Raw genomic sequence first — 218,636 nt, forward strand, 5'->3', positions numbered from 1 at the left:
TCTGGCAAGGAGTTGACCTACAAACAAACAAAAACAAGTAAACAAACCCAGAAATGTATCCTTTCCCAGATTTGAAGCCAGGGGTCCAAAATGAAGGTGACAGTAGGACCGTGCTCCCCACAGGCACTAGAGGGGAATCGGTTCCTGCCCCTTCCAGCTTCCTGTGACCCCCAGCATTCCTTGGCTTGTGTGGTCACTCCAATTTCTGCCTCTGTGGTCACATCTCCCTCTCCCTACTGTGTGTCCCCAACTCCCTCTGCTTCCTCCATATAAGGATCTTGTGATTCTATTTTAGGTCCCCCTGGATAATAAAGCATAACTTCCCATTTCAAGATCCTTAACGGAAATGCAAAGTCCCTTTTACAAATAAGGTCATGCAATGGGTTCTAGGAATTAGGGTGTGGACACCATCAGAAACCTTTTTTCTTTTCTTTAAGATTTTATTTATTTACTCATGAGAGACAGAGAGACAGAGACACAGGCAGAGGGAGAAGCAGCCTCCCTAGGGGGAGCTGAATGCGGGACTAGATCCCAGGACCCTGGGATCATGACCTGAGCCCAAGGCAGATGCTCAAGCACGGAGTCACCCAGGCGCACCCATCGGGATCCTTTCTCAGCCTACCGCGAGGAGCATGGTTGTTAATGAGCACAGAGACAGGCTCGTTTTTCCTGTGCTCCGCCAGCAGCTCCGGGATATAGCACCCAGGTCTTTCCTTCCACAAACATCATTTTCTACAGCACCCTTCAACCTTGTAAATATCTAGCTTTCTTTTCGCGACAAAGGTAATCCATGAGCACTGCAAATATCTGAATAATGCAGAAATGCACTACGTCTACCAAAAAATTTTTAAAAAATTAAAAAGTGACCAATCTCCATTCCAGCCTTCTGAAACTCCTATGGAGTTTGGAGTATGTTCAGCTAGACTTTTACAAGGGTGATATTTGCGTTTTGGGACAGACACGCGGGTGCACAATGTTTCACAAGTTGTAGTCGCTGCTAAATGGATTTAGAGGGTAAATTTGCGAGGGTTTGGTGCTGGTTGAGAGGCGGTGTTGTTATACTGACTCTGACCTCAAGGCGGCGCTCAGCTAAGAGAAACTCTAAAAGCCAGGCCACACCCCCTTGATGTTTTTTAAATTTTTATTTTTTGGATTTTGAACGAAAGTTGTGTATTGTCTTAAATTATGGGTTCTTTTATTTTTAAGATTTTATTTATTTATTTGAGAAAGAGAGAGTGCAAGCCAGGGGGAGGGGCAGAGGGAGATGGAGAAGCAGGCTCCCCGCTAAGCAGGGAGCTCGACCAGGGGCTCAATCCCAGGACTCTAGGATCATGACCTGAGCTAAAGGCAGATGCTTAACCGCTTGAGCCACCCAGGGGCCCCAGATCATAGCTTCTTAATGTTTGCTATGCCTTAGACTCCTGGTGAAGTTATGAACTTCTCAGAATTTATTTTTTTTACAACTTTTTATTTTGACGTAATTCCCAACTTACATTGGAAGCTGGCAAGAAGAGTAAAACCAACCCCTGTACACCCCTGACACAGATTCACTCCTTGTTGCATTTGTCCCATGTGCTTTATTTAGTATGCTCCCACTATATGCTTGGGGGTTGGGGGGTAGGTGGGTAATCACTGGGAGTTCTCTAGAAAAACAGAACGGGGCGCCTGGTTGGCTTACTTGTTTAAGCATCTGCCTTGGGCTCAAGTCATGATCTCAGGTCCTGAATCCAGCCCCTCATCAGGCTCCCTGCTCAGTGGGGAATCTGCTCCTCCCTCTCCCTCTACCCTTACTCATGCTTCCTCTCTCTCTCTCAAATAAATAAATGAAATCTTGAAAGAAGAGAAGAGAAGAGAAAAGAAAAAAGAAGAATAACAGAAACAATAAGATAAAGAGGGGCCCTTGGCTGGCTTGGTGGGTGGAGCATGTGACTCTTCATCTTGAGGTTGTGAGTTCGAGCCTCTGGTTGGGTGTATTTAAAAAAATAAAATCTTTAAAAAAGAGTAGGATGGGGATCCCTGGGTGGCTCAGTAGTTTAGTGGCCCCCTTCGGACCAGGGCATGATCCCAGAGTCCCAGGTCAGGTCCTGCATCAGGCTGCCTGCATGGAGTCTGCTTCTCCCTCTGCCTGTGTCTCTGCCTCTCTCCCTCTCTCTCTCTCTTTCTGTCTCTCTCTCTCTCTCTCTCTCTCTCATGAATAAATAAATAAAATCTTTTAAAAATATAAATAAATAAATAAATAAATAAATAAATAAATAAATAAATAAATGTAGGATGGGGGTGGTGCCTGGATGAGTCAGTTGGTTAAGCACTAACTCTTGATTTTCATTCAGGTCTTGATCTCAGGGTCATGGGATCCAGCCCCACCTTGGGCTCTGGGCTCAATGTAGAGTCTGCTCGCGTGTGTGAATGAATGAATGAATCAATCAATCAATCAGTCAATCAATAAAATTTGAAAGATAAGAAAGGGGGCAGCCCAGGAGGCTCAGCGGTTTAGCGCCACCTTTGACCAGGGGCGGGATCCTGGAGACCCCAGATCAAGTCCCTCATCGGGCACCCTGCATGGAGCCTGCTTCTCCTTCTGCCTGTGTCTCTGCCTCTCTCTATCTCTCTCTCTCTGTGTCTCTCATGAATAAATAAATAAATAAAATCTTTTAAGAAGAAGAAGAAGAAGAAGAAGAAGAAGAAGAAGAAGAAGAAGAAGAAAGAGAGAGAGAGAGAGAGGGAGGGAGGGAGGAGGAAGGAAGGAAGGAAGGAAGGAAGGAAGGAAGGAAGGAAGGAAGGAAGGAAGGAAGGAAGATAAGAAAGGCTCCTGGGTGGCTCAGTTGGTTAAGCAGCTCCTGATTTCAGCTCAGGTCATGATCTCAGGGTCCTGAGATGTAGCCCTGCATCCAGCTCTGTGCTCAGCGGAGAGTCTGCTGGAGATTGTCTGTCTGAAAAAAATAAACAAATATGTTTTTAAAAATAGGATAAAGGGATCCCTGGGTGGCGCAGCGGTTTGGCACCTGCCTTTGGCCCAGGGCGCGATCCTGGAGACCCGGGATCGAATCCCATGTCAGGCTCCCGGTGCATGGAGCCTGCTTCTCCCTCTGCCTGTGTCTCTGCCTCTCTCTCTCTCTCTCTCTGTGTGACTATCATAAATAAATAAAAATTTAAAAAAAAATAGGATAAAAAACAAGGGGGGAGGAAGGGAGGGATTTGTCTTAATAAACTGGCTCATGCAATTGTGGGGGCTGGCAAGCCTTGGGAAACTGACACCAAAGGTCTATATTTACATCTCCGTGTCCTATCTTTGCATTTTTCCCCAGAGTCCAGTGGGCGTAGCTGGAAATCCCATGCCTCTTGACCACAGTGCAAGCAGGAAATGTAATACTGATATCATCCTCAGTCGTCTTGAAAATTTTTCCAGTTGTTCCAATAAGGTGGTTATCAGTTTTGCTTTTTGAATAATGTTTTTATAAATACATTTTAAAATACCTTTTCCCCCCATTTTAACAGCGTAACAAGTCCATTCTTAGCTTGCAACTTGTTTATTTATTCATTTCTCTATTGGTGGAATTAGGTAGTTTCCAACACTTTTATTCATACCACAATGTGCACCTCACACACACATCCTGGTGCCTGCGTACAGGCATTTTTTAAAAGATCTTATTTATTATTTATTTGAGAGAGAGAAAACAAGCAGGAGGGAGGGGCTGAGGGAGAGGGAGAAGCAGATTACCTGCTGAGCAGGGAGCCCCTCAATCCCAGGACCCTGACTGAGGTCATGACCTGAGCCGAAGCAGCCGCTTCAGCGCCTGAGCCCCCCAGGTGCCCCCATACAAATATTTCTTGCACATAACCCTCTACAAGTGGAAACACAGGACAGAGGGGGCGTCCAGCAACCTCAATGTCCGTGTTTCTCCAACCTCCTCCTCCAGACCCAGACCCGCGCTGTCCTCTGCAGCGGCCTCCAGTCACATGCACCTGCCTGCTGAGTAACTGAAATGTGGGGAGTATGAACTGAGATGTGCCGTGAATGTAACACACACCCCAGATTTCAGACTTACTGTAAAAAAATAAAAATTAAAGATTGTAAAAGGTTTCCATTTTTTTTTTAAAGATTTTATTTATTTATTCATAGACACACAGAGAGAGAGGCAGAGACACAGGCAGAGGGAGAAGCAGGCTCCACGCGGGGAGCCCGATGTGGGACTCCATCCGGGGTCTCCAGGATCACACCCCAGGCTGCAGGCGGTGCCAAACCGCTGCACCACCGGGGCTGCCCGGTCTCAATATTTTTAACATTATATTACATGCTAAAATAATATTTCGGGGGCACCTGGGTGGCTCAGTCAGTTGAGCATCTGCTTTCAGCTCAGGTCATGAACCCAAGGTCCTGAGATTGAGCCCTGCATCAGGCTCTCTGCTCAGCAGGAGGTCTGCTTCTCCCCTTCCCCTCCCTTTCCCCTCTCCCTCCCCCTGTTCATGCCCCCCATCTCTCTCTCAAATAAATAAATAAAATCTTTTTAAAAATAAAATAAAATAAACTCTATACCTGATGTGGGGCTTGAATTCACAACTCTGAGGTCAAGTCACATGCTTTACTAACTGAGTCAGCCAGGCACCTATCTCTTTTTTGGGGTGGGGAAGGGGAGAGAGAGAATCCCAAGCAGGCTCCATGTGCAGCATGGAGCCAAGGTGGGGCTGGATCCCACAACTCCAAGATCATGACTGGAGCTGAAATCAAGAATTGGACACTCAACCGACTGAGCCACCCAGGCACCCCTCAGCACCTCTCTTAACACATCTTAACAGGGAAAGGGTAAAGAATTAGGGACACGGTCGTCCAGTCCTTTCAAGGTGAGACTCTGATGCAGCACACTTTCTTCCTACTCAATTCCAGATTGGCTGGAATGCAGTCACATGGCCACACCTGTTACAAGGGATGCTGAGAAAATCAGCTGTGACCCAGGTGTCCCCTACATCTTCCTAAAACTCCCTTCCAGTGGATGAATGGGAAAATACATTCTAGAAGACAATTAGAAGTCAGTTACTGGGACGCCTGGGTGGCTCAGTGGTTGAGCGTCTGCCTTTGGCCCAGGGCATGATCCTGGAGACTCGGGATCCAGTCCCACATCAGGCTCCCTGCATGGAGCCTGCTTCTCCCTCTGCCTGTGTCTCTGTGTCTCTCATGAATAAATAAATAAAATCTTAAAAAAAAAAATAAAGAAGTCAGTTACAATCAGCATTCAGAAGGGCAGCTTTAATTTTAAATATGATGGGCTTATTTACTATTGCTAAAATAAAAAACCTAGCCGAGGATGGGAGTCCTCTGGGTCTCCATGAGGTCCATGGGAAGATCATGTGACCCTTGATTTCCCAGTCATGAGTTCAAGCCCCATGTAGAGTGCAGAGATTACTAAAAAAAAAAAAAAAAAAAAAAAAAAAAAAAAAAAAAAAAAAATTAAATAAACTTTAAAAGAAAAGAAATCTAGCAGAGGAAAATGTGTGAGAGAAGGATGAGCTCAGTGATTTTCTTCTGGTTGGCCAAAAAAAATTCACACGTAACTATGTATTCCAGAAAACAAGGATGTCAATTCAGATCAGGGCCATGACTAGTAAAGCCACACAACTGCCAGATGCAGGAACAGCCCACAAGGCTGGCCTCACTTCTGATTCTGGAAACTGTTGTCTTCATAGCTACCGTTTGTGACATGGAAAGGAGAGAGACTATAGTCCACCAAAGGAAGAGATGGACTCTTGGGGCAGAGACCAGGAGAGCTCTGTACTCAGTTTCCCCTTATCCTCCTCGCACAGAGACATGGACAGCTCTTTCTTTGCAATAGTGTTGACAATACAGATGGAGCATCATCTACCAGGACTTACCCAGGCTCTAATGTTCAGCCTTTGCTGGGCCTTGGTCACATAGACCTGGTTGGTCACCAACATGGCTGATCTGCATCTCCAGCCCCTCTGGAGTCTAGCTGATTGATACCACACGACCCAACCCCCCACACACACCTTAAATCACATTGGTAGACTATTGGGAGTAGCCCAAGGCTCCAGATAAACCAGGACACTTTCATCAGGCAGGACATTCCAAGGGTTGCAGTTACCTCCCAGGGGCAGAGGAAAAGGCTAGAACTCTCTTTGGATAAGGTTAAATTTTTTACTACATAATAATCGATCAGGGGTGCCTGGGTGGCTCAGTGGTTGAGTGTCTGCCTTTGGCTCAGGCCATGATCTCGGGGCCCTGGGATCGAGTCCCATGTTGGGCTCCCTGCAGGGAGCCTGCTTCTCCCTCTGCCTGTGTCTCTGCCTCTCTCTGTATGTCTCTCATGAATAAATAAAATCTTTAAAAAAAATAAATGATCGATCATGACAGACTTTTTAGGGGTTGAAAGTTACTTACAGAGGACATAACAAAATCTGAAGTTTAGGTGTCTTATAAGATTCCTTCATTATAAACAATATCTATAGGGGCATTTTTATGACAAAGAATCATATCTCTTTTCCTGAAATTATGGAGGAAGGAGAAAGGATTTTTTTTTCCTGATCTTGCTGAGATTTGTTCTTACCAGTAGTTAGACCTGCGGTTTCAAAATAAAGTACTGGGGGGTGGGGGTGGGGGGCATCTGGGTGGCTCAGTCGGTTGAGCATCTGCCTTCAGCTCAGGTCATGATCCCGGAGTCCTGGGATCGAGCCCCTGCATCGGGCTCCCTGCTCCGTGGGGAGCCTCCTTATCCCTCTGCCCACTGCCTCCTCCCCCACTAGTGCTGCACACACTTTCTCTATTAAATAAATAAAATCTTTTAATAAAAACAAAAATAAGCACTAGGACTCTTACAGTTTGCTGAGAGAAAAAAAAATGTGGTAGTAGCCCTGACAACTCAGAGAGTGCAAGAAGATATATTACGTATCTCTAGCACAGGATTTGTACCTAGACTCTAAAAGAATTCTTCATACAGAGGCACCTGAGTAGCTTAGATGATTGAGCATCCGACTCTTGATTTTGGCTCAAGTCATGATCTCAGGGTCGTGGGATCGAGCCGCAAGTGTGGCTCCCCATTCAGCGTGGAGTCTGCTTGAGAGTCTCCCTCTCTCTCTGCTCTCCCTGCCACCGACAGTCTCTCTCTCTCTCTCTCTTAAATAAATAAATACATCTTAAAAAAATTTTTGAGGACAAAACTAGACTTTGGTGTCATAATCCAGGATAGAGGTTTGTCTTGACAGGTAGAAAGCTGCAAGGGGCCCTGGGGCTGAGGGGTCCTGGGGGCTGGAACCTCACTTTTTCTTGATCTGAATGTCAGTTCCACAAGGACGTTGATAATCCATTAAACTGCACCTTCACGACTGTTGAACATTTCTGTCTGTATATTATATGTCAGTCAAAGGTTTTGAGGGTTTTTTTTTTAAGATTGTATTGATTTGAGAGAGAGAGAGTGAGCCCAAGCAGGGGGAGGGGCAGAGGGGGAGGGAGAAGCAGGTTTCCGTCTGAGCAGGGAGCCAGATGTCGTGGAGCTCGAACCCAGGACCCTGGGATCATGACCTGAGCCCAGGACTGAGCCACCCAGGCACCCTGCATGTTACTTTGTATCTGCATTTCCTAGTGTCTGAAGGTGGCTGGGCCAAGCATGTGGCTGAGTGGCTGAGGCCACCAGGCCCCAAGGAGAAGTAGCTGCAGGCTGCCAGCCCCCCCGGCAGCCGCCACAGGAAGCCCAAGGCCAGACAGATGTTGGCCATCTGAGGCTCCCCTGAGGTGACCACCGTGTCTTGTAAGACAGGATGTGGTGTGCCCATCTGCGGCAGTGGTTGGGCCCACACGATCTTCTGACCCTGGCCACACTGACTCCCAGAATTTCCAGGCCCTGGTGAGCCTGAGAACCAGGCAGTGACAGGGGCCCCGGACGGAAGCTGGGAGGAGGAAGCCAAGGGCAGTATCAGGGAGGGGACCTCTGGAAGGATGAAGGAAAACATTACCACACGCTTCACAATCACCAAAGCAGGTTACAATGAGACGTGCTAGCCCTGGCAGAGGACAGAACGGGAGCTTACATGATAATTAGTATGCTGAAGTTTCTAGAAGTTTCTAATTCGAAAATAGCACGTATATGAAGAGTATGAGCATCTCTGATCCTAAAATGTCAGTCCTAAGTAGTTTTGTTTTGTTTTGTTTTTAATTTGTGTTCATTTATTTTGAAGTTAATACAACACAACCCACTCTTTGGGGTGTACAGTCCTATTAGTCTTAACAAAAAGCTGAGCTGTGTAACCACCACCACAAAGGAGACTCAGAAGTCTCATCACCCCAGCAAATGTCCTCCAGCTGCCTCTCTGTAGTCTGCCCCTCCCCCCCCGTAACCCCTGGCAACCACCCATCTCTTCTCCGTCACCATAGTTTTTGCCTTTTCCAGAATGTCCTATAAATGGAATCATACAGTATGCAGCTTTCTGAATCTGACTGCTCTCACTTAGCATAATACATTTAAAATTCATCCCTGTCACTGTGGGAAGTGGAAGTCCCTCTCAATTGTAAGTGGTATTCCACTAGAGAGAGGTGTGGCAGATTGTTTCTTCACCCACCAGTCAGAAGGACATTTGAGTTGTTTCCAGTTTGGGGTGATTACTAAAAAAGCTGCTGCTGGGGGCACCTCAGTCAGAAGAGCAGGTGACTCTCTGTCTCAAGGTTGTGCATTTGAGCTCCACATTGGGTGGAGAGATTACTTAAAAATAAGATATTTAGGGGCACCTGGGTGGCTAAGTCGGGTAAGCATCTGCCTTTGGCTCAGGTCATGATCCTGGAGCCCTGAGATCAAGCCCTGAGTTGGGCTCCTTGCTTAGCATGGAGTCTGCTTCTCTCTCTCCTCTCAGCTCATGCTCTCTCTCTGTGTGTGTTTCTCTAATAAATAAATAAAATCGTTAAAATAAATAAAGAAGAAACAAAAAAGAAAGAAAAGAAAGAGAGAGGGAAACAAAGAAAAAGAAAGAGAGAAAGAAAGAGAGAATCCTAAATCAAGTTTGAGGGGAATGAGGGGAAATGGGTCAGGTGAGGTGGGGTGGCACCTTTACTGCCATCTTTAAGGCCAGCGTTAAGTCCCCCACTCACCAATGCGTAGTCTCCAGTCCGCAGTACCAGCATCTTCTGGGTATGTAAGAAATACAGAATCTCAGGCCCTGCCCCTGCTCTGCTGAATTAACCTGTATTTTTTTAAAGATTTTATTTATTTATTCACGAGAGACATAGAGAGAGGGGCAGAGACACAGGCAGAGGGAGAAGCAGGCTCCCCGCGGGGAGCCCAATGTGGGACTCAGTCTAAGGACCCTGGGATCACGCCCTGAGACAAAGGCAGACACTCAACCACTGAGCCACCCAGGTGCCCCTATAACCTGTATTTTAACAAGAGACCCATGTGCTTCCTGGACAACCTAAAGGCTAAGAAGTATGGGACTCGAGCATCACTGGGAGAAATCGGTTATGTTTCCTGTTCTACCCTCACTATACAGATGTTTTGTTTTTAAAGATTTTATTTATTTATTCATGAGAGACAGAGAGAGAGAGAGGCAGAGACATAGACAGAGGGAGAAGCAGGCTCCATGCAGGGAGCCTGACATGGGACTCATTCCTGGGTCTCCAGGATCAGGCCCTGGGCCGAAGGTGGTGCTAAACCACTGAGCCACCAGGGCTGCCCTACACAGATGTTTTAAGCCTTGTCCTTTGTAGGATCTGTCTCTGTTGCATTTGGTCACGGGTGCATACACTTTTAAGTTTATTTACTTTTATGTAATTGCTACACTCATAACTCGAACTCATGACCCTGAGATCAGGAGTTGCTTGCTCTTCCCAATGAGCCAGCTAGGTGCCCCATATGTTTGCAACCAGATCTGAAATGAAGACAGGATGTTTTCTTGGAAATAAACAATTTATATTATTCTCTAATTTTAAACTGTTTAACCTACACCCTCCCCCTAGAAGACCAAGTCTGAAGAAGGAAAAAAATAATAAACCACATGAGAAGAATGAAAATAGGACAAGATGTGGAGAAGACTCACAGTTTTGCATACATTTCCAAGACGGAGAAAATGACTGAGGCAATGATTTGCATGACAGTAGTTTATGTGGGGGTTGATCTCGGGAAGCAAGTGAGAAGAGGTAGAGAACAAGGAGCCAAGAGAAGAGGGAAAGGCCAGTAAAGGGCATTTTAATCGCTGGGGTACAATTGTGGGCAGGGGCTTGGCCCTGGTGGGGACCCTGGGAGGAAACACGCAGAATGTACCTCAGGATCTTCCCACGGAAGGATGCGGAAGTGGGGCATTGATGCCATCACACCCATCTGCCTTTGGGTATGGGTTGCCCCAACTTGGGAAACAGTAAACTCCTCCCACTTTGGTGGCCGCACCTGAGATCCAAATAAGGTAAGTGATGCCAGAAAAATCCATGAGGAGACACATTGATGCTGAACTGAGAGGCTGACCATGTGCTGGAAACTGTCGGCCCCAGCTGCAGGGGAACCTCCGTGGGAAGAGGCATCCACAGCATCTACTACACATGGATGACCCTTGAGATTTTTTTTAAGATTGTACTTATTTATTCACGGGAGACACACAGAGAGAGGCAGAGACACAGGCAGAGGGAGAAGCAGGCTCCACACGCAGGGAGCCCGATGTGGGACTCGGTCTGGGGACCCCAGGATTACAACCTGAGCCCTTTGGTTATAATAAAAATAGGCAGATACTCAACCACTGAGCCACCCAGGTGCCCCTTGAGAATTTTTTTTTTTTTTTTTTTACCAGAAAACTGTGTCTGCTCTGGCCAGAAGCAGTAATTCATTTTCTGTCCACACCTTTTTTTTGATGAAATCAGTGTCTCTGCTTTGCCTCTAAATCAATGCTCAAAGAAAAATAATATAAAACTATCAAGTTTAAAGACTACTGAATTGTTACCTTTTCTGAAGCGCAAAATTGTCAGCGTGCCCAGGAGGCTCACATATTTCAGTCAGGCTTGGAAGAAACTATACCCAATGAAGTGAAGCTAATAAGGCATGTAAAACAAGCATAATAAATATCCTTGGAGAACTAAGGAGGATATTGAAAATTTGAAGCAAGAAGAGGAGTTATGAAGTAGAACCTATCTGGAGACAAGGGATATGAACACTATAATTACTGAAATAAAGAACTCAATAGGTGTGTTAAATGGCAGGATAGATACAGTTTAAGAATAAATGAATGAGCTGAAAATATGATCCCAAAAGGCATCTATATGGGACAAAGAGAGAGAAACTCTAAGGAAAAAATTAAGGTATGTGGATGATATAAATGAAAGTTCCAGGGGCACCTGGCTAGCTCAGTTGGTGGAGCATGCAACTCTTGATCTCAGGGTTTGAGCCCCACTTTGGGTGTCGAGATTACTTACGGAAATTTTTTTAAATGTTTTTAAGTGAATAAAATAAAAATATAATCAAGTTCTAACTTCTATCATATAGAATCTCTCTGAAAAAGATAAAGGAGAGAGTGGGTAGAGACACATTATGTGAAAAAAAATATTACCTAAGGGGGCATCTGGGTGGCTCAGTCAGTTAAGCACCTGACCCTTGATTTCTGCTCAGGTCATCTCAGGGTCTTGAGATCAAGCCTCACATCAGGCTCTATGCTCAAGGGGGAGTCTGCTTCTCTCCCTCTCTTTCCCTCTGTCCCTACCCCTGCTCCCACTCTCTCTCAAAAATAAATAAATAAAATATTTTTAAAGTCTATTAACTAAGAACGTTATAACTCATATTATTATAAATAAAAACTCAGAATATCAACCAAGAACTAAAGACACAATGCCTCATACTAAAATGTTTATTGTATGATAAGCAAGACAGACTGGGGGGGGGGGGAATTAAAAAAATATTAGCCAGATTTTAAAATATCATTGTATTAGGGAAAAAAAACACAAAAGCCTCCAGAAAAGGGGGAAAAAGAGGTTCCTTAAAAAAGAATACAAAATGGGGACACCTGGATGGCTCTGTGGTTGAGTGTCTTCAGCTTTGGTCATGATCCCAGGGTACTGGGATCCAGTCCTGCATCGGGCTCCTGCAAAGAGCCTGCTTCTCCTTCTGCCTATGTTTCTGTCTCTCTCTCTCTCTCTCTCTCTGTCTCTCATGAATAAATAAACAAAATCTTTTAAAAAAAAGAATACAAAAAATAAATAAATAAAATAAAATAAAAATAAAAAAGAATACAAATCAATTTGGCATCCAACTTTTCCATGCCAAATCTAGATGCTAGGAGATAGTGTAGGAGCATCCCCCTTGTGGTGATAGACTACAGATCTGAATGTAGGATTGTTTTTTTTTAATATTTTTATTTATTTATTCATGATAGACATAGAGAGAGAGAGAGAGGCAGAGACACAGGCAGAGGGAGAAGCAGGCTCCATGCCAGTAGCCCTACATGGGACTCGATCCCGGGTCTCCAGGATCGCGCCCTGGGCCAAAGGCAAGCGCTAAACCGCTGAGCCACCCAGGAATCCCCCTGAACGTAGGATTGTATAACCAGATGAATGAAGGTGATATTCAAAAACTCAGATGGCTCCCTGCTCATTGGGGAGCCTGCTTCTCCTTCTCCCTCTGCCCTTCTTTTCTGCTTGTGCTCTCTCACTCTTTCTCAAATAAATAAATAAATTCTTTAAAAAAAAAACTCAGATGGGGATCCCTGGGTGGCGCAGCGGTTTAGCGCCTGCCTTTGGCCCGGGGCACGATCCTGGAGACCCGGGATCGAATCCCACGTCGGGCTCCCGGTGCATGGAGCCTGCTTCTCCCTCTCTCTGCCTGTGTCTCTGCCTCTCTCTCTTTCTCTGTGTGTGACTATCATAAATAAATAAAAATTAAAAAAAAAAAAAACTCAGAAAATTCCCCTCCCATTGACATTATTGGAAAGAACTTAGGACAAACAACAAGAGGAATTAATTTAGGAGGAAGTGACAAGTTTTCGAAACAAGGTGAGACATAAGTACTGACCACAGAAATAAATGCCTGTTAGTGCAAATGTGGCTAAAACAACAATGTGTCAAAATGGGAGTTGCGGGGTGTAGAGGGAAGGTGGGGAAAGGAAGGTGAAGTCCTGCTTAGGTTCTTATCCTGTTTGTGGGGAGGATATACATATTGATGTGCTTCAAACACTGATAAGAGGGGGGCCTGGTGACTCAGTCAGTTAAGCATCAGACTCTTACTTTCAGCTCAGGTCATGATCTCCGGGTTGGGAGATCAAGTCCCATGTGGGGCTCCCTGCTCAGCGGGGAGTCTGCTTCTCCCTCTGCCCCCCCACCTTGCTTGTGCTCTCTCTCTTGCTCACTCTCTCACACTCTCCCTCAAATAAATAAATAAATCTTTAAAAAAAAAAATGAACAGAGGATCTAAATAGACTTTTCTCCCACAGACAGCCAACAGGTGCTGGAAAGGTGCTCTCTATCATTATCAGAAAAATGCAAGTCAAAACCACAACGAGATCTCTCACCTGTTAGAATGGCTTGTCAAAAAGACAAGAGGCAACAAGCCATTAGCCAGGATGTGGAGAAAAGGGAATCCTATACTATCAGGAGAGAAGTAAATTGGTGCAGCCACTATGGAAAACCGCTATGGAATGTAAATTGGGTGCAACCAGTATAAAGAGTCCTCAAAAATTAAAAACACGGGGTGCCTGGAAAGCTCCATAGGTTGGGTGTCTGCCTTCGGCCCAGGTCATGATCTCGGGGTCCTGGGATAAAAGCCCCACATCAGGCTCCCTGCTCTGCAGGGAGTCTGCTTCTCTCTCTCCCTCCGTCTCTACCCTCCTGCTCATGCTCTCTCTCAAATACAATTTTTAAAAAGAATAAGAAGTAGGGATCCCTGGGTGGCGCAGCGGTTTGGCGCCTGCCTTTGGCCCAGGGCGCGATCCTGGAGACCCGGGATCAAATCCCACATCAGGCTCCCGGTGCATGGAGCCTGCTTCTCCCTCCGCCTGTGTCTCTGCCTCTCTCTCTCTCTCTGTGACTATCATAAATAAATAAAAAATTAAAAAAAAAAAAAAGAATAAGAAGTAGTAGTAGAATGTCATGATCAAATGTGAAGCACCTTACCACAGTAAAGCTTCTTATTTTTTTAAAGACTTATTTATAAGGAGAGAGAAGGGAGAGCTGGGGGAGGGGCAGAGGGCGAGAACCTTCAAGCACACTCCCTGCTAGGCTCAGAGCCCCGAGGCAGGGCTCGATCTCACAACCCCGGAGATCACAACCTGAACAAAACCAATGACCAGTCGGTTGCTCAACCAACTGTGCCACCGGGGCATCGCCATAATACAGCTTTTTAAATGACTGTGGCGCTTGTGGCAATTGAGCAAAGAGCTGAAGATGGAAAACTTACAGAAGATACCTAAATAGTCTGTTAAATCCGCTGGAGTATATAAGAGTCACCGTGTGCTATTTTTCACAACTTCACTAAAGTGTAAGTGATGTGCCTTAAACAGCACATATCGATGTGAAACAATCGCCACCATGAAGTGAACGAACATTTCCATGATGCCCAAAGGTTCTTTGCGCTTCTCTGTCATCGATCCCGCCTCCACCCTCCGCCCTCGGGAAGCCACAGATCTGCCTTCCATCAGGAGAGGTTAGTTAGCATTTCGTGGGCGTAGAATGGCCCAGGAGGAAGGGGTTTTCCTTGCCTGGCTCCTTTCACTCAATACGAGGCCCTGGACGTGCATCATGTGGCACATACAGTTTGTTCCTTTTTCTAGAGAAGCTGTATCCCACTGGGGGGGGGGGGTGCAGAATCGTGGCCCTCCAGGTGCCCCACGCCTGTGGAACTCACCCCCCCAACAAGAGCCCTGAATGGCACGGCTCAGGGGAGGCCCCTGGTTAGCAATACTCCATGAGTGCGGTCACATAACATTGGCAGGAAAAATGAGGGCGGCCCCAGAACTCGGTGGGGACAGCCAGCCTGGAGCTCGAGCCTGGTCTCTCGGGGATGCTGCCCTGCGCACCCTTCCCCTTGGCTGAACTTCACCTCTCTCCTTGCACTGTGGTGTCATGAACATGATTATAACAGCTCTTCTGGGTTCTGTGACTCACCAAACACCAGGGTCATTGCGGGGACATGCGACCGACCCTCCTGTCCAGGTGTTTCTCAGCTTCTGCACCTCTCCGAAACCTGGCAATTTCATCTGCCCTTGGCTTCCGTCTTTAGCTTTCTTTCCACCCCCCAAACCAGGTATCACCGGCCTCCCAGGTTCTCCCCTGCCTCACTGCCCTTGTCTCTCTCTCTCTCTCTCTCTTCTCCACTTCCCTGCAGCACCTCTTCTCTCCCCAGAAACACCCATTTGAAGATGACACCCACCATGTCCCATTCCTTACTTTGTCCCTCTCCGTAGCCCATGGCACACCACGACCTGGTCTCCTTCCCAGAATTCTCGTCCCCTCTCTTGTCAGAGAGTTCTCCTCCCCTAAGTCAGCCTGGATTCCAGCATTTCCCCCCTCCCTCCTTCTTCTCCTGGCCTCACTTCCTCCTCCACCAGTGTCTTCCTCTGGCCCCCAACACCTGCCCTGCTCGGTGATATTGTGTCTCAGGGTCCTTCTCTCTCCCTTGGGTTACCCCCAGCTCTCTGTCTCTCCTTTCCCAGTCTCTCCACCTCTCCATCTCCCCATCTTCCCCCTGACTTTCTGTTCTGTTTCTCTCCTCCTTGGCACCCCACTTCTCTTCTCCATACCCCAGTCCTTCGGCCACTCCACCCATCAGTCTCCCTCCTTCCCAATCTCACAAGCATTCTGTCTTTCTCGACATTTCTGTCCCTGCACTTGTCTCCTGGTTTCCATCTCTCCATCTCTTGATGTCTCTTTGTACCGCCATTTCTCCTTCACGTTGGGCCACAGAGACTCCCCACTACCCGAGGTGCCACAGCACCCACCCCACCCCGCGTCTCAGCTCCCACCGCCCTCCCACCTGCACTGTGGCCTCTGTCACATCCCTGCCCCTGCCCCCTGCCTGACAAGTTGCCTCAAGAGCTGCTGGAATTACAGCTGCCTCTTCTCTCTTGACAAAAACCACATATTATTCTTCTTCTCACAATGGAGTAGGGACTTCAGAACATCACCAACCAGAGAGCAGATAACAAGAAACGCTCCTCTTGTTCCGGATCCAATCCAGTGCAGGCGTTGCCTAGGTGTTCACCAACATTGCTTCTATCTTCTACCAGCAGGGAAATATTTCAGTCACCCAAAGTCCTGAGCCCCAGGCCTCCTGAGCAGCAAGGACAGACAAGAAAGAGATTTCTCGGGCTCTGACCATTGCTCTGAAAGAGAACTGGTGGACAGCGGCTAAACGATCTCCAGAACGTTTACTGCCACACCAAGAGGAGCTAGGAAGGGCCCAGGTGTCTCAGTTAACTAGCACTGTTGATATAGACTGAATACTTGTCCTCCCCCAAGATGTGTATGGCCAAACGTCATCCCCCAGTGTGATGTGATTAGGAAGCAGGGACTTGGGAGTGATGAGAATGGGAGAGTTGAGCCCTCATAAATGGGATCAGTCCTTTATTTATTTGTTTTTTTAAGATTTGAGAGAGTGTGTGTGTGTGCATGAGCAGGGGGAGGAGCAGAGGGAGAGGGAGAGAATCCTCAAGCAGACTCTCCGCTGAGCACAAAGCCTGATGCAGGGCTCCATCCCACAATCCTGAGATCATGACCTAAGCCAAAACCATGAGTTGGACCTCAACCAACTGAGCCACCCAGGCGTCCCAGAGATTTGATTTTATTTATTTATTTATTTATTTATTTATTTATTTATTTATTTATTTATTTTTATTTATTCATGAGAGACACAGAGAGAGAGAGAGAGAGAGAGAGGCAGAGACATAGGCAGAGGGAGAAGCAGGCTCCATGCAGGGAGCCTGATGTGGGACTCGATCCAAGGTCCCCAGGATCACGCCCTGGGCCAAAGGCCGCGCTAAACCACTGAGCCACCCGGGCTGCCCGAGATTTTATTTTTTAGGTCATCTTCACACCCAATGTGGGGCTCAAACTCAGAACCCCAAGATCAAGAGCCGCATGCTCCACTGACTGAGCCAGCCTGGTGCCCCAGGATCGGTGCCCTTACACACAGGACCCCAAGGGGTGCTCACTCTTTCTGCCATGTGAAGGCACCGCAAGAAGATGGCCATCTGCAAACTGGGATGTGGGAATCTGCTGGCACCCTGACCATGAACTTCTAGCCTCCAGAGCCATAAGAAATATCTGTTGTTTTAGTTGCTCAGTCTATGGTAATTTGCCATAGCAGCCCTAATGGACCAAGGCGGCTATGTAATAAATATCCCCAGATATTAACAGCTTAAAACAATACCTTTGCTGTCTCTCACAAGTCTATGGGTGGGCTGGATGGGTCTTTGGTCTTGGATGAGCTCATCCATGCATACGCAGCCAGCTGTGGTTGGGGAGGTGGCTCTGTCTCGGGGAGTTGGCAGGATACCAGCTGGGTGACTTTGATCTACTTGGTGCAATCTCTGGTCCTCCAGCAGGGCAACCTAGGCTGATTCCCAGGACAGTCGACACTCTAAGAGAACAAGCAGAAGGCACAACGACTCTTGAGACCTAGACTCAAGACAGGCAGCACATCACGTCTGTCACATTCTATTGGTCAAGGCCAGCCCCAATTTAAGGGGTGGGGAAACTGATTCCCCACATTGAGAGGAGGAACCAGAAAGTCACAATGCAAAGGGCATAGGTGGGGGGTGGGGGTTGAAGGCCAATCTTTTTTTTTACTTGTGACACAGATGGACAACTGTGAGCCTATTCTTTTATATAAATCTAAAGAGAATGCAATTTCTCCGGATCAAAAAGAGTGCCTTTTGGGGCGCCTGGGCGGTTCAGCTGGTTAAGTGTCTGCCTTTGCCGCGGGTCATGATCTCAGGGTCCTGGGATTGAGCCCCACGTTGGGCTCCCTGATCAGCAGGGAGTCTGCTTCTCTCTCTCCCCCTGCCCCTCCCCCACTCATTCTCTGTCAAATATATAATAAAATATTTTTTAATGTACTATATCTTATTTTTTTAAAATAGGGTGTCTTCCACAGATCTGCAGAACATGTGACTTGTGTTTCAAAGCAAGAAAAACCCCATTTGTGATAGTCATTAGGGATGTTCTCAAACATTCCAGCTCTCCTTCTGGGCACATGGTAGGGTTACACACCCCCACTTACCTGAAGTTTGGCAGGACTATGTGACTTGCCTTACCCAATGAAACATGAGAAGGACTACATGGCACTTCAGCATGGAAATTTTAAGAACCAGGACATACTCCACCATATTGTAAATTTTCCCTTGGCCAAGGCAACTAGATGGTGGCTGCTTCACCAGCCTGGATCCCAGAATGAAGACAATGTAAACTATGTGGAGTAGCACTCCCAGCTGACCCATCCTGGACATGGTAAATGGGTGAGAAATAAACCTTTGTTGTTTCAAGCTTTGAGAATGCGAAGGAGATTATTGCAGCATAACCTAGTTTATACTGACTAATCTACTCTAGGTATTTTAAGCATAAAGGGATTGAACACAGAGGCACCTGGGTGGCTCAGCAGTTGAGTGTCTGCCTTTGGCTCAGGGTGTGATCCTGGGGTCCTGGGATTGAGTCCCACATTGGGCTCCCTGCAGGGAGCCTGCTTCTCGACTCTGCCTCTCTCTCTGTGTGTCTCTCATTAATAAATAAAATCTAGGGGATCCCTGGGTGGCTCAGAGGTTTAGCGCCTGCCTTCAGCCTAGGGTGTGGTCCTGGAGTCCCAGGATCGAGTCCCGCATCAGGCGTGCTGCATAGAGCCTGCTTCTCCCTCTGCCTGTATCTCTCTGCCTCTCTCTCTTTCTGTGTCTCTCATGAATAAATAAAATCTTTAAAAAAAATAAAATAAAATAAAAAATTAAAAAAAGGTATCTAACAGGGAATTCTGTGATTCAAAAGTCATGGGGTGCAGCTACTATGCAAAACAATTGGACAGTTCCTCAAAAAGTTAAGCATAGAATTACAATATGACCCAGCAATGCTGGTCCTAAATATATACAAAAAAGAATTGAAAACAGGGATCAAACAGATACTCATTTGCCAATATTCACTGTAGCATTATTCACAACAGCCAAAAGGTGGGAACAACCCAAGTGTCCATCAACAGATGAACGGATAAACAAAATGAGGTATATACATACAATAGAATATTATTCAGGCATAAAAAAATAATGAAATTCTGATACATACTCCAACATGAACGAACCTCAAAGATGTCATACTAAGTGAAATGAGCCACAGACTAAAGGACAAATATTGTATGATTCTACTTATATGAAATATCTAGAATAGGCAAATTCAGGGTGCCTGGGTGTCCCAGTCAGTAAGCATCAGACTCTTGATCTCAGCTCAGGTCTTGATCTCAGGGTAGTGAGTTCAGGCCCTGCACTGGGCTCCAATCTGGGTGTGGAGCCCGTTTTTTAATTAATTAATTAATGTAAAATAAATAATTTTTTAAAAGAATGGGCAGGGCACCTGGGTGGCTTAGTCGGTTAAGCATCTACCTTCAGCTCAGGTCATGATCTCATGGTCCTGGGATTGAATCCTGCATCGGGCTCCCTGCTTAGCAGGGAGCTTGCCTCTCCCTCTCCCTCTGCCTGCTATTCCCCCTGCCTGTGCTCTCTCACTTTCTCTGTCAAATAAATAAATAAAATATTTAAAAATAATAATAATAAGATAATATAATAATACAACAGAAGGTACTTTTTTTTTAAGATTTTAAGTAATTGGGACACCTGGGTGGCTCAGCTGTTGAGCATCTGCCTTTGGCCCAGGGCATGATCCTGGAGTCCCGGGATTAAGTCCCACATCAGGCTCCCCGCAGGGAGCCTGCTTCTCTCTCTGCCTATGTCTCTGACTCTCTTTGTGTCTTTCATGAATAAATAAATAAAATCTTAAAAAAATAAGATTTTAAGTAATCTCTCCACCCAACATGGGGCTCAAACGTACAACCCTGAGATCAAGAGCCGCAGACTGAGCTAGCCATGTGCCCCAAGATCAGAAGGTAGATTAAAGCTTAAGGTGCTGGGGGGAGGAAGAAATGAGTACTTATTGCTTAATGGGAACAGAGTTTCTATATGAATCCCATTTATGAGGACTCTGCCCTCATGACCTAAGCACATCTCAACATACCAACTATGAAGCTTAAATTTCATTGTATGATTTTTGAAAGAACATTCAGTCCACAGCAATCACCACGACCATCATCATCACCATAACTATCACCACCACCACCTTCGTCACCAACATTATCAGCATTACTATCATCCTCCTCCTCTTCCTCCTCCTCCTCCTCATCGTCGTCATCCCGGCTGTCTTGGCTTGAGTTTCCTCAAAAGCAAACTCTTAGACAGAGACCTTGAGTAGAGATAGCTTTTTAAGGAGGTGATTCCAGAAATCCTAAGTGAGAAATGTGACACAGAAAAGGGGAGAATTCTCTCTTTTTTTTTTTTTAGATTTCATTTTTTAGGGATGCCTGGATGGCTCAGTGGTTGAGTGTCTGCCTTCAGCTCAGGTCATGATCCCAGGATCAGGGATCAAACCTCGCATTAGGCCCCCTGCATGGAACCTGCTTCTCTCTCTGCCTATGTCTCTGTGTGTTTCTCATGAATAAATACGTATCTTTTAAATTTTTTCATTTTTGAATAATCTTCCCCAATGTGTGGCTCAAACTCACAACCCTGAGATCAAGAGTCACGTACTCTGCAGACTGAGCCAGCCAGGTGCCCCAGAAAAGGGAAAAATGCAATTAAAGGGTATGCTCATGAGTAGATCATGGTCAAGGGCAATTGGGGCTTAATCTCACAGGGATCACCTGAAAATCTAAGCAAAATGTGCCTCAAAATTGTCTCCATAGAGGAGATTGAGAAGCTGAGGCACTTGTCCAGCCACTGTCATGATCCATAGGTTAAGGGTTGCCATGGAAACATAGTTTTATTTATGTATTACTACATTACGAGTCTCAAACAAAGCTTTTTAGAAGTGCTTGTATTAGCTCTCACGGTTCTGTGGATGGGCTTCTGGACAGTTCTCACACAGGGCCTCTCACTCAGTTGCAGTCCGATGGCGGCTGGCACTGTACTCATCTGAAAGTTGGAGGGGGATGGATGTCCCAGGTGACTTGCTCACATGGTTGGCAGTTGCTTCTGGCTACCAAGTGGAAGCACAGCTGGGATTCTCAACCAGAGTGCCTACACTCGGGCTGTCCCTATGGTTTAAGCTGAGAAGCAAAACGAGCAGTGAAATGGGCACAGTTTAGAATCAGATCGCCTGGTTTTCATCTTCCCACCCACGTCTCCACCCGCCCCCCCACACACACACACACTTGCTGCTCTGTAAATTATTCCTTAACCTCTCTGGGGTGCCATATTAACATTAATGCCTCTTATTATACCATCCCTGCTCGGACGCCTATACTTGAGTTCTCAGTTTCAGATTTGAGCACAGCATCCAAGTCCTACCATTCCACCTCCCACCTCACTCCCTGGCCTAGGCTGGGACACAACCAACTGGGCAGTTCAGCATACCCTTCAGAAGTCTCCATTGCATCCACCTCATCTCCTTGGAAGGAAGGTACTGCTCATCCCTTTATATCATGCATATCATACCATGCAACTTGCTTGGCCAGTAGGATGAAGGCACACAGAGCACAAAGGCAGGAAACGTACTATTGTAGTGGGGCTCACACCTCTGCCATTATTATGAGAAGAACATTCCTGGGACAGCCACGCTTTGGATGCACCTGCCAAGGCCAGCCAAGATCAGCCTGCCCACAAACACCTGAGGAAGTCCAGTCAAGATCAGCAAGCCCCCCAACCATGCACAGCCCCAAACAACCAAGCCCCAGATAACCTCAGACATAAGGGAGAGGCCAGTTAAGATCAGCAGAGACTTCCAAACACATTCAGCTGACCCTCAGCCAATCCCCCCATGCATGTGCTAAAAAGACATCGTATATCACACACAGGTTTTGGTTCTTTATTGTCCAACGAGTGAACTATTACCAGCAGTATATCCATGGACTCATCATCATTACATAGTTGCAGTGTGACTATGTGACCACTAGATCATTTCATTTATGATCCATGGGCCACTTGGCAAGATGGTGCCAGGAATGTTGCAGGAAATTGTACCCAGAACCAGATGTTAAATGTACATGACCTGGAAGGCTAAAGGCAGTTTTACAACCATGTAAGTTTCAGGATGATGCGGTTGGGGGATTAACAGGCTTGAAAAGCCCATGCTTGGGACTTCCCATGAATCGGCTAGACTTCACCCAGATTCTTCCAGAAGCTAGATGAGTGGTAACATTGCAACAGATCAAATGCAGAAGCAGCTATGAGCATCCAGTTGCTTCTATTGAGCGAGACATCAAATATTCTCAAAAATGTGGGCAGCCCCGATGGCTCAGCAGTTTAGCGCCACCTGCAGCCCAGGGCCTGATCCTGGAGACCTGGGATCGAGTCCCAGGTCGGGCTCCCTGCAGGGGGCCTGCTTCTCCCTCTGCCTGTGTCTCTGCCTCTCTCTCTCTCCCTGTGTCTCTAATGAATAAATAAAATCTTAAAAAAATATATTCTCAAAAGTGAAATCTTGCCACTCTTCTGATTAGATTTTTATTTTGGAAAACACATCATTTTTCATTTAAAATGTTGCTTATGTTAAAAAGCAAGGAGTTTCCAAATGTCCATCAACAGATGAAAGGATTGGGGTGCTGGGTGGCTCAGTCAGTTAAGCATCCGATTCTTGATTTGGCCAGGGTCATGATCTCAGGGTTGCTGGATGGAGCCCTGCATCTCTCCGTGCTGGGCATGGAGTCTGCTTAGATTCTTTCTCTCCCTCTACCTCCGCCTCTTCCCCCTACCTTGCTCGAGCTTGGTCTCAAAATAAACAAAAAATATGAATGGATAAACCAAATGTGATATATACATTCAACGGAATATTACTTGGCCTTAAAAAGGAAGGAAGTTCTGATACCTGATACTGCATGGATGAAACTTGAAACATCATGCTAAGTGGAACGAGACAGACACAAAAGGACAAATATTGGATGATTCCACTTATAAGGCACAGAGAACCAGCAAGAGGCAGAAAGTAGACTAGAGGGGATCCCTGGGTGGCTCAACGGTTTAGCACCTCCCTTCAGCCCAGAGCATGATCCTGGAGACCCGGGATTGAGTCCCACATCAGGCTCCCTGCATGGGGCCTACTTCTCCCTCTGCCTGTGTCTCTGCTTCTCTCTCTCTCTCTCTCTCTCTATCTGTGTATCTATCATGAATAAATAAATAAAATCTTGGGCAGCCCCGGTGGCTCAGCGGTTTAGTGCCGCCTGGAGCCTGGGCGTGATCCTGGAGACCTGGGATCGAGTCCCACGTCGGGCTCCCTGCGTGGAGCCTGCTTCTCTCTCTGCCTGTGCCTCTGCCCCTCTCTCTCTCTCTGTGTCTCTCATGAATAAATAAATAAAATCTTTTTAAAAAAAATAAAAAATAAAAAATAATAAAATAAAATCTTTAAAAAAAAAAGTAGACTAGAGGTCACTTGGGGTTGGAGAGGCAGGAGAATAGGGAATATTGTTTTGTTTGATGGGTGCCAAGTTTCAGTTTGGAAAGATGAAAACATTCTGGAAAGGAATGGTAATGATTCTTTTTTTTGTTGTTTTTAAAGATTTTATTTATTTATTCATGAGAGACACAGAGAGAGGCAGAGACACAGGCAGAGGGAGAACCAGGCTCCCTGTGGGGAGTCTGACATAGGACTCCATCCCAGAACCCCTGGATCACGACCTAAGCCAAAGGCAGATGCTCAAACACTGAGCCACCCAGGTGCCCCGGTCCTCAATAATTTTTAAGGATGTAAAAAAAATCCTGAGAGTAACAAGTTTGATAACCTCTGCTCCATGATCAGCTGAGCTGAGCCTGAGCTAACTGTTCCTGACTCATCTCTGCAAGAATTGAAAAACTGATTAAAGGGCAAAATATGTAGTTTTACATTTCTTCTGGCCAAAGCAGACAGGCGACCTCTCGTGGAAATACAGAGTATTGCTTGGCGGCAAAAATTCTCAGTAATTTTGCAGAGGATAGATGGTCACACACGACACAATCAAACACTCACATAAACTCTCACACAGACCCACATATGCACACGCACTCACACACACAGCAATATGTAACACATACAAGAGACTTACAGACTTACATTTGGACACGTAGTCACACCCACATATGCACACGATGCGAAAAATAGCACATGATTAACAAAGGGGACTTAGTAAATGACCACAGTTCTCTCTTTCTTTCTTTCTTTTTTTTTTTTTTTTGTAATGGAAAATGAGTTTCTTCCCAAAGCCATTAAATAAATGTTGAACAAGTAATTAAGATGAATCTAGGTTTGGCAGCATGCCCAATTACAGGCCCACAATCCCTTAGCAGAGTTCCTTGGGGACAAATGCATTTCAGAACGCAGAATTGTTCCAATTTTAGAAAGGTAATTCTGAACGAATGCTGTATTTTGCGTAACACTCCCGGGGGTCTGAGGCCGCCCCCTCCCCATCAGACGTGTTAATATTTTTGCAGCAAATCACGTGTGAAAATTCACACCGGAAGGAGATAAAGAGTGTGAATAACTCACATTAGTTGATCTGCCACCATGTGACACTGAGCCAAAAGTGGACACTGGACACTACCCCCCCCAAAGAGATATTTTTTGGTTGTTACCACTTTTTCGAATTCGGAATTGTGGGTAAGGGACAAGAGATATTATTAGCAGGCCCCTTGCACGTGCATGTTCGCGCATTCCTGCTCCGATTGTAAACCTTGGATTCCAGGCCTGGGATAGGCGCGGGGAGGACGGCGACTCTTCGGCGCCCCCTCCTGGTAGTCCCACCCTTTGCAGCTCGGCTGCAGACGGGAGGTCCACCAGCTTGGGCCTCATCCAGCGATGGGTCCTGATTGGTCTAAACCTTCGGAGTAATCCCGCCTTCATTTGCCAGGGAGTGGATGAACCCACGCCTTGACCAACCGCACCTGACGGCCCTTGGCACAGGCATTGGGTCCAGGTTTGTCAAGTGACCGGCGCTGATCCAATCAAATCAAAGGAAAGCCCTTCGGCGCGCCAAGAGGGGCCAGGCCTCCATCTCTCCAGGGATGGGAATGAGTTCACCGGGCCCTGGGTCTGTGGGCACTCCGCGAAGCCGCTTGAGGATGAGGTTGACTCTATGCACAGAAAGAACTAGAAACAGCTTATGGTGCTGTTCAGCTCTCCTTTTAAGGGATCCTGCTGCTGGGGGGCCCAGCTGTCCAACAGCGCCACCGGAGTGGTGCCAGGGCCATGCTTCCCCGGGGCTCCTCCCAATCACACACACACACACACACACACACACACACACACACACACACACACACACACTTTGACCACCCACTTTCCCCCAGGCCACCAACTTGATCTAGCCACCACTGTTCACCATTGTCCCTCACCTGAACTCGGCAGCGGCCTCCCCCGCCCCCTCCCTGCTCTCGGCTTCTACCCTTGCCCCCCAGAGCTCATTCCCACGGGCAATGAGAGAGTCCTGTTAACACCTAAGTTGGCTCTCCCCCTCCCCAGCTCACAAACCTCTCATGGCTTCAAAGTAAATGCCAAAGTCCTCACGGTGGCCCCTGAGGCCCTGCACAATCTGCCCCCCTTCTATCTCTGGGCTCAGCTTCTCCTGCTCTCTCCATCACTCACTCTGCTCACTCCCTGGCCTCTCAGTGCTTCCTTGAACAAGCGGAGCACCTGAGCCTCGAGGCCACCACCCTTGCTGTTCCCACTTCCTGGAACACACTTCCCTCAGAGATCTGCATGCCTTGCCCTCGCTTCTACCCAGTGACCAACAACTCCATCGTTCCCTGTCACCTTTACCCTGATTATTTTCCTCCTTGGTGCTTCTTATGACCAGACATAACATATATCTAAGTTACTAGTCATATTTTTTTGACTGTCTCTCCAGGGCTAGGTCTGCTCCCTTGAGAGCAGAGAGTCTTGCCTGTTTCAGGGCTGTGACCCTGGTGCCTAAAATAAGGCCTGGCACATAGTAAAGGCTCAAAAAATGCTTTTACTAAGTGCAAAATTAACAGACCCGCAGCCAAAAGAGAGACACAGAGAAACCAAGGGATGGGGAGAAACAAAGCTGGGGAGAAGAGGGCCGGAATCTAGAGAGACCAGTGGGGACAGAGATGCAGCAGTCTCCACCCCCAACTCACCACTTGCTGGTGTCCAGAGCTCTGGGCTGACTCCATATCCCTTGGGATCCAAGCTATGGTTTTTTAATCCCTGAGGGACAGAGGTGGGTGGAGAGAAAGAACATGTGATGCTGTTCTGTTCAAGAGGCTGCAGATCACTAGTTTATTTAATCCTCACAAACTCTGTAAGAGTAGTAACTGTCATCTTCATCTTACAGGACCAGGAAGGTTAAGTAACCTGCCCAAGGTCACACAGCTAGCGAGAGGAAGAAGGGGGATTTGAATCTGGGCATCCTGGCCCCAAAGGCAGTGCCGTTCACCATCACCTGTGCTAACTGTAAAGCGGTGCTGGCTTCCTGAGTTCCCCTTCAGTCTGGAGACACCCTCTGGGAAGTGGTGCTGGAAGGGTAGAAAGAAGGAAGGAAGGTAACCAGAATGACATTCTCAGCCCTGTCCATATCCACAGATGTCCTGGCCTGAGGGAGGAGGCTCAGCTTCACTCTCCTGGGAAAGTCTCAAAGACAGAAAAACCACTTCCTGTGTACAGGGTCCCATGCCCTGCCCAGACCCAGGTCTCAGTCTTCTGGGTGGGAAGACAGATTCAACTATCTTTGACTCTTTCAGCAGGACTCAAGTTCCTCTGCTTCGGTTTACCAGAAGCATTCCAGACCAGAGAGGCTGTAGTCGTCTTCAAAGGCAGCACAGTGCTGGTAACTTCTGTGATTTCCATGGAGGTAGAGAAGCCCACCACCACTGCTGTCCACCCTCATCTCTCAGAGCCCAAGAAGGACTCATCCCCTCCTGGCAGCATCCCGACATCTCAGGGTGACTTAATTCCTGTCCCTGACATTATAATTATACTAATCACAATCCCCAACACCTGAATTCTTGCCAAATCATCCCACTTTTCCACTCATCTCCTGTGCTGTAACAGGAGGGCAGACCTGCTTCTCCTCAGAGGCCCTTGTCTTCTGCCCCAAGTACACAGAAAGCTGGCGAGTCCTTCACACTGTCTGTCTGACCTTCAATTGCCCTGTTGCTGATAAGCTTCCTCTCCTCACCCCAAAAACTACACGATGGTGGTGGGAGAGAAAAGCCCCCGCTCCCCGCCTGCCCCGGTCAAGGGAGAATCCACCCAAACCACCCAGCGTACGAGAGACAAAGATCAGACGCCAGGAAGGCCTTCCCCTCACAAACTTGAAAAGGGAGGCATCTCGCAATCAAATACAACAAACACAGCACCAAGCAGTTGGGGCTGGAGTTTATTGCAGGGGACGCATGGACACAGAGATTCAGAGAGGAGAGGGTGGGCTGTGGGCTCTGTGTTCAGAATCCTACGGAGGGTATCAGGAAGCGTCAGGATGGGGTCTGCCAGATGGCGGAGGAGGACCCTGGCCTGACGGCAGAGGAGCAAGGCCCCGGGCCAGCTCCCCTTGGCCCCCCATTCTTCTGGATGACGGCTCCGGAGACTCTAGGCGGTATCATGAGGAGGGACACCGGGCTCTCGAGGGCTGGCGATCCAGCTTGGGGCGGGAGGCAGGTTACCCGGGTCCTCGCCCCCCCACGGCCTCCGGCGTCTCTCTGGGTGTCTGGCGGCTCGAGCGGCGGCTGGGGTCGCTGTGGCGGCGGCGGCGGCGGCGACTGCGCGGCAGCTCGAGCTGGGGTCGCGGCCCGCCGGGGGCTCCCAGGAGGCAGGAGACCGAGGCAGCGGCGGGCGCCGGGGCGGGCGGCGCGCCCGGGCGGGCGGCGCACGGAGGGGACAGCGCGCTGGGCGGCGGGCCGGCGGGCCCCGCGGGGGGCCGCGTGGGAACCCAGATGAGACCGTAGTAGACGGCGAGCAGCACGGCGGCCAACGAGACGCAGAGAAAGTAGGCGCAGACCGGGGCAAGGCGCAGCCAGCGGCCGCGCGGGCCTTCGCTCAGCCCGGCGCCACCCGGGCTCTCGCCGCCGCCGCCCACGCAGCTCGTGCCCCGCATCCCCGCAGCCCACTCGGCCCCGCGCAGCGGCCCGCGCAGGCCCCGCCCCCTGGGCACGCCCCCTTCCCGGGCCCACCTCCTCGGAGGACCGCCTCCGCGTTGAGCCTCCCTCGCCCAACCCCGCCCCCGCCAGCATGGTCACGCCCCCGAGGGCGGGTCTCCCCCGCCGCGCGCTCTGGGCCCGCCCCCTCCCATCCTCAGCCAATCATTAACAAGCTAAGGCTCAACTAGCGTCCTAACCCCACCCTCCACTTAGCTCTGACCCCGCCCCAGGTGGGCAAAGGCAGCTCTCAGCGTCCGCCAGGCTTAAATGCAAGCCCGCCCAGCGCCTAGCCGCGCCCTCCTCTCTCTGCCCCCCTGCCCCTAGCCGTAACCCCGTCCCCTTTTGGGACTCAGACTTCTCCCAGGCATCTAAGCCCGCCTCCAAGCCCCACGGCCTGGCCAGGTTCAGGCCTTACAAAGCCCTCCTATCCTTAGCCGCAGGCTCGCTCCTCTTCTAGCTCACCTTTCCCCAAATCAAACTCGACTGGAGCATTCGAAGGCACCCTCTCTTACTGGATTCACGCTCTCTAGCCCAGGCTCCACCCCTTTCCTCCGCCTCGCTCCACTGGTTCTAGCACCTTACTGAACACGCCCTCGACCGAGGGCTGCACCCCACGCCCGCATTAGGAACTCCCGTCTAAACCGGCTCTCGCGGCCCCATGCTACGTCTCAGGCCGTGCAGTGTTCTAACTCCATCCAGCAGAACTCTAGCCTCGTCCAGGCGTTCTCACCACGCCTTTAACGAGACCTCCTCTGGATTTAGTGTCCTGAGGTCTAAACACACCCCGAAGCCCCAGCTCGGCCCCACAACCCTTCCCCAACTCCTCCCCGCCACCCTCAATTTCTCCCACTCCCTAAAGCCATGGGATCCAGAGCGGTCTCCGGGGAGGAGAGAGCGCAGCCTGGAAATCCAGACTAACCCCCTCCTGCCGCCCCCACCCCATCAAGGCGGGGAAGCTTCAGTCCCCTCCCAGCAGCGTCTTCAGGAATTCGGGGAGGCCTGCAGGAGGGGGGGGGAGGGAAGACGTATCAGGGGAGTGGAGGAAGGAAGACCCCTCCCTCCCGCCTCTTCCGCCACGGAAAAGCCCGCCAAGCACAGCAACCCAGCCTGCCCTGCCAGAAACACAGTTCAAAGGTTAGCGGAAGCACTGCGTTTAATCAGAGACCGGGCCGGTGGCCGAGTAATTCCAAGTCCCGTGGAAGAGTCACCGGCTATTTGCCATGCCCCAGATGTAAACTCCAGGAGGCGGGAATCTAGGCCTGGGGCCTGGCACCCAGTCCCCGCCCCCCCCATGGCTGCCACGAGGTGGGTAACTGGGGGTTGTCTTAGCCCTCCCGGTGCCACGGCGCCCCCGAGGCGAGACGACCACCGCCCCGGTCCCACCCGGTTCGCTGTCCCTGGCTCCGCCCCCCTTACATTTAACCCTCTCCTGGCGGGAGTGTGACGGAAGCAGAGGACAGAGGAGCGAGGCGGCGGGAGGTTAGTGCAGAGCGCTGAGGCCCCAGGCGGCAGGCGCGGTCAGCGGGCGGCCCCCGGTGGCGGGGCGGCCACCATCACCTTGCAGAAACGCACCCTCTGGAAGTCTGTGATCTCCGCGGCCTCCTGGCCCTCGGGGCCCGCCTCTGGGGAGAGAAGGGGCAGTCAGCGGAGGGGACAGTCTTCCCCCACTCCTTCCGGACACCCCCACCCCGTCTAGTTCCGTCTCTTATCCCAACTGAGCCTGGCTTCAGGCGTCCTGAGTTAAGTGGTTTATGGGCCTCGGGCTCCTTTAATATTCCCCACAAGCTGCATGCACCCCACCAGAACCCTGTCTGCAATGGAAGAAATAATCTGGGATGGCCAGATTGTGGTCACTCGGCCAGCATGTAGCCCAAAGACAGCCCCTGGGCACGCTGCCCTCACCTGCCACCTTAAGCACCGTACTGTCGCACCCAGCCACACCCACCCTCACACTCCCATGGGCATAAACTAACTCCATCGCACCTGCCCCATTGGACCTGCCCCCCCCTGCCCCTTGGCCACCTGAACTCTGACCAGATCTTCCTTGGCTCTGCCCCAAACCCTAACCTCGCTCCTGGGGAGGTGAGCTCCCTGCTTCGAAACCTGGTTTGCACTGAGGGAGGTGGAGAGATGGGGTTGGGCCCAACATTCTAATGGGGTCTGCATTTCTATTCTAATTTACCTTGCTTCATTAGACCTCAGAACTCCAATCCTGCCCAGAGCAAAATCCACAAACCTGCCATGCTCTCCATTCTTACTTTTGACCTATTTCAATTTCTCATCCTGCCTTCAGCCCCGCCCCTTGAAGCTAGCCCCACCCCATTACTTTTAGATTACATCCCCAAGCCCCTGGGGCCCCTCTAAATCCTAATCCTATCCTGGCTCCACCTCCTTACCCGCAGGCCCCCCCTCCACTCAATTCCCCAGCACCCCAGAGGTCCTCCACTTCACTGCACCCACCCTGATCTTAGCACCATAGCCTCACCCCCAGGTCCACTGCTACCCCTACCCCACACACCCAGGGCCCCTCTATCCTACTCTCCCCAAACCCTCCCCTCAGCCCCAGAGGGAGAAAAAGGAAGGAAGGAGGCCATCTCAGGCCCCATCCACTCCCCCACCTGGAGCTGCCTCAGACCCTTCCTCTTCAGCTTTCTGGGTTCCTGGGAGGCTGGGCCCACTCTCCAGGGAGGCAGGGGCTGGCTGGTCACCTCCTGGGGAAGGGGAGGCCCAGTCAAGCCCTTACCCCACCAAATATCCACCCCACCCTGAGAGAGAAGGCCCTAGGGAAGTGAGGGTGTTCAAGGACACACTTGGGGAATATCATTTGAGGACGTGAATTCTTTATTGGGGAGGGGGATCTGTGGCCCAGAGCAGGGGCAGGATCTGAGGGGAGGGCATTCCAGAGACAGGCCTGGACTGTCCTCCCTAGCCTCCAAAGTGGTGGGGCACACGGGGTCCTGGGGCCCAGCCCCTCACGGTCCCCCCTGCACGCACACACACACAAGCAGCAAGCTTCATGCATTTCCAAAAGGCCAGGCCTCACCCGGAGACAGGGCATCAGCCGGGTGAGTGTTCCGGGGAGAATTCAGCTCCATCTCTTCACCCCAGTCAGACACAGGCTGGTGGTCCCCAGGGGGCAAAAAGGGGCTAGAAGGTGTGGCAGGGGCTTGGGGAAGTGGCAGGGGCTCCTCTGGCCTGAAGGGCTCTTTGTCAGCCTGCTCACCGGTGGGGCTTCCGGTGGGGCTTCCAGTGGGGCTTCCAGTGGGGCTTCCAGTGGGGCTTCTGGTAGGGCTTCTGGTGGGGTCAGCCTCTTGGGGTTGATGGTCTTGGGCTGGTTGTTCTTCCTCCTCCTCAGCCTCTTCTTCCTCCTCGATCTCCTCCTCCTCACTCACGTCTTCCCACTCCTCATCCTCCCCCTCGTCCTCCTCCCCCTCGTCCTCTTCCCCCTCGTCCTCCTCCCCCTCATCCTCAGGGGGCCGGTGGGCAGGAGGAGCTGGGGTCTCAAGTGGCTGTAGGGAACACAAGGTAGGTTGGGAAGAGGGTGTGGGCCCTGAGTACCCCCAGGCCCCTGCCCAGAGATGACAGCCACCCTACCTGTGTGGGCGCCTCCTCAGGTGGAGTGGGCTGTGAGGCCTCAAGGGCTGGGGACACCACCTCCTTCGTCTCCCAGCGGTCATCATGGTCACTGGAGGGAACGGAGGAAAGGGGTCAGGCCCAGGTGGACAGGAAGAAGGAGCATCCTGCCTCTGGGTCCTCCCCAGAAAAGAGCTACAAAATTCAACTTGGGGCGCAAGGGGCCTGCAGATTTCCAGGTGAGGATCCAGCATGTTCGAGTGCTGAGGAGAAAATGGTGGGTGTGTGTCCCCAGGGGTCAGGGACAGACAGCCGGGAGGGGGGCCAGGTGGCAGAAGACGTGTGAGAGGGAACAAAGGGAGAGACGGAGGTAAAGCAAAGAGCCTAGGCACCAACTCTCCCAGAGCAAGAACCTGACCCAGAGAGAGACAAGTACCTGAGAACAGACAGGGAAGAGACAGCACAGACACATACACACACACAGGCCAGAACCACCAGAGACAGAGCCCAACAGCCCTGCTGGAAGCATGGGGGTCTACACACGCCAGGGGAAAGGGTGCCCCCACCTATAGGCACGAGGGGCTGCCTTGGTCTGGGGTCGGCTACTCTTCTTCTTCCTGCGGCTGACCTCAGCTTTGTGCTGGGACAGGAACTCCCTGAAAGTGGGGGGCTTGGGGGGCCGAGTCCAGGCCTGATCATCTGCAATAGAACCCAGGAGGAATCAGGGATGGGGGGCATGGCACAAACCAATCCCCAGGCCTGGCCCTGCCAGCTGCCCCACCCCACCCGAGGACACCCACTCACCGTAGCGGTGAGATGGTTCAAGGGCAGCAGCTGGACCATCCTTGAACCTGGGGAAAAGAGAAAGGGGGTGAGCACGCAGCTGGGAGAATAGTGGGAGCAAGAGGGGTGGGGAGAGATGTGGGCTGAGATCAGAAATCAAGGTCATAGAGGGAAACACTGATTAGAAGGCAGACAGGTGATGGACAAGAGGCAAACTTGACACTGTAGTGACAGATAACAGAGAGAAAAAACTCAGTAACTGACCAAAACAAAAACAGCAAGTACATGATCCCCAGCTTCTGGTGTGGCCTCAATTCTTATCACTGTCTCCCATCGCCCCAGATAAGCAGTCTCCTACTACACAGAGCTCCTGCCTCAGGGCCTTTGCACCTGCTGCTCCTGGAACACTTCCACAGACCTTTCAGTGGCCTGCACCCCACCTCCTCCAGGCCCCAGCTCAGATTCTCCTAGACACTGGTCTAAAATAATCACATTATTATATATATCACCAAGGTCTAAAACAAGACCCTTTGTACTCCCTTTCACTGTTCTTCATAACCTGCACTGGATCTATTACTGAATAGATCCTTTCCAACTAGACTCTAGCTTCCCTGAAGGCAGAAGCATTTTGTTCACTACTACATCCCCATCACCTGTCATGATACAGAGAAGGGACTCAATACATTTGCTGATGGAGGCACCTGGGTGGCTCAGTCAGTTAAGCACCTGCCTTGGGCTTAGGTCATAATCCTGGAGGATCGAGCCCCACATCAGGCGTCCTGCTCAGCAGGGAGCCTGCTTCTCCCTCTCCCTCTGCCCTTCCCCCTGCTTGTGCTCACTCTCTAATAAATAAAATCTTAAAAAAAAAAAAAAAAAGCTGCTAAAATCAAAGCATGTATTCATCAATGAGACTTGCTGCAGACTACTTTGGGGACATTTTATCATTCTTAACCCTGAGAATGTCTCCTAAAAGCCTTAGAAAGATCAGCTAGGATATCCATGCAAAGTATTTCTCACACTTGTGCAAGCTTGGCTCACAATCCACAAATAAATGCTCTGACCACTGGGCACACACACACCACCCTCTATCTCCAGCGAGTGCCAACAATAAAAGTGACTGTCATGAAAACTTCCAAAGGGTGCGGGACGGCTGGGTGGCTAAGTTGGGCATCTGACTCTTGATTTTGGCTCAGGTCATGATCTCAGGGTCATGGGACTGAGCCCCGTGTTGGGGGGGGGGTTGGTGCTCAGCAGGGAGTCTGCTTGAGGATTCTCTCTCTCCCTCTGCCACTCCCCCTGCTTGCATGTGCTTTCTCTCTCAAATAATTAATGAATTAAACCACAACTGCAGGGATCCCTGGGTGGCGCAGCGGTTTGGTGCCTGCCTTTGGCCCAGGGCGCGATCCTGGAGACCCGGGATCGAATCCCACATCGGGCTCCCGGTGCATGGAGCCTGCTTCTCCCTCTCCCTCTGCCTATGTCTCTGCCCCTCTCTCTCTCTGTGTGACTATCATAAATTAAAAAATAAATAAATAAAAAATAAATAAATAAACCACAACTGCAGATCTTATGATTGCTGTTGGCTGGGTCTGGTACAGAAGTTGGCCTTTTTGTCAATGACACAAGGGTATAGCTTTGCTTTAAGTCGGACTAACTGGATGCTTCCCAGGACCTGAAAGGGGACACAAGTAGGACAAGGATAACAGTGGCACCTGGATAGGGAGTTTGGGTTTGGGGGGCTGCGGTTTGAAGGTGTAATCACTGTTAGCAATTCCTCACGCCTTCTCCATTTAGAATTTCCATCTGTACCCTTAGCCAGGGCGCCACTGCAGTACCATCAACTGGAGCCGTGTAATGTCCCGCCCCAGTAATGCTGGGTCTGTTGCTAACAGAATGGGAAATATGTCCACCTCCCTCCTGCACATCTGCCAATGCCATGACCAGCACTTCTCCAGAGGGCTGCTTCTGCCTGAACCCGAGTATGAGCCCACATGGAGCAGAACTGAGTTCAGCCTAGAAGCCAGGCCTAGCTGGACCCAAAGCTTAGAGCCCAGCCTGGATCAGCCAAACCCAGCTGACCTATAAACAGATGAGGAAAAAAATGGCTTTCAAAAGAGAAAAAAGGCCGGCTCCTGACTGGCATCTGCCTGGGCGGCTCAGTCAGTTAAGAGTCTGCCTTCAGCTCAGATCATAATTCTGATGTCCTGGGATCGAGTCCACATCGAGCTCCCTGCTCAGAGGGGAGCCTGCTTCTCCCTCTCCCTCTGCTGTTCCCCCTGCTTATGGTCTCTGGCTTGCTCTCTCTCTCAAATATATAAGAAAAAGGAAGAGAAGGGAAGAGATTTTATATGCCAGGGATTTGGTAGTGGTTATGCAACACAATGATTGCTAATTGATACACAAGGTAGGACGAGAGAGAGAGAGAGAGAGAGAGAGAGAGAGAGAGAGAGAGAGAGAGAGGAGCAAGTCAGGGTGAAGGTCAAGGAGCCAGACAAGAGCAGACAAAGGGGACACTCACATCCCATCGGTCTTCTCAGCATCCCACTCCCGCCGCCACTGGCCGGTGGGCTTGCGGTGTCTCTGCAGCCGTTCCTGGTCGATCTTTTCCCTCTCCTGCTTCCAGCGCAGATACTCCGACCGCTCCCGGCCCGTCATGGAGAGCGTCATGTCACCAGCGCTGCCCAGGCCGGCCCGGCGGCCCTGCCCACACCCAGAAAGGCAGTCAGAGCCCCGTTCCACAAGCCAGCCCACTCAGTCTCACCCCCATGCCCTCTGGGCTCAGACATAGGGCCATGTTCAAGGTCACACAAGAAGAAGGTGACGGGGTAGGGATCAGAACCAGGTCAGCTCACGTGGCATCTCCTCAGAGAGACCATCCCAGGGCATTCCTCTCTATTCCCTCTCGCTGCAAGGTTTTTCTTCACAATGCTTCATATTATCCAACACCTTACTATATGTTCGTTTATATGGCTCCCTGCAGAATCTACTTCAGGGCAGGGGATTTGCCTTAAGACTCAGCCCCAGCACCTAAGTTGGCATCCCACACCCAGCAGGTCCCAGTAAGCATTACTGACGCTAGCCAGAGCACACAGCACCTAAAAGCATCATAAAGCTGTTCAGGGAAAAAGAGCTATGGTCCCCGCTCAAGAAGGGACCATTAGCCTGGGGCTGAATATGAGGTGTGGGGGCCCCTGGGTGGCTCAGTGGTTGCGTGTCTGCCTTCGGCCCAGGATGTGATCCCAGAGTCCTGGGATCGAGTCCTGCATCGGGGTCTCCGCAGGGAGCCTGCTTCTCCCTCCTCCTATGTCTCTGCCTCTCTCTCCATGTCTCTCATGAATAAATGAATTAAAAAAAAAAAAAAAGATGGGGTGGGGAGGCCACCCCTCCCTGCTGGGCCTGGCACTCAGGCACACCCTCAATCAAATGTATGCTGCAGAAAGGACAGAATGGCTGCAGAGCGGTAGCGGACCTGGGGTGCCCCAGCTGCCAGCACGCACCTGCCGCTCCTGCTCCAGGCCGCAGCGCACCCGCTCAAAGTCAGGCCCCCCCCAGTTGCGCCCGTGCCTGCGGCTGCCTTCCCGGCGGTCCCGCTCAGGCTCCTCCAGGGGCCCACTGCGCCGCCGGGGGTCGTCCAGGAAGTTCCGCACAGGGTTGGGCTCCAGCACACCTTCCTACGGGCACAGGGAGTAGGGGTGGGGGTTGGAGGGTGCCCCCAGGCCCAGGCGGCTCCACCCCACCACCAGGACGCCTCCCTGGCACTGACCCGCTGGTTGCGCTCATACTCCGCAATCTTCTCCATCTCCTCGTTCATCTTCTCGATGTTCTGCCGCCGCCGTTCCTCCCACTCCTGGTGGCATGTAGAAGAGAGACACTGGGGTGTCAGGAAGATGCTAACAACGCCGGTGTTTGTTAGCATCTGCGCAGAATGACCATGGCAGGCCTGAGTCTCTCTCCGTAGACAGGCCTGCTGGCAAGGCCGGCTCCTGACTGGCATCTGGGAACTTGATGCCCAGAACATTCCTGGGCAATGGTTAACTATAAAGGGGGCCTAAAGTGCCTTAGCTGCCCGTGCAAGTGGCAGGGTACATGCTGAACATACCGAACGACTGCTTTCCTTCTGGTGTCTAGGATTTGCATGTGTACGAGGCAGAGAGGACCTATGTGACCACCACCCAACAAAAACCCAGGGACTTGGTCTCTAGGAAGCCCCCGTGGACAGCCCTTCACATGTGTTGTCATGATTCAACACTGGAGGAATTAAGGACACTGTGAGGTGTGACTGCATTCCACAAGAACGTTCGGGAGCCCACACCTGAGCTCCTCCAGACGTTGTCCTGTGCACCTTCTTTGTTTGGTTTTGCATCATAATAAATCTTAGCCATCAATCAATCTTTCTAGGAGAACAATGAACCCTACAAAGGAGCTGGGGACCCCAACACTCCATAGCTGCACAGAAATTATCCCAAAAGCAACAATAACTTAGGAGATGTGGCAGGGTGACGACCCACACACACAATCCATTCTCCCCTCTTCCGTGGTAACAGAATTTTAAATGAACACACGGCCAAGTTGCTGGAGAAGACGTTTTCATTCCCAGGGCTCAACATACGGGAGAGAAACTTCCACCTTGGTTAAGCCATGGTATTCTGAGGTGTTTTGGAGACAGCAGCCTTAACGTGTGCAAACACCCATAAGTAACATTCCTTAAGCACTTGAGCATTATCAGGATTTCCATGCCCCATGTCCCAGAATACTGGTGATAACCTTGAAACCTGATTATTATTCCCCTGAGAGCCTAGGAGATTCCAGAGGGAAGTGAGTTGCCCAGGGACAGGGAAGTAATCGAACAGAGTTGCCCCCAAGTCAGATCTGCAGATCTGCACGCCAGGGCGGTAGAGCAGTCACAGTAAGACATCACTGCTCCCCGCAAATAAATTCAGGCTATGAGACAGAACAAGAGAGACGGGGGGGGGGGGGGGGGGGGGGGGGGGGGGGGGGGGGGGGGGGGGGGGGGGGGGGGGGGGGGGTTAGGGAGGGGGTGTAGCATTTCACTAAAAAGAGAGAACAAAGACATAGGTCAACAGAAGGTGGGGAGGGGTGGCAAGTATGCACCAGACAGCAAAAAAAGGGCGATAAAGAGACAGGGAGGGGCAGCCCGGATGGCTCAACAGTTTAGCTGTCTTCAGCCCAGGGGGTGATCCTGGGGTCCCAGGATGGGGTCCCGGGATTGAGTCCCGCATCAGGCTTCCTGCAAGGAGCCTGCTTCTCCCTCTGCCTCAATCTCTCTCTCTGTCTCTCATGAATAAATAAATAAAATCTTAAATAAAATAAATAAATAAATAAATAAATAAATAAATAAATAAAATCTTAAAACAAAAAAAATGTTTAAGAGAGAGACAGGGAGAGTCTACTAAGCACGAGTCAGGGGAGGGAGGGAGGAATAGGAGACAAAGACCTGATAGTAGGGCTCACATACAGAAAGATGGACAATCGGACACTCGGAAATGGGTGTTTGAGAGCAGAAACCAGGAGGAAGGAGACAGTAAGAGCCTCAGCCAGAGGACTCCAGCCTGTTCCAGGCTCCTACCTTAGATTTGCGGTCAGCCACTGAGGTATCTCCAGCTCCAGAAAGATGAGGGGACCCTCGGCCCCGGCCTCTCCGGCCACGGCCCCCAGCTCCTCCTCGAGGCTGCTCCCCACAACTGTCCTCCCAGCTGCGGGCTGCCCGGCCCATGCCTGCCCGGCCTCCATGTTGGGGGGGCATCCGGCCTCCCTTGCTGGCCCCTGGGGGCCGTGGGGTCCCGGGAGACCTTCGAGAGGTCTTCTCCTGGAAGAGGGGAGGGAGGAAGAGCACAGAGACTGGAATGCAGAAGCAGGAACAGCCCAGCTCAGAGGGCAGCTGCAAGATTTGAGGCTGCCCGGAAGGCTGGGGAAGCTGGGGGGGGCTCTCAGGCCTTGGGTCTCAACTCTCACCCCGTCCCTGTCCTGATGAGGCCCCCAACCCAGTGTGGAGCTCACCGCCTCAACTGCCACGTTCTCCTTCTCCACTGAGCGGTTCTTCCGGGGTGCTGTCACGGCTACTCCCTCGAGTTCGGCTTTTTTCCGGTCCTCCTCAATCTCCTGGGAGCAAACATCAGCAGGAAGAAAGTGTCAGGGGACCTGGTGCCTGCTGGATTCCCACAGCCCCCTGAGCTCCTCTCAAGACCAGCCCCCACCTGAGCCTCTCTCCTGAACTTCTGACAAGACAGCTGGTCACTTCAGCACCTTCCCCTTCACGCCACCACACTGGTTCCCTGCTCAGAAACCTCCTGTGGTACCCACCTCTGAGTAAGAGCCAAAAGCTTCCCCGCAGATTACATGGCCCTACGGGGTCTGGCCTCGTTACCATTCTGACCTTATCCCCCACCCTCTCCCCTTCTTATCCCCCTTGCTCATTCTGCCTTCTCACTGTTCCTAGAACGTACTAGGCTCTGATCCACCTCAGGGCCTCCGTACCTCTGCTGAAAACACTCTTCCCCCAAAGAGCCTTCAGTCCCTCACCTCCTTCAGACTTTTTTAAAATATTTTATTTATTTATTTATGAGAGACACACACAGAGAGAAAGAGAAGCAGAGACACAGGCAGAGAGAGAAGCAGGCTCCATGCAGGGAGCCCAACGTGGGACTCAATCCCAGGACTCCAGGATCACACCCTGGGCCGAAGGCAGGCATTCAACCACGGAGCCACCCAGGTGTCCCTTCCTTCAGGTTTCTGCTCCTAAAATGTCTCCTTCTCAGAGAGGCCTTCCCTGACCAACTTACAGAAACCACCTACCCCACCATTCTCATGGCCCTTCTGTTCACTGCTTGACCTTGTATGTACTTTGCCTATTGTCTGCCTTCCCCTTTGCAACAGAAACTGCCTGAGGACAGGGATATCTGGCTGTTTTGTTCACTGATTTATAACCCAAGCCTAGAACAATTCGTGATATACAACACAAACTCGACATGCTGCTTTTTTTTTTTTTTTTCAAGTAAATGAATGAATGCATGAAAAATGAGTAAGTGAAACCCACTCTTTCTTCCAGGTTCCTTCTTAGGAACAGCCTCATCAACTGCTCTGTCACTTTTGACAAGGACCTGGGCCACATCTTGGCCCTTCCCTTCTCCTCCCCATCTCTGCCACCACCTGTCATTGAGTCCTCCCAACAGCCCTATCCCAGGCCTGGGACCTCTTCTCCTCGCCGAGGTCCCTGCCTCAGCTTCCTCCTTGGTCTCTGGGCTCTGATATCGACTCCTCCCACCCATCACCACACAGCACCCAGGGGGCTCTTCCTAAAAGGCTATTCTGACCAGATCCCACTCCTGCTCAAAACCCTCCATAGTTCCCCAGTGCTCTCGAGAAAAAGTCCAAATTCTCAGCCTGGCTGCCAGGATCAATAGCCCTCCACTGACCTTCCAACATTAAGCCCCAAATTTCTGCACAAACTGTTCCCTCTACTTGAAACACGTTCAGCTCCTCTTTTCAGCTAGCTAACTCAGCTTTCATGTCTCAGAATCTCTTCCTCCAAGAAGCCCTCCCTAATATCCCCCAGACTGGGTGAGGAGCCCCCTCTGGGACCTCCAAACCCCTGAACTCCTGCAGCCCAACCCAGCCCACTCTGGGTCATCACTGCCTGAAGCAAGGTCTGCGCCCCCACAGGACTGTGAACTCTGGAAAAACAGGCTCAGGGCTGTCTCAGTCATAGCTATGTCCCCAGTAACACTAAGCCTAGCAGTGAAAACCCTGGCAAGTATTCATGTATGAATGATGGGATGATGGAATGAAGGAAGGAATGGCAGGCTTAGGTCTTTGGTTTTTATCCTGAAAATGATGGGGAGCCATGAAAAGGTTTGAAGGAAGGGAGAGGTGAGCGAAACTCACTGCGGGGAGGAGAGGGGATGGGGTCTCCCAGGGCGGGGCTAGGGCACCTGGTAGCGCCGGATAAGGGCCTCATTCTTTCGCCGAAGAGCCTCGATCCTCTTGTCCAACTCAGCATCTTTCTCCTCCTTCGATTTCAGATCCAGTGTGGCTGACTGAGAGGAGGAGACAGTTGAGAGACAATAAGAAAAACCTACACCCACTCCGGCCCCATTCGATCCAGGGTCTGAATCTTGGGTCCCCTCCTCACGAGCCCCAGAACCCAAAGCTCAGATTCCAGAAACCCCACTTTCCATCTCACCATTCCGCTGGCTAGGTGGGGCCAGGGTCCCAGCAAACTTCCCCTGCACAATCTGGACACAGCACAGGGGGTTCCTGAGGGCAGAGGGAACAGAAAGAACTCAGGCCAATGCCTCCTCAGTCTGCTTCCATCTCACCCTTACTGGGGACTCCTCTCAAACACATTTGCACATAAACACCACCACCTGCATCCCAGAGAATTCTAGCCCTCATTCCCACCGCCTTTTCTTGTGCTACCTCAGCCCTGAACTGGAGAAATGTACACTCCGCCATTTGTACCCACCCATTCCCCACTTCAACACTAGTCACGCCCACCTTGGGAAAGTTCTGGTCCCACCCTACCGCTTAAGGAAACATCCAACACTGCTCCCTTCCAAAGATTCTATCTAGTTCAGCCTCCACACCCCAGAGCTGGGAGTTTCAACCCAGGGCCTCCATCTCCAGAGAGCTTCAGATACATCCTCTCATCCCCAGTCTGTACAAGAAGATTCTAGGCCCACGTTCCTGGGCCCACTCTGGTCCCGCTCCATCCCCGAAAACATTCTAAATCCACCTTTTTCCCAGGAATGTTTCAGAATCGTCCATAACTCCACACTCAAAATACGTTCGAACCCTACGCCTACAGGTTGCCCTGACCCTGGGAGAACCCTTTAAGCCCACACCTCCCTTTGGGATGTCCTAGTCCCGCCCCCAACATCCCGAGGAAGGTGCCGCTGCCTCCGCAACAACTCCGCAAAGGAAACTGGCCCAGTACTCACTAGAGAGGCTTCCTGGGCCTGGCTCAACCACCCCACAGAACTTCCCGGCCGGCGCGCGCCTTTGCAGGGGGAAGCTCCAGCCTCCACCCGGTCGGAAAGGCACGGCCCCAGCCCCAGCCCCCGCCGGGACCAACTTTGCGGCCCCGCCTTTCCCTCTAGGCCTCTAACCCCGCCCACAGGCGCATCCAGAGTCTGGCCCCGCTTCAGACTTTCCCAGCCAACCCCTCGGCCCCGCCCCCTGGCCCCCAGGCAGAAGCCTGAACCCGCCCCCCGCTCCTCGCGCTAGCCCGTCGGCCCCGCCTCCGCTTTGCCCAGCCCAGCTCCCAGCCCCGCCCCCTCGCGGCAGGCTATGGCCCCGCCCCCGGCGCCCCTGGCCGAGGTCCTGGCGCCCGCGCCAGCTTCTGCGCCGACGCTCTGACCGCGCCCCTGGCTCCCGCAAAACTTTCTGGCACCACCACCCCCCAGCATTCCCCGCCGACAGCCCTGGCCCCGCCCCCTGCCACCCACAACTTCTGAGTCTAGCCTCCGCCTTCGCGTCCGCCTCGGCAGTCAGGGCCGACCATCAGGGCCCACTTCCAGCTCGGGCAAAACTTTCTGGCCCCGCCTCCAGCACGTTCAGCCAGCGCCCCGGCCCCGCCCCCCAGCTCTCCGGGCGGTATTGGTCCCCGCCCCGCCTCCCTGTGCCCACCCACGCCCCCGCCCCGCCCACAGCCCGGCCCGCCAGTGCCCGGCCCACCCGCCGCCGGCCCGCCCCGCCAGCGCCCCTCCAGCCTCCCATGTGGGCGTCCCGTCCCCGCCCCCCGCAGAGTACTCTGGCCCCGCCCCCGCGGCCTGCTCGCGGCCCCGCCCGCGCCCGCGCCCGTTCCCCTCACGTGGGGCGCCAGGCCCCGCCCTCTCCGGGCGCGCTCCCGGCCCCCTCCCCGGTCACCTGTCCCGGAGACCCCGCGGCGTCCGCGACTCCGGCTCCGTCGGCCTCCGCGTCCGCAGCTCCCGGGCCGCGCGCGTCACTTCCCGTCCGCACCACGTGAAGGGGGGGAACTAAAGAGAGTCACTTCCGGTCCTGCCGGCCGTTTCCGGGAGCCTTAAAGGCGCCGCGCCCCCGCGGGTGCGGGTGGGCGTGTGTCTAGGTGGTCCTCGAGAGTGTTCTGGAAGCTTGCTCCACTCGGTTTGGCCTAGATTACCTCCTTGCGGGGAAAGGAGACACCGTCCTCTCCTGGCCTCTACAGGCTTCCTCTTCCTTCCCATAAATAGGTTCTGGGCCCTGGGCAATGACTCCTGGAAGCCTCACCTGCCAGACTTGTGCTGGGGGTGGGCCAGGGGGGAGCCCCTCACCCTCCTGCAATGAAACCTTAGTTGTAGAAGCTTAAAATTTACAACCGTTAGAATCTTTCCTTCATTCCCTAAATCTGCATTGAGTGCCGAGCTTGGGGGAGGTGAAGTGCCTGGGGGGAGGAGGGGAGTCAAGGCGACGGGGAGTCAAGGCGACGCACAAGGCAGACCCCATCCCTTCCCTCAGGAGGGGAGGCACAAGTACATGTGAAATAACAGAAATAGAAATGTGGGAGCTACCTTGCAGAGAGGCAGGAGGAGAGGCCTCAGGATGAGAGGCAGGGGCTGCTCAGAGCACACACAGCCTGTGCAAAGGCCCTGTGGTGAGTGAGCTTAGTGCATTCCAGGAACTGGAAAAAAGCTCAGAGAGGGAGCCACTGGATTTGGCTACAGAAGGCAGGGGGATTACTTCCATTAACCAAAAATTCGTTGCGATGAACCTGTCGTCACAATTGATAAAAAGTTGGGGATCCCTGGGTGGCTCAGTGGTCTGGCGCCTGCCTTGGCCCCGGGACATGATCCTGGAGTCCCGAGATCAGGTCCCGCGTCAGGCTCCCTGCATGAAAACTGCTTCTCCCTCTGCCTGTGTCTCTGCCTCTCTCTCTGCCTCTTATGAATAAATAAATAAAATCTTATTTAAAAATTGATTAAAAGTTTTGACAATTATAAGTGTGGGCAGACAAGATTCCCTGAGGTTGCTGGTCATTTTATCTTGTCATTTAAAACTGGCAATTTTAAGTACCTACTAATCCCTCATTCCTTTTAAGGTTACTGTTTATATATATATATATATATAGTTACTGTTAACAGCCTTTCAAAGAATCTCTCTGCATATATAACTGAATTTCTTATGACTCCCCAAATACCTGCCAAGTTCAGTACATGCTTCTTTAGTTCTTTATTCATATGTCAGCTCCACTTAGGGACCTCTCTTGAAGCCACCTGTTTGAAAATTGCAAAACCTCCCATTACAATTCTTCTTCCCACTGTTTTTCCATTTTCCTGTTCACCCTCTGAACTCATCAAATGTTTTACTTACTTACCTTGTTTTCTGTCTCCTCCACCGTATCTTCTTCCTATAACCTGCTGTGTCCCCAGTGCCTCTAACAATACCTCATGCATAGTAAACTCTCCAAGAAAATGTGTTTATGAATGGGTGAATCTTTATTACAACTATATTCTCCTTTCCTATAAAACAAAAAGCGTATATACTACAGTGAGATTATAGATCTTTATTTTAACAATGGATGGCTGACAACCTTTAAAACTGCTGTGTGAGGGGCACCTGGGTGGCTCAGTTGGTTAAACATCTGCCTTCAGCTCAGGTCATGATCTCAGGGTCCTGGGTTGGAGACCCACATTGGGCTCCCTGCTCAGCAGGGACTCTGCTCCCTCTGCCTCTGTCCCTTACCTCGCTCATGCTCGCTCGCTCACTCTTTCTCTCTCTGTCTGAAATAAATAAGACCATTGGGGGGATAAAAGGTATTTTAAAAAAAGTTAACTCACATTACAACTTTTCAGTAAAAATAAAGCATGGTGGACACAGGTAGTTTAGGGCCTGTAGTTCATACAAAGCTGGAAGCCCTCTTGAAAAAGAGAATAAAAAATGTTAAAAAAAAAAAAAAAAGTTATAAGACAGGAGCACCTCCCAGGGGGTTGGACAGAGCCCTGGCTCTGTTGGACGCAGCATCTGGAGGCTCCCACTTCATCTGCCTGGTGGCAAAGCCATCTCTGACGGTGTCATATCAGCAAGAAAGTTGTGTCCACTTTCACTCCCCCAAGCAAGGCCTGAATGCATGTTTCCCCACAGCCTCACTGACACGGTGTTTTGTCACTTTTGATCTTTGCCAATCTGATGGCCCAAGGGTGGCGTAGACTGAACTGAGTCACTTCTCCCCTGGCAAAAAGTGACATTTTCATACACATTCATCTATGCATATATCCATTGCTTGTGGGGGTGGAGAGAAAGAGGGGTGCTGAAAAGTACAATAAGATTCTGTCTCTGCTTGCATCTGTGTTGTAATGTCAAAAAAAAAATTAGGGGATCCCTGGGTGGCTCAGAGGTTTAGTGCCTACTTTCAGCCCAGGGCATAATCCTGGATCCCAGGATGGAGTCCCGCATCAGGCTCCCTGCATGGAGCCTGCTTCTCCCTCTGCCTATGTCTCTGCCTCTCTCTGTGTGTCTCTCATGAATAAATAAATAAAATCCCGGGCAGCCCGGGTGGCTTAGTGGTTGAGCATATGCCTTCGGCTCAAGTCGTGATCTGGGGTGAGGTCGAGTCCCACATCGGGCTCCCCATAGGGAGCCTGCTTCTCCTTCTGCCTGTGTCTCTGCCTCCCTCTCTGGAGGCTCGGAGAGAGGACCTGTTCCAGGCTTGGCTTCTAGCTCTAGTCGCTCTTGGCAGTTCTTCGCATTCCTTGGCTTGTACACACATCACTCTGATCTCTGCTTGGGTCTCCATGTGGCCAGCCTCTAGGTCTCTGCATCTTCTCCTTTTCTGTCTCTCTCTCTTTTAAGATTTTGTTTATTTATTCATGAGAGACAGAGAGAGACAGAGAAGCAGGCTCCATGCAGGGAACTCGATGTGGGATTCGATTCCGGAACTTCAGGATCACGCCCTGGGCCAAAGGCAGGTGCTAAACGGCCGAGTTATCCAGGGATCCCTCATTTTCTGTCTCCTAAAGAGACACCTGTCATTGGGTTTAGGGCCTACCCTGCCTGACCCAGGATGATCACATCTCAAGATCCTTAATATAAGTACATCTGTAAAGACCCTTAAAGATTTATTATTTTTACTTATGAGAGAGAGATTGAGCAGAGGGAAGTGGGAGAAGCAGGCTCCCTGCTGAGCTGGGAGCTCAACCAATGTGGGACTCGACCCCAGGACCCTGAGATCATGACCTGAGTCGAAGCCAGACACTTAACCTATTGAGCCACTCAGGCGCCCATATCTACAAATATCCTTGTTCCAGGGAAGGCCACATTCTCAGCTTCTGGGCAAAGGTATCTTGGGAGTCACAATTCAACCCACCATAGTGGTAGCAGGGTCAGGATCTGAACCCAGTCCTAGGGTCTTTCGAACCTTCACATGTCCCAGCCGCCCCTTGGGTCCTTCTTACAAAAAGAGGCTGCTCAGGACGCAATGGAGCCAATTTGAAGAAATGTTGCTCTAGCTCCACCAAACAATATTTTTGATTCCTTGAAGCCAACATGCTCTCCTTCGTGTCTGGGCCCTGGCATAGGCTATTCGTCCCATTTGGAACACCTTTTTCCAGGCTCAGTGCAGATGTCACTTCCTCTAGGAAACCCTCCTTGAGGGGAGCCCTGGTGGCTCAGTGGCTTAGTGCCGCCTTCAGCCAGGGTGTGATCCTGGAGACCTGGGATCGAGTCCCACGTCGGGCTCACTGCATGGATGGAGCCTGCTTCTCCTTCTGCCTGTGTCTCTGCCTCTTCTCCTTCTGTGTCTTTCATGAATAAATAAATAAAATCTTAAAAAAAAAAAAAAAAAAAAAAAAGGAAACCCTCCTTGACCCCAGGCTAGGTCAGGTGCCACCCTGGGCTGTCCCCAACCCCCTGGATATTCACATTCCAGTTCTCACTGTCCAGGGTCAGGTCTGTGTCCCTCATTTGACTCTGGGACCTGTAGGGGCAGGGCTGGGGTTGTCTCTGTCACCACTGAGTCCCCAGCATTGTCTTGCATGAGGCCACATAGTTCTCAATACATGCAGAATGACTAAAACAACCTGATTCTCCCAAAGCTTCAGTGTCCCCAACCCATTAGACCAGCAGGACCCAACCCCATCGTATCCCAAAAGTCCTTTATGGCACAAACTCTTCACAAAATACCCCTTTTACCATCTTCAAATGATTCTACCTACATATATATTTTTTTAATTTAAGTAAACTCTACCCTCAACATGGGGCTTGAGCCCATGGCCCCAAGACCAAGAGTCACATGCTTTTCCAACTGAGCCAACCAACCACTCTTGCATACATCACTTTTATTTTTTTTTTTTTACTTTTTAAAAAAATTTTATTTATTTATTCATGAAAGACACACAGAGAGAGGCAGAGACACAGGCAGAGGGAGAAGCAGGCTCCATGCAGGGAGCCCATTACGGGACTCAATCCCAGGACCCCAGGGATCACCACCCAAACCGAAAGCAGACACTCAACCGCTAAGCCACCCAGACGTCCCCCAACACCATTTTTAATACAATAATCTAAATTTCCCATAAGGGGGCAGCCCAGGTGGTTCAGTGGTTTAGCGCCGCCTTCAGTCCAGGTCGTGATCCTGGAGACCTGGGATCAAGTCCCATGTCGGGCTTCCTGCATGAAGCCTGCTTCTTCCTCTCTCTGGCTGTGTCTCTGCCTCTCTGCCTCTCTCTCTCTCTCTCTCTCTCTGTGTCTCTCATAAATAAATAAATACATAAATAAAATCTTTAAAAAAAATTCCCATAAGGGAAAAATGATAGAAGTTGAAGGGAAGACATTTATAATAAAGCAACATGTGCTGGTGCACCTGCGTGGCTCAGGGGTTAAGCGTCTGCCTTCAATTCAAGTCATGGTCCTGGGGTCCTGGAATCAAGCCCTGAACCAGGATCCCAGCTCAGCAGGAAGCCTGCTTATCCCTCGGCCCCTTCCCCTGCCTCTACTCATGTGTTCTCTCTTGCTCTCTCTCTTTCTCTCTCAAATAAATAATCTTTCTTTAAAAAAGCAACATATGTGAAAATGCATCTGCACAACTATGTTGGAAATCGTCAAGAAGTAGTCCAATGCTTTCAACTTTTACAATGATCATGTTTGACGAACACCTGGGTGGCTGAGCAGTTGAGCGTCTGCCTTCCGCTCAGGGCCTGATCCTGGAGTCCCGGGATCCAGTTATGCATCCGGCTCCCTGTGTGGAGCCTGCTTCTCCCTCTGCCTATGTCTCTGTGTCTCTCATGAATAAATAAATATTTAGAAAACATAAAAAAATAAAAATAATAATTGTATTTGAGTGTAAGAGAGTTGGAGCACTTGTTAATGGAACAACACCCTTTTGTTGTAGTTATTTTGAGAGGGCTGAAAGCGTGCGCATGCGCGTGTGTCTACCCACGTTCCATGCTTGTCTACACGTGTCAGCAGCTGGATGCTGTGGCAAGACCCTCAGATGTGACTTTGGTAGCGGAACTGGGGTTGCAGGGGTGATGCGATCATCCAAAATGTCCAAAATTCTGCATCACCCTTGGCTGATTTCCGAATGCAACGTCGTAGGATTTTCCTTGACGGAAGTAGTGGAATCCCTGGAAAATTCAGAATATATTGAAACCATGCAAAGAACACTTTGTGTTTACCAACAAAAGAATCTCTCAAATGCAAAGACCTGACAAAGTCAAGTGCTGGTGAGGAGGCGCAGCAGCGGGACTCTCGCCCACCGCTGGAAGGGACACAACATGCCCCGAGCACTGTGGAGTAACCAGTTGGCGACTTCTACTACCGCTGGATGCGTACCTGTGCCCCATGAGCCAGCAGATGCACTCCGAGGGATCTACCCAACGGGAATGCATGCACACTTCACCAAATGACATGTCACATCCAAGAATGTTCATAGCAGGGGATCCCTGGGTGGCGCAGCAGTTTGGCACCTGCCTTTGTTTTTTATTTTTTTATTTTTTTTATTTTACAATAGTCACAGAGAGAGAGAGGCAGAGACATAGGCAGAGGGAGAAGCAGGCTCCATGCACCGGGAGCCCGATGTGGGATTCGATCCTGGGTCTCCAGGATCGCGCCCTGGGCCAAAGGCAGGCGCCAAACCGCTGTGCCACCCAGGGATCCCCCTGGCACCTGCCTTTGGCCCAGGGCGCGATCCTGGAGACCCGGGATCGAATCCCACGTCGGGCTCCCGGTGCATGGAGCCTGCTTCTCCCTCTGCCTATGTCTCTGCCTCTCTCTCTCTCTGTGTGTGACTATCATAAATAAATAAAATTAAAAAAAAAAAAAGAATGTTCATAGCAGGGGGATCCCTGGGTGGCTCAGCGGTTTGGCGCCTGCCTTTGGCCCAGGGTATGATCCTGGAGTCCCAGGATGGAGTCCCACGTCGGGCTCCCTGCGTGGGGCCTGCTTCTCCCTCTACCTGTGTCTCTGCCTCTCTCTCTCTGTGTGTCTATCATGAATAAATAAATAAAATATTTTAAAATAATAATTAAAATTTTTTAATTAAAAAAAAGAATGTTCATAGCAGCTTTAATATAATTGCCCCTCTTTTTGCTTAAGATTTTATTTATTCATGAGAGACACACAGAGAGAGGCAGAGACATAGGCAGAGGGAGAAGCAGACTCCCTGCATGGAGCCCGACATGGGACCCGATAGAAGTCAGACGCTCAACCACTGAGCCACCCAGACGTCCCATAATTGCCCCTCTTATGAGCTGATTCCTGTCCCCTTCGCAACTCATGTGCCCAAGTCCCAACCCCCTACCAGAGCCTCAGAAATGTGACCTAATTTGGACGCAGACCTTGTACAGAGGTAATTCAGTGAAAATGAGGTCATTAGAGTGGGCCCTAATCCCGTGTGACTGGTGTCCTTGTCAGAAGAGGAGATTAGCAGACACACATGGAGGAAAGCCCATGTGAGGACATGGGGAGAGAACAGCCATCTGCAAGCCAACAGGCGAGGCCACAGAAGAAACTGTGCTGACACCCTGAGGTAGGACCTCTTGCCCTGAGGCGTATGAAAAAATAAAGTTTTTGTTGCTTAGTGCCATCCAGCCTGGGCTATTTTGTGGTGGCGGCCCTAAGCAAACGGATCCAGCCCCAAATCCAAAGCAACCAGGATGCCCTTCGGTGGTGCAGCGGATAGGCTCGTGGTGGTGCCTTTACACAGGGGAACACCAGACAGTGGTGACAATGACAGTCTCTACCTACGCCCGACAGTGTGGATGAATCTCACAAACATAATGCAGAGTGCCAAACGCCAGAGAGACAGAAAACACATGCTGTGTGATTCTATTGATAGGAAGTTCTAGAACAGGTAAACCTAACCTCTGCTGTTAGAATTGAGGATAGTGATTGTCAGGGGAGTTGGGGGGGGGGGTTGTTATGTTTTGTTTCTTCCCCTGGGGCTCTGATTACATGGAGTTTTACACTTGGGATTTGTGGGTTTGACAGAAGTAGGTAAGTTATGCCTGTGTCTCTACAACGTTTTAATTTTTTTCAAAATACTATTTATTTAGTTGTTTTTTTTTTAAGATTTTATTTATTTATGAGAGATACAGAGAGAGAGAGAGACAGAGACACAGGCAGAGGGAGAAGCAGGCTCCCTGCAGGGAGCCGGACGTGGGACTCAATCCCAGGTCTCCAGGATCAGGCCCTGGGCTGAAGGCGGTGCTAAACTGCTGAGCCACGGGGGCTGCCCCTATTTATTTAGTTTTAAAGATTTTATTTATTGGAGACAGAGAGAGAGCGCAAGTGGGCGTGCACCAGCTGGGGGAGGAGGCAGAAGGAGAAGCAGACTTCCCCCTGAGCGGGGAGCCTAACCTGGGGCTCAACCCCAGGACCCTGGGATCAGGACCTGAGTTGAAACCAGATGCTCTACCCACTGGGCCACCCAGGCACCCCCTCCACGTTTTAATGGACTTTGAAAATAAGATTCGAGGGGCACCTGGGTGGCTCAGCGGTTGAGTGTCTGCCTTTAGCCCAGGGCGTGATCCTGGAGACCAGGGATCAAGCCCCACATGGGCTCCCTGCATGGAGCCTGCTTCTCCCTCTGCCTGTTGTGTCTCTGCCTCTCTGTGTCTCTCATGAATAAATAAATAAAATATTTAGGAAAAAAATAAGATTCATAAGTCCAAAACGACATTATAAAAATGCTTATTCAGTGTTTGTATGTGGAATGGAGTTAAGGTCTAGCATCAGGCACGTCAATCTCAGACAACGTGAAGATCTGTGGGAAATTCGACGGCCAAGTGGGCGGACTTTCGCGGTGCGAGTTTCCCACTCGCCACCAGGAGGCGGTGTGGCGCACTCCCTGCCTCTGTACACGCGGGACAAGTATTCGTTCTACAAGCAGCCCCTGCCCCATGAAGAGCCTCTCTGTGCCGGGCCTTGTTCTAGTTTTCCGATCTGTGAAATGGAGATTAGGACGTACAGCTGGGCTGGAGGCATGTCTCTGTCGCCATGGACCTCACTTTCTCCAAGGGGAGACAGACCATACATAGCTAAACAAATGAATATGTTAATAGGAGCGCTGTGGAGCAAAATAAAGCTGGGTGAAGGGACAGAGATGGTTCCGGAAGGCTTCTCCGAGGAGGTGATGTTTGAGCAGAGACCAGAGTGAAACGTGGGAGCAAGCCAGATAAATAGGGGGGTGCCCCAGGTGAAGGAAGAAATACAGTGGCTCTGATCACCAGCCACAAGACAGAAAGGGAGACTCGGCTGGACCCAGCAAGAGGCAATAGGAGGCAAAGAGCCATACATTCTCTGATACAAACACCAAAGGCTGAGGTGTAGACAAGACAATCTCCTATGAGGCTGAGGAGAGGCAAGGAGGCAATCAACCGGTCCTGCCTGGAGGAGGTGGCACAAAGCTTGGAGGCCCTTGGGATGATTGACTATCTGTTTTATCAAGATTGCTCTTTTTTAAAGATTTTATTTATTTATTCATGAGAGACACACAGAGAGAGAGACAGAGAGAGAGACAGAGAGAGGCTGAGATACAGGCAGAGGGAGAAGCAGGTTCCACGGAGTCCGATGTGGGACTTGATCCCGGGTCTCCAGGATCGCGCCCTGGGCTGAAGATGGCGCTAAACCGCTGAGCCACCCGGGCTGCCCTGCTTCATTTAATTTTTTTAATTTTATTTATTTATTCAGGAGAGACACACACACAGAGAGGCAGAGACACAGGCAGAGGGAGAAGCAGGCTCCATGCAGGGAGTCTAATACAGGACTTGATCCCAGGACCCTGGGCTCCTGACCTGAGCAGAAGGCAGACGCTCAACTACTGAGTCACCCAGGCATCCCTAACACGACTGCTTTATTTTTTATTTTTTATTTTTATTTTTATTTTTTATTTATTTATGATAGGCACACAGTGAGAGAGAGAGGCAGAGACATAGGCAGAGGGAGAAGCAGGCTCCATGCACCGGGAGCCCGACGTGGGATTCGATCCCGGGTCTCCAGGATCGCACCCTGGGCCAAAGGCAGGCGCTAAACCGCTGCGCCACCCAGGGATCCCAACATGACTGCTTTAAAGTCCCAGCTGGCTTACCTACTGTTGTATCCCCAACCCTGAGGGTCTGTACTAACATTTAAACTATATATATGGAGATCCCTGGCTGGCTCAGCCGTTTAGCACCTGCCTTCGGCCCAGGGCATGATCCTGGAGTCCCGGGATCGAGTCCCACGTCAGGCTCCCTGCATGGAGTATAGTATGTATACACACATATATACTATATAAGTATATATATGTATGTATACATATATACATTATAAACTATATAAATATATATACATTTACTATTTTTTAAGTCTTTTTTTAAAAGATTTTATTTATTTATTCATGGAAGACACACAGAGAGAGAGAGAGAGGCAGGGACACAGGCAGAGAGAGAAGCAGGCTCCATGCAGGGAACCTGACGTGGGCCTTGATCTCGGGTCTCCAGGATCACATCCTGGGCTGAAGGCGGCGCTAAACCGCTGAGCCACCGGGGCTGCCCTATACATTTAGTTTTTATTTTAATTCCAGTTAGTTAATATAGTGTTTAAAGAGCATTTTCTGTGTGGCAGCCTCCCTTTTGTTACATGAATTACCTCCGGAGCTCATCCTAAATCCCTGTGCCAACAGTACTCCTCTAACTTCCATTTTACGAAGCAGGACACCAAAGCCCAGAGACACTGTGAGCTGCCCAAGGTCACACGTCCAGCTGGGATTTGAACCCGTAGGGATCTTTCTAACTCCCAGAGCTCACTATACCACTTTATAATAAATCGATTATAATTATTAGTAGTATCGTGCTAGGCAAAATACCTACTCTTTCTGTGACTTAGTTTCTCTAGGTGGAAAATGGAACTCATGATAACATGTTGTAAGGATTAAATAAGTGCCAAGAACAGTGCCACACACAATGTATTTTTTGCTATTATTGCAATTATCCATTTAATTCACCAGTAGCTACTGAGCAAATTATGGAGATTCCACTTTCCAAATATATAAATCTGAATAAATCCAGAATCCTCCCAAAAAAAATCTCCCACCCCACCTCCTGCCTTTCAGGATAGTTATAGGATTTAACAAGGTCGGGCACACAGCAGGTGCATAGCATTACTGCCATTATTTACGATTATTATTTCTCTCAGCCCCTTTCTCCTTCCAGCTGCTCAGGACAAAACCTGGAGTTGCCCCAACTTCTCTCTTTCCCTCACATCTGCACCCAATGCCTCCGCCAATGCCATTGGCTCCCCCTTCCATCTGACCCCACAATCACCACCCCAGCCTGAATTAGGACAGTGGCCTCCTCGCAGAGCTCCCGGCTCTCTGCTCACAGTGTTTCCCACTTGACCGCCAGAGGGCACCTGTTAGAACTAAATCAGCTCGTCTCCCTCGGCCAAGAGCCCCCCAGTGGCTCCCACCTTGTCAGGGTAAAAGCAGAAGTCTTCATTTAACTCCCTCACAGACCTCACCTCCCACCCCTCTCCCCTTCTTCACTCGCTCCCAGCGCTTCCAGCTTCATAGGAGCTCCTCACCATCCTGGACATGCCCACTCTGGCCTCAGGACCTTTGCACCTGCCCTTCCTTCTGTCTGGGCACTCCTTGCTTTCTCACCTCCTTTGGACCTTAACTGAACTATGGCTCCCTTGATCTCCCTCGTGAATAAGAACATTCTCAACACCCTTGAGCCCTCTTCCCTGGTTCCTTTTTCAACTTTGAGACTCACTTTGCGTTGTTACTTATGTTCTTTCTCTACTGTCTGTCTCTCCCAGACCAGTGTCAGCCTCATGAGGACAGGGAGTTTTGTCTGGTCTGTTCCATGTTGGATGGCCGGTGCCTACCGCAGGGCCTGGCACAGAGGAGGTCCTCAGCAAAGCCCTGCTGAAAGAATGAATGTAAGAGGAAATGAGCACAGACACCTTGGTGGTGGAACGCATTCCCTTCTTTCCCCGTGTCAGTCCCCAGAGGGCTCCATTCACCGGCCGTGTGACCTTAGGCGGCCGACCTCAGTTCTCTGGCTTCAGTTGTAAATGGAACTTAAGATAGTCTCTACCCCGTGGGGTCGTTGTGAGGATTAAAGGGGTTCATATCTGCAGCATTCATGACCCACGAGGTGGTCAGCGGCTAAAGGGGACGGTTTGCGCGGCGCCTGCGCTTCCGCATTCAGCCGCTAGGGGGCAGCAGGCGCCCGAAGGATTCGTCAGCGCGGCCCGCGCGGGAAAAGGAGCGGGGGCAACTCCAGCAGAGGAAGCTGATGAAATCCAAGCCAACTAGCAGTGAGCTCATCCCGCCCGGGCGCCTCCGGAAGCCACGGGGCCGCCTGGCCTCCGCCTGGCCCGAGCGATAAAGCTCCGGTGCTGAGCCAGGGCGGGAAGTCCTTCCTGAAGTCTGCCCTGCGTGGGGCCTGCTGCCAGAAGCCGAGGCCTGCGGGGAGGGGCGAGGATGCAGTCGTGCATAGTCCCCCTTGACTGCCTCGGCAGAACGAAAAGTGCATTCTGAGCATGGCTGCGGGAGTGAGAGAGAAAGCGGGTGGGGGGAGGGAGAGACAGAGACAAGAGGTGGGAGAGACAAGGGAGGGGGAGACAGGGATGGGGAGACTGAGGCAGAGGGAGGGGAGACAGGGACGGAGAGGCGAGACAGCTCGGCGAAGTCCGACGGAGGGACAGAGAGAGAGAGAGAAGAGATGGGGGAGACAGAGAGGGACAAGGAGAGGCAGAGATGGGGAGACAGTGGAGAGACAGAGGCAGAGAAAGGGGCGGCAGGGACGCGGAGAGAGCGAGAGAGAAAGGTGGGGACGACGGAGCGGGACAGAGACGGAGGTGAGGGAGAGGGATGAGGCCAGGCCGCGGGGAGCCAGCGGGGAGAGGGCCGCTGCGGGGTCACGGGGTGGGGGTCGCGGCGGGGGCGGCCCCGGCGCGAGGGGGCGGGGCGGCCCTCCCCCGATCCCCGGGGCGGCGGCGGCGGCGGCGGCGGCGGCGGCGGCGGCGGCGGCCGAGTTACCGAGTTACCAAGTTACCGCAGGATTCGCGAGCTGCTCACTGGCGAGGCCGCAGCCAATCAGCGAGCAGCGCCGCTGTTCTCGGGCAGGAGGCCCGGAGACGCGCGCACCTTCCCGCGACACCCAGCGGAGCTCGCCGACACACAATCGCGCACACGCACCGTCCCAGGGACGCGCAGCATCGCCCCCGCACACCCTCACCGCCGCCGGGACCCGCGCGCGGACGCACACTCGCCAGGAACACGCCGACACACACCAGATCCGCGTCGGCAGGCCCAGGCCCGAGACGTCCAGCGCTGCCCAGACCCGCGATCGCAACGATCGCAACCACACACTTTACCCCAACACGCGGCCTCATCGCCCCGACACACGCAGTCTCCGTGACTTAGTCCCTACAACACACCGTAGTATCAGTGACACACGCGATCACAGTGACACCCTCATAATCCCATAGCCCATGTATCCCAATGACACAATCACAATGACACAGTCACGGTGGCACACAATATTGCAGAGACTCACCATCTCATTAACACATATAGAGTCCCATGGACACAAAACATCACTCTGACAACACAGTTGTCACACACAATGACACACATAATCACAATGACACACAGCCACAGTGTCAGACAGATGCACATGCTCTCAGTAACATAGTCCCACAGACACACAACATTTTAGATACAATGATAGTGTTACACACACAATCCCACTATACACAGCACTGTCCAGGCACACATAATAATAGTGACGTGCATTCACATCTTCCCCTTGACACACAGCAAGGCACAATGACACACACTATCACAGTGATACAACAAACCCGGCACACTACACCACAGAGGATACACCAGTGCACCCACCAGATCACACTCACACAAGGGTACAATGACACAGCACTTTCGCTAACATTTCTACTAACACACATCATTCCAACACATAATGTAATCCCAACATCACACAAACACACAACCATGGACACACACCATCTCATGTACAATCCCAAAATCACACAACCACAATCACATGGACACACACCACCTCACCCATGCACACCAGTGCACTGCACAAAACAACACATTGACACAAACAACACACAGACACACCATCACACTCACACACAGCACACCAGAACTTCACAGGATAGCACACTGACACACAGTCACAGTCACAGACACCCAATGGGACAAACGTAGCCGGCTGACACACAGCACCATCTTCCTGACACACACAATTAACTGCTACACAGTGGCACACTGACAGTCACACACACCCACACCCTGCACCTTGGCACAACCACCACCCTCACATGTCAACCCTTTGACACACAGCACACTGACCCAACAGACCTCCAGAGAACTCTCCAGTACACAAACACACAGTCACACAAACACCACCCCCATCCTTGCCCTTGCCCCAGTAAGATGTGTGCAATGTGGGATGCTGGAGGGGGTGGGTGTGCTGAGTGGGCTTGTGTGTGTGTGTGTGCGTGTGCTTATGCCTCCCCCTCCCGGCCCTTCCTGGGGGGGGCGGGGCCATGCGGCAGCCGCTGTTACCGGGTAAACTTCCCCGCCCCCCCAGCGCGGCCATTAGTCAACCCCCCCCAGGATGATGTCATCGCCTCATTCTGGAGGCTGAGTAATCCTCGACTCCGCCCCCCCCCAGGTACCGGGGTAGGGGCGGGCCGCACCTGGGCTCACCAGGGTCTGGAGCTAGGGGCTCTGCTCCCTGGGTCTCTCTGGGGTGGGGACTAAGGACTCTGAGGCTCTCTGGAGTGGCCTGGGGACTCACGTCAGGGTCCCTGGAGGCTGGAGGCTCCCAGCCCTGGATCCCTGGTGGCCAACTAAAGGCACTGGAAGGCTGGAACTTCCAGACCTGGGGTCCAGAGCATTCTAGGGTCCCAAGACTGGGAAGAGTCCCCCTGCACCACTGTGAGGGGCTGGGTCACCTCGGCAGGTGTCTGGAGGGAGGGGTGTCTGAGAGACTGGAGGTTTAGACTCCCAGGTCCGTGGTACCCTGGGGGGGGGGGGTGCCATGGAGTCAAAGGGTGACTGTGGGGTCAGATGCCCGAGTCCTGGGAGATCAACAAGCTTGACCCTGGGGGAAAGGGTTGGGGACAGGGGGTGGAAGCTAGCAGATCTGCACCCTGGGTCTGGGCAGGTGGTCATCTGGATGAGTTGGACACCTGAGAGCCTGGGGACTGTTGGGGGCGAGGGGGCTTCCAGTACCAATAATGGTGAGGGCCAGGGTGCCCATCTGGGCATCTCAGAGCCTGAGGCCCAAAAGCCCAAGTCCCTGTTTGGGGAGGTGGGGGGAGTGGGGATGCTGCGTCCTAACTTTTACAGCATCAGACAGGCCTGGAGTCCCCTTTTGGGGGCACCCTCATCCCTTGTTTCCGGGGACTGGGAAACTAATCCCCTGGGGTGCTGGAACTCATACCCTGATGTCACAGGAGGAGGGCATGCCTGGGTCCTTTGGGGAGGGCGGGGGCACTCCTTATGGGGTTAGGACTCTGGGTCCTTTTCTGAGGAACGGAGGAATGGGGAATCCTCAGCTCCTTTTTCAAGATGCCCGAATCTTGTTTTGGGGTGGGGGTCAGGATGCCCAGGGCTCCTCTGGGAGGGGGGCGCTCGGTCCCCGTTTTCACAAGGCCAACTCCAGCGTACCTTCCGGGCGGGTGGAGACACGGGCTGCGCAGCCCCTGTTTCCAGCCCATCCCAAGTGCCCATCCTCGCCCGGGAGCGCGGGGCGGGGTGTGGGGGGGGGATGGGACGGTGCCCAGCCCGAGCCTCACCCCAGCCGGCCGCAGGCTTGCAGGCCGCGCGCGCGGCAGCTCCCCGGGGCCCGGCTCCCCGCCCCCCGCGCCGAGGGCTCCCCCAGATCCGGGCGGGCGGGCGCGGCGGCGGCCAATGAGCGCGCTCGCCGTCTCCGGGAGCCGGGCCGGCTCTGCCCGCCTGGCATTGGGCACGCGGTGGGCAGCGGCGGGCGGGGCCTGGGGGTCCTCGCGCCTGGTTGGGCCAGGCTTGTTGCTGGGTAACGGGGCGGCGAGTTTCCCCTGGCAACGGCGGCGGGTACCGCTCACTGGCTGGCCGGGAAGGAGGGGGGGCGCGGGCGCAGGCAGGCCCCGCAGACCCCAGCAACAGCGCGCGGCCCCCGCCCCGCCGGGGAGCGGTAACCTTCACACGCGCCGGCCGCTCGGACCCTGCGGACACCCGCGCCCCCGCCCAGCCCCCACCCGGCTCCGGTCCAGCCCCGGGGCCTGGGAGGCCGGCTGCACCCGCGAACCCAGGAGGCCCCCCTCCCCACCGCGCGGAGCCAGGACTCAGGCCCTGCAGTGAAAAGTTAAGTCCTTCCCAACTCCCTCTCCCCGATCTGCGAAATCTACTCACCCGGAATGGCTTACGAGATACTGGGGAAGGTGGTGTGGGTCTGCAGTAAGAGAGCTGGGACATTTATGTTCTAGAACCAGCGCTTCACACGGAGGCCACTACTGCAGGGCACTGTTCTAAGTGCGTTGCGAACATCGACCCACGTAATCCTCACAGTTCATTTGGGGTCCCGTGCTGACCCTCTTTCTACAGACAAGGAAACGGAGACAGGGAGGGAAAGCTGCTTGGTCAAGGTCATCATCTGAACCCAGGCAGCCTGGCTCCGGAGTCTGGGGCTTTTATCGCTGCACTGTGCCGAATGTCCCTTTGAGAGGCATTCATACTCACAGCTTTCTTGAAAATTATTTTTTTTATTTTTTAATTATTGTTTTTATTTTTTAAGTATTTCTGTGCCCCACGTGGGGCTCAAACTCACAACCCCGAGATCAAGAGACCAGGGCTCTACTGACTGAGCCAGCCAGGGGCCCCTGAGGCATTCATATTCAAAATGAGAAACTTGGGCCGCCTGGGTGGCTCAGTGGTTGGGCGCCTGCCTTTGGAGAGGACATGACCCTGGAGACCTGGAATCGAGTCCTGCATCGGGCTCCCTGCATGGAGCCTGCTTCTCTCTCTGCCTATGTCTCTGCCTCTGTGTGTGTGTGTTTCATGAATAAATAAATAAAATCGTAAAAAAAAAAAAAAAAAAAGAGAGAGAGAGAAACTGTGCAGGTCCAGCAAAGCACACTAGTGGCTGGCCTGTGGGCTCCTGGCTTGCGACCCTTGCCCATCTTGGGTCTTAGCTTGAAATCCTTGTTTGGAGTCTCAGAGAGTCAGTAGACCCCCACACTGGTAGCATTCATGATGGGTAACATGCACTAATTATCCACTAGGCCCCACTGCTTTCTCTTTATCGACTTTCTGCAAAATCCTTTGAGGTAGGGACCTGTGCTGTCCCAACTCCAAGCAGAGGAAATTGAGGCTCAAAGACATGACCACTGGCCCAAAGCCACACAGCAAGTTGGTGGCAGAGCTCGGGGACAATCCTAACTCTGGTCATTGAGACACAGAGTTCATTCTCTGGTGAGCTCTCCCAGCCGGCTTTGGAGGGATGGGCCACAGCTATGGGGATCCTGACTGATTTCTCTTGCCTGAGGTTCCTCATCCAGGGGTGATTTCACGTGCCACCCAGGGGATATATGGCAATGTTTGGAGACATTTCTGATTGTCACAAAGTGGGAGCGGGGGTGCTACTGGCATCTAGTGGATAGAGGTCAGGGATGCTGCTGAGCATCCTACAAGGCACAAGACAGTCTCCAAAACAAGGAAACATCTGGCCCCTAATAGAGAGGCAGTTGAGAAACCCTGGTCTACACCAAGTCTGACACCACCACCACCACCAGCCACTACCACCCTCGTCCCTGACAACCACCCCACCACAGGCCCTTCTCATTTTCTCTCCAGCTGGTCTCTTCCTCACTCTCTGACTTTCTCCACTTCCCTGAACTGAGTCTTCCTGTCTCTCTCTGTATCTCTTTGTACCTCGGTTTCTCACCCTCCATCAGAGGTGTGGGTGACCCTCCAATCTTAAGAGATACCTTGTGTCCTCACCCCCCTCTAAAAAAAGAGACTCTTGTCCTCTATCCTGTGGAGCAGGAACCAAAGAGGCAAGGTGGAAAGGAGGCCCAGAATGCTCTTCCAGGAATTCAGAGGAAGTCCCTTGGTCACTCAGGAGACCAAGTAAAGGTGGAGGTGGGGAAATGCAGGCTGGAAGACGCAGGTTGGGCCATCTCCTTTTCTGTACCCCTAGGGTAGAGGTCTCAAAAGAGCAATCCTTAAGCTAGTCATAAACTTTCTTTTTCTTTGCCCACACAGCGTTTATTTTTTTAAGATTTTATTTATTCATTCATGAGAGACACACACACAGAGAGAGAGAGAGAGAGAGAGAGAGAGAGGCAGAGACACAGGCAGAGAGAGAAGCAGGCTCCATGCAGGGAGCCCAATGCAGGACTCCATCCAGGGACTCCAGGATCATGCCCTGGGCCGAAGGCAGAGACGCTCAACCGCTTAACCACCCAGGCATCCCACACACAGTGTTTAGTCTGGAGTTTGTACATCTCTAGAAGGAAAACACTTGTTCCAATTAGCTACAGTCCCCACCACTCCCTATGGTCTTACACGGGACTCGTTTCTCTCATTTATTTAATCATGGCCCTTGAGGTTGAGCCCTCTGGCTCGGGGTAATAGGATGCCAGAATTTGGAACAGGATCTGGACTAGACAGTGGAAAGGATCTTGACTGGTGACAATACTATGGCCTGGGAAAACTCTTGGCCCACACCTCTACCCACCAAGCCAGATTCTTACCATTCTTCACATTCATTCCCCTCCAGTCTCCCACCCCGGTCAGGACACTCCAGCATCTCGTCTCCTGGTGTCCACTCTTCGACTGGAGCAGCTGGAGGGCACAGGCCCATGAGTAACGGGCACAGGATAGACTGTGAGCTAGCCGAGGGCTGAGGCCTGTCCCCCAGCTTCATCAGTGCCAGCCACAGAGCAAACACCCACAGTCATTAGTTACATCGGCAATAATAGCTACCGCGTATTAGGTGCTCACTCTGTCAGACAATGCACTCAGTGACTTCCATGCATGATCTCATTTCATAAACGTCCAAAGCAGCATTTCTCACACACCTTTAAACTTGGTCTTCAGTCAGAAACACACTTTCTCCATGACCTGCTGTGCATTCCCTATGTACAAGCAATGTTTCCACAGTAAAGTATTTTCCTTTGACTTCAGATTTTTTCTAATGATGTTTTATTTTGTTTTTTTGATGTTTTTTTATAGCCTAGTCAAGAGCCACTTGAGCCGCAGGTAGAAGGACACCGGGGAAGTATTTGGGGTGACTGAAATGTTCCAAATCTTTGATTGTGGTGGTATACACGCATTTACACATATAGTGTACATTCATCTCAACTCATCAGACTGCACACCTAAAAAGAGTGAACTGAATTACGTGTAAATATATCTCAATAAAGTTAAAAAAAAAAAAAACTAAGATCCACAAAAGTGATTTCACAATGCACGGTTTGCTCGTGACCCACAGTTTGAAAACCATTGGGAGGAAGGGAGATGAATGAAGGAAGGGAATGAGGGAGGGTGGCTAAATGAGTCATTTATTTATTATGTAAGTAAGTAAGTTCTATACCCAATGTGGGGCTTGAACTCACGACTTGGAGATCAAGAGTTGCCCACTCTATGGACTGAGCCAGCCAGGCGCCCCCCAGCTCCCTAATATTTATAGTAGGGAGATTTCACAGGATATATGCTTCCTGCTTCCCTTGGGATATAGAGGAATCTGGCCTCAGAGGGAAGCAAATCCGAGAACCCTGGAGAAGCCCACTTTTGCCCAGGTTTGGCATCCCTTCTGCAGTGCTGGGTGCTCAGAGATGACTTGCCCCGTGGTTTGCTTCGGGGTGTCACACAGAGGAAATGGAAGGTGCGGAGGAACACAAAGCTCCAGGGAGGGAAGGATACGGAATCCCCAAGTCCAAGCCAGGGAAAGAGTAACAAGGAGAAACTGAGAAAGGGAACTGAAAGCCAGGAGGCAGGGTGCAAATCAATGCAGGGGCTGCCCGGGCATGTCCCTGTCAGGTGCTCAGGGTTTCCTTCTGGCCCTGTGGGTCCCCTGTCAGATCTGTGCCAAGCGCGGCTAGATGTGCCTGCTCCAGAGTGTGTCCCCATCAGTGGGCCAGTTACCAGGAACCTGTTACAGGTGTGCCTTGCGACTGTTCTGGGGGTCAGTTTTTATTTATGTCTGATTTGATCTATGTCTGTGAGGGGCAGTTTCTGACAGTTCTGATGTGTCAGCTGTGAACTGGCGTGGGTGGGTTTGTGTGTGTCCCTGTAGAAGTGTCACCTCGATCAGGCTGTGCGTCCAGGTGTCCCTGTACAGGTGTGTGTGTGTGTGTGTGTGTGTGTGTGTGTCCACCTGCGCGGATCAGGAACCGCGCCTTTCCTGAGAAGCTCTCAGCCTCTGACGACGGCGGGTGTGCTGGGGACGCCTGCTCCGTGGCAATGTTTGTGAACACAGTTTGTGGGTGCGGGTGTTTTGCAACACAGCCCCGTTCACCATGTCGGTCGGGGTGTCCCCCCATGGCCTTCTCGGCGATCGGGTCTCCGTGTTTGTGCCTGGGCGTGTGAGTGTGTGCCCCAGTCAGCGTGAGGGTTTGCACATCCACGTCCGGGCCTCAGGTGTGCGTTTGTGCGCGTGTGGCCGTATGCCTGCCAGCACGTGACTCTGTGTCCCCCGGAGCGCGTGTCTGTGGGTCCCAGTCAGTGTGTCAGTGTGTCAGGCCGTCGGGGCGGCCCCGGTCCGCACAGCTCGGGGCTCCTCGCCGCCGGCCGGGCCCGCCCCGCCCCCGGCCGCAGGGAAACCCCCGCGCGGAGGTAGGGGGGGCGCGGCGCGCGCCTGCAAGTCCCAACTTGTCCGCGGCGGGCGGGCGGGGCCGTGGCGTCACGCGGGGGCGGGGCGTGGGACCCGCCGGGCGGGGGCGGGGCGGGGCGGGGCGGCCGCCGAGCGGGCCGGGGATCCGCCGGGCGGCCTGAGACGCGGCGCGAGCCACATGCGAGCGGGCGCCTGGCGGCGGCGGCGGCGGCGGCAGCAGCAGCGGCAGGATCGGCGGCGGCGGCCACAACGCGGACGCGCCTCCAGCCCGAGCGGGAGCAGCAGCGGCCACAGCAGCAGCAGCCGCCACTGCAGTTAGAGCGGCAGTAGCCGCCGCCGCCGCAGCAGCAACAGCCGCCGCAAGGAGCGGCGCTCGGCGGGCGCGCCCTCTTGAAGGAAGCCGCCCGCCCCCCATCACCGCCCCCTCCGGCGTGTTCATGCCCCCGGGGTGAGTGTGCGCACCCCGAATGCCCGTCGGCCGCGATGGGCCAGGCCGGGTGGGCTCCCTGGAGGAGGTGGCAGGAGTGCGCTGGGAGAGCCGCGGGGGCGCGCTGCTTCCCCACACCGCGCCTCGCTCCTCCCCACCCTGCGTCCCACGAACGACCCTGGGCTGGGGTAGCTGGGCGGGAGGCACTGAGGGTCCGGGAGCGCAGGTGCCTCAGCGGTCTGGCGGGTTTGTTTACAAACAATGGGGTGCGGGCTCGGCAGCGCCCCCTGGCGGCCAGTGCGGGCCCGGGGAAAGGAGTCGACCCCGACTGCCCCGGCCCCCGCAGTCCGGGAGGGGCGCGGGGGGGGGGGCGGCTGGTAGGGGCGGCCACACCCCAGGCGCGCGCCCGCTGGGGGCGGCGACAGGGGGCGGCTCGCGGGCCGTGGAGTCTGCAGCTCCTGCGGGCGGGGGCTGCGCCCCAGCAACAGCCGGTTATTGGCCTCTCGCTCGCCTGGCGGGCGGGGCGGGCGCACGTGGCGGCGGCGGGGTGGGGGGGTGCAGTGACAGCAGAGGGGGGAGCCTGGGCCCGCCGTGGGAGCGCGCGTGTGCGGGGTTGTGGATCTGCAGGTGTCTCGCTTGGGTGTGTGCGTGTGTCTGGCTCCGAGTTTGTGCTGGGGTCTGCAGGGAGTGGTGGTGTCAGTCCAGGGGAATGTTGGGGCTGTGGCCCGTCGGGGTGTGCGTTTGAGTCCCCGTGTGTATTCCTGAGGTTCTTCCTATGAATGCCGTGCCCAAGGGGTGGGTGCTGTTTATGTGTAGTGTACCTGTGTGTGTGTGTGTGTGTGTGTGTGTGCTGTGTTCTGGGTGAGAGTTATCTGTGTGTGCTGTTTGGGGGTGATTCTATGGGTCTGTGTTGCCTGCGTGTGCGCTCCAGTGGGTGGTTGGAGTGTTTGTGTGTTGCTTGAGTGGGCCGTGTTTGAGGGTTTATATGTGTGTGTCTTGCCCCTTGTGCTGTGTTTGTGTGTGCTTGTGTGTCTTGACTGTGTGTACTGTCTGTGACTGTGTATATCTCCAGGGCATGTGTCTCCGCTAAGCACTTGCGATGGTGTGGCTGCTGAAAGCAACGTCTGTTTTCCTTCCAGGTGTGTGTGTGTGTGTGTGTGGTGTGGGGGTTGTCTCGGTCTGTGTTTGGCTTGTGTGTCTGGCATCCGTGTCTGGGAATTGAGGATCTCAGCTCTGTGGGGTCTGTGCAGTGTAGTCAGTGGGTGTTGCTGGCAGCCTCTTGGAGTATGGGGCTGTGTCTGAGCCTCTGTGTGTGTGTCTTGTGTGTGTGTGTGTTGGGTCTGAGGGGCTTGTCTCTGTGATCGGCTGGCTCATGTGTGTCATGTGGGCTGCGTGTGAGTAGTGTTTATGTCAGTCACGTGAGACCAGTGTTTTCTGTGGGTGCTTTAGGTGTGCGCGCCGCCAGGGCTGTGTGGGATTAGAGTTAGCTGTGGTATGTGCGTGTGCGTGTGTGTGTCCGGGGCTGACAGTTGGTGATGGTGTTTCGAGGTTGGTGGAGGAGGGTGAGTTGATGTCTGCTCTTCTGCGTCTGTGTGTCGTTGCCGGCGTGTGTGGAGAGGCATCTGGGTCTGATGACATGTGTCTGTGTGTGCCTAATTTGCATGTGTCCTGGGGTCTGACAGATGGGGACCAGAGGGGCGTGTTTTGGTCGTGTCGGTCTGTGTGTGTCCATGGATGTCTGGGTGGTGTTGATATTTGTGTGGGTCCTGAGGTGTGCAGGTCTTACCTCTTGGGTATGTATGGGGGGAGGGGCATGTGTGTTGGAGAAGTGTGACAGTGCCTATTTAGTGTGCTTCTGTGTCTGTGATGGCTGCACTGTGTGTGTGTGTGTGTGTGTGTGTCTGTGGGCATATCAACAGTGGTCAGTTTGTAAGATTCTGACAGTTGGTATATGTGTGGGGATGGAGGGGGTTGTACCAGCCCGTCTGCATTGTGTGTACACTCTTCTGATGGTCTGTGTGTATGTGTATGTCCACGTTTTGGTCTGTGTGTGTGTGCCCTGTGTTGGGTCCCAGTATCAGACACTGGGACCATTTCTGTGCAAATGGGAGATGAGGTGGGAGGTCAGGCTGGCAAGTCCCGAGCGAGACCTTACATATGTGGCGCGTACCCTTCACACCCCTACCCTCCAGTAGTCCCTGCCATTCGGGTCCTGCATGAGTCCCTGTGTGTAGTCAGAAGTTAGCCCCACTGGCCCATGCCCTGTGTGACTCCCAGGCTGGGTGAGTTTGTGTTTGGAGGCTGTCACCCCTCATGCACCCACACACCTGACACACTCCTCCATCTGGGTCCTGTGTGAGCCCTTGGACTTGCTGTGAGAGCCACCCTCCTTGCCTCTGTCGTGCGCCCATCACCATGTGCATGGGAGGCTGTCCTCAGCAGCCAGTGCCCTGCGTCTCACCCTCGGTGGGCGTGTGTCTTGTGGGCCCCATCACAGGGGCCCACAGTCCCCCATCTGGGCCCTGTGTGTGGTGGGAGCCTTCCATGGGTTTCCCTGCGCCTGGAATGTGCTGATTGCTGTGTGCAGGAGCTGGGGGGGTTGTCCTGTGTACCCCAGGTTGGGGGGGTTGTTGCGGGTCCCTGGTGTCCCCCTGCACCTCCCTGCTGACTGCAGCCCTCTCCCCCTGTCCTGCAGGCCCCAGGGAGCGCCATGGCCCGAGCACGCCAGGAGGGCAGCTCCCCGGAGCCCGTAGAGGGCCTGGCCCGCGACGGTCCGCGCCCGTTTCCCCTCAGCCGCCTGGTGCCCTCGGCCGTGTCCTGCGGCCTCTGCGAGCCCGGCCTGCCCGCCGCCCCCGCTGCCCCTGCCCTGCTGCCCGCTGCCTACCTCTGCGCCCCCACCGCCCCGCCCGCCGTCACCGCCGCCCTGGGGGGCCCCCGCTGGCCTGGGGGTCCCCGCAGCCGGCCCCGAGGCCCGCGCCCCGACGGTGAGTGCCGCCCCACCCGCGCGCCCCGGGATGCTGGGAGCCGGGAAAGAGACCCTGAGCCACTGAAGAAGTGGGAGCGAGTGGGGGGAGGTGGCGAGCCGGCCGGGCCACAGGGAGGGTGTGGCCAGTGTGGTCTTTGTGTTGCAAGAAGCAGGAAGACGGAGTGGGAGGCTGGGGGCGGGGGGAGGCCGAGTGGGAAGTCCCTCCTGGAATCTGACTGCAGTCCGCGAGTTGCGGCCCACGGCCTTTTCCGGGCCTGGGGCAACAGCTGTTTCGCAGCCCCCCTCCCCTAGTCTGGGTCTCCTTAACCTCCCCGAGGACTGTGGTTGGAGAGCGTGGGCAGAGCGAGAGGACTGTCACTTCAGGACTTGGGGGGATGGGGGTGGCCTTTTGCTTTTCTCCGCATCTCTGGTCGGGCCGCCCTCTCCGCAGTCCCGGCGGAGGAAGGGGAGGGGGAGGGGCCATTGTGTGGGCAAAGTGGGGGTGGGGGAGGCGAGAGTGGGAAAGTGAGTCTTGGGGACGGAAGGGTTAAAGGTCCCCTGCCGGATGGGCTGTTAACCCTGTGGTGCCCTGCTAGCCCCATCCCAGCGAGCACGCTCGGGGCAGGGAAGATTGTCCTGCTTTGCCTCTCCACCCTAAGACCTCACCCCTGTCCCCGGAGCCCAGGGAGGTCAGGGGAGAACAAACTTCCCCGGCTGGGTTCCCAGGCGGCGGGGGCAAGAGGGGCCGCGATTTCAGGACTGCAGTCACAGGTGTGGAAACTGAGGCCCCTCGCAGTGACTGGAGGGAGGAAGAGACTGCGGGGCAGCTCGGAAGGGGGTGGGGCAGGAAGGCATCTCCCGAATCCCAGCCCCCCAGGCCCGCGCTCGGAGGCAGCCAGTCTGGCCTCCTGGTCTCCGTGCCCCTGCCACATCCGGGGGTGTGGCTTCACTGTGGTTGGACACCAGAGGGCAGGAGACCTGAGGCTTGTGACTGGGTGTAGTCAGTCGCCGTATCCCTATGTGACCTTGGGCCGCTTCTTAGGGTGGGCCTCAGTTTCCCCATCCGTTAAATGGAGTCGGCAAAATTTGGCCCCGTTTTGGAATAGTTAGGTTGGAATAGTTAGGAAGGACCTCCAGACTCACACGGGTAGTGGGGTGGTAGTTGGCCAGACAGGTAACCCCCAGAGCGGCCTCCCCAGGACCTCTCCTTCCTTTCTGGTGCCTGGAGAGACGCTGAGAAACCTGGCCTCAGGAGGGGAAAACGGAACCGCTAGAAATGAGGCGGGGAGCAGAAAGGAAATCGGGAGGCTGGACAAGGGAGAAGCGGGCCCTGGCTAATCGGTCCCACCGGGACGCCGCAGGGCCAGCAGGGGTGGCGGGTGCTGACCGCGCTCCCCCGGCTTTTCCCAGGTCCTCAGCCCTCACTGTCGCCGGCGGAACAGCACCTGGAATCGCCGGTGCCCAGCGCCCCGGGGGCCCTGGCGGGCGGTCCCACCCAAGCAGCCCCGGGAGTCCGGGGGGAGGAGGAGCAGTGGGCCCGGGAGATCGGGGCCCAGCTGCGGCGGATGGCGGACGACCTCAACGCGCTGTACGAGCGGCGGGTGAGTGTTGGGGGAGGGGTAGACGGCAGGTGGGACTTCCCGCCCGGGAGGGGGCTGCGGGCGGCCCCGCCAGATGTGCGGCAGCTGCTGCCCGGCGCGGCGGGGTCGCGCTGGGGACAGGCAGGTGGGAGGGGCGACGGGCCCGCGGACCTGCCGAAGGGCCCGCGCCGAGGCTGGCACGACCCGGGCAAGGGCCGGGACCGCCTCGAGCGCCGCGGCGCGTCCGTGGCCCGCGGCCGCGGGGACTGAGGGCGGCGCTCGGCGGCGCAGCTCATATATCCCGGGCTATTTATAGCCGGTGAGTCAGCAGCGGCGGCGCGGCCGCGCCCGCCCCTCCCACCCGCCGGCGCGCGCGGCCGGAGCGCGCCACACAGCTTCCCGGGCGGCCGGGGGCGGGCCCTGGAGCCCCGCCCCGCGGGAGGCCCCGCCCCCGAGCCCGCGCCGCGGCCTCTCGTTAAAGCGAGATCTTGGAAGCCTGTGGCGTACAGCAGAGAACAACAAATATCAGGGTGCCGACCGCCCAGCTCTGTCCAATCCGAACGCTGCACCCGCACTGCTTGCTTATTGAAAGAAAAACAAAACCCGGATGCGGTGAAGCCCCTCGTTCCCCTCCCTGACCCTCTTCTCCTCCTTTCCAAAGGAAACCTCTCAAGTTGGCTTGTCCCATGACTCCGCAGGTGTTGATTCTTTTACTACGCATTTATCAGGCCACAAACAATGCTTACGTTTGCGGGATGTTTTCGGCTTAATATACATGATATGGTGTGCTCCTCTCCAAACTTTCCCCCCCGAATTAGGCTTGGAGATTGATCATGTGGGCAAGGAAGCTTTTAGTTCATACACTTTCACTGCTTTGTAGCATTCTGTGGGATCAACATACAGTATTCTTGTTCATTTTCTCATTGACGGATATTTAGGATTTTTTTTTTTAAAGCTTTTCTTTTTCAATTATTTTTTTATTTGTTTATGATAGTCACACAGAGAGAGAGGCAGAGACATAGGCAGAGGGAGAAGCAGGCTCCATGCACCGGGAGCCCGACGTGGGATTCGATCCCGGGTCTCCAGGATCGCGCCCTGGGCCAAAGGCAGGCGCCAAACCGCTGCGCCACCCAGGGATCCCGATATTTAGGATTTTTAAAAATTTTTCAAATTTTTATTGGCTTGGGTTTTTTGTTTTTTGCTTTTTGGCCTCTTCCAAATGATGGATATCTCTGGTGCACTTGTGTGTACCTCCAGAGTAGAGACCTGGGTGCTCTGCCCTCCTCAGCTTTACTAGATGATTGCTAGCTTGCTCACACAGATAAATGGCTGTGCTAGGTGGCATCCCACCGCAGTGTGACACTGGCAGGCTTTTCAACTGATGCCATTATGAAGTGCCCCCTTTGCTACCTCCTGGCTGCAAGAGCTGGTGGGGAGTGATGAGGGAGCAGGGAGTGGTACAAGGCATCCCACACCCTGGCACCTACTAGGATCATCAGGAAGGTTTATCTGACCTTGTTCTCACCTGTAAGATGAATTTTCTCATCTGTAAGATGAATTTCTCCTCCTTTTGTGGGTCTGATACTAGGTGGGTCCTGCTTATTAGCATCTGGCCATGCACTCAGGATAGGGGGTGGGACAGTGCTAGCTTACCTTTAATTTTTACTCACCGGGAGTCTTTTCTTCTATGTAGCTTCCTTCATTTTCACTTTCCTAGCAATTTGGAATTGAGAGGGTCCTAGAGGCCACCCCAAGCCTTCATCCTGTCGCTGGAAAGAGGGCAGGGGTTAGCTTTGCCTGGATATACTTCTGTGCCTGCCTCAGCACAGAAGGTAAACTATTGTTCCCAGTTATTGTCCTTCCACAGATTGTTCTAGAATCACTGAGACTAGGGAATCTGACTAGACTGAGACAGGGAATCACATGGTCCCTTTTCTCCCCCTTCCCACTATTGAGGGCAGGCCAGGCCATGCTGCCATCCAGCCTCCTCCACCCTCAGGTCTGGCTGACTTTGGCTGGGTGACTTTCTCATCTGGAAACTGGAGCCTAGGGGAGCAGTTGCTTGATGCACGCACTGTACTGAGGGCGTTCCGTCTGCATCCTCTCCATCCTATTCTGTTCTAGATGAGGATGCTGTTTTCCCCTGAGATGAGGACAGGGGCCCCTGGTGGTGGGAGTAGCTGGGATTTAGACCCAATTAATAATAGTACCTACCACTGAGGGTTGGTTGAGTGTAGCTAGCTCACTCTTAGGTCCTTAGGAGGACTGTGTCTTCCTCCTTGCTGCCCTTGGGCCTAACCACCAATGTGTCCCTGTCACAGCCCGCTCTAACTTCCTCTTCTCTCTCTCCCCCCTAGAGACAAGAGGAGCAGCAGCGACACCGCCCCTCACCCTGGAGGGTCCTGTACAATCTCATCATGGGACTCCTGCCCTTACCCAGGGGCCGTGGAGCCCCGGAGATGGAGCCCAATTAGGTGCCTGCACCCGCCCGGTGGACATCAGGGACTTGGGGGGCAGGACCCTCCCACCTCCTGATGCCCTGGCCAGCGCGGGGGACTTTTTCTGCACCATGTAGCATACTGGACTACCAGCCCTGCCTGTCCCAGGGGCAGACCAGGGCAGCCACTCCAGCCCCAGCCTAACCTGGGTGCACTGATGGAGATGTGGACTCCTGGGTCCCTGGCTGAGAAGCCAGGGGAGAGAGGGCTGACGGACTCAGCGTCTGAAGGCGGCGGTGACGGAGAGGGTGGGGACGGAGCCGCCCGCTTCTGCCGCCCACCACCATCTCAGGAAAGGCTGCTGGTGCTGGCTGCCCGTTCCAGCTGCAGGGGTGACACTGGGGTGGGGAGTCTCCATCCCAGTGCTCCTTCACTTTGGGCCTGGCCTCAGGCCCCTGGTGCTTCCCCCCCTCCTCCTGGGGAGGGGGCCCGTGAAGAGCAAATGAGCCAAACGTGACCACTAGCCTCCTGGAGCCAGAGAATGGGGTGGGTCTGATGGCTGCCCCAGCCCAGCGCCCAGCCATCTTCCCTGAGCCAGCCGGCGGGTGGTGGGCATGCCTGTCTCACCTTCATCTGGGGGTGGCCAGGAGGGGCCCAGACTGTGAATCCTGTGCTCTGCCCGTGACCACCCCCCGCCCCCATCAATCCCATTGCATAGGTTTAGAGAGAGCACGTGTGACCACTGGCATTCATTTGGGGGGTGGGATATTTGGCGGAAACCGCCCCAGCCTTAGTCCCCAGGGCGAAGCGCTGGGGGGAAAGACGGGGAGTCAGGGAGGGGGGGAATCGCAGAAGAGGGAGGAGTCTGGGAGCGGGGAGGGATGGCCCAGCCTGTAAAATACTGTATATGCGCTGCTGTAGATACCGGAATGAATTTTCTGTACATGTTTGGTTAATTTTTTTTGTACATGATTTTTGTATGTTTCCTTTTCAATAAAATCAGATTGGAACAGTGGATACTCTTTTCTGCTTTCTTTCCTCACATGGTCTGGTCCAAGCCTCTGTGACTCCTACCTGGGAGGAGGTGAGAGAGGCAGTCCACGGAGCACATCTGGCTGTCTAGTTGTACCCAAAGGGTGGCTAAGGAGAGTGGGTGCCACTATATGCACTCTGCCTTCGTGCATCCCTACTCAACTCTCACCAAAAGCAAAGCCCCATGAGGGCCGGGTTTTAAGTAATCTCCACACCGTGTGGGGCTCCAACTCACAAGCCCAAGATTCTTAAGCTGAGTCATCCAAGAGCCCCAAGGGCAGAAGGCTTTTTCTCGGTGCTTTATCTTCACTGGATAAAGTGTGTCCTGGAAGCTCAATATTTACTGGACGAATGAACGGCCTATAACTTATTCAGAAGCACCGCCATGAGGAGTCCTGGGGAACAGGTCAGCAATGAGACTGATCTTGTGCCTGCCCTCATGGAGGCAGGTGATTATCTGGGAGACCTCAAGCTAAGATCAAGGTGAAGCTTCACCTATGCAGCTGCCCTAAGGCCTAACACGCTGCCTGGCATAAGAAGCCTGTGATTAATTAATATAAGGGGAGCTCCTGGGGCAGCCCCGGTGGTACAGCGGTTTAGCACCACCTGCAGCCCAGGGTGTGATCCTGGAGACCCAGGATCGAGTCCCACATCAGGCTCCTTGCATGGAGCCTGCTTCTCCCTCTGCCTGTGTCTCTGTGTGTCTCTCATGAATAAATAAATAAAATCTTTAAAAAAAAAAAAAGCGGAGCTCCTACCGTTATCCTCCTGAAAACAAGGCAACCGGCCAAATGCTTTCCTTATGCCCTCTCCTACATGTCTGGCACAGACACAGGTTCAGATCCCAGGTCTGTCCCTTCTGGTAGTCCTCACTGGTAGTGGGGAAATGGCCCTTCTAAAAGAACAGGGTAAGGTAAATGGGAACAATCACTTTGGAAAGGAATTTGGCAAAAGCTTGTCAAGCAAAGGATGCAATTGTCTATACCCACAATTGCCTTCCTGGGTGTCCTCCCTTAGAAGTGCATGTGCACAAATGTCCAAGTCTGCTTTAGGCATGCAACAGAATAACAGCACGTAGCTGGAATGAACTAGAACTCTATGAACCAGCAACAAATAATGGTGAGCAAAAATAAAAAAAAAAGCAGGTGGCAAAATGATGGTGGGTACCTGGGTGTTTGTTCTATTATTCTCCATATTTTCCGTCATGCTTAAATGCTTGTGCAGAGCCCAAGGCCCCTGGCGGGATGGGGTCGGGGGTGGGGGTTCACACCCAGCTCTCTGGCAGCCTGGCTCCCCTGCAGAGGATGCTTCGTACTGCCACAACCAACTGCTTTCCCTTGTCAGTAACAGTTAGTGGAACTATTGACATGGCTGAATGAGGCCTATCAATTTTATTGTTTTCTCTTTGTGTTCTGGTTCCCTCTTTCCTGTCTTCTCGTGGATTATTTGAATACTTCCTCCGAGATTTCGCTCTCAGCAGTTCAGCTTTTAGTAGTACCTACCTCTCCTCGGTCTATCTGGGGTCCGTATTGTACCACTTCACTTACATTGTAGAATCAGCCACCGCATAGGCCACAGGTCCTTCAGACCCCTCCCACCATTTGGCGCCATCATGGTGACCCGGCTTACATCTCCACACATCACAAACCCCACAAGGTAGTGGCATAACTTTTGCTTTCAAAATCATATAGATTGCAAAGAAATTTAAGAGGCTAGAGAGTCCTTAGCAATTTTTCACCACCGGGTTACCATTTCTAGAAAGTGCTCTTCGATGCAGCCTGAAGTTCCAAGTTTCTCCTGGGATAACATCCCCCAAGGTTGAAGAACTTCCATTAGCATTTTGTATAGTGTATTTCTGCCAGTGACAAGATCCCTTAGGCTTCTTATATCCGAAAATACTTGTTTTCATTGGTTATAGAATTCTGGGGTTGACAGTTTCTCTTCAGCCTCTTGATGTTTCTCCGTCTCTGATCGCCATCTTTTCTGGAGAACTCCAGGAACACCTGAATCACAGTCCCCCTGCTTGTAATGTGTTGTTTTTATCAGGCTGCTTTCAAGACTTTAAAAAAATCTGTGCCTCTTTTTAGACTGGATAATTCCTACCAATGTATTTCCAGTGCATGAAGTCTCTCATCACCATTCTGCTATTAGGTTTACCACTAAAATTGCGGGTACTGTATTTTCCGGGTTAGAATATCCATTTTGTTCTTTAATATTTTCTATTTCTCTGCCAAGATTTCTCATTTTTCAGCATTACACAGGTAATTTCCTTTTACCTCAGTGAGCATAGTTGTAATAAATAGTTGCTTAAAATCCTTGTCTAATTCCAACACTTTTTTTTTTTTTAATGTAGGCTCCACACCCAACATGGGGTTTGAACTCACGACCTCGCAAGAGTTGCACGCTCTACCCACTGAGCCAACGAGGCACCCCCTAACATTTGGGTTCTCTTGGTCATCTTCTCTTTTCCCTTGAGAATGAGTCACATTTCCCTAATTCTATGTATATTAGTTAGGTAATTTTGAACTGTGTCTGGATATTCTGTTAACATTGTAGAACATTCTGGATTCTGTTATAGTCCTCCAAAGGATGTGAAAAGGTCTTATTGTGGGGATATTTGTATTTGCTAGACCCGACCAGCTGCAGTGGGTAACTGTAAATCCAGATCTCTTCAGTCCTGCTTTGAGTTGGCCCCACACATCCATAGCGCCCTGGTCAGCAAGAGACTTGGGCTGAATTTATACATGTAACTTGGGGGAAGGAACTTCCCTAGCACTCTCCTTTCAGATTGTTGTGGTTACTCTCCCTATAAATATTTAATATTATTTATTATTATTATTATTATTATTATTAATGTGTTATTAATTTAATATTATATTTAATATTTATTTTATACTAAACTATTCTTCAGGCCAGTAAGACAGCTGGGTTTAGCTGCCTGGTGCAGTGTCACGGGCTGCAGCCTGCTCTCCAGCTAATACTGCAGAAAAACGAACACATACCAGAAAACTCATACTGAGGTGGGCTTTTCCTGCAACTTTCAACTCACCCCCTATCCCAAATCCACCTGCTTTTGATCAACTCTCCAAAGCCTCCCAGTAGCTTTTATTTTCAGTATTTTGTCTAGAATATATAGTTTACTTGTGGGGGTGGGGCGGTTGTCTGGTAGAAATTTACTCCACCACACCAGAAACAGAACTTCTGTATTTTCTTTTTAATAGACCTAAACCTATTATTTTTTAGGATTCAAACTGGGGAATCCTATACCCCACTATCCAGGTCATATGGATAAGTCATGTCCTCTTATGGAGGTCATAAGTGTCAGAGACCCAGGTACAAAGTCAGAATGGTCATATCTTATTAGTAAAGTCCAAAGGGCTCCTAATAAAACATGAGAAGGATCAGTAGTTCCAGGAGGAAAGGAAACATCTAAAGTTATCCCTGTGGCCTTCTCTCTTAGAACCAAGATGCTGGGTGGTCCCACGACTTGGCAAAGCAGAGGCTCAGAGCACTTGGCAAACGAGGTCCAGAGCTGAATCTCTGCCACTGGCACACTGTGCCCCACTCTAGCAAGCTAATCCCCAACTTGAACCAGCACTCCTCACCCACCCTGCAATGGTTGCTTCCTGAAGCAAGAGATTTTTCATTGTTTATGTTGTTTTTTCCTTCCTTAAAAACTATGACTGTGTGTCTTTGTAAACCTTTCAGTTCTGCACTACACATACCTATTATCTATCCAAACAACAAATGACATTGTAAAAATGCTACCACGCTAGTCTTTTGGAAGGAATCAACATCTCAAATGCATTTATATACTCTATAACCGTGGCATCGGGCTTTGGGGAGTTTTTCTCAAGCATGTGCAAAGGAAACCAGCTCCATGTCACTCAACAGCAGACTGATTAAATAGCTTATGGTTCATCTGTGGTTTTGGAATTCAATGCACAATGCACTGACAAGGATCTCTAAGACATTGTGGGAAAAAAAGCATGTTGCAGAAAAAGTTACACATAATAGCAGCTAACAGGGAGCAACTTCTACTCAAAAGAATGTATTCATTCATTCAATTCCCACATGATCAGAGGAATGTACTATTACCCCATTTTACACGTGGGGCAACGGAGGCACAAAAGGTCACTTGCCCAAGGTCACAGAGCTAAGTAGTAGAGTCTGGGCTTAAACCTGACAGTCTGGAAAGATTCACTGTCAAAGGCTGCCAAGAGTGACCTCTGGGAGGTATATATGAAAGTGGATACTGCTAATATATCCAAAAAGCATCTCACATTTCTCTCCAAAATCCTGAATTTATCTGTGAAGTCAGCTGCTCCTGCTATATGGCCAACCTTGAGCTGCCAGGCCTATGAGGCAGTAGGGAGGAATCTTTTCACCCATGTATATGTATATTGCTTCAATTATGTTACTACAAGCTTAAAATCAAAATCTACCTGCCTTTCTGGATCCAGCTGAAGGCCCTCCCTGAACACCTGGGGCTGCCAGATTGTTTTCAGTGGCGACTGGGTCTCAGGACCTTGTGGAGGCAAAGCCCCAGTCACTAACAAGTAGTGGTACCACTAAATAAATGTCCACTAAGCACCTTGTGTAAAAGCTTTCCCATCAGCCCCCATTTTGCCCATACTTGTTAGGTCAGACTGTACCTTCATTTATAGTATGAACATGACAACAGCATCAATCCCCATGGGGGAGCTGTGAGGATTCAAACAATTTAGTTAATGTGCAAGTATTTTTCAAGGTACTACGCAGGTAGTGTGAGCATGTTGGCTATTAAACGCTTTTGCTTGCCAACTCCAATCTAAGCCTCCATTTTCTCATCTGCAAAGGGCAAATAGGACATACCTCAATAGATAAACATTTATATTTACCAAAAAATATGCAAGAAACTGATAAAAAAGGGTCTCTGCTGCAAAGGGAAACCACAGAATAAAGGTTTCCAATGGGACTGAGAGCTTTTTATTGTCATTTTTTACCTTTGCTTTTTTTTTTTTTTTTGTAGCACCTGTTCCACTAGAATGTTCTGAGGCTTCAACTTAACAGTTTGGCTACTACACATACCACAGACAACAGAAGTGGGGTATGGAGTGGAAGAAACCTGGCAGCCCCAAAGACAGCCCACTTCCTTTCATTTAGTAACTCTAGCATCCCAAAAGTATTTGTTACCTTCACAGATTAGATCTCTTTCCCAAGTAGCTACATTATCTCCTGGAGGTATTAGAAACCACAGGATGATCACTGTGCTTCTCTGGAGACTTGAGGAAAACCAGTTTTATGATAATGCTAACATGTAACGTGGGAGAACATGAAATTTGAAGAAATGAGAATAGAGACACTGCTTGCCTGGGGCTGGCAGCTTCCAGCTCCACCCCCAGATTCCCAAAGGGTCCTTTCTGGATGACTCAATTTCTGTCATTTAGTGGTACAGGGGTGGAAAAGTTTGAAGAGCTTCAGGGAAGATTCTAGGATGACAATCTTGTTTTTATCCATCCAGACCCACCTGCTCCCCCTTGTGACGAAGGCCCCACACTGCAAAGTAAAAGGGTGTCATTGGCCTAAAATTTCAAAGAAAGGGTGAGATTCATCCATTGATAAAAAACACTGACCTTGGTGCCCCTGACTTGACACTGATGGGGTCCAGAAATGGGCCCCTCCAGAAACGCAGTCCTAGCTAGGGAGGAGAGCTGATCAGGAGGGTCAGGGAATGGAGTACCTCCTCCCAGGGGAGACCAATTGTTTTCTTTTCTCAACACAGCAGGGCTGAAATAGGAAAGGGGTGAATTTGTTCAAACTGGCCAGACTCACACCTCACACACTTTTACAACAAGGCAAAATCCAAGGAGGGTGATGAAAACTGGAGAAAGCTCAGACTACTGAGTCAAGATAAACCTGGTATGCCAAACTAACAAAAGCTTTGATCCTACCGGCTGTGGGACTTGAGGCATATTACTTAAGTGTCACTTAACTTTAAGGTAGCATCAGCATCCCGTCTTTTACTTCTCATTAATATAGTTTTTGTTGGGACGCCTGGGTGGCTCAGCAGTGGAGTATCTGCCTTTCACCCAGGACATGATCGTGGGGTCCCAGGATCGAGTCCCACATCAGGCTCCTTGCATGGAGCCTGCTTCTCTCTCTGTCTGTGTCTCTGCCTCTCTCTGTGTCTCTGATGAATAAATTAAAAAAATATATATATATATATATATACTTCTTGTCACTGAGAATAGCCACTATTGAATTGGTCAACGAACATTTGGAACCAGAAGCTTTTATGTGCTCTAGAATTTGAGCACTCTAACTCTTGTTGCATTACCCAGAAAAACAATGGCAGAAATGGTGAAAGAGGGGAGGAATCTCTGAGTCATACTGAAGCATCCAGTGATATTTCTTTAGGTTACAAAAGGCCATTGGGAGGATCACTCCCTGTCAGAGGACGGGGTTTGTAATGTGGAAAAACAACAGGTAAATCCTAAAGCAAATAACTTTATTTCTATCATTCCTTTTTCAAGAACCAAGGAAATATAGAAAATATAAAACACAAACAGCTGCAATTTAATTTTGGGGCCGGGGAAGGCGGGTAAAGAAGGAATGGCACAGCCCTTTAAAGCAACTTCCAGGACGGCCTGAGCCACATCAGGTGTGGGGGGGGGCCTGAGAAGACAGGCTCCTATGTCCCAGCTTGGGCCCCAATACATCAGAATCCTCAGAGGGTGGGACCCTGGAATCTGCCTTTTTAAAACAAGTTTTCCCACTCACGTTCACTTAGCAAGGTCTCGCCCTAAAGCCCAAGGGAACTTTGGTAACATTTCCTCTCTTCCAAAATCCAGGCTGAAACCCAACTAATCCTGAACTAAAACTCAAGAACAGCACACCAGATGCCACCTGTTGTTTTTCAGGGTCTCAAACTCTGGAGGAAATACATCCCGCCTGCCACGTCTTTTCCTCTCTAGGGCACCTGTCTGCATTTGGAACTGTTGCTCCACTAGTGTTTCATCAGGCCCAGCCTTATTCTCCACCTGGAGTCCTGCTTTTCTCTGTATGACAGCGGGCAGGGAGTAACTCCAAGAAGGTGGCAAGAGGATCCTACATAACGAGGCGTGCTGGTTCCTGGCAGGTGTCTTCTGCAGGGCCCCAGAGGGCTGACGATGCCGTGGCAGCACCAGGACAGAGGGATGCATCAGTGGGGGCATTCAGGTGATGGCTGGCAAACAGCCCTCCACAGTGCTGCAACAGCCAGTCCCTACACCCTTTGCTGAGCAGCTGTTGGTGCATGGAAGTCAAACATCTGTACAAGCTCAGTGCTCGCAGAAAATGGTTTGTACTTGGTCCAATGGCTTCACTTTTCCCCTGTCTGGAGTTGCCTTCGTGGGGGAAGGGGACAGGGCACACATGTGGGCAGGCTGCAGGTCAGCATCTCCAGGGCTGCCAAGTCTTAGGTTCACTTGGGGCCGAGGCATTCCACAATCCCATTCCCCTTCATGCCATCAAAAAAGAAGAAGTTGTTGTGAGGAGGGTCCCTTTGAGACAGGGCCTGGGAAGAAAAACAAGATGAGGGTTCAGCTCAGATGCTTTCAAAGGGCTAATATGGAGAATAAAAAAAAAGAAAAAACCCAGATCTTCTAAAACTTAGCAGCGCTTCTCAAAAGAGGTTAAATTTGCTCCTCAGGAGTTAGTGGCTAGTTTGAGACACAACTGTGACTGCCATGTCTCTCTTAGCTGTCCCTGATCACCTTTGTGTCTCTGGACAAGTCACTTAGCCTCTCTGAACTCCACTTCCCCACATAAATGAAAGTAGCATATGTGCTATCCTAGGCTTTAAAAGAGGTGATGTGGGTAGCCCGGGGTGGCTCAGCGGTTTAGCACCACCTTCGGCCCAGGGCATGATCCTGGAGACCTGGGATCAAGTCCCATGTCGAGCTCCCTGTATGGAGCCTGCTTCTCCCTCTGTCTGTGTCTCTGCCTCTCTCTCTCTCTCTCTGTGTCTCTCATGAATAAATAAATAAAATTGAAAAAAAAAAAAAAAAAGAGGCCGGGATGTTCTTCAACCATGTGAAACGCTCCACACAGAGAAGCACTGCTGGCAAACAGCAGTAATAATTATTTAGTACTACTGGACGGAGAAAGGTGGTGGCCCTCATCACCTGCGGGACATACACTGACACAGAAGTGGCTCTTCTATGAGGAGACATGCTGCCTGCCTTCTTCTGCATGACAGGTTAGGGCTGGGATCCAGAGAGCCTGGGAGTGCTATTTAGCCATGGAAATGGTGATTATCTTGTGGGGTTAACAGAAGCACTTTTAAAGGTAAGACTAGACCTCCTGAAATTACATGCTGAATCATGTGTACACATGTGCACTGGAGAAAGGATTCATAGGTGTCAGTGAGTTTTCTAAGAGGTTCTTCCCTCAAAAAGGGTTACCATTTAAATATGAGGACACCGTCCAAGCAAGCCATTGGGCAAGGTTTAAAGGTTCCCAGGAGCACCACTCCTGTCATTCATAGGGCATTTTATGAGGCCTGAACTACTTTTTGAATTAAGCGCCAATCTCAACCTGTTTCTTCATCTGTAAAATGGGGATGATTATACCTACTTCAAGTGGTTATTCAGCCATCTGTCCATGGAAAACTTATAGAGCATCTACTCTGTGCCAGGTCATGCTAGGTACTAAGGATTTTGAGGAATGGTTAAGACAGAGGCATGCTCCTCTGGGCTTACATACAAAATGGCAAATCAATAGCACGTGCCTGCTACAGTTTTCAGTGAACATGAGATGCAATCAAGCTTGTAATACATCTGGCACATACCAAATTATCAAAAAGTGGGAGCTGCCATGAGTAACGGAGCTAGAGATCCCTAAGATCCCTCTGAGGACCCCAAGCACTCAGCCAGGAGGAAGGGCCCACAACCCTACATTAGAACTCCTACACCCCAGAACTCAATTACAGGAGATGACACAATAGAATCCAGTATGGCTGCCACTGACACCATCACCACTAGTACTGCAGACAGGCCTAGAGGGGACAGTGGGAGGCAAAAGACAGAGGACTGACACCTAAGGAAGCATGACAGAAGAGGGGACATAGACAGAATATGTGGTATTTGAAATGATGGAAGGAAGGAAGGAACAATGAGGATTCCAGGGAACAGACTTACATTTGCCCTCCAACTCCTAATGTTTACTTGTTATGGATGGTTAGATGGTCCTCAGGAGAGAAGGGGGGGTCCTGCAGCCTTCAGATTTGTGGGACCCTGATGCCAGCTGGCTGAAGGCTGAACGGTATTAAGTAAGGGGGGCGGGTGGCGGGGACAAGACACCAGGCAGGCCATGGGGTGAACACAGGGCTAAAGGTAAAGTGCTTTCCAAGCAAGATGGGGGTAGGGGGAGATTCCAAACACACCCAGCAACCAAGAATGCAGAGTACTCTGGCTGTCTGGGATAAACAGAAACAAGATGCGAGCAACAGCTGTCCCCAGCAGGCAGGAAGGAGGGGGCTGCATTAGAGGTTAGGACTGGGATGTGGGGAAGCCACTGCAAACAATGGGGTCAAGGACAGCCACCCTGACCCCTAATCTCCACCCCATATGAAAAACCTAGCGAGCAGCTTCTTGATGAGATGTACAAAGTGAGGCTAAAACCACAAAGACAGTGCCCCCGGTTCCATGCAGATAGCACGTGAAGCATGAGGGCTGTGTGGTGAAGGGCACAGGCTCAGAAACCAGTCCTGGGTTCTAATCCTGGCTCTACCACTTCTTTGCACCTCAGCTCCTCCTCTATGTATCAGGGGTGGTCACAATAGTCCTACTTCATAGGGCTGTTTTGAGGATAGGATGAGTGCATCCATGTGAAGAGTATGGTCTCTGCATGGTACAGGGCAGGCATTTCAATAAATATTGTTACTGTTGTTGTCACTGTAGGCTACAAAAAGGAGTGTGTTCCCTTAGGGTTCTCCAATTATTGTGCTCCTTCCTCCTGAGTTTGTCCATAGGTGGCTTCAGAATACTTTTCAACAGTCTTCTGGGCAGCCACAATTGACTACTACTCAGACTGGGCATATAAACTACAATTTTCGGGCAGCCCCTCTGGCCCAGAGGTTTAGCGCCACCTGCAGCCTGGGGTGTGATCCTAGAGGCCCGGGATCGAGTCCCGAGTCCGGTTCCTTGCATGGAGCCTGCTTCTCCCTCTGCCTGTGTCTCTGCCTCTCTCTCTCTCTCTCTCTCTCTCTCTCTCTCTCTCTCTGTCTCTATGAATAAATAAATAAAATCTTAAAAAGAAAATAAGCTACAATTTTCATAGCAGTCTGAATTAAGCAGAAGGCATGAACACCAAAACAGGTGTGGCCATCACATCCCTCTCTTCTTCTCCTTATCTCCCTGGGGCTCGCCAGGAAAGAAAAGAGGGCAAAAAAAAAAGCCTTAAAGATGGTAGGACTGTCAAATTGAGTCAAATGTCTCCAGAGCAAATTTACGGACTTCAATACAAAGTAGTAAGAACTAAATCTCCAAATGGTCCTCCTAAGCTCAAACACAACATGTAAATGAGCACAGAAAATAATTTAACTAGGCATGACTCTGCTCCATGAAAGAAAAGGACAAAGCATCACTACAAAGTTACTGAAGCAGTCAAGAACCTACAAAAGGAAGATTGTTGTGGGGCAAATGTCAAAGCCCCAAAGAAAGTATTCTGGGATATGCTGTAGTTTTGACAACCAGAATGTTCCAAAAGAGAATCAAAAGGCGGGCTGTGCTAGTTATTGGTTACGTAACTCCAGGTGAAATATTTCGCTTTTGAGAGGGACAATGACACCAAACCTAATGGGATCACAGGTCACCCTCTATAGAGCCTTGTGAGGCTCCTGGGATAGTACACATGCTCCACTGGTACGGAATGAATGCCCCCTTCTGAATAAATACCCATGGTGTGTGCATTAACAAGAGGAAGCTCTAATGCCATGTCATGGACAGAGAAAAACCACATGAAGCAGAAGAGCACAGGTTTTGGAGCCCCATATCTGGGCTTCAGTGTCCTCCCTTTATTTTATTTTTTTTATTTTTTTATTTTTTAGTGTCCTCCCTTTAAATGGAGATGATCAGAATATCATTTCATAGAGCTGTGAGAAGGAAGATACATGGCAAATACCATAAGCACCACATAACTCAGCAGTATAGTTAGGGGACAGTCTGCAGACAGTACCTGAAGGACACTATGCCCAGTTCTAGGCTTAGCGCAGAGTAGACACTCAAAGATCATTTGCTGTATGCTCATCTGAACAGGCTGGAGAGAATAGGATGAGGTAGGAGAGTGAAGAAAGGAAAAGGGCAAGTCACAAAACGAAGATGAATAGAGTCCGAGAAACTAGGCAGCTCTCTAAGGTTAGCCAGGGGTTCTCTCTGGTTGGCACACCGACAAGGCCACGGTGGATCAACGATCTGCTTCAAAGGGATTCTTTACCTTCACAATTTCCTGGGCCAGGATCCCTCCAACCACTGCACACACTGGGGCCATCTCAGAGAAGCAGTACCTAGAAGAGAAGACAAATGAAATGGAGCCCTGTGGAACAGGAAGGCTGGTAGATATCTGGAAAAGGTCAGTAGTGGGCTCGCCTGAATGAAAACATCTACCAGGAGGAGTCAACTCAGACAGCAATGCTAATGCTGGCACCTAGGTGTGAAAATGAAATCTGCTCCAGGAGGTTAGTTGGGAAAGACCTCTGAACCTCGCAAGGCAGGCAGAAATGGTTTCACAACATTTTTTGTTTAAGTTAAAGGAAAGACTATATCTGTGCTTCCTAAAAATAAGGTCCAACAAATATCAGATGTTTCAGTGCCCCGGTCACATTCTCGCAATTCTCTTCTTACCCACAATGGGCAGTGGGTTCTATCTGCTGTTCCAAGACAGATGTCAGGGAGAAGGCCTGTGTTAACATGTAGGAGGCATGGGAAATCTGGGGCCTGAAACTGAAGCATGGGGGCAGGAAGTCTTTGCTACTAACATAGATACCAACCCTTGAGGGCCAGGATGAGGCAACCAGAGGACAAATATTAGCTAATACTGTCACCTGTCCCTCCAAATCACCACTCCTGGGCAGTATAATACTCTCCCACCATCTCCCCAGAGGAAGTGTGTTCTGTCAGTTCCCAGCCCTGAAACAAAGGTATTTTCTAAATCAGCAAAGTGGAACACAGAGAAGTTAAAGGGAAAGCTTCCCTAAGGAACCCTACCATCAGGAGACTACCAGCAATCTTTCCAGTGTGATACACATCCTTCCTGATTTGGGGCAGCCTGGGTGGCTTAGCGGTTTAGCGCCGCTTTCAGCCCAGGGCATGATCCTGGAGACCCGGGATCGAGTCTCACATTGGGCTCCCTGCATGGAGCCTGCTTCTCCCTCTGCCTGTGTTTCTGCCTCCCTCTCTCTGTGTGTATCTCATGAATAAATAAGTAAAATATTAAAAAAACAAACAAACAAACAAAAAACCTCCTTCGTGATTTTTAAAAGTGCACAAATCTAAACACATATAATTAAATCATGTTTTATATAAATATATTTAGATATATTATATAAATTATAATAAATTATAAATATATAAAATACTATGAATAAATTATATATTATATAAATATTTACGTATATTATATATATATAAAAGTCATTAACTCTGCTCTGTAATCTACTGATGGATATTTAAGCTGATCAACATTGCAAAAAAGTATCTTGGCATAGGTGTCCAACAATTCTTTATGGCAAATTTCTAAATATAGAATTTTTGGATCATGACACATTGTGTCAAAATGCCCTCAAGAAAAGCTTTACCATTTCAACTCCCATCAACCTTGTGTGAAGGTGCCCATCCCCCCACACCCTGGTGGGACCAGAATTTCCATCTGTACAATCACAGAGGTTAACTTTTCCTCTGGATTATCAAGGTCCTTTATAGACTATCAAACAGAGAACGAAAACAAAGAAAAACTAGTCACAAAAAAAGAAAAACTAGTCACTCATTATCCCACTACTCAAAGATAATCAAACGTGGAAATATTTTTCCTTAAAAAAAAAAAATACACCTGTATTCTGTGCAATTATACTATACAATTTAATATTCTTTTTTTTTAAATTTTTATTTATTTATGATAGTCACACACACACAGAGAGAGAGAGAGGCAGAGACACAGGCAGAGGGAGAAGCAGGCTCCATGCCCCGGGAGCCTGACGTGGGATTCGATCCCAGGTCTCCAGGATCGCGCCCTGGGCCAAAGGCAGGCGCCAAACCGCTGCGCCACCCAGGGATCCCACAATTTAATATTCTTATTTTCTCTTTTAAAAAGTATATTATCTCGGGGATCCCTGGGTGGCGCAGCGGTTTGGCGCCTGCCTTTGGCCCAGGGCGCGATCCTGGAGACCCGGGATCGAATCCCACGTCGGGCCCCCGGTGCATGGAGCCTGCTTCTCCCTCTGCCTGTGTCTCTGCCTCTCTCTCTCTCTCTCTGTGACTATCATAAATAAATAAAAATAAAAATAAAAAAAGTATATTATCTCAACAAAATGCTAACAAACCTAACCAGCAACATACATAAAAGATTATACACCATGACTAAGTGGGATTGATTTACAACCAGAAATGCAAGGTTGGTTTAGTATCTGAAAAATCAGTCAATGTAGTATTGCTGTATTAAATGAATACAGGAACCATAAACACATGATCATCTCAACAGACAGAGGGGAAAAAAATGTGACAAAATTCAGCACCTCTTGATGATAATAACACTTAACAAACTGAGAACAGAGGGAAATTTCATCAACCTGATGAAGGGCATCTATGAAAAGTCTACAGCTGATATCATACTTAACGGTGAAAGACTGAAAGCTTTCCTCCTAAGATCGGGGATAAGACAAGGACGTCTGCTCTCACCACTTCTATATGACATTATACTAGGGGTTCTAGCCACCACAATTAAGGAAAGAAAAATGAATGAGACTGACAGATTAGAAAGGAAGAAGTAGATAACATGATCGAGTATATAGAAAATACTATGGAATCTACAGAAAAATTACTCAAACTATTAAATTTAATCAGCAAGGCTGTAGGATATAAGATTAATAGACAAAAATGAATTGTATTTCTATAAATAAGCAATGAACATTTTGAAAATGAAATTAAGACCTCCATTTATATTACCACCCAAAAGTATAAAATATTTACGAATAGCTTAACAATAGTGTAAAACTTACATTCTGTAGACTACAAAACATTTTTGTATAAAATAAAAGAAGTAAATAAATGGAAAAACATCCCACACTCATGATCAGAACACTGAACACTGTTAAGGTGGAAATACTCCCCAAATTTATTCTATATTTTTGGCATAATCCCCATCAAATTACTAGCTGCCTTTTTTGTAGAAATGGGAAAATCCATCTTAAAAATTTGTATGGGAATGCAAGAGACCCAGACTAGTCAAAAGAATTGTGAGAAAGAACAAAGTTGAAGAACTCACATGTCTCAATTTCACAACTTACTACTACTACTACAAAACAACAGTACTCAAAATACTGTGGTACTGGTATCTATATTGACAGACATATAGATCAGTGAAATAGAAGTAAGAATCCAGAAATAAATACCTATATGGTCAACTGATTTGTGTCTGTATGTGTGTGTGTTTAAAGATTTTGTTTATTTATTCATGAGAGACACAGAGAGAGAGGCAGAGACACAGGCAGAGGGAGAAGCAGGCTTCATGCAGGGAGCCCGATGTGGGACTCAATCCTGGGTCTCCAGGATCACACCCTGGGCTGAAGGCGGCGCTAAACCGCTGAGCCACTGCACTGGGCTGCCCTGGTCAACTGATCTTTGACAAGGGTGACAAGACCATTCGATGAAGAAAGTTTTTTTTTCTAAAGATTTTATTTATTTATTCATGAAAGACAGAAAGAGAGAGAGAGGGGCAGAGAGGCAGAGACATAGGCAGAGAGAGAAGCAGGCTCCCTGCAGGGAGCCCAATGTAGGACTCAATCCTGGGACTCCAGGATCATGCCCTTAGCCGAAGGCAGATGCTCAACTGCTGAGCCATCCAGGAATCCCAAGAAAAAAAATCTTTTTTTAAAAATTTTTACTTATTTATGATAGTCACAGAGAGAGACAGAGAGAGGCAGAGACACAGGCAGAGGGAGAAGCAGGCTCCATGCACAGGGAGCCCGACGTGGGATTCGATCCCGGGTATCCAGGATCGCGCCCTGGGCCAAAGGCAGGCGCCAAACCACTGCGCCACCCAGGGATCCCCCCCCCCTTTTTTTTCAATTTTTATTTATTTATGATAGTCAGAGAGAGAGAGAGGCAGAGACACAGGCAGAGGGAGAAGCAGGCTCCATGCACCGGGAGCCCGACGTGGGATTCGATCCCAGGTCTCCAAGATCGCGCCCTGGGCCAAAGGCAGGCACCAAACCGCTGCGCCACCCAGGGAGGGATCCCCTTTTTATTTTTCTTAATGATTTCATTTATTTATTTGAGAGAAGGCACCAGCAGGGGGAGGGATAAAGGGTGAGGGAGAAGCAGACTCCTCTAGAAAGGAACCCAACCCCAGAACCCTGGGATCACTACCTGAGCTGAAGGTAGATGCTTAATCAACTGAACCACCCAGATGCCCCTGAAAAAAATCTGTATAACAAACAATACTGGACAAGTGGGTCTCCACGTGCAAAAGAATGAAGTTGAACCCCTACCTCACACCATGCACAAAAGCTGATTCAAAAATGGTTAATAGGGATCCCTGGGTGGCACAGCGGTTTGGTGCCTGCCTTTGGCCCAGGGCGCGATCCTGGAGACCCGGGATCGAGTCCCACATCAGCCTCCCGGTGCATGAAGCCTGCTTCTCCCTCTGCCTGTGTCTCTGCCTCTCTTTCTCTATCATTCATAAACAAACAAACAAACAAACAAACAAATAAATAAGAAATAAAATGAAATAAAATGAAATAAAATAAAATAATAATAATAATAAAAAAAGATGGTTCACAGGGCAGCCGGGGGAGGGAGGGGCCCTCAGCGGTTTAGCGCCACCTTCAGCCCAGGCCCTGATCCTGGAGACCCAGGATCGAGTCCTACATTGGGCTCCCTGCATGTAGCCTGCTTCTCCCTCTGCCTGTGTCTCTGCCTCTTTCTCTGTGTCTCTCATGAATAAATAAAATCTTAAAAGAAAAAAAAAAAGGCTCACAGATCTAAATATAATAGCTAAAACTACAAAACAGCAATAAATCTTCATGACCTTGGATTAGGCAATGGTTTCTTAAATGTTATCCTAGGAAAAGCAACATGAAAAAAGAAAAAAAAAAGATAAATTGCTATTTCATAAAAATTAAAAACTTGTACTTCAAAGAATACTTTTCATTTCAGAGAGTGAAAAGACAATCCACAGAATAGATTTAAAATTTTGTGAATCATGTATCTGATGAATAATCTGTATATCCAGATTCTATAAAGAACTCTTTTCTGGGGGGATCCCTGGATGGCTCAGCGGTTTGGCACCTGCCTTCGGCCTGGGACGTGGTCCTGGAGTCCCAGGATCAAGTCCCGCGTTAGGATCCCTGCATGGAGCCTGCTTCTCCCTTGCCTGTATCTCTGTCTCTCTCTCTGTGTCTCTCTCATGAATAAATAAATAAAATCTTTAAAAAAAAAAACTTTTTTTTTAAAGATTATTTATTTGAGAGAGAGAGAGAGAGTGAGAGAGCGTGAGCGCGCACATGAGCAGGAAACCTGATGTGGGACTCGATCTTAGGACCCCAAGATCATGACCCAAGGTGAAGGCAGATGCCTAACCGACTGAGCTATCTAGATGCCTCTCTATAGAGAACTCTTTATGACTAACAATAAAAAAGAAAAACAGGGCAGTCCGGGTGGCTCAACAGTTTAGTACCACCTTCAGCCCAGGGCCTGATCCTGGGGATCTGGGATCAAGTCCCACATTGGGCTCCCTGCATGGAGCCTGCTTCTCCCTCTGCCTGTGTCTCTGCCTCTCTCTCTTCCTCTCTGTGTTATGAATAAATAAATAAAATCTCTAAAAAAGAAAAAAGAAAAAAATTAAAAATGCACAAATGATTTGAATAGCATTTTGCTTAAAACATATACAAATGGCCATCAAGCACATGAAGAGATGTTCTACATCATTAGTTATTAAGAATGCAAATCAAAGCTATAATGAAATACAACTTATTACCCACTAAGGCTAAATTAACAGACAATAACACTTGTTGGTAAGGATGTGGAGAAACTGGAATCCACACAAAAGTGTTGGTGGAGTGGCAAGGTGGTGTGGCTGCTATGGAAGACAGTCTGGCAGTTCCTCAAAATGTTAAACATAAAATTACCATATGATTCATCAATCCACTCTTAGGTATACACACCCAAGAGAAATAAAAACTTATGCTCACACAAAAACACGTGAATGTTTATAGTGGCTTTAGTCTTTAATTGCCCAAAACCGGGAACAACCCAAATGTCCTTCATCTGGTGAACAAACTGGTGTATCCATACAGTACACTACTGCTCAGCAGTAAGGAGAAATGAGCTATCCATTCATATAACATGGATGAATTTCAAGTGAATTAAACTAAGTGAAAGAAGCCAGACTCAAAAGGCTACACATGCTGAATGTATAACATCATTGGAAAGACAGAACTATAGGAATAGAGAACAGATCAGTGGCTACAGAGAAAAAAGAGCTGCCTTGTTATTAAGCACTACAAGGGAATTTTTAGGGCAATGAAACTTTTCTTTCTTTTGTTTTTGGAAAGGGAGAGGGAAAAAGAGAATCTTAAGGCTCCAAATCCAGTGTGGAACCCAAGGCAGCTTGATCTCACAACCCTGAGATCATGACAGGAGTCAAAAATCAAGAGTCGAATGCTTTAACTGAGCTACTGGGGTACCCCAAGAATGAATAAATGAATATCTATCTATCTATCTATCTATCTATCTATCTACCTACCTACCTACCTACCTACCTACCTACCTTTCCTTCCTATCTCTCTCTCTCTTTCTTTCTTTTCTGTAATCTCTATGCCTAATGCAGGGTTGAACTAACAACTGAGATCAAGAATTGCATGCTCTACTGATGGAGCCAGACAGGCACTCCAAGTTCATGGAACTTTAAAAACAAAAACAACCCACAACTACATAGTCAACTAATCTTTTTTTTTTTTTAAGATTTATTTGAGAGTGTGAGACAGAGCAAGCACAAGCAAGGGGAACGGGAACAGGGGAGGGAGAAGCGAGTTTCCTACTGAGTTGGAGCTAGATGCAGGGCTTGATCCCAGGACCCCAGGATCATGACCCGACCCAAAGTTAGACACTTAATGGACACAGAGCTACCCAGATGCCCCTGGACCACTTTTTTTTTTTTTTTTTTAATTTACTTATGATAGTCACAGAGAGAGGGAGAGAGAGAGAGGCAGAGACACAGGGAGAGGGAGAAGCAGGCTCCATGCACCGGGAGCCCAACGTGGGATTCGATCCTGGGTCTCCAGGATCGCGCCCTGGGCCAAAGGCAGGCACTAAACCGCTGCGCCACCCAGGGATCCCTGGACCACTTTCTTATACCATATTCAAAACTAAATTCAAAATGGATGAAAGACCTAAATGTGAGACAGGAAACCATCAAGATCCTAGAGGAGAACACAGGCAGAAACCTCTCTCATGAATAAATAAATAAAATCTTAAAAAAAAAAAAAAGATAAAAAGCTTCTGTAGAGTGAAGGAATCAACAAAACCAAAAGGCAGCTTATGGAATAGGATAAGATATTTGCAAACGACATCATGTGATAAAGGGTTAGTACCCAAAACCTATAAAGAACTTACCAAACTCAACACCCCAAAAACAAAGAATCCAGTTACAAAATGGGCAGCAGACATGAATAGACACTTTTCCAGAGAAGACATCCAGATGGCTAACAGACACATGAAAAGATGGTCAACATCATTTATCATCAGGGAAATACAAATCAAAACCATGATGAAAAAAAAAGAAAAAAAAAAAAAACCATGAGTTACCACCTCACACCTCTCAGAATGGCTAAAAAAGTTTTTTTTTAAGATTTTATTTATCATTAAAAAAAAAAAGATTTTTTTTTTTAAATTTTTTATTTATTTATGATAGTCACACACACAGAGAGAGAGAGAGAGGCAGAGACACAGGCAGAGGGAGAAGCAGGCTCCATGCGCTGGGAGCCCGAAGTGGGATTCGATCCCGGGTCTCCAGGATCGCGCCCTGGGCCAAAGGCAGGCGCCAAACCGCTGCGCCACCCAGGGATCCAGATTTTATTTTTTATTCATGAAAGACACACACACACAGAGAGAGAGAGAGAGAGAGAGAGAGAGAGAGAGAGAGAGAGAGAGAGGCAGAGACATAGGCAGAGGGAAAAGCAGGCTCCATGCAGGGAGCCCGATGTGGGACTCAATCCCAGGACTTCGGGATCACACCCTGAGCTGAAGGCGGATACAAAACCGCTGAGCCACCAGACATTCTAAGAATGGCTAAAATTAATAATAGAAGAAACAATAGGTCTTGGTGAGGTTGTGAAGAAAAGGGAACCCTGGGATCCCTGGGTGGCAGAGTGGTTTGGCGCCTGCCTTTGGCCCAGGGCGCGATCCTGGAGAACCGGGATCGAATCCCACGTCGGGCTCCCGGTGCATGGAGCCTACTTCTCCCTCTGCCTATGTCTCTGCCTCTCTCTCTCTCTCTCTGTGACTATCATAAAAAAAATAAATAAAATAAAATAAAAAAAAAAGAAAAAGAAAAGGGAACCCTCTTGTCCTGTTGGTGGGAATGTAAACTGGTAAAACTGCTCTGGAGAACATTTTGGAGGTTCCTCAAAAAAGATAAACATAGAACTACCCTAGGATACAACAACTGCACTACTAGGTATTTACCCAAAGGATACAAAAATGCAGATTTGAAGGGGCACATGCACCCCGGTGTTATAGCAGTATTATCAACAATAGCCAAACTAAAGAGAGAGCCCAAACGTCCATCAACTGATGATGATGAAGATGTGGAGTGTTTATGTACACACACACACACACACACGAATATTATTCACCCATCAAAAAGAATGAAATTTTGCCATTTGCAATGACATGGATAGAGCCAGAGTGTATTCTAAGTGAAGTCAGCCAGAGAAAGACAAATATGATCTCACTCACATGTGGAATTTAAGAAAGAAAACAGATGAACATATGGAAAGGAAGAAAAGAAAAAAAGCAGAAAGGGAGATAAGCCATAAGTGACTCCTAAAGACAGAATAAACAGAGTTGATGGAAGGAGGTGGGGGGGGGGATGGGCTAGATGGGTGATGGGGATTAAAGAGGGCATTTGTGATGAGCGCTGCGTGTTGTATCTAAATGATGAATCACTGAATTCTACTCCAGAAACTAATATTGAACTATATGTTAACAAAATTTAAATAAAGTTTTTAAAAGAATCCTTAAAATTCAATAAGAGAAATAACCCAATTAAAAAAAAAATACAGGGATCCCTGGGTGGCGCAGCGGTTTGGCGCCTGCCTTTGGCCCAGGGCGCGATCCTGGAGACCCGGGATCGAATCCCACATCGGGCTCCCGGTGCATGGAGCCTGCTTCTCCCTCTGCCTGTGTCTCTGCCTCTCTCTCTCTCTCTGTGACTATCATAAATAAATAAAAATTAAAAAAAAAAAAAAGAAAATTATTAGCTAAACTATACTAAATTAAAAAAAAAAGTTTAAAAAAAAATAAAAATAATAAAAAAAAATACAACTCACAGAACAAAAAAGAATTTTTTTTTAAATTATTATTTATTTATGATAGTCACAGAGAGAGAGAGAGAGGCAGAGACACAGGCAGAGGGAGAAGCAGGCTCCATGCACCGGGAGCCCGACGTGGGACTCGATCCCGGGTCTCCAGGATCGCGCCCTGGGCCAAAGGCAGGCGCCGAGCCGCTGCGCCACCCAGGGATTCCCCAGAACAAAAAAGAATAAATTTTACTGTATATAAATTTTTAAAAATATTTTATTATTTTTAATAAGTTTATTTCATCTCATATGTATGTATGTATGTATCTATGTATGTATGTATGTATGTATGTATGTATATCATCTCTACATCCAACGTGGGGCTCAAACTCACAACCCCAAGATGAAGAGTCACAGTCACATGCTCCTCCAACTGAGCCAGTCAGGTACCCCTATATACACATGAAACTTTTTTTAAATACCACTGACCAAAAAAAATTAAATAAATACCACTGAAGAAACAAGTCTAAATTATAAAAATTATACAAGACAAAACAAGCACCAACTGAAGAAACAATCAGATGAATCTAGAATATGGGACATGCTACAATTTAACTGGCCTGGATTCTTCCAAAAAGGAAGGAAGGAAGGAAGGAAGGAAGGATGGAAGGAAGGAAGGAAGGAAGGGAGGGAAGGAAGAGGGGAGAGGCGGGGGCGGGGGGGGGGTAGGAAAGTGATAAACTATTCTAGATCAGTTGTTGGAAAGCATTCTCTATACAGTAATTGACAGTAAATTTTTTTTGGCCTTTATGCACCATATGGTCCCTGATTAAACTCTTTAAGTCTGCTGTTATAGAGTAGACTCTAGAGCTTTTGTAGTACAGCTTTTACTCTACAGTAAAAACTACAAAAGCTGACACAGATAATACGTAAATGAGTAGATGTGGAATAAAACTTTATTTACAAAAACAGGTGGCAAGCCATAGTTTGCCAACCCCTACATTAAAAGAGACACAGAATCAAACCCAACTGATAAACCTGGATGCATCTTTAAGCATCATGTCTTCAGTACGCCCCTCCCCCGAAAACAAAAAGCAAAATATTAACAATTGAATCTGAGTGGTATATATTTATATTTACTACTTTATGTTTTTATTTTTATGTATGCTTGACACTTTTCATAATAAACGTTATTTTCAACCTGTGCTATAACACTGCATTGTCCTTTGTCATTAACTCTTTAATGTGTTTCCAATTTCTCTTTAAGTATGATAATGAATATCTTATTTATTTAGCTCCGTGCTAGTATGGAGCCCATTGCAGGGCTCAAAGTCATGACCCTGGGATCAAGGCCTGAGTTGAGACTAAGAGTTGGATGCTTAACTGACTGAGCCACCCGGGTGCCCCATGAATATCTTTTGTAATAAATACTTCTCACATTATTTCTTCAGGGCATATTCTCATTATTAAGGAGAATGACTGGGCCAAAGAAAGAACACTGATTGTAATGACTCCTGATACATATTTCCAAATTGCTTCCTAAAAAGACTGCACCTTTTCCCACCACCCTTGTGAACGATTATACGGATCTTTTAAAAAAATCTACAAAGGACTTTGTTGATTTCACATTTGCTAAGACAGAACATGTGTAAGACAAAATACCAAAGGGTCAGTGGTTTTCTCTGGGTAATGGAATTATGAGTGATTTTCATTTTCTTTCTTTTTTTTGTAATATTTTATTTATTTATGAGAGAGAGAGAGATAGGCACAGGGAGAAGCAGGCTCCATGCAGGGAGCCCGACGTGGGGCTCGATCCCAGGACTCCAGGATCATGCCCTGGGCTGAAGGCAGGCGCCAAACCGCTGAGCCACCCGGGGAATCCCTGATTTTCATTTTCATCTTTGAATTTATTCTGTACTATCAGATTTTTCCATAACATGCATACAACTTCTGTAATTTAAAAACCAGCAACTTCACAAAAGGACAAATATGGTAGGACTCTGCTTACATGAAATAGCTAGAATAACTAAATTCATAGACACAGAAAGCAGAATAGAGGTTACCAGAGTCTGGGGGAAGGCAGAATAGTTAGTGTTCAATGGGCAAAGATTTTCTCAGTTTAGGATGCTGAAAAACTTCTGGAAATATACAGTAGTAATGGCTGTACAACACTGTGAATAAACTTAATGTCGATGAATTGTACTTTTTTTTTTTTTTTTTTTAAAGATTTTACCCATTCATGAGATACAGAGAGAGAGGCAGAGACACACACAGAGGGAGAAGCAGGCTTCTTGCAAGGAGCCCGGACCCCAGGATCACGCCCTGAGTCAAAGGCAGATGCTCAACCACTCGGCCCAGGTATCCTTGTACATTAAAAAAAAAAAAAGATTTCATTTATTTATTCATGAGAGACACATAGGAAGAGACATAGGCAGAGGGAGAAGCAGGCTCCCTGCAGGGAGAGCCTGATGCAGGCAGGACTAGATTCTAGGACCCTGGGATCACAACCTGAGCCAAAGGCAGACACTCAATCACTAAGCCACCCAGGTGCCCCTAAAGATTTTATTTTAAAATAATCTTTGGATGCCTGGGTGGCTCAGTGGTTGAGAGTCTGCCTTCAGCTCAGGGCATGGTCCTGGGGTCCCAGGATCGAGTCCCACATGGGGCTCCCTTCAAGGAGCCTGCTTCTCCCTCTGCTTCTCTCTCTCTCTCTCTCATGAATATATAAATAAAATCTAAAAAAAAAGATGAGACTTTTAATTTCAAGGCTGTAAATTCGAGCCCCACACTGGGTGTAGAGATTACTCAAAATTTTTTTTAAAAAAAGGTTTATATTGTGTATATTTTATCAAATTAAAAAAATAAAACCTGGGGATCCCTGGGTGGCTTAGTGGCTTGGCGCCTGCCTTTGGCCCAGGGCGTGATCTTGGAGTCCCGGGATCGAGTCCCACGTCGGGCTCCAGCATGGAGCCTGCTTCTCCCTCTGCCTGTGTCTCTGCCCCTCTGTCCCTCGGTCTCTCTCTCTCTCTCGCGCGCGCTCTCTCTCTCTCTCATAAATAAATAAATAAATAAATAAATAAATAAATAAATAAATAAATAAATAAATAAATAAATAAATAAATAAATCTTTAAAAAATAAAAAAATAAATAAAACCTTTTAAACAGTAAATTATGGGATGCCTGGGTGGCTCGGTGGTTGAGCATCTGCCTTTGGCTCAGGTCATGATCCTGGGGTCCTGGGATGGAGTCCAGCATCAGGCTCCCCACAGGGACCCTGCTTCTCCCTCTGCCTATGTCTCTGCCTCTCTGTGTCTCTCATAAATAAATAAATAAAATCTTAAAAAAAAAAAAAAAACAGTAGGTTATATTACATACACAAATTATGAATGTTCATCATAAATGTTTATAACAGTGACAAAGTATCAACAACTTATATACCCACCAAGGTAATGGTTAAATAAATTACCACCTATCAAACAATGAAACATGAAGCACAAGTGAGACTATGGATTTGTATTTTTGTTGCAAACAGGCCCATGATATGATGAAAAAATAAGGCTATCATATTAAGTATGATTTTGTTGATATTTAAAAAGAGAAAAAATATGAATAAATAATAAGTAGAGAAGTTTGTGAAGTGAAATCCTGAAAACATTAGCAGTGGCCACTTTTCCATGGTGTGACTATGGGTTATCCTTTTTTCTTCCTTTTAACACTTTCTGGAAACAGGCATCTGTTCTTTCATAATCAGAAAAGCAATAAAGCTCTCTGAAAGAGAATAAATAACCTAACATAATGGACAGTGTCCGATATCACTGACAGATAAGGGGAATGAAGACTTGTGCACAGCTTTCTCAACTGAAGTGGGCACACCCTGCTCAGAGCTGGCAGTGGGCAATTTGTGAGGGTAGCTCGGCTGCCAGACGGCAGCTTATTTCCCTGCCAGCATCTCAATTCTATCTCAAGCCTTATCTCCCCCTATCTATCCACAGACACTCCACGAGACCACCAAACACCTCTTACTTAAAGGGCAATAGAGCAGAAGTGCCTGAGCATAGGAGGTCCTGGACAAGGGAAAGCAGTTTCTGTATAGGGTGGGCAGGGAAAGAAAACACTGTGGAGAGAAAACCAGCCAGCAGCTAGTTAGGCTACAGCTTTTTCCTTCTCGGGAAGTGAGGCCTGCAATGCACAGGCAAGCCATTCTCCACTCAAGATGCCCAAATGAGTTGACCAAGCTGCACACTCACAGCCTGGCACCCAGCACCAAGCATGCTTGGTGGCCCCGCATGGCCCACCTCCTCCTCCTGCCATGAAGCACAGAGCAGACAATACTTGCTTCTCACACAATCTTCTTCCTCCACCAAGAGACACATGACTGGCTGTTAGCAGGAGATAGGGACCCCTGCCCACACAACGCAAACTTGCTAACTGCTGCCTCTCTTTGGCTGGCAGCTTGGCAGGTGGTTCAAGGCCCCCCGCTGGGCTGAACCTAGCTGGGCTTTGGTAGGGTCTAAATAAGGTTGCCAGACACAAGTAAAGGAAGTAGGGAGCAGGAAAGGAAGGGACTCTGATTTACTGGTGAAAAGAAAACAAGGTAGCAGTGTGGTAAGACCTGAGTGAGATCTTGGTTGGCTATATACTAAAACTTTGGGCAAGTGATTATATCTGAGAATTAGTGTCTTCATTTAACTAATGGGAAAATAATAACAATTAAAATAATAATAAAAATGATAATAGACACTTCAAGGAATTATTTTGACAGTTAAATGTGTTGGCACAGGGGGTGCCTGGGTGGCTCAGTCAGCTAAGTGTCTGACTTCAGTTCAGGTCATGATCCTGGGGTCCTGGGATTGAGCCCTGCATCAGACTTCCTGCTCAGAGGGAACTCTAGTTCTCCCTCTACCTTTGCCCCTCCCCCTGCTGGTGCGCGCGCTCTCTCTCCCCCCCCCCGCCCCCCACAAAAAGAACAGTGGCTGTATAGATAAAGCACAGAAAATCCTCATACATGGTACCATTGTTATTAGCTGTATAACCTTGGATGAGTCCCTTAACTTCTCTGAGCGTTGACTGAACTTTTCCTGTTGTGAAGAGAGACCATGTATATAAGACAACCATCACGATGCCTGGGATATAACAGCTGCTCAATAAACTCAATATAGCCATCATCGTTAGTGCTACAAGCTGCAGGCATTGTGGGTACCTGCCAAAGACACTGAAAGAAGGAGACTAAGAAGATCCCAGAATTAAAAAAAGAAGATCCCAGAACTGCGTAGAAAGGGGTTCCTCATCCAGTCACTATCTGGACCTCTCCAAACAAATCTTAAACCTGCTGAGTGTGAGAGCAAAAGACATCCCAGGACCCAAGGGTGAGGATGCTGGGAACATGGATGCCTTTGCTGCCAAGGGTACAAACTGATAAGCTATCAGTGGAAGGCACTGGGATAATATCTACCAAATGATAAATCGTAATCTTCTGATCCAGCCATTCCCTTTCTAGTAATGGAACCTGCACACATACAAAATGATACTTAGAAGGCCATATGCTACACGATAACAAAAGCCTGGCCACAACCTGAATCAGTAGGACAGGCTCAATAAACTATAGTGCTCCATGCTGAAATACTATAGAGCTGTATAAACAAGGGAGGAATTGGGCAGCCCTGCTGGCTCAGTGGTTTAGCGCCACCTTCAGCCAGGGCCTGATCCTGAAGACCCAGGATCAAGTCCCACGTTGGGCTCCCTGCATGGAGCCTGCTTCTCCCTCTATTTATTATTTAAATAAATAAAATCATTAAAAAACAAAACAAAACAAAACAAAAAAACAAGGGAGGAATCAATGTTCTGATCTAGAAATATCTCCAAAAGATAACGTAAAGTGGAAAGAGAAAGGTACAGAGTAGTATACATAGAGTTTACGTTGCTTTGGATTTTCAGCCATGTGAACACAAATGATCTATGACAAATGATAAATTGCACTTCTCTTTCTTTTTCATTCCGTGCTACTACACCAGAGGTCGACAAGAATAGGCAGAGTGTGGCGAAGGAGGTACTCCTCAGGGCTTTCGTTCTTAATAAGGGATCTGTCCAAATTAAGGCAAATACTGAAAGACATTTATCAATCCAGGCTAACCTGGGATAAGCACTGAGACTAACCTGACAAAATCTTCAGGAAGCAGGTCAGGATTAACACCCAGGGAGTCAAGCACGTCATTTCGAATCTGGAGCAACAACTCAGAATCTTCCCCGAAGGTATCAGAACTAGGATCTCTTCCTTTATCTGTGCGGAACTTCAGGAGCACTAGGAAAGGCAAAGAAGGTAGGTTAAAAACCAAGTCTTTTTTTTTTTTATTCATGGGAGACACAGAGAGAGAGAGACAGAGACACAGGCAGAGAGAGAAGCAGGCTCCAGGCAGGGACCCTGATGTGGGACTTGATCCCAGGACTCCAGGATCACACCCTGAGTGAAAGGCAGATGCTCAACAACTGAGCCACCAAAAAAAGGGTATCTCCCCCCCCTTTTTAAGATGCTATTATCTATCTATCTATCTATCTATCTATCTATCTATCTATCATCTACCTATCTTATTTGGGAGGGAGTGAGGGGGAGAAAGAGAGAGAGAGAGAAGAGCAAGCAGGGGGCGGAGCAAAGAGAGAGGGACAAGCAGACTCCACACTCAGTGTGGAGCCCAATTTGGAGCTCAATTCCCCAACCCTAACATCATGACCCAACTCAAAATCAAGACTGGGATGCTAGGGGCGCCTGGGTAGCTCTGTGATTGAGGGTCTGCCTTTGGCTCAGGTCGTGATCCTGAGATCCTGGGATCGAATCCCACATCAGGATCTCTGTAGGGAGCCTGATTCTCCCCTTGCCTGTGTCTCTGCCTCCCTCTGTGTGTTTCTCACGAATAAAAAAAATCTTACAAGAAAAAAAAAAAAAAAGAGTGGGACCCTCAACTGATTGAACCACCCAGGCACCCACAAAACCAAGTCTTTTCATAACAAATGCTTCTAGATATTGAGAACATAAACACAGAAAGTGGTATATTAATTAAAATGCAGACCAAGTAAAAGATAATCTACTTTTCATTTATTCACAAACAGAGAGAGGCAATTGACAATTACAAAAATTACTAAAATTACTGTGATGAGTGCCACAATAGTCTAACAGAGGATCTGACATCCTCAGTGGGATGGTGTCAGTTAAGGATTCCCCAAGGAAGTAGTAACTGAGTCAAGTATCTGTGAATCTGGGGGAAGGGAGGGCAGGGAGAAGCTTCAAGCAGAGGGAAAAGGCCCAATTATGGTCCAGAAGACAGATCAGGAGTGGGAGGCAAGCATTCTAGACATCAGTTCAAAGGGCTGCTTTAGCCAGAAAGGCCAGCCAAATGCTCAGACTCATCAGACAGACAGGTCATTACAAACAAAACCTCCCTCAGTACAACAATTATGTCAACCTCCAGAAACAAATGTTTAATTTTGCCTGTGAACCAGAGGAAAGGTTCAGATGATGGCAGCAAATCAGAGCTACTGCATATTGAGACCCTAACAAGGTTTGAATTTTCTTTTTTCCTTTTATTTTATGTATTTATTCATGAGAGACACAGAGAGACAGGCAGAGACATAGGCAGAGGGAGAAGCAGGTTCCAATCCATGCAGGGAGCCACGATGTGGGACTCAATCCTGGGACCCCAGGATCACAACCTGAGCCAAAGGTAGGCACTTACCGCTGAGCCACTCAGGCTTCCCTGAATTTTCAACCCCAACAAAAAGGCACATGTAGGAGCATAAGACTCATCAAAATACCAGCACCTTCTACTGCCACTACACTTTATCCACTGCATGCTGGGTAGATGGTATCCTTATTCCCTACAGGCTCCTCAAGGCAGGCGCACAGCCGGCCTGAAGCCCAATCTCTAGGGCATGCCCTTCCCACAACACACCTGCGGATAGATGCATGACGGGCCTGGTGTGCTGGGACAGCAGCTCAGGCCTGGAGGATGCTTCCCAGTTAAAAAAGTACTTCCTGGGCAGCCTGGGTGGCTCAGCGGTTTAGCGCTGTGTTCAGCCCAGGGTGTGATCCTGGAGACCTGGGATCGAGTCCCACATTGGGCTCCCTGCCCTGCATGGAGCCTGCTTCTTCCTCTGCCTCTGTCTGTCATGAATAAATAAATAAAATCTTTTTTTTTTTTTAAAGTACTTCCCTTTAATTTTCACCGGTATCTCCTACTAAAAAAGTGAACTTATTCTGCAAATTATACTATTAGTACAAGAGGCTCTTTCCTAAAAATTAAGGTGGACTAAGAAGTGACACAACTGCTGTGAGGCTCTTTAAAAAATCCAAGTATTTGGATGCCACCTCAGACTAAGGAATCAGTCTTTCTACTTGTTTTCTTAAGACTCACAAAATATTTCGGAAATAAGCCGCCAGGGTTGACAACTACCAGCCAAGTAGCACAAATTAATTCATTCACCAGCACAGTGGCCACGCACTCACTGCAGGCCTGGCAGGCTCAGAGGGTGCATGCAGGTAGTGGCAAGAGACGAAGGATTCAGGAACCGGAACAGGTGGCCTCCTCAAGCCCAAGAGGAGCTCATAAAAGGGCTGCTAAGTGCTCCAGGAAGATCTCAAACCATGGAGGCCCATTTAGGAAGACACAACCTGCCCCAGATTGGGCTTTTCTCAAAGATAGGCCCTTGGTCTGTATTTCTCTGACAACCCTCACAGGCCCAGGACAAGACTCTGCATATCAGAGGCTTTGGAAAAAAGGACTCTAGAATAATTGTTTCATATGTTGTCTGGGGACATTACATTCCTCCTTTTCAAGAACATAGCTTTGGGACATCTGGGTGGCACAACTGATTGGGCATCCAATCCAACTCCTGATTTCAACTAGAGTCATGGTCTCGGGGTCGTGGGATTGAGCTCCACATCAGGCTCCACACTCAGTGTGGAGTCTGCTTGTCCCTGTCCCTCTACACTGCCGTGCCCCTTCTCTCTTTCTCTCTCTTGAATAAATAAAATCTTAAAAAAAGAAAAAGAAAACACAGCTCCTAGAATCTTCAGTGCTACCTGACCACTGGGCAGCCAACTCAGAGCCCACGACAGTTTGGATGCTGGCTAACACCAGTCTACGATCACCTAAACTTCACTTCTGACTCGGCAGATGTGCTGTTGGGATTCCAGTTGGAAGTAAATGAATGTAATCAAATCATAAGCGTTTGGAGGCAGAGTGGAGAAAAGACTAAAGAAGGGACTACTAATCCCTGTTTTGACCAAGACTCTTTTTCAACAATGTCCTGTGAAGACAAAGGAAATGTGGAAATCTGCTAACCCGGCCAAAAGAGAGGATGTTCTGAGCGGACTGTATCAAATGTCATCACTATTCTTGTCAATCACTTTGGAGAGGACACAAAGGCAGACCCAGAATGAGTTATCAGTGTCACCTGAGCGATGACAGAGGCAATGGCAAGTGCAGGCCACTCAAACTGCACAATTCAAGGCCCAGTGGCAACTGTTTGGAAACTGAGTAAGGCTGCTTGATTTCCAGCCATCAGGGTGGTGGTAGGCAGCAGGAGCCCTAGGCTGGCTGCTTCATATGCGATCTTCTCATTTCTGTGTCACTGCAACAGAAGCACCAACTGTCATGAGGGATGGAGAGGAGAGGATAATTTTTTCAGCTCTACCACAAAGCTTTTCATCTTTTGGTTAGAAAATACAGCTCTTGGAACAAAGCTCAAACCATTATAACTGCAAAACAAACAGCGCCTACGATGTGCCAGGCACTATTCTAAACATTTTATGTGCATTACCACTCATCCTCAATGACCTGGTAATAGGTAGGTCCTATTACTCTCCCCACTTTATTGATGAAGAAACTGAAGTTCAAAGAGATTAAGTGGCTTGTTCAATGTAACTGTCAATAATAAGCAGTGAAGCAGAAATGCCAACCCAAATCTGGCTTCAGAATTTGTGTTTCTTAACCCTAATGGAGTCCAGGAGAAATGGCAAGACAATCGAGACTGCAGCCCCAAGGATTCCAAGTGGTCTGGCTCTTTGCCCTTGACCTCAGGAGGACTCCCATTCAACCACATTTTTGTGAGATGCATTTTCCAGATGGGCCCTGCCCTCTCCCAATGGATCCATTAATTTTAAGTTGCTAGTTCAATAAGTGAGATGTGGAAGCAGAGGCCATATGAAACCTTGCCCATCAATCTTCAGAGTGGAAGACCAGCTTCACCTCAGAAAGAAGATGGGATGAAGAAGAGGAGAGCAAAGACAGTCAGCAGCTAGCCCTGCTGTTTCTCTGGGCCCCTTGCCTGGTCCTGGTGCAGGCTGCCTGGCCACGGGCCGGCAGGCTGGCACCGTCCAGATACCTCTCTGACCACATCTGAAGTCCTCTCAGGGCCTCTGGGAAGGGGGCCAGTCAGTCCGGCCACTTACTTGCAGCAAAGCAAACAGAAGCTGTATTTTTCACTCTTTTTCAAATGTCAGCACTCCAGTCAGCAGGGGTGGAGGGGGCCAGGGAGAAGCCCATGTCCTGGAGAGGCAGCAGCCCCAGAACTGACCCTATCCCCTAACAAGCTCTTGCTTATTAAATTCTCCTCTTTGTTCTGCTTTTCACCCCTCCCAAATAGCCAGCCAGACACACACACACACACACACACACACACACACACACACACACACCACTGTTGACTCTGCACTTCTGAAGAGCACCTCCTCACCAGTTTCCAGATTATAAAACTGTTCCATTAAGATCAAATATTGTCAGGGATGGAGAGCTGCTCTGCCAAAAGATGACTCATCGCATCGTATCAAAACACTGCACAAAATTAGAGTTCCAAACTTGATTAACTTCAACTGAACCTTTTAATTAACTCAGGTTGTTAAAGTCTGAGGGAATGACATTCATCACTACAGATGATAGGCTAGTGTCTCTGCCCAAGTTCAGGACTTGCCCATGTAATAGAAAAAGGTAAACTTCGAAAAAGAGAAACCAAGCATCTTTTCATGTATTAGAAGAAAAACTATGTACATGTGAATACACTACTATTCTGCAAAAAGAAATTAACACTAAAATTCAAATTTAAACTGAATCAGGGTATTAAATTCATGTTCTAACAGAAATTTGGAAAGCAGTAACTATTAATCACTGTATTTCTTCCTACACATTTCTTATTGCATTTAAATTGTGGGATTAGGGATCCCTGGGTGGCGCAGTGGTTTAGTGCCTGCCTTTGGCCCAGGGCGCGATCCTGGAGACCCGGGATCGAATCCCACGTCGGGCTCCCGGTGCGTGGAGCCTGCTTCTCCCTCTGCCTATATCTCTGCCTCTTTCTCTCTCTCTCTGTGACTATCATAAATAAATAAAAATAAAAAATAAAAATAAAAAATAAAATAAATTGTGGGATTAGGGCGATCCCTGGGTGGCTCAGTGGTTTAGCGCCTGCCTTTGGCCCGGGGCGCAATCCTGGAGTCCCAGGATCAAGTCCCACATCGGGCTCCTGGCATGGGGCCTGCTTCTCCCTCCTCCTGTGTCTCTGCGTCTTTCTCTCTCTATCATGAATAATTAAAAAAAAAAAAAATCTTTAAAAAAAATAAATTGTGGGATTATACTTAGCAAAAGTAAGGCCACCCTCCCCCCAAAAGCACATTTATAGGAGGAAAAAAATGAAGTCAATGTTGCAAATTAGCCCCAACAAAATTGCTGTCCTCAAAAACAGCCAAACTGAGGGTGGGTGGGAGGGGGGAGGCAAATCTACACAAAAATCTCCTATGCCTGACACCTAAAGCTTCTCTGTAGCAGACATCCTTGCTCCAAATTCTCTGGTGCTCCTCAACCTCCCAAAGACCCATTCTCCCCAAGCTGGCTCACTCAGTGGAGACTCATTATCCCTGGAATATGGCCTGGAAATTGGCTCAACTTGTGGCTCACATACAGTTCCAAAAAAATGAAGTTCTCCTCCTACCTTACAGCCTTTTTATTTTTATTTTTTTTATTATTTTTTCCTTACAGCCTTTTTAAAAAGATTGTATTAGGATGCCTGGGTGGCTCAGTGGTTGAGAGGCTGCCTTCGGCTTAGGGCATGATCCTGGAGTCCCACATCGGGCTCCCTGTATGGAGCCTGCTTCTCCCTCTGCCTGGGTCTCTGCTTCTCTCTGTCTCTCATGAATAAATAAATAAAATCTTAAAAAAAAAGATTGTATTTATTTATTTATTTGAGAGAGAGTAAGAGGAGTGTGTGTGTGCGCAAGTTAGAGGGTCAGAGGAGGAAAGCATGAAGCAGACTACGCTGAGAATGGGGCCTGGTGCAGGGCTCAATCTCACAATCCTGAGATCATGATGTGATTCGAAATTAACAGCCAGCTGCGTAAGAGACCGCACCACTCAGGCGACCCCTCATAGACTATCCTTTAAGGCAAAACACTAGGTCTCATGTTTGGTCAATTGCTCTTTCAATAAATACATACCAAAGATGGTAATAACTAGAATAATTGTGATGATTTCACAGTGTATACAAATGTCAAATCACTATGTCATAACCTTAAAATAGTGTTATAAGTCAAGTACATCTTAATAAAAACAAATTAAAATAAATAAGCAAATATTTAGAAACACCTGGGTGGCTCAGTGGTTGAGCGTCTGACTTTGGCTCAAGGTTGTGATCCCTGGATCCTGGGATCAATTCCTGCTTCTCCCAGAGAAGCCTGCTTCTCACAGAGAGCCTGCTTCTCCCTCTACCTATGTCTCTGCCTCTCTGTCTCTCATTAATAAATAAAATCTTAAACAACAACAAATATATAAATACTGAGCACCATTTTGTGCCAGGCACTCAGTTGGACAGAGGAAAGCAAAACACATACTCTGCCCCCTCAGAGCACTTTGGGAAGGTGACAAAAAATACTAAATATGGGGCAACCCAGGTGGCTCAGCGGTTTAGCACTGCCTTTGGCCCAGGGTGTGATCCTGGAGACCTGGGATTGAGCCCCACATCGGGCTCCCTGCATGGAGACTGCTTCTCTCTCTGCCTGTGTCTCTGCACCTCTCTCTCTCTGTCTCTCATGAATAAATAAAATCTTAAAAAAAAAGAAAGAAAACTACATATGAAATAACAAACGGTGGGAACTAGAAAAGGTACTGAGAGAACATTATTGAATGGAATGGGGTGGTATCACCAGGCAGAACCATCTCATCTCCACTGGCCACCAGGCCTGAACACTGACCCTGGGCACACTCTCCCCTTTGGCACAACCACGTGTTGCTCTTCAGAGCCGGGGAGCTTTGGAATTGGCAGGCAACGGCAATAAGGACCACAGTGCTGGAGCCAGATTGCCTGGGCTGGAAACCAATTTCTCCACTTACTGTGACCTTGGACATGTGACAACATCCCTGAGCCTACTCTGTAAAATGGGAATCATAAGGGCACTTCCCTTACAGGGTTTAAGGACTAAGCAAATACCTGAAAAGTAGCCAGGACAGTGCCGCGTACAGAGTAAGTACCAGGTAAATGACAGTATCCAGAACTGCTGCTCTTCTACGACGTCCATAAACCCAGCTTACACACCCTTAGAGAAACTTACAGGGGCCCCTGGGTGGCTCAGTGGGTTTAGCGTCTGCCTTCAGCTCAAGTCATGATCCCAGGGTCCTGGGATGGAGCCCTGCATCCAGCTCCCTGCTCAGCAAGGAGTCTGCATCTCCCTCTGCCTTCTCCCGACTCATGCATGCACGTACATGCGCATTCTCTCTCAAATAAATACATTAAAAAAAAAAACTGACATACTTCTTCATGCTGAAATTCCTCACTTAACTCTATTACCATCAATAATTCAGCTGTGAGCTCTGGAGACTAGTGACTCGGCTCTGAATAATCCTGATCCTTTCCACACCCCACTCTTTTCCTCCAACGCTCAGATCTTTAGCGTGTGATTTTTAGTCATTTGTGTAAATTCACTCGTATAAGAATCAATCTGTCTCCTCTGCTGAACTTTTGTGCCCATGGGACACACAAACCATATCTGCTTTGTTCACTATTCTCTACTTGACGCCTAGCACAGGGCATGCCCCATAGTAGACATTTTTCTGAGAAAAATCTCTGCTCTGTGGGAAGCCTCGATGTTTCGTGAAGGAAGGAAAATAATCACATGTGAGGGAAGAGGAGGTCTCATGACAACTGACACAAAGTCCTCACACATCTTTACCAAGCCTGCTCCTCTACTAAGGGATTCAAATACAGTTTTCAGGATACCCAATATGGATCTGTTCCTTATCATGTATATTTACAAACATGGTAGCTCTGGAAAGTCCAGCAAGAAACAAAAAAAGATACACGGTGCATCACATGTACCCTCAAGAGGAAAACAAGAAGTCTGGCTTTCAAGGCCATATCCGAGGGCTAACAATGTAGAAAAGCCAGCCCATGGGCATGAAGCTCAGAAGAGGGGCAGACTTGGATTGGAGAAGGCAGGGACGTTTCAGGGAAGTCATCATAGGTCTGGTTCTCTCAGCCTCCTACCCTTCGAGGTGCCCAGTAATCTGCTCAGCTCAGTTCCACCAGAGGACTTCCTCTTGCTTTCACCTCACTCTTTAACCCAGCAACTTACAAGGAGTGTGCATGTATTCATTCATTCATTTTTTTCATCCACAAACATTTCCTGAGCACCTGCACACCACCCCCACAACCTGTGCTGTGCTGGGTACCCAGAAGCAATCTAGATAGCCCCAGGTCCAGCAATGCACAGAGGACACACTCATGAAGTCCTGACTGTCACAAATGTCCCCATGGCCACACAGCACTTTGATCTCACTCTCCAGAGAGTCTCACCACTGGAGCGGCCTTCCCTAAAGACTTGCTTTCAAATTCCCTTTCTGAGCTCCAAGTCCTTGCCACCCTTTCACCTCTGTAGTGAAACCTGCCGCAGGACCTCATCACATACCAACTCAAAATGGAAAGAAAGCTATGTCTTGTTATTTACATTTCACTCTCTTCTGAAAAGAATTTGAAGGAGCCGCATGGAAATTGTTGTTGGGGGGGGGGGGGACAAGGGAGTACTATTTCTCAGAAATGACCTGAAAACAAGATGCCATTTTTTGCCTACCAAATTAAAGGCCAAGATGACTCAACCTAGGCAAGAAGGCAGAGGGACCTGCTCTGTCACTCAGAGCTCTGGCGGGAGTGTAAATACTCTATAAACCATGAGAAAATGGGGTACAGAAGATCTTTACAAAGGGTCATGCCCCTTGGCCAGTGACTGAATTATGTATAAACAGTCACTGTCATACTGTTTATACTACAGAAAATCAGGAAATAATCTCACATTAGATGTTAGGATAGTTATATGAAATATACGAACAGGTTGGAATATTATTCAAGTATTTTTTTTTTATTCAAGTATTAAAATTATGTTTAAGCAGGTTTTAGTCAGGGGCACCTGGGTGGCTCAGTTGGTTAGGCATCTGACTCAGTTTCAGCTCAAGTCATGATCTGATGGGCTGGAGGATAGAGCCCTGCCTCACACTCCTTGCTTGGTAGGGGGTGTCTGCCTGAAAGATTCTTTCCCTCTGCCCTTCCCCCTGCTCTCTCTCTAAAGATAAATAAATCTTTTTTTTTTTAAAGGCAGGTTTTAGTCATATTTTTTGCAACATTTAGGTTAAAAAAAAATCCTAATTTAGGTTAAAAAAAAAAAAAAGCAAAAAACCTCCTACGGGGGCACCTGGCTGGCTCAGTCAGTGGAGCATGCAACTCTTGATCTTGGGGTTGAGTTTGAGCCCCACGTTGTTGGGTGTGGATACTACTTAAAAATAAAACTTTAGGGGTGCCTAGGTGGCTCAGTCAGTTGGCTTGAATCATGATCCTGGAGTCCCGGGGTCAAGCCCTGTGTTGGGCTCCCTCTACCTCTCCTTGCTGCTTATGTTCTCTCTTGCTTGCTCACTCACTCTCTCTCAAATAAATAAATACTTAAAAAAGAAAACCTTAAAAAAGAAGTCCTATAGTATCCTATATTTAGAATGCACTCCACTATGTAAAAATAAAACAGAATGAGAGAAGGTACAATTGTTACCACCCCACTCTAGAGGTGGGAAACTGAGACTCAGGAGAGGTTCTGGGTCACTGTGGACTCAGAGATCATCACACCTGTAACCTCAATCCTATACTGCTTCCCTAGGAGCGGAGACAAGATAGGAGACATGCTAGTTCACAAAATAAAAATCACTGTTTGTTTTTTTTAAGACTTTATTTATTTAAAAAAATTTTATTTATTCATGAGAAACACAGAGAGATGGGGGTGAGGTGGGGCAGAGACACAGGCAGAGGAAGAAGCAGGCTCCACGCAAAGAGCCCAACATGGGACTTGATCCCAGGTCTCCAGGGTCAAGTCCTGGGCTGAAGGCGGCACTAAACTGCTGAGCCACTGGGGCTGCCCTAAAAAATCACTTTGAAAGGATTTGGCTCCCCACTCCAGAGCCCACCAGTTTAGAATGATGCAAGCCACTGGGTCACACGCCAGTCCAGCCAAAGACTATTTCTCCTCTAAAAAATGTCAAGTGATTCCTGAGCTTGACTCCCACCTTTGAAGTAGAACATTTTGACTAATATGCAAAGACTGTAACTTAAAAAGACAAAAAAAATTCTAAAATTCAGAGACAATTTTGCAGAGGGCAGAGATATCCACGGCCCACTGCTGCATGGCCCAGTCTCTATCAGTTTTGCCAAGCGCACCCTCTACTCACAGAGCAGTTCTGACAGAGCCCTCTGCATTCACACTCACCCTGCCTGGTCACAAGCAGCAGGGAGACAGGGGCTTTTCTCTAGCCCAGCACTTGAGTGGCACATGACCTTGACTCTGGGCATCTGCTGCTCTCTGCCAACCACTCTCACCGAGGGAAGATGGCACAGGACATTCCCGTGACTGTTGTCTGACAGTCAGAGAAAAGATGGGAGGCGCTGAACAAGAACTGCAGCTGGGCTGGGGGCCCAGGAGCAGCTCAAACACAGGCTCATGTCGGGGGTGGGGGATGTAGGGCTGTAAAGCAAACAACCAGGCAGGTCTCGCTGACAATGCTGCCCATTATTACAATCTGCTCTCAGGGGCCTCAGGTTCCCATCTGCCAAAGTAGACGAAGGAAATGTCACTGGGCTTTTGTGAAGTTCAGATTTTTAAAAAGGACATAATGCCATTAGCCAACCCTTGAACAACAACCCAGGAGTTTAGGGGCACTGATCCCCCATTAACTCAAAAATCCACATATAACTTGATTCTCCAAAAACTTCCCTACTAATAACCTACTGCTAACTGGAAGGAAGCCTTAGTGATAACAAAAGCAGTTGATTAACAAATATTCATATATTATCTATTATATACTATATTACACTAAAGGAAATGTTATTAAGAAAAATCAAAGAGAAAAGGAAATACACTTTACAGTACTGCACTATATTTTTATTTAAAAAATTTATGTATAAGTGGACAAAGTGGACCTGCACATTTCAAATCTGTGTTGTTCAAGGGTTAGCTGCAATTAAAACGTGACAGCTTTGGCGGGGGGGGCGGCATTTGGGTGGCTCAATCATTTAAGAGTCTGTCTTCAGCTCCGGTCATGATCCTGGGATCCTGGGATGGAGCCCAACTTTGGGTTCCCTGCTCAGCAGGCAGTTTGCTTTTCCCTCTCCTTCTCCTTCTGCCCCTACTTCCCACTTGTTCTGTCTCAAATAAATTAAATAAATAAATAATTTGAAATTTTTTGACTGTGTTGGGCAATGCTTAAACACTTAACTAGGTTTGGACAAATGACTTGGCCTGTCCAACACTCAATATCCTGATATGGAAATGAACGATCATAATAAGATCTGCTCTCACGAGGGTGTTATGAAGATTTAATGTGATTGTGATGCATGTAAAGAGCTTAATCAACAATTATGAATGCACAACATGTGCCGGGCCTTAATTTGATCCTTGTGGGCTGACAAGGCACTTAGGGTTATGCCCATTTGTCAGACTGAAGAGCGGAGCAGATGCCTAACCAGGGTGGGTTTTCTTGACAGCTATAAGGCACTACACTGCACTTATGGGTCACCTCTGTCCTTCCCTTCACCTCTATTTTCTCACATGGCACTGCCTTCCTTTCTGAATGACTGCGGTCTGGGTTCTCTACCACTGATAAGGCAATGGCACCAAAAAACCCAAACAGAACAACAACCAAAAAACCACTGCTTTTTTTCTTTCGCCCTTCCTACAAATTATTTTTAAACCTCTGTGGTCACGACGGCAATGAATCAACAAGTACTCGACTGCCACCCCTCTTATCAGAACCCACTTCCCTGTGGCCGTCTCCTCAGTGGTCCTTGTCATTGCTGGACACCAAAACACGCAATGGGGAATGCCAGGCGAACAGTGACGGTTGCCCCTGACCTGGTCCACAAAGGTTATAAGTTCTAAAATAAGAAGTTCCTTCTGAACAGAACTCATCACCAAATCAAGCTGAGGCCTAGAAACAAAGACAATTATAAATCATAAAAACTGGGAGGTAAGTAAGGAATGTGTGGGGGCAGGGCAAGTAGAAGGAGGAGGCATCAAAGAAAGTTTTCTCAAGTCTCCAACAGTAAAAAAATAATAATAAAATAATAATAATTATTATAAAGCGTTCATCATCAAGACATCTTGCAAAAGAATCCATGCAGATGGGACGCCTGGGTGGCTGGGACACCTGGTTGGCTCAATGGTTGAGCGTCTGCCTTCAGCTTAGAGCGTGATGAGATCAAGTCCCGAGTCCCGCGTCCGGTTCCCTGTGAAGAGCCTGCTTCTCCCTCTGCCTGTGACTCTGCCTCTCTCTGTATCTCTCATGAATAAATAATAAATCTTAAAAAAAAAAATCCATGCAGAAATGATGAAAAATGAAGTATAAAATACCAGAAAGCTCTACAGGTGCCTGGCTGGCTTATTCAGGAGAGCATGTGACTCCTGATCTCAAGGTTGCAAGTTCAAGCCCCAGGTTGGGCATCTGTTACAAATAAATAAATAAACCAAGAAAGAAAGAAAGAAACCAAGAAAACAAGCAAGAAAGTTAGTTCTAGAAGAATACACAAGAAGCAGCAGTTTCCTCTGAGATAGCTTTATATTTTAACTAATATGCCTCACTTTTATAATTTAATAAAGGAGAAAACAGAACTACTTCAAAGGCTCTCCTGTACATAATCATCTCAAGTAGAAAATCTTCAAAATCTCCATTGCCAAAAAGGCCACTAAGTAAAGGGACTTGCTTAAGGCCAAGAAATACATAGCAGAGCTGGGATCTACACTCCTTTCCAGATCTAACTCTGCAGACTTCAAGGCAGCCTTCTCAGGTGACTGAGAAGATTCTACTGGCAGGAGAAAGGAGATGTGAACCCCAAACTTGTCTGGCTAGATTTACGAAACCAGAACAATTAGTCACCCTAGAAAAGAGCGTAATCCCTGAGTGGAGGGCCCTGACCTCACCAACTCCTAGCAGAGACAGGAGTTGCTGGTTACTAAGAGGTCCTTGCTCCCTGGACATGGGGAGTTAAAGCAGAGTGGAAACACTTCAATCCTTTAGATGCTTATGGCTTATATCATATACCCAAGTCTGGGGCTTACATACTTCCAGTCTTGTAGCAGTGGGGAAAAGAATGCAGGCAAATTAGCACATCTAGGCGCTTTACATAAGCCTAAAATAAATCAATGAATCCACAAACTGAGAATTAGCAAAATTCTGGGGAACCTGAGTGGTTCAGTTGGTTAAGCGTCTGCCCAGAGTACTGGGATTGAGCCTTACATCAGGCTCCCTGCTCAGCAAGCAGTCAGCTTCTCCCTTTCCCTCTGCCCCTCCCCTCCCCCTCCCCCACTTGTGTGTTCTCTCTCTTAAATAAATAAAATCTTAAAAAAAAATTTTTAACAAAGTTCTCCAAACATGGGACTGATGGCCTAAGCAATCAATCAACCCACATTTACCAAGCCCCTATTCTGAGTCAGACCTCTGCTGGACAGTCAAGAGATGAGGGAGCCCACAAGACAACCCTCCAGTCAGCTCTATTATCTGGGGGGTGGTATGTGGACTACAGAGGAAAGAAACCCAACTCAGATAAGGGGCGTTAGGTTCCTAGAGGTAGCACAGGAGCTGAGCAATGAGGGTAAGTGGGGAAGGGCTGAAGCCCCTTCCAAAGGAATGGAAATTTTTTTTTTTTTTTTTTAAGGAATGGAAATTTGTATTAAAATGAAGGGGGTGACAGCAAGTAGTAAGAGTGGGGTCCAGGGAGGGCACTAGGGAATGCAAAGGATTTGAAAAGAGGTCAACAGGTCCCAGGACTAGAAATACAAGCCACTAAGTTTAAATTGTATCCTAATGACAAGAAAGATTCATGGAATGGTTTCAGTGTCTAGATAGATCAGTCTGATGACTGAATATGCATTAGAAGGAACTCTGAATTCAGAGGCTGGTAAAGGGACTATGGCACTAATGAAGACTGCGGGTGAGAGGCAGTCCTAGGAGAGAACTTGTGGTCATCTGAACAGGAGAGAGGGTGACAGAGAGGGGGAGATCAGGAGGTCTCAGACTGAACTCTGGTCCCACAGAGCACCATGTAGAGTGCTACGTAGGCTAGGGCTCAAGGTGAAAGGAGATGCCAATCAAGTGTCTGAACTTGACGAATGCTCTACAGAAGAAAAAATGGCAAATAGGTCAGAACAACACTAACAGAGACATGCTCCTCATCTCCTGATTCATCAAGGCTTTGCTGTTCTCACTGATGATATATAGTATTTCTTTAACAGCAAGGGTCTCTAGGCAGCCTTGAAAAGCTGGGAAACATATATAGCTCTCTTCTGGAGGAACTGCACAGAGAGAATAAGAGATTCAGATCTCCCCACTATCTGAAGAGATGATGAGCAGGTGCTCTTAAAATACACCATTCTATGGACCCTGCACAGACCGAAAAGCCCTTTGCAAGTATTACTCATCAGCTATCAAATATCAGAATTTTCCAGGTGCTAACAATTGGTTCTTTGGGAGATTGTTTCTATTTATTTTAATTTTTAGATTTTATTTTTGAGAGAGAGAGCACGTGTGGAGGAAGAAGCAGCAAGAGGGATTGCAAGAGAAAGAAAGGGAGGAGAAGCAGACTCCCCACTGAGCAGGGAGCTCAATGTAGGGCTCAAACCCAGGACCCTGAGATTCTGACCTGAGCCGAAAACAGATGCTTAACCGGCTGAGCCAACCAGATGCTATGTATAATTTTAGACATACAGGAAAACCGTATACAGAATTCCTGTATAACTTCATCAAGATTTCCCAAATGTTGGGCGCCTGAGTGGCTCAGTGAGCACCTGCCTTTTGCTCAGGTCGTGATCCCGGTGTCCGGGATCAAGTGCTACACTGGGCTCACCACAGGAGGCCTGCTTCTCCCTCTGCCTGCCTACGTCTCTGCCTCTCTCTGTGACTCTCATGAATAAATAAATAAAATCTTAAAAAAAAAAAAAAGATTTCCCAAATGTTAACATTCTACCACATTTAGGACGCCTGGGTGGCTCAGCAGTTGAGCGTCTGCCTTCGGCTCAGGGCGTGATCCCGGGGTCCGGGATCGAGTCCCACACCAGGATCCTTGTGGGGAGCCTGCTTCTCCTCCTGCCTATGTCTTTGCTCCTCTCTCTGTGTCTCTCATGAATAAATAAATAAAATCTTAAAAAAAAAATTCTGAAAAAAAAAATTCTGCCACATTTATCGTTATTTTATATCTACATGTATTCATTTTTTCCTGAATGATCTGACATTTGCCCGTAAATACTTCAGTGTATTTCCTAAAAACAAGAACATTCTCTTACATAACCACAAAACAATTATGCAAACCATGAAATTAAAATTGATAGAGTATTATCTAATTTACAGACCTTTTTCAAATTTTATCAACGGTCCCAATAATGTCCTTGAGAGCAAAAGAAAAAAAAAAAATCTTCCCCTACTCTCGAACCCAATCTAGAATTCTCCATTCCCCTTAGTTATCAATGTCTTATTCTCTTTAATCTGGAATAAGAGGTCCTCAGTTCTTTTTTTTTTTTTTTTTTTTAAGATTTTATTGGGGATCCCTGGGTGGTGCAGCGGTTTAGCGCCTGCCTTTGGCCCAGGGCGCGATCCTGGAGACCCGGGATCAAGTCCCACGTCGGGCTCCCGGTGCATGGAGCCTGCTTCTCCCTCTGCCTGTGTCTCTGCCTCTCTCTCTCTCTCTCTCTCTGTGACTATCATAAATAAATAAAAATTAAAAAAAAAAAAGAATAAATAAATAAATTTTATTTATTTAGGGGGATGCCTGGGTTACTCAGAGGCTGAACGTCTGCCTTCACCTCAGGGTGTGATCCCAGGATCCAGGATTGAGTCCCGGATCAGGCTCCCTGTGGGGAGCCTGCTTCTCCCTCTGCCTATGTCTGCCTCTCTCTCTCTGGGTCTCTCATGAATAAATAAATAAGTAAAATCTTTAAAAACAAACATACATACATGTATTTCTGTACCTACATAGAAAAACTGTGATTTCATCTGGTGACTCCAATTCCCATCTGATCCCACAGAGTTCCTTGTAGCCTTTCCCATTTTCCATACTTATAGGAACTCTGTTTTCTAGCAATAAAAAAAAAATCTGATTCTCATTATCCACAATATATTTATCTGTTTGCTCAGTTCTAGAGCAAACAATAACTAGTTTCAGAATTGCTAACCCATATACCGCTGTGAAAAACAAACCTACTAACTAGAGTTCAGTATTTGTTTATAGTTCTTTCTTCTTTAGTCTGAGGGTATAAATTCAAAAGCTACATGGGTTAGTTCCTTTTTCCTGCCTCAGTGTAATAATGGTCTCATTCGAAATAAATAATATGCTGCAAAGACCACAAGTAACTTAAAGCTGTGACACAGAACACAGGTACCCCCTCTCCCATAGCAGTTTCCCTCTAATTGGCTCAGCCTTAAGAAACTGTGGAGCTTTATGAATATACAGATACACCAGACTCCCCTAGTTATTTTGATCCAATAAATCTGAGTTAGAACCAGGGAATCTGTATTTTTCAAATGTTCCCTGAGTGATTCTAATATCCTATCAGCTGGGGAATGACTAGCTATATAAAAATAAAAGCCTAGGAATGCCTGGGTGGCTCAGAGGTTGAGCACCTGCCTTCAGCCCAGGGCGTGATCCTGGAGTCCCCAGACTGAGCCCCACATCAGGCTCCTGACATGGAGCTTGCTTCTCTCTCTCTCTCTGCCTATGTCTCTGCCTCCCTCTCTCTGTCTCTCATGAATAAATAAATAAAATCTTTTAAAAAAGAGTAAAAGTCCAGGGCGCCTGATTGGCTCAAAAGAGCATGTAACTCTTTTTTTTTGTTGTTGTTGTTGTTGAGCACATAACACTTGATCTCAGAGTTGTCCCACGTTGGGTGTAGAGATCACTTAAAAAATAAGATCGATCAATTGATCAATCAATCAATGGCTAAAAAAGCAGGGCCCCAATGATCTTCTTTCCAGCCAGTGACCAGAGAGCTCCAGCCTCGCTGTGCCATGGTCTTGGCGCCTCTAGCCTCGCTGTGCCATGGTCTTGGCGCCTCTAGCCCTCTATCTGCAATATTCTCACTTCTCTTCAGCCCCTAGCAAACCCCTCTTCTTTAAAAGCCAGCTCAGGGGCAGCCCGGGTGGCTCAGCAGTTTAGCGCCGCCCTCAGCCCAGGGCCTGATCCTGGAGACCTGGGATCGAGTCCCACGTCGGGTCCCTGCATGGAGCCTGCTTCTCCCTCTGCCTGTGACTCTGCCTCCCTCTCTCTCTCGGTCTCTCATGAATAAATAAAATCTTAAAAAAAAAAAAAAAAAGCCAGTGAGAATGGGGAAAATTAACAAGGCAGGAAATCACAAGTGTTGGAGAGGATGCAGAGAAAAGGGAAACCTCTTACAATGTTGGTGGGAATATGAACTGGTGCAGCCACTCTGGAAAACTGTGTGGAGGTTCCTCAAAGAGTTAAAAATAGACCTGCCCTACGACCCAGCAACTGCACCCAAAGATACAGATGCAATGAAACGCCGGGACACCTGCACCCCGATGTTTCTAGCAGCAGTGTCCACAATAGCCAAACTGTGGAAGGAGCCTCGGTGTCCATTGAAAGATGAATGGATATAGAAGATGTGGTTTATGTATGCCATGGAATATTACTCAGCCATTAGAAATGACAAATACCCACCATTTGCTTCAACGTGCATGGAACTAGAGGGTATTATGCTGAGTGAAGTAAGTCAATCGGAGAAGGACAAACATTGTATGTTCTCATTCATTTGGGGAATATAAATAATAGTGAAAGGGAATAGAGAGGAAGGGAGAAGAAATGTGTGGGAAATATCAGAAAGGGAGACAGAACATAAAGACTCCTAACTCTGTGAAACAAACTAGGGGTGGTAGAAGGGGAGGAGGGCGGGGGATGGGAGTGAATGGGTGACGGACACTGGGGGTTATTCTGTATGTTGGTAAATCGAACACCAATAAAAAATAAATTTAAAAAAAAAAAAAGCCAGCTCGGTTGTCTTGTCCTCTGTGAAGACTTCTCGGCTCCCCCAAAGACGGCCAGACCCCCGGTTCCCTGAGCAATACAGTAGTTTATTATGAAGTAATTCACACACGCTAAAGAACAGAGCAGTGCAACACAACAGCCTTCTCCAGAGCCCTATTACAGCTATTCTCTCAAGGAGGAGAATGATTTGCATTTCTCTTTTCCACTGGCAAGAATCTGATGAGGATTCCCAGGCACAGGATCTGGCACATACAGGTGTTCAAGTAAGTTTGGTTAAGATTATTTTTAGCTTTAATTCTGTAGCTCAAAAGCAGCCTAAGTACTTTTCCACAACTCATTAGAACAGAGACTGAGAAAGTTCAGATTGCCAAGGATTCTCTAAGAAATTCTCATCTTGTGGTGAAGCCCATTTCTTCCTGCTCTGGGCTAAACCTGCGTGTTATTGTTCATGCTTGTTAAGTGAATGCTGTTTCCATACTAGACTTGGTATTTTTAGCACTCCTGTTATGATAAACTCACAGTAACCTCAAAAAGAACAAATCAAAGTCAACTTTTTGCCACAGGAAACCAGCTCACGCTTAATGTTTTGCAACATGCCATGGGAGAATAATAAAAAGATGAGACCTTTTGTTCACAGATGGTGAGGCCAACTCTCAAGATAGTGGAAAAATGCAGCAGGAAGCATGCAGTCTGGCCACTATCTTATTAAGTAAACTGGAAAAACACTCAACACCCAAACAAGGCAAACACATACACACACACACACACACACCACAGGGCAGCTGCTCCACCAGAGACTGAATTGTGAATGGGGCAGTAAGAAACACATGTGAGGGGCAGGGGAGAGCGATGTTGAAATCAAGAGCCTGACAGGTACCTAGAGAAGCAGGCAAGCAAGAAAATCCTGCAGGGACACTAGTGGGCAGGCTGCTCTCCCTCTACAGTAGAGCAAATGACCAGACAAGCAAAAGCCAGTCACTCAGGCAAAAAAGATTTACTTATGGAATACCTACTATGTGCTCCACTGAGCAATAATTAAACAGACCCTATGAGGTCATCTCAGGTGTACATCACCACCAAATAAGCACTCTGGGGCAGCCCTGGTGGCTCAGCGGTTTAGAGCCGCCTTCAGGCCAGGGCGTGATCCTGGATACCCGGGATCCAGTCCCACATTAGGCTCCCTGCATATGGAGCCTGCTCCTCCCTCTGCCTGTGTCTCTGCCTCTCTCTCTCATGAATAAATAAAATCTTAAAAAAAAAAAAAAAAAAAAACAAGCACTCTGTCCTCACTAGGAACTCGCAAGGTATTGTTAGAGGTATATTAAATCACCTTCCTAGAAAGGTTCTTGGGAACAAATTCCAAGGACCAGGAAAAACCGAAATTCGCTTACATGCCTTTTTTTTTTTTTTTTAAAGATTTTATTTATTTAGTGCTCGCTTCGGCAGCACATATACTAAAATTGGAACAATACAGGGAAGATTAGCATGGCCCCTACGCAAGGATGACACACAAATTTGTGAAATGTTCCATATTTTTCACTTGACAGGATGAGCACTGGGTGTTTTTTTGTTTTGTTTTGTTTAAAGATTTTATGTATTCATGAGAGACACACAGAGAGAGGCAGAGATACAGGCAGAGAAAGAAGTAGGCTCCATGCAGGGAGTCCGATGTGGGACTCGATCCCAGGACTCCAGGATCACGCCCGGGGCCAAAAGCAGGCACTAAACCGCTGAGCCATGGTCAGGGACCCAAGCACTGAGTGTTATACTATATGTTGGCAGGTTGAATGCCAATAAAAAAATATGCCAAAAAAAAATTTTTTTAAATAAACATTTTATTTATTTATTCATGAGAGACACAGAGAGATAGGCAGAGGGAGAAGCAGGCTCCCTGTAAGGAGCCCAATGTGGGACTCGATCCCAGGCCCCAGGATCACACCCTGAGCCCAACACAGATGCTCAACTGCTGAGCCACCCAGGCGTCCCTTATATGCCTTTCAAAATGAAACTGGGGGCAGCCCGGGTGGCGCAGCGGTTTAGCGCCGCCTGCAGCCCAGGGCGTGATCTTGGAGACCTGGGATCGAGTCCCACGTCGGACTCCCTGCATGGTGCCTGCTTCTCCCTCTGCCTGTGTCTCTGCCTCTCTCTCTAGCTGTGTCTCTATGAATAAATAAATTAAAAAAAAAAAAATGAAAGTGTTCACAAACAACAGATACCCATAGAAATACATCATGCAGCCAACAAGACATATTAGGTCACTCTGTATGTGCTCCAAGATGTTCTATATCATGTAAGGCCATCCAGTTTAACAAAAAAAAAAAAAAAAAGAAGAAGAAGAAAAAAATGAAAATGAAACTGAAGTCAGATGCTTAACCAACTGAGCCACCCAGGTGCCCCAAGAATGGTTCTAGTTAAAATCAAACTTCAGGGCAGCCCAGGTGGTGCAGCAGTTTAGTGCCGCCTGCAGCTCAGGGTGTGATCCTGGAGACCCAGGATTGAGTCCCACATCAGGCTCCTTGCATGGAGCCTGCTTCTCCCTCTGCCTATGTCTCTGCCTCTCTCTCTCTGTCTCTCTGTCTCTGTCTCTCTCTCTCTCTTTGTGTGTCTCTCATGAATAAATAAATAAAATCTTTAAAAAAAATCAAACTTAAAAAAAATAATTAATAAAAAAATCAAACTTAAGGAGGGACACCTGGGTGGTTCAGCGGTTGAGCATCTGCCTTTGACTCAGGGCTTGATCACAAGGTCCTGTGGGGGAGTCTGCTTCTCCCTCTGCCTATGTGTGTCTGTCGGTCTGTCTCTTTCTGTGTCTCTCATGAATAAATAAAGTCTTTAAAAGGAAAAAAAAATCAAACTTCAGGACTACATTGAGGATATTCTGTTTGAATTAATTTTTTTTAAGATTTATTTATTTATTCATGAAAGGCAGAGAGAGAGACAGAGAGAGAGAAGAGAGAGAGGCAGAGACATAGGCAGAGGGAGTAGCAGGCTCCATGCAGGAAGCCTGATGCGGGACTCGATCCCGGGACTCCAAGATCACGCCCAGGGCCAAAGGCAGGCGCCAAACCGGTGAGGCACCCAGGGATCCCTGAATTAGTTTATTTCTTAATAGAAATACAAAACAAAACCCCCAAAATAAAAAAAATTTTAAAAATCCTAGAGTTTTTTGAAAGAAATACACTTAAAATAAGTAAATTCCCTAGTATAAGTTATAGTTCAATAAAGTTGCTAATTAAAAGTAGAAAAGTAGAAAAATACAAGAAGGATATTCACTGATTGTTCAGGCTGTGAAAGATTTTCAGAACAGGCTGGCTTAATCTTATCATTTAATAAGTGAGGAAACAAAATCCTAGAAAGGCAAGTTATTTGCCCAAGGTCACAAAGACAGTTGATGGCAAGCATATATGGCAGAAGGCAACTCCATATGTGGAAGCTGCTATGCTCTGCTGCATAAATCCAGTGAGGTCAAATTACAGGAGAATCTGATAGCTCCACGAGTGGCTGAGCAGAAAATCGAAAGGAGTATTTCTCTGGATATAAGATCAAGATGATACACCCACAGAGAGCCACCTTCATATCTATAAGCAGAGGGTTCTAAGCTGCTGGTGTAACCAAGGAAAGAGATCACAAGAAGCATTTCCCTCTACTTCCAGAACTTTAGTCCAGCAGGCAACAGAGGTCGTTAATTAAGCATGTTTTCGTAAAGAATCTCCCAAGAGCCAATGCAGGTCCTTGTGCTCACTGCATTTGGAGCACTCCCCACAGCTCTAGTTGCAGCCCCTCTGGAAAGATACAGCAGAGCTTGGATAGATTAAAAGAATAAAAAAATCACGAAGAATGTGTGTATGACACCACACAAGAAAGGTTAGTTATCTGCTGCAGAGAGAGAGGCCAGGAAAGGTTGTGATGGTTATCTACAAACAGGAAGAGCACTGAGTGTGGGGTGAAGGAACAAGCCCCTGGAAGAGTCAGGAGACCACTAATTTGTTCTAAGACAATGGCGAGTCACTTCTCCTGTGCCACTGAATGGGTTCTAAGGCTTAGGCAAAGTGGCCTGAGGATCTGTACTTGCCAGCCAGTGACTAGGGTCCTTCATCACACATGCCACAGGTGATGGGGGTGGAGGAAGGAGTGGAAAGCCCATTCCTGCCGTATCTGGCCTAGAAGATATGTGGGCCTGCCTCCTTTTAATAACTCTAACGACAGTTATAGAACTGTACATATAAAAATGGTTAAGATAGTCAACTTTATGGTATGTATTTCTTACTATAAAAAAATTTCTATCACTATTAACTAATAAACATCATTTTAATCACCAACTCTAAAGCCCTGAAATTGAAACTGAAAAGGTAACAAGTACCATTTAGAAAAGAGAAGTAAAAATATGGGATGTATTATCCAACAAAGTGTCACAGGCAGAAAATTAAAATCTTCTAGGATTGCTGCCATGATAATACCTACTCAAGCATGGAATTAAGGGAAATCAAGTCAATCTCAAAATTTCCACACAGTTGCCAAGTACTCATGCCAAAAACAAAAACCCAAAATACCAAAGTCCACCTTCACAGATAACACAGGTTTCTAGGACTTCCGTGCTCTGTGCTGAGCCCTTTGTATGTATAGGATCTAGCCTTACAAAAACCCCAAGAGCCAAGTGCTATTAATACCCCCAGTCAGAGGGGAATTTGAGTGAGCCTCTGGGAATTTAACTATGTGGCTCAACATCACCCACCTTAAAAAATAACAGAACCAGGACTGAAAAACCAGACGTTTTGATTCCAAAGCTCCTGTTCTGAACAACCGTGCACCACTGCCGGCTAAATGTGTCACAATTAAGGCTACCACTTCTTCCCCAGGACCTACTTCCCCAACCCTTTGTAACTTCTGCTGGTGCTGGCCCACAGTGTCTGAATTAAATATATATCTCCTCCAACACTGTTGCCCCCCTGCCCCATCTTAGTGATGGGCTCTTGAGGGCAGGGATGGCCGCAGACCTCAGTCTTCATTGATCTGTATGTATCTTTTAAAACACCTATGATAGAGGAATAGCAGCTACCTCACATGAGTGTGGTGAAGATCTCATAAGCTAACACCTACAGAACACTTGGAATGGAGCAAGGCTGCTGTTTCCAGGTGTCTCAAATGGCATTAGGCTTCAAAGACCTGAGTGGATCAGGGCCCTAGCTCATTTGCAGTTGTTTGTCTGTGTTCTCTTAGGTAAAGCACTGAACCTCTCTGGGTCTCTGTTTCCTCACCTCAAGAAACCAAACTGGAGAGAATTCCTATCCTGACTACCTCACAAGGTTACTATGTTGATGAGCTGGAAGAAGAAAATATTTTAGAAATTGCAAGGGGGGGCGGGGCCAGCCTGGGTGGCTCAGTGACTTAGCACTGCCCAGGGCCTGATCCTGGAGACCCGGAATCGAGTCCCACATCATGAAGCCTGCTTCTCCCTCTGCCATTCTCTCTCTCTCTCTGTGTCTCTCTCGTGAATAAATAAAATCTTTTTAAAAAAAAAAAGAAAGAAAGAAAGAAAAAGATAAAGAAAAAAAAAAAGAAAATCATGGTGGGCTGGCCTGTGCCATGGATATTTAGCAACATGCCCACCACTCTGCACCCTACTTGCTCCCAGCCTGAACAACTAAAAATGTTTTGACATCACTAATGCGCCCAGTTAGCAAAACTGCCCTCATTGAGAAATCACCAGATTTTGGTAAACTCAAATACCAGCTGACTCTCCTTTTATAGCAGCAATAAGAACCACTCAGGTTATACCCCAAGCCTTTGCAAATTAATGGCTTATGGTTTATTGAGGGCTCTCAATATGCCAGACACTGAGGGATTAGCTTCTCCCAATGGCCCAGGCCCCATGCTCAGGCTGGACTAGAGATGGCACTGCCTTGCTGCCCTTCCCAGTCCAGAGAAGGAGGTATTTTCTGAGTCCTAGCAGAGTCACGTGCCTAAGATTCCTTCCTACCTAACCGACTGGATGATTTCCCACCCGCTGGATGACTTATCAATGGGGTATTAAGTACTCTAGTTTTTCCCAACTCTCCCCAACCCCAGCCTAGTTAACACCACTAATAGGGAGAAAGCCTCACTCCTAGCTAATTAGCCTTGTCTCGTTTTCAATTTATTAAAAAATTTTATATAGTTTTACATATTTCCCTTTGAATCAATATACATAGTGCTTGGGGAGGGAAGAATTTTGTGTAGCTATTATACATAGCCACCATCTGTCCTGACTTGGGGTAGGGGGTGTTCTAGGAGTCTTCACAGACCCAGCCCTGGAGAAAGGAAGGCTGAGGACTATCCAAACGCAACCAAAAGTGCTTTGCAAATTTGACAAATAAAAACAGTATCTCTAACTCAATCTCCCTGTGGAAGGGTGAGGGTTATGCAGAAGTCAATGAGGGACCTAATCACCATCTGTATGGATGTTCTCAAGTGGCCACTGAGAACCAGCTCATGGCCACTGAGAACCAGTTCAGTAGGAACTCGACTAAGGACAAACATCAAGAAACCCCCTGCACTCTGCAGCCACAGTTGCAACAATCACAGCACAAAGCACTCTCTGGTAAGCTATGCTCTGAGTCCTCACCTTGAAGGAGAAAGTAATCCGAAGTTGTTCGCTTCAGAGCTGCCTTTGCCTTATCACTGCTCCAGTCCACTTCCAGAGCTTCCTTAATGGAGCAAAAGACCACCTTCTGTTGAAAACAAAAGGCAGAACTGCTTAGGAAGAAAAGAATGTTGGCTTTAAATCGCAAAGCAGTAGCTCCTCACCATCTAGCAGAAATGTCATTATTTAAGGCTTACTGTTCATTAAAAGAAGCTGAGGACCACACAAATCCAATAAATGTTTATTGAGCACTTACTGTGTGCCCCTCTGGGCGCTGAGGACACAACGATGAAGGACACATACTCCCTACACTGGAAGGAGTCATAGCAAAGCCAGTTCCACTCTGGCTTTAATGGCACAGAAATTCTTGCACAAGTGAGCAACAGTGTACATCTAATGATTTTCAATAAAACATTCTTTGTAACAGTCAACAAAAAAAATAAATGTGTCTGATTAGAAAAATAGTCTGCTGATAACAATAGCAATAAATAGCAGCAAGAAACATAAGTAAGGGCTATGGGACAAAAATTCTGGGCTGTGGGGCTGCAGACGTCTACCTTTTGCTTAGGGCATGATCCCGGGGTCCAGAATCGAGTTCCACATCAGGCTCCTTGCAGGGAGCCTGCTTCTCCTGCCTATGTCTCTGCCTCTCTCCATCTCTCATGAATAAATAAAATCTTAAAAAAAAAAAAAAAAAAAAAGCCTGTGGTGGGTTATAGGTGTGAACTCATTTTCAATATACATAGACAAGGAAATAAATGTAGATTCCACCACATGTGTATGATCATACAAATATTGAAGAGCTACGTCCACAAAGCATCAAAGCAACAATGCCCTGGTAGCAGCAAGCACACCTAACACTCAGATCTTGGTTTCTAAACTCCACAGAGAGAAAAATTTCTATTTGGAGAAATGGCTGATTTTGACGATAGAACAGAGAGAGTATGACAGGAGCCCAAAAAATCTTACTTTGCCTGAAACAAGGAAATGCGCAAAGAATCATAGGGCTGTGTCCAGAGGAAACAGGAGCCAACATGAAGGAGTTCCCACTGGTCAAGTTGGAACAATTTGTGGGAAAAAATAAATAGCAACAGATTATAACACTTTAAATAAACTAGAATCCATTAGTCACAGATCTAAAATCAACTAATTAATAAAGTCTGATGAATAATGAGGTATTTACATATTTTCAAAATATCTCTCCAAAAATAATTGGAGGAGAATTATAAAGAAAAGAGGAATTGTTTTCAAAGGAGAAATTTGGCAGACATAATTCTAATCAAACAATCAAAATTAGCTTTGCCAGTAAAGGAGCATGTGGAAACCAGAATGGGATGAGCAGCACTCTTGCTGTGGCATTTCTGCCAAAGGTGTGAAGCTGGAATCTAATCATGAGGGAACATCAGACAAACTCAGACTAAGGAACATTTTACAAAATGACTGGCTTGGGGCAGCCCTGGTGGCTCAGCAGTTTAGCGCTGCCTTCAGCCCAGGGCGTGATCCTGGAGACCCGGGATCGAGTCCCACGTTGGGCTCCCTGCATGCAGCCTGCTTCTCCCTCTGCCTGTATCTCTGCCTCTGTGTGTATCTCTCATGAATATATAAATAAAATCTTAAAAAAAAAATAACTGGCTTATAATCTTCAAAAGCATCATGAAAATCTAGATGCATGCATAATCCCGAACTGAATCCTTTTATCATTAAGGACACGATTGGAACAACTGATAAAATCTGAATGGAGCCTGCAGACTGTATCATAGTGACACATCCACTGAATTTTGATTTTGAAGTTTGATTTGTGATTATGGAGAATGCCTTGTTTGAGAAAATAGAGACTGAAATGTTTGGGTGTGATACATAGGAGCATCATTTTGACACCTTACTCTCAAATGGCTCAGAAAAAAAATGGTTCTCAGTACTAGCTACTTTTATGAAGTTTGAGATGATATATGCGTATGCATAAATAATTTCAAACTTCCAGAAATACGGGGTCTCTTTTTCTCCTCCCTTCTCTCACTACATATACACACCACATACCCACCTTACTCTCCCCACACATGCCCCAGATATTTAAAAAAGAAGCGATAACAGTATAATTTAGGAAACTAAGTGAACCAAGATCTATCAGCTCTCAGGCAGTTGACACTGCTTGGTAAGGATCAAAATGGAACGGACAGATGAAAGTTCAAATAACTAGTGAAGATGAAACAATCATATAGGTTTTTTTTTTTTTTAATTTTTATTTATTTATGATAGTCACAGAGAGATAGAGAGAGGCAGAGACACAGGCAGAGGGAGAAGCAGGCTCCATGCGCCGGGAGCCCGACGTGGGATTCGATCCCGGGTCTCCAGGATCGCGCCCTGGGCCAAAGGAAGGCGCCAAACCGCTGCGCCACCCAGGGATCCCAATCATATAGGTTTTAAGGTGGCTTTCTGCTTCCCCATAATCACTCCTTTGGGTTTCAAATCCACTGTAAAAGTTAGTAGACAATATGTTTGTACTACGTTCAAACCTTTTGGTCAATGAGTCTGGTTTTTTTTTTTTTTTATAATAAACTTATTTTTTATTGGTGTTCAATTTGCCAACTTACAGAATAACACCCAGTGCTCATCCCGTCAAGTGCCCCCCTCAGTGCCCGTCACCCATTCACCCCCACCCCGAGTCTGTTTGGCCTCAAAAGTCAAGTCAAAAAATAAAAAAAATTAAAAATTAAAAAGTCAAGTCAAACAGCTACCTGAATGACATTTATTGCCTAATACAGACTGCCAGGCCCTTTTTAAGAAGTGTTACAACACTGATCAAGCCATCAGCAGTATGGTCTGGGAATGCCTCACAATGATGAAACTAACTCTCACAAGGTTTTACAAACTACCAAAATTTTAATTCAGAATTTTTGTAGTTTGCCTTGCTAAGAATCCACTGATGTGTAGGCACTCTATAACAAATGAGGAAAAAAGTCATGTTTCAGAGTCTCAGTCTCACATAGGCCTATCTCTAAACTTTCAGGGCCTGGGCAGAAGTACAAATGGAAATTCTTATATCACATCTACATTTTAAGGTATTAATCATATGAACAAGCTATTAAAAAAATAAAGTATATTGTCTTCTCCTGCCTTAACAAATATACTTGCTTCATTACCACCTGGAAGACTGGGTTCAAATTTGGAATTCTCACATTCCTCAGGAGTTCTGTGCCAGAATGAAATACACTGGGAAAGGTGGTCCTCACTTTCCCCCTCTCTTCACACCTCTGACTCTGTCCCACAGTGCAAGAGGCTTTTGCACTTGAGTGTGGCCACTCAGGCCATCCTTCCCCACTAAAACAACTACCCTTCCAGCCTAGTAATGCACCTGTTGTTGCATGGTTTGCACTCCAGAGGCAAATCAGGGAAGATGCCCACAGAAGCCTAGGAAATCAGCGTGGGGTTGTACGGGTAAGAGATTCCAGGGGTCCCATGTATCCACAATGTGGTCCAGAACCTGAAGGGGGAGTGGTGAGGGAGATGGGCCCAGGTGAATATATCTCCTTAATCCCATGGAATCCTCACCCTACTAGGGGAATGGCTGAAAGGAAACCAGAGTGGGACCTTGTAGAGCACTAGGGCTCTAGAGGCCCTCTTACCTCACCAAGTCTAAGGGCAGAACTACTGGTAATTTTGCCAGTAACTTGTGAACTCAGACAAATGAATTTACCTCTCTTAGGCCTGTCTGTGGCAGACAACTTTTAGGGAAGTTTTTGATATTTGAGGAGGAAGACTCCAGTAGCCTCGTCTGAAACATGTTACCTCCCCTCCAGCCACAGGTGACAGAGCCAGAGGTGGACACATGGCCTAAGCCATACTAATCAGATTCTTTCTCCTGGGAATTGAGAATTTAAAAGTTAGAAAGAGAAACACATTAATTGCTAGAAGGGCTCTTTAGAAAATAGCTAAATTCCTACTACCTCCAAGTCTTCCCAGCTGGCCTGGTCTTTGCCCTTTCCAGGTCAGAATAGTTACTCGATGCTTCTTGTGCTACAAAAGCCTGCCTCTAATTAATGCCCCATTTTTGGGGTCCAAACTAAGGTCTATTATTGTCAGGGTTGCTCGCTCAGTTGGTAGGGCACGCGACTCTTGATCTTGGGGCTGTGAATTCAAGCTCCATTATAGATGGGTAGAGATTACTTTAAAAAAAAAAAAAATTAAAAAAAAAATGTCACCTAAATCTATAGTGCAACAAATAGCAACGGTGGTACCTGTCTTACCCACCTCACTGATACCGGATTTACAATGAGAAAAATACGCTTAACAGCACCTGCAGAAAATTCAGTGTCTTTCAGATGAAGCCCCCAGGATTATCGGCCAGGGAGCCACAACCACCAGAACAAACACTAAAACAGGTAACTTTCGCACCTCACTCGGCCCTCCCATGTCTCCCTGCCCTCAGCCCATGGATCCCTCCAGGTAGAATGCTTGACTTCCCTCCACTATCCATTTCCTTTCCTAGCAATTCTGAGCTTTAAAGACTTCAATCTGATAGTTTCATTAAGACTAATAACAAGCCCTCTCACACCTCTCGCCAGATGGGTATCAGCTTCCTGAGGCAGGGACCACAGTGAAAGGCATAGCACTACAGAGAAGAGATTGTCAATAAATATCTGTGAGCTGACAGAATCCAACCTACTTTTCATTTTCCAAAAAGCCCAACAGTAAATATAAAAGATGAATGCTCCCACACAGTCTGACAGCCATCAAATAGTAGGACTATGCTGAGCCACTCAGAACAGTGGGCAAGTGCAAAATCATCAATGCAACAGGAGCCTAGTTCAACGCATTGAGGCAAGGCAAAGAGAACCAACACAGCCTCTTAAAACCACTCTCTCCAAAGTAGACTATCTGCTCCCATGCTTATGGAAAATATGTTAAGCAAAGAAAGCAAAAGACAATATGTGTATATATCATATAAAGTAAATTTTATATATATATATATATATATATATATATATATATATATCATATGTGTTCATGTATGTTCATTAACACTCCAATTTTACCATAGGTAGATGAGTAGAAAGAACATGGGACGCCTGGGTGGCTCAGCAGTTGAGCATCTTGCCTTTGGCTCAAGGCGTGATACCAGGTCGATGGATCAAGTCCCATATAGGGCTCCCTGCAAGAAGCCTGCTTCTCTCTCTGCCTGTGTCTCTGCCTCTATGAATAAATAAATAAGTCTTTAAAAAAAAGAAAAAAAGAAAAAAAGGGATCCCTGGGTAGCTCAGTGGTTAAGTGCCTGCCTTTGGAGCAGGTCGTGATCCTGGAGTCCCAGGATCGAGTCCCACATCAGGCTCCCAGCATGGAGCCTGCTTCTCCCTCTACCTGTGTCTCTGCCTCTCTCTCTGTGTATCATGAATAAACACAGAAAATCTTAAAACAAAAAAAAAAGAAAGAAAGAACACTAAAAGTAACATGACAGTCATTACTGGGGAGCAGGGTCCACATGTTTTCAACTAGTTCTGTATTTTCCACATTTGGGACTATACACACATTTGACTTTTAAAGAGCAGACTAAACATCTATAACAAGGAATACAGCTCTGGCTATAAAGCTGAATGTAGGGCAGCCCGATGGCTCAGCGGTTTAGCGCCACCTTCAGCCCAGGGCATGACCTTGGAGACCCGGGATCTAGTCCCATGTCAGGGTCCCTGCATGGAGCCTGCTTCTCCCTCTGCCTGTGTGTCTGCCTCTCTCTCTCTCTGTGTCTCTCATGAATAAATACATGAAATCATAAATAAATAAATAAATAAATAAATAGATAGATAGATAGATAGATAGATAAATAAATAAATAAATAAATAAATAAATAAATAAATAAATCTGAATGTAAATCGGAATTGAAACAACTTTGATAACTCCAGATTTCTAGGTTGGATTTCCACACCTACTCACAGGAGTCTATAGTTTTCAAAAGCATTCTAACAAATGACAACCACAATCTGAGACAAAGCTGTCACATGCAGCAGACATCCATTCAGCAAAGTGGCAAAAGAGCCTAAAGTCACCAAATGTTACTGCTACATGCCGCTGATTCTGGAATGTGAATTGATAAAACTACTCAAGAGTAATTTAGCAGGTCTCATGAAGTTTAAACTGTATATACCCAAATTTCCCTCCTAAGTATACACCCCAGAGAATCACACATTTACCCAGGGAGATTACCTACACACACACACACACACACACACACACACACACACACTCACTTTCTCTCTATCTAATGCCATTCATAACAGAAAAAACTTACACACCCACAAGCCCATCAATAGGAGACTGGATAAATAAAGAGTAAGACATTCACACAACAAATACTGGGGCGGGGAGCGGCGGGGGGGGCGGGGGGGGGGCGGGACCCACAAGAAAAAAATGTCCTGTAGTGCTATCCTAGAGAACTTACTATGATGAAGGAAATGTTCTGTATCTGTACTTCGCAATACAAATGCCAAAAGCTACACGTTTGGTGAGCATTTGAAACGGGTCTGGGGAGACTGAAGAAATAAATTTTTCATTTTATTTAATTTCAGTTAATTTTAATTTAAATAGCCATATGTGGCTAGTGGCTAACCACAATGGACAGCAAAGCCCTAGAACTGCATACAAACACAGATGGCCTCATAAATATAATGCTGCTTTTAAAAAGCAGGTGGCAGCATGCATATAATATTAAACCTGATTTTTAAGCAGTTAAAAAGCATAAACAATTCTAAATCGCTTGGAAATGTATATGTAGTAAGAAGAAGTGGGTGGGAATGAGAATCACAATTGAGGACAGCGATTACTCATGTTGGGGAGGGATAGAGGACCTTGACCATGCTGGTAAAATTTTACGCTTTAAATTAGGTGGTGGGTCCATGGTAGTTACCTCTATCATTCTTAATTTACGCCTTCATCACATTCTATTGTTTAGACTCACAGACATGTGGTAAAACACCATGTCAAGCAGATCTAAACCGCCCCTTCTGGGTACCTGTTATTTATTTTTAGAGAGAGATAAATACTGAAAAAGGACAGTGTACAAGTACATGGAGGAGCAGAGGGAGAGGAACAAGCAAACTCCAATGCAAGGCTCAATCCCACAACACTGAAATCGTGACCCGAACGGAAATCAAGAGTCGGAGGCTCAACCCACTGAGCTACCTAGGGGCCCCAGCTCCCGGGTTCTTTTTAAAATCCATGCAGGGCAGCCATGGTGCCTCAGCAGTTTAGCACCGCCTTAGGCCCAGGGCGTGATCCTGGAATGCCGGGATCAAGTCCCACATCGCTCCCTGCATGGAGCCTGCTTCTCCCTCTGCCTGTGCCTCTGCCTTTCTCTGTTTCTCATGAATAAATACATAAAATCTTAAAATTAAAATAAAATAAAATAAAATATAAAATAAAATATATATTTTTTTTTAATTTTTTAATTTTTATTTATTTATGATATTCACAGAGAGAGAGAGAGGCAGAGACACAGGCAGAGGGAGAAGCAGGCTCCATGCACCAGGAGCCCGACGTGGGATTCGATCCCGGGTCTCCAGGATCGCGCCCTGGGCCAAAGACAGGCGCCAAACCGCTGCGCCACCCAGGGATCCCTAATATAAAATAAAATATAAAATAAAATATAAAATAAAATATAAAATATAAAATAAAATAAAATAAAATAAAATAAAATAAAATAAAATAAAATAAAAATCCATGCAAATGTACCTGACCTGGGGAGAAGATAGAGAAGAAACACACAGATTGGTACAACAGAACTGGAAATATTTAGGTCTTTAAGTTGGACAGTGTTTGTTGTTATGTTAATTTGTATTAATGTCACATTATTTTGGGGGGTAACAAATATCACAATAAAAAACACATTGTATTGTGTGTGATGCTGGAAGACACCCCCTTCCCTCGCTCATAGAGCGCCAAACCCCCCTCACTCACACCTGTCCTGGAACCTGGAATTCTTGCTGCCAACACTCAACTCTGCAACATTCACCCTGCATCTCCTGCCGCCTGCCCCCCAAATCAAGGGATTCTGACAATTAGCAGGGTTTTGAACACCTCTGGCCTAAAGGTCCTGGTCTAGGCAACCCAATAACTTACTTCTAAATATTCCTGGCCAAGAGTCCCTTGTCCTCTTTGGAATTTTGTTCTCTCAGCCCAGCTCAAATAACTAAACCATGACAGCTAATGTGGTATGAAGTTTTTTGTTTTTTAATTCATGAGAGACAGAGAGAGAGAGAGGCAGAGACACAGGCAGAGAGAGAAACAGGCTCCATGCAGGGAGCCCAACGTGGGACTCGATCCCAGGTCTCCAGGGTCACGCCCTGGGCTGAAAGCAGCGCTAAACCAAACCACTGAGCCACCTGGGCTGCCCTGTGGTATGAAGTTAATCCATTTGGTTGATCACAAAGAAAACACTTTCAGTACTTCTTTTTTAAAATGACAATGACCTCCAAATGTGTCCTATTATATTGCAGGAGAAGCCACAACACATTGAACAGACGCTTCCTGGCTCAAACTGCCAGGGAACACACCAGGAACACAGCAGCGGACAAGAGCACCCAGTCCTTACAGAGCCTGGACTCTAATGGGAGAAACCCTGACAAGCTTCGCTCAGCACCACAAACCAAGGTGCCACCCCAAAGAGGAAGAATGAAACCAGGCAGTCCCTGGAATGTTCCCTTCAGGATGGGGGTGAGAGATGAGTTGTCCATAAACTGCTCAGAAACAGGGATCGAAATAATGAATCACTACTCAACTGTGGAATTTCACAACTGATTCATGACAAGAGTATTAACAGTGCCCAAATTAGTCCCTTACTATTTCAGAAACAGAAGTAAAATTAAATCTGTATTTCTTAGCATGTCACAAACGAATCTTATATTATGTTTAATTTTTAAAGAGCTATGATGGAGAGTAACCACCACCAGGCATCTACTCCTGTCTGGCCGCCCCTCACAATAAAGAAACATGAGCAGCAGGTATGAGAGTATGAAGTTGGCCTTTTACCCTAAAGGCTTTTCCAGAAAGCTCCAAATTTTCACATATTTGATTCCATCATCCCCATAAAATTTCAAATTATCCTAGAAACTCCAAGGGGATTCACCTTTTAGGTGGCAAGGCAAGCTGTGCCCTTGCCACCATATATGTCCTCTCTCCTCCACTCCCTCCCTCTCACAGAGCTGCGTGATCTCAGGCAAGTCAAAGAACTTCCCTTAGCTTTGGTGGCAGCTGTAAATGGAGACAACAGGACTAGATGCACTTCCTTGCACCCAACAGAATGCCTTGCACACAATAGGCATTTTGAAATTCACAGATACAGAAAGAGCTGGCCATTTTGGGGTGAGGGAAGCCAAAATCGTTCTGTTCCTATGTCTGTGCTTTCAGGTGATCCCATTTCCTGTGACTAAATGCTAGTCCTGGCTTCAGTGCTTGGCAAACTCTCCTTCGTGCACCAACTCTAACAACTCTTCATCTAGAAAACCTTTCTAGACACTTCTTCATACGAAATGACTGCCCTCTCCTCTATCTACTTTGTGCTGATATCTCTATCAGGATTATGCCCAAGACCCAATTCTGATGAAATCGGTCTCAACTTTTCCTGGGCCCGCAGGAAGCCAACTACCGAGCACCTACCTCTAGGCTACACATTTTCCCACTCTTCTATTTATCATGATGACACGTGCTAGAAAGGCCCAATATCCTCCTAAGTGGTGTGAAAACCACAAGCTCTATTTTTCCTCTTTGTTTTTTAATGTTTCTAATTTAGGAGCACAATGTGTACCTTGAAGCAAAAGTGGCTATACAACATTTGGTTGAACCTAAGGAAAAGGAGGGGGGGAGGGAACCCTAACCAAAAACCTTTCGCAGGAAACAGGAAGTGGTTGCCTCACCACCCCCATCCTGCACTTTGAGCATAACCCAACTATTTATTCTGTACAATTCAGGCGAAAGGGCATAATCTCAATCAAGGAACTTTTGGGTTGGAAGAAAAACTCCGAAATCATGGAGCAGTCTCTGCCAAAATGGATGATGCCTGTTATAGTCTAAGGTGGCAAAGCCAGAGCCCCAACTCAGCTCAAAGCCTGGCCTTCCACAGCGCTCTGGCGGAGGCCACACAAAGACAAGGTTTGGAATCCCAGGGATTGTCATTCAGGAATGCACCGAATGCCTCACAACCTTAAGGGCTCTGGGGTTGGAATCCAAGCCTGAATTGTCCAAGTGAAACAGCTGACTAACAATGGCAGCTGGGGAATATTTTGATACCTTCAAATTGGGCCCCTGGAGGAAGAGGCTGCTCAAAGAGCCAAGGAATGGTACGCGAAGGCCACCGGGTGCCTGCCAGGGCTGCCCACATTCTCCTCATAACTAGAGAAAGTGGCTCCCCAGAGCGGTTTCCAGATCCGCCCCTGTGGGCACCATCAGTATGGACTCCCGGACATGTCCAGCTGTGAAGGGCTGACAAAGCTAGGCGCTCTCCCCATTTGAATGTGAAAGACCTGCCTCTATCAGAGAAGGCCCTTAAGCCATAAAACCCTTCACACCAAGGCCAAGTGTCACACTTGTAAGAGGGGGTGATTTATACATTGACAGCACCCACAAAGCTGCTTTTGTACTCCTGTGTTAGTTAACAATTTATCTCCCCCCACCAAACTCAGGGAGCTATTCAGATAAAGCTTGACTGGGCCTCTAAAAGAAAGAAAAGAAGGGAGAAAGAAAAGGACCCAAGTTTTGGCCAAAACACCAATGTTCACTCGGGGTAATTATGGTCCTGTGAATAGACACTAAAATTAGGGCTTAATAATTCCTCTATATCACACTCACAGCAATCAAACTCTTCCAATACAAACATCAAGAGCAAGAAAACGACAATCTCCGGCACAGCCTTGCTGGAAACTCAACGAGTTCCACTTTTGTGGTTTCTGCAGTCTCTCTTGTGGTTTCTGCACTCTTAGAATCCCCCCTTTAGAGCAATTTTAGCTCGAAGCTCTGACCAGCTGTTTTTCTTTCTTAACATTTAAATCTACAAAGCAAAGAGTAAATATGGGTTCAGTCATGTCTTTCCTCAGTGGGATAAAACCAATTCTGGCCCTTCATCTTGTCTCCCCCATCGCATGACTCCCTTCTCAGATTCCAACACTAGCTGCAGAGATCATCTCCTTCCAAGTCCTTGCCCCTCTTCTCCGTAAAATGATTTTAAATCACTGCGCCATTCCAGTAGAGCCAAAGCCCATAACATAAACTATGTTAAAAAAAATACATGCTGGATAATAACATTTCTCATCATTGAGCCCTTTCTTCTTAAAGGTTAACTGATGGAAAGACATCCCCGAACACTTCATTTTATTTTCTTTTTAAGATTTTTATTTATTTATTCATGAGAGACACAGAGAGATAGAGAGAGAGAAAGAGAGAGAGAGAGAGTGTGTGTGAGGCAGAGACACAGGCAGAGGGAGAAGCAGGCTCCATGCAGGGAGCCCGCTGTGGGACTCGATCCTGGGTCTCCAAGATCACACCCTGGGCTAAAGGTGGTGCTAAACCACTGGGCCACCGGGGCTGCCCGAACACTTCATTTTAAAGAAGCAAAGCATAAGCAATTCAGGCTTAAACTGTCTTCCTGCCCACTTAGGCAGGACCTCTCTAAATTGCCAATCCAAAAAACTGTCTTTATTGTAAGAGGGATGGTCTTTGCTCTAAAGGAAGTGGTTCTGATGCTAGTCCAGATACTAGAGACCCCGATAGGCACACACAAGTAAGTAAGTCCTGCAGGCATGTTCTCTTTAGCCTCCATGGAGTGAAAAGAACAGCATTCAAACCAAAGGGAGTAGGTATTAAAAAGTTTAGGACAGGGATTCCCTGGGTGGCGCAGCGGTTTAGCGCCTGCCTTTGGCCCAGGGCGTGATTCTGGAGACCCGGGATCGAATCCCACATCAGGCTCCCGGTGCAAGGAGCCTGCTTCTCCCTCTGCCTGTGTCTCTGCCTCTCTCTCTCTCACTGTGTGCCTATCATTAAAAAAAAAAAAAAAAAAAAAGGTTTAGGACAGAGCCTATAAAAAAAAAATCTGTATTTCTGGGGATCCCTGGGTGGCTCAGAGGTTTAGCGCCGCCTTCAGCCCAGGGTGTGATCCTGGAGACCCGGGATCGAATCCCACGTTGGGCTCCTTGCAGAGCCTGCTTCTCCCTCAGCTTGTGTCTCTGCCTCTCTCTCTCTCTCTCTCTCTCTCATGAATAGAGGAATAAAACCTTTAGGGGAAAAAAATCTTTATTTCTGATTGTTAAAATTCACACGTGGCATCACTGGGTCCGTATTCCTTCACGGCAACAGCTGGCTGGCACTAAAGCAGAGGCCACCCTCCTTATGTGGGACAAGCACTGGCCAAACTTGTCTAGACCCTTCCCTTCAAAAATACATGCTTGCTTTCTCTGCCTGCAATTGTGACTGCCTGTCCCTGAAAAGGCTCCAAGGTTTCTGATCTCTGACCTCCCCATAGTACACATACCTTTTTGACCATAGTTGTTTCAGATGAATCAAGTTTTGCTCTCTTGGTATCAGGTCCATCTTCTACTCCTTGGCTAACTTTGGCAACTTTGGTTTTCTCCCTAAAGGGTGAAAAGGGAAGGGAATTGGAACATTACTCTCAGAATCATGCCATTAAAACAAAAAGAGCATCACCTGCTGGGATGGCTCAGGGGTCAGGCGTCTGCCTTTGGCTAAGGGCGTGACCCTGATCCCAGGATCAAGACCCACATGGGCTCCCTGCATGGAGCCTGCTTCTCCCTCTGCCTATGTCTCTGCCTCTGTGTCTCTCTCATAAATAAATAAATAAAATCTTAAAAAAAAAAAAAAAAAGAGCATCACCAGCTCACAGAATAGGATGGTGGTTAAAAGCAAAATCTTGGGGGGATCCCTGGGTGGCACAGCAGTTTAGCGCCTGCCTTTGGCCCAGGGCGCGATCCTGGAGACCCGGGATCAAATCCCACATCGGGTTCCCAGTGCATGGAACCTGCTTACCTGCTTCTCCCTCTGCCTATGTCTCTGCCTCTCTCTCTCTCTCTCTCTCTCTCTGTGTGTGTGACTATCATAAATAAAAATTTTAAAAAAAAGAGAGAAAAAAATCGCAAAATCAGCAAAATCGTGGGATGCTTGGATGGTTCAGTGGGTTAAGTGTTTGACTCTTGGTTTTGGCTCAGGTCCTAATCTCAGGTTCTAATTTCAGGGTTGTGGGATCAAATCCTGAGTTGAGGGCCATGCTCAGCAGGGAGTCTGAGATTCTCTCCCTCTCCCTTTGCTCCTCCCCACTCAGTGTGCACTCTTTCTTTTTCTTTTTTTCTTTTCACTCTCTCTTTTTCAAAAATAAATAAATCTTTTAAAAAAAGGCAAAAGCTTTATAGTCAGGCAGATCTGGGTAGCAAATGGTTACTTTTTTTTTTTTTTTTTTCCAAAGACTGTATTCATGAGACAGAGAGAGAGGCAGAGAGACAGGCAGAGGGAGAAGCAGACTCCAAGCAGGGAGCCCGACGTGGGACTGGATCCCAGATCACGGGATCACACCCCGGGCCAAAGGCAGACGCTTAAGCACTAAGCCACTGAAGCGCCCCCGACAGAATTATCTTAAGAAATAATGAATCGTTTAGCACACACTGCCTAGTGTAAAGTAAGTGCTCAACAAGCAAAAAAAAAAAAAAAAAAAAAGGTGCTCAACAAGTTTTATAAATTTCACCTGAATCATGAAATAAAGAGCCAAATTTAATTTCTCCCCTCTGCCATAGGAAAATCACATTAAAATAGTCTGGCCTGCTTCTCTGTAGTATTGACTTCTCTATCCACTTATAGTGTGCCCACAAAACTAGTGTTTCTGAAAGCCATAAAAGGCCAAAATTTTAAGAGATCTTGAACGTGTCTGTCTTTCTCCCATCTCAATTTTACAAAGAAGAAATGTGCAAACTAGAAAATTTTCAGTGATCTAAGAAACCAAACAAAAGAAAGTAATTACTGTTGGTAGGAAGCTTCACCTACCACACGGGTCTTTCATCTTATTAGCAACTGAGGTAGTCAGAAATAACCGCCAAAACCCAATGCACATAGCTTTACAATACTGGTATCATCTGCCATGTTTCATCTAGAAGCTACAAGTTCAAAACACTGCAGGTCCCATCATGTGAGAATCACCACAGTCTGTAGCCTTGATATTCAAAGTGAGAGGATACAGTCTATTTGTTACACCAGAGCAATCTCTGGACTTTGGAGCTTTTCCAAGACAGACTTTGGATGACTGTGCCTCCAGAGTTACCCATCTAACTGTTTCATACTCATTTTATTATCAACCTGAAAACAGAGGCCAAAACTGAGGAACACATGTTTACAATCCAAGCAAGCCTCTCCTATATAGAATCCTCCTCCTAGGGATCCCTGGGTGGCGCAGCGGTTCGGCGCCTGCCTTTGGCCCAGGGCGCGATCCTGGAGACCCAGGATCGAATCCCACGTCGGGCTCCTGGTACGTGGAGCCTGCTTCTCCCTCTGCCTGTGTCTCTGCCTCTCTCTCTCTCTGTGACTATCATAAATAAATAAAAAAAAAAAAAATTAAAAAAAAAAAAAAAAAAAAAGAATCCTCCTCCTATATGTGGTTTCATGCCCTAAAGTCCAGGCTGATTGATGAAACACCCACCTGGTATATTTGATTGCCTTAAGAACTCTTCACTTTCTTTATTCTTTAGATCAGACCATTATTTTGGAAGACAGGGGCACATCTATAATTCTGAACACACAACCTTTATAATCAGGAAGCTGGTTTTTGTGAGGGTTTTTCTTTTTTTTTTTAAGATTTATTTATTTAAGAAAGAGAGCAGAGGGAGAGAGAGAACCTATGAGTGGGGGAGAAGGGCAGAGGGAGAGGAAGAAATGGGTTCCCCACTTGAGCAGGGAGCCCGACAACAGGGGGCTCGATTCCAGGATCCCAGGATCATGACCAAATAAGCCAAAGGCAGATGCTTAACCAATTGAGCTACCCAGGCTCCCCAAACAGTAAACTGTTAATGAACCAGTTTCCAAATGTTCTAAGTATACTTTCCTTAGACAGGCTGTTTCCGACTGGTGAATAAAACTACTTTTTTTCTGGAAATGTTACATTCTCCCCTTCTCTCCCAAAACTTACTCTACGAATTCATGCTCTCCAAGATTGGCAAATGTGTATCCATGGTAGCCAAAAACATCTCCTGTAAAAAACTTGATGCTATTTTTGTGACAGATCTGGTCAACTTTGACTATGAGATCCCTGGAGCAGCAAGTCAGACAAACCTGCAGAAAGAAAGAATTAGCTGGGTTTAGGTTTTGCAAACTGTGAATCACTGCCCTGATGTCTAAATAAATCTTAATGAACAGTCTCTCTCTGGGCATGTCTAAAGCCAGTTTTGAACTGGTATAACAGGTTCTTTGGATCCTATGGTTAGAAGACAAAAGAAAAGTTGCAGGTTTCACTAGAAATGTAAATTGCAAGACCTCCACTTTCTGCAATCAAACCAAAACAGGTTTAGCTAGAAAGTAAAAGCCATTTCATGAATTTCTTTCCCCTATTCTATGAACATATACAAGCCATATATCAGGGATCCCTGGGTGGCGCAGCGGTTTGGCGCCTGCCTTTGGCCCAGGGCGCGATCCTGGAGACCCGGGATCGAATCCCACGTCGGGCTCCCGGTGCATGGAGCCTGCTTCTCCCTCTGCCTGTGTCTCTGCCTCTCTCTATCTCTCTGTGACTATCATAAATAAATAAAAATTAAAAAAAAAAAAAAAAAAAAAAAACAAGCCATATATCATAGCTTTCATGAAAAAGAAGAAGTAATAATTTACTGTAAATTATTTCTAAATTATTTAAGCTATTACAATCTGAAAAAGCTATCATGAGAAGCAAAACCAGTTTTAAGTGACCCAAGGGTCACTTTTAATTATAAGGGCATTTTTCCCCCTTCTTTTGATTAATATGTTAAGATAAAGACGTTAAGTCCTGTTGAGATTATTTTTCCAGTTTTCCACAGTTTTCAACGTGAAACTTTATCTGAATTTAAGAACAAAAGAAAAGGTTACACGTCAAATGACCTTCCAGTCAGACGTAGACAACGAACCGGTGATTCACTCAATGGAATTATCAATGTTGCTCTGAGGCCTCTAAATTGTGTTCCAAAAAGTTGAGATACTGGAAATAGCTAAGATTTACTGCATAAAACACCATCTTTTTTTTTATTTTTATAGGTGTCCAAAAACACCATCTTTTTAGGAGAACATTTGTGATAAGGGTCACGAAGACAACTTCTAAATTGCACATGTTGGGGGATCCCTGTGTGGCTCAGCGGTTTAGCACCTGCCTTTGGCCTGGGGCATGATCCTGGAGTCCCAGGATCCAGTCCCACTTCGGGCTTGCTGCATGGGGCCTGCTTCTCCCTCTGCCTGTGTCTCTGTGTCTCTCTCCCTCTCTCTCTGTCTCTCATGAATAAATAAATAAAATCTTTTTAAAAAATAAATAAAAATAAATTGCACATGTTTTCTTTTGAACACAGAAAGTTGGAGAAGTCATCGCAAAAAGCTATTTTCATTTGACAGAACCTCTTTGCTGCTGTCTGGCAGCCTGAATACCGAAACAACCCAGAAAAATAAGTGTCTCTGGTATCACTCAAAGGATGCAGCTACCCAAGGAAAAAAAAAAAAATCTAATCTAAAAGGCAAGACAGCCACAGCTGAACATGCAATCAACTGACCAAATGGAACCCTGCAGAGTCAAGAGCGAAGGTGAAACCTACAAGGCCCAGTCACACACATGGCCCATGAGGCATATATCCTCGCCCCATGTGGATACTTTATACAACCAACTGGCCTAGTGCTTCAATTCTAACAAACCCTCTCTGTAAGTGCTAGAAATGCAAGGGACACCTAGAATTAACCAAATGTGGTTACTATGGATAAAGAAATGAAAAGAAGACTTATGTCCAAACAGAAAATGTTCCAATACTTGGGAGTTACAAAATAGAATGAATTAAATTAAAAAAAAGACAAAATGCACAGATGATCCATCATTCCAAGCACACATTTGAACAGATGCACATATGAAATATAACAGTGTGGAAAAACAAACTACCCAACCCAAATTCTAACCTCTCGTGTAATGGGCCTTTCATTTAAAAAACAAGTAGATCATCTGTGACTATTTCATGGTTATCCAACATTTGTTTAGCTTTTCCTGGGTACAGGGAACCATGTCTGAAAAGGTCACAGATGCTGAAACAGAATTTAACTTATCCTTTCACCTCTGCATAGATCTGGCAGTGAAATCAAATGAGGTTGGATATGCCTCATTTGGCTTATGACTACATGAATTTGTCTAGTTATCCATGGCAACATGGTCAAAGTGGCTGTGTGAAAGAGACAGACATAGACCAAGATCAGGTGTGCTCTTTTTTAAGACAAAACACAAGCTGTAGTTTGATATTTCTAACAAAAAAAAAAAAAAAGGCTCTGCTACAGAAATTAACCACCAACTTGTTTTCTGGAGAAAACATTTGCAGTAAAATTTATCGAAGCTATGTGGAAAGATTCTGGAAGGAATACAAAACACCAATGATGAAACCTGGTCTAAGGGAACATATGCCCAAAGAAGAAACCAGCAGACAGCAAGCCATAAACAGCTACAGCAGATCCAACAGACTGGATCTACTACCAACACATTCAACATGGCAAGGCAATGTGCTAGTAAGGCATATATGCTAAGGCAATGTCAGACTTGAAACTATGAAGGCAGTGTACTGAGTCTAAAGATTTTACATTCAATGAAACTTACAGCATCAAACTGAGTGAAAAATGATTCTGGCTTCTTTTCTATATTCTCAATGTCCACCTTCACATCCACCATGGGGTTGAGATTCTGAGCTCGCTCCAGAGAGGCTTCAGCCCTGTTACGGCCAACAGATCCAGTACGGACCAAGAACTGAGCTCCGGGGTCTTCTGGAGATACCTAGGAGTAACATTTTTTTTCAATACTTGAATTTTGGGGAGAAAACAAATTCTTGAACACAACAAACCTTCTGATTTTAAAGAACAACTAAAATATCTACCATCTAATTGTATTACCATTCCTGCGGGAATTTGCCTAATGCAGACTCCCTAGACTCATTCCTTCAGAGGCTTTACAGATATTTAACTTTTTTAACTTTGCATTGATAGTTAAAGAGCACCCCCTTGTGTTTACAAAGAAACTTCACTCTAAACAGAAAAGTCAGGCAGCCTGGGTGGCTCAGCCATTTAGAGCCTGCCTTTGGCCCAGGGCGTGATTCTCGAGTCCCAGGATCCAGTCCCACATCAGGCTCCCTGCATGGAGCCTGGTTCTCTCTCTGCATCTCTCATGAATAAATAAAATCTTAAATAAATAAATAAACAAACAGAAAAGTCCACGCTTTCTTCTTCTAATAAATTTCTAACTGCCAATAACATAATTATCAGTAGTAAAAATTTACCAAGTATCTACTATGTTCCCAATTTTAAGCATCTGAAGACAATAGTAGTTTAAATAGTAGTTTAAAGGGTATAGTCCCTACCTACAACTGGTTTAAAATCAGACCAGTGAAGGACACCTGGCTGGCTCAGTCTAGAGTGTATGGCTCTTGATCTTGGGGTTGTTTTGTTTTGTTTGTTTGTTATGTCAGAGAGAGAGAGAGAGAGAGAGAGGCAAAGACATAGGCAGAGGGAGAAGCAGGCTTCATGCACCGGGAACCCGATGTGGGATTCGATCCCAGGTCTCCAGGATCGCGACCTGGGCCAAAGGAAGGTGCTAAACCGCTGCGCCACCCAGGGATCCCCTTGATCTTGGGATCTTGGGGTTGTGAGTTTAAGTCCCATGTTGGGTGTATAGAGATTACTTTAAAAAAAAAAAAAAAATTAAAGATAAGCGAAGGGCAGCCCCGGTGGCTTAGTGGTTTAGCACCACCTTCAGCCCAGGGTATGATCCCAGAGACCTGGGATTGAGTCCCACATCGGGCTCCCTGCATGGAGCCTGTTTCTCCCTCTGCCTATGTCTGTGCCTCTCTCTCTGTGTCTCAAATAAATAAATAAAATCTTTAAAAAAAAAAGGGGGGGGGGGGAACACCTGAAATTGGGACACCTGCCTTTGGCTCAGGGTGTGATCCTGGATCGAGTCCCAAATCAGGCTCCTTGCATGGCACCTGCTTCATCCTCTGCCTAGGTCTCTGCCTCTCTCTCTCTCCTTCTGTGTTTCTCATGAATAAATAAATAAAATCTTAAAAAAATGCCCGAAATTGGGATCCCTGGGTGGCGTAGCGGTTTGGCGCCTGCCTTTGGCCCAGGGTGCGATCCTGGAGACCCGGGATCGAATCCCACGTCGGGCTCCCGGTGCATGGAGCCTGCTTCTCTCCCTCTGCCTTTGTCTCTGCCTCTCTCTCTCTCTGTGACTATAATAAATAAATAAAAATTTAAAAAAAAACCAGCCTAACTATCTTCCAAAATGGCTCTATCATTTAAAAAAAAAAAAAATGCCCGAAATGAACTCTTAAATTCAATTAAAATTCACAAAGGAGAGATGAGTGGGATTGGAGCAAAGAGAGGATTTCACCTAAATACAAGGCTGGATGTCAGCAGAGGAAAGCCTCTATGACAGAATAAAATCATCTGACAGCTGCCAGTAGGCTTACAGATTCCATTCTGTTCATAGAGCACTTCTTCACACATCAAACATCTAACTTAACCATTAATCTTCAGTATGACCTTGTACCTTCACCAAGACTGAGTTCAACACAAGTAATCTCCCTCCTCTCCTCCAGGCAACTACCCACAGCACATTCTTTCCTTTACTACCTTTCCTCCAAGAAAATTAGCCTGTCTTCCTCCTATTCAAGGCCAGCCCTCTAATAGTATCCTTGACCCATCCTGTCCTGCTTCTTCAGGGATCTCATTACATACTGAGAGACTATACTTCATACTGCTTAAGAGTAAGACTCTGGAATAATTTAGGTTGGATTCAAATCTTTGATTCAAATCCTGGCTCAACCACTTACTTAACTGTGCGACCTTGACCAAGTATATAGGAATCACAAGCAAAGTGAGGAAGTTAATAAAAACAGTATACTTACTAATCACTCTATTAGTGCTGCTCTGCTCTTCCCTCACTGAACACCCAGTCTCTACGTGGACTCTTGGGTGTGGTATCCCCAGGATTCTCAGAATCACTTCTCTTTTTGCTCTGCATAGCCCCATAAACTCACTACTTTTAGTTTCTGCTGGTACTTCTCAAATTGTTCCTATTTGTACAGATTGCTTCCTGATCTATTGGAGTCTTTTTTTTTTTTTAAGATTTTTTTACTTTTTGTTTTGTTTTTGTTTTCAAAGATTTTATTTATTTGTTCATAGAAACAGAGAGGGGCAGAGGCACAGGCAGAGGGAGAAGCAGGCTCCATGCAGGGAGCCTGATGTGGGACTCAATCCAGGGTCCCCAGGATCACACCCCAGGCTGCAGGTGGTGCTAAACCGCTGTGCCACCAGGGCTGCCCTGATCTATCAGAGTCTTATATTAAACTGCCCACCAGATTATTTTCTCCTGGGTCTTCATATTCGACTTTTTTTTTTTTTTTTTTTAATCTATTGATGAGCCTACCAACCACCCATCCAATCACCGGAGTGAGAAACCTCAGTCTATATCCTTGTTATTTCTTTGATAGCAGCCACCTGTTGAGGTGGCTAAGCTCATGGGCTTTTACCAAGAGGCAGATTCCCTGGGTCCTGGTCATACTAACTACTGCGACCTTGGATGGGCCAGCAAGTCAATTCCCTTTCCTCAGTTTTCTTATCTGTAAGATAGGGATGACAATCCTTACATCTCAGAGTTGTTGTGAAGACTAAATGAAACACAACTACAACTCTTAGAACAGTGTCCAGGAACTATCTGCTGCTACAGTGATTCCTTGCTTTCCCTATGCTCCTGTATATAATACTACTGATTCTACCATTTAGTATTTTTCATCTCTGTGTGCTTCTTGCCTCTTCTACCACCAGTGCTATTACTTAGACCCTTTTCATCTCTCATCTAAACTATTAAAGCAGCCATCTAAGTGGTCTTCTGCTCTGTATCTTGGGCAATCATATACAGTAACTAGTGAGCTACAGAAAGCCTGAAATGGACCAGGTAACCCACCCCAGATTTGAAACTCTAATGAATTCTGACCACCTAGAAGATTGAGTACAAGCTTACAGTAAGGCTAACTAGCAGGGCTTCATGATTTTGACCTTACCTACAACCTGCTTCCACCCCCCACCACTCTGGGCTTCCCATTCTAAAAACACCAAATAGCACTGCTTGCTATATTCTATTTCTACCATGTTGTTCTATGACACTGCTAAGTTTCCTGCCTAAAATACAACCCCTCAACTTGAGAAATCTCTACTTTTTCTTTAAGTCTCAGCCAAGATCACAGCTCCAGGAAGCCTTTCGTGTCCCCCTACCACAACCTGAGTTAGGTAGCCTGCTCTGGTTTCTGAAAAAACCTTGAGAATGGGAACCAAATCTTGTGCATCTTTGTATCACGAGTTATCTAGATGGGGCAGCCAGCAAGTACTCTAGGATATTTGATGTAAACAGAACACTCTGAAGAGCAAGAATTAACATCCTTGATTTATAGATGAACAAAGAGGGTTGGTTGCCCGGCTGGTTGTATTCAATTGGTAGAGCATGCAACTCAATCCCAGCATTTTGAGTTTGAGCCCCACACTGGGTGTAGAGGTTACTAAAAAATAATAATAAGGGAAAAAATAAAAAAAGATGAGAAAACTGAATCCCTGAGAGGTTAAGTCTCTTGCCCAGCTTGAAGAGGTAGGATTTGAGTCCAAGTATGCAAAATTCCAGAGCTTTTGCACTAAGTGGCACAGTCTCCCTACGATGTTCCTAGTCAGGGAAAGAAAGAACAAGCAAACTGTGAAAGGTAGACCAACCAAAGAGTGTCCATGAATTTATGAGGTGGGAGTCAGGCTGAGTAAGGTGACTGGGCCCAGGTTACATGAAGCCAGTGGTTCTCAACCCTCCTTGACTTTTACTCTATTTTTTAAAGATTTTTTTACTTATTCATGAGAGACATAGAGAGGCAGAGACATAGGCAGAGGGAGAAGCAGGCTCCCTGCAGGGAACCCAATGTGGGACTCATTTCCAGGACTCCAGGATCACGACCTGAGCCGAAGGCAGATGCTCAAACCACTGAGCCACCCAGGTGCCCCTCTCTCTGACTTTTAGACTCACCTGGAGAACTTTTTAACAACTCTCTCAAATATTCAAAGGACAGAGGGGATTGAGAACCACTTAGAGGAGTTAGGCTTTGCAGTGGAAAGTAGGTAAGATACTGTAAGTCCTCAAAGTGAAGAGGGAAGGAATAACAGTCTGCCTGTGCACTCCACAACTGGGTGGCACCCATCACTGTCCTGATGCAAGGACAGAACCCCCATCACACACGCCTCAGTATTCTATCATTGTTTCCCATTCTCAGACTCTCCCAACCAGATGAAGAAGTCATCATCCCCACCTGGTTTCATTTTCCCACACTGAGAGCCTTGACATTGAGGAACCACCCTTCCCTAACTCTCTGCTCTAACCTCTACAGTACAAACAAATTCTCCCTCCAAATGCCTCTAGGGGGCACTGTGGTTGGGGAGATGTCAAAAACTGAAAGTGCTCAGCCAGTTAATTATCTGGCAGCTTGCTTGCAGGAATTTTCTTTCCTTAGGTTTTGAATTCAAGTCAAAAATCAATTTGTGGGCAGCCCTGGTGGCTCAGCGGTTTAGCGCCGCCTTCAGCCCAGGGTGCGATCCTGGAGACCCAGGATCGAGTCCCATGTCAGGCTCCCTGCATGGAGTGGAGCCTGCTTCTCCCTTTGCCTGTGTCTCTGCCTCTCTCTCTATGTCTCTCATGCATAAATAAATAAAATCTTAAAAAAAAAAAAAAAAATCAATTTGTGACTGTGATATTAAGTAAACTAACCCATATTTCTTTCCATTGCAGAAGAATGTTTTAAAAATCCTTATATTACTTTTTTCCTGAAACCCAAAGAAGATGAGCTTTAAAAATTTTCATTAACATTTACTGTCTTCCACAAAGCTTATACCTGTGTGTACCTGTGTACTAGTTACTTAGCATGTTCAAAGCCTACAAGGAAAGACACAGGGGTGCCTGGGTGGCTCAGTTGGTTAGGTGTTTGCTTCAACTTGGGTCATGATCCTAGGTCCTGGGATCAAGACCCACATAGGAAAAAAAAAAAAAAAAAAAAAACCCCACATAGGGCTCCCTGTTCATTGTGGAGTCTGCTTCTCCCTCTGCCCGTCCCCCTGCTCATGTTCATTCGTGTGTGAGCACATGCGCTTGCTCTCTCAAATGGATAAGTAAAATCTTTAAAAACAAAAAATAAAGACACAAATAGTATCATGTGATAACACAATCTTTAAATTATTTTACCTTAAAAAAATACGATTTCTAGGGATCCCTGGGTGGCGCAGCGGTTTAGCGCCTGCCTTTGGCCCGGGGCGCAATCCTGGAGACCTGGGATCGAGTCCCATGTCAGGCTCCCAGTGCATGGAGCCTGCTTCTCCCTCTGCCTATGTCTCTGCCCCCCCCCCCCTGTGACTATCATAAATAAATAAAAAATAAAAAAAAAAATAAGATTTCTAGAATTTGCTTTAAAATACTGTCCTAGGGATGCCTGGGTGGCTCAGCAGTTGAGCGTCTGCCTTCAGCTCAGGGCGGTGATCCCCGAGTTCTGGGATCAAGTCCCACATTGGGCTCCCTGCGAGGAGCCTGCTTTTCTCCCTCTCCCTATGTTTCTGCCTTCAGTCTTTGTCTCTCATGAATAAATAAATAAAACCTTAAAAAAATAATACTGTCCCAAAAAATACAGACCAAAAAAAGACTGGTCTCTGTAGAAGCCACATAGATGGGGTGTCAAATGTCATTCTACTTTTGTATGTATTTGAAATTTTCTATGAAAAAAAAATGTTGAAGCATGAGAATGTAGAGAAAGAAGTTATTTTCACCTTGGAGAAACTGGTTAGAGAATGCTACATAGGAGCTGGCAATGATTATTATCAACTAAATGGTAAGTCATGTAATTATTATCAGATGTTCATTGTGTGCAAGCACCATGCTAAGCAGTCTGCATCCATTCTTTCTGATCCACTGTTTTCCAAACTGTGAACTGTCTACATGAAGCTCTGAAATACTTTTCAAATGTGTATATTCTTGAGCCTCACATCAGACATTCTAAAGCAGAATCACGGGTGATAAGGGTGAAGGCTAGCTATACCTTAACAAAGTCCCAAGGCAATTCTGCAATTTTAGTCATGCAGGTGGTTTAGAGGTACAAAGTGAAAAACCACCCTTCTGCTCCTCACTGTCATCCTCCAAGGGAGAGATCAACTACAGACAGGCAAGCTCCAGGAAGAGCAAGGAGTCTCACCAAAGTCGCCATGTAGGACATGCCAATGCCATGAAGGCCAAAGGCCACAGCTCCACTAATACCAGCCCTCCTTTCAGAGGCCTGCAGGGGGCACATAGGAATTCACAAAATCTCTAAGTGTTTATACTAAAGAGGGGAGACCATGAAGGAAGAGTGATAAGGTGGCCAAATATCTTACCTGTTCAGGATCCAACATGGTCAGTCCTTTCACTCCTGCCAGAATGAGATTCTTGGCAATTTCAGCCCCAAGTCCTTTCATGCCAACAAGCAGCACCCGGGAGGCCCGCAGCCTAGAAAGCAGACACTGTTAAGCAGATAAGAGAGTAGTGGAAGCTTCACCAAATCACTGAAAACCAAAACAAGTCAAAATAACAGTGAAGTAATTTTGGTTTTCATTAAATGCATGGAAACATGATGGCCTCAAATCTAAGAAACATGGAGTTGGGATCCCTGGGTGGCGCAACGGTTTGGCGCCTGCCTTTGGCCCGGGGCGCGATCCTGGAGACCCGGGATCGAATCCCACATCAGGCTCCCGGTGCATGGAGCCTGCTTCTCCCTCTGCCTATGTCTCTGCCTCTCTCTCTCTCTCTGTGACTATCATAAATAAAAAATAAATAAAAAAAAAAAAATAAGAAACAGGCTGTAATCCATCCTGCAAAGAACGATTCATTCAACAAATATTTATTGAGCATCTACTATGCCAAGCACCCCTCTAAAATATACATATAGGAGTGAACAAGAAAGACATAATCCTTGCCCTCCTGGAGCTTTTATTTTATGGAAGAGATAGGATATGTCAAAAAGTGATGAAAATCAGGGACACCTGGCTGACTTACTCAGTAGAGCGACTCAATGTCAGAGCACTGAGTTTAAGATCCACATTGGGTGTAAAACCTACTTTAAAAAAAACAAGTGATAAAAGTCAAGCAGGATATAGATCAAGAATGATGGAGGATGCTATTTTACTCAGACTGGACATCTAGACCTTTCTGATAAGGTGCTGAACGAAAACCAAAATGAAATGAAAGAGGAAAAAAAATTTTTAAAAATACGAAATGAAAGAGGAACACAAGAAAAAGAAAAGAAAGAAAAGAAAGAAAAGAAAAGAAAAGAAAAGAAAAGAAAAGAAAGAAAAGAAAGAAAAGAAAGAAAGAAAGAAAGAAAGAAAGAAAGAAAGAGAAAGAAAGAAAAGAGGGACGCCTGGGTGGCTCAGCAGTTGGGCGTCTGCCTTTCGCTCAAGGCATGATCCTGGATTCCCGGGATCGAGTCCCGCATTGAGCTCCTTGCATGGAGCCTGGTTCTCTCCTCCCTGTACCTGTGTCTCTGCCTCTCCTCCTGTGTCTCTCATGAACAAATAAATAAAATCTTAAGAAAGAAAGAAAAGAAAGGAAAAAAAGAAAAGAAAAGAAAAGAAAAGAAAAGAAAAGAAAAGAAAAGAAAAGAAAAGAAAAGAAAAGAAAAGAAAAGAAAAGAAAAGAAAAAGAGAAAGAAAATACAGATATTTGGGAGAAGAACAAGTCCAGAAACAGCAAATACAAAAGCCCTGAAACAGAGGAGTGCTTGGCATTTCAGGGACTGGAAGGACAGAGTGGCTGAAGAACAGTGAACAAAGGGAAGAATAGTAGGAGGTGGGTCACAGACAGAAGGGTCACATCATGAAGGCTCTTAGAGGCACTGTAAGGGCTGAATTTTATTCTAAGCGCAACAGAAAGCTGGTAGGAGGTGGGGAGGAGATTCTTGGAGGAGGAAGTGTGTCACAGTTAAGGTAAGAGAAAATGAAGGCTTGGACTAGTATGACAGCAGAAGAAAAGGTCTTTTTTTTTAAAAAAAATAAGATTTTATTTATTTTATTCATGAGAGACAGAGAGAGAGGAGAGAGGCAGGCACAGGCAGAGGGAGAAGCAGGCTCCATGCCCTAGCAAGCCTGAAGTCGGACTCGATCCAGGGTCTCCAGGATCAGGCCCTGGGACTGCTGAGCCACCCGGGGTGCCCCAGAAGAAAAGGTTTTAAAAAGAGTCTCTACTCATCCTACTAACTTTTACTTTTTTTTTTTTTTAAGATTTTATTTATTTATTCATGAGAGACACAGAGAGAGAGACAGAGACAAAAGCAGAGGGAGACTCTCTGCAGGAAGCCTGATGTGGGACTCGATCCTGATCCCATAACTCCCAGGATGGAGCCCTGAGCTGAAGGCAGTCGCTCAAATGGCTAAGCCACACAGCTGTCCCTACTTTTACATTTGCTTTATTTATCTCGATCTCCTATGTAGCTTCTCGTTACTCATGATTTATACTTGTCAAATAACTGTAGCTATAGTTTACCTACGTATTCTGAGCATAGGCAGTATTCATGCATTATCTCATTTATTTTTTAAAGTTTTTATTCATTTAAGCCCCACCCAAAATGGGGCTTGAACTCACGACCCCAAGACCAAGTGTGACATCCTCATCTGACTGAGCGAGCCAGGCTCCGTGCATTATCTCATTTAATTCTCAACAATCTGGGACGCCTGGGTGGCTGAGCGGTCTGGCACCTGCCTTCAGCCGGGTGCTTGATCCTGGAGACCTACTATCGAGTCCCATATGGGACTCCCTGCATGGAGCCTGCTTCTCTCTCTGCGCCTCTCATGAATAAATAAAATCTTTAAAAATAATAGTAATTTTGAACAATCTTGTAATATAGATTCTATTATCTCCATTTGACAAATGAGAAAACTAAAGCACAGAGAAGAAATGTATCCAAGGTTAAATAAGAATTTCTGCAGCTGAGATTCAAATCCAACTATCAACCACTATCAACACTACAATAAATTGGTCCTGGGCAGCCCAGGTGGCTCAGCAGTTTAGAACTGCCTTCAGCCCAGGGCATGATCCTGGAGACCTGGGATTGAGTCCCATGTCGGGTTCCCTGCATGGAGCCTGCTTCTCCCTCTGCCTGTGTCTCTGTCTCTGCCTCTGTGTGTGTGTGTGTTTCTCATGAATAAATTTAAAAATCTTAAAAAAAAAATACAATAAATTGGTCCTTATATGAGACCATCAGGATTGGCACCTATGACACAGTACATACTCAGCCACTATTATGGCAAATGTGTATCTATGGAACCAAATGAATTTCTTATGAATAATAGCAATGTTAGATAATGAGTCTCTAAAAACAGGGAAAGGCAGCCCAGGTGGCTCAGCAGTTTAGCACCGCCTTCAGCCCAGGGCCTGATCCTGGAGACCTGGGATTGAGTCCCTCATCAGGCTCCCTGCATGAAGCCTGCTTCTCCCTCTGCTTGTGTGTCTGCCTCTCTTCTCTCTGTGTCTCTCAAGAATAAATAAGTAAAAATCTTAAAAAATAAAAAATAATAAAATAATAAAAAATAAAAACAGGGAAGTTTCTGAAGTTCCTTTTTTGTAAACTCAAAATCTCAGAGTTGAGTCCTTAGAAAGGTAGTAACACTTGCCCCTCCTTTTTGCAGATGTGGAACTGAAGGTCAACAAATCATGTGACTGACCTAAAGTCAAAAGAGCTGGTTAGGGGCAGCCCTGGTGGCTCAGCGGTTTAGCGCCACCTTCAGCCGAGGGCCTGATCCTGGAGACAGGGGATCGAGTCCCACATTGGGTTCCCTGCGTGGAGCCTGCTTCTCCCTCTGCCTGTGTCTCTGCCTCTCTCTTTCTCTGTGTCTCTCTCATGAATAAATAAAGAAAATCTTAAAAAAAAAAAAAAAAAAAGAGAGAGCTGGTTAGTAGAATTGGTAATTGAACCTAGGTTTCTTGATCTCCCAGGTCTTTGCAACGTACAGTCATTTCATTCAACAAATACATCTGAACGTCTACATACTTGCAAGCACTAGAAATTTTAATAAGACCAATCAAACTCCTTTAATTATCAGACATTTATAAAATACTTGTCTTAGGGCAGCCCTGGTGGCTCAGCGGTTTAGTGCCGCCTTCGGCCCAGGGCGTGATCTTGGAGACCCAGGATCGAGTCCATCAGGCTCCCTGCATGGAGCCTGCTTCTCCCTCTGCCTGTGTCTCTGCCTCTCTCTGTGTCTCTCATAAATAAATAAATAAAATAAAATAAAAAATACTTGTCCTCATGGAACTCATCATCTACTTCATCTTTCCAGTCACCTCTCTCCCTTCCTCACATTTAGATATGGAATAAACTACTGTTGAGTGCAAGAAAAATCAGACAGGCCTATGTTGTGAAAGGAAATGCAAAAACTGAAGCATACATTCTGAAAACTAACAAAGCAGCTAGCTTTTTTTTCTTTTTAAGATTTTATTTATTTAGGGATCCCTGGGTGGCGCAGCGGTTTGGCGCCTGCCTTTGGCCCAGGGCGCGATCCTGGAGACCCGGGATCGAATCCCACATCAGGCTCCCGGTGCATGGAGCCTGCTTCTCCCTCCGCCTGTGTCTCTGCCTCTCTCTCTCTCTCTCTGTGACTATCATAAATAAATAAAAAATTTAAAAAAAAAAAAAATTAAAAAAAAAAAGATTTTATTTATTTATTCAAGAGAGACACAAAGAGAAACAGTCAGAGACACAGGCAGAGGGAGAAGGTGACTCCATGCAGGGAGCCTGACGCGGGACTCGATTCCTGAGTCTCCAGGATCACACCCTGGGCTGCAGGCAGCGCTAAACGGCTACACCACCAGGGCTGCCCAAGAAGCTAGCTTCTAACACCCTCTTTTATGTTAATTTGACTGTAAGAATAAGCCTCACACAAAATGAGCTTTGGTGGGGGGTGGTGAACCTGAAGGGAATGACTTAGAATCAACTCCTCTATTTCTATTTATTTGGTGTGTGACCTTGGGAATCTGCTCTATGCCTTGAACCTCATCCATAAAATGGGCTACGTACCATAGCAAGGAATGCAAAGTCACATGCTGACAGGGTCCAGACAATTATATCAACAAATGAAGCTGAACTGATAGGAGACAACCACTAGGAACCCATGTGCCATGTCGGAGGCAGCGTCAACCAATGTGGAATGTCTGACCTTTCTATTCTTTTTTTATTATGAAAGATTTTATTTATTTATTCATGAGAGAGAAGGGGGGGGGCAGAGACACAGGAGGAGGGAGAAGCAGGCTCCATGCAGGGAGCCCAGTGAGGGACCGGATCATGCCCTGGGCCAAAGGCAGATGCTCAACCACTGAGGCACCCAGGTGTCCCAAGTTCTCTAAATTCTTTAATGCTGGCAACTAATTTCAAACAATTTAAAACACCACATGAAAGATATAGCCCAGTTTTTAACTTCTAGATGATGTGAGTTCCCTTGAAGGCACTTTTTTTTTTAAGGCACTTTTTATTATTACTCTCCTTTCCAGTTCTCAGATAACCTTGGTCCAACATCACATAGAAGTAGCAATAAAATTCTGCCAGAATGCAGCCTGCCAATTCCTAGGCCATTTTCCATTCCACAAAAGAACCCGAGGCTCCAGAATTACCCTATTCCACTTGGAGTTTCCTTAGAGCCAAGTCAATTTGCTTTGCGGAGCCTCCTTCCTGCCTCTACAGGGGAAATCACTGTCTTTCCTACTTCAGAGAGCTGCTATGAGACTCAGTTGAAAAATGGACATGAAGGTACTATAACAAATTCTGCAAGACTGTCTACAAACAGAGATTCAAATTATAAAGGTATATATATAACCCCTTCCTTACCTCCCAGGACCCTCAATCCTTTTCAGGTTCTCTACCAAGTTCAGTGGCTCTCCACTGCCTGAGAATAACTCATCTCTTCCAAGAATTCCATACCCTGACTTTGGTCTCTTACATCATTTCCTCCTCAGCAGCCCCCATCCATTCTTTACTGCTCCTCAGAGGAATCATTACTACCCCTTTGACAGTTCTCATACTACATTCCAGCTTAACCTTCACCAGCTTTGCCCTACCACAAACAAAACTTCAAGCTCCCCCACTTAGGGTCCCTTTCCCAACCCTTTAGGACCTTTTAACACTCAATCCTTCAAATAGCAGTCCCTAAAATCAATCAGCTCCACCTATGTCCTCAGACCTATTTTCACCATTTAGTTCCCAATTTTCCACTTCAGATGCCTTCTTCAATCCTCAGACCAATGCTTGCCTCAATGCTTGCCTCACACAATGCCCCCTCCCTCAAACTCCTAAAACCCTACATACCTGAAAGGAGACTGAAAACTCAGATTCACCCCACCTTACCACATACACTTTCTCACCAAAAAATTCTAGAAACTTCCACCTTTCAAACTAAATTCTCTTGGCCTGCCTGCCACTTTAACCCTTAAATAAATTAATTCTGGGATGCCTGGATGGCTCAGTAGTTGAGCGTCTGCCTTTGTCTCAGGTCATGATCCCGTCCTGGGATCGAGTCCCACTTCGGGCTCCCTGCATGGAGCCTGCTTCTCCCTCTACCTGTGTCTCTGTCTCTCTCTCTCTCATGAAGAGATAAATAAAATCTCTAAAAAAAAAAAAAAAAAAATCAATTCCTTCTGTACTCTAGATTCACATAACTCCCCCAACCAAACCTCATCCCTCAACTCAACCACTCGTATGTTTTTTAGGTGTAAATAAACACCTAAAACCTAAGTCCAAAAGGGAACTTGATTCCTCACTCACCCCACCATCTCAGTCAATAAATAGCAATTCTATCTCTCCAGCTGCTCAAACCAAAACTTTAAAATCATCCTTGAGGGCAGCGCCGGTGGCGCAGCGGTTTAGTGCCGCCTGCAGCCCAGGGCGTGATCCTGGAGACCTGGGATCGAGTCCCATGCCAGGCTCCCTGCATGGAGCCTGCTTCTCCCTCTGCCTGTGTCTCTGCCTCTCTCTCTCTCTCTCTGTGTGTCTCTATGAACAAATAAATAAAATATTTAAAATAAATAAAATAAAATCATCCTTGAGTTCTGCCTCTCATACCCCGCACTGTATCCTTCAACAAATCCTGCCTCCTCCTCACCTTGAAAATATATTCAGTACATTTGTCCCCTTCTCTAGAGTTTCAAGCTACCCCTACTTAGGTCCCAAGGGGATTATTACAGATCTCCTAACCAGAATCCTCATCTTCACTTCTGTCCACTTCAACCTATTCTCCCCACAGCCAAGAGTGAACCTTCTGAAATGCAAATCTGGTTGTGTTATTCCCTAAGCTCAAAACTCTCCAGTGAGTTTCCCAGAATACTTGGAATAAAAAAGCTACTCCTCATTTGGTCCAATCACCTTCTTTCTCTCATTTGGCAAGCATGCCCTGGACTCCAGGATTTTATTTACACTGTTTTGTCTCTGCTAGCAAGATTCTTCCACATGACTCTCTTCCTTTATACAGATCTGAGGCTCAATGTTACCTCTTCAGAGGCCTTCCCTGGCCTCCCTATCAAAATAGCACTCCCACCTCAGTATCCTTTATTGATCCTCTTACCTTGCTATATTTCTCTCTCTGGAACTTGCATTACTTAATACATTATGTTTTTTGTTTCCCTCACCAGAATGTACACTACATGCGGGCAAGGAGTCCTTCTAGTTCATTAATATATGCTCTGTGCCTCAAACAGTGCTTGTGGCAGGTGCTCAATAAATGTTTGATCAAATCCAGGTGCCTGGTGGCTCAGTGGCTGAGCGTCTGCCTTTGGCTCAGGTCGTGATCCCGGGGTCCTGGGATCGAGTCCCACATCGGGCTCCCCGCAGGGAGCCTGCTTCTCCCTCTGCCTATGTCACTGCCTCGGTCTCTCATGAATAAATAAATAACATACTTAAAATATATATTTGATCAAATCAATCACCTCTTTCAAAGTCCTCATCCCCTCCGATATCTATTCATTATCCAGGTATGCCCAACCCCAGTGTGCAGTCCTCTCTCTAGACACACCCCCATATCTAGGCATAAGGAACCTCTTGAGTAGCTCCAGCCCCTAGGCTCTCCAGGACTCTCTAGAGTCTCACTTGAAATAACTTGCTCCCAAACTCCCCCAAACCCTCCTCCTTTCATACTGGTCCACCCTTTAGGAGCCACAGGTAGGCAAACTCGCCCCTGTTCCGTTCGCCAGTCCCCTCAGCGTCCAGCAGAGAACGGGTTCCCACTACCTAGGAATGAATGAACTACGCTCCCACTTCACCCTTCCCCTGCGCCCTCCTACCCCTAAGCGCCCACCACCACTCCCTCCCGGCGGCCGCGGCCCGGAGTTTGAGTCCTCCTCATCCCTCAAGGCTCGCCCACCGTCCCTTTCCAGAGGCCTCCCTCGGAACGACCCTCCGTGCCACCCCGGAGGTCGCTGCTTCCCACATCTTCCAGAAACACCCCTAACCAACCCCTCGGGGACTCTCAAGAACGCCACCATCCCCCGGCACATAATTCCCGCCTCCTCGCTTCAAATCAGACCCTCTGGCTCCGTGAGGGCCGCGAAAGCCTCAGGGCAGACGCCCCCCTCCAGACCCTCAGCCCCACAAGCGCTCTGGCCCTGACCGTTTCTGGGCCTCCAATCCCCAGAGACGGATCTGCCGGTCGTACTGCGCCGCCTCCTCCTCGCTGATGCCGCCGCCAGCCTCCTCCTTCTCCACCATGGCGCCGGCTCTAGCTGCCTGCACTCGGGTCCTGCCCACGGCAACCGCCCGCCGGCCCCACGCGCCGCCAACCGCCGCCGGCCGCGCGCCCGGGCCGCGTCTGCGCCTGCGCGCGGGGCCGCGCCTGCGCAGGACCTCCTCCGTCGCCCGGCCCGCCCCTAGAACCCGGGACCACGTGGACCTCCCCAGCCTCAAAGGCGGGCCAGCGGGGACTGCCAGTCACGTGACCGGGCTCCAACCAAAACTACCTCCAAGATGGCGCGGTTTCTTGTTATGGAGACTGCTGCTACCCAAATGCTCGTTTATGGCGCTATTAATTCAGCAACTACTTATCGAGCAGCTGCTGAAATCCCGTTGTTGGGCGTGTCGTAAAATAGAGCAGCGAATAAAATAGACAAATCACTGCCCTCATGGAGTTTATGTTCTGTTGAGAGCCCGAAGAATAGAAATCAGGCTGTGATAAACGCTGCTGAGAAAAAGCCAGATATGGGACTGCAGGGTTGCGGGAGGGGCCAGCCAGAAGGTCTCTCCGAGAAGGTGATATTGAACAGAGATCTGAAGGGAAGAAACAAGCCATGTGGATAACTGGGAAATGGAGCATTTCCGGTCAGGGCAAATAGCAGGTGCAAGGCCCTGAAGCTGGAATAGGCTAGTATAGAACTGTGGAGAAGGCAAGGTAGCTGGAGCAGAGTGAGAGCATGGGCAGCTGGTAAGAGGTGAAATCATAGATGAAGCAAGTAGGGCATCATGAAGGGCCTTGTAGGCTAGTGCTAGCTGTTCTGTTTTTTTCTTAGGCAAGGTGCCTTTTTATTATCCATTCAACAAATATTTATGTAGCACTTGTATGGATCAGCTATTGGTCTCAGTGCTAGGCTAGGTAGAGCACTGAAAAAAAAAAATAGCTGTCTTCATGGGGCGCCTGGGTGACTCAGATGGTTAGGTGTCTGCCTTCTGCTCAGGTCATGATCTCAGGGACCTGGGATCAAGCCCTGCCATGGGCTCCCTACACTGAGGGGAGCCTGCTTCTCCCTGTCTCTCTGCCAGCTGCTCCCCCTTCTTGTGCTGTGTCAAATAAGTAAAATGTTTTTTTAAAAAATAGCTACCTTCTCATGGAGTTAAAATGGATTTTAGGGGATCCCTGGATGGCTCAGAGGTTTAACGCCTGCATTCGGCCTGGGTATGGTCCTGGAGACCCCCAATAGAGTCCTGCATCGGGCTCCCTCTATGGAGTCTGCTTCTCCCTCTGCCTGTGTCTCTGCTTCTCTCTCTGTGTCTCTCATGAATAAATAAATAAAATCTTTAAAAAAAAATAAAGTGGATTTTACATGAATTCTTTCTCTAATCCTTGTAAGATTCTAGGTTCTTTAATATTCCTATTTCAGGGACGCCTGCGTGGATGGCTCAGCCGTTTGGCGCCTGCCTTGGACTCAGGGCCTGATCTTGGAGACCCGGGATCGAGTCCCACATCAGGCTCCGTGGATGGCGCTTGGTTCTCTTTCTGCCTGTGTCTCTGCCTCTGTCTCTCATGAATAAATAAAATGTTTAGTATTAGTAGCCTGAAGGAAGTCTTACTATCTTAGAGGTAAAACTAGGATTCAAATCCAAGCTGTGTGGCACACGTACTTCATCAGGAGGTTATATTCTTGGTGGTATATTAAGCGTCTACTATGTACTCTGATCACGCCCCTGAGGAACATACTCTGTGAACCTCAAAGATGGACATTTCATCCCCTTTTACAGATTACAATTCTGGGACTCAGAAAAGAGTAGAAATTCATTAAAGATCACAATATCACTCAAAAAAAGCTGATGCTTACTCTTGGTTATGGATATGGAACAAATTATGTAAAAAAATAGAGATTTAAAGCAACAATAAATAGTTATTATCTCTTAAAGTTTCTGTGGGTCTGGAATTCAGAGCAACTCATCTAGTCTCTTCTGGCACAAGGTCTTTCATGATGATGCAGTCAGATGTCACCTGGGGCTCCAGTCATCTGATGGCTTGTGATGGAAGATCCCTTTCCGAGGGGACTCACTCCTATGGCTGGCAAGTTGATGTTGGCTGATGGCCGGGGTCCTCAGTTTCTTTCCACGTGGGCATAACCACTGGGCTGCTGGAGTGCCCTCATGACATTGTCTGGCTTCCCCCAAAGTGAGAGATCCACTGAAAGCAGCAATGCCTTTTATAACTCAGCCTTGAAAGTCACACACTGTCACTTATGCAATATCCCATTGATCACACCCAGTTGTATTCATTGTGAGAGAGGGCAATACAGGGTATGAATACTAAGGGGAAGGATCCTTCAGAGATCATCTTGGAGACTGACAAGTTATCACAATGACTGTGCACCAGGCCCTGTGAAAATACGGCGAACAGGGGTGCCTGGGTGGCTTAGTCAGTTAGGCATCTGCCTTCTGCTCAGGGTCCTGGGATGAGCTCCACATCAGGCTCCCCACTCAGTGGGGAGTCTGCTTCTCCCCCTCCACCACTTGTACTCTCTTGCACATTCTCCCTCTCAAATAAAAGAAAGAAAGAAAGAAAGAAAGAAAGAAAGAAAGAAAGAAAGAAAGAAAGAAAGAAAATATGGTGAACAAAAAACAAAAGAAACATGGATCTGCCCTGTGTTGTGCTGATCAGCTTATAAGGAAGTCAGGCAGTATCTTATCAGTCAAAGAATTATTCATTAAATGTTCTCGACAAAAAAAAAAATAAAATAAAATAAATGTTCTCGACAAATATTTACCATATCCCTACTATGTATTTGACTTTGTGCCAGGCACTGGGATATAATAGTGTAAAAGTGGACATACTCCTGCTTTAGGCACAGTCATAGGCCAGTGGGAGAGAGAAAACAGTCACATTAATATAAATAGAAACTTCATGAAGTGCTGTGAAGGAAGAAAGAGCTATGATAGTGTTTGACTTACTGTTGGAGTCAGAAAAAGGATATTCTGAGAATGTAAACTTTCTGCCGAGCTTTACAAAATAAGTAAAGCTTAAATAACAAGACAGAGGAAGAACCCCAGGCAGAAAGGATGGCAGCATCCCGGTGTGACCCAGAGTTTAAGTTCATTCATTCTTTTTTTCTTTTTTTTTTTTTAAGATTTTATTTATTCATTTGACACAGAGAGAGAGAAAGAGAGCCAGTGCACAAGCAAGGGGAGGAGGCAGGAGAGGGAGAAGCAGGCTCTGGGCTGATCAGGGAGCCTGATGAGAACAGGATCCTAGGACTCTGGGATCATGACCGAGCCACCCAGGTGTCCCTCTCTTCTTTCCTTTCTTTTCTTTCTTTCTTCTTTCTTTTCTTTCTTTCTTTCTTTCTTTCTTTCTTTCTTTTTTCTCTTTCTTTTAAGATTTTATTTACTGATTTGAGAGAGAGAGACAACCTAGAGAGAGTGAGCACGAGGTGGGGGGAAGAGCAGAGGGAGAGGGAGAAGCAGGCTCCTCACTGAGGAAGGAGCCTGATGAAATGCAGGGCTCTATCCCAGGACTCTGGGATCATGACCTGAGCCATAGGCAGATGGCTAACCACCGATCCACCCACTGCCCCTAGAGATTACTTAATTAAAAAAAAAAAAAAAAGGGTTAAAGTGGTGGATTAAAATCATTATTGTAACCAAAATACTGGATAAAATAATTAGCATAAATGTTAACGTATATTTTAATCATAATTGTAAAATAAAATTAATGCATTATACCAAACCCCACAGAATTGTACTTTAAATATGTGAAATGCGTGCTCTGTGAATACCTCAGTAAAGCTATAAAATAAAAAAAGAAGAAAAGAAATAGAAGCTTCCACTTGCCTCCCTTGGGACACTTGATTTTAATCCCTGGCTCCTTGCTAGGAGAAGCCAAAACAGCCCGTAAAGAAGTCCATGTGGAGAAGACCCAAAGCTCCTTACCCTCAGGGAATCCGACAACCCCAGGCAAGAGGCAACACCAACTTGCCACTTGACTGAGCCATCTCGGATGTGGATCCTCTGGCAGTTGGTCAACCTCTGGCAGCTGGTCAAGTCACCAGATGGAGCAGAGGCAGAGACAAGCCATTCCTTCTGAGTCCTGCCTGAAGAAGTTCCGATCAGTAAGCAAAATAAATTATTGCTATTGATTTACACCACAGTGTTTTGGGATCACTCGTTACAGGGCATTAGATTACCTGGATACTGCCTCCTACCAACCGTCTCCTCCTGCTTTCTTCTTTCTCCTTTCTCTCAATTGTTTCCTTCTCTGTCCCTGCCCCTGAAGTGTGGCCATTCTCATGCAAATGAACGTCTCAATCTTTATCTTTCTCTCCCAGACTCTCTTTCCCCTTCTCTGCCAATACTCTCTATCTTTCTGAATTTAGTTTCTCTGACATTCTCATTCATTCAGTATTCCCTGACCACCTTCTCTGTGCCCAGCCCTGTGCTGGGTGATACATAAACCCTGGAGGACTATTTTGTCCTGTGGAGTCACAGATGACCTCTCCGAGAAAGCAAATGACTTAGTAGAGATGTGAGGACTGAAGACAAGTCAGGTGACTGATATAGGACAAATCTGGATAAAGGCATCAATTAAGAAACTAGATCTTTAAAAAAAAAAAAAAAAAAAAAGCCTCTTCCATCAGCTCAAGTCATGGTCCTAGAGTCCTGGGATCAAAACCTGCATCGGGCTCCTGGTCCAGTGGGGACTCTATTTCTCTCTGCCCCTCTACTCACTCATGTGCTCTCTCTCTCTCAAATAAATAAAATCTTTAAAAATAAATAAAATCTTTAAAAATGAATAACTCTTGAGCAGCCCAAGTGGCTCAGCAGTTTGGCGCCGCCTTCAGCCCAAGGTGTGATCCAGAAGACACAGGATCGAGTCCCACGTCAGGCTCCCTGCATGGAGCCTGCTTCTCCCTCTGCCTGTCTCTTCCTCTCTCTCCCTGCGTCTCTCATGAATAAATAAATAAAATCTTAAAAAACAAATGTATAAAAAAGAAAGAAAGAAACCAGATCATGGGGATGCTGGCTGGCTCAGTGGCTATAAGGTTGGGAGTTCAAGCCCCATGCTAGATGCAAAGATTACTTAAAAATCATCTTTTTAATTTTTTTTTTTCAAATAGGCTCCACACCCAATGTGGGGCTGAAACCCATGACCCTGAGATCAAGAGTCACATGATCAAGAGTCACATGCTCCACTGACTGGGCCAGTAAGCATCCCTTAAAAATATGAAGTCTTGGGCAGCCCCGGTGGCCTAGCAGTTTAGCGCCGCCTTCAGCCCAGGGTGTGATCCTGGAGACCCGGGACTCCCACGTAGGGCTTCCTGCATAGGACCTGCTTCTCCCTCTGCCTCTCTCTTTTTCTGTCATGAATAAATAAATAAAATCTTTTTAAAAATTTTTATTTATTTATTCATGAGAGACACACAGAGAGAAGCAGAAAGAGGAAGCAGAGACATAGGGAGAGGGGAGAAGCAGGCTCCATGCAGGGAGCCTGATATGGGACTCCATGCCAGATCCCGGATTACACCCTGAGCCAAAGGCAGGCACTCAACTGCTGAGCCACCCAGGCATCCCTAATCTTTTTTTTTTTTTTTTTAATGCTGAAAATCTATTTGTTAATTACAATATGGGACCACTGTACTTTGAGGCCAATAGAGAACATAATAAATCAGGATCCTGACAACTAAAGACACAAGTCTAGAGTAAACATCACTTTGCTAGAATGATTTGAGGCTCTCTTTGAAATGAGCAAGTTTAGGAAGTACATGCCTCTTCAAATATGTATTGTTTCTTCCAAATATTGCTTGGCCCCCAACAAAGGCTCTTTCCTAACTTCTTTCCTGACCTCTAATCCATCCTCCAACCATGACTTTACCCATATCTTTAATCCAGAGGATGAGATGAGGGTCCAGATGACTTGAATTTTGGGAGCAGAATGAGAATGGCTGACACTATTTAGTAACTTTTTTTAACTGCAAAATCTTTTTTTTTTTTTTTTAAGATTTTATTTATTCATTCATGAGAGACACAGAGAGAGAGAAAGGCAGAGACACAGACAGAGGGAGAAGTAGGCTCCATGCAGGGAGCTCTACATGGGACTCGATCCAGGTCTCCAGGATCACGGCCTGGGCGGAAGACGGTGTTAAACCGCTGAGCCACCTAGACTGCCTGCAAAATCTTTTTTTAAGTGAATTCTACTTAAAATTCTACCTTGAGCCTTGAACTCACAACACTGAGATCAAGAGTCATACGCTCTACCAACTGACCCAGCCAGGTGCCCCACAAATTTTTATTTTGAAGATTTTCAAGCTTACAGAAAAAAACTAATCCAATGAATATTCATACATTCTCTGTCTAGATTCATGAATTTCTAAATTGTTTCATTTTTATTTGGTAAAGATTTTACTTATTTATGAGAGAGATAGCAAGAGAGAGCACAAGCAGGAGGAGAGCAGAGGGAGAGGGAGAAGCAGGCTTGCCACTAAGCAGGGAGCCCAACTCGGGGCTCTATCCCCAGGACCCTGGGATCATGACCTGAACCAAAGGCAGACATTTAATCAACTGAGCCATCCAGGTTCCCCTAGATTCATTAATTTGAAGTTTGGGAACATTTTCTCTATCCCTCTCCCTCTCACATGCACACACATTTTTTTTTTTTATAAATCTTTATTTTTTAAAGATTTTATTTATTTATCCATCAGGGACAGAGAGAGAGAGAGAGAGAGAGGCAGAGACACAGGCAGAGGGAGAAGCAGGCTCCATGCAGGGAGCCCGACATGGGACTCGATCCCTGGTCTCCAGGATCAGGCCCTGTGCTGAAGGCGGCGCTAAACCACTGAGCCACCTGATCTGCCCATACACAATGACTGCCAAACTTCAGTCATTCCACATCTTTAAATCAATGCAGGGAAAAAATTTGAAAACCAATAGGCCAGGTTCTCTTAAATACTTCCTAAAGTATTTAAGTATAAGTATTTAAGTATTCCTAAAGTATAAAAAGCCAAATATGCACACATTCCTTAAACCAAAACATTAATTCCAGAGGTGTGAGCCACTTGAAATTTTCTATATTTAACTCCAAATATTCCTAAGGTTAAATAATGCCAACTAAGGAAATAATTATGGCAACAAAGGGACTCAATAAGTTCTCTTGATTATTGCTATGGCAATTGCATTTTGCACAGTTGACTACAGCAGTATCTCCCATTCTTAGAGATTTTTTTTTAAAGATTTTATTTATTTATTTGAGAGAGAGACAGAGTGAGCCAGAGCATGAGTGAGGGGAGAGGGAGAGGGAGTGAAGAGAGAGGGAGAAGCAGACTCCCCACCACGCAGGGAGCCCAACACAGGACTCCATCCTAAGACCTTGGGATCATGAATTGAGCTGAAGGCAGATGCTTAACCAACTGAACCATCCAGGAGCACCCCATGTTCTTTTTTTAAGGCTGAATATGAATATATTCCATTGTAAGTATATAGTACGTTTTATTTATCCATCCATCCATTCAGTAGACATTTGGGTTGCTTTTAACCTTTCAAGACTGTGTGAATAATGTTGCTATAAATATGGGTGTACAAATATCTCATTGAGACCCTGTTGAGACAATGGGATTGTGTGTATATATATATATATATATACACACCCATGGGGCAGTTTGTTTTTAAGCAACAGCTAATCAGAACAGCTGCCAAAACCAAGACTTTGTTGCTTAGAAGGGGTGGAGAGCATTTATTCAATAGATCAGGCCCCTGGGTTTCAGAATTATATAATTACCTCCACCCAGGTGACTGCTCACTGTTAACCAAAGCAGTGATTCTCAGTCCCACCTGCACATTAGGATTATCTGGGGAACTTTTCAGCAAATATAGTGCCCAGGCCCCACCTTCAGAGACTGATTAATTGGTCTGGGCTGGAGCTGAAACACTGGGATTTTTACAAAATGCTCCCCAGATAATTCTAAAATGCAGTCAGGGTGGAGAACCCTGGAACACAGATCTGTGTGGTGTTTTTATTCCAGTTTCAATTCTTTTCCTCCCCGTCCTGTTAGAACCAAAGAATTCTTAGGGTTGTTTAAAAGACATCAATTAGGAGTGCCTGGCTGGCTCAGTCAGTGGGATATGTGATTCTTGATCTGGGAACCTTGAGTTCAAGCCCCACGTTGGGCATAGGGCTTACTTAAAAAACACTTAAAAACAGGAGGGCAGCTCGGGTGGCTCAGCGGTTTAGTGCTGCCTTCAGCCCAGGGCCTGATCCTGGAGTCCTGGGATCGAGTCCCACATCAGGCTCCCTGCGTGAAGCCTGTTTCTCCCTCTGCCTGTGTCTCTGCCTCTCTGTTTCTCATGAGTAAATAAATAAAATCTTTAAAAAAAAAAAAAAAAAAAAAGACAGGAGTAGGCACCTGGCTGGCTCAGTCAGTAAGGGGCTTCACTCTTGATCTCTGGGTTGTGAGCTCCAGCCCCCTGTTGAGTGTAGAGATTACTTAAAAATAAATAAATTTAGCACCACCTTCAGCCCAGGGTATGATCATGGGGACCTGGGATTGAGTCCCACATCAGGGTCCCTGCATGGAGGGAGCCTGCTTCTCCCTCTGTCTGTGTCTCTGCCTCTCTCTTCTTTCCTCATGAATAAATAAATAAAATCTTTAAAAATACATAAATAAACTTTAAAAAAAAGCTAAACTAGCAGGGTAGGGGGATGGTCAGTGTGTAGGAGTAAGGAACTTACTGAGCTTATTTTTAATTTTTAAAGATTTTCTTTAATAGAGAAGGTGTGCACGCACAGGGGAATGGTGGTAGGAGCAGAGGAAGAGGAAAAGAGAATCTGGAGCAGACTCTCCACTGAGCTTGGGAGCTGGAGGGGGGCTTGATCCCTGATGCAGAGCTCAATCCCACAACCCTGAGGTCATCACCTGAGCCAAAATCAAAAGAGTCGTATGGTTAACCCACTGAACCATCCAGGCACCCCTGGCTGAGTTTATAATTCTTGAGGTTGAGTGATAGGTACATGAGGATTCATTTTACTTTTTCCTCTATTTTTGTATATGTTTGAATTTTCCATAATAAATTTTTTTTAAAACCCTCATTTCAGTGTTCTGAATCCCCAACTCTTGAACTATGCTGTTCTACTTCCTGATCCCAGGGAAAAATGCCAATGACAGGCTCAAATAACCTCTTTGTGAAGGAAAGACATTTGGAAGTCTGGAATAACCAACAATGCACCAGACGGTTATATCAAGTGTCTGTGGGATAAGCCTTTGGAAATAAACACTTTGGCTGAGTTGTCTTATATTACCTAAAGTGAAAAGTACATGCATCATGGGAATAAAAATAAGGCGAGTCAAAGTCAAACTATTTTGAAGGGCTAAAACTGATCCTTGGCATTAAATGATTTATTAGTTAATATATTGACCTTGAAATGACCCTGAAGATCCATGGCAAGTAGTCATTTCTAATTGGTTAGGGAGTGACCTGATCCATTATCTGTGAGTATGCAGTAACTTTTGTAAAATGATCACTTTGTGAAGAGAAAAAAAAAAAAAAAAACGCCCTGAAAATCAAGCAAACTGCTCTATACATTATTTTCTCCTGCACTTCTAGACTTATTAAACATCTAAAAGGGTCCCTTTTCTCATTCTCCCCTTATACTTTCCTAAAGCCTATCAAGAAATAAAGTCTTCAAAAAAGGCAGTACCTGGGTGGCTCAGATGGTTAAGCACCTGCCTTCAGCTCATGTCATGATCTCAGGGTCTTGGGATCAAGTCTCACATTGGGCTCCTTGCATGGAGCCTGCTTCTCCTCCCTCTGCATGTGTCTCTCATAAATAAATAAAATCTTAAAAAAATTTTTTTTCATTACCCCAAAAGTGGGGGTATACATCTTATGAATTCCCGGTCTGCCATGACTTTGCTATGCACACAATTTCCAAACTGGAAAAGTTCAGCATTACAATTTAACATAATATAAGCAGTTCTTTCCATTATTTAAAAATTATTTTTTTATTTTAAGATTTTATTTATTTATTCATGAGAGATACAGAGAGAGGCTGAGACACAGGCAGAGGGAGAAGCAGGCTCCATGCAGGGAGCCCAACTCGGGACTTGATCCTGGGTGTCCAGGATTATGCCCTGGGCTGAAGGCGGTGCTAAATTGCTCAGCCTGGGCTGCCCTCTAGTGCCAACAACAACCCCCCAGTATTATGTTGTCCAAAAAAAAAAAAAAAAATCCCTGCAAACTTCCAAAATGCCCTCAAGGGAGCAATACTGTTCACTGGTGAACCAGATGATGACCCCAAAACACAAAATCCCCGCACTAATTTCTCAAATGTCCTCTGGGGGGACATCATTTCCTAGAGAACCAAGTGGACCAAGGATTTAGCCCGGACTTGGTTACCCCCTCCTCCCATTTTCCAATAAATCCAGGGTTGGATTAGCAAGGAAGAAAGAGGAAATAGCTATTGGGTTTGCAGTCAGCAAGATCCCATATACCATCATGTCTCTGATCAGTGGTCTCCACCTTTCTCACCTAGTTATTTCCAGAGGCTGGAGGCAGCTTCTGGCGTCTCTTTTTAAAAATTTTGTATTTATTTATTCATGAGAGAGAGAGAGACAGAGACAGAGACAGAGACAGAGACAGAGACATAGGAAGGAGAAGCAGGCTCCCTGCAAAAAGCCCGATGCAGGACCCAATCCCAGACACTGGGATCATGCTCTGAGCCAAAAACACACACCCAACCTCTGAGCCACCCAGGATTCCTAGCTTATGGTGTTTCTTCCACATGGTGTAATAATAACTTCTTTATAAAGCTCCCCTCATTCACAGTGCAAACAACACGCTATAACTAGACAAATAAAATCCTTTGCCAGAATGATGTTCCCAGAGTAGAAATAGGTACCAGGGAAGCATTAATAAGACTTAGGGGCATCACAGAAGGTTCCATCTCAGAAAAATACAAAGATATGCCAAGCCTAGAGACATTTTGCAGGTCCATAGGAAGAATTTTGGAGTTGGGGGGAGGTATTTTCTTTCCTAAAATAAAGGGCAGGTTGCTAAAACTTGCAAACCTTCTCTGCCCCAACCCCATCAACACACACACACACACACACACACACACACACACACAGCTACATTGTTTAGTTAATCTCTTGGAAATTTGGAGGCAAAAAAAAAAAAAAAAAAAAAAAAAGGAAATTTGGAGGCAACTTGTATCACAATGGGAGACTTGCTCTCACTCATCAGCCAAGAAAGCTCTAAGGCTCCTAGACCCCATGCAAGAGAAGTTTCTTTAGATGTATTACCCAAAATGTATTGTAAAAGACTGCTGTTCGGGTCTTCTAATTGAGCAATCCAGGAGTTCTCCAAAGTGGGAACTAAAAAAAAAAAAAAGAAAAAGTGGGAACTATACTACAGTTTACTTGTCTGTTCTACTATTGATGGGCATTTAAAGAGTTTCCAAAATAAACAAATAAATAAATAAAGAGTTCCCAATTAGGGGCTATTTTTTTGACTAGTGCTGCTGTGAACATTCTCGTTCATACCTTTTAGTACACATTTGTTGAATATATACTTTTGTGTAGAATTGTTAAATCATAGAGCAGGCTTATTTTCAGCTGTAGTTGATACTGCCAAGCCATTTTGGCAAGTGTTTTTTTTTTTTTTTTCTTTTAAGATTGTATTTTTCGGGATCCCTGGGTGGCGCAGCGGTTTGGCGCCTGCCTTTGGCCCAGGGCGTGATCCTGGAGACCCAGGATCGAATCCCACGTCGGGCTTCCGGTGCATGGAGCCTGCTTCTCCCTCTGCCTGTGTCTCTGCCTCTCTCTGTCTCTCTCTGTGACTATCATAAATAAAAAAAATAAAATAAAAAGATTGTATTTTTCTTTAAGATTTTTATTTATTTATTCATGAGAGACACACAGAGAGAGAGGCAGAGACACAGGCAGAGGGAGAAGCAGGTCCCATGCAGGGAGCCCAACATGGTGAGAAGCAGGCTCCATGCAACATGGGACTCCAGGGTCTCCAGGATCAGGCCCTGGGCTGAAGGCGGCACCAAACCACTGAGCCATCCGGGCTGCCCAAGATTGTATTTTTAAGTAATCTCTACACCCTATATAGGGCCCTGAACTCATGACACTAAGATCAAGAGTCATGCTTTTCTGACTGAGCCAGCCAGGTGCCCCTTCCAAAATGGTTTTAAGGGACATAATGCGTTTCTCCTCTACTCTAATACTCTATACTTTTGTACTGTGGTCACCAGATGCTTGGAGGTTTTCCCACACCAAGCAGTTCTGCAGCTGCGGGATACCAAAGTTCCACACTTCAATTCTGTTCTGATACTATGTACCTGGAGTTAGCAGGAGATCCCACAGGTTAAGAGCTTGTTCACATAAGACTGCCCACCCCTAGCTTCAGCCTCAAATTGGAAGCACTTCTGATTGGCTATAAATCAGAGGTTCCCACAACCTCTCCCTCTGGTTCCATTCATTTGCCAGAGTGGCTCACAGAACTCAGGAAAACAGTTTACCTACTAGATTACCAGTTTGTTACAAAAGGTATTAAAATATATGAACGGACTTAAATCATTAAGGAGGGAACCAACAGTAAAATAAAGCTGGTTTGAGTTGGAGATGAGAAATGAGTAAGTATAGACAATGTAAAAACCAATGCAGGAGGGGCACCTGGGTGGCTCAGTTGGTTGAGCGTTCAACTCTTGCTTTGGGCTCAGGTCATTATCTCAGGATCCTGAGATGTGAGATCCTGAGATTGAGCCTTGAGCTCTGCCTTGCGTTGGGCTCTGCACTCACCAGGGAGTCAGCTTGAGATTCTCTCACTCCCTCTCCCTCTGCCCCTCCCCTTACTCCTGTGCCAGTGTGCATGCATGTGCTCTTTGTCTCAAATAAATAAACCTTATGGGCAGCCCCAGTGGCACAGTGGTTTAGCGCCGCCTGCAGCCTGGAGTGTGATCCTGGAGACTCGGGATGGAGTCCTGCGTCAGGCTCCCTTCATGGAGCCTGCTTCTCCCTCTGCCTGTGTCTATGCATCTCTTTCTCTCTGTGTCTCTCATGAATAAGTAATAAAAAATCTTTTAAAAAAATAAACCTTAAAAAAGAAAGAAATGCAGAGGGACACCTAGGTGGCTCAGTGGTTGAGCATCTGCCTTTGGCTTGGGTCAGGGGATCGAGTCCCGCATTGGGCTCCCTGTGGGCTTCTCTGCCTATGTCTCTGCCTTTTTATATGTCTCTCATGAAGAAATAAATAAAATCTAAAAAAGGCAGGGGGGATCCCTGGGTGGTTCAGCGGTTTAAGGCCTGCCTTTGGCCCAGGGCGCCGTCCTGGAGTCCTGGGATCGAGTCCCACGTCGGGGTCCTGGCATGGAGCCTGCTTCTCCCTCTGCTTGTGTCTCTGCCTCTCTTTCTCTCTCTCTATCATGAATAAATAAATAAAATCTTTAAGAAAAAAAGAATGTAGAAATTGGGTTGGAAAGTTTGATACAAAACTGATTAATAGCATTCAGGGTTGTCTTTCCTGCCAGACAAAAACCATTTGAAACTTGAGAATCCCCCATAACTTTTCAGAGTCTAGACTTTAATCAATTAGGTAGGAAGTCAAAGTAACATCTAGAATGTCAGAAGGGCTTGATAGACAATTTTAGCGTTCTGGTAGAACACTGAAAAGGCATGGAGAAATCTTGCCTCATGGGATTAGCTTATGTTCTCATTTTCTTCATTAATTAAAAGCAGTTGGCCCTCTTCCAGAATTCTGGAATGGCCTGTGGAAGCTTCAGAGATGGTGCCAGCTGGAGACCACAGCTTGAAAGTACAGGGTCCTTTCTTCAATGTGATCTAAGGTCTCAACCAGTGTTGTTTCTTTTCTTTCTTTTTTTTTTAAAGAGTTTTTAGAGGTTTATTTATTTTATTTTATTTACTTATGATAGTCACACAGAGAGAGAGAGAGAGAGAGAGAGGCAGACACAGGCAGAGGGAGAAGCAGGCTCCATGCACCGGGAGCCAGATGTGGGATTCGATCCCGGGTTTCCAGGATCGCGCCCTGGGCCAAAGGCAGGCGCCAAACCGCTGCGCCACCCAGGGATCCCACCAGTGTTGTTTCATCCATAACTAGAATACATGGGGTTCAGAAATCAAGGCAGGGAAGGGGAAAGATGATTTGCTATACTTTCTTTTTCATTCTTATAGCTCTACTCGTCTCGTGTTAAAACTTTTGGACAGTTTAGTTAAAAGCATGTGCCAACATCTTATTACAATCATGAATGCAAGGGAAAAAAAAGATCTCTTGTGGGTGAATTAGAAACATTTTTTGGGGGAACGCCTGGGTGGCTCAGTGATTGAGCATCTGCCTTCTGCTCAGGGCGTGATCCTGGGTTGGGGGATATAGTCCCGTATCAGGCTCCCTGTGAGGAGCCTGCTTCTCCCTCTGCCTGTGTCTCTGCTTCTCTCTTTGTGTCTCTCATGAATAAATAAGTAAAATCTTAAAAAGAAAATATTCTTGGTTAGGACATTTCATGGGAGAAGAGAATGATTAACTATCATGAGATGAGAGACAAGATACAGAAGAAAGAAAAGATTGAAAAGTATGACTCTTGGGGATCCCTGGGTGGCTCAGGAGTTTGGCGCCTGCCTTTGGCCCAGGGCGTGATGCTAGAGTCCCAGGATTGAGTCCCACATCAGGCTTCTTGCATGAACCTGCTTCTCCCTCTGCCTATGTGCCTGCCCCTCTCTGTCTCTGTCTCTCATGAATAAATGAATAAAATCTTAAAAAAAAAAAAAGTATGACTCTTGACAGGCAGGCAGTCAGCTGTCAAGTGGGTGGACCTCTAGTTTCCCATAACTAATTTCATACCATCAAAATTCATTAGAAATCAACTTGAATATTTTTTATCAGGAAATCTAATTATTTCACTGAAGGAGGTTGTAAATAACTTTTTTTTTTTTTAAGATTTTATTTATTTGCTCATGAGAGACAGAGAGAGAGAGAGGCAGAGACACAAGCAGGAGAAGCAGGCTCCATGCTGGGAGCCCAATGTGGACTGGATCCTGGGACTCCCGGATCATGCCCTGGGCGGAAGGCAGGCGCTAAACCTCTAAGCCACCCAGTGATCCCCAGTTGTAAGTTACTCTTAACAAAAAGCTTATGTCCCAGACCAGGTTTGGGACATATTTTTTTATTTAGGTAGGTTTAATATACTAGGAAGTGATTTGGTGCTTTCACCTGCAAATTTATTTCACACCACATGAGGGTTTTGTTTTGTTTTCTGTTTCTGGAACCTAAATGGTCCTTTTCTTGACCAGGTCTGAAATAAGCTATTTCCTCCGTCTGGAACTTTCTCTTCTTCTTCCTATCTCAACTTAAATAACCCGGCCCTGGGCGCGCCCTCCTCTCCAGGTAATAAAGGCTCCCTTTAAACTGCCAGTCTCCCCTCCCCCACCACTCCGGGGCATTATCAGTTTTTAAGCTCCAGGAAGCTAGAAACTGTTCCCCTCGCCCATCACACAGCTTGGCACTGTACAAGGAGCTCATAAAAGCACTGAACAAAGATCCTTGGATACAAACAGGACTGAACGAATTTTTGCAGGAGACAACGGAAGGCTTCGCCACTGATTAAAATTCTTGAGGCTCTCTTTAAGGCTAATACTATGATTTTTTAAAAAATCTTATTTATTTATTCATGAGAGAGAGAGGCACAGACACAAGCAGAGGGAGAAGCAGGCTCCATGCCAGGAGCCCGACGTGGGACTCGATCCCCGGCCTCCAGGATCACACCCTGGGCTGAAGGCGGCGCTAAACCGCTGAACCACCAGGGCTGCCCTAACACCATGATCTTAAGACAATTATTTAAACCCCAGGATTCAGCTAAATGGGAGTAGTAGTTCCTCTTAGTACAGCTGTGAGGGTCTTAGTCCAGCTTAACGCTTGCACACCGTTTGAACCAGGTCGATCGCTCCCTCGTGAAGCACTTATTGCGAAACTTCCCGGTACCACGCTCCAAGTTCTGAAACTTCCCGGAGGCAGTACCAAGGCCCGCCTCTCTCGCACCGCCCTAGGTGACGTCACCGACCGAGGTCTCTAATGACGTCAGCTCCGGGCCGGCTCGGCTCCATCCTCCCCTTCTCCGGAAACCTACAACTCTCGGCACCCGGCCTCCAGCTTTCGGTTATTTTTTTTTCTCTTCGTAGCCCGAATTCCTTCCCTCCCATTCTCCCACCTAAAACTTTCAGCTCTTCCCGCCTTCCCTCAAGCTGGCAATTTTCGGTTCTTCCCGCTTGCTCTCGGCCGAATTTCCCACTCTTTTACTCTGTAAATCGCCTTCCGAGCCCCGCCCTTCGGCCTTTTCGTCTAAATCCCTCTTTCGGCTAATTCCGCCTCCTGCCGTCCACCTCGGATGCCGCCTTCGGCTCCTTCCGGATCGCCTCAGTTCCTTGTTTTTCTCCCCCCAACTCCGTCCTGGTCCGCTTCGGCTATCTCCGGCTCCCGCGGCTTTCCATCTATCCTTTAGCCACACCCACGCCGCTACCTTCGGCTCTTTCCGCTCCCCCCCGTCTCACGCTCAGGCGCTTTCGGCTCTTTCCGCCTTGCTTCGGCCTCACTCTCTCCCTTCGGGTCTTTCCGCCGCCCTTCGGGAGCGCGCCGGTGCCCCTCTCCACGTGACGCCGCCTCCGCCTCCTCCTCCCAGTTCCCCCTCCCACCTCGCCCTTCCTCCCGCCTCAGCCTCCCGGCTCCTCTGGGCCGAGCCGCCATTTTGTGTGAATTTCTGACTGCGGCGGGGGCCGAGCAGCCGGGGCACCGAGGGCGGGCAGACAGACAGACAGTCGGCCCGTCTCCGCAGCCCGTTTCCTCTCTCCTTAAAATCCTTTTTTTTAACCCCCTCGCTCGCTCTCCTCTTCTCCCCTCTCCCCTCGCTTGCTCCATCGCGCGCGGCCCGCGCTAATTACACCCAACCACCCACCAGTGTCCGTGTCCCCCGGGTCCCCCGCCTGTGGGCCCGCGGGGGAGGTGTGTGTGGGGGCTCTCGCCCCGATGAGGGCCCCGCGCCCGTGAGCGAGTGACCCCAGGGGCGGGCTGCGGAGAAAGGCGGCGAGCGGCCCGCCGAGGCCTAGGCCGCGCGGCCTACGCGGAGGTCGGCGCAGAGGTGATTCCGAAACCGAAAAAATATATACCCATTCCTATCAGGAGCCCTCAGAGCTGAAGTGTGCCCCTCCCGCCACGCCCAAGCAGTCCTTTTTCGTGCATTAACATCCCCTCCCCCCCAAAGGAACTATGGAGGCCGCGCCCGGGACCCCCCCGCCGCCACCATCAGAGTCGCCGCAGCCGCCATCGCCGCCGCCGCCATCAACGCCTTCGCCTCCTCCGTGTTCCCCCGACGCCTGCCCGGCCGCCCCGCACCTCCTCCACCACCGCCTCCCGCTCCCTGACGACAGGTCAGGCCCCCGGCCCGGCCGGGGCAGCGTCCCCGGGGGGAGGAAGAGGAGGAGGAGGAGGAAGGGGGGCGGCCGCCATGTTGGGCCGGGCCGCGGAGGAGGAGGAGGAGGAGGAGGAAGGGCGGGGTCGGTGGGTGTCTCTCGCTCGCTCGCTCTTTCTCGCTTGCTTTCTCTCCTGGCCTCATGCGTTTCCCCCCCCTCGCGGCGCTCGCCCGCTCTCCCTCGCTCTCGCTCTGTCTTTTTTGGGCGCCATGCTGAGGGGAAGGTGAGGAGGCGCCCCCGGACCCCCGCGCCCGCCCGCCCGCCCTGGGGAGGGGGCGCTGGGGGGGGCGCTGCGGAGGCCCACGGGGGTCCTGGCTGCCCCAGCGCCCGGAGCTGGCAGCCATGGGCCCGCCTGCCCGTCGCCTGGCTTCGGGGAAGGGGATGGGGGAGGGGCTCCCGGACCCTTTTGGTGGTGGTGGGGATCTCGAGGAGTATCCCCGCTCTTAGGGGTTTGGAGTTGGGGGTCTCCCAGCCCCTGGCAGTATCCTTTCTCTTGGGGGAGGTGTGCCCTGCCCTACTTGGAGAGGTACCCTAGTTTTCTTAGGCAGAAAGTGGGGTTTCGTTTAGTCCTTTTTTCATCCTTTTAGTGGGGGGGGTCTTTAGGGTGGGGGCACTCGCACTTTTTTTTTTTTTTGGCGGGAGGTGGTTCCTAGTTATTCCCTAGAGGGCAAAATTGGTGGTGGTGGGGGGTGCGGATCTCTAGCTCCTTTGATGGAAGTCCCTGCCTCCTTTTGGGGAGAAGCCCCTTCCCGTATTTTTCCTTAAAGGCAAGGGTTCTCTAGATTTTCGTAGGTAGATGATGCGTTTTTGGAGGGGTGGGGGGGTGAGGTTTGGTTTCCCTGACTTGGAGGGGAGAGGAAGTTGGTCTCTTCTTTCTCATGGGTTCCCTCCTCTTTGGGGCTAAAATGGGGCGCCATCCCTTCCGGGAGAGAAAATGAGGGTTTTTTTTTTAGTGTTTTGGCAGGGGTGAAAGGGAGCGCCCCCCATCCCTTCCTCTTTATAAAGTGCGAAATGGGTTCGCCCCACGCCCTTCTCTGGAGGGTGATAAAAGGGCCAGCCCGGCGCGTTTCAGGGCCCTCGTTTGCCCTGCTCCAGCAGAGGGTTGGGTGCAGGGTTTATCCTCCCTTTCCCGGTGGGGCAGAGGAAGAGGTATCTAGAGACTGGGTTTGGAAATGGAAGGTTTTCAGCCGGCAGGAAAGGCAGCCTGAGGAGGAGTGGGGGTGGGGAGGGGAAGCGATCTCGCTGGACAGATAGATGGCTGCCCCACAGCAAGCAGCCCGGGCTGGGGAGCCGCTTGAGGACCCTCTCCTAGATCAGGGGTCTTAGCTAGGGCCTCCTTGCCAGGCACCATGGCCCCTTCTCCCCACTTCCACCTCCCCTTTTCCCTTTCTCCTTCACAGACCATACTTTGCCTTTTAAAAGAAATGCCACCCACATTCAGAGACACAAGTGCAGCAGTTTGGTGAGCTTTTACAAAAAAATTTTTTTTTTTTTTTTTTTTTTTTTTTGGTTTTCTGTTTTGTTCTAATTAAATGTATCGTCCTGGGAATCGCAGCCCATCGCAGCCTGCCTCCAGTTCAAGGAAATAAACAGATTAGCAAAGGTCTGTGCGCTAAGCCCACGTTGGGTTTCCGGGCCCCCTCTTGGGGGCAGGTGCATTACTCAAAGGTGCTTACACGCTTTATTCGACCTCTAAGGAGTTCTCTTATGTCAGAAGTGTATGTCTTACAATGGGTTGGGATGGTAAGTAGCCTCTTTTATTGAGTAATTCAATTATCTCCCTCTTTTTGTCCCTTTTCCTGCCTGCCTTCCTCCTGCCTTTAAAGACCAAAGTGATGCTTGAGTGAATTTATATGTTCGAATCAGGATTCTAACCCAGTTGAGCCCTTTTAGACTTGCACATCCTTTCGATCTTTAGTTTTTTTAATTTGTCGTACACAGTTTTCTCAAAGGAAAAAAAAGCGTTACTGTAACATGACAAAAACTTATGTAAAAAAGGCCCGTAGGTTTTCAAGCCCTTGGTTTCCCTGTCTCCGTTTCAGTCCATTGCTTTGTCTCCAGCCTTCATCTTTGAAGAAAGTGGATACTTCAGGTCCATTTGGTAGGAGACAAGGTTAACTGAATTCGGTTTATGATACTTGCATTCGAGTTAAGGTTCTCCCCTCCCTCCACCCCTACTACTACCCCGCCCCCCCAAAAAAAGATTGTGGTTCAAGTAGATCCAATTTGTTCCTTTTACTCCCAATGTCTCTTATGGTGATGGACGTTTAAATTGAGCAAGTCATTTGTAAAGTACTGTTTAAGCACCGAATCTGTAAAGCGTGTCAAGCCCCAATCTCCTCTCCCTGTCTCCACTGTTCCTTTGTTCCGAAAGCACATGCCTGACCGTGAAAAGTTGATGCAAACACGCCCAGTCATGGTGGAGAGAACACTTCCTCCAGCCCCCTGCACCCCCCCCACACATACAAGATAAAAACAGCAACAGAAATGACTTGCAGAACCAAACAAGTACTTCTGATGTGTTTTACAAGCATAAGTTCTTCGTTAAAAGACAAAACACGTTGAAGTTCCATTTTCCATCTTCCCCACTTTTGGTCCCTAATGTACTTTGGTAGCAAAAACTTTATAACACACAGCTCCATTTTCCCCTCTGAAAGATCCTGTTTCCATTTTTTTTTTTTTTTCGTTCTTAGGAGAAAAACAAAAGTTCACTCACCTTGGGTTGAGGAACCTTAAGCTGCAATTTAGTGGGCCACTGGTCTTACTATTTTCTCTTCATATGCTCACAGCTCCACTAATGTGAAGTGGTGATCTTAGGTCTGTAAAATCAGTTGTGAGAGGAAGACGTGTCCACACAGTACAGTATCCTGCAAAAAAGAAAAGAAAAATGTTTGAAGCACAAACTGAACACACCATCCAGTGCCAGGGTCAGCCGACAACGAATTGCATTTGAAGTTGTCCCTCCTTGGTAAAATTCCTCCTCCAGGAGCCAAGTGAGAAACTGGATGTTAACAGGTGAACCTTCCAAGTTTTGAGGGCAACCAAGTTGTTGAAGGATGCTTGTTTAACTTGAAAATGAAATGTGAAGGAAATGGGATTTCTTTTGTAAGTGAAAATTTTATCATTCATTGAACTTAGAAGTATTTCCCCAAATGTTTAAAAAATACTCAGGCATAGCAACACAAGGGTATATTGTTTTTGTTCTCAAAGGACTCTCCTCTATGAAAACCAAGAAGCCCCAGTAATGAGGTCAAACTGTATTTCGATAGTCTTTGTTTTTGGAATGTCACAGTACTGCCTTTTTTTTCCCCCCAAACTGATGTACCAGTACTAGTTAAAATTCAAATTAATGGATGTTGCAAAAAAAAAAAGGAAAGAAAGAAAAAGGGTGTCACTCAGAATCCCTGATTTAATAGCACCTCTTAGACACTGGAAATCTTTAAAAATTGTTACATTCTCTGGGGAGAGGTTTAATCGGAAAGCAAATAAAGATATCCCAGTAGAAATACTAACGAATTGTGACCATGAAAATATATTCTGGTCCTCAAACCCCTTTACTTCTTGCTCTCCTCAAATTTTTTCTTCCAAAGAAAGTTCGGATTCCCCCAGCAAGGCTTTCTAATTCACAGACTGTCCTATCTCCCAGACTGGGTTTCAGTTTGCTTGGAAGGTTAAGTTTTTGGTTCTTGACAACCCAGGATTTTCAGTACAGCTAGTCTTCTTTTAAGTACAGTGTCTTCTAGAAAGACACTCCTGTGGCTTTTCCTTAGCCAGGAAGGCTGATCCCAAGGGGGAACTGTTAGGCATCTGTGGAGATGAAGGCTTTCCCAGGTGTTACCTACCTGGCAAAGTAGAGATGAATGGTTTACTCAGAGTTTGTTTCCATCCAGTTGAATGTAGACCATTTCATATTGAGCTGGTTTAGTAATTTATCCTCTAACAATGTCTCCACCTCCGCTCCTTTCTCTTAGATCTTTTCCCAGCCCTGGAGGAATGGAAGTCTTAGGATGGCCTTATTTGCTCTTCTCTGCTACGTTTTTGTGGTTAAGTCCCTAGAACCATCTCATATAAGCCAGGTTCAGTTATGGCAAATGCCTGTATGGTGAAAATCACTAATTCTTTTCAGTCTTCTGTGGATAGCTCTAGGTCGAACCATATTCCAGAGAACCTGCTTTTGGTCCCTGTGGACAAAATTGTCTAGTACCGAAGCGATGGGTTTTGACCCAGGGTAGGAAGTTGAGTGACAGAGTAATTCAGAGCAAACAGTAAGTGAATGCCGCGTTTCAAAGTGAGCAGAGTGCTTGCCTGTACTTTTACCACACAGCTCCTGATACAATAGAAGAAAGGCTGTTTTCTAGGGTTTCTGATAGTTGGCTTTTAAGAAGTTGATTCAGGCATCGGTAGGAGTGGTCTGCTCATCAGTCTTGTCAGAATTAATGATTTGAGGCTGGTTTCATAATTAAAATCTAATTGAAAGAGTGGAAAAGCTGCCTGTTTGGGTGGGCCTATAAAGTTCATTTGGTTAAGTCCGAGGTAAAACTGGCTGTGTGCAGTGAGCCAGATTTTAGATTTTCAGGGATTTGGCTTTCCATATTTATCAACCTTGTCTTTGCTGCGCAAATATTTTACTTTTGATAGTTACTGGAGATGGCAGTCCTGAAAACATTGCACAGGGTTTCTTAGTAATAACAGGAGATTATGTGGACAGTTTTTACATTTCTGACTTGATCAGTTGATGACAAAATGATGGCCCCTTGGTTGGTGTAAACTTAGTTGCATCCTGCTATTGGAATAATCCAATACCAGATATTTGCTGGGAGCATAGTTTGGTTCTCTTGGCCAAATTGCTCAGGGTAGAGAATCTTATTTTTCTCCCCCCTTTGTGAATTTGTATCTGTGAATTGGTGACTCAGATCCCTATTTGTAAGGCGAGTGGTGACATCTTCTGAACGTCGGAGGTGGCAACAGGATAGGAACGAACAGTGTGGCCTTTGGAGACAGATAAGATTGTGTTTAGGCCTGGCCCTCCCTGCAGTGGGCACTGAAGATAATGCCCGTTTCTCAGGGTCATTGCGGTCAAGTGGGCATATGCAGGGCACCCACACAGTGCCTGGCATTCAGCAAAGCTTGGTTTTTTTATCTCCGTGCTGTCCCTACTAGAGAACAATTCTAAATAGAATTTATAGTCTGGTATGTAAGCAGAAGCAAGCATAACATCTGTGTTTTTGAGGGAAGTCAATTTATCTTTTCACCTCTTAGAGGTTTCTGGTCAGCTTACTTAATTGCAGGGAGACCTAGATGGAAACTCGGTGGAAGCCATCTTGAGGCATGGCTTGCTTGCTCAACATCCTTATTACAGATGCTGAAACAGTCATGGCGTCTTGAGCTTTTGCTGATGACTTTCCTGTGTACATCTTTGGCAATTAGGATCTGAGTCTTACTACAACCATGGTAGGTCTCCTGAGAACTGAGAAAGCAGGGCTGTGGCACCTAACCCATTGCTGACTGGTCACATCACTGTAAGCAAGCCCTTCACATCCCCTCTCCAGAGTCTCGGGAAATAAGCAAGGCCTGTTCCAACTCCCAAGATTTTCCTATCCTTGAGAATTTGGCTGAGTCAGTTAAGGGTTGTTTTTTTTTTTTTTTCCATGCAGCAGCCAGGCTTGTCCCGTGCTTTTCTTGGAGCAGAAAAGTTTTCAGAGTGTGCAAGGAGCTCTTTTCTCTTGAGGACTTTATTTAGATTTGGGCAAAGATTGTTTCTGTCTGTAGCAGGCCTCAGATTTCCTTCCCATTTCTGACATCTGCAGCTTCTGGCCATGGTCACGGGTTGCTGCTGCTACTGCAGCACTGGTGTCTTAAAAATGAACTGCAAGGTTAGACTGAGAAGCTGGATCACAGGCAGATCCATCATTAGCTGAGCACCTGGTTCCCTCATCCCTGTTGTCCCTGTCGAGTGACCCCAGAAACCATAAATTCCAAAAGCATAAAGGTTAGTACAGCATGGATTCCGTTTGTTCCCTCTAAGCCAGAGTTGGTCCTCTTCTGGTAGAGAGATCATGGCTAACAGTGGACAGTGTAGACGTGGGAGTCAGGGCAATCCTGTGTGACTAGCAATCAGTGACTGCTAATCTTCCAAAAGTGTGATAGTCTGAAGGTGAGAGATTATCTGCCAGGAACCTTCTGAGTGCTTCTCATGTGATAGCACCCCAGCCCAATGCTGAAAATTTTGGGTTTTTTATTTAAGATGTTTATTAGAGAACACAGAGCATGCTGAGAACATGGTGGGGGGAGGGCAGAGGGAGATTCAGGCTCCCCACTGAGCAGGGAGCCTGACTTTGTGCTCTATCCCTGGGTACTGGGATCCTGTCCCGAGGGGAAGACAGACACTTTACTGAGTCTAGGCGCCCCTACACTGAGAATTTGAAACAGAAATGAAGTCACTTGTCCAAGGTCACAGAGCCTAGTGGGTATAGAGGCAGAGTTAAAACCCGGGCAGTCTGTACCCAGACCTAAGCTCTATACCTGTATGCTGTCCTGGAGACGCCGTTTTCAAACTGCATTGTTCAGCCATTAGTAGGATATGAAGTCCTGTTTATTGATTTGTCTCCTGCATTTGAAAAACAAGGAAAGGAGAGAGGATAGAAAAAGCAGAGTATAGTGGAGTTTTAAAGCCGCTTAATAAAACTTGTTTGAGAGGAATGTAGAGGAGGAGATGTCAAGGTCAAAGTTTAAAAGCCACTGCTGGATGGGCGCCTTCGGCCCAGGGCATAATCCTGGAGACCAGGGATCAAGTCCCACGTTGGGCTCCGTGCATAGAGCCTGCTTCTCCCTATGCCTGGGTCTCTGCCTCTCTCTCTCTCTCTTTTCTCTTTGTCTCTCATAAATAAATAAAAATCTTTAAAAAAAGAAAAAAAGGCCACTGCTGATAGGGTGGGTGGGCAATCTTTAGATCTCTGATGAAAGCCTACCCATCTGTTTTTTTTTCCCCCTAAGTAAAGTTTTATTGGAACAAAGCCATGCCCATTAATTTATATGATCTGTGGCTGCTTTTATGCTGAACAATAGGGTTGAGTAGTTGAGACAGAAACTGTATGGCCTGCAAAGCCCACAGTATTTACTCTTTGGCCTTTTAAAGAAGTTGCTGGCCTCCACATTGGTATGATATGCCTACTCCCTGCACAGCAGCTGCCATGATTTTTATTGTGGCAGAGGTGGTGGGAGAGCATGGGAGGGAAGATAGGTATTCCCTTTAAAGTTGGTCCTGAAGATGCCTGGCTGGCCCTGTTAGTAGAGCATGCATCTCTTGATCTCGGAGTGGTGAGTTTGAGTTCCATGTTGGGTGTAGATTACTTTAAGGAAGAAAAAGTAGGCCTCAGAAAGAGTGGAGGTGTGCTGCCTCTCCATGACCTGGTGCGGCTCTGTCAGCCCTGTGTTCTTCTCCTTCCAGTCCATGTAGAGGCCCAAGCCTGGGCATTTGAACCTTTAACTGAAGGGATTTTCATTTATTAGAAGTAACTGGAGACTTTTTAAAGCTAGTGTGGAAGCAGATCCCAGCTAACACATCCCTGTTGAGGCCCGACCCCAGAGAGCTAGGGCCAGATGTGTCACTTGGATAAATGTGCATTGCAGGTGACTCTGGTTATAGCCCTCCTCGTTTTCCTAACAGACTTCAAGGCTTAGGTTTCCTTGGGATTCTAGGCCTTGTCATTTCGTGGCACAGCAGAGCAGTCTCAGGACCATAGCTTATTGGCAATGGAAATGGGCCGCCTCCCTGGGAGTGCCAATTGGTGGCCACTTTACTTTGACTTTGGTTGATGCATCAATCACATTCGGGCTTTTGTCCCTCTCTGGCCTCTCATGAGGCCCTCGATAAGCATTCGGTGAATGAGTTTTCGGTTAAAGACAAACCCCTCAATCACCTTCTTGGAGTTTTAAGTAATCCAGGGTACTGCCTGGGAAATGGTCCGGTGTCTATATTGATGCCACTGACAAAGAAGGTGTGCAGAGCTGATGTTGATGCTGGGTTTGTGTGGAATATATCCCGAGCACCCAGACAGTCTGAGCCTGGCCCTTTGCTGGGCCCTCAGAAAGTCCAGTCACTCCCATCTTCTAATGTGCCCTCCAGGAGCCCACAGTTGACTACAAGTTAATGAAGAGTTGCATACAGAACATTACAGTTCTCCTAAAATTCTTTTTTTTTTTTTTTTTTAATATTTTATTTATTGGGACGCCTGTGTGGCTCAGCGGTTGAGCACCTGCGTCTGGCTCAGCGTGATCTGCGGTCTCAGGATCAAGTCCCATATCAGGCTCCCTGCCTGGAGCCTGCTTCTCCCTCTGCCTACGTCTCTGCCTTTCTCTCTGTTTTTCATGAATAAATAAATAAAAATCTTTTAAAAAATAAAGATTTTATTTATTCATGGGAGACACACAGAGAGGTGGAGACCTAGGCAGAGAGAGAAGCAGGCTCCATGCAGGGAGCCCAATGTGGGACTCAATCCTGTGACTCCAGGATCATGCCCTGATCTGAAGGCAGACGCTCAACCACTGAGCCACCCAGGCATCCCTCTCCTAAAATTCTTTAGTGATATATGAACAAGCAATCTTAGTAATCCAAGGCCCAGTTTCTTTCAAGTTGAAAATATCAATACTTTTAGTCGGATGTACATTGAGCGGAACCAAATTGATGTGTTCAGGAAAAGTTACAAGGAAAGGTCTCGGTTCACAAGTTCAGGGATTTGATTTTTCTTTCTGGAATAATAGAAATCAGCCCTCCCTGGATGAGAACCAGTATCTCTCTAGCTGTAAGCAGTCTGAAGCATGGTTGGCATGAGAAGGTGGTTAAAAGAAACTCTCTGTTGCTGAGAAACCAGTTTCAGAGGTTCATCTGACAGGAGGAACTTGGATCAGAGAGATAGATGCCTTTATCCAGAACAGGGGCTGTGTTCAAAGTGAGCGGGAGTGGAAGAAGAGCCACTCATGCAAATGAAATGACCCTTGACTCCATGAGACTCCTCTAGCAGGCCAGGTTTCTTCTCAATCTGTTTGAAGCTCTGTAGAATTGCCCTGCCTAAGAGGTTTGTGTGCTTGGACAAACCCCAGTGTGGATGCCACATACTTTGGAATAGAGTGTTCTTTCTGGTATTGGACAGCTTTGGAATTTCCTTCCTTGGGATTCCCATTGTTTTCTGTCTGGGGAGAAGACTTTTTACTTGGGTTTTCGCTAGGATTCCTTGGACCTTTGTGTGCCTCTCTTATTCCTTGAACTATCCAAAGATGTCTGGTCAGATTTTTGAACGCCTCAGTTCCCTTTATTCGATGTTGGAAGAACTGTATTGGCCTTGTGTCTTTGCATGACGTTCATTTCTCCTGCTTAGGGCTTATTCTGGGCCAGCGTAGTGCTAAGCTCTTGATTTACGTGGTCTCAGGAAATCCTTCCCCTGTGAATTCCATCCCTCCCAGAGGTTCTGTTGCTGTCTTCACTTCACAGTTGAAACCCAGGGCACAAGAGTGTTAAGGACCTCACCCAATGTGTTAATACCTCACTTTAGCCTTTCTTGAGATACTGGATTTAGTTTGCTTTCTATTTTATTTTTGCCAGCCCAGTTACAAATTTCACGGCAGGCGTTTTGTCTTTTGGCCTGTTGAGTTAATTATTCTTTTCCAGATAATTTCTAAATATCTCAAGGGTAGAGGTTAAGAGTTGGACCTGGAGTCAGAGAGTCCAGGACTTGTTTCACTTTTGCTTCTTTCTGCTGTGACCCTATAAGGCAGTTTTCCTTTCCTTTCCTTTCTTTTCCTCTTTCCTTTCTCCTTTCCTCTTTGCTTTCTCCTTTCCTTTCCCCTTTTGTTTCCTTTCCCTTCTTTTCCTTTCCTTTTCTTTTCCTTTTTCTTTTCCTTTCCTATGAGAGAAGCAGAGACATAGGCAGAGGGAGAAGCAGGCTCAAGGAGCCTGGTTGGACTTGATCGCAGGACCCTGGGATCATAACCTGAGCCAAAAGTAGATGCTCAACTACTGAGCCACCCAGGTACCCCTATAGGCAGATTTCTTCTCTTCTCTCAGCCTGTCCATAAGACAGGCGGCCAAGGATCCAGAACCAATGTAGATTTGTTACTGTGCTTCAGCGTGAGACAAGCAGAAGTGAACTCATTAGTAGTATGGTACCTGGCACGGAGGTTGCTAATACAGAATACTTATATATATATATATATATATATATATATATATATATATATATATTTAAGATTTTATTTATTCATGAGAGACACAGAAATAGGCAGAGACATAGGCAGAGAGAGAAGCAGGTTCCATGCAGGGAGCCCAATGTGGCACTCTATCCCGGGACTCCAGGATCACGCCCTAGGCCGAAGGCAGACACCCAACCACTGAGCCACCCAGGTGTCCCCAGAATGTTTATCATGAATACTGTCTTCTGCTTTTGGTATATATGACCCTGAGGTTTCCAGGCAGGTTTTGTCATTGAAGAAATCAGGGCAGAGAGGTAAGGACTTGATGAGGTGATTGAACCTTGCCCTATCCCACTCGCGACCCCAGACTCTAGCTGTCTACTTTGCTGAGGTTGTCCCCACTCAGGCCGGCCTGCCTGCCTGCCTGCCTTTCTTTCTTCCGTTTTTTTTCTTTCTTTCTTACTTACTGTCAAACTTAATGGAAATTTTCTAGCATTTTCAGCAGAGGAGAGAAGCCATCATCTACCCAGTTGGAACAGTTATGTCCATTTTGCCAATTTTGGGTCATCTCCCTACATCCACCATCTGCCTTGCGTATTTTATTTTATTATTTTTTTTGCCTTGCGTATTTTAAAAGCAGATCCTAGAATTCACTTTATCTCCCCTGCAAACTCTTCAGTACAAGTTTCTAGCTTAAAAGTATTTTTAAAAAATAGAACCACAAAGTTATGATTCTGTCTTAACAAAACTAACAGTAGTTACTTCATATCTGAAATACCCAGTCCAGGGATCCCTGGGTGGCGCAGCGGTTTGGCGCCTGCCTTTGGCCCAGGGCGCGATCTTGGAGACCCGGGATCGAATCCCACATCAGGCTCCCAGTGCATGGAGCCTGCTTCTCCCTCTGCCTATGTCTCTGCCTCTCTCTCTCTCTGTGACTATCATAAAAAAAAAAAAAATTAAAAAAAAAAAATTGAAATACCCAGTCCAGGTTCAGATTTCTCCGTTACGGAGAACGGCAGTAGGTGTTCTGAGCCTACTTCTGGCAGTAGGTGTGTCCATGTCCGGGTCCCAGCACCGGGCAGGCTCTTATGCTCACGTTTAAGTGAGGGGTTCAGGGTACTGGTGGTCTCTGGGCTTCCCTTCTTCCCTGGTTGGTTTATGCTTGGCTGCTCAGATGGGGTGGTGTCTGTGACATGGTCATGTTACCATGGAAATGGTGTGATGTCACAGTGTCTTGTGCCCCTACCTGAGAATATTGAGGGAAAGGAGACACAGAGCTCATTTGCTCTTGATTTCTGGTTGATGAACCTAGGTAGTAAGGACATTGAAAAACATGTGCAAGACCCAGAGGCTTATTTCAAGAATTTCCTGCCTCTGAAAATCCCTCAGTGAGGTTCCTCCCCACCCCCTGGGGCTGCTCCACCTCAGTGGAGGGAAAGGCTCTGTGCCTTTTGTCTTAGTAGACAACTGCCCCACTGGGTCGGATTTGGGGACTTCTGTGTTTAGGCCTGTCTTTAAACATTTGAAGAGGCAGAGCCTCTTTGTAATATTTGTAATTTTGTCCCTAGTTAATGGGTCATTCAGAGCCTACCCAGGTAATTTGTTGAGCGCTTGGGCAGTTAATGATCATAACCCTGACCTTCACATTAACCTAGCCGCCTCTTGTCAAGGGCTCTCATGATCTTCAGGTAACAGCCACTGCTCCCATGAGTTTCCATCTTTTTTTTCTCTCTTCTCTCCTTTTTTTTTTTTGCACCCCCCCCCCCCTTTTTTTGTAAACCAGATTGATCCACAAACCCAGGGCCCCTTTCAGCTTCCATCCAGATCTCTTGTATGGAGAATTTCCATGTTGGGAAGCTTCATTTTTTTAAGTGGCCTTTGTCCATTCTTCCTGGGGTACAGCACTCCCTGTGCTTTTCCTTCCTGGTCAGTGACTCGATTACTTTCTTTTACCACCTAAGTTAGAGCTGAGGAAGGGGAGATGTTGGTTTGTCAGTTTCAGCAGCAGGATTTGTGGAGAGAGGTCGGTGCATGCTCAGTTAGGGCTAAGTGAAGCTAGAAACTAAGTTGACCAGCAGTTAGCTGTGGCCCCCAAGGGGAGTTGGCCTAGCTTCTCCATAGAGAAAATGCTTTCCATTAAGCATCTGGGCCAGTTTAGGCTTATCCATGCAGGGGCATGCTGGTGGTAATTGGTTCTTAAAACCAGTAGCTGCTTTTTATCTGGTTCTTGGTGCTTTCCTCCTGTCAAAGGCTTTGTCCTTATTATCTCATTTAACCATAACAACCCTCATGGGTGCTACAGTGATCCCATTTCACAGATGAGAAAACCAAGGCTAAGGTAACCCAAGAGCACAGCTAGGAAGCAGCAGAGCTGGCTGTTAACGTGGCCTGCAGGAAGAAGCCACACACCCAAATCTGTAGGCTGGTGGGTGGGGTTAGCCTACTTTGGAATCATGAGATTTCTTTGCCTAGTGCTGTGTCTGCCAAGCCCCTGGTGTGTGATGAATTCAGCATTCTCCTGTGCCCTGCAGAGTGGCCAAATAGGCAACCCATAGAAGGGGCATCCAGATCTATGACCTGAGAGGAGGAGCTGGGTGTCGCCAGTTCTGTGAATGGAAATTTCAGTGCCCTGGAAGCTGAGTCTAGGAGGCACAAGACAGATTTGACCCTCTGCAAGTCATTGGCCTCTGCCCATTCCCTCCCGGGGGCCAGTTCCAAGGCCGTCCCCCAGCTTGGTTGGTTTCCCGTCTCTAATGGCTCTGGCAGGCCGACCCCAGTGCAGCCATCCTGGGATGTTGCCAGTCCAGGCTCTGAGAATAAGATCTTGCCTGCTCTGGCTGACGCTGCAGGGTTTCTTCTGCGTGCTGGTCTCAAGAGGGCTTGGCAGGTCTGGATTGAAATGATTAGCGCAATGGGGCTTCCCCCACTTTTCTTGAGGGATTATGTCACAGTCTATTAGGCGCGCTTCCTCGGTGTTTAATCCCACTCTGACATGGGTTTTGCTGGCAGTCTGTGAAGTGACACCACTGAAGCCCAGCTGCCGATTGCGAGACTGCTTTTGTGCTGGCATGTCAGTGGTCCCCAGGATTTCTGCCCCTGTCCCAGGTGGCTTGGTTTTCTTGTTGTTTCCCCCGCCCCCCAAGGAAAATAGACCCTGTATTCGTGCAGGACACTTAGCTGGGAACTTCCTGCGTGGGCAGAGGGGCACTCCTCCCCCGCCAGGTGACCAGAGGTTAGCCTCGGGCTCTGAGAAGTTTGAGAGTACTGCACAGCCAGGTAACACTGAGAATGCACAGTGGTCACTAGGGTGTCACCATCTGTGTCCTCTCTGGTCTCCTGTTTCCCTTCATCAGTCACCAGCCATTTGTTTCTGTTTGTCAGTTTCTTCCAGATCCCTCAGGAAACAAAGCTCTTAAGTATTCATGACCTGTTCTGTAAAAAAGTTGCTTGGTAGATTCTTTTTTCTTTTCTTTTTTTAAAAGATTTATTCGTAGAGAGAGTCATAGGCATAGGATAGGGGCAAGCGAAAGAGGCTCCCTGCGGGGGGAGCCTGATGGCAGGACTTGATCCCAGGATCACGACCTGAGCCATAAGGCAGACATTCAACCAATGAGTCACCCAGGCATCCCTGCATGGTAGATTCTTTCTTTCTTTCTTTTTTTTTTTTTTTTTTTTTGCATGGTAGATTCTTGCTGAGCCCAGATATCCTGAAGGTGTTAATAAGATAATGCAGAGAATTCCTCTTTGGCTGAACATCTCTGTAGGGTGGATTTGAATGCTGTCCACCCCTGCTTTGGGAAATCCTTTGGAATGAAAATGCTTTCTTCTGGAATCATTCTTGCTGACGGTTAAGGCTTTGGAGTTGCCCCCAGGTATTAGATGTAGAAGGGCTGGCTCTTTCAGACAGGATGGCATGGGGCAGCAGGACGGGGGTGGTGGCCTCTGCTGACCTTGGCCAAGACCTTTTTCTGCCCTATCCTAGTGTCCTTGCCCTGGAGTGAGCAGAGGTGAGAGAATGTCTGGACTGTTGGCTTTTGATGAGTCCTTTTACCTCCTCTCCCTTAGAAGACCTCCTGTCTGAAACAAGAGGGTTGAAGAGGTCTTGGATGTCCCTTCTCCTCTGACAGGCTTTTCCTGATTCCAGGAGGGTCTCTCCCTATGGGAGCCTTATTTTCTTTAATCAGGGCTTCTGGGAGCCCAGGCAGTTATTGTCTGCCTGCCCTGGGCTTCTGAGTAATTTTCACCATGTCCCTCTGAGCTTTTTCCTTTCCAGACTATTGTCAAGAGTGCCACTCTTTTTAGCTTTTCTTCATGGAAGGCTAGCCTCTGTCTCAGGGCCTTCCTCAGCTCCATAATGTCTGTCTGTATGGTCTGGCTGCCTCTCCCTGTGTTTCTCTTGAGGTGTGGTGACCTGGCCTGCCTGCAGGTGTTCCCAGCAGGGATGCACATCACATTTGCTCTCCAGTAAACCCCCCCAAGTGCCCCCACACACCCCCAACGCCACCCCCACCCCCGACCGCCCGCCATCACGGTCCTCCTCAACTTCAGCCATGCTGACCTGTAACAGCCACTACCTCTGGTTGGTGAGCTTGCCAAAACCAGTTTCCCCAGTTGGGTGGTACTTTTACTGTGGGCAAGGCCACTCCAGCCCAGGCAGCTCCGTCCCACACCCTGTCCTGTGGGCCACACCCAAGCTGGTGCGGAAGGTGCCTCACTTGTCAGGAATGCAGGCTCCTCCCAGCTTTACTCTGTATCTTCCTGTGGGGCTGACCACCTCCCCCACCCCAACCTGGCAGTTTGCAAGGAAGCCACACAAGGCACCCATTGAGGCGCCCATCGGTCATCTCCCTGATGATGCCTTTGAAACATCAGAACAAATATTGTGTCCTGCCTTGTGTATGTGAGAGCTGCTCTTGACCTCTGCTGGGGTATCTGTGGGCTTGGGGCCACTAGGGTTTTAAGCTAACCTGACCCCATTGAATTGGAATTAGGGTTAAAAGAGGCTCCTCTTGTCAGCATCCTTGACATCTGGGGAGCAGCACCACCCCGGGGGTGGACAAAAGGGGGTGGCATGAGCAACAGGGCGTGAAGGAGAATCACCAGTGTGTTTGTCTGGTAGAACCTGTGGAGGCTCTGGGGCCCGCTCTCCTAGTGAGCTTGTTCTCACACTGACCCCGGTCCCGCCTGAGCAGCGAGATCTTTTCTGCCTGAATTAATTCCCTTTGTGGTTAGCCTTTTTTTGGTCCTGGGTTCATCACACCACTGTTTCTGTTCTCTTCGGTCTCATTTAGGGTCCTAGTTAATAGAGAAGGAAGGAACTTTTTACATTGTCTCACATACTCTTCCATGGTCATGCATGAGGAACTCTCGGAGCTTTTTCAAGATTTGAACACTTTATTTTTTTTTATTTATGATAGTCAGAGAGAGAGAGAGAGGCAGAGACACAGGCAGAGGGAGAAGCAGGCTCCATGCACCGGGAGCCCGACGTGGGATTCGATCCCGGGTCTCCAGGATCGCGCCCTGGGCCAAAGGCAGGCACCAAACCGCTGTGCCACCCAGGGATCCCCCACTTTATTTTTTTTAAACCAATTCCTGTACTTGTGAGAACTGTGTCTGTGGGTGGTAAAAACTGGATTCTTTTTCCAGTTGCTTTCCTTCTTAACCCTGTTTATCCCCTCACTTCTACCCCACCCTGGAGATTTATAGGTATTTAGAATGTCCTGTTGGCAGTATCGGTCATGTCTGGAGAGTGCTTTTATTTTTTAAAGTACTGGGGATGGGGGTGATGTGAGGGAAGTGATAACCAGAAGGGATACCCGGGCTCAGAGCAGTGGGGTGGGGAGGATCCATTCTGTGGGCACTCTCGCAGCTGTTAGGAGAGGGCTTTAGGAGGGCTCTGGAACCTGAGACCCTTCCCTTACCCCTTCCCTAGCTGCTCGGTTGCTCCCCAACTCCCCAGCCCAGAGCTATGCAGTTGAGGATGTAGGTCAGGCCTTGAAACCTGGAGACCAGAGCTTATCACTAGCTCTTCTTTTTGGGGCTTTGGTAAATATGTGCTATCCTCTAGCCCAGTCCAGGCCTGACTATGGATAGGGCCCAGGAGTCTGGGGGACCACTCCCTGGTTCAGAGCCATGGCCCTGTCTCCACTGCCCACAACCCTCACCCTCAGCTCACAGGTCTCATTCGTAGGGCTGCGGCCACGCCTGTGACCTCTGGCCACTGTGCACTGGTGCTTTCTGGGGTGAACGCTAGTCCATGTTTCCTCGAGACAAGCAGCCTCTGTGGCCAAGTAAGCTTTGGAAATGCTCTGACATGGGGTTGTACAGGTTTTTTGATGGTAAGACTTACAGGAACTTCCGTTAGAGCATTGAGCACTGTGAAGCCCCAGGATGGAAATTTCCTCACATCATTTGGCCACAGAGCCTTACCACTTTTCTTCTTAGAACTCTAGTCCTCTGGAGCACTTTGAAAAGTCCTGGCCTAGAGTCATCCCAATATCAGTGGCAGGACCTTTAAAATCCAGCGTTGCGGGACCCCAACCCACTGCCCCCATCCTGCTTACATGAAAGCAGGACACACAGTCCCTTTGAGGGGAGGATAGGGGTGAGACATGAGGCAGTGGCTCCCACATCCTCCCAGGGAAGGCCTTACTTACAGCACTTGGGCTCTCTGTTCCTATCAGCCCTGGCCAGCGGAGAGCCCTCAGATGGTTCCTCTCACACCGCAGGTTCACTTTGGCTTTGGGGTTGGTTTATAGGGAGGATGGTGAGTTGGAAGAAGGTGAACTGGAAGATGATGGGGCCGAGGAGACCCAGGACACCTCTGGAGGGCCCGAGAGGAGCCGGAAGGAGAAGGGGGAAAAGCACCATAGCGACTCGGACGAGGAGAAGTCTCACAGGAGACTGAAGCGAAAGCGGAAGAAAGAGCGGGAGAAGGAGAAGAGGAGATCGAAGAAGAGGAGGAAATCCAAGCACAAAGTAGGTCGGAGAAGGTGTGCTGGGGCTGGGCTGCCTGGCACCAGGCCTAGCTTAGAGCCTCAGGGCCCAAGCTTGTCTCATAGACCGGAGGGCACTCTTAAAGTGCTGTTTATTCCTTCCCCAAATTGGATAAAGAGCGTTATTTTTTTCTCTTAAAGAGTCGGTAGTTCATGCTCCATTGTTCATGCTCCATTGCTGCTAAACGCCCCTAGGCGAGGTGCTTCAAGGAGAGCGCAGAGCCCTTCTGACACATTCTAGTAGTGTCTGTCCCTGGGCTGACTGCCAGAGAGAGGCCCGCCTGCAGCACAGTGACTAAGTCCACTTCCCCTGTCCCTGCAGCGCCATGCTTCTTCCAGCGATGACTTCTCGGACTTCTCCGATGACTCGGATTTCAGTCCCAGCGAGAAGGGGCACCGCAAGTACCGGGAGTATAGCCCCCCATACGCGCCTGTGAGTACTTGCTCTTCAGGGGCCCCCATGATGCTGGGAGTGGGGACGGAGGACAGGCATGGATAAATAGACCGTGTTTGCTGAGCACTTTTCGTGTGCTGGGAACTCTTGCATGGCACTCCACGTGGATTTTTCAGCCTGCAAGATGAGATCCTGTTTTTTTTTATCCCCATGTTATAGGGGAGGAAACAGACCTGGGAAACCAGCCAGGTTGTAGCCCTGTAGTGCAGGAGTTGGGGTTTGAGCCATTGGCCATGCTCTTAAGACTTCACTCTTCTTCCCATGCCCTGGGCAAGACTCAGTATGTCCCCCTCTCCAAGAAAGCTCCTAATTTATCCCTGTCACAGCTGACTGCCCCACTGTTCAGAAACAACCATTTGTGGAGAATTGACTAGAGAATGAAATGGTTTTACGGGAATGAATGATCTCAAGTGCTGCGGAGTCAGAAGTCAAATGTTCATCCTATCATAACACTGAACTTAGATGTGCATTTAAATTATTTGGTTTGTATGCTGTCCCCCTCACCTCCCAGCAAAACCTGTAAGAAAAATCAACATGGATTTTCAAGGTTAGATAAAAAGTGCTTTTAAAGTTACAGTAGCTGGGCAGCCCGGGTGGCTCAGCAGTGTAGTGCCGCCTTCAGCCCAGAGCCTGATCCTGGAGACCTGGGATCGAGTCCCATCCCTGCATGGAGCCTGCTTCAACCTCTGCCTGTGTCTATGCCTCTCTCTTTCTCTGTGTGTGTCTCTCATTAATAAATAAATAAAAATTTAAAAAATACAATAATAAAGCTATAGTAGCTCTAAAAATTACCCCAAGTATCCTGTGACTCCACATCATCCAGCCCAATGGATAATTTATTGTACAGTATTACAGTTGATGTTGATCTGCTAGTGGGGATTCAGACTTTAAACCTGACCTAGGGGGCAGCCCTAGTGGTGCAGCGGTTTAGTGCCACCTGTAGCCCAGGGTGTGATTCTGGAGACCTGGGATCTGGTCCCACTTCGGGCTCCTTGCATGGAGCCTGCTTCTCCTTCTGCCTGTGTCTCTGCCTCTGTCTTTCTCTGCATGTCTCTCATGAATAAATAAATAAAAATCTTTTAAAAAGAAAACAAAACAACAGAAAAAACCTGACCTAGGGGATCCCTGGGTGGCTCAGCAGTTTGGTGCCTGCCTTTGGCCCAGGGCACGATCCTGGAGTCCCAGGATCGAGTCCCACGTCGGGCTCCCAGCATGGAGCCTGCTTTTCCCTCTGCCTGTGTCTCTGCCTCTCTGTCTCTGTGTCTATCATAAATAAATAAATAAATCTTAAAAAAAAAAAAATAAACCTGACCTAGGGGGATCCCTGGGTGGCTCAGTGGTTTAGTACCTGTCTTCAGCCCAGGGCATGATCCTGGAGTCCCAGGATCTAGTCCTACATCAGGCTCCCTGTATGGAGCCTGCTTCTTCCTCTACCTGTGTCTCTGCACCTCTCTCTCTCTCTTTCTCTCTCTGTGTCTCATGAATAAATAAATAAAATCTTTACAAAAGAAAATAAACCTGATCTCGATAAGTAATGCAGGGCACACTGCGGCTTCTATTGATAACTAGGGTTTGAGACTTTTTTTTTTTAAGATTTTTTTTATTTTTTTTATTTTTTATTTTTTTGTTTTTAAGATTTTATTTTTTTTATTTTTTATTTTTTTGTTTTTTTTTTGTTTTATTTTTCTTTTCTAAGATTTTATTTTTAAATCATCTCTACACCCAGCATAGGGCTTGAACTCATAATCCCGAGATTAAGAGTCGCATGTGCCAAGCCACTGACTGAGCCAACCAGGCGCCCTGCAGGGTTGAGGTGTTTTAAGATCGGCTAAAGTAGTCACCTGTGACTATATATCTATGATCTTTTTTTTAACCAGTTTGTATTTTTTAAAAGTAATAGACTATTTTTTAAAGCATTTTAGGTTTTGTTTTTGTTTTTCTAGGTTTTTCTATATATAATTGAGAAAGAATGCGTGGGGGAAAGAGGGAGAGAGAGTCCCATGCAGACTCCCTGCTGAGCGTGGAGCCTGATGTGGGGATTGATACCTCAACCCTGAGACCATGACCTGAGCTGAGACTAAGGGTCAGATGCTTAACCGATTGAACCACCCATGTGCCCCAAGAGCAGTTTTAAGTTTATAGAAAATTGAGGGCAGCCCGGGTGGCTTGGCAGTTTAGTGCTGCCTTTGGCCCAGGGCGTGATCCTGGAAACCCGGGATCGAGTCCCACATCGGGCTCCCTGCGTGGAGCCTGCTTCTTCCTCTGCCTCTGTCTCTGCCTCTCTCTGTGTCTCTCTGTGTGTCTCCATGAATAAATAAATAAAATCTTAAAAAAAAAAAAAAGAAAATTGAGTAGTTTTTGCTATAACAGTATATGTAAGTGTGGTACTTCTGTTGTAATTGATGAACCATTTTTTTTTTTTAAGATTCTATTTATTTATTTGAGAGGAAGAGAAACCATGAGTTGAGGGGAGAGACTGGCAGAGGGAAGAGCAGACTTCCTCCCGAGGAGGGAGCCAAACGTGGGTTTGATCCCAGGACCCAGGGATCATGACCGGAGCCAAAGACAGATGCTTAAGAATGAGCCACCCAGGCACCTCCATGAGCCAATCATTTTTAAAGATTTTATTTATTTGTTCATGAAAGACACAGAGAGGCAGAGACATAGGCAGAGAGAAGCAGGCTCTGTGTAGGGATCCTGATATGGAACTCGATCCCATGACTCCAGGATCATGCCCTGAGCCAAAGGCAGGCCCTATGAACCAATCTTGATGTGTTTTTGTGAATTGGAGCCTGTGGTTTACATTAAGCTCTCCACTTTGTGTTTATGATTCTTTGTCTTAGTCAAAGACTAAGGCTTAATGTTATGCATTCACCATATACTATCATATAAAAAAAAAGAGTTTCAATTTCCTAAAAATCCCCTATGCTTTACCTCTGCTCTCCTTCCTGAGGCTTTGGAAGCCAGAAGCCTTTTTCTGTCTCTGCATTTTTGCCTTTTCCAGGATGTCAGATAGTTGGATTCCTTACAGTGTATAATTTTTTTCAGACCAGTTTTTTTTTTTTTTTTTACATAACAGTATATGTTTGTGGTTTCCCCTGGTCTTTTCTTAGCCCTATGGCTCATTGGCTCAATTCTTTTAACTGCTGAATAATACTCCATTGTCTGGATGGACCACAGTTTGTTTATCCATTTACCTACTGAAGGCCATTTGGTGCGTGTGTGCGTGCGTATCTAACTTCATCCAGTATCTCTTGACACTAGCATGCTCTGGAAAGCATCATTCAAAATGATTTTCTAGTTTGGTTGCCAAGTAGGTCATTAATTGAATTCCAAGGCCCCAAGAAAATTTTGACCAAGGAGCACCCCTCTTGGAGGGCCTGGCTGGTTCAGGGTTTGTTTGTTTGTTTTAAGATTTTATTTATCAGGGCAGCCCAGGTGGCTCAGCGGTTTAGCATCACCTTCAGTCCAGGTCGTGATCCTGGAGACCCGGGATCGAGTCCCATGTCAGGCTTCCTGCATGAAGCCTGCTTCTCCCTCTGCCTGTGTCTCTGCCTCTTTCTTTCTCTCTGTGTCTCTCATGAATAAATAAATAAAATCTTAAAAAAAAAAAAGATTTTATTTATCAGAGTGGAGAGAGCACAGGAGCATACAAGCAAGCAAGGTGGAGGAGGGGCAGAGGGGGAAGCAGGCTCCACACTGAGCAGGGGGCTCAGATCTCAGGGTTAAGTTAGAGTCCCATGTCCAGGCCTAGAGTTTACTAAAAAAAAAAAAGCCTCTGTTGCCTACTAGGCCTCCTTCCCAAAGGAGATTGCTGCATATCCCTGGGAATTAGCCCCTTCTCTTCCCTCCCCAGTTCTTCAGGAATCCCGGGGGCTGTGTGTCTCAATTTTCTTTCAAGCCATGGCATTTTTTGAAGCATGGAAACATCTGGGCCCACCGCCCAGCTCTCCCTCACGTTGGAACTAGTCCCCCAAATAGCCAGGGCTGGCATCTCATCCCCTGGGTGGCAGAGACATCCAGACTGCTGTGTCAGTTTCAGGAGCAGTAGGGCCCTTGGTGATCCAGACTCAGGGCCCTGGGGCTGGCTCACCCCCCTCTCCCTGTCAGTCCCACCAGCAGTATGCCCCTTCGCACACCACATCTCTGCCCAAGAAGGCCTACTCCAAGATGGACAGCAAAGGCTATGGCATGTACGAAGACTATGAGAACGAGCAGTACGGCGAGTATGAGGGTGATGAGGAGGAGGACATGGGCAAGGAGGACTATGACGACTTCACCAAAGAGCTGAACCAGTACCGGCGTGCCAAGGAGGGCAGCAGCCGGGGCCGAGGTGAGGCCCTGCTGCCCCTGCAGGGTGTGGGGTCATGGGGGCAGACCAGGGGCTGGTGCGATACTGTGGAGTGGGACCAACCTGTGGGTTGGGGCTGCGGAGCCTCGCATGTGGAAGAGTTGGGAGTTATGGGAGTCGTTCATTTCGGAGCTCCAGGAGGAGGAGAAGGGCTGGAGCTGTACCTACAGGGCAAGGGACTCCAGGGGCCGGGGAGTGAGCCATCTTGGAAGAGCCTCAGTGCTCAGGCTGAGCTGGGGATGGAGCCAGGCTGGTTGGAAGGTGCGGGGGGTGGGGGGGGGAGAAGCCCACATGGCCCAAGGCTGTTTTCTTCATTCACTTCCTGGTCAGCTGCAGGCAAGAGAGAAGGAACAGCTTCCATCTGATCTAGGCCAGGGTCACTGACAGCTGGCTGCCCCAGCTCCCTCCCCTCATCCTCCCAGCTCCCATCACCTGACAAGGTGAGACTGCCACACCTCTGAACCCTAAACCTGTGGCAGTTAGGAGGATGGTGGGGGAGGGTGGAGCACCAGAGACCTGGCCTCTTAGAACCATCTCCTGCCCGCAAAGTTTTGCAAGCTACAAGGGGGTAGGGCTCTGGGGATCTTCTAGCTCAGGGGTTCTTGGCCCTGCCTAAGGCACAGCTTATTGTTTGAGTGGCCTTTCATTTAGTCTTTCTTCGGAATTTGTTCTTGGACACCTCCTTGGATGAGCCGTGCTCTTTGGGGGAAATTCTAGACCACTGTTGTCCAATAGAAATTTAATACAAGTCACCGCATAATTTAGAATTTTCTAGTAGTCATGTTAAAAAAGCAAAAGGGGGGATGCCTGGATGGCTCAGTGGTTGAACATCTTCTGTCTTTGACTCAGGTTGTGATCCCGAGTTCTTGGGATCAAGTCCCGCATCGGGCTACCTGCATGGAGCCTGCTTCTCCCTCTGCCTATGTCTCTGCCTTTCTCTCTGTCTCTCTCATGAATAAATAAATAAATTTTTTTTTTTAATGAGTAAAAGGAAACATTAATTTTAACAGTATATTTTATGTATCTAACACATTCAGAATCTTAATTTTAACACATTATCCAGACAGACAGATGTAGTGTTTTATATTCTCTGACTTTTTTTTTTTTTAACCTGAGTCCTGTAAATACAGTGGTGGTTCATCCTCCAGCATCTCTTAGTCTGGTCATGTTCTGGGGACTCCATAGCCATGTGTGGCTAGTAGTCCCTGTATTGGACATTTGAGTGCACCTACAGTGGTCAGGTGTCCCTGTGGCAGTATAGCCGCTGAGCATCCAGAATGCGGAGGCCTGAGGCCCACTAGTGAGGGCATGTGGGGGCGATGGGACAAGCTACCTGGAGCTGCTAAGAAGGCTTGAGGAGGAGGAAGAGGACATGACTGACATCAGGGGCAGAAAATGGGCTCACTTCGCTCTTGCTGATGAGATCTGCTCCCACTCGGGGCACTTACCGTCTGAATCACCCTGCAGGCAGCCGAGGCCGTGGCAGAGGCTACCGGGGTCGAGGCAGTCGTGGAGGGTCTCGAGGCCGAGGCATGGGCAGAGGCAGCCGCGGAAGGGGCAGAGGCTCCGTGGGAGACCACCCCGAGGATGAAGAAGACTTCTATGAGGAAGAAATGGAAGTAAGCTCTTCTCCAGCCCCGGAGGAGTGGCGGCAGGGAACATGGGGGACTGATGGGCACTTTTTGGGAGCTGCCTATACAGACTGCAGTGGAAGGAGGGTGTTGGACAGCAGGGCTGTGTCTCAACATTCATTTCTTATTTTGAAATAGAGGAAACCTTCATACAGTTCAAAATTGAAAAAGTGCCAAAGCTGTGAAAACATCTCCCTCCCCTTGTTCCCCCCAGCAACTTCATTCCCATCTCCAAAGACAGGTTTTCTGAGTGTCTCCTAGAAAAAGTTTTAGGCCTAGGGGCACCTGGGTGGCTCAGTTGGTTAAGCATCTGCCTTCAACTCAAGTCATGGTCTTGAGATCCTGGGACCAAGCCCCATTTTGGTCTCCCTGCTCAGCGGGGGAGCCTGTTTATCCCTCTCTTCTCTCTCAAATAAGTAAAATCCTAAAAAAGAAGTTTTAGGTCTTTACAGTCAGGTGCTTGTTTATTCATGCCCCCTGCACACACACATAGCTTCCACATTGATCGCTCTGTCCCCGCCCAAGACCTTTCTATGCCAGTATGCAGTGAGTCTGCTCTTTGTTATAGCCACACAGCTGTCCATTGTGTAGGAGGCTCCCTGTTGGATTTGCCCCCGGAATTGGGAGTTGTAGGAGTGAAGAGCTTGAGGGAGAGGATTAGAACCACCCCCCACCTCCCCCTCCCAGCTTTGGCTGTGGCCTGTGAAGAGGGGGCACAGGCAGGTCACCCTGAGTTGCTCACTGGCCCTTCTGAGTCTCATGTTGACCTGCATAAACAAAAAGAAAGGGGCAGAAAGTACAGTTAGGGACAGTGTTCATTGTTCCCCACGTGACACTCGCCTTTTCTCCTCTTTTCTGGAATCCCAGTATGGAGAAAGTGAGGAACCAATGGGAGATGAGGATTATGACGAATACTCCAAGGAGCTGAACCAGTACCGCCGGTCCAAGGATGGCCGAGGACGAGGTGGGCAGAGGGCCCTGGAGGTGACGGGTCGGTGGGGCTCCTTTGGGCAGCTGCTGGGTTTGGATCCTGGGGAGAAACAGCAGGTGAATGCCATTTCTCTGCAGGGTTAAGTCGAGGCCGTGGTCGGGGTTCCCGAGGTCGAGGGAAAGGGATGGGCCGGGGTCGTGGTCGAGGTGGCAGCCGAGGAGGGATGAACAAGGGCGGAATGAACGATGATGAAGACTTCTATGACGAGGACATGGGCGTGAGTTGACTTTTCATTTGGATTTGATAGGTTTGGCCAAGGCCCCCTTCCTGGATTTTTTTTTCTCAAATGAGTTGGCCTCTAGCTAATGCTGGCCAGCTTTCATTAGCTGTTCTCTGTGGGGCCGTTGAGCACTAAACATCTCTGGGGGATGGGGGGCTGGGCTGCTGGTGAGACCCTCTGTTTTTGAAACCACATCTCTATAGCATCTGAGTCTCTGAGGTGGGGAAGGTTCCAGGTGACTCATCCAGGTAGCCTGGAGAGTTTGACAGGAAGACGCACATACTGCCTTTAGGAGGAGAATGTTCTGTATGGTTATGTGGTACTCTTCAGTTGCCAGCAACTCCATGTGCCAGAGCTTTTCCTGTGGAGCGCCAGCACTCCATACCATGGGGCTAAGACCCCACGTGGCCTTGGTGCTGGTGGTAATGTGCTGGCCACTACTCTTGCTACGTGAAGATTCTTCTGTCGAGGGAATGCTCATCCTCAGTGGCCACCTTCTGTTACAGTCCCTCAGAACCTGTCTGCCAGTCTCCACACCCGCTCCCCAACCCCTCCTTCTCCTTGCCCTTTATGCTCACACATTGTGTTCCTAATAGGATGGTGGTGGGAGCTACCGGAGGAGTGACCATGACAAGCCCCACCAGCAGTCTGACAAGAAAGGCAAAGTCATCTGCAAATACTTCGTGGAGGGGCGGTGTACGTGGGTAAGGGGCCAGTTAAAGTACCTGGATGTGGGAGCAGGGCAGCAACCTCCCAGAGGATGCTCGGGCTTCTGGGAACGTTCTACAGGCTATGCTAATTGGGAGCCATGGCCGGGTAAGGGTGGGATTGACTGACTACCAAGAGATGCTTGGGAAGACTCTGTTCTCTTGTCTTCTCAGAGAGACTGAGGAGCCAGAGTGTGATAACACATTTGGCTTGTTTTTTGGTGTTTTGTTTTTCTTGGTTTGGGGGCCAGAATTTTCAGCCAGTCCAAATGGCCTCAAACGTATTAAGATCGATACCGATATAAAGATGTAATACGTCCTGGTTGAGTTATTGATCTTTAATGATGTCAGAGAGGGAATTATTAAGATTTCCAGATAGAGAAGGAGGTGGAGCGAATCAGGCCAGCCTTGAATTGCATAGCAGCATTCAGTACCAGAAGATAAGCTAATGACCATAGAGTTCTGAGGGCATAACTCTGTATGAGTTCAGCCAGCCACCTTATTATTCAAATACGATGGCAGTGGACAGATACTGGTGCACATGTGCTCAGGGAATATTGCACCCCAGTATAGGCTTTAGAGAAAAATACATATTTCAGACCAATACGTGTGTGTGTGTGTGTGTGTGTAAAATATTCCTTATACAATTTCAATTTATGTTCTTTTCAAAAGCTTATAATAAATCTGTAGAAAGATAAGTAGCTATTCATGAGAGTAAGGGGAGATAGCTATCCTGAACGGTTTCTCTATTTTGTTCACTCGGGTATGTGTTCTGAGTGTGTCTGACTGTGGATGATGTTAAAATTGAGCTCCAATAGTGTAAATGTTCAGACGTCGTCCCTCTGAAGGAGGTTGGTGCCCTGGTCACTGGTACTCTGGGGAGACTCCTTCCACTTCAGGAATGTCCACCATCTTTGAGCATGTGGCTTTTGTCCTCGTGGTTCCATAGTGGCCGCTGAGCCTCTGGGTATCCTCCCATCTACGGGCTAAGAGGAAAGATGGGTGAAGGGGTTTTTCTTTTGAGTCAGCATTGTCCTCCCTGGGGACTTTGGCCTACATTTCATTGACCAGGACTTCCAGAGAGGCTGGGGAATGTACTTTTTCAGCTGGGGGCACATTCTTCCCAAACAAAACAGAAGTTAGGTTAGGAAGGAAGAAGCATGGGGCTGGATACTGGCCTCCATGCAGCCAGTCTTGAAAAACAGCATGCAGGTGAGAAGAGGGAGAGAGGGAGAAAGTGATAAAGGAGCATTGAGGGTGAGGGGCAATGGAGTGGAGCCTGGTGGAATGGGGACAGGGAAAGGGAGGCAGGGCCCAAGAGAAGAGGGCACAGGTATTGTCAGAACTTGCAGGTTCGTGGGAAACCATGTCGGTGAGCCCCACCCTTTCCTGTGGGGGATTCATCACTGTGGTCCCTCTGCACTCCAGCAGTGACAGAGTAGTACCTCCCCTTTCAGATGGGCTTCGACAGGGCTTCCCGTTCCCTCCCACCCCCCCACCCACCTTACCCTTTCCTTGCTTCCCTTCCAGGGAGACCACTGCAATTTTAGCCATGACATCGAGCTACCAAAGAAGCGAGAACTGTGCAAGTTTTACATCACTGGGTTCTGTGCCAGAGCCGAGAACTGCCCCTACATGCACGATATCCTTTGGTGCTCACCTCTGATGGGATGCAATGCTCACCACTTCTTCCTTCCTCACTGCCCATAGCAGCCGACCTGCACTGCACACACTTCTTTGCTCTCTGGGCCAGCGCTGTGACATGCGTTCAGTGTGTCTTGGTCTCATTGAACCGTCTTGTGGCGGAGTGGTGTCCCCGTCCTGCAGATGGGGAAGCGGATGCACATGTGCTCTGGTTTCTTTATACATAATCTCGAGACTGGCCATACCCTTGTCTGTTAACCTTCCTGAGATTTTTCCAGTGGGCTGTGTGACCTTGGGCAAATCATTAACCTTTATTATTCCTGTTGAGTGGGGATCCAGAGACAAAGGCCCCAAAGCCGGTGTAGTGGGGCGGGAAGCCCTCCAGAGCAGGAGTCTCAGGAACCGGGTCTCATCTGTGGGTCTGCTGCCAACTCAGTTTGCAACCCCGAGAGAGCGAGTCAGTTAACACCTCCCTGGGCCTCTGTTTCTTCATCTCCGAAACAAAAGGGGTTGGATTCTGCCCTCTGGTGGGTTCCAGGAGGGCTGATGCTTTTCCTTAACGTGCTCTGAACGTGATTTTCCATGTAAATTGTACCATACAACCGGGAACTGCATTAATGGTGATGACTGCATGTTCTCCCATGACCCCCTGACTGAGGAGACAAGAGAGCTCTTGGATAAGGTAATATTTGTGGGGAATTTGGGACTATAGCTGCCTCCAGGGGAGCCAGGGGCACACCTTCCATTGACCTGGCACAGCCTCCCGTCCCCTGGCTTCTTTGGGGGACCAGAATTCCCACCTGCCTTGATCAGGAGCTGGGCCATTTTAGGGATGGAGTGGGGCTGCATTTTTTTCTGGGGGGAGAATTGAGGTCCTCACGCCTGTATCTTGTCTCGGGCCAGGGCATGTTCACTGGGGGACTGCTTAAGTAAAAGGAATGTCGCCTCTAGAGATATTTTGTGTTGTTAGCTATCTTTGAGAGAGCCCATGATAGCAAGGAGGAGAAAAGAGATTTGGATGGGTTGTAGTTTGATGGAAATGTCAGACATTTCCTCCCAAGACTTAAGGATTACATTACACAGGAGACAGAGTAATTGGGAGGTTTTCGGGAGGGAGCGACCTCTCTGGTACATTGTGAGGCCTTTTCCCCCAATCAGGTGATGTTTAAAACTCATCCTGGTATCTCTTCTCCAGGAGGAGTTGTGAGGACTCCAGGGGCCTCAGGTTCCTGTCCTTGGTTTCCTAACACGTGCAAGGGAACCGTGAGAGAGAACACTAGTCGGGTCCTTTCAGATGAAGGCTTTCTACTTTCTGGTGCACAGAAGGTTTGAAGGGATTGGCTGGTTTTTTGAGAATGCAAAGGACTGATTGTATAAGTAGTATGTGAAGGAGTTTCACGAGTCCATCAGTGACTGCCATGTTTGGTGCTGGGGCTGCCCAAGGAGTCAAGGGGAAGCCCTGCACAAGCAGAGCAAGAGAACACCTCCTGCTCAGGGGTAGGGCAGTGGGAAAAATTCTCCTCATACCAGGCCCTCTGGGGAACTTAGCACCTTAGGGATAGGGTTTTATAACTGATAGATTTCTAGAGTCTGGGATGACCTGACAAGTTAAGGAGTGGGGAAAGTATTTGTTTCCTTTCTCACATGGAGAGTTGAACAGTAGCTGGCTGAGGCCTGCCCCCTGCTGGAAGTTCAGAGTTGGTGCTCTAAACCATTGCTTTTCAAGTAGGAACACAGCCAAGCCATGTATGTAATTAAAATTTTTTTAGTAGCTATGTAAAAAGTAGAAAGAAACCTATGAGGGATACCCAGTGGCTCAACGGTTGAGCGTCTGCCTTCAGCTCAGGGTGTGATCCTGGAATCCCAGGATCGAATCCCACATTGGGCTCCCTGCAGGGAGCTTGCTTCTCCCTCTGCCTATGTCTCTGCCTTTTTTTGTCTCTCTTGAATAAATAAATAAAATCAGAAAGAAAGAGAGAGAGAGAGAAAGAAAGAAGAGAAAGAAGAAAGAAAGAAAAGGAAAGAAAGAAAGAAAGAAAGAAACCAACCGATGAAATTAAGGTTAAACAACATATCTTATTTAATCTAGTATGTCTGTGTTCAAAGTATTATTTCAGCAAGTAACAAGAATTTAATAAGACGTTTTTATTGTTGTTGTTAGCACTACTGTGTCTTTGGAATCTGGTGCTTATTTTCTGCTTAGAGCCTATGTCAGTTTGGACCTACATTTTTTTTTAAAAATTTTTATTTATTTATGATAGTCACACACACACGCACACACACAGAGAGAGAGAGAGAGAGGCAGAGACATAGGCAGAGGGAGAAGCAGGCTCCATGCACCGGGAGCCCGACGTGGGATTCAATCCCGGGTCTCCAGGATCGCGCCCTGGGCCAAAGGCAGGTGCCAAACCGCTGCGCCACCCAGGGATCCCAGTATATAGCTTTTAAACACACCTGTGTGTGTGTGCGTAATCTGAATCTGATTTTTTTCCACTTACCGTAATGCTTTTGGAATTCACATTTTGAGAATAGTTCATGGCTGTTTGTTGCTGAGTATTAAGTACTCTGTTGTATGGATGGTCTAAGTTTGTCTAGTTACCCACTGAAGATTTGGATTGTTTCCAGTTTAGGGCAGAAACTTAGGATAAAAGCCAACTGATACAAGCGGATTTCTTTGGCCTGCTGAACCTTGGCTCACGTGCTTTTGCGTGTCTGCAGGCATGACTGTCCTTTTCCACTGAGAGGTTTGACTTTTGGGAACTTTTTGGCATCAGTCAAGATCCATCCTGTTAAAGGAGGGCCCTGGCTATGTCCTCTGATGTGAGGATCTTGGGAGCGCTTGTCTTTATGGGTCCAGAGGCCTGGGAAGGAATGCACAGGAAGTCTCAAATAGGCATGCCCCTCAGTGTCTCTGAGCAAGGGCTGCACAGTTTGGGTTTAGCTTTTCTGGTGGAAATGTTGTTTTATTTTACTTTATTTGGCAGGTTAGGGGGGCATAGTTTTTTGTGGTTTTTTTTTTTTTTAAGATTTTATTTATTTATTCATGAGAAAGAGAGAGGCAGAGACACAGGCAAAGGGAGAACCAGGCTCCATTCAGGGAGCCCAATGTGGGACTCGATCCCTTGTCTCCAGGATCAGGCCCTGGGCTGAAGGCATGTTAAACTGCTGAGCCACTGGGGCTGCCCCTGGGAGCATACTTTTAATGTGTTTTATATGTCACTGCCTTGGCCTCAAATGCGAGTCAGCCTCTGCTTTTGCAGCAACACAGGTGGCCCAGGGTAGGAGATAGTAAGGGAAAGAGAGGAATATAGGATGCTGGTCTGGGTGGGTCCTGAGCTTGGGGTCTGAGGGGCAAGGAAGTGAAATCCTGGACTGGGGAGTGTCCTCCAGCTGGACAGTAGGCTGTGATGTGAGAATCTTGCCGCAAGGGGGTGGGAGATGAAGCCCCAGTTGCTGAGAAGCTGAAGTCCTGTGCGTGGGCTCTTAAGAGCTTGAGGGGAGGCCCACTCACTGGGGAGCAGCAGCACTGCTCAACCACTGGGTGAGACCTCCAGTTCCTTCTGTTAATCGTGAATTAAGTGCCCAGTGTGTGCTGAGCGCTGTGCTGGGGGAGCAAACAGTAGCAAAGAAGTCATAGTATCCTTATCGTCCGGAGCTTTTGAGTCTAATGGAGAAAGAGATGTTGGCCAGGTATTTCCATCTGTTAGGTGGTACTGAGAAACGCATCCTGTTTACGGCAGGCAAACCTGGTCTCTGGAGGCTGTCAGAAGCAGGTGTCACGAGGCCACCTGAAGAAAGAGCCGCCCTAGGGTAGAGAAGGCAGCACTGCAAGGAGGGATTGAGTGGGGTATTCTGGCTGTGAGCTTGGGAGGCGAAGGGAGCATGGCCCTTTCAGTGGCCAGAGCCTGCCGCCCCCTCCACAGCAGGGGAGGAGGTTGTGGCCAACGTTGTTCCTGTTTAATGAGGTATAACCTTGTTAGGTTTTGCCTTCTACCTGAGGGCATCAAGTTGCCATTGACAGAAGGATCTAGTGGTGCAGAGGTGTGACCATCTTTGTGATTGATGTTTGCTCTGTCAGCGTGCAGAGAATGGTGGGAGGGAGAGGGAGACTAGAGACTAGGTGGGAGGCTGGGGTGCAGAGTCCGAGCCAGAGGCTACAAGGGGTCCAAGACAGAGGGTGAGGGTGTGGAGGGCAGGTAAGCCACTCAGGTGGGAGGTCCAGGCAGTAGCTTGGGAACTGTGTGGGAGTGGGACCCTGATCCTGGTTTGAGGTTTAGGAAATAGAGGGTCCATCATTCACAAGAACCTAGCTTGTGGGTCCTCTCCTGGTGGAGGAGGAGAAGCCAGGTGGAATGAAGTGTGATGGGGTCAAACTCATACCTGCAGCTCTGCACATAGATGGGTCTGGGAGCCTCTGCTCAGAGCGGGCAGGGCAGTAACTGAAGGTATGACAGTGGACAGGGCTTCGGGGAGGCGGAGGCAGGGGTGCTGTGCAGGGAAGACCCTCAGGGGAACACCAAATAGCCCAGCCAGGCTAACCAAAGCCTTGATTCTTTGTGCCCCCCAGGTGCCCCCCACCCTCTCACCTCTCCCATCCTCTGCTGTCCTGATGTTAAGCAGCCACTGTTCTCAGGAGTCTGGGGAAGGCAGGAGGGGAGATCCATGTGTTTGTTTTCCTTGCTTATTGATCCAGTGCATGTGCTACAGTGCCTAACTTCTGCTGGGCGCTGTCCCGGGTTGTGGGGATGCAGTAACAAGATGAAGTCAGTCATCGGGCAGATCCTGATAGAGCACTAGGATCGAGGCACTGGAGGGAACGTGTAGGGAGCCCAGAGGCTCCCTGACAGGTTGACATTCAGAGGCTTGGTGAGAGGAGGTGACACCTTGCCAGCCCCTAGGGTGAGTGACAGGAAGTAAAGAGTAAGAGAGGCATGTGCTAATAAGCATGTGCAGCAGCTGCACGCACATGGTTGAGGAGCCAGAAGAGGCCAAGGGGCCCGCTCACTGGGCAGGAAGTGAGCAGTGTGTAGAGGCAGTGTGGAGGCAGTAGACATGGAGTCTACCCCTGCCTGGCTCACCACTGAGAGCAGTGCTGAAAGACACTGCTGGTTCTGGGCAGTGTGTCCTGTGTTACCCTAGGCAGGTGTTAAAAGTGTGGTTCCAGTTCAGTAGGTCCCTCTGCATTGCTGGTTCACACTCAGATCACACCTTGGGCAGTAGGGCTCTAAGAGACACATGTTTTCTAATGATCGATTGTCTTAAGTATTCTGGCTCCCTTGGAGCCAGATTCCTCCTGGGCCCTGCTGTCCCTGTGTGTAGACTATTCTGACAGCAAGGAGAGAGAAAAGCCGAGAAGGACCTGACACCCACCTGAAGGCCCTGCTCCCACCACCCACACTCCCACCCGCCCTGGGTGGAAGAGCAGGGCTGGTTGTCTTGGGTTATGCTGAGGGTGAGGTGCTAGAGGCGGAACATCTCTGAGCCCCATGTTAGGGTGCACTAAGGCATCTGTGCTGAGGTCCCTAAGATGACCCAAGCACAGGTTTGATGACTTAATGAGGGGGGCTCCCAGGACCAAGTATACAGCCACAGTGGGGAAAGGCTGGAGAAATGAGGCACCATCTTAATAGAGTCCTTGCTGCATGCGGTCATGAGGGCCGTGCTTAAGTCCTCAGGTTATGGCAGCACTTGTGGAATGTTCTCGAATGCAGATGCGTGATGGAGGTTTGGTCAGTGCCCAGGGTGTGTTTCTGTGTTTCAGAAAGCACATTGTATAAACAGTTGAGAGACAGCACCTGTTATTAGTCAGGGAATACTTGGGGGGACTTCCTGCCCTGAAATCCAGCTTCCCAGACACCAGCCACAGACCAAGGTTGCAAGGAGTCCTAAGAAAAGCAGTCAAAACTGCTGTGTTTTCTCTGCATTGGATTGTGATTGGTGAGACATTTTGCTCCAGGAGTTCCATCTACCTTGTCTCGTGCTCTGTGCTAGGCCCCAGGCACAAAATAGTCCTGCCCTTGTACAGTTGACAGCTGTTGTGTGAGCCAGGAGTAAACTGGAACACAGCTACGCATAAAATCCTACAGAGCTGGTGCACTACTTTGAAGGGTGCTGATAGAATCCCAGCAGTGAACATAGAAGACCAGGACAGTCACTCTAAGGTGATCTAGAGTTAGAGACCCCAACATTGGAGCTGCATGAAGGAAGTGAAGCCACAGAGGTGTGGCACTGTCCTCTCCAGACACCTAGCCCTGCGGTCAGGCTCTGTGGGTCATGGTAAGGATTTGGAGTCTGACTATAAGAGTATAGTGAGAAACCCCTTAAAATCCAAACAGGACACTGGCTTATTAGCCATCAAGTATGTAACTCGCTACAGCACGGATAAACCTGGCAAGCATGTCACGTGAAAGAAGCCAATCACAGAAGACCACACAGTGTATGATTTATACATCTGTTTATACGACCTGTCTGGAATAAGCAGATTGTAGAGTGGCAAGCAGAATAGTGATTGGGGGAGGGGGAAGGGGAATGACTACTAATAGGTGTGGGGCCTTCTTTTGGGGTGATGGGAAAAGAAAGTTCTGGAACCAGGTAGAAGTGGTAGTTGTACAACCTCATGACTGCTTAATGCTGTTGAATTATGTAATTCCAAAGGAGGAAAACCAGTACCTTTTAGGTTTTATATGTTTTGCTGCAAACAGGACTGGCTCCCCCTGCCAGCTGGTCACAGAGCCAATGCAACAGTGGTGGGGGATGATGATTTTTGTGCTGAAGAGGCTTTGTGCTCCTTGGCTTTATGTTGGGGAGGGCTGCAGGTCCTTGTGTTTTGGGGTTTTCCTCAGAAAATTTGGCTCCCCACCTGGAAGGCACATTCCTTGCCCCTTCCTGGTCCTATCTCTCCCTTTGTTCTCACCTACAGATGTTGGCTGACGATGCGGAAGCGGGCGCAGAGGATGAGAAGGAAGTGGAGGAACTGAAGAAGCAGGGCATCAACCCCCTGCCCAAACCACCCCCGGGCGTGGGCCTCCTGCCCACCCCTCCTCGGCCCCCTGGCCCCCCGGCTCCGACCTCTCCCAATGGCAGGCCCATGCAGGGCGGACCCCCACCCCCACCCCCGCCTCCGCCCCCACCCCCTGGGCCCCCCCAGATGCCTATGCCAGTGCATGAGCCACTGTCCCCGCAGCAGCTGCAGCAGCAGCAGGACATGTACAACAAGAAGATCCCCTCCTTGTTTGAGATCGTAGTACGGCCCACAGGCCAGCTGGCAGAGAAGCTAGGCGTGAGGTGAGTGCCTTGGGCCCCCAGAGTCAGGCTGGTGGGCCAGTTCTGGCCTCAGCCAGGCTCCTCTGTGCTGGGGACCTATCACTGTGAGCCTGGTCTGAGCCCTCGGTGACCAACCACGTGGACACCTCCATGTCTTCTCAGGGGGGTGGCTAACCACTCTTGCTCTGCAGCCTCCTCACGGTTACCCTCTCTTCCTCCTAGGTTCCCTGGACCCGGAGGACCGCCAGGGCCAATGGGCCCTGGGCCCAACATGGGCCCCCCGGGGCCCATGGGGGGCCCAATGCATCCCGACATGCATCCTGACATGCATCCTGACATGCACCCCGACATGCACCCTGACATGCACCCCGACATGCCGATGGGCCCTGGCATGAACCCTGGCCCACCCATGGGACCTGGTGGCCCCCCAATGATGCCCTATGGTCCTGGAGACTCCCCACATTCTGGAATGATGCCCCCCATCCCACCATCCCAGAACTTCTATGAAAACTTTTACCAGCAGCAGGAGGGCATGGAGATGGAGCCGGGACTCATTGGGGACGCAGGTATGCAGGGCTGGGTGGGGGCTGGGGTGCCACTGCAGTGTCTGGGGAACATAGTCAGGAAGACTTGGGTTTTCTCCTCGGCCCGAGTCTTTCAGAGCATGAATCCAACTCCATCTCTGTCCCGTGAGTGGTTGCACGTTTTCAGTGATGAGGCATTCGCTACCCTATTGAGGTTGAAAGGAGTCTTGTGATACTATCAGTGTAATTTATTTAATGCTTTACAAATTTTGCTGGCTGTGCCTGGAATCAGGACCATGAGAAGTCAGAAGAGCAGATATAGAATGGTTGTGGGCTCTGAGGTGGAGGCTTCCTCTCCAAAGCGGCCTCTTTCCAGATGGTTCTCAGCTTGGAGTTGAGGGTGTCAGCCTTGCGCCTCTGCTTGTTCTGTCCCCATGACTGACCATCTTCCTTCCTTCCTTTCCTTCCTTCCTTATTCAAACAAGAATGTGTATTGGTAACAATTTAAATGTCTGCCAGTTAGGGTGGTCGGCCGACTGTGCCATGGCCTTTGGGAAGGATAGGGTGAGTCTGCTACTGCCAGCTCCCAGGCTTGGTGCCGGGCCCAGGGTCAGAGCCAACAGGGCAGCCATGGTCCTTGCCTTAGCCACATTGTGGTTGAGGAAAACAGGAAAAGCGTAAGTAAGCGTGGAAGCTCATCTCAGCATGGATCATTTCTCGAGAAAGTCAAACAGTGCTTATGGCAGAGGCAGGTCAAGAGCGTCAGTACCATGTGGGGACAATCAACGGAGGCCTCTCTGAGAAGTGAATGTTGGAGCGTGAAGGGGAGGAAGCCAAGGTGCAGAGACCCCAGGCCACTCAGCTCAGGTGAGAAAGGCAGAGGCAGCCATGTAGCTTGGAAAGGGAAGACAGGAGAGAGAAGTCCCTGTGTGGGACTCTGACAGCCCTGGTGAGGTGGCCTCATTGCAAGAATGAAAGGGTACAGGCAGAGGCATTTGAGGGTGATGGGTAGTTGAGGCTGCAGTGGATTCATCAAAGCTTCTGGGCTGCTGTGGAGTCGTCTTGGGCAGAGGCGCCTGCAAAGGGGCACAAATTAGCAAAGCTGGGCTTCATGGTGTGGAGATAGTGCCATGGGGTCAGTGTGTCTCCCCATATACATGTTATAGGGCAGGAAGGAGCAGAGGGGGATGCCGGCCGTGGGGCAGAGTCACTGGGTGGGTGCTCACGCCATCCCTGATGCCAGGAAGTCCTACTGGAGAGAGCCAGATTACGGTGGGTGGGGAGCATCTCTGCTTTGGCTGCTCCCTTAAGCTGGAGACGCCCATTTGATAACTATGGAAATGTTGAGGGGTGTCAGAAAGACTGCTAGACTGGAGGTTAGTGTGAGTCTCTGGCATCTGGTGTAGGTAGTGTTCAAATCCATGAGAGCAGATTTGGGGGCAAGGAGCAGGAGCTTTAGAAAGATAAGTGACATGTTCTCAGGTCAGGAAAGCAGGCTTTGTGAGGGCGGTGCTGTGGTTCCCTTTTTTTCATAAATATATGGAAAAAGGTCTGGGTGTGGAGGAAAAGCAAGTCCATCAAGCTGTTAACAGTAGGTGTTTCTAGAGTAATTCACTCTAATTCCTATATCAGGAAATCTACCCTTTTAAAGTATACTGCTCAGTTGTTTTTACTATATTCACAGCTCTACAGCTTTGGGAAATTCGCTCTGGCCATACGTTCCATGCAGGGGAGCCTGCAACTGCTTTTTCACTGAGTGAGCCCAGCTCCGCACTAGGGTGCTGCATAGCATAGGCTTCCACACTGAGCTCACATGTTCTGAAGTTTAGGGGCTTAGAAGAAGATGACATTTCACTTTTTGCCTTATACACTTCAGGGATGAAATATTTACAAATCATTTTAAGTCTCTAAGTTTAACTTAAATTACAGCTTCACTTTCTTGGTAGCACTGGCCATATTCAGACACTCAGTAGCTGTGGAGGGTGGTGGTGGCAAGTTGCACAGTGCAGCTGTGGAACATCTTGTCACCGCAGGACATCCTATGTGTATGGGGCAGCGCTGACCAGATGATGTTTCAACAAGCATACACACACGCACATAGTCTCCCTCTACAGCCACCCTGTTCCCCCACCCGGGCTCTGATGTGGGTAGAGTTTGTGGAGATTGGTGGCTGATGTCAGGCATCTGCCTGCCTTGCTGGAGTGAAGGCAGAGCCTTCAGCCTAGTGCTTCCTAGATGCTGGGTGGGAGAAGCACCCACTGGCCCTGGCCTTAACTGCAGCAGCATACTGAGGAGGATTTGTGGGGTTCCAGAACCCACAAAGGTGGGAGGAGCAGGAATGACCCAGGGGCCTTCTGGTTTGACATGTGGCCATAGCAACATTTTGGTTATTTCCTTCTGTTTATAAGTTGTTGTTGTTGTTGTTTTAAGATTTTGTTTATTTATTCATGAGAGACACACACACACAGAGAGAGAGAGAGAGAGAGAGAGAGGCAGAGACACAGGCAGAGGGAGAAGCAGGCTCCATGCAGGGAGATCGATGTGGGATTCGCTCTTGGAACACTGGGATCAGATGCCCTGAGGCAAAGGCAGACTCTAAACTGCTGAGCCACCCAGGCATCCCTGTTCATAAGTTTTTGTTCACCAGGGTTGAGCTCGTATTACGAGCTCTCTATGACATGCAGTGTTTTTCTGTTCTGGCTATTATAAAGAAACCGTAAAGTGAATGTTCATTGCCAGTAATTAGAGGAGATCCAAAAGCATGTGGGGTCCAAAATGAAAGACCCTTCAGCCCTGTCTGCCCAGTCTCGTTCCCAGGGGGACTGTTTTCTGTCTTCAAAGCCTTTTCTTTGCGTTTTATAAACATCTGTATGACGTTCCGTCCTGTGTTCAGCATTTGCCCACATCACCAAATTGTGCTGTGAACCCCATTTTCAGTGGCTGCATTCTGGGTGGGATCCCCTTGTTGGCTGCTATCGGGCTTTCTGTGGGGACTGTCCTGGGAGGGTAGGAAGGGTTGGGCTGCACGTTGTCACCCATCACCATTGGGGGGTGGTTCTCTGGTCAAGGGTGCACAGGTGGGCTGGAGTTGGCTACGAGGCCCTTCCCGACACGAACCCTGGTTCTTCCCTGCCACAGAGGACTACGGGCGCTACGAAGAGCTGCCGGGGGAGCCGGGGGAGCACCTCTTCCCCGAGCCCCCTCTGGAGCCTGACAGCTTCTCTGAGGGAGGGCCCCCAGGCCGGCCGAAGCCGGGCGCCGCTGTCCCCGACTTCCTGCCCTCAGCCCAGAGGGCCCTGTACCTGAGGATCCAGCAGAAGCAGCAGGAGGAGGAGGAGAGAGCGAGGAGGCTGGCTGAGAGCAGCAAGCAGGACCGGGAGAATGAGGAAGGCATGTGTCCTCCCCAGGGGCAGGGGCTTCCCAGACAGGCACGGGCCCGCTGGGCCACTGTGCAGTGGAGCGGTGGGGAAGGCCTAGGTGGGGGTTTGTGTCGGAAAGGAGCCTGTGGCCAGGAAGGATCCTTGGCCCAGGGCCGTGAAGCCAGGCTGCGGATGCTGCATTGCATGTCCCTAAGAAAATTGGAAGTCAGGGCTGCTGTTCTGTGTTTTGAGGGTCAAGAAAGACCCTGATCCCATCAAGGAGGGAGGTGGGCTGGTCCCTGGAGGAGACCATAGCCAACAGGATTTCCCTTCTGCGCCCTTAGAGAGAAGGCTGGAAGGAGAGGCTCACAGCCCCTTTCCCTAGACCATGTTCCCAGAAAGTCAGCAGATGACAGCTAGTTGCTGACATCAACCAGTAACACAGTCCCAGCTGCCAGATCGCTCGGTGCCACACAGTGGACCTGATGGCATCCAGCCCAGGAGGAAATGGGGTAGACAAATGGTGTCTAGAACCAGGAGCCTGAGGCCACAGGTGGCCCTTGTGGGAGTCCAGGAGCAGGTGGGGACAGGGGGAAGAGGGGACAGCGCCCTCCATTGGTGGCTCTGGTTTTACCTGCCCAGAAGGTTGGACTTAGGCCAGTTTCTGAGTCAGCCCACCCGGCCCCGCCTCTCATCAGCCGGTGACTGCCCTTCCCATGGTAACATGGCAAGGGGCCGGTGGACCAGTGTCTGTGAGCCCCAAGTGAGAGCAGAATCAGTGGTAGCTGCGCCCAGCTGCCCAGGGCTGGGCCTGCCGTGTTGGGAACTCAGTCTGTGGAGGGTGAGAACGAGGTGGCAGGGCCCTGGGCCAGGATGCGGAGCTCAGTCCCTGCTCTGCCCCTGATCTCATGGCACTGTCCACACCTCTGCTTTCTCATCTGTCAACAGGGCTTGATAATACTGCTTCCTGGGTGGTTGTGAGAATTAATAAGACCAAGCACTTAGAGCAGTGCTGGCACATGGGGGAAAGGTCTAGAAACATTAGCTAGTGACCTGCCAGGCTCAGCCCACCTGAGCTCAGTGTCTGTTCATGGCCGCCTGCCAAGGGAGGGGAAACTGAGGTTGTCAGAGGTAAGGCAGAGGAGCCGTTCACCCAGTGGGCTGCTGTGGGGTCCACAAGGGCTGGTACCACATGTGGTCACTCACCTCCCTCTTCCTCTGTTCTTCCTTAGGTGACACGGGAAACTGGTACTCTAGTGATGAGGATGAGGGTGGGAACAGCGTCACTTCCATCCTGAAGACCTTGAGACAGCAGACCTCTAGCAGACCCCAGGCTTCCGTCGGGGACCTGAGCAACAGTGGGCTAGGAGATCCCCGCCTCCAGAAAGGACACCCCACAGGAGGCCGGCTGGCTGACCCTCGCCTCAGCCGGGACCCCAGACTCACCCGCCATGCCGAGGCTTCCAGCGGGTCTGGCCCAGGAGACACAGGGCCCTCCGACCCTCGGTTGGCTCGCTCCCTGCCCGCCCCAAAACCTGAAGGCGGCCTTCATTCCAGCCCTGCAGGCCCTGGAGGCTCCAAGGGGGCTGGACCACCCCCTGCAGAAGAGGAGGAAGGGGAGCGGGTCCTACGGGAGAAGGCCATGACCATTCCCCTGGACCCTCTCCCTGGACACCCACTGCGGGACCCAAGATCCCAGCTGCAGCAGTTTAGCCACATCAAGAAAGATGTGACCCTGAGCAAGCCAAGCTTCGCCCGCACTGTGCTCTGGAACCCTGAAGACCTGATCCCCTTGCCCATCCCCAAGCAGGACGCGGTCCCCCCTGTCCCTGCAGCCCTGCAGTCCATGCCCACCCTGGATCCCAGGCTGCACCGTGCCACTGCCACAGGACCCCCCAACCCTCGACCGCGCCTGGGCACCTCCACAGACCCTGGCACATCCGGGTCTAACCTGCCTGACTTTGAGCTCCTCTCTCGCATCCTTAAGACCGTCAATGCCACGGGCCCCTCAGCAGCCCCTGGCTCCAGCGACAAGCCCAGTGACCCCCGGGTGCGGAAGGCACCAACCGACCCTCGGCTTCAGAAACCAGCAGACTCTGCTGCCTCCTCCCGGGCTGCCAAGCCTGGCCCCACTGAAGCATCCTCTCCAGTCGGCAGCCCCAGCGGGGAGTCCTCCCCACCAGCCACCGCCCCCTACGACCCCCGAGTGCTGGCTGCCGGTGGGCTGGGCCAGGGCAGCGGGAGCAGCCAGAGCAGTGTGCTGAGTGGCATCAGCCTCTATGACCCCAGGACTCCCAACGCAGGTGGCAAAACTACTACAGAGCCGGTTGCTGATGCGGGCGCCCAGCCCAAGGGCCCCGAGGGCAATGGCAAGAGCTCAGCCACGAAGGCCAAGGAACCCCCCTTCATCCGTAAGTCCGCCCTGGAACAGCCAGAATCTGGGAAGTCCAGTGCAGATGGCAGTGCAGCCACAGCCACAGACAGATACAACAGTTACAACCGGCCCCGGCCCAAGGCTGCAGCAGCCCCCGCCACTACTCCTGGCGCCCCGCCACCAGAGGGTGCCTCTCCCCAGCCTGGTGTGCACAACCTGCCAGTGCCTACCCTCTTTGGGACTGTGAAACAGACGCCCAAGACGGGCTCTGGGAGCCCATTTGCTGGCAACAGCCCAGCCCGCGAGGGTGAGCAGGACGCGGGGTCCCTGAAAGATGTTTTTAAAGGCTTTGACCCCACTGCCTCCCCCTTTTGCCAGTAGTGTTAAGATGGAGTCAAGTGCTCCCTGCACCCCACCCTTCCCAGGGCAATATTTAAGGGCAGCAACCAGAGTTGGGAACTTGGGGGGAGGGGGGCTCCGGGTGTTTTTTTTTTTTTTCCTCTCCATCTCTCTCGCTTTTTCTCTCTCTTTCTCTTTTTATGTTTCTCTCTTTTTTAATAGTACTTTATTTACAGCATATAAATTGTATATAACCATTTTCACTCAGTTCTGGTCAGTGCTGTGGGGCTCCCAGGCCCCCGCCAGGAAAACCTACTTGTGTACATGAGCAGTGGCCAGTCCTCTGAGCCTCAGCCCCAGCTGGCACTCCCTCTGGCCGGGCTCAGTTGTCAGGGACTCTCTAAAGGCTGGAGCCCCAGTCTGGTGGCTGGGGGTCCAGTGGGTTTTCTGGGCAAAGCCTGGCCCATCCTCGGCCCCCCGCCCACCCCCGGAGGACAAAGGGAACAGTAGGTGCCCAAAGGCACCAAATGCTGCTCACCCCATATGAGTGAGGAGAGAGGAAGCCGAAACAGTGGGCAGGCCCTGACCTGTTTCAGGGACCGAAGGAAGGAAACCATTCGAAAGAAAGGCAGAGAGCCCTTGGAAGCTGCCTGGTCCAGGAGAAGCAAGCCCCTTCTGCTCCTGTCTCATACGGATTCACACCCCAGCCTCCCTGCTGCCCTCCGTCCAGAGTTCGTTCTCAGACCCACACACCCTCCGCCCACATCAGAAGACTCCAGGGTGAGAGATGGACCTGGAGGTGGCAGGGCTGGTGTGGAGTGGCATACCTAAAGCTGCCTCCAGGAGGCAGCCTCCACAGACCGTGTGTTGTCTGTCAGTATTAGCCCCTGTCCTGTCCCGTTGCAGCCACACCCTCTTCCCCTCCAGGCTGAGGTCTTTCCTGGTCCTCAGGAGCCAGAGCACCCAGTGTGCTGGCCCCAGCCCTAATGGGGATAGCTCAAGGATCCGCGGTGTGGCCGCTCCACCAGGCTCCCGCTGCTGGGAGCCCCGGGTGATTCTTGGCAAAGTGTTTTCTGCTCTCCGCTCACTTCGAACCTCCTTTGCACCTTGTCTAACTTAGGGCCCGTGGTTTTGGTGTGTTTGGTTTTCTTCCCAGCTGACAGGTGCATGGGTTCAAAGGCATGTCACAGTGGTGGATTTGGGGGGCTTGAAAGGGCAGAGGCTAGTCAGGGCAGGGTGGGGGGCTGCTGGGCCCCTCTAGGAACGGCCCCGTGGGACCCCCTGCTTGCAGGTGGAAGGCGAGGAACCAGAAGTCTACATCCTGCTCCCCTCCTCCGGCTGAGCCGGGATGGGAGCAGAGACGTCTGCACTGGGCTCTCCCTACCTGCCCCAGGACCCTGGCTGAGGTCCAGCTCTGTCCACAGAGCTCCGGAGGAGGGCCCACCCTGTGGAGGTGGCCTTGGGGAGGCCAGCCTGGGGTTCGAAGGTCCTTCCCGTCTGTGTGTTAGCACCTGCTGGCCGCCTCTTGCCTTTTTCTCCTCATCCCATCACCACACTTGGCTTGTGTAAGGCCCCCACCTCTTCCTTGCTAATAATGAGGAAACCTGATGACCCAGACAAAGGGTTTCCCCTCCCAGCTCCTTGGGGTGGGAGGTGAGTGAGGCTCCTGTACCAAACCCCTGTCCCCAGAAAAAGAAAAAACAGTCATTGAGTTTGGGGCTGGAAGCTAGGGCGGGAGAAGGCAGCCCACAGGGTCAGTGCGCTGTGATCAGGTTTGGTTTGTCTTTGTCTTTTCTGTTTTTGTTGTTTTTAAACAATCATTAGTGAGATTTTTCTTCAGCCACCAGTGTTGGCCTTGAAGCAAAGGGCTGTAGCCCTTGGTGTTTGTAAAATAAGTAAGAATACACAGTGTGGCTGTGGATTTTTTTTTTTCTCCCTCCTTTCAGAATTTTCTTTTGTAAAAGCAAAATTAAATACTTTTTTTAAAACCGAAATCTGTGGATGAAATAGAAGCTGGAACCCTCCTGTCGGAATATTCAGCCTAAGAACCTCATGGGACTATGAATTCCCCCGAAATTTTCATTTGCCATCAGGCTAAGCTTTTAAAAACAAAATGTTCTCTAACCAGGATTGTAACAAAAGTGTAAATACTACTTCAGAGTTGAGAGTTGATGGTGCAAATATGTATATAACGTACTGTATTTTTACAATGATCATCGCATGACTGTCCCAGCTCCCTTTTTGTACTCCTTATCTGTCTTCCAGAAATGTCACCTGCCCTTTCTCCTGTGGTCTCTTAATCCAATAATTGTATTACTGCCATTAAAGGATGCAGTTATTTTAAAAACCCTGCAGTCTCGCCTTTCTATGCTGCCCCCACCATCCCTTGCCCTGGGAATGACAAGACCTAGGTCTGTTCTCTTAGCAGCCTGACATTTGTGATTACACAGTGGGATCGGTGCCTAAAACAGGCCATGCTTTCCTTAGCAGTTGGCACCTGCCTCCCATGGTTCCTGATTCCCTGTTTTGGGCCAGCCTCAGCATGCAGAGATAACAGGGGTGAGCTGCATAGCACTGCCTCTGCACAACCCAGGGAAGGCCAACAGGACTGGCTTCCAGGGATGAGAAGAAACAGGAGCCCTGACCACTACAGACTGAATGTGTGTTTTGCCTCAAAATTAGTAGAGTGGGGATCCCTGGGTGGCGCAGCAGTTTAGCACCTGCCTTTGGCCCAGGGTGCGATCCTGGAGACCCGGGATCGAATCCCACGTCGGGCTCCCAGTACATGGAGCCTGCTTCTCCCTCTGCCTATGTCTCTGCCCCCCACCCTCTATCATAAATAAATAAAAATAAAAAATCGTATAGTAACACACCTGTTTCCCCAGTGCCATGTGTTGGGAGGTGGTGAGGTCAGGGGGATGGAGCTCTTCCACTGCTTACTGGTCTACACTGGTAAGCTCTAAGTTTACATAAAAATTGCAGGATGCATGAATTTCTTCCAATTCACCCATATTGAGTGAGGATGACTTCACCTGTGACTCAAAGCTCCTAACTCAGCTGGCTTTAACAGCTAGGAGTCCAGCATCTCAGGAAGGTCAGCAGGGCAGTTCTGGAGTTGGTCAAGTTGGAGTGGACTCTAGACCCTCTGGGGCCAGCTTTCATACTGCTGGTCATCCCCTCAGGATTGCAAGATGGCTAGAGCACCTGGCAGTGTCCGTGTAAAAGTAAAGAGGGAAATCCGTCTCTCCCCATGAGCGAGGGAACGCTTCCTGGAAACCCCTCGGCAGACTCCTGTCCGGTCTCATTGGCTCTCTGCGTTGGTCGCTGGCAGGAGGGATGCTGAAGTCTCGTGTTTTGTTCTTAGACTAATCAAAGTTCCAGTGTCCAAGGGATCCCTGGGTGGCGCAGCGGTTTGGCGCCTTCCTTTGGCCCAGGGCGCGATCCTCAAGACCCGGGATCAAATCCCACATCGGGCTCCCGGTACATGGAGCCTGCTTCTCCCTCTGCCTATGTCTCTGCCTCTCTCTCTCTCTGTATGACTATCATAAATAAATAAAATTTTAAAAAATAATTAAGAAAATAAAATAAAAAAGTTCCAGTGTCCTGAGGCAGAGCACGGAAATGCCCTTTGGGCTCCCAAGGCAGGGGAGGCACGGGGTTGAGAACCACAGGGACTATTCAGCCAACAGTCAGGCTTGTGGGACATGTACCCACGACACACCAGATCCTGTGGGCAGCACTGGGCTCCTGTACTGGCTGGGACAGGGCCCTGCAAGGGGGAAGGAGCTAGCACCTGGACCCAGGAGTGGGGGTTGGCAGGTCCTGGAGAGCCTCGAAGGCGTTGCTACAGACATGGACAGGGAAGAGCCCTGGAGACTTAGGTGCTCA

General features: G+C 48.1%; 5 protein-coding genes and 1 non-coding gene across 19 annotated transcripts; 3 read left to right on the forward strand and 3 right to left on the reverse strand.

Annotated features, from left to right (window-relative positions):
* Positions 1–27,493: 27,493 nt before the first annotated feature.
* Positions 27,494–28,236, reverse strand: INAFM1 (InaF motif containing 1). The gene has a single exon (XM_041745418.1). It carries the CDS (start codon positions 28,218–28,220, stop codon positions 27,786–27,788), a length of 435 nt encoding a protein of 144 aa, XP_041601352.1. The 5' UTR covers positions 28,221–28,236; the 3' UTR covers positions 27,494–27,785.
* Positions 28,237–29,124: 888 nt separating this feature from the next.
* Positions 29,125–42,590, reverse strand: CCDC9 (coiled-coil domain containing 9). Of its 5 annotated transcripts, XM_041745417.1 has the most exons (15): positions 42,505–42,590; positions 40,820–40,893; positions 40,569–40,673; positions 38,638–38,739; positions 38,207–38,446; positions 36,383–36,466; positions 36,117–36,290; positions 35,138–35,319; positions 32,641–32,687; positions 32,403–32,535; positions 31,858–31,948; positions 31,487–31,772; positions 30,882–30,974; positions 29,836–29,885; positions 29,125–29,262 (listed from the first exon to the last, which is right to left on the reverse strand). In XM_041745417.1, exons 2-15 carry the CDS (start codon positions 40,820–40,822, stop codon positions 29,245–29,247), a joined length of 1,608 nt encoding a protein of 535 aa, XP_041601351.1. In that variant the 5' UTR covers positions 40,823–40,893; positions 42,505–42,590; the 3' UTR covers positions 29,125–29,244. The 5 variants fall into 5 exon arrangements, with proteins under 5 accessions (XP_041601351.1, XP_041601347.1, XP_041601349.1 ...); XM_041745413.1 differs by lacking the exons at positions 29,125–29,262; positions 29,836–29,885; positions 30,882–30,974 and having other exon boundaries at positions 31,084–31,772; XM_041745415.1 differs by lacking the exons at positions 29,125–29,262; positions 29,836–29,885; positions 30,882–30,974; positions 42,505–42,590 and adding an exon at positions 42,084–42,265 and having other exon boundaries at positions 31,084–31,772.
* A 19,594-nt stretch (positions 42,591–62,184) lies between these two features.
* Positions 62,185–71,333, forward strand: BBC3 (BCL2 binding component 3). Of its 5 annotated transcripts, none has more exons than XM_041746715.1 (4): positions 62,185–62,258; positions 66,029–66,317; positions 67,709–67,899; positions 70,236–71,333. In XM_041746715.1, exons 2-4 carry the CDS (start codon positions 66,044–66,046, stop codon positions 70,350–70,352), a joined length of 582 nt encoding a protein of 193 aa, XP_041602649.1. In that variant the 5' UTR covers positions 62,185–62,258; positions 66,029–66,043; the 3' UTR covers positions 70,353–71,333. The 5 variants fall into 5 exon arrangements, with proteins under 5 accessions (XP_041602649.1, XP_041602647.1, XP_041602644.1 ...); XM_041746713.1 differs by having other exon boundaries at positions 62,188–62,234; XM_041746710.1 differs by lacking the exon at positions 62,185–62,258 and adding an exon at positions 63,217–63,354.
* Positions 71,334–77,821: 6,488 nt separating this feature from the next.
* SAE1 (SUMO1 activating enzyme subunit 1) lies at positions 77,822–156,382 on the reverse strand. Of its 2 annotated transcripts, none has more exons than XM_041745682.1 (9): positions 156,176–156,382; positions 147,929–148,040; positions 141,093–141,266; positions 138,423–138,565; positions 135,771–135,870; positions 123,248–123,353; positions 98,257–98,401; positions 82,806–82,875; positions 77,822–78,885 (listed from the first exon to the last, which is right to left on the reverse strand). In XM_041745682.1, the coding sequence occupies exons 1-9, from the start codon at positions 156,271–156,273 to the stop codon at positions 78,793–78,795; spliced, it is 1,041 nt and encodes a 346-aa protein (XP_041601616.1). In that variant the 5' UTR covers positions 156,274–156,382; the 3' UTR covers positions 77,822–78,792. The 2 variants fall into 2 exon arrangements, with proteins under 2 accessions (XP_041601616.1, XP_041601617.1); XM_041745683.1 differs by having other exon boundaries at positions 147,929–148,054; positions 156,176–156,319.
* On the forward strand, positions 118,077–118,183 carry LOC121485891. Its single transcript, XR_005986397.1, has one exon. It is a non-coding gene; the product is annotated as a U6 spliceosomal RNA (small nuclear RNA).
* A 15,831-nt stretch (positions 156,383–172,213) lies between the features above and the next one.
* ZC3H4 (zinc finger CCCH-type containing 4) lies at positions 172,214–217,095 on the forward strand. Of its 5 annotated transcripts, none has more exons than XM_041743480.1 (15): positions 172,214–173,380; positions 173,504–173,669; positions 190,655–190,874; positions 191,214–191,324; positions 195,456–195,678; positions 197,164–197,315; positions 198,195–198,291; positions 198,396–198,535; positions 199,135–199,242; positions 200,776–200,887; positions 201,462–201,571; positions 207,809–208,173; positions 208,375–208,718; positions 211,815–212,066; positions 213,268–217,095. In XM_041743480.1, the coding sequence occupies exons 2-15, from the start codon at positions 173,509–173,511 to the stop codon at positions 214,788–214,790; spliced, it is 3,918 nt and encodes a 1,305-aa protein (XP_041599414.1). In that variant the 5' UTR covers positions 172,214–173,380; positions 173,504–173,508; the 3' UTR covers positions 214,791–217,095. The 5 variants fall into 5 exon arrangements, with proteins under 5 accessions (XP_041599414.1, XP_041599415.1, XP_041599416.1 ...); XM_041743481.1 differs by having other exon boundaries at positions 172,214–172,404; XM_041743482.1 differs by lacking the exons at positions 172,214–173,380; positions 173,504–173,669 and adding exons at positions 173,677–173,934; positions 175,112–175,173.
* Positions 217,096–218,636: the final 1,541 nt, after the last annotated feature.

This window comes from Vulpes lagopus, chromosome 2 (genome assembly GCF_018345385.1).
Source record: "Vulpes lagopus strain Blue_001 chromosome 2, ASM1834538v1, whole genome shotgun sequence".
NCBI lineage: Eukaryota > Metazoa > Chordata > Mammalia > Carnivora > Canidae > Vulpes > Vulpes lagopus.

Bases quoted from the DNA above. Each gene is read 5' to 3' on its own strand.
- INAFM1 (XM_041745418.1), bottom strand. From the start codon at position 28,220: ATGCGGGGCACGAGCTGCGTGGGCGGCGGCGGCGAGAGCCCGGGTGGC.
- CCDC9 (XM_041745413.1), bottom strand. The intron at 38,447-38,637 runs GTGAGCTCCACA...CCCCTCTTCCAG, and splicing joins AGAACGTGGCAGTTGAGGCG to GAGAAGACCTCTCGAAGGTC. The intron at 32,688-35,137 runs GTGAGTGTCCCC...TCTTTTCCCCAG, and splicing joins GCTGAGAAGACCGATGGGAT to GTTCAAGGATGGTCCAGCTG.
- BBC3 (XM_041746715.1), top strand. From the start codon at position 66,044: ATGGCCCGAGCACGCCAGGAGGGCAGCTCCCCGGAGCCCGTAGAGGGC. The intron at 66,318-67,708 runs GTGAGTGCCGCC...GGCTTTTCCCAG, and splicing joins CCGAGGCCCGCGCCCCGACG to GTCCTCAGCCCTCACTGTCG. The intron at 67,900-70,235 runs GTGAGTGTTGGG...TCTCCCCCCTAG, and splicing joins ACGCGCTGTACGAGCGGCGG to AGACAAGAGGAGCAGCAGCG.
- SAE1 (XM_041745682.1), bottom strand. From the start codon at position 156,273: ATGGTGGAGAAGGAGGAGGCTGGCGGCGGCATCAGCGAGGAGGAGGCG. The intron at 141,267-147,928 runs GTAAGATATTTG...TGTTACTCCTAG, and splicing joins CCATGTTGGATCCTGAACAG to GTATCTCCAGAAGACCCCGG. The intron at 123,354-135,770 runs GTATGTGTACTA...TGTTTTCAACAG, and splicing joins AAACAACTATGGTCAAAAAG to AAGGTGGTCTTTTGCTCCAT.
- ZC3H4 (XM_041743480.1), top strand. From the start codon at position 173,509: ATGGAGGCCGCGCCCGGGACCCCCCCGCCGCCACCATCAGAGTCGCCG. The intron at 190,875-191,213 runs GTAGGTCGGAGA...CTGTCCCTGCAG, and splicing joins GGAGGAAATCCAAGCACAAA to CGCCATGCTTCTTCCAGCGA. The intron at 208,174-208,374 runs GTGAGTGCCTTG...TCTTCCTCCTAG, and splicing joins GCAGAGAAGCTAGGCGTGAG to GTTCCCTGGACCCGGAGGAC.